This window comes from Schistosoma haematobium, chromosome 3, assembly GCF_000699445.3.
Source record: "Schistosoma haematobium chromosome 3, whole genome shotgun sequence".
Taxonomy (NCBI): Eukaryota; Metazoa; Platyhelminthes; class Trematoda; order Strigeidida; family Schistosomatidae; genus Schistosoma; species Schistosoma haematobium.
This window is the reverse complement of record NC_067198.1, coordinates 39,025,675-39,289,975: the sequence shown is the minus strand read 5'-3', so window position 1 is coordinate 39,289,975 and position 264,301 is coordinate 39,025,675. Positions and strand designations below refer to the sequence as shown.

The 264,301-nt window shown below is 36.9% G+C and overlaps 10 protein-coding genes across 12 annotated transcripts in view; 4 read left to right on the top strand and 6 right to left on the bottom strand.

Moving 5' to 3' along the window:
• Nucleotides 1–20,900: 20,900 nt before the first annotated feature.
• BAZ1B (Tyrosine-protein kinase baz1b) lies at nucleotides 20,901–49,038 on the bottom strand. Its single transcript, XM_051213836.1, has 21 exons — nucleotides 48,944–49,038; nucleotides 46,055–46,389; nucleotides 45,909–46,017; nucleotides 45,829–45,874; nucleotides 45,717–45,791; nucleotides 45,606–45,682; nucleotides 45,404–45,569; nucleotides 44,773–45,042; nucleotides 42,624–42,907; nucleotides 40,387–40,969; nucleotides 38,601–38,765; nucleotides 34,541–34,907; nucleotides 34,073–34,390; nucleotides 33,240–33,576; nucleotides 31,857–31,899; nucleotides 29,719–30,243; nucleotides 27,526–27,967; nucleotides 27,224–27,452; nucleotides 26,468–26,888; nucleotides 25,498–25,735; nucleotides 20,901–22,686 (listed from the first exon to the last, which is right to left on the bottom strand). The coding sequence occupies exons 2-21, from the start codon at nucleotides 46,371–46,373 to the stop codon at nucleotides 22,649–22,651; spliced, it is 5,052 nt and encodes a 1,683-aa protein (XP_051069849.1). The 5' UTR covers nucleotides 46,374–46,389; nucleotides 48,944–49,038; the 3' UTR covers nucleotides 20,901–22,648.
• Nucleotides 49,039–50,149: 1,111 nt separating this feature from the next.
• CCDC63 (Coiled-coil domain-containing protein 63) lies at nucleotides 50,150–65,024 on the top strand. Its single transcript, XM_051213835.1, has 11 exons — nucleotides 50,150–50,203; nucleotides 53,852–54,035; nucleotides 54,091–54,280; nucleotides 54,760–54,894; nucleotides 54,939–55,120; nucleotides 55,158–55,348; nucleotides 57,659–57,840; nucleotides 57,897–58,007; nucleotides 60,219–60,473; nucleotides 62,340–62,449; nucleotides 64,415–65,024. Exons 2-11 carry the CDS (start codon nucleotides 53,881–53,883, stop codon nucleotides 64,602–64,604), a joined length of 1,701 nt encoding a protein of 566 aa, XP_051069848.1. The 5' UTR covers nucleotides 50,150–50,203; nucleotides 53,852–53,880; the 3' UTR covers nucleotides 64,605–65,024.
• MRPS26 (mitochondrial ribosomal protein S26) lies at nucleotides 63,445–73,947 on the bottom strand. Its single transcript, XM_051213834.1, has 7 exons — nucleotides 73,757–73,947; nucleotides 72,339–72,455; nucleotides 72,202–72,304; nucleotides 71,912–72,167; nucleotides 69,225–70,832; nucleotides 63,773–63,986; nucleotides 63,445–63,731 (listed from the first exon to the last, which is right to left on the bottom strand). The coding sequence occupies exons 2-5, from the start codon at nucleotides 72,427–72,429 to the stop codon at nucleotides 70,632–70,634; spliced, it is 651 nt and encodes a 216-aa protein (XP_051069847.1). The 5' UTR covers nucleotides 72,430–72,455; nucleotides 73,757–73,947; the 3' UTR covers nucleotides 63,445–63,731; nucleotides 63,773–63,986; nucleotides 69,225–70,631.
• Nucleotides 73,948–94,823: 20,876 nt separating this feature from the next.
• Nucleotides 94,824–120,824, top strand: NLE1 (Notchless protein 1). The gene is made up of 6 exons (XM_051213833.1): nucleotides 94,824–99,264; nucleotides 103,977–104,279; nucleotides 105,503–105,846; nucleotides 112,950–112,996; nucleotides 113,878–114,083; nucleotides 115,268–120,824. The coding sequence occupies exons 2-6, from the start codon at nucleotides 104,134–104,136 to the stop codon at nucleotides 115,626–115,628; spliced, it is 1,104 nt and encodes a 367-aa protein (XP_051069846.1). The 5' UTR covers nucleotides 94,824–99,264; nucleotides 103,977–104,133; the 3' UTR covers nucleotides 115,629–120,824.
• A 6,530-nt stretch (nucleotides 120,825–127,354) lies between these two features.
• Nucleotides 127,355–128,089, bottom strand: MS3_00005745 (uncharacterized protein; the record flags this gene model as incomplete). Its single annotated transcript, XM_012940418.1, has 1 exon — nucleotides 127,355–128,089. The coding sequence occupies one exon, from the start codon at nucleotides 128,087–128,089 to the stop codon at nucleotides 127,355–127,357; it is 735 nt and encodes a 244-aa protein (XP_012795872.1).
• Nucleotides 128,090–130,911: 2,822 nt separating this feature from the next.
• GRB2_3 (Growth factor receptor-bound protein 2) lies at nucleotides 130,912–143,543 on the bottom strand. Of its 2 annotated transcripts, none has more exons than XM_051213831.1 (9): nucleotides 143,319–143,543; nucleotides 143,170–143,286; nucleotides 142,950–143,139; nucleotides 142,792–142,917; nucleotides 141,421–141,576; nucleotides 135,595–139,966; nucleotides 135,175–135,365; nucleotides 132,781–133,027; nucleotides 130,912–131,441 (listed from the first exon to the last, which is right to left on the bottom strand). In XM_051213831.1, the coding sequence occupies exons 1-6, from the start codon at nucleotides 143,345–143,347 to the stop codon at nucleotides 139,847–139,849; spliced, it is 738 nt and encodes a 245-aa protein (XP_051069844.1). In that variant the 5' UTR covers nucleotides 143,348–143,543; the 3' UTR covers nucleotides 130,912–131,441; nucleotides 132,781–133,027; nucleotides 135,175–135,365; nucleotides 135,595–139,846. The 2 variants fall into 2 exon arrangements, with proteins under 2 accessions (XP_051069844.1, XP_051069845.1); XM_051213832.1 differs by having other exon boundaries at nucleotides 139,855–139,966.
• Nucleotides 143,544–150,911: 7,368 nt separating this feature from the next.
• Nucleotides 150,912–181,969, bottom strand: MS3_00005743 (uncharacterized protein). Its single transcript, XM_012945849.3, has 2 exons — nucleotides 180,957–181,969; nucleotides 150,912–151,117 (listed from the first exon to the last, which is right to left on the bottom strand). The coding sequence occupies exon 1, from the start codon at nucleotides 181,825–181,827 to the stop codon at nucleotides 181,072–181,074; it is 756 nt and encodes a 251-aa protein (XP_012801303.1). The 5' UTR covers nucleotides 181,828–181,969; the 3' UTR covers nucleotides 150,912–151,117; nucleotides 180,957–181,071.
• Nucleotides 181,970–182,335: 366 nt separating this feature from the next.
• SIAH1 (E3 ubiquitin-protein ligase Siah1) lies at nucleotides 182,336–197,442 on the top strand. The gene is made up of 5 exons (XM_035730226.2): nucleotides 182,336–182,879; nucleotides 186,574–186,706; nucleotides 193,072–193,178; nucleotides 194,070–194,259; nucleotides 196,207–197,442. Exons 1-5 carry the CDS (start codon nucleotides 182,387–182,389, stop codon nucleotides 196,397–196,399), a joined length of 1,116 nt encoding a protein of 371 aa, XP_035586717.2. The 5' UTR covers nucleotides 182,336–182,386; the 3' UTR covers nucleotides 196,400–197,442.
• Nucleotides 197,443–221,840: 24,398 nt separating this feature from the next.
• On the top strand, nucleotides 221,841–251,321 carry MS3_00005741 (uncharacterized protein). Of its 2 annotated transcripts, XM_051213829.1 has the most exons (9): nucleotides 221,841–222,072; nucleotides 222,103–222,327; nucleotides 230,041–230,264; nucleotides 233,786–233,958; nucleotides 235,363–235,441; nucleotides 238,566–238,679; nucleotides 239,843–239,981; nucleotides 241,693–241,898; nucleotides 248,666–251,321. In XM_051213829.1, exons 2-8 carry the CDS (start codon nucleotides 222,138–222,140, stop codon nucleotides 241,860–241,862), a joined length of 1,089 nt encoding a protein of 362 aa, XP_051069842.1. In that variant the 5' UTR covers nucleotides 221,841–222,072; nucleotides 222,103–222,137; the 3' UTR covers nucleotides 241,863–241,898; nucleotides 248,666–251,321. The 2 variants fall into 2 exon arrangements, with proteins under 2 accessions (XP_051069842.1, XP_051069843.1); XM_051213830.1 differs by lacking the exon at nucleotides 239,843–239,981 and having other exon boundaries at nucleotides 221,841–222,327; nucleotides 248,666–249,150.
• An 8,568-nt stretch (nucleotides 251,322–259,889) lies between these two features.
• Nucleotides 259,890–264,301, bottom strand: part of ACAP2 (Arf-GAP with coiled-coil, ANK repeat and PH domain-containing protein 2) — a 19,781-nt gene continuing 15,369 nt past the window's right edge. The window contains exon 7 of the mRNA XM_012943132.2: nucleotides 259,890–261,893. Within this exon, the coding sequence (XP_012798586.1) occupies nucleotides 261,414–261,893 (480 nt within the window). The 3' untranslated portion in view covers nucleotides 259,890–261,413. The remainder of the gene's footprint in view (nucleotides 261,894–264,301) is intronic.

Below are 264,301 nucleotides of genomic sequence, written 5' to 3'. Positions count from 1 at the left end.
CAGATCAGATAATTGAGATTTATGTTCTTTTGTGAGTAATCGGCTAATTGTAGGTATTTTATTTACATATTGATTACAACAGTCCACAAGAGTTGTTTTAAAATGCTCAAAATCTTCATTAGACACTGGAGTAAGGTCATTTGTCTGTCGCATGAGGCCTTCAAACTGGATTTTCGCGTTGAGTTCATTAATGTTAGTGGAAGTGCTACAAAATTTAGGACCAAGGGATAATGCTTGTAGCTGAATAGTCGATAATGTTATACTTGAGTAATTGAAAACAAATTTCTCTGGAGATTCGGGAAAGGAAGCTTGCGTCTCGGTCTGTTTTAGACTTTTTATTAATTTCAGTATAACATCTTCAGTACGATTTTTGCTCACAATATCAATGTAATCTTTGAAATTGAAACGTTGATCTTCTGACAAATCAAATAATATATGTGAGCGTAATGAGATATTTCGTTCTAGTTCTGGTATTCTAGACTTAATTTCCTTGATATAATTGAGAGTAAGACGTTTTAACGAACGATGATTTGGATGAATATGATTACGCCGTAATGACGTTCCTCCCACAGAAACCATTTGCTTTTTATGTGACTATATTGAAAATAATAATCTTGATATGTGTATCCCGATACATTACCTTAAAGAACTACTTCTAAGATGTACGCTCAACGTGCAATTTAGATTTAATGATATTTTCTATAAACAAATAGATGGAGTTGCAATGGGCTCTCCATTGGGTCCTCTCCTGGCTGATTGTTTTATGGCGAACCTAGAAAATTCGGTACTTCGACCAATAATTGAAAGATTTCATTTATATAAAAGATATATGGATGACACTTTCATTATTTGCGAAGAAGACAGTGACCTCAATGATATTTTGAATATTTTCAATAACTGTCACCCATCAATCCAATTCACCTTAGAAGCAGAGACAAACAACGAATTTCATTTTCTTGATATCCATTTAAAAAGAATGCCTGACGGTTTATTACAGAGATCGATATACAGAAAACCCACTTGGAATGGACAATACACGAACTTCCACAGTTGGGTTCCATTAATTAGAAAAAGGAACTTAATTCATTCTTTATCCTCAAGGATCAGGCGAATTTGTTCCAACGACACAATAGATGGGGAACTATTTTATCTTCGACAGACCCTCATCAAAAACGGTTATCCACCGAGATTCATCGATAGAAACTTGGTACCTAGACCCCATGATAAAGCATTGACAGTAGAGAAAAAAACTCTATTTATGAATATGGAATTTAAGGGAGATACAGCTGCTGAAATCCTAAATAAACGGATTTCGAAATCAATGAATAAAACATTCCACGCAGCTAAACTTCGAATCATCTTCTCTAGCCGACCTACCATTCTGGGGTGTGTAAAGGACAAACTTTCGCTTTGGGCCACTTCAATGTGTATCTATAAATTTACTTGCTCATGTGGGGCATGTTACAAAGGCCGCACAAAGCGATCATTATCCAAACGCATCTCGGAACATTATCCGGCTTGGCTTTTGAAAGGGGAGCGAAAAACAATCACGAGTTCTATACAGGAGCACTTAATCAACTGTGGACATATCGCTCCAAAAGACTCTTCGTTTAAAATAGTTTACAGAGTCAAAGGAACTGGATCGAAGGGGTTCGAATCAATATTTTATGCACCGCAGAGGCATTGGCAATCCACAAACTAAAGCCTGAACTTTGCGTGCAGAAACGATTTGTCCAGCCTCTTATCCTTCCTTGGCCTTAATGGGTATGTTGCTAGGTTGTTGTTGTTGTTTTTTTTTTTTTTCTTTCCTAATGCACTTTTATTATTATCCATATTTTTAAATTACTATTTTGCACTTTAAACTTTAATCATTTATTATTATTACCTTTTACAAGTTTTCTTGATTATCATTCAGTTTATTATTATGACCTTTGTTGTTTTGTCGTTTTTCTTCATATCTGTCAATCTGTCAATTGGACTATTATCTGACCCTTAAATTTTGTTCTTCCTTACCCCTTGATTAGTACGTTAACCTCATTTGTTATTTATTGTCGAATCCATTTTTTTGTGATACAACCCTTTCTATCCTTCTATAGACATACATTTTCCATATAACTATATATACGAATGTACAGCTTAAGTAAATGATTTCGTCGAAAAGAAAATTTTCTTCGCTGAATTCTCTTTTTCTTATTCAATGACACTATGGGTTATTTTAATTATTAATTTAAACTGACGATATCAGGACCTACCGAATTATTTATCTTGATAAATCATCTTCCACTTAAAATTCACTTATTATCAATTTAGATATTTATAGCAACTCTAAAGCTTCTTCCTCGGACTTCTCAATAAGAAGCCTCAGTTTATTATTCTTTGGTTGAATATAGTGAATCTCATCTTAATTAAATTCAAGCATTATTTTTAATCACTTTTAGTGTTCTCGAAGATACCTTATTCTAGTGTGAGAAAAATCGTAATGAACATCTTAATGTCCGAGACGTCATTCAATACCTTGATTCAAAAGGATTGTTCTGAATTATTGAATTCATAAAGAATAATAACCTTAAAAAAACTTTAAAGAGATTCGTCGTCTCTATTTGATAGCAGCTGTTAAACAATTATGACTACGAAATTTCTTTTTGAACGAAGACTTATTGAGCTAATATTTCATATTTAAAGTGACACTGACTAGTGCTACAATCAATATGTATAACTAGTTTTAAGTTGAAACCTAGTTATTTCATTGTTAATTATCCACCAAACACTTATATCACCCAAAACTAATTATACTGATAACATAAGCATTTATAACAACCAAATAACATAGATTCAAAACATATATGATTATATATCATATCTAAATGATATAATAGTCATTAAAACTAGTAAGCCATCTTATTTGGTTTACATGGAACCTCATATGAATATGGACATACAAATATTGTTTCAATAGATGATTCTTTACATCAATCCTCTATCTATTCATCTATCACAATCATGAATTTGTTTGATAATAACAATAAAACAGTTACATGTAGTCAATTGAAACAACTCATAATTCAATGTATACAATGAAAAATTAAATTATATAAAGTAAATTTCAATAGTTGTGATCATGAGTCAATTGAGGCTTGACCACCATGGAAAACCTGGGTTCAAATCCCGAGAGCAGGATCGTGGATGCGCACAACTGAGAAGTCCCACAATAGGACGAAACGGCCATCCAGTGCTTCTAGATTTTCCATGATGGTCTAGCTTCAATTGACTCATGATCTCAACTACTACTACGATCTCCACAAAACCCCTCCTGGTACTAATCAATATATGCTCAGTAATGACTGGCTTCAAGATGTATTTTCTGGAGTTCTAGTGAGAAGCAGTGACCAGTGGAGTTCAACCTAGTCAGTTGTGAGATAGTAACTCACTGATGACAATAGTGGGTGTGTTGCTCAATTTCGTGCGTTAGTTGAAGCTAGATATTAACACCGTTGGATGCCGACCGGCTCAGTGGTTCAGTGGTTAAGAGCTCGCGTGCAAGACTGAGAGGTCATGAGTCCGAATCCCGCAAGCGGGATCGTGGATGCGCACTGTCGAGAAGTCCCACAGTAGGACGAAAAGGCTTTCCAGTGCTTCCAGGTTTCCTATGGTGGTCTGGCTTCAACTGACTCGTGATTTCAACTATTGAAATTACCATAATCTCCACAAAACCCCTTCTGATAATAAAGTAAATTTCTTAAGATATTCCAGAAAAATCATATATTTAGAATTTGTAAAAAAACAAACAAAGTCTTACTACTTCTTATCATTCCTAATGTCATTTCTTTTTTTTCTTTTGATCTAAATCATAGATATTTTGTTATTTGTTTGTTCAAAATCAAGTCAATATGCATGCTAGTTAAACATTGATCTTTAAATTAACCCGATAACTTGAAATCAACCCTGGTTACCAATATATTATAATATTCATTCAAATATTCAGGATTAAACGGACTTGTAATAATTTCACTTCATATTATTTTCTTATTTTTTTGTGGTTGTTGTTGTTTTTAATCAGAATAAAGATCACAATCAAACTGAATACTTTCTATATATTTTTTTCTTTTCTTTTCTGTGATTGTATTGAATTGTCTAAGAAAAATGTGATCATTTTTTTGTTTTGTTACTTGATCAGAAAGTAATCAATGTGATGTATATCCTGGAGTTCTAGTGAGAAGTAGTGACCAGTGGAGTTCAACCAGGTCTGTTGTAAGATAGTAACTCGCTGAAGACAATGGTGAATGTGTCCGTCAATTTCGTGGATTAGTTGAAGTTAGACATTAACACCGTTGGATACTGGCTCAGTGGTCTAGTGGTTAAGTGCTCACGCGCGAAACCAGTAGGTCCTGGGTTAGAATCTCGCAGGGGGCGGGATCGTGGATGCGCACTGCTAAGGAGTCCTACAATAGGACGAGACGGCCGTCCAGTGCTTCCAGGTTTTCCATGGTGGTCTAGCTTCAACTGACTCATGATCTTAACCATTGAAAGATTTTATTTCTTTTCTTTTGTTTCTTTTTGGGGGAAAAAGAAGACAGCAATAGAAAAATGTTTACTGTTGTTAAGTGATATATGATAATGTTTATTATTATGCTATAGATATGTTGTTTGATTATGTAATATATTACAGGATTTTTTAGATTATTTGGACAATAAAATGCAATGAAAAATTGTAATTAAAGTTTCATTAGTTGAATATTTTAAAGGTCTTTGATCGATACATGTCAAAGAGATTATGTACCAATTATCCAGCGCATTTTAGTTTGCAATCAACTGATCCACAAATATCAAACATTTTAGGAAATAAGAAAATATGGTGTCATTTTTGTTGCAGAGATTTAGAAAAGGCTCTGAAAAGCATCATATCCAGTCAGTATTCACTAAATGTTTTGCCAGAAACATTTAAAAAGTGAAAAGTCATATACTGTGTTTCGGATTGGATGATTATTTATACTGCTACTGTGTTTAGAAGCGTTCCAGAACATTCCGGAAACCCAAAGTCATCTGAAATTCTATAGAAACCCTAGATTTTCTGTACATAAATGAACCTTTGGAGTAAAGCTTTTCGCCCATATTTCGCTCCTTTTCTCTCGTGTTCAAGTCACTGCGTAGATTCAGCCTGGGGTTTACTAGAAGAGCTTGGGAACCGAATCTGACGTTCATTTAGAAGACTTATCAATGTTGAATTCAGCATGATTTTTGTTCAGTATTACATTCATTGTAAATTATATTCAATAATTAATTGCTCAACATAATATTCACTTTATTTAAGTGTTTAATTCTATTCAATATAATATTCTTTGAATTAGTTTAGTAGGAATTTCGCAGAGTATAACAGCATGCACGATCTATTCTGTATTGCTTCTATGTTAAATATGCTTTATGTATTTCCACTATATCGACTATATATGACTTTCGTTGACTCATTATGTGAGTGTATTTACCTGAAGTGATCAATGTGTTCCTAATGAGTGAATTAAATCTTGACCTTCAATTAGTCTTTGTCCTCTAGTTTGTTGTATATGCATCTCAGTGCAATTCCGTGTTTCAATCATCAGTTCTCCATAGCTATAATAAGTATCCTAATCGCTGCTAAAAAGGAATTTGTGGAGACTGTGGAATTTTTACAATTTAAAACAAGAATTGATCACTAGTAAAAAACCCCGAAGCACTGACCAGAGGTTTTGTCTTGTATGGGACTCCTCAACAGTGAGTATACATGACCACATAACCGAAAGTCAAATCCAGCTCTTCAGGTCACGCACAAACAATTAACTTCTATACTATTGAGCTGGAATTAATTACATGATTGTCTAACTTCAATCAATTTACGATGATGCTTAATCCCTATTCACTGTTGGCGATGGATAGCTGTCTCGCACTAGACATCGATTGAATTTTACTGGTCACAATTCCTTAGTAGAACTCCAGAAGTTACATTTTGAAGCAAGTTACTAGAGAGCACATGATTATCACTAGCATATATATATATAAATGCAATATTCTGTCAAATTTAATGATGATCTCAGTTCATCGCTCGTTTCCAGTGTGAAACGGATTAAATAAAATAAAAGCTAGTTGTACTACCCGGCTAATCGAACAAAAGTAATTACTAAGGTAATTTGGAACAGTGATTTATTAGTTGGTCTCTGTATGTATTGACCACTAGATCATGGATCTAATAAAACATGAAGATAATTATAGACCTTTAACTCATTTGCTTACTGTTTACAAACCTTCATCTTATTCGAAACATAAATTTCCCTGTGTTCTCAACGTTTACACCTGTATCGACTTCATTCTTGTTTCACTAGACAGAATGAAGTTTTTAAGTATGCAATATTACCAACTATTGATTATTATTCGCTCTGTTTGAAGAGGTTACGAGATCATCTAAATCTGCGAACGGAACGAAGACTCAGCGATACAATGAAGGGGTAAGCTAACTATTTCCACACATCCAAGCCCCACTAACTAAAAGAAGGAGTCCAGGTCAGAAGAGGGAAAATATATATTTCACAAGCAGCCAGAAGAACACATAATAACAACAAGCACAACTCACGCGTATATATACAACATAAAAATGTCCTTGGGAAACGTCACAAAATATTATATTAAAACAGACAACGAGCCAATGACATTTAAGGTTCTGCCAGGTTGGAAATGCGGGTGAAAATGAGCTCCGTTGGCGAGAAAACGAGAAATTCAAATTTCCAAAATAAAATTACAAAAAAGACATTTACAAAGTGAGTTCTGGGAATCTAGCATGCCCAAAATTCCCTTTTCTATGACTTAATGATTATGCAATTGTTATTACAACAAGCGTAAGAACTCCAGACAATATAAATTTTATTGTACACTTTTGTTTTCAGTTCAACTATCATTTGTTTACGTTTATATCAAAGTTATTTTCTTATTTTGTGCTAAATTATGATTTCCCTATAAACAGTCATATATATATATTAATACTGAAATATATCTCAGTGAAATAGCATACCCCGTATTACTGAGCGTTAAGCGTGAAGTTATCTATATTCAAAGCTAATTTCCATCACCCACTGAAATTAGATAGACAACTACTGAAACTAGGTGAGTGTTGGACAATATAGTACATATTTGTATGTTTTTTTTATTAATAATACATAGTCATTACCTCTATTATATTGTAAATTAACTCAATACCTACAATGAACTCAATATTTAAGACGAATGAGGTGTATTTCGAAACATTCAGTCGTAAATCAATGTCTCAAACTTTCACCTTCTCAATACATTTGTACTATAAAGTGGTATCGACTATATCATAAGAATTCAGGCAATCATAATTCAACTAGTTAATTAAGAACCAGGTAACAATATTAACAACTTTTATTGACAAATATTGAGCGTAGAAACTGGAGAAAAAGTTATTAATGAGATGAAATGATCTGTTATATATGAAGTATAATGATGTATCTATGTACATTTACTAGCAGGTTACGGATTACTTTGACCGAGTATATCATCTTGCTATATCATACAACTATTATTCAGCACAGTTTTTTTTATTTTCAAGTATTTAACACCTCAAAACATATGGTTCACATGCCTTTTTGAAGTAACTTTTAATACATTCTCCCTGTACTTAGCTGATTAAAAAAGTTAAAAAAATAATAACCAAGTGACTAAAACTTTGTATGAAATTTTTTACTACTTAAGTAGTCAAATACTGTAGTTAACATTTCTGAGCACTCTTTTAACATTTTTCAAATAATGGAATCTTTAGTCATTAGAATTATTTTTAAAATCTGATCTCTGCATTGAATAGAGATAAAAGCATGTTATTTTCTTACACTGAATCAAATTACGACCAATGAGTGGCGTAGTATATTTGATTTTCACTAATCTATCCCCTTAAATATATGAAATTGCAACTCAAATTTGTATTTAATTTGTCACTAAATATTTGAATGAAATATACTTCCGTTGGTCATTTTAGTATCACGTCTCTCACCTTATGTTACCTAAATCCATTTCGGTTATTGGTCTTACGATCGTATTTGACCTTTAAACCATATATAAAGTATGCGTTACATATTGGTCATCTCAATTTTATACAATGGAAGAAAGTCTGTTATACTTACACTGCTACACATATATACTATATTTGTGGATGGTTTTTACTACAAACTGAGATGATATGGTGAACCGTTAAAAAACTGAGAAATCCTTATAAAAATTGTTTCACTCACCCACGCGAATCAATAAGAGAACACCTTCGGCCGTGGTAGGTATAGATCCTAGCATACTCAGGCTTGTAGTTTGCACGTTGTTACGAGTTGATAATTGCTCCTTACTTACGCCTGTTACTCGTCGTGGAGCAGTGTAGGTCACCCATCATGAATTCGCCAATCAAATACACCCTGGATTCTCCTTTCCAGTTGATTCCGATTGCTATTCATTCTTTCGATATCTGTCTCCGATTCCCTACGCAACGTGCTCTTTGGTCTTTATCTCTCCCGTCTCCCTTCAGGATTCCAAGTTAGTACTTGCCTCGTGATCCAGTTTAGTGATTTCCTCAATCTGTGTCATATCCATACCCAGTGTCTTTTCCTAATTTCCTCTTCAGTTTGAAGCTACGTTGTTCTCTCTCACAGTAGTCTATTGCTGATGGTATCCGGTCGATGGACATTCAGTATCCTGTGTAGACAACTGTTGACGGTGGTTGTAGTAGTTCTCAAAGTTTCAACTCCTTACAGTAGAACTATCTTGACTTTCGTATTGATGAATCTGACCTTGATATTAGTTGACAGTTGTTTTGAGTTCGATATGTTGTTCAACTCTACGGATGCTTTCCTTGCTTCCACAATCCTCGCCTTTACGTCTACATCAGATATTCTACGTTCATCAGTGATGCTACTGACCAGCTACGTGAAAGATTCCACCTCTTCAAGAGTATCCCCATCAAGTGTGATTGTGATGGTGTTCTCTGTGCTGTATTTGGGAATCTTGCCTTCCCTCTTGTGTGTGTTGAGGCCTACTGCTTCAGAGGCTTCTGCTGCACTGGTTGTCTTGACCTACATTTGTTGATGTGTGTAAGACAGAAGAACCAGGTCATCTGTAAAGTCCAAATCGTCTAGTTGCGTACAAGCTGTCCACTGTACTCTGTGCTTCCCGTCAGGTGTCGAGGTCTTCATAATTCAGTCAACCACTAGAAGAAAGAGAAAGTGGGAGAGTAAGCAGACTTGTCTGACTCCGGTCCAATTGATTGCTCAACAATAATCTATATTGTCGCAATTTGGCGCGTGCACAACCGATCCTTACGAATCCGGCCTGTTGATCTTGAAGTTGAATTTCTACTGAATCTTCCAACCAGTTCAGCAACATTCTGTTGGAAACCTTTCCTGGTACTGACAGTTGTGTGATCCCTCTGTAGTTCTTGCATTTGCTCAGAACTCCTTTCTTCGGTATCTTGATGAGATATCCATCATTCCAGTCTGTCGGCATTCGTTCTTTCTCCCAAATCTTCCTGAATAGAATGTGGAGCATGTTTTCAGATTTCTCTATGTCCGACTTCAGAGCTTCAGATGGTATATTGTCAGGTCCTGCTGCTTTCCCACTCTTGATTTGTCTGATGACCAGCCATCCTGATTTCTTCCGTCGTTGGTGAGTGACATTTATAGGAAGGTCTTTAGGCGCTCTCTCGATGTCCGGTTGATTCAGTGGAATTAGTCTATTCAAGAATTCCCCAAACTATTCTACCCATCTGTTCCTCTGTTCTTCAATCTCAGTGATTGCCTTGTCTTATTTGTCCTTGACGGGTCTCTCTGATTTACTATATTTCCCTTTTAGTTTCTTCGTCGTGTCTTATGGTTGTTTCATATTCTCTCTTACAGCCTTTTCCACTGTTGTTGCTAAATCTTCCACGTATTTCTGCTTGTCGGCTCTAATGCACCTTCTCACTTGTTTGTTTACTTCTGTGCATTCGGCCTGCTCCATGACTTTTTCTGTTCTTGTTCGACTGTTGTTAATTACTGTCTTCATGTCCTTCCTTTTTTGAATCTTGTCCAGGGTTTTGATAGAGACCCATTCCTCATGATAATGCTTCCTGACACGATGAAGTTAATGTTTCTTTGATCCTTTCCCAGTTATCCTCCATCGAAGTGTCTTCTTCTTTGAATTATTCTTGTAAGGGTTCGGACCTGTTATTGGGATCTATTTTGAATTCGTTGAATTTGTTAGTATCTCGATGGAAGGCTCTACTGAATTTTTGCAATGTTATTTGTCCAGTTGTCCAGTGTTTGTTTAGCTTCAGTTTCATCTTATCAACCACCAGGTGGCGATCTGAAGCCATGTGATCTCCTTTTCCGTCCAGCTTGGGTATAATAAGTCTCATTTTTTCCGAGCACCGTTAAGTTGTATCTTTTCATTTCTACAGCTATGTGACTAGTCCTCGTGGATTCCCATATTGTTCGGCAATTCCATGTAGCTGTATTAATTGTTTCTCTGGTTGTGAAAGGGGGCATCAGCCTCGTAACTTGCGAGGAATCTCGGCTTTCACCACGACGTGTCATAATTCTTTTGAATAATAAGGATATCTCAACTCCAAGAGCAGGATTTAAATTATTTAAACGATTTTTTTCTGCTTAGCGGTTTTTATAAAGGTTGTTGATCCCATGCTTAATTCTTCTGCTTTATCCAAACTTGCGACCGGCGGTAAACCTAGAAGGTCTACGGGTGCAGTTAACATGGTGGATTCGTGGTTAATGGCGTAGGCAAGACGATGACTCAAAATGTATGATTGTGATAAAACTCAGTGCAGGGCATAAAAAATCTCCCGGTTAACTAGATGATAATCAAAATCAACATATTAACCTATGCCGGGACAATTGTAGTAAACCCACAGAATTTTTATTACCTGTTTGCTGTAATTTAGCCCGATCGGGTTAATCACCCATTCGACCGTTACCCTCAAAACGATTACGAACTCCACAAAGAAGCGTAGCACAATTACTCTTGGATGGAAAAACGACAAAAAACTGACAAAAGTGGTGCATGTAATGTACGAGGTTGCTCCTCACGGGGAAAACTCCAACTGGTTGCAAAAACAGCTATTCTAGCCCCGGTAGTTGTGCCATTCTTCGATGTGGCCTGTTTCTCTCCAGAAGGGCCTACTAGGCTTCACCAGCTTGTTTGGCTGGAATTGGGGTTTGCTGAAATTTAGACAGATAATTCATTATATAAAAGTATGTGTGGGTCTGAGTGAACGTATGTTTATACTTTAATCTTTATTTATCCTCTCATCAGTTTTAAACACAAACATTCAACAATAATTGATCAACACTTGTGGATTTTACTAACTATTAACAATACACTATCTCAACAACTGATGTTCTGGCTTTTTGATATTCTCAATTAAATTCATAGCATATATATGTGGATTTGTGTGGATATTTCTATTCTAGTTAGGTATTAAGAGCTTCATAATAACTCTTGGTTTCTTGCTCAGATACCATGTTTGCCTCTCATTTAGGAGTTGCATATACCAATATCAAACTAGAATGACCGCCACGCACATTGATGATATTGTTTAACAAAGAAGAGTGCACTGATAAGGTGAAAATAAAGTCATTATAATAAAATCAACAATCACGTTTCCTCCGGCCAAATCAGGTGAAATATACAGAGACTGATACTACTAGAGCCTACAAACCTTTTAAACTTCCTGACTTTACAAAATCAATAAATGATGACTTGAATAAATTAGAATGAATATTGACCGACCAAGGATAGGTAACGATCAATAAATTGAAGTACAGTCCAATATGTTACCACACACATAACTGTCAGTTCTACAATTTGACCAAGGAAATTAAGATTAAAAAAAAGTGTGGCTAAAATAAATACAGTCTCATCAGAAATAGTCTATTGGTCCATTTAATATCACCTTACAAAGCCTGTTGAACAACTAGATAACCCGTGCTTAATTCACCTTAAAATACATCGGCCCGATAAGTTTTTCAATAATTCAATCACAAGAACAGTTGCTTACAGATACCATTCAAAGGTTAAAAAGACAAAACACATCACATCGCTCTTGTAGCGTGGAGGACTGAAGAAAGATATGTTGTAGTGTTGGTCACTATGTTAGGCCCAAATAACTTATTCTAGTTTCTGGATAGACCGATTTATCCATTCTTCTTGAGTCACGTTTAGACCTTGTTAATTATTCACTTATTAACCCTAACTATTTTTATATGAGCGTATATGTGTGTACACTTCTTGTCCTAATCATCACATGTCTGTAACCTATTTTTATCTGGCTATAAATATTGATAAAATGAGATTTGGCTCACACGCCTTCACCACTGCGTGTCATTTTGTTTCGCTTCGCTCCGCTCTCTCTTCTTCCCTCCCTCCACTACATCTCTCTGATTGTCTGTTCCGATCAACGATTGTACGAAATATACGTATTCGAGATCCATTCTCGTATTTGACTTATTTAATTCCGTTATTCACTAACGCCATTTAAGTCGATGATTACGTACGAAAAATGGCGATATGTATATTTCAATAGCAATCAGAAACGATCAAACTGGAGTCAGACTTAGGGCCACTAAAATGTTTTATCTGTTTTCTGTAGAAACAAATACTCCAACAACTTCATCAAAATGTTTCTAGTGGACCGACTGACCATCGTAAAATCAACCTTAGGAGCTAGGAAACAGATACTCTTACCATATGTGAGAAAAATTTCATGAATTACAATGAGCAGTTTGAGATTTCAAAATCAATATCATTTCTAAAATAGCCTAACCTACATTCTATACAGACCAGAAAACACATTAGTAAAAGAAGACTATAAAGTAACTTGTACCAAATGCGATAAACACTACACTGAACAAGGTAGACATCTTCGCATACGCACATTAGAAGACAAACCATCAGTGAAATGATACGACAGGCTATCATTGATATTAATGGATGTGGACGACTGTGAACATAATTTCGATTGAGAAAACATACGAATTCTGGATCGATAGGATTTTAAGTATGCCAAATAATTCCTGGTAGCATCCAATTTAGATCAGTCAGTAATCAATAGGTACATCGAATTGTGTCCAATATGCCAAACTTCTGAAAGGAATTATTCCATAGCATAGTCAGAGAGACGGACTACAGTGCAAGGTCGTGCATGGAGGACAGCTGACAGATGCATTCCAAGTAAGGACCGGAGTCAGACAAGGCTGTCTACTCTTCCCCTTCCTCTTTCTTCTGGTGGCCGACTGGATTATGAGGACCTCGACATCTGAAAGAAAACACGGAATACAATGGACAGCTCAGAATCAATTAGATGATGTGGACTTCGCAGATGACCTAGCCCTCCTATCCCATACACATGAACAGATGCAGATAAAGACATCCAGTGTAGCAGCAGTCTCTGCATCATTGGGCCTCAGCATACACAAAGGGAAAACCAAGGTCCTCAAATTCAAAGCGGAGAACAGCAATCCAATCACTCTTGATGGGGAAACTCTGGAAGATGTAGAGTCCTTCACATACCTGCGAAGCATCACCGATGAACAAGGAGGTTCAAATGCAGACGTAAAGGCGAGGATTCGGCATAGCAAGGGTCGCATTCCTACAATTGAAGAACATATGGAACTCAAAACAACTTTCAACCAATATCAAAGTGAGAATCTTCAATACGAACGTCAAGACAGTCAGTTCTACTGGACGGAGCTGAAACTTGGAGAACTACAACGACCACCATCAAGAAGGTACAAGTATTTATAAATAGCTGTCTTTGCAAGATACTCAACATCCATTGGCCGGATACCATCAGCAACAGCCTTTTGTGGGAGAGAACAAACCAGCTTCCAGCTGAAGAAGAAATTAGAAAAAGACGATGGAAATGGATAGGACATACATTATGCAAATCACCAAACTGCATCACGAGGCAAGCCCTAACTTGGAATCCAGAAGGGAAGCGGGAAAGAGTAAGGCCAAAGAACACATTACGTTGGGAAATGAAAGCAGATATGAAAAGGATGAATAACAACTGGAAGGAGCTGGAAAGGATTGGCCAGGACAGGGTTGGATGGAGAATGTTGGTGAGCGCCCTATGTTCCTTCACGAGGAGTAACAGGCGTAAGTAAGTAAGTAAGTAAGATAGTCAGAGGTCAATGCAACAAGACAATCTATTTGAATACAATGACGAACGATAATAACAAAAACTACAAATACAAACAATCACAGTGAAAGACTAGTTGTAAAGTGAACTATCATTCTTGTATGTTTTAATATCTAGAAGCGATGAAGGAAAACTGGAGTTCTAAGTATGCCGGAAGCCAAACCACACAGGTCGAATTCTCCACAACAGTTGCAACAACTCATAAAATCAAGTTCTTACGAAGTTAATTCAAAAGAGACTAGACACTGCGACACATAAATTGAGAAAAACTTGGTGACACTTTTTTTCAAAAGAATGGTTATTCACACAGCTTCATCCAAGAATAATAATCCAACTCATTATTAAAATCAAATCGAATATGGAAGATAACTGACAGATCATCCTGCTATACAAATGAGAAATTATTAGTACAAGAGGTTTGTAAAGTGTTGAATTTTAAGTTTAAATCATAAACTGATCTTGCCTCTAGGTTTGTATCAGAAATTACAAGATTATTGAGATCGTTTATAATAGGTATAGTGCATATACCAGTAAAATCACTTTAATAAATTTTACCCAAGCCTAGAGATCAAGTAACAAAAGAAGAAACCTCAAACATCATCTACAAAATGTTCCGACTGAGAAAAACACCGAATCGAACAAAGTAGGAGCCTTTTTCATAATATCCTACATGAAGACAAACTCGCTTCTAAACACCATGATGTACCTTCACTCATATCAATGCACTTGGACAATTATGTGCGCCGGTTCGATTGGGGGAAATTCGAAGTCTTAAGCGGAGATAATATAAAGATAGTCACAGAATTGTTAGGAGATTGTCACTAAGGTCAACCAACTATCAATAAAAACATCGAAACCGATCTCGTTTACCAACCAATTAGACAAATTATGGACAAGTTTAGAAATATGAGTTAGTTCAAAGGGAGAGATATTCAAAATAAATTCCTAGACAATGGCAGGTTGAAGGTCAACAATAACAAATCACGATCAAGATCGATGAGGTAAGAAGTCAGTCATAAGTAGGGAAATTTGAAAACTTCACCTCTACTTGAAGTTTGTGCTGATGATGTCGCTCAGTAGACACAGCCAAATCATACAGCTCAGAGAACAAAACCACCAAAAGCCTTGTACCTTATTAAGCCATAAGAAAGTGAGGAGACAGCACAAGGTGTGTGACTGATAAGAAATTATACATGACACAAATACATCTTGAATAAGTATTTAACTAATTCACATTACAATAGAAAAATAACTGAATTGTCTGTACTGACTGATTCAACGAGAATAAGATTTTACAGATCACGTAGCAGATATGAATCACAGTCTAATGAAGTGTTGTACTTCTGTTGTATCTACTTTCAAAATCATCTTTGGAATTTCTACATGCTTTGCATTCTAGTTTATTTATGTGAGTCATGATTGGAAATATCCCGTATGCTTGTTGAACTACCAAGCAGCTGATTCAAATGTGACTGTTTATTATATTAATTTGAAATATACTTTTCCATATTTGATCTCTTATATTCGGGACTATAATTGTTACTGGGGTCTTCCAACTAAGCTCAAGGAATACTTTTTGATGAGTGAACTATACAGACCATTTTAATGAGTTAGAAATAGCTAACAACCGATTTCCAACAGGAATAATAAAATACTGGCATGAATTGACTGTTGATCCTTATTACTTTAATAGATAACAATTAGTATATTGTTTCATCAAATCAACTGTAAAATATAATTAATTTCTTTGAAAATAGACAAACCATCCATAATATAAATTGAAAATACTTTAGAATTATCCATAGTATAATATTTATCAAAATGGTTGAATTTTTTTCAAAATATGAATCGGTTAGGGTACAACTCATTTTGTAGATCTGGAATACTCAGTTTCAGGTTTGTCACATTTAGTCTATAGTAGACATGAGAGATACAGAAGCTCAATGTTTAGAAATATTGATCACAGTTCATAACATTATTTTTCTAATGAGATTCACACACATCCCTTATATACAAAAGATCAAGACTTTCAAGATTACAAACATGATCATTGTGTTGAAGAGTAGTTTCTGACACTTTATTTGTTTCATCTCTTGGAGAAGACTTAGTAAATGGATTGCTATTATCGGTGTACTTGAAATGTGATTATTTATATTGTTTTTACTGTAATCCCATATTCTCACAAATATTTTCTTTACTTGGCAGTTATTATGTAATGATCTTATTGTTATAGTTCGAAGTCACTGATTTCGACTTCAATTATCTGATAGTCACCAGTAATGGACACCCTGTAACTGGAATTTGTTTCACGCGAACATGAAAAAAAGTGGGTTGGAAATAAAAATGCCCGTAAATTCTTGAACTTTTAACAATATACGTAAAAAGAATATTCAGAAACTAGTCATTATCAATTACCTATCGTTAATTTTATTTAACTTTGAAATATGTATAATGTTGTTATAAATATTCCCGTGTCCAATCTCGTCGTCAACAGATCAAATCAATCAATAAATCGATCCTTTTAAAGTTTGTGCGATGCTGTACAGGCAGACCATTATATCTTCACGATGATATGGTTCGGGAAAAAGAACAAAATGCCAATGACATATATTTTTGTACCATTAAGCTCAAATATTTGTAGGCTGGATTCAAAGGCTATTCATTTCTATCAGTGGGAAAAGATATCTATTTTGTAATAAAAAACTGTTTAAATACATTTAGCAGGTATAGATTAGTGTGTTGGGTTTCGATCTACACTGTATGAAAGCTGGGTCTCCCGAACCGAAGTAGATGAAGAGAATTTCAAACCTACAACTTGGTAGTTGAAAGTTTAACGTTCTAATCACTGAGACACCCCTATACAATTTAACAGCTAATCGAAGAATACCCAGAACTTCAGCTAACACTATCAATCTTCAATGACAATTTAGTTTTTACCATGTTTAAAAGGGGTAGTAATCAATTAGACTATTTAAACCAATCACCTTGTAATCACAACACGAGTTGATTTACCAGCCTCGAATGATCTGTTAATCCGACCAGGTCATTATATACATATTCTACATTATTTTACGAACATATCTTTCTATCTTAGTAAGAACAAAAATCGTTTTTTGTTCAATAAGTTATCAGTGATATTCATGAATTCGAACGGATTAGTTGTTAGATTATGAAACCAAGTATTTTTTTATTTATTAAATCAGTCATTTAACACAATTTGATTGATCACTCACACAAATATGTCCACCAAACTACTTTCGGCATTGCACCAAGTAGTCTTAGGCTTCCGATGATGCATTTTTATGTTATTAAACAAGTAGGCTGAAAGATTAGGCCTACTACTCTATTATATCAACATTATTCAAGTTAGACAAGAGTTATATATATTTTTATATTCTGAACGTGGACGTTAGTAACTTAAGTTTCCCAATATAAAATTTAACCCGTATGGACTTCTGAGGACTATCCTAGCGATTACGCATTTAAATGTACCAGAAATGAGAAATATGGTTTTCCACTGGGTTCTATGAGACCGACTACATAATGTAGAAATATGTGTAAAGACAGCCAGAATGAAAATGATTCAAAACTGTTTATGGGAATATAGAACGTTATATGAAAATCATAGTCTCTGCAATCAATCTTCTCTACGCAAAGCAACTACACTTATTTCCTGATAGCAGCCACAGTTTCGCCAGCATCTGAGCACCATTACGCTTATCAAAATGCTGTACTAATGAATGAATTCTGACATTTTAGGATCAGAGCTTTTTCACTTTTTAGACACTAAAGGAACTAATAGTGATCTTTACTTGGAACTGAGACTTGAAAGTTGATAGTAACGTCAATGAATGGACCACTCACTGAAGTCTGTTCCCCAAAAGGAAAGGATGTCTTACAAAATGAAACGTTCTGTTTGGCAAAATGTTCTCTTCTTTATGATGAACCCACTTTATTATGGAATAATAAAGGAAAAATAATACCTTGAGTTACATGCGCAAAAATTATCTCTAAATGCCCTGGTATGACCGAGAGTGGGGAAAGTTCTCTCTCCCTCTCGAAATGCTCTCACATAGCCATGCGTATATAGCCTCTGCCAGGGAAGTCCTACTCACTGTCTTCGCGCATCACGAGTGTTGTTTACGAAATTGAGAGGACGAAAAGCGAATGCCCGGCGCTTTAACCGGATTCCAAACCAATGGTGCACATGGGCTCCAGTATCTTGAAGCAACAAATGGTGTATGAATCAATTGTTGGTCACTGGCCACCATGGGACTGCATCTCCTCACAATGCCCCACTGCCTCGTGTGTCAGACCTTTAGGTCAAAGGTTCGGAGTGTGGCCCCCTAAGAAGACCAGCTGCTTCGGTCTGGGCACCCGGGCAGTATCACAGCCCACACACAAATAAAATGAAAATGACGATATTTACTGAAAATTCTATTCACGCTTCGATTAACAGTCAAACAATTCACATTATTATTATTTACAACGTCACTTATTCACTCTCTTTTATTCCCACTTTGTGTATCCTTACTTTTCGACTTATACAGCAGCTCACTTATGGTGGAAATTCGACTGTATCTAAACGTTCTCGAGTCACTGTTCGGTCGAAAATTGTATGTTACCATCGAATATGAGTACTGAAGCAGTTTTTCTGAAACCACGTGCACCATTCAAACTGGCTGCCTTCAGCGTTCGCACATTTATGCAGGTTGGTCAACAGATAGGGCTGGCTATGTCTTTGGAAAGTCTTAATATCGATGTCTGCTGTCTATCCGAGACCCGTATTCAAGACTCTGGTGAAGTACTACAAATTCGATCTCCATCTGTCGCTTCGAAAAGCTTGTTTTACGTGCGCTTATCCGGGGACCCTGTGGCATCTTCGTCTGGTCTTGCTGACGTTGGTGTCGCACTAAGCGCTAGAGCTGAGGCAGCACTAATCGACTGGATCCCTATTAACAGTCGGTTATGTGTTGTTAGATTAGAAAGTTCCATCAAAGTGAGAAGAAATCGGCGTGAGAAACGATGTCTCTTCGTCATCACCGCCTATGCTCCGACAGATTGCAGTCTGGATGCGATCAAGGATGAATTATACCACCAGCTAGCAGTTCTTCTACAGGAAGTGCGTTCGACAGATATTGTAGTACTAGCCGGAGACTTGAATGCTTAGGTCGGGCGTCTAGGCACAGAAGAGAACCGTTTAGGTGGCTGATGGGGACTTGTTGGTCTCAGGACAAATAACGGGGACCGTCTCCTGCAACTGTGCGCAGACCACAACCTGCTTCTGGCTAGCACTAACTACTGGCACAGTCATCGTCTATGTGCTACCTGGTGTCCTACCTCCGCATCTCAAGCCTGGACTCAGGTTGATCACATCGCGACCAGCTACCGCCGGCGTGGTTGTGTACAAGACTGCCGCTACTTTTGGTCTGGGAACTAGAGAGTGTACCAACGTCATGGAATGACTCGACAGTTGCCCTCATTTTTAAAAAGAATTCACGTCATTCGTGTAACAACTATCGGAGGATAAGTCTACTTCCGATTGCGTCCAAGCTATTGGCTTCCATCATACTTCGTAGGTTGTTCAAAACCCGAGAAAGATTGACTCGCGAGGAGCAGGCTGGGTTTTGTTTTGGTCGAGGATGTATTGATCATATCTTCACACTCCGCCAAATGTTAGAACATCGTCATACTTATCACATATCAACAATCGTAGTGTTTCTTGACATCAGAGCTGCCTTCGACTCGTTGGACAGGACTATTCTCTGGGATTGTCTATTGAAGAAGGGTGTGTCTGTGAAGTTTATTAACATCTAAAATACCCTATATACAAACACCTCAGGTAGAGTGAGGGCATACAACCACCTTTCTCCATTGTTCCATTCAATGGGTGGGGTTAGACAGGGTTGCCCAATCTCACCATACCTCTTCAACTTTGCCATCGATGACTTTCTGGAAACAGCTCTGATATATATAGGTAATGGCTGTATGGATCGGCTGCCTGGAGAAAGACTTCTCGACCTTGAGTATGCGGACGATATTGTCTTACTGTGCGATAATGCCCAAGGCATGCAATCCGCACTTAATCAGTTGGCAATCAGTGTCCGTAGGTATGGTATGTGCTTTGCACCTTCCAAGTGCAAAGTACTTCTACAAGACTGGTAGGATTCTAATCCTGTACTCACCCTGGATGGTGAGCAGATAGACGTAGTCGAGAAGTTCGTGTATCTAGGTAGCTGCATACGTGCTGGTGGGGGTGTGAATGATGAGATCAATGCGTGTACAGTGAAAGCCAGAGTGGCTTATACCAATCTGGGCCACCTTTGGCGCCTTCGTGATGTTAGTCTGGCTGTAAAAGGTCGGATCTACAACGCGTCGGTGAGAGCAGTTTTGCTCTATGCTTGTGAAACCTGGCCTCTCCGAGTTGAGGATGTTAGATGACTCTGTGTTTGATCATCGTTGTCTCCGAAGGATTGCTGACATTCAGTGGCAACACCATGTTAGTAATGCAGAGGGTCGACATCGTGTGTTCGAGCATAGAGACGACAATTCAATTCGTGTCACTATCTTGAAACATCAACTTCTGTGGCTTGGACATGTTCTCCGAATGTCGTCCCAGAGAATTCCACGTCGTGCATTATTTGCCGACTCTGGGACTGGTTGGAAGAAGCGGAGAGGTGGTCAGTGTATGACATGGTGTCGGGGTATGAAAGAAATCTGCAAAGGGATGGCTTGTGTTGGTCCTTCACGACTCTCTGGCTGGGGTCCGAGGGATGGTGCTACACAGTGGCTAGAGACGTTATCAGATATGGCTCAGAATAGAAGCCAGTGGCGATCCTGCTGTAACCTTCTTTTACTTTCTTCATAAAAGGTGGTTACTACTTCCTTAACTGAAAGAATTCTTCTGGTTGTACCTTTCCTTTTCCGCCATTATTATCATTACTACACTACTTTACACTAATCTGTGGTCGTTATTGTTCTTTTTTTCTTATACGCATTTTACCTTCCTTTTTCTCTCTCCCCATTTTCATTGTTTTTTGTTGTGTATATATATCTGGTGCCCCCTTGTACCAATATTTATGTGTTCAAATAAATACATAACATACGCAAATCTTAAATCAGTCTAATACATTACAAGTAAAATGAATTCTATCTACTGTGCGCTCATGAAATCTGTGAACATGTATCTTGTTGATAGTAACATTATAAAAGCTGGTGACTGAATAAACATGAGTTATTTAATGTACACTGATCCTGATTTTCTCCCTGCTCACAGTATATTCATCAATGTTGTCAATAATATTCATGTTTCAATACACGACATAAAGCTGATCCTAAGTTGCAGTCCTGACGTAGTGCAGTACTTTGACCTAATAGTTATCAATATTATAGGTCTATTTCATATAAATCCGCTAGTTTTTTTCCAGATATTTTTATTACACTATTAATTTCTTGCAATAAGACATAAATGCTAAAAATAACAATGATATGTGTATATACCATCTTTTAATTAATTCACAACCGATAATAATAGGAATACTTTGTTTATTAAAAATCAAGCTATTTTTTTAAGAAGGTAGTTCAACAAATGTGTGTTACATTATCAATACGTCATGACAATATTGTAGACAAATTATTACTGTGACACAAATATACATAAAAAGGGACAAATAAAATATACCTTTACAAGAATCAATCATATATATATATATATATATATATATATATATATATATAGAGAGAGAGAGAGAGAGAGAAAAAAGTGTACAATAAGGCTGTACAAACCTGCACATCTATATCATGAAGAATGTGACACAAGAAAAGGGAGAACCAGAAAGAAAGAGAGAGGAGGGGAAGAGAAATAGAAGTCACTGAACAATTATCAATCATATACACAAAGGAAGCACACATTGACAATGTTGAGCACAAGTGATTCGATGATTTTTAAAGAAAAGAAAAAAGTAGAAAAAAATTAGAGGAAAAACAAAATAGAGAAAAAAATACATATTCAAAACTGTTTCACTGAATGTTGTTAATTCGAATACAACTTTACTTAAATAAATAATTTGTTTTTTTTTTTTTAAAAAAAAGTTTGAAACAAAAACACACTAGAAAATAGATATATATAATTCTCTCTTTCTAAATTGTAAATGCATACACTTAGAATATCCACTGACAAAATAAAAAAGACAAATAGAGAATAAGCTGATAGTCAAAATAATAATAATAATAATAATGAATAAGAAGATTATGTGTATTGTTTAAATCGAGTCATTGTAAGTTTGTTTTTAATAACAGGAGACAGTATAAACACACACATATCAAAACTTGACTTAGATTATTGCTTTTATGCGTACACAAATGATTCAAAAACAGATATTTCCACACAAAAAAATATCCATCATAATTTCACCAAAATACGATTATTAATATTCATATTCATGCATCACCAAGTGCTGGTCTAGAGTAGATAACATCTAAACGAAAAATATGAAAATAAAACAGACAGAAGAACAATGGTTGAGATGTTTATTTCAACACATAGATAATGGTACAAAGAGGCACTAAATACATATGTGCCACACAAATCTCATTTGATATGTGTGAGGGCTGTCATACTGCCCGGGTGCCCAAACTGAAGCAGGTGGTTTTCTTAGGGGGCCACTCCACGAGCCTTTGACCTGAAGGTCTGATCCACAAGGCAGTGGAGCAACGTAAGGAGACGCAGTCCCATGCTGATCAGTGACCAACAATTGATTCATACACCATTTGTTCCCGCAGGATACTGGAGACCACGTGCACCATTGGTTTGGAATCCGGTTAAGGCGCCGGGCATTCGCTTTTCGTCCTCTCATTTTCGTAAACAACACCCCCGTCACGAGAAGGCAGTGAGTAGGACTTCCCTGGCAGAGGCTATATACGCGTGGCCATGTGAGAGCATTTTGAGAGGGAGAGCGGACTCTCCCCACTCTAGGCCGTACCAGGGCATTTGGGGTGAGATGAGACAAGTAAAAAAAAAACGAAGACAAACTTTGAAAGTTATTTTCAAGATAGCATTACACCTATTTCATAATGTAGCATTTAATTCATGTAATTTCTACATTTCCCAAATTAAAGGGTTTCATTTCAATCATTAATTGGTGTCCTATCGTACTCTGTTCCCAATGTACATCAGATTAAGCATATGAATATTATTACTGCTTTCCAAATTTGTGTTCTATGTTACACGCTACTTCTTATTTGTGGTGTGTTTTGATTCTGTAATTCATGCATTAAATCAAATGAATTTTAAAGCCAGAGATATAAGGAGATCAAGTGTTGGACTCCCGTATGCTCATTGGACCTTGGAGAACAGAAAATTTATTCTGACAGTGATTGTTCGCTTAGCAAATTCATTTAGTCAAGATATTAGTATATGGTTAACAAAATTGAATCTAAATGTATTTCATCACCAAGTAATAACATATGGTGAGTCATATTATATCATATTTAGAACATTACAAGTGATCACTATCGTTAAAACAGTTATGAGCACATAGATTCAACGACAGTAGTTGATAAAAAAATATAATAAACTAACATTCCATTTACTTGAAAAGTTCATATTCACGAGTATGAAGATCACACCATACTGTCAAGTAAATATAAAGTTATAATCGCCTACCTACTTCTTTAAATTACTAAGACAAATTCTAATGAAATGAATTCCTTCTTTGTTGGTTCAAGCTTACTGATTCTAAATATTTCTGATGTTTTATGAAGTGCAGATGCCACTAGAAAATGTTTATAAATATTGCAATAACAAGGTAAAAACTTGAGCGTTTTTCTTTCAAAAAAGAAAGCAAGCATTCAAATGAATACACTAAAGAGATTCCAAGAGAAAAATCCACTTTATAAAGTAACTGATATACCGACAACCTAAGAAATTATTGCAGATAGGCTCACTTGAATAACAAACAGTATACTAACACAGTTGGGATCAGTCAGTTTAGAATGAGTACTTAGAAGACTCAATAACTGGAAAAATGTGATAACAATATCAACGCAGTCAAACGAAAGGAGTTGACTGTAAAAAAATGAACTCAAGTACTTTCTACAGGTGAACAGGCGATCACCACTTCCCAATTCCCTACACCGTAAAACGACGCTTCTTCTTGAGATACCTAAAGATGAAAACTTGACTACTAGAGTTAATTTCACGCTTTGAGGCATGATCAAAGAGCACAAGGGACAATTGTTTGAGGCCTACAATACACATTCTTTTCGCGTGTACTTCTTGATAGGTTAACTCTGTACCTTAAATGCGTTACCACAGAAGACGGAAACCCATAAGACGAGTGTGTTATTTGTAGGACTGACATTTTCTAACTCACTGCTTCCATTGAGAGAAGGTGACACCACTGGAGACCATGGTTATTTGAAGAAAACATCTCACTACCAACACACCCCTTAATACAGTCAGCAGTACGAAATTCGCCGTCGGAACCTGAAGTTCTGCTTTCTTCAATGAACCAGTCTGACATTGTAGTAACTAAAGGAATAAGTATTCCAACCAATAAAGCTCGATGAATCATCAAGATAAGCCAACCAGACTACGTCAAGTTAACAACTATAATCAGAAATATCGATTCACTTTTTAACTCAGTGACTAATAGGGCTCGTTAGTGGGGTAATTATTCTAGAAACGTTTTTTAGAAAGAAATCAGAGTGATGCACGAAATCTAAAGATTACTGTTGATAACAACAAAGATTGCGGGATTTATTAGCATAAATACAAAATGATTATTTTTAAATATACTGGAAAGACAACATATGAGCTTCATATAAAAGGATAGACAATAGTGATGTAACAACTATCAACTTATATATCAGGCTTTAAATTTTACGTTGTACGAACACCTTAATGGTTGAAGCAATTGACGTTATCCACTGGCCTGGAGGTTTGGATTCTGCCCCGCTTGCATCTGATGGATAGATAGGGTAGCATAAACTAACCTTCACATGAAGTAATTAAAAAGCTAGGTACTTGGTTACTTTATTCTTTATATGAGGAGTAAATTATGTTGTTTGACTGAAGAAAATGTAGTGATAGAAAGTTAAGTATCTAGATTACTGAGTAACAACTCAAGTGCAAAATGCAAATGTACCTGTGAATTCGTTTTTCGCCTAATCTAAGTAATAGTGACCAAAAGTAGAGTCACACAACAGTAAGAAGGAGGTATAATAAAACAAAATAAAAGCACATTCTCGGGACTTTGAAACCAAACAAACAGAATACAAAAACGCACCTGTGTTTATATGAGCGAACTGATTCTTCACGAATTTTTCTAACTGCTCTCCAGCTAACCAAACGTCTGAGTCAGCAGCATTATATAATTCGGCGTTATAAAACATAGTACCTAGATCATGTACTAGTTTCTTCAGTCCTGCGCTGGTAGTTTCCGTGTTATACCGTCCTTCAGAAAGCCAATCACGCATCATGGACAAATCGATAGGATCTGTGATAATTTCATAATAATCGGGAACCTAACGGGAATAATGAATCCAGTTGATAATAAATTGAAACATGAATGATAGAAACTAATAAAAATCATCGAAGATACAAACGAACTTTATAGGATGAAAGCTGTGAGTACTGTTACATACAGGATAAACTCAGTTACCACAAAGGTACACGGTGAAAGATATATGTGAGGAAGCTTTAGTAGGTGAATTATTAAACCAGCCCTTTTTATTGTATCATCGACTAGTTTATTACGGGATCCCACAAACAGACACGAGTTCAGCATATAATTCGACTTTGACAGTAAAGCATCGAATCTAATCTATATCTTCTATCTTCCCATACCTGGTTCGTCAAGAATCAGGTACATGAAAGTGAAAGAATCAAACCATAAAAAACAACAGTGTTGTTTCTTTAATCAAAAAACAATCTCTTTAAGGAGTAATATGAAAACCAACTTTTTAGAAGACCTTTGAAAAAAATCGATGGAATGAAAAGGTAGTACTTACACCTCATTCCACAACAAACTTTCCCATAACATATTTAGAATAGTAGTATTGAAATGAAATATGATCGTGGCTTTAACTGGCACACAAAACACTTGGAAACGCACAAGACAACAGGAGCTCGTGAACTTGTAAAACGTAAATGCATTTTATACTAAGTGAATTAAAAATCACTGATGACGAAAAGATGCATGGAATTGACAGCCAAAAAGAATGCCTATAATGAAAGGAAAACATTCAAAACGTTACCTGGCTTCTATCAACAGGTTTTCTGAACGGCCATGAGTGTTTGTGCTTATACACAGCATCAAGAATGTGTGAACATAAAGATTGAGACTTTTCGTCCATTTGTTCTGTTTCTGAAGTATCCTCCTGATCAGACAAGTGTCGTCGTCTACGTTTTGGATATTTATTTAGTTGTGAACTAAGAGCAGACGCTGATCGTGAAGCACTACGTCGACGGGAAATTGGACGTTGATTATTAGAGCGGATATCTACATCTGAAGATGCTTCACTCGATTGTTGTTCATCATCAGTGTCAGACATTGCGATATTCCTTCGAGATCTATTGTTACTTCGTGTTGAACGAGTAAAAGATGTACTATTTAAAAGTTCATCATCGCTACGTTCATCTGGACTGACAACTCGTTTCTTGAAAATTGCTTGATAACTATAGATAAATAAATGAAGAAACACGGAATATGGAACGGAAATATAAGCAGAAAAAAGCGAGTGAAATAAAAATTAATGGAATGATTTTTAGTTCACACTAATGAATTACCGAAATGAAAAAGACAATAATTAGTTTACATTTAATTGATTAGTTGGACCTTTTATCTTACAAAAAACTGTACTCACAAATTTGGTTTTATCTAGTGAAACAAGGTGATATTCTGGTTAAGAAACGATATGTAAGTCATATAACCGATCGTTATAATTCCATACATTAGTGAATTTTAGATTAATAAGGTGATTAGTGTAATAATGATAGACAATAGTACTCACGTTTTCCGACGATAATCTCTGCTTTGAAAATAAGAAGTAATAGTAGAACGTTTTTTATTCGACCGGCAAACTGAACACTGCCAACCATCTCCACGTGGAATATGATGCAATGGGGGATCGTGACAGTCCAGATGGAATACATTGGGACAGTTGGAACATAGAACCAAATCACCAATTGAATCTGAACAAACAAGACAGGATGTATCGTGTCTGATATTTCTAGATGAAACTGAAGAAAACAAATACAGAATTAATATCAATCAAAAACACAGAATACAGACAGTTTAAAAAGGAAATTTTACCTGAATTACGATTGGCTGGACTAATTGAACGTTTTATATTGAACGCACTTGAGTCATTACCGCCTTTGGATCGAAATGAACGGGGATTTCGACGTTTGATTTTTTGAGTAGCTTCACTTTCGCCACTACTTTCTTCATTATTATCGGAATTTAATTGTTCTTCATCATCAGATGACAAAGCACGTTTTCGTCGTCTTGCAGACCGAGCTAAACGTTCTTCACGCTTACGCTTTTCAAGGGCACGGGAGGCTGGTCCACAAGTCGGGCAGAACCAATCACCTGTTGGTACACGTTTTAATGGTGGACGTAAACAGTAGAGATGGAAAGCAAGATTACAACCGTCACAAAGTAGTAAATTATCATCATCTGTTTTCCGACGACAAATACGACAGCGCGCATCTTCCACTGACTTTTCCCAGCGAACACATGCATCCAGACATGCCTAGTTATAAAGAAGTGAATGCAAATCACATTAAAAGGGACGAGAATTTTTTCATCATGCAAAATATTAACCTCCCGCGAAACGGAGTTTAAAATTCCCGGTTAGTAGACAGAATGTTTGTTGAATAATTGGAATTTTTGAAAATATACTGCTTAGGTATTGAGGATAACTTATTATTGTTTAGTAAAACTGTAAAATATTTTATCATGAATGCTTGATATATTACAGATAGAATTTATCTGAATGTGAACAATCGGAATATATGATTGACACTGGACAAAGCAGGTTAATCAGGACTTAATGAACACTAAGTACCTAATCATCCACGGGTGATTTGGAGATACGAATCAGTACTTAAAACAAAGTAGCGAATGGACTGTGTATGTTCATAAAAAGGATAGTATCTGCTTGTTAGTATAGTATAACAATGGACATAGCCTTAGTTATTTGCAAAATACGCTTTTTGAAATATTGATAATAATCAGACGAAAAAATAATTTTACTAAAGAAAAAACACATCAGATTTAAGAATAAATAAATCACAAACGCAGATATACACTTCAAACATCCCTTGTGTAAAACTATTTACAAGGTTGTATGAACAAAACCACTAAGTAACCGGTTGGTTGAAATGTGTGAACTAGTGTGTTAACGCTACAAAATCTTTTTACATATCGAAAGGAGATAGTAACACAAGTTAATATTAGGATGAAAACATTCTACAAGTGTTCAATAATAATAATAATCACTTTGTTATCAAGTACATAGCCCCCAAATGCCCTGGTGCGGCCGATAGTAGGGAGAGTCCGCCCTCCCTCTCGAAATGCTCTCACATGGCCACGCGTATATAGCCTCTGCCAGGGAAGTTCTACTCACTGCCTTCTCGCACCACGAGTGTTGTTTACGAAATTGAGATAACGAAAAGCAAATGCCCGGTGCTCTAACTGGGTTAATAGGCATAGAGAGTCCACCTAAGGGAGTTGGAAAACCCTGATTCCAAACCAATGGTGCACATGGGTTCCAGTATCCTGAAGAAACAAATGGTGTATGAACCAATCGTTGGTCACCGGCTTCCATGGGAATGCATCTCCTGACGATGCTCCTCTGCCTTGTGGATCAGACCTTCAGGTCGAAGGCTTCGGGTGTGGCCCCCTAAGAAGACCACTTGCTTCAGCTTGAGCACCCGGGCAGTGTCACAGCCCTCATACAAATCAAATGAGGTTTGTGGCGCATATGCATCTGCTGCCCCCTTGTACCAATATCGATGTGTTTAAGTAAATATATAAATAAATAACCAAGTACATAACCCCTGTGATAAACTACTGTTGTCTTTTACTGGGTAATGGGGAAAACCAATTTATTGTTCTATGCAAAATTACACAGTGACTTAGTAAAATATGAAAATCATACATAAAATACATCATCTGCACATCTATCTTGAGTTGTTCTTTACATCATCATTCATACTTCTAATCCTGTAGTTATTCCATTTGCTCTCTGTTTCTTTCCTCTCCTCTTTATTTCGATCTTCTGCTGATAAGTATTTTACTTCTAATCCCTGCTACATACTACATATGTCTGTCCGCATAAGTAACACACACTTCAACTATTCATTAGTCGCTTAATTAGCTCAACTGAACTGTGTAGAATTGATATGAACTTATAACTCAATAAGATTAACTTTGATTATCCACAACAATAAAATTAAAGGAAGATATAATTAAACTAAATCGAGCTTTCCACAGAATTACATGTAAGAGATTTAATCGGGTCAGTGTACGAGCATTTTGAACTTCAGTACGCCAAGCTGCCATCCAAGCACGAGTTCGTAGTTCATGAGCTTCAGGGTCTAAAACAGCTTTCTCCAGTTCCTGTGAACGATCATTACTTTCAGATGCGTCTGAATCTTCTCCAGATGAAAATCTACAAAATGGTACATGATCTGGAAAGGGAGTTTTTAGATCATGACAATCATTTGTTCCATTTTGATTAGAGTTGAATTTTGACTTGGTGCAAAGATCAGGAACGTTTAAAAAGCGAGGTATTATATTTTCAGCTACTTCAATAAGAGCAATAGCAAGTCCTGCTTTATTTGGCAATTCACATAGACTGGATAAAGCTGACAGATTTGGTTTTGAAGACAAATTTACATTAAGAGTTTCTTGTTGGATTCCATAGGATTCTTGTATTTGTGCTAAACGCTCTTGCCATTTTGTAAAATCTGGTACACCACCGAGACCACCGGATCTTAGACGAACCTCGGTATCTAAAATATTCTAAAAATAAATCAGAACTTCTGATAGAGACTATTTACATAATGTCAGTATATTGCAGACAAAATATAAATGTTAAAGACAATCCACTTATCAACCGACAACTTGATTAACAAAGTACAGATAGTATTACGTACAAAATGCTAGCAATCTGTATTTCTAGTCACGTGTCTATGACCTTCAATAGAATTGGTTTCTTTACTTCATTTTCAAATACGTAATGACTCAATAGGTAGAATTTATTTACTTGATCTATTGTGGACTATTCGTGCCGTACATCAAGCGCATTCGTTAACACATAGCTCCGCGGTACAATATTTCATTCTTTCAAATGGATTGACATTTACAATAAAGTATTTCTAGGGACCTTTTCGGAGATTTTTGTCCACTGTATTTCAGCAGAAATAAATATCAGCTCCTCACATAAGAGTTCTGAAGCTTTTCCACATTAATCCCAGTTAAACTTAACTTTAAATATATGACAAACGAAAAATCTATGTTTTTTCGGCCGTGTATATATAATTATTGCACTGAACACTTTGGTGATGAAGCCCTTTAATAGACTTGAGCAACAATGTAAGCCACGTCCGGACTTAAATTTTCTCTTTTTAAACTCAAATTGCTTTAGGACTGGTTTGAGTCAACATCTGAACTAATGATAGGAAGCGAAGTAGTTGAGTGCGTTGATGTTCGCCTTTCAGCCAGGTTCAGGTTCCGATTCCACTCTACATATCTTGTTATAGGGAACCAGATGGTATCATTAGCACTGTTAGCCAAATAACCTGTGTAGAAGCTAATAATAAAGTTGGTATCTGAAGAATTGTCGACAAAGATTCCGAAAGATCGGTTGGACTGTTCCAACTTGCGGAGTCGGCAAAATATCCTTTTGCTAACGTAAGGGCGAGTGTACTGCGTTCTAGTCTATGGCTATGAAACAGTCCATAAATATAGAAGACATGCGCCGGCTGCAGGTTTTTGATTGCAAGTGTCTTCGAGATATTTCTTTTACATCGTGGAGCGAATGAGTAGGTAATGTTGAGGTGACTGAGATGTGTTACGTATGCTGAATCAACCACAACCTCGACACTTAATGTTGTCAAATGTAGTAGTACGCTGGAAGAAAGCTAACGACAGGCAAATCAAGACATTTATCAGTTTACGAAGTCATCGGCTGCTGGACTGAGTCATGTAGGTAGATGGAGATTACCTGGTTGGGGACCACGCGCCTGTCATAACCAGTGGATAGAAATTGGGTGGCGCAGGTGCATTCATTCCTTCCATTAGAACCTGAGACCCGAAATCTCGTACTTTTTTGGCCTACACCTAATCTTTTTCATTACTACTGATACTAGTACTACTCCTTCTATCACTCTAACATTTATCTTGATAATTTTATCTCGACGTCCTTATGTGGTATGGTAGCTTGAGCTGATGTAAGTGTATCGCGTTCTACGGTGCATATGAGACTAACAATGAAAACCTATCACATATAAATTATGACAAAATTATTTGAAAAATACACCATTTTATGAACTTGTATCTACCAATGAATAAAAAACAAACATAAGTAACATCTTCAATTAATATAATCACATATTAAAAGTAATCAAACTTACTTTTAACAATGCTCCTGCCAAAGCGGCTCCAGCAGGAAGATCACTATAATAGAAAAATATTTCACATTTCTGTTAATCATAGAAAACTAAACCATTACAAATTAAATTGAAATTGTGTAAAATTAGTGTCCCCGATCGTCACTGCTACCTTGACGTGGTGGTCGAACTTACCTATCGTGATAAAACAATGGGACTATACTGGTTGGAACAATCGTTCCTCAAGGTTCTAACATGCCAGGCAAGTCAGTTGACGAACGGTAAGATTGAAAACAGCAAACCCGAGGTCTGAAGGCGAAGTCATACTGCTGACTGTACAGAGGCATGACGGCAGTAAGGTGTTTCTTCCAGAAAACCAGCACGACAGCAATGCTGTCTTCCCACAAAGGAAGGGTGGAGTCAGAATAGATCGACCCTAAAAATGCACACCTCTCCTTATTCCACGGATATCAGTCTCCGGCGATAAGGTCTCAACAAGAACGGAGCTAATACGAGAACTGCCCACGAAAAGATAGTATGTGACCGACCTCGAGCAGTTGTCCCTTTGGCACTGCGGTCACGCTCTCAGGTCACTAAGATCAACTCTAACCCAATTTCATTTTCAGGTACCTCCAGAAGAACCTTACCACAGTGTGGGCAACCGGGAAGTGATAACCGCCCTTATACCTCTAATAGCACTCAAGAACACTGTATTCATAGACTGACTGAAAATTAGGGTCTACCACGGCAATCAATCAGGTGAACTCGAAGCTGTCAAACAAATCCTCATCAACGGGCATTGACTACGAAGGATAAACATCAAACTATTCAAGAACGAAGAAAAAAGACAGAATTAGTCCTTAGTTTTAGCATGTCATAGCTAGACTGTTTCCCTTTTCTTATCACATACTTTTGAGACGTGAAATCAAATAGAACAAATTGTACTGATAAATTGTTGTTTTAATTCGAGACTGCATAGACTGTTGTCCCGTCAATTAAGCAACTGATAAACGACTACAAGTAATACAATTTGCCAGAACCCGTATACACATGCACGAACTTAGTTACTAGTGCCCTATAAAATGAATATTAGATTAGAAAATAGTTTTAAAATAGAAAAATGACAGGAAAACTATGTGGAAAATGCAAAACGTTTCGGATAACTAAACTTAAATTTTATGTTTCATATAATAAGTCCCTGTACAGAAATTTGAATAAAGCCAGAATAATACGAATTCTTTTCACTTCATGGTTTATCATCAGCTATTTACAACTATATCCGTATTGAAGTAAAACATTGAAACGTGTTGATATTTAAAATAATTATTATAATTTTTAACGTTTATGCTGAAAAAAATGAAAAAAATAGATAACTAGCCATGGTACCATAAAAGATCCAAAACTTACCGTTTATGAGATGGATGTTTTTCTACATTTATAGGAGTACCATTCGTCGTGTCAGCTTTAATTACCAATTCATTTGAGAGACCACTTCTCCATCTTTTTTTAAGTGACTCCAGAAATCCATCTGCCAATAACTGACTTTTTAAATGACTTTCTCGAACACCGCGAGTTAGCAATGAATTTAACAATTCATCTAACTGTTCAGGACGATCATAAAAATACCAATTACTCCAGGAACTTGAAATAGTTCCACTGTTCAATGTGCCATTTTTTACAAAACCATGAGCAGGTTGTGGTATTGTTTCATCACTCAGAGTGGTAATTGGGACAGATTCATTTTCTACAAACAAAAAGCGTGCCAAATTCTAGATTGTATGGAGAAACTATGAAAAAGTAAATTGCAGTAAACCACTTAAATGTATCATATCAATACGTATATTGCCCCCAAAGACCCTGGTACGACCGAGAGTGGGGAGAGTTAGCTCTCCCTCTCAAAATACTTCCACACGACCTCGAGTACACAGCCACTGTCAGGATCCTAAGGAAACAAATGGTGCATGAACCTAATAGTGGTCACCGGCTACCATGGGACTGTATCTCCTAGCGTTGCTCCACTGCCTTGTGGGTTAGACCTCCAGGTCAAAGGCTCGGGGAGTGGCCACCTAAGAAAACCGCCTGTTCCAGTTTGGGCGCCCGGGCAGTATTTCAGCCCTCACACGAATCACTCGATTTGTGTGACACATATGTATTTGGTGCCCCTTTGTACCAATATTTATGTGTTCAAATAAATAAATAAATAATTACGTAAATTAATATATTAAGGAAATATTAATTACTTCTAAAGGAATCAACCGAATACATGATACTTGAGGAAGCCCAATTAGCCTCCAAAAACAAACGATCCGGAGAACAACGGAAATACCAAACACGACGATAATATCTATCATAACCAATAGGGTTGTTTCGTAGAACACATTTTGCTTCTGTAGACCGAATATCATGAAGTCGACTAACTGTATTAATTGCACGTTCTTCAGCATGTTCTTGAGCCATTTCCAGACGGCGTTGACGTTCCAGATTTTCTTTTTCTTCCTTTTCTATTGCTGCTCGTGCAGCTAGAATTCGTCTGCGTTTTACAATTGATGCTAAGTCATCTGAAATAGTTAATAGTTACATTTTAAAGTGTTTGCTTCGCATTTATTTTAATCAGATATGTAAGTCAAATGTTCTATTACGCTGTGATTAATTTTTACATTATTTTTTCATTTAAACAAGCGAGTAAATCATTTTTAGAAACAACTTACTTTCAGAATCTGTGATATCATCAGCAGTAGCGGTAGGAGTGTCTGCTTTAGACTTCGACTCATCAAGTTGATTGGTAGATATATTATTGCTATTATTATTATTACTGGTGGCTTTGTTAGCTTCATTTGCATTATCTTTTTTGTCTTTTTTTCGTAAGTTTTTATCACGTAACACCTGAATTTTCCTTTGCCAAGCATCAGCTGCACGACGTTGACATGCCATAATATGATCATCTATAAGATCAAGATCGAAAATTTTATCCACTGCCCATTCCAACGCTATTACACGTATTTCTGGAAACAGTTCATGTAGATCAGAGTTGGATAAGTGGTGTATAAGTTGTGTCACAGAATTCTGGTCAAATGGCTAAAAATTTGAATACAAAATGAATGGTATTCTAGATATACACTCAATTGAAAGTGATTATATAAAAGAAAAGAATATATACAGAAAACGCAGCCTATCACAAGTGTTTAAAATGAAAACCGTGTTTCCTTCCAAAGCAGAGTTGAATTGCGGTTGTGAGTGGAAGTTAGGGAACACTATTCGTTGTGGTTGAAATTCGTCAGCTGGATTTGTCTGCATCTCAGTATCCATGTTTAAACCGTACTTCCCTTTGCAAATAAATAATTTATGAAATATATTAGTCTAAATTCCTAAATAAAAACTCTTGCACTTTACTTTGAGGTCAGTTACAACGTAAGACCAGGCACATCCATGCATCGGTCTAAGTTGCCATACCTCATTAGCACAATAAGATGAGCACCGAATTCATAGTAGTTAATTCAATGGTGGTAATATATGGAAGAAAGATTGCATATAACGATATAGAACAGGAAGAAAGAATTAGTACGTAGAAAAATACGAAGCGATTTTAATCTCATACTCTAAGGGAAGGCAGAGAGTGCATAACAACCCTCATACTTCTAACAGCACTCAAGACCACGTTTGGGTTTGGCCACCCCGAATTTTCTTACAACCATTCCAAATACTAATCAGCATTGCGCATCGTGGTGATCGGTGTTCAGGCATACGCAACACGTGGCCCAACCATCTCAGTCGATGAAGATTTACAACCTCATCAACTGATTTACCATCATTCCCTAATACTCTGCGTCTAACCTCACTATGACTTACCCGCTGATCCCAGCAGATGCTGGCAAGATTTCTAAGACATCTGTGGTCAAACAATAGTAACTTACTAGTATCTCCTACTCTCAATGGCCATGTTTCGCTGCCGTAAAGTAAGACAGAACAAACTGCCGAGCAGTATACTCGTCTTTTTGTTGATAGACGGATACCTCGCCTTCGCCATAGGTGACATGAGTTGGCAAAAGCCAAACGAGCTTTTCGAATCCGTGTAGAGATTCCGTCAGACACCAGCCCATTAGGGCTGATCAGACTTCCAAGATAAGTGAAGTTGTCAACGCGTTCGACTATTTAATTCCCTATCCTTAGTTCAGGTGTTGACATAGACCAGTCCTGAAGCAACAACTTGTATTTGGAGGGGAAGAAGCGCATCCCAAAAATCCTGGCATTGTCGCTCAGTGCTATAAAAAGAGTGAATTTTATCAGCGTCTTCACCAAACAGGACTGTATCATCTGCGTATTCTCAGTCGATAAGTGGACATCCTGGTAGGAGACAAATGCCCGAAAATTCAGTCGACGAGAGCCTTACCTCCATCAGCATGTGCATAATAAGGTTAAAAAAATTGAGAAAGTGGACAGCCTTGACGAGGGAAATTGGGTTAGAGTTGATCTTAGTGACCTGAGAGCGTGACCGCAGTTCCAAAGGGACAACTGCTCGAGGTCGGTCACATACTATCTTTTCGTGGGCAGTTTTCGTATTAGCTCCGTTCTTGTTGAGACCTTACCTACTGTTATGACGGGTGTGACTGCAGGTTTTGATAAGCAGCGTTTATTGATCGATTCGGTGACAGTGACACGTAAACACGGACGAACGGCCTACAGTTCTGATTGGTCCTGCTTCCCTGTCCAGCCCAACCAGTTGAGTCCAGAACACAAGCCACAACCTCTGAGATATGAATCATTATATTTCAAACATACTTTGTTTATATACCAATCAAGCACACCACATCGTACCATAAAATAGAAAACAACATTTTGTACAATATACAACAAGTGAACAGATATCGACCAATAGAAAATATCCATTTAAAGTCCAAGGACACCATTGGACTTAACATGATAATTATTGGTCTATTCCTCCGCATCCACAACACCTACGGAGACTGATATCCGTGGAATAAGGAGAGGTGTGCATTTTTAGGGTCGATCTATTCTAACTCTACCCTTCCTTTGTGGGAAGACAGCATTGCTGTCGTGCTGGTTTTCTGGAAGAAACACCTTACTGCCGTCATGCCTCTGTACAGTCAGCAGTATGACTTCGCCTTCAGACCTCGGGTTTGCTGTTTTCAATCTTACCGTTCGTCAACTGACTTGCCTGGCATGTTAGAACCTTGAGGAACGATTGTTCCAACCAGTATAGTCCCATTGTTTTATCACGATAGGTAAGTCCGATCACTACGTCAAGGTAGAGGCAACAGTCGGGTCGAAAACTAATTATAGGAGCAATTATTTGAAGTTTTTCTATAAAACCTTGTACGGCCCAACAACTGCAATTTATCAAGTATGAAACTGAATTTATTAGAAACCGAAGTTATCATGCCTGAATAGCTACTGATAAAAGTGATTATGTTAAACTGAAAAATTCATTCAATTAGTTGATAGATTAACATTGAATGAGAACAATGGTTGATTCAATTCTAAATGAGTTAACCCTTCAATTTTATTTTTAAATGATTAGTGTTTTTAAACTCTTTCCTAATTCACACTTTATTCAATTAAGCTCATACCAATAAATATTTTATTCCCAATTAATTGAATAACGGCTTACTTCAAACCTAAAGGGTTTTTGTAAGCGTTCTAATGTATTTTCCAGAGGCATTCCTCAGAAACGATAATTAAGAGTAATTTTTTTTATTCGATATAGATTCTTAGGATCCTTGCTTCACTATGTTAATGTACATAGTCGTCCCGACGGTGTACATACACCAAGATTCGGAAAAGACAGGGATGATTATGACCCTTGGGAAAGGATGACACGAAAATCATGAAAGGTGCTCATCCGCAGCCGTGATCGGACTTGTCTATCTTGATGGCCAAACCGAGTTATGGTGACTGGAATACTTGTTTCTTTAGATCGTACCATATAAACCAATCCGTTGGTGGAATATATGATTAGAAGCAGAAACGTAAGGTCCCGTGGCAAAATGGTACTCCCGATCGTTCTATGGTGTGACCATAACAAAGCGTTTGTCTGAAACAACGAAGATTTGCAGTGGTTTCTTTTCCATGTCCGAAGGGGCGAGTCACAGAAGATCGGCGCTAAACACAACACCCTTCTAATTTTTGTCACCTGAGGTAGAGCTTTTAGAGTATAGAGCTAACATAACAAGGACTTCACTCAATAAGACTGTTTGTGCATTTTTGTTTCTTACATTGTCCTAGATCCATTGATTCAGAAACAGGACTAAATTCTTATACTTTGAGGATGAACCCCAAGATTGTGGAAACCAGAATATAATACAAACCCAATTTGCAAGGAAATTTCAGTATGATGGAAGCTGATATTTGTATACATTATAATTGTATTCAGAACGATAAAAACTTCAAATTACTGGGAAGAATTAGTACATTTATTGTTTGAAAAATGAAAGATTCATCCAATCAACAGTATAACCTGGCTTGACCTTAAACTTTAGTCTTTGTTTTGTTATTTAACTGTTACCCTGCAGTGAATGAGTCATCCAATACTATTCGATTTATCGGTAGACGATTTCTACAAGGGACCATATTCGTTTTTGATTGTTGTATTATTTGTACTTATTTAATGCTTAAGGAACATAAGGGTTAGTGCTAAAGTTACTCATGTTTTTATCATAGATTAAGACTCAAATCAATAATCTGAAAATAACATCATATCTTGCACTTGCTCAAGCAGGCCAAATAACGTACAAGAAACATTTTGACACTTACATTAGGATCAGTGACTGGAGCATCATGATTTCGTAATTGTTCCAATATAGTTGTTCTAGCATGATTTGATGGGATTTCGTTTAAAAGAGTCAATCTAAGGAGCTCAGGAGCTGTATACGGTGTAACTGGGAATTTAGCCAGTTTCAAGCCCAACTCCCGTTTTTTCTGAGAATAAAAAAAATCATTGGACTAAAATAAATGATCGTGTTTTACTTGGAAAAAAGTTTATGATTACCTTTCTAATACTAATTTTAGGATTATGTATGTACCAATTGATCAGTGAGCACAACGCAATAGTATGCTTGCAAAGTTCCGTTATCTTACAGTTGAAACCAAACTACAATTAATACTCGATTTTGAGCTTTTCAATAATTTCATTTTGTGACCAAAAAATTCTTGTTAGTACGTATAGGCAAGTAAGTAACCTTCTAGCATGGTTCAGTAAAAAACAATGAAGTGTGGAATCTTATATTCCACAAAATGTAATTATTTATAACGATACAATACCGGATATATCACTTGAGATTACTAATAAGTTCTAACCAAATCTACCAAAAAATGAATGTCTAGACATCATATGTTTGATTGCAGAAACTTGAGGGATACGTAGTGTAGTCAAATTTATGTGTACTATAACGGTTGGTGTGGTCACTTTCCTTACATTTCTGTATTTTCTTCTGGGTTTAATTCATATTCTATTGTTTTTTTCACCGTTCAATTATATACATTCTTTGATCATTCCTCAACTTTCTACTCCAATTAACTAATTTCAATCAATCACGCATTATTCTATTACCTTTATTCAAAACCAATACATATTAGGTGAATGACCTTCACCAACCTCCTTAAAATATCAAACCATAATCCTTCAATTTGCAGCCATTCATCTTTGATATTTAGTTTCTTATATGTTTTACAACACTAACGAACCGGTCAGATAATTCGTTCACTGAGAGAACACGGCCAAGCTAATATGCAAGGATTGATACTACCATTAGTCAGTTAATACAGGCACAATTGCTTTATGGCTTTTAGGGAAATGAAATTAACGAGAAAAGTTTTCTTTGGTGTAAATTTTTCCGCATTTCGTAAAGGTAGTTATTGGGAATCTCAGAGGATCGTTCATGTCATTCGCTTTTTTATTAAATCACGATGGTATGATGAAAAATTATGGTGCCGTGTACACTGTACACACAGTATCATTTTTGAGCGAAGACCAAATCTACTAACAAGATCAAACCATAAAAGATGAACTGGGGTTCTGAACCATAATATGCTAGTTTCCAGCTAAGAGCTGAGATTCGCATAAAAAGAGTATAATCTTGGTTACAATACTGACTGTAAATGTAATTCATAATCAAGTTTATTTCTAGTTTCAACCATTATGAGATTCAGCTAACTAAAAAATAAGCATCTGATTATCAAAAGGATTATACTTTCCCTGCCACAAATCTCAGGTGGAAAATCTTACACTTTAACCAGGTTACAGTGATAAAAAATAAAAAGGCTACAAAATTACATGAATTGAAGTATTACTAGGGGTCAATGAAATACTGATTCTTCGAATACAGTTCAATCAGTCGTGTACTTCAGAGGCACGAATGTGAAGGCGATAAACAGGTTGTAACTCCTTTATTATGAGAATGGAAAACTGATGAGCTCTATGATTTATCGTGAGAAAAATGAATAGTATGTGAATAAATGCTGTTATGGAAATACGTTAAGTTCCTAATTTAAAACAATATTATTATATGTTAGTTTTGTTAACACAATATATAGTACTTACACCTATTTGTTCATCTCTTAAGACTAAGCGTAATAGGACACTTAAAGGACGTGCTAGTGATCGATAGGCACCGGCTGATGGATTATTTGTGGTGACAGCGTTAAGTAATCGTTTCAATCCTAGACGACGCAATGACTTTATACATATTTTCGGAAGTGGAGCATTTGATTCAGTTAATCCAGCTTCTTCCTCTTCTTCATCAGTATTACCATCGTCATCATCATCAGAATAACCCGGTTCACCAACCCCGGCTACAAGAGATTCGACTGGAAAGCGACAAAAGCCAGATAGGACATTATTTTCAGATGGATTCTCTACCTCGGTATCATCAACAGATCCTTCAACAAGTAAGCTATGGAAGACATGGAAAAATTCTGTTAATCCTAGCAGGCGTCCAAACAAAGATTCGTTGAAACTAGGAGGAAGTTCAAGTTTGGAAGGTTCAGGTAAACGAGAGCACTGAGGCAAAGCAGTCATAAGATGTTGATCATCAAGCAATTTATTAGCGTGAATACGTTCAATCTTCTGTTTTTCTTTCATTTCTTGGAGTGCTTGCTTTCGTTGAGTCGGTGACATAGTCAGTCTAGAGATTCAAAATCATAAGAATGAGGACATTAAATATAAGTATTAGGAATCAGCACACACTTTATTAGAAATGAAAAACATGTCACCAAGCTTTTTCCTAGTTATTTCAGTGGTTGAGTCACAGCCCAGAATTAGTGTAATCAGAAACACAAGGGTGATGTGGGGGGTTAGATATTTTATTATGGTTCATTTACCATGAATAAATGGCTTACAACTAGGAACATCATTTCAAAACCAATATTAATGTTTCTAACGCGAAGTTCTTCACTAAAAATTGTTCCAAGACAACTTATTCTGACAGATTTGTGTAGCACAGATTGACCAATCCCGATACTAGGTCCATAAATTGTAGATAATTAAAAGACTAATTAATTATTGAGTACCAGCATTACAAGTAGTACACTACTTATGGTACGCAATAAATAATCCATCTAAAAGACAGGAGAGGTATCATAATGAAAAAGAAAAGCGTTGAATAGGCAATATAAAAAGCAGAAGCAACGAAGTTATTCTCCGTAGAAATATCCAAAAGGAGGATCTAATTGCTGAAATCAATAAGAAATGAGTGCCTTAACAACACAGTAAATCATCAGTCGGTCGTAACGTACATCAAAATTGCCAAAAATGTAGATCAGTTCAAGTTGCCACACCTCATTAGCACAAGATGAACACCAGGTCGGCAAAGAGGGAATGAAATTATAAAACAAACCAAGAGTACCAAAAGTATTAGCAAAATTAGTTGTAGCAGATGAGATTGGGGAAAGACAAGATGATTTTCGAAGGATAATCCTCAGACAAAAAAACTAACGGAAGAAACGAATGACGATGAAAAACGTCTTAATTTTAAATTTACAACACTTATTGAAACACATCAAATACACTTTGATACGATCATACTCACTGCCTTCTCGCACCACGAGTGTTGTTTACGAAATTGAGATAACGAAAAGCGAGTGTCCGGCGCTTTAACTGGGTTGGTGGACATGAAGAATCCATCTAGGGGAGTTGGAAAACCCTGATTCCAAACCAATGGTGCACATGAGCTCCAGTATCCTGAAGGAACAAATGGCGTATGAATCAATTGTTGGTCACCGGCCACCATGGGACTGCGTCTCCTTACGTTGCTCCACTGCCTTGTGGATCAAACCTTCAGGTTGAAGGCTCCGGGTGTGGCCCCCTAAGAAAACCACTTGCTTCGGTTTGGGCACCCGGGCAGTATGACGGCCCTCACACATATCAAATGAGATCTGTGTGGCGCATATGTATTTGGTTCCTCTTTGTACCAATATCTGTGTTAAAATAAATAAATAAAACACAGCGAACTACCGATGGTTGATACTTTAAGAGATATCTGTTCTTGGAGAACGATGAGAACAGTAGTCTTGAGTAAGCGGAACGCTTACGGCGAATCGTATGAGCAAACTTTTCCACAAAGGAGAGGAATTTCCACGTACAAAACTTAACTCCAATGCGATTATTAAAACCATCCAAAATAGATTGACATTATAGTATAGCAATTATCTCTTAGCTACACACTGTTCTGCTGCCTTATTTTCAATCATTATCGGAGATTTTATTAGGATATGTCAAACGAATCAGTACATGTTCGTAACACAATAATACAAAAATTCGAAGGATTGAATTGAACTTACAACTTTTTTTTGAACGCAAACGCTTCTTTCTTTGATCGCACAGGATCGCGTAATTCAACAGGCAACTTAAGAATATCTACGTCACTTATGAATTTTGCACAAAGTCTTATCTGAGTTTCTATGGCTGGATTATTACGATCTTCTCCAAACATTTTGATGAGATGTTGAGCAACTCGAGGTAATGCACATCTTTCATTAGTATTCTTTTTAGGACGATTGATTGCTGACTTGTCTGGTATTTCATCTTTTGTAGGAGTTTTCTTGCCAAATTGAAATAAGGTGGACTGTGTTGATTAAGTAAATAGGAAAAGTAAAAAATAATTTACCGTGATTATTATAGAAAAGCTGCCGTAAAACTAATACTTAGGTAGCTTTTTCAATAAAGCGAAATCGGAAAGCCCTTGGCCTACATTTAAGGAATATTTAAAAACCTATTTCGTGGTTTCTTTAAGTGAGTGATGCTTTAGAAATATTGAGTGGATGTTTTCTTACTAAAACGGGTATGTTTTGGGAACCCCGAGTTCGAAAGAACGAACTATTTAAGATGCTGATCAAACATAATTTACAATTCAGATATTTAGCCCACGTCAAAGGCTATTGATGAGACCTCTATATGGATGCCGATATTAAGTAATTGCAAATCAAATAGGGGTGGTACGACTTTCCAAGTAGCTTGATTATCAACATACTTAACAGAGTACCTTATATTACATATTTTAAAACGGTTGCTTGTTTTGACAGTGTCATTAACCAAGGGCTCATTGGGTGACTCAATTAATTATTTACATGTTACTTCTCGTTTATGAACATAGACCACCCGCCAGGAATTCGCCAATCAAATACACCCTGGATTCTCCCTTCCAGTTGATTCCAATTGCCACTCATTCTTTCTAATTCTGCCTCCGATTCCCAACGCAACGTGCTCTTTGGTCTTTATCTCTCCCGTCTCCCTTCAGGATTCCAAGTTAGTACTTGCCTCGTGATCCAGTTTAGTGATTTCCTCAATCTGTGTCATATCCATACCCAGTGTCTTTTCCTAATTTCCTCTTCAGTTTGAAGCTACGTTGTTCTCTCTCACAGTAGTCTATTGCTGATGGTATCCGGTCGGTGGACATTCAGTATCCTGTGTAGACAACTGTTGACGGTGGTTGTAGTAGTTCTCAAAGTTTCAACTCCTTACAGTAGAACTATCTTGACTTTCGTATTGATGAATCTGACCTTGATATTAGTTGACAGTTGTTTTGAGTTCGATATGTTGTTCAACTCTACGGATGCTGTCCTTGCTTTCCCAATCCTCGCCTTTACGTCTACATCAGATATTCTACGTTCATCAGTGATGCTACTGACCAGCTACGTGAAAGATTCCACCTCTTCAAGAGTATCCCCACCAAGTGTGATTGGGTTGGTGCTCACTGAGATGTATTCGAGGACCTTGCTTTTTCCATTATGCATATTGAGGCCTATTGCTCTGTCTGTAGATCTTTTAGGGTTACTCTCGTTCCCAATCCGGGAAAAAGGAGGGAAGGGGTTGTCAACCCTGTCCCGTAGAAAACTTCGTTTAGAAAAATCATGACCAGAAAAGTCATTCGAACCACTGTGGGCTGACTGAAAGCCCAAAAATATACAACTGACAGTATTGTTAATGTTGAACATTCCTTTAGCTTCATTGAAGTTATGAACCGATCAACCAATGATACGCAGAACTTTTGCGGGTCTTAACAGTAATTTAATCACACCACAAGAGTAGCAGTGTGAATAAATGAGGACAAGTCAAACCTGTAGTTTATAGATAACGTTGGCAACTACTTAATGATCAATCAATATAAACACCTCAGTCCTACAATTCAATAGTCGTCCCAGTAGCTGATTGATAACGTCTTAGACTTTGAAGTTGGGTGACATGAGTTTGAATCCGATGGAGGACGTCAGTTTCCACAAGACTCCGGGTACGCCTTGTTGACTAGTATCGACCAACTAGCACAAAACCTAGGTTCAGGGTCTCTCCGAATACCCGTAACCATCTAACGTAGATAGACGGAAGCGTCTCGAAAAAAATTCACTTCCTAAAGCGACTTCAAAGATTTCTCAGATGGAACTTTCAATAAAGAAAATAAACACAAATTAAAAACTAAGTATCACAGAAACAAACCTGTTTCATTTTCTTCTTTCTACTATCCTCCAATGATTGTTTAAATTGAGAACGATCTTTTAACTGAGCTAGCGGCAAGTTATCTTCATTTTCTTCAAGCATCTTGGGAGTGTTGTCTTCACGTAGAACAGAGAAGCGTTTGATACGTTTAAAATTAAGTGGTGTGCTTGAGGTAACATCATCTGATGTACCTTCTCCGTTGGACTGACGTCGGGAGTTCATAACGCGTACAAAGTATTCCTCCTCCAGGGCTTTGGACATTTGTTTTAACTATAACAATCATTGACGGTGATAAAAACATGATAATCTGCATATACTATAAAAATCGATAGTAAACCAAAGTTGGAAAGATCATAGATCGTTATTGTTAATCAACAGTTTTATAGAAATACTTTAAACGTGTCTACTTTTTTTTAAATAAACACCCAAACGACTCCACAGTACTGCAACAGCGTACATTCTAGATATCAGTACTAGTAACCAACTGCCAGTAGACTGATTCATTTCTACGAATCAATAACGGGGAAATATAAGTCCTGATATCAATGAAATGAGGTTTTCTAAACTATAAGGTTATTTGAAAGCAACATTTACATGAGTAGATTAAATATTAACAGTAGACTAGACATACCTTAACTTTATCAACTTGACATCCGGGGCTTTTTAAAGGTATTTTATGACGTCGTAAAAGCTCCTCATTTACAATCCATGGACCTGTAAAGTTTGGTCCATAACGCATAGCATGACTTCGAATAAACATTTTGATATGGTCTTTGGAAGGTGCTCGGTTGATACGGCTAAAAGAATGAGAACTAGTCATTAGAAAATCTTACTCAATGGAACAGGCTGGAACATCATGTACAACAACAGGGATATCCGAAAGGACTTTAACACTGTAAGCGTAGTTTTTCTAGAAAAATACTTTACAAAGGTTTGAAAATTACCTTGATGGGAGAATTCTTTTTAGTCACATTTTCTTTGTCACTATTATTCGGTGAAGTGTTATCCGGAACAGGTGTCTAGGATTAAATGAATTAGGACAGATTCACATCGTACCGGTACAGTTTGAGATTTTATTATATCATCAATTATTCCACGTATTCTAAGTCGATGTTTTTATTTTTAAGTGAACTTACGGTGTATTCGAAACAGAGTCAACTTTTAGTTTCACAGGTTCCGCAATATGAAATTGTTCATGTATGGTGGTCCAGCAGCTGTGTACCAAGGATTCCAGGGGCAGAGTACCTTTTGTATTGTTAAATTTATGAGCAGATAAGCTTACTGAGATGGACGCGCTCAAGGATGGTTTTTTCAAAAAACTTGGGGAAACACTTTTTTAGTGTCCGAATAGCAGTTGCTTCAGTTTTCAATGCTTCCCGATAAGTTAAATTAGGTTTCCCAGTTACACGACAAGTCCATATATTTTCATTATATATAGTAATTTTGCGCTGCAGTTCCTCGGCAGATGTACAAATTTCTTGAGTTTCTGGGACGATAAATGCTGGTTTTGGTTCGGGTTCTTCGTGTTGCTCAGTGTCACGAGGTTTCTTTTTTCTCCATACCGGGTTCAATACATGTAGCTTCGTACTGATAAGAGGCATCTTAAAACCCAAAGCACTAGTATAAAATATATAATAACCAAAATGATAATACTGATAGTTAAATATGCTAACCTTGTGTTATATAAACTGTTGATAGCACAGATCCTAAAAAACCATACTTTATCTTATTTCAAAGCGACCATTAAAAGACGGAGCCCACTGAGTCATTAACAATGCTCTCGTTAATCCTTACATAGTATGGCTCATGCCCATATACCTAGTAAATGTTGACTTAGTTACTTTTTGTTATGGGAGTAGCGTAGCGACAGTGCTGAATGTCTTAGAATACAATGATAGCATCTCTATCGGCTAACTTATCCTTGAGCAAAGCTTTCGACAGTGAGCTTGAAAAATCAGCCTAGAAATGGCATGTCATATCCAACAACTTCTGGCGTCAATGATTAATGCTTACCGTATTTTAAAAGCTAAAAGGAAGCCCATTTAGGCTGTGTTCGTACAACACTGTCTGTGACACAAGGACGATTAACTAAGAGTGAAGTTTTGTCACTGGCTATTAAACCTTTGGCAGTGTAGTACATGTGTGGTAATTAAACTTATATTTTTATAAAACTACTCTAACCAATACTTGCTATTGCATTCCCCGAAAGTTTTGCTGCATAAATTAGTGGTTTAAACAAAAGAACAGACATTTTCAATATCATATTAAACTTTCTTTTCGGGTGGATTGAACCCTAAACGATTATATTTCGTTTAAAACTAGACAACTGACTTAACTGTTTAAAGGAGTTACTACGACTACATGTAAATGCTATCTCTGAAACATGCATGAAGAGCTCAAGTAAGGTCGAGTAGTTGGCCCCAAACTACCAGGCAATTGGGGTTTATACGAATACCTAGTGTAGTGATTTTGCCGAATCTAAGATTGGAAACCATATTCCAAGACTGCATAACGGTCAGCTGTTTGTATACAATTGACCACAGTCGATTTGTAAGATCTAAGAAAGACTACCACATTAATTGAAGCTTAACTAGGAATTTACCTACGGTTTTATAAGAAAGCCTGACACTAATAATCGTCAAAACTAGAGGTACAGGGTTGAAAGTAATCACTTTACTACTTACCGTGGTCGCTTAAGGAAATAATATACTGTCCAAACGATTATGATAAGTCAGAATTAGAACAGAGGAACACTGGCTGAGACATTACATACTAACAATGTTACTTATAACACCAATATATAGACAAAGAATGCACTTTCAAATAAATTATTCCAATCCAACCAATCTATATTCATTAAAATTATTAATCTCACAATTACATTTAACGTATAAGCATATTCCAGTTAACGTTCCGAACTAGTCATCTCGACAGAAATTTTATTACATAATCCTATATTGACATACTATAATTGTAAACGATGTAATTCACCCGAACCCTGGAAACTTTCTGGATTATCTGTTTGGAGAAGAGAATAGAATCTATTGAAAGAAATGTTCAGCAAGACCAATTTATTGACGAACCAAACAGATTTAGAATGACATGTCATGAGTTTTGGCGCGAATTTCACTCATTCATATTTGCTACATAGCTTTTTAGCTGTCGGGTTGTGACAAAAAACCTATATCCAATCCCTGATTCTAACCATCCTATGGAAGGACAGCATATGTATTATTTGACTGAACTTTACCGTCTAGTAATATTTCATGGTTAGATGAAAGTCGTGTCACGTACTATGTAAGCCCATGTAAATACTAAGTTACTTTCACGTCGACCTAGTTCAACAGAAATTTTGCGCACCCAATTATTGGTTAGTACCTTATTTTGATTCCTAGTTTTTTTTATATTTTCACATGAACAGTTCTTCACTCTCCACTAAAAGAGGAAAACGACAATAAAAAAGCTAGAGCGAAGGACTCTAAAACGACGGACTATTAGAGAGTCATTTCAACTGAATGAAGAGCCGCTAGAATGTAGGAAACAAGTACAGGGACTCCGGTAACGTAACGATTTCAAACAATTATTGTGTCATAGAAAATTAAGTTTATCTAGGTTACGTCTTATTACACTACACTAGTGACGCATTTTTCACACAACCACATCACTTTTAAATTTCTCTTATGTTTATGTCAACAGTAGTGATAACCAAAATTTAAAAACACTCGATTTAACAATTTAATTCGCAAGGCATTTACAAACGGAAGAGAACTTGAAATATTTGGCAAAACTATTTGCCGTTCAACAACACTAACACACTGATTGGTCATAATAGTCGGTAACTAGGGTTTCTAAAAAAAGCATCATATGCCGGAATAAAAGGAGTGATAATATGGTAGAAACCAATGTTACAACAACACACGTAGCTGACATACACGCTTATTCAATACTGACAGGCTGGTACTTTTGTCACAAATCAAATCTCGATCTGAGTAATATTTTAAGTTCACATTTAGTTTGGAAGATTCTATATTATATAACGACGCCTAATCCAAATCACTGATTCTAAACTGTAAGAAGATAGGTGGAAAATCAGAGGTCGGAAAGGTAACTCTCAAATAAAAATACCAGTGAAAGAATGAAAAATCTCAACACCTTGAAAACAAAAGGACACCTTAGTGTACAGCAAGTGGATTCAACCAGCAGAGCGCAACATGAAAACCCAGCACCGTTAGCGCCGGAGGCAAAAACTTAGAACGACCCGCCTACCTCAAACAGTACACATTAGACACATACTTGTTTAAACTGTCAGATGTACTAAAACAAACTAAAAATCAATCAATCCTCACTGTCAAACTTCCTGCATTTTTTGAAAATTTTTCATGCGCATTAGTTTGAAAGCATTGACTTAACGTAAAGTGTTCCTATGGTGTAAATACAGAAAAACTAATGTTCTAAGAGTCCTAAATATTCAAGGAGATATGTCAGGAATACAAGCAACTTTCGCATAACAAGCTTCTGTTTCTGGCAACCGGGACTCACCACCACTTCTGTGTAGGTCAAATATAAATAAAACAAGCATCGATATGTTAGAATACAATGCCGCTATCAGTACTTGTTAAGTTTCCTCCATTAAAACTGTCGATAAAAATAAATCCCCAAAACAACATTTTTATTAGGTCTCCGACATTGTCGCTGATCTCATTAATTTCACTGGACAAAACCAGGCTTAAATTCCAGCCACACATGCGCACCTGGTAACGATTGAGTAGGCAGTGTGACGCATCTCTTTAAGTTACAAGACATCTTCAGTTAAAGCGCTTCTCAATATATCCACAGCCTTTCAATATATATCTGAACTTACACACCACGGAATTTTTGTTTGAATTGGTTGGCACACTTTGATTATAAAGCTGATGCAGAAATAAACGTTATCAAACTCTGAATACAATTGGCAAATTAGTCGCTGAATCGGACATGATCTGATACGCCAAACGGTAAACAGTGGGTCTGTACCTTGCTAAAATACCATACACTCATTTAATTTTACATGTCATGGTATTTTTGTTCTCTCAGACTATGGAGGAATGGCACAACGCTACGACATACATCATGCATCTGCACCCCGGCCACTTGATAACATGATGTTATTTGACCTCATAAAGTCTGACCTCTTTCAACAAATCTCACTAATTTTGCATCAAATCTGCTAAAGTTCATATATCTGCCGAATATACTAGAACTTTGGAAGATAATGGGCTGTCCAAAATTTTCAAGAGATATAAGATGTGTAGGGGGTTTCAGGACTGTCAATATTAGTTCACAAAGTACAAGATCCCATCAGATTAGTATTGAATTTTGAATGACCTACATTATTGTCATAGTTACGTGTCGGACATTTTTCAATTAACCTTACCTGTTGTTATTGCTTTTTGTAAATGTTCGTTCCCTACAGAATCCAAATTACTGACTCTTATGGTTTTCATATCTGAGAGTTTTGTACATTGCTTATGGCCTAGTAACATTCTCAATGTATAACGGGAGCACATTGTACTTAAATAATTTGAAATTAATTTTCGATGAAATGAAGTTGAGTTGCACACATTTTTCCGAAAATACTATTGTTCTGCCACTCTTTTCATTCTAAGGTATGATTTTAAACTCAAAACGATGCTTTAAAGACTGAAAACCTTAGCTCTGTATTAATTATCGAGCATGGCCGAAGTCTTTCAGTCCTTACTACACAAATCTGAATCTGAAATCTGCATGCTTCCATATATGGTCAGTGACACTTTGAAGAAGTCAACTGAAAGTGTCGGCAATGCTAAGTAAACCCTAATTATTTAGCCCACTAATTTCTGGAACTCGCCTTGATCTTTTCAATGAATCATTTTTGAAGCTACTTACTTTCATGTGTTACTACTGAGCTTTCAGAAAAAGGAATAAGATATCAATGAACTTATGTTAATCCTTACAAATCGTGGTACTGTGCATACCCAACCACGCTCTGAACGTGACAACATAAGGGTTGTTATTGCGTGTTCTAGTAGACAATTCAAGCTATTCACTATTCTGTGAGAGTATAAAAAATCTAGACGTAAAAGATTCGATATTGGTTTTTAAACTTCCCTAGAATGTTTTCGCAGATGATCAGTCCTGAATGGGAGGAAGATTTAGGACACGTTAATACTCAGATCATTGTTCAGTATACGGTAAGCCATTATTATACTATTTCGTAACCTGCAACAAGATAACAGTAATACGTTGAGGCGCACTTGTTTTCTCTTATCGTTAGAAAGTTACTTATCTTGTCTACAGTTATATAATGGACTCCATAACGTTCCAGTTTTGATTTAGGACACAGATGGGAGTCCATGTTGAAAGGTTTACTAAGATCTGTGAAAAATACATCTACAGAATTACTTTCAATTTAGCTTTATCCCAATCTTCTCTCGCAGTGAGCAGGTTTTTCAAGCATGACAAGCTTATTCCAACTCTTAACTACATGTTTCGTGGTCTTCAGGACCCTTTCCAATCAATTTCAGTCGCCATGGGCACGAGGACTTGTGTACATTTTTCGTTTGTGCCTTACTTGCCTGTAGTGAATGTTGAACTTGCGTTTGCCTCCCTTCCACACACAAACCGTTATAAAACATTTAGCTGCAGCGAAATGGCAATGAGCCGTAGTCATAACTGACCATTTATCTAAGCCACTGTGAGAACAGATTAATATCAGAAACTACCCACTAATTTTGTGGTTTATTCGTTTTTAACTTCCCCCAGCCTAAAGAAATCGATACTTTTAGTTCAGCGTCTAAGTTGACACCTACAATGAGTAGCATATTTTGTGACGCTGCCTGTAGATTCGATTCTGTGATGAAAGGAAACTTGTAAATGAGGATAATTCTTACTTAACTATTTATGGCTTTTTCCTTGTCCTATTCTTTCATTATTTAAGATCCAATTGTCTTGCTACCGATGAAGCGATTGCAGCTCATATCGTTTAAAAACACTTAAGCGTGATGGAACTCTAGGGAACTACATACATTAATCCATGTTTCATGATGATTCTCAAAGTATTATGAGTAAGGACTTAGTTTGGAGACTTTCAGCTGAATTGTAAGTAATATAACTATGTCGATCTATGTGGATGAAGTCACAGTTAAGCTAAGAAGCATTATTCATATCTCAGACTAGTTAGATAAAGCAATGAGATTAGATTAAAGGTCATCTAACCCGTTATTTTTTTATTTTCTTGCATCAGCACAATTTATCACGAAAGATTCGATAATAATAGATGATGTTCTTTTCATAAAAAATACACCAAACGAAATTTCGCATCATTACTTAAGGAACATTAGTTTACAGTAATTTTAAGTACTGAAGTTTTCGTTGCACTTCCAGTCAACAGGAGACTTTTTATTTATGTGAGTAGATTCCATGAGACTTATGTTTCTTAGTCTTAATAAAAGTCAAATATATGGAATCCTGCTAAACATTTAACGAATGTTAGAGCAAAGGAAATTCACTGACTTCCTATTGTTCATAGAATTTGTTCAGCGAAAAATGAGAAGTTATAAAAAACTAATAATAAACAGTTATAGTCAGCTGACTTGCAAGAACTTTGTTTTTAAAACAGATAAAAATTAAATATATTTTTATATGAACCATTTCTAGTCTAAAATTAGTCTGACAAAACGTAATTACGAGACATTGTCACCTCCCTTTGATATATTTTTTCCTAAATCTACAAGCAAATTATAAGAGTGCTAATGAACAAGTGTTTACCAACCTATTACATTCATTTTAAAGGTTTAAAATCAATAACCCAACCGTTTCTGTTACCTTGACATGGTGGTCGAACTTGCCTATCGTAATGAACTATTCGAACTATACTGGCTGAAACAATCGTTTTTCAAGGTCGTATCATGACAAACAGGTCGGTTGAGGAACAGTAAGACTAAAAGCAGCAAAAATATAGGGTCGGAGGGTAAAGTTTTACTGCTGACTATACAGAGATGTGACGGCAGTAGGGTGTTTCCTACAGATAACCAGCATAACAGCTACGCTGCCTTAGAAAAGGTCCACCCTAAAAATGCACATCTCGCCTTATCCCACGGATATCCGTTTCCAGCGGTAAGGTTCCTACAAGTAAGGATCTAATAGAAAAATTACACACACAAAGATCGTGTGTGACCGGTCTCAATTAGTCGTCCCTTGGGCATTGCGGTCACCCTCTCATGTCCTTAAGAACAATTCTAATACAATTTCCTTTCTAGGTAAATCTAGAAGAACCTTTCCACGGTGTGCGAAACCGGGAAGTGATAACCGCTCTCATACCTCTAACAGCACTCAAGACCACTGTATTCGTGGTCAATTTCCCTCTTTAATTCCTATTCACCATGCTTTGCAACTCATCCAGTACTATGTGCCCACAGTCATATGCTTCACTGTGGTATTGCTGGTTTTCAGATTACACATTTATATGTGGTATCTCTTGGCATAATTCAAACTGGTTCAAAAAATTGGGAGGTATATCATTCCTAAATTTCCATTATAAAATATCATTTGTATATTGATTGTCATTCTGCTTATGAAAGTAAAAAGATAAGAAGTTTGAATTATGAGATGATATTCGTAAACCAGAAGTTATAGAGCTATATCAAACTTTTATTGCGTCTTAGTCGAACTTTTGATGCGTTAAAAAGCAGCACATATTCCTTCAGTTTAGTCGGTACTATGGCGAGCAATAAGGCAAGATCTATACTACTAATTCAGTAGTGAGAATCGAACAGGAAAAATGTTGAACTAGGAAACTATCAACTAATTTACATTCTGTTTTTTGATTTCTGTCACAGTAGAATAAATTACCAATATCCCAGTACATGTAATTGCAATATGGGGTCTAAAAAATTTACTGAAAATTGTAAGACCATAAAACACAGAATTTCACCATGTCTTTGGTCAGTTTCGACAGCTTGACTCCAACCGCTTTGGAAAATAAGTAGTTGTATTATTATCGATTATTTTTTATTGTTCAATATGATAAACCGATTGTAGGCATTAACCATTTTCATTTTAGATCTAGTTCAACATTATTTCTCCAGAAAAATGCCAAGACCAGCTTCAGCTCAATCTGAACAAGAAGACAATACTGATTTACTATTAATTGAAGAATATGAACGATTAAATAATCAATTAAGAATATTACAAAATGAACGTCAAAAACAAACTGAAGAATTTACTGTTAAACTAGGAAAATATAAGTAATGTTATGATAATATACATAATTATTTTACCAAAAACAAAACCAAAATCTAGAAAAGCTACAGAAATATTAGAAAAAGAAAATGAAGAAATTAAATGTTTGTTAACATTAGTAGATAGCGAACAAAATAGAAAACAAGATATGAAATGTATTGAACAATTAAAACAAATTTTAAAAGAGCAAGATAATATACAATTACAAATTGATGAATTAAAAACTTATGGAAAACGTTTAGATAATGAGGTAAGCAAAATAAATAAATTTCAACGGTTAAGATCATGAGCTAGTTGAAGCTAGACCACCATGGGAAACCTGGAAGCACTGGACGGCCGTCTCGTCCTATCTTGGGACTCCTCAGCAGTGTGCATCCACGACCTCCCCTCCCCAGGACCTACTGGTTTCGCGCACGAGCAGTTAACCACTGGACCACCGACCCGGCATCCAACGGTGTTAATGTCTAACTTCAACTAATCCACGAAATCGAGCGACATATCCACCATTGTCTTCAGAGAGTTACTGATAGGTCCTGGGCTCGAATCTCGCAAGGGACAAGGTCGTGGAGGCGCACTGCTGAGGGGTCCCAAAATAGGACGAAACGGCCGTCCGGTGCTTCGAGATTTCCCATGGTGATCTAGCTTCAACTGACCCATAATCTTAACTATTGAAATTACTATAATAACTCATCTAAAATAAATAAATATTTACTTTTTTTAAAAAAATAGACACGTAAAATAGAAAATCTTATCCAAGAAAAACAACAAATTCGTATGATACAAACTAAAAAAGAAACTGAGACCAATGAATTAAAATTACAAATTGAAAAAAAATTAGTTACTATGGAAAATAATTTACATGAAGTAATTAAACATACGCACACAAAAAAATCTTTTTTTGTTTCTAGAAAAATATGAAATTTTGTGATACATTAGCATATAATAATAAAATACGCCATGAAATAGAATGTGCTAGAAATGAACGAAATATTTATTATGCAATACATCAAAAATTAAAAGATAAATTAATACATTTAAATAAATTAAAAATTAAATTAATTCAACAAGCAAGTCTTACATATGATCAAAGGTAAGATTATTATTATTATTGTTATTATTAATTTAAGAGCGGATGCCAAAAATAAAAGTAATGCATTAAAAGAAAAAAATGATAAAGATAATATTGGATTTGAAACTGAAATGAAAGATTTACAAAGAATTATTGATCATAATGATCAATTAAAAAAATTTATGACAATTAAATCAGATGAACGTTTAGATTGGAAACAGAAAGCAGAAAATCGTCGACGTAAATATGGTAAGTATGAACCATTTATTATATAAAGTGAATGTACTATTATTATGTTTTGATTGAGATCATGAACTGATGATGTTAGACCACCATTGAAAACCCTGAAGCACTGGACAGTCGTTTCGTCCTATTGTGGGACTACTCGGCAGTGCGCATCCACAGTCGCGCTCGCGGGATTCGAACCCAAGTCCTTTGGTTTTCAACCCTCGAAGTTCTAGTGAGAAGCCGTGACCAGTAGAGTTAATCTGCGTCGGGTAGAAACAGGTGTCTATCTCAGTACAATGGAAGATGGTCGCGCAACTTCGTGGATTGGTTGATGTTAAACACTAACACCATTAGATGCCGGCTCAGTGATCCGGTAAGTTAAGCGTTCGCACGCGAGACTGAAGGCCCTGAGTTGGAATCCCCCGAGCGGGATCGTGGATACTCACTACTGAGGAGTCCCATAATAGGACGAAGCGGTCGTCCAATGCTTCCAGGTTTTCAATGGTGGTTTAACATCAATGGGCTCATAACCTCAATCAAATCTTAACAATCTCCACAACCCCTAAACTGTTAATGCATTATATTATTTAATTAAAAGAAAGTTGTTATTCTTTATTTCGGTTAGATATAAGCAACATAGAACCTGGTACAAATGTACATGGGTTCAGCACAACGAGATGAAATTATTATAATATAAAAAAATAGACTCATCAACAGAGTGTCACAAACAGTGGTGATAGGAAAGATTAGGAAAAGGAAATATGATTCACGGAAAAATTATGAGTTTACAATATAAGATTATATTGAAGCCCAGTATCAAAGTGAGGAAAAAAAGTGAAAGCGTGTGTCCCATTTTGATCGATTCCAAACTACATCATTCAAATTCTCTAACTATCGATTACAATAATTGAGCCAAATTTGTCAACTTGGGCATAGGGGGTTACTAAAATTTACAGCATACTTTTATGAAATTTCACGCTGTACATACTATTGATAGATAATGTACTGGTCTATTCACAGACGTCTATTTGAACAAGATATATATATTGAATATAATTACTCACTTTAAAATATATACAGATAAAGTAATTGCGTTAAACATTTTGATTGATCAAATAAATTGCAAAATATAACATTCGGTATGACAGCATATATAATAAAGATCCAGTTTTTATGAGCCAAATGAAAGGCGAACGTATAAACTGAATATTTAACTGTAAATTAACTACCGTATTAAACTCTGAATTATGTTACCTAATATTACCAGTCGCTTGTACTAAGACGGCAGTTGACAATACTTTAGCCTTCTTCTATAAGTTTATGAATTGCTGTCGATGGTGTTACCAACTTTTGCATCTAATGATTAATTAGTTACGCTGCAAAATTGATTGATCGCCGAATACTAACTAATCTCATATTTATCTAATGCTTTAATATGGATAAAAATTTACCAAACAATTCTCAATATGACCATTAGTTTAAATAACTCAAAATTTTTTGCTCTGTTTTGGGATGTCAGATGGTCAATAACATCTTAGACTGTGAACCTGTGTAACCTGGATTAATCCCTTTAAGGTTCTAGGTATACCTTGTTGACTAATGCCTACTAACTTCAGAGTTTCTTACTGACTACCTCAAATCATCTAACATCTTGAATTATATTTTATTTAAAATTGCTGTGGAACCGAAATTCATTGGATTTAAAATTTATGAACTGAATGAAATCACTTCCATGTTTATTACTACTGTAGTGAAGGAGAACACAGGTGAGGACATCCGAATCAGAATTAGCACAACATTACAGATTTACTTGGTAAAACAGAAAAATCATACTATAATATCCAATTTGCAAAATGTTCAATAATTGTCTCGAACTTCATTGTTCTTGCATTTCTATACTAATAGCTTTCTATACCCGTTCTTCCTTTCTTGCTCTTCCCAATCTTCTGCTGCCAGACATTACATTCCTGACTCGCGTTATATACTAATTATGTCAATATCAGTAGCACGCACCACACTACTACTGTTTTAAATAATAATAAAGGAATTCGCCCATATTTACGTATATTTTTTCCATCTAGTTAGTTGTCTTATTGTATTATTAAGGTAGAATGAAGTGAAATGCGATTTTGCAAAGTTCTATTTTTTCATGAAATGGTAAACACTGTACTCAATGGTTGAATATCATAGATGAATTACTTGAATGAAGTATTTGTCTTTAGTGATGCTCTAACAAATCTCATAGTTATATTCACCGTAATTCACTAAATATCTAAATGAAATTATTAATATTATCGTTACTAAATGCACTTTTAAAAAAAATTTATTTAGGTGCTACTGGTGAAATAGCACAACAACAGAGAAGTATAAAAATTCAAGAATATGAATCAGCAATGAATCGTTTACAACTAATCACTAGAAAATCTGATGTTGAACAAATGACTAGATATTATAAACGTAATGAAGATGATAACTTTACAATGTTTAAATATGTGACTGAACTAAATAATCAGGTAAAAAAAAATAATAACTAATTAATAATACACTTAAACAAATTATATATGATTAGATTGAATGCTTAAATGATAATATCATAAATATAGAGAAAACAATTAATGAATACGATGAAGAACAAAAAGTGTTTGAAAGACAAAGAGTTAATAAAATGACTGAATTACAGGTACGTTTTTTGTTTGTATTACTACTTATTTTGCATATTAAAATGATTGATCTATCAATTATAGCAATCCATAAATCAAGAATACATTTGTGTGGTCAACACCGAGACACACATTCTATGTAAAGATTAATGGTACTATCCTGATTTCTCAAACTGAAGTAGATAGATCAGGGTTAAAAACAGAAACTTAGTTGTTGGAAATCAATAGATATGATCTCTTATCCGCAAGTTTTACAAAACAAAGCCTGATATATTCGACTTGGAATTTCATTGGTCTAATACTAATCTGGTTATTTTAAAAAAGTGAATCCGAACATCCCGATACAATCGAAAACTTTACAAACATTGTACCATTACCAAGTTATCCAATCATAACCACCTTGAATAGTTTAACTAAGTAATACAAGTGAAAAATGGAAAAATGAACATACAATGAAGTTAATAAAATTACATTTTCTTGTAGATATGTAAGTTGTTGACGCTTCTCGGTTTCTCTCAATATGGATGAAGATTTCATCTTGAGAAACTTGTGAACAAAATCCAGACGATATTGATGAAACTATCGGAAGCAATGAGCTAGCTCAAAAAGGACCAGCTACAGATGACGTTTCCATGGGCAACTGACTTTGTAATATTAAATCCATACTGTTCAAAATATATCATCAAAAGTTATTGAGCCAGAAAGTTGCCTAGCATTTTTTTAAGGACTGATGTTTTTTACTCATGTTTATGTTAGGGGAACATACAGGGAAATGCTTATCTTCAGTAAGAGACATCCCATTGGGATTAAACGACAGAACAAATTTCCACTTGGACTTTGTTAATTTATTCTTCATAAGACTGATACAGCTATCGTTCCTGTATCAATCTAACGTTTGATACGTACTATAATTTCATTTAACCTTGATCTCATTTAAATATAATTCAATCCTGAATTCACGACTGCAGTAGATACTGGTCATACTTTCAAAAAAAGAAGCAACAAGGAGTTATGAAGTTAAGTTATATCATAATAATGTTCGTCGTTCTGTTCAGTAACATCAGTAGTGAAGACGCACTGCTGCATGACATGCAATAATGGTCTATCAAAGTATGAGAAATATGCGATCACATGATACAGTGATTATTTAGGCTAAGGACATCTTACTCGACTAAATTTAAGGTTGACAACGACCTATTTAGATCCATCCAACTTAAAACGTTCAAACGTAAAATGCGTTTACAAGAATCAGTGATAAATACGTCCAACAGTACACATTTGTACGACTCACCTCTTAAAAACACTTGGTAGTTAGCAAATTACGAAATTCAATCTTTAAACTAACATACAGAGCTATTAATATCATCCAACATGACATATTGTTAACCCGACGGTAAATACTCCACCATTCAGAGGCGGCTCAGTTAGTCTTATGTCGAAACGAAAAATCAAATTTGCTATGAGTAAGACATTTTACGCAGCTCAACTGATCATCATTAAAGGGGTCTATGTTCATGCGAAATCACAAAGATCGAGTAAATAATTATGTCATATTGCATCATATCTATCAGTTTTACATATATGTGCGGAAACACGGACATCGGGAGGAACAATTATGATATAAACGCAAGGGTGGCTGATCACACACTTAAATGAATGTCAAAACAGTTAACCCCCAATGATTGAATAAGAAAATGGAGAAGATAACTACCTTCCTCCATTAGGAATCATTTGGTTGAAACTGATCACACGATTGATATCAAGTCAAACTTTTTGTTATTAAATAAATGGCGTATACTGAGGTTTCTTGAAGAACTGGTTGGACGAAGACTGAAACCCTCTTTATGTATCCTGAAACAGTTTGTTCTCACATCCTAACCTACCCTGGTAATGCTGATTTATTATCCAGCGTGGTTTTCACACTATGTACTTTATTACTATTATTGTCTTGGTTTCCTCTTACGTTCCGGTTTGTCTAGATGATCTTTTGTTTTATCGTGTGTAATGTCTTAATGGGTATATTTGTGATCAGATTGTCCGAAATGTTTCAAGCATATATGTCACATAGTTCGGATAACCTTTACCTTTGTCGTTGCATTATCCAAACTTATCAAGGGATTGACTTTTTAAGCATACATTTTTGCCGGATCCTGTTATGTCTATGATTGACTGTATAATGTAAAATGTCATACTCTTTATAGTTTCTCCCTTTATATTTTCGCATTCATTAGGCACAAATCAAGTCCGATAAAGAAGCAGCTAATACAGCTGAAAATCGTACAATACATATACATAAATTATTAGATCAAATTAAAACAGAAATAAAACAGTTAACTATAAAACTTGGTTGTGATTTATCTGGAATAACCGAAATGCTTGGCGGTGATGGTGATCAAATAACTGAAAGAAATTTAATGCTTTATCTTAACGTATTAGAACAAAGAGTAGATGAATTATTATCAGTTAAATGTTATTCACAAACTAAAGTAAGAAATAGTAATAATATTTTATTCAAAACCTTTGATATTTAGCGATTATTCACATTTGTAGAATTCCCTGAAACATACGGGAAGTCAGTAGTGGTCCGAATACTTCAACAGTGACTGTGGATCCAAGTGAAAGGAGATCGATTCCACCAGGGAATACCAATTCCCTCATTACTACACGTACACATTGCTGACAGGTGCTGTGCAGCACTAAATTTTGGCCCAGAATTTCCTGTCGACTTCCGATCTGAACACTCTATGCTAGAACACTCGTTTTGTTATGACACTTTGGTATCGCTCGTGATTTAATTTTGTTCATAGTTGGTTACAGTTATCAGTGTCGTTTGGGATACGAGTTTTATTCTTTTCCGATAAGTTAATGTCAATTTTTCATTTTACGTCAGATGCGGTACACAACTAACGGCACTTCAATATGTAGAACCCTACATTCGCAAATCAAAAGACGGTAAAAGTAGGGGAGGTGGTTGTTAGGTAAGAATCAAAAATGGACAGAAAAACATGGGGTATTTATAGCTATTAGTATCGGGTATCAAATCATTATGAGTCAGCCAATCCGCAAGTATACCAGTTATACTATTGTCCAATCGTAGCGTGCCACGTTGTTATTCTAGAAGGCTCTATCAGGTTCTGGTTAGACGGAATCTCTTCGGATACTTGAGAGCCTCTGGAGGCTTTGTCACGCTTTTCTTGGCTGTCCCAGCGATCGGGTACTTAATGCCAGATTCATCTGTTCGGTGAGGCCCAGATATTACCTAAACGAGTTATTTTCATTTCATTATAACCTTCATTAAATACAAATACATTTACATTCGAAATGTTATCACATAGTGATAACGGGAGGATCGAATAACGTTAGTTAATAATAATTTATCGATCCATGAAACAGTTTGCAATGACTGATATTATGAAATATAATATTTATATAATTTCTAATGCTGGAACATCTTAAACAACTAAAACAAATGGAAACAAAGTGAAAGAAGATCAAAGATGCTTGACAAATATATCAGCTACTTTATTTGTGTAGATTTTTGTGAGTATTCGTTGAAACTGATTCTAGACCATCTTAATAAAATACTAGGCCTACTTTCAAAGGTTTTTCGATTGCTTCAAACTAATAAACAATTTACATACCTTTTTGTAATGAACTGTATCACTCAAGTTGTTGTTAAAGGCAGAAATTGTTCAGCTTCTATTAGGATATGTACGTTCTGAGAGGACCGCACTGATATTCCTACTTGGTCACAAGTTTTTATTAGAGCCAGATAGTTGGTGTTTGGAGTATAAGATACTGCATTCGGATCTCAATATAAACATCAATACATGTCCTGGATTCCGCTGGCAGTCATAATCTAACTTAAATAAGTTCTGTATAATAATAACACCGTCAGATAATTTTTGTGTGGTGATGTTTTCATGTTTGTGTTCTATAGGCTTACTGAGTGAAATAGTCTGATAATCAACGATGTACAGCCCAATAATATTTACTCTGAAAAAGTTGCTTCCATTAAGTCACGAAACATCAAAAATATATTTTTTCTACCGATTGGGATATAACATAAATATACTTATTATTAACTCTCTACTCAATGCTCAATTTATTTGAAACTGTCAAGTCCAACCTTGGTATTTATACCTATGAAATAATTTGGTAGGATTTGTTAGTTCCAACAGTTTCCACCCCGTATTCCCATAAAATTATTCCAGTTAATATGTAATCGACATACTATAACATAAATTCATAATTTTAAGCATAATGACTATGTCGTTTAAACAAACCAATGTATTTGTTTATATTGTGTCATTTACTGAATTGACAAAATAGATTCTATAACAACATTTTAGGGACATAGTGATGAGATGATTCAAGAAAATCCGAAGATAACTTTGGCAACAAATTTCATGGAAACCGTAAGAACAAACAGAGATACATCACTTGTGTTACCATCTTTACAGTAAGTGGATATGTTCTTTGAAATTTAAAACTAAATGTCTGAAAACTTTTTATTGGAGTAAAATACATTTCACTGGTTAAAATCATGAGCCGATTGAAGCTAGACCACTTCGTGGATTGGTTGAAGTTAGACATTAACACCGTTGGATGCCGGCTCAGTGGTCTAGTTGGTTAAGCGCCTGACGCGAGACTGATAGGTCCTGGGTTCGAATATCGCGGGGGGGATCGTCGATGCACACTGCTGAGGAGTCCCATACTAGGACGAAACGGCCGTCCAGTGCTTCCAGGCCTTTCATGGTGTTCTAGCTTCAATTGACTTATGATTTCAACCAGTGAAATTTCCAAAAATCTCCACAAGAACCCATTCTGATAAAATACATTTATGTGGATATTTTTAAGCCTGTTATTTATTTCGGTCTTACACATTTGTATGCTCCAACTCGCATGATGTAATCATCCAAGAATAATAAATCATATGAATACCTTCTAATAATATGTAAATTACTCTAGAATATGAATATATTTTATTTTTATTTTTATCATTCCTAGCATTTTCACTATATTTTCATGTCAGTAAGATTATTACTTTAACAAATATCTCAACAACTCACTCCGTAACCTTAATTAATATCTGAAAAATGCTCAATGATAATTTTTTATTTTTATCATGAAGCAATGCATATTGCTACTTGTGTAAGAGATTTATTCTAACTTCTGGGAAAACAAATTACACTAATCATCCCAGTTATCCTATTACACACTTATTTGACATTGTCAATTACTCAAGTGTAGTATTGATCATGTGTGTACGATAGTACGTATGCCTTTAATACACTTATTTGTATCTCGCGCTTATTAAAGTTTGATCACCTAGTTGTTCTCTGAATCAGTGAACAGCCAAACTCTATTGCTTTATACATTTGCCGAATGTTTTATTGTCTATCTGTCGTTTAATATTAGCATGTCAGAAATATACTTATTCTAGATACGATTGATGTTCGACTTTCATTATCTATGTTGTATTAATGTGATTTATAAACAGAATGTACGCAACGTAAATAAAATATGTATCACATTAGCATCTATATAGCTCCGCCAAAATAGCGTCAACAATGTGCACTAAAAGCATCATATTCTCGACCGTATATAATGTGATTGACTGAATCTAGACGTGTATACGAGTGGATCCCGGCACAGTGGTCTAGATGTCAGAATTTCACATGTGAGACGGAAGGTTCTGAGTTTGACTTCTCGTTCCGTCCCAAATGTCCAGCTCAACTTCACTAAATAAAATATAATAAACTTTTGTTAGTAATTATATTACTGTTTGTGACTATAAGCATTTGAAGCTGATAAGAAGCCTCGAAATGAAATTAAGCCATTTTATTCTTCAAATCTTGTCACCGTTGCTATGTTTGAAGATATTTTATTTGTAGACATGCTCTATTCTTTATTGACGAAGTTTATTTCAGTCTTCAAAGCTTTAATTCTGGCCAAAAATGTTGATTCTCGTGTGCTAGAGTTACAAAGTTATTCATCTACATAAACAAAGATTACTTTAGTTTGGATAACGAAAGCATAAATTTTTGAATAAAGAAAACATTAAATTAAACCATAGATAAGAAAAATATTGGTCAATAGTGGAATTCCGTGAATTGATACTCATCTAATAACACTATCTATTAAATAAGCTAATTAAAGGGCTTGGCCAAATTGAATGTAAACAAACTTAAGTATAGGAAAAGTGATAGAAGTATACATTGTACGTGGAAAAATGAATTTTTGAACCGTAAAGATCACAGATCCACGCTTTAAAAAATTATCCAGAATAAAAATAATTAGTTGGTGATTTTCAACTTCTCAATGCATAATCCACTTGTTGAATCAAAAATATAAGTAGCACACATCAAACTATAACATACTAATCATATAAAATTTCATATTATACTTTTTTCTATACTCTAAGAGATGAAGATGATACAAATGATGATGAAAATACACCAACATCAATTCGTCCATTATCACAAGCTGAAATAATTGGTCGAGTTACACGTCAATTACAAAAATTGGAAGCGAAACACCATCCATCTATGAATACAAATAAAACTTACAGTCGTGTGTCATCACCTAATAGGCGACTAAAAATTCGTATGTAAATGAAAACGAATTCTTCTTTAAATAATAATAATAATTATAGAGTATCGACTAAGACATTACTTTTTGAAAGATGTAATGATACCATCCCATTTTTAAGTAGGGAAAAAATATGCATTGACTTACATATTTGAAATACACACTGCATGATTGATCTTATAATCATGATTAATTTAATTGTTATAGATAAAAATAATATTATTATTGGATTAATTTCCTTGTTCTGTGATATAGATTTCGACACATACTGACTTCACTTGGAGAACTGATGGAAACCAAGAAACATTGGGTAGTTATTTAACCATAGTTTAGCACTCCTTATCATTGTGAACACTTATGATCTCACCAAAGACTAAGTCCTTAGTTTCAAAAGTTGTCGTCTAACTACTAATTCGAAATTAATCAATAGTAGACACTTATTCAATTCGGTCAGTTCTAGATATAGTGTGTCACATTTACTGTCATTAATAATATCTGTCTCAAGTTCAACATAGTTGAAGTGCACAAGTCATGAATTACCAGTGAAACGTCGGAAATCTACCTTAAAGTTAGCCCTTCAGTCAGTAACAACTTGGAACTTCGAGATGCAGTTATCGATTCCAATCCCGTAGTGGTAGAGGTAGTAAGAGTATAAGCAGTAATCGGAAAGATTAGGGTTCGAAGATGTTATTCAAGGAGTATAATACAGTGGAATAAATTTGGAAAGAAAATAAAGGACATGAAGGATTCAGAAGATTAGAATTTAGAAGAATACAAAGAGTGGATACACCTGCGCCATTGCAAACGATTTTGAGCCATTCCATTCAAGGTCCCTAACCATCGGTTGCTATCATCTCGTGGTCCCCAACCAGGTAGTCTACACCTACCAACATGACTCAGTTCACTTGTCAGTGACTTCATGGGTTTGCGCTATGTTTTCGTCTGGCCGCCCCTAGCTTTCTTCCAAATTACTCCTACACCACTGAACATCGCACGTCGAGGCAGTCGGTCGTTGGGAATACGTAGCACATGTCCCAGCCATCTCAACTGATGAAGTTCCACTGCCTCATCAATTGATTTGCCATCCTTACCTACTACCCGTTTCCTAACAACTGAGTTACTTACTCGGTGGTCCCAGGATGTACGAGCAATATTTCGAAGGCATTTATGATCGAATACTAGTAACCTACGGATATCCTCTACTCTTACCGGCCATGTTTCACTGCCATAAAGTAGGACGGAACGAACTAGTGCTCAGTAAACCTGTTCTTTAGTTGATAGACGGATATCTCGCCTACTCCATAAATAACGCAAGTTGGCAAAAGCTAGTCGAGCCTTCTGTATCCGTGCTGAGGTTTCGTCACACACTAAACCACAAGGGATGATGAGACTTCCAAGATAAGTGAGGCGGTCGACACGCTCAACTACTTCACTCCCTATCACTAGTTCGAGTGTCGATGCAACCCAATCCTGAAGTAACATTTTGCATTTCGAGGGAGAGAATCGCATCCCGAACATGCTTGCATTGTTGCTTAGAGTGGTCAGAAGACTCTGCATTTTGTCAGCGTCTTCACCAAATAAAACTATGTCATCTGCATATTCTAAGTCAACAAGTGAACCTCCTGGTACAAGTTCAACCCCTGGAAATCTAGACGAGGAAAGTGTTATGTCTAAAAGTACGTCGACCACAAAGTTGAACAAGAATGGGGAGAGTGGACAGCCCTGACGAACACCACTTGAGGTAATCAATTCTGATGACAGTTCGCCATAAGCTCTCACTCTACCAGTTGTGTTCGAGTAGAGAGCCTTTATAAGGTTAATGTACTTCTTTGGTACTCCTTTCAGTGACAAACACTGCCATAGAACCTCACGATCGACAGAGTCGAATGCCGCCTGAAGGTCGAGAAATACTACGATTGTGGGGCGTCTGAATGTGTGTCTGTGTTCTAGAACCTGACGTAGTGTGAATACCTGGTCTATACAACCACGCCCAGGTCGAAAACCAGCCTGATTTTCTGTAGTCTGCTCTTCACGAGCTTTAGTTAGGCGTCGAAGTATTATTGAAGCTAATATTTTAGACACTATATTAGTCAAACTGATTCCTCTGTGATTGTCACAAGAGGACTTTTGTCCTTTCTTATAAACTGGCACAATCAGTGATTGAGACCAGTCAGATGGGATTACTTCCACTTCCACTGAAGGCCAGTTGAACTGATCCCTAAAGTGTTCTGCCCATCGATCCAATCTCCGGGATTGAGAATGTATAATATCTCTATCTTTTTCTGGGATAGTTTCGCTAACAGTCGGGTTCCTAATACAGGTTTCCTTAACAAGTCTGAACAATTGTCTGCTATTACCTATTGCCGCTGCCTTTTTCATCTCTCTTGCTTTCGCTACCCACCACTGTTCGCGATCATTGCGTAGACTTCTTGTCAGCTTGCGCTTAAGCTGACTCCGCTCTTCATTATGTTCAGAGCCAGGTGGAATGAGTTTCCGAGCATCTATCAGTGAGATAGATGCTGTTGAGATCCAGTGTTTCTCCCTAACCTTCTGGTTTACCTTACTAGCAGATATCACTGCTGTTTCCACAGCTTTTCGGATATCATTCCATGCTGCATCGGGGTGGGCATCACATACATGGCTGCCTAACTGTTTTCCTAGTTGTTCCTGAAATATACTCTTAGCTTGACTGTCATTTAGTAGGCTCCTAAGAGGTTTCCTTGCAACGTCTTTCCTACGTCCAGTAAGACGCAAGCAAATACGCGCTCGCACTAGAGCATGATATGAATCTAGGCATGTGCTCCAGAATGAGCAACAGTCTTCTATCGAGCCCCTCCATCGGTGGCTGATAGCAATGTGATCTATTTGGGTCCAACGTTGGGACGAATTAGGGGGTCGCCATGTTAAAAGATGTTTTTCCTTATGCTTAAAGTTAGTATTTGCAAGGAAAAGGCGGTTATCTGAGCATAGCTGCAACAGATGGCCGCCATTATCTGTTCTTTGAGCCACGACACCATAAGATCCACCCAGGTGTCTTTCCCTATCGCTTAGTTTACCTACTTGAGCATTAAAGTCACCGGCCATTATTACTACATCCGAGCGCCTAGCTTTTCGGAGAAGGTCGGGGAACTTTCTGTAAAACTCATCTTTTACATCATCTGAGCTGCAGTCAGTGGGAGAATAGGCAGAGACGACTAAGAGGCAACGACGAGTGTCCCTATTTTTCCGGATTCTTACTGTTCCGTTCAGTCGGACAGCGCACGAACGACTGTCTACTGGGATCCACTCTAAGAGAGCTAGTTCTGCCCTAGGGCTCAATGCTATACCTACGCCGGCGAGGCCGCGGGAAGCAGAATCAGGGCTTCCAGATACACCAAGCGTAAATCGAGTTGGTTCGTTAGTTTGACATGGTGAGGTCAAATGAATGACAATACTGGGGTCACGTATGCGCGTTTCGGAGACGCAGCATACATCGGTGGCGCGGGATTCTAAAGTCCTAGCTAAGGAAGCCTGCTGTCCTATTTGGCAAAGTGTTCGTACGTTAAAAGCTCCTACGTATAGTTTAGAGCGTGGTTTCAGGAGACCAGGAATAGCGTTCCACGTACTCGAGTCGTTTGCCCTAGCGGTGCGAGGTGAAAAAAGGATGTGAGAAGGGTTAGTCGGGGAGATAAGAGTGGTATTAAGAGGTGTAGGAAGGATTTGAATGTGACCAACTTGGTCTCGTGTGCTGTTACAAGGATGAGGGCTGGTGTCACTTCCCGGCTGCCCGCACCGTGGAAGGGTATTTCTTGAGGAACCTGAAAAGGAATTCGGATCAATATCGGCCTGGGAGCGTGACCGCAGAGCCCAAGGGACAACTGTTTGAGGCCGGTCGCGCACGGCCTTTCTGAGGGAGGTTTTTAACGTGTTAGCTCCGTTCTTCAAAGGGCCTTACCGCCGGAGACGGAAATCCGTGAGGTAAGGTGAGGTGTGACATTTTTAGGGTCGACCTTTTCTAACCCCACCCCTCCTTGTGGGTAGGCAGCATCGCTGCAGATGCTGGTTGTCCGAGGGGAACACCTTACTGCTGTCACACCCCTCTACAGTCAGCAGTACGACTTCGCTCTCAGACCTTGAGTTGCTGCTTTTAGTCTCACTGTTCTCCAATCGACCTGCCTGGCATGGTAGAACCTACAGGAACATTTGTTCCAGCCAATATAGCTCGGTTGGGTCATCACGATAGGCAAGCCCGACCGTCATGTCAAGGTAGCAGCTACAGTCGGGTGAAGTTAGCCCCTGGTGAGCATGAAATTATCGTTCAATTGGTTGGTTTGAAAGATTTATTCAAATGTTAAATTCCTGGTTAATGTTGATAGCAATATTTGTGTTGTGAATTAGTATCTGACAGGTCAGTAGGATTCATAGATTTCTTCGGAAACCTGGCGGAGCATTAATATGTGATCAATCAAAGCACACTAAGGTTCGGAACTAGGGTTTCGCTGTTTAAAAGCCTTAGCTGCGTATTGGATGAATATTAAGACCAATATTTTAGAGACTATTAAGTAAACTAATTCTACTGTAGCCATCATAACCAGCGATCGAGACTAGTTAGCTAGGATAACATCTATATCCCAGACTCTAGCTAATATATCAACCAGACTTACTATTAAGACCGGGAGACCATCCTTAAAGATTTCCAGAAATGAACCATCAAGTTTAACTGGTCTGCCAAACTTTAAACTATCCATAGCTCGTAAAACTTTAACAAAACAATGTCATTCTACATGAGTATCAATAACCGGTGATTGATTTAACTCAGGTTCGTAGTTTTTGACAATATAAATTAAAGGTTTCCTGAAACTTCCAACATTTCAAAGTGTGAATATATAAGCAACTACTCCACATATCCTCTAACCACAATAGATCAATTTAATAATTTAATCCATTTACGAATGTAGTAAAAAACACGGGTTATGTTGTGGCCCTGTATATGACTCCAGTTAGATCGATCCGCTGATTGCTATCGAAATATACATCCTGGCTACCCTCATACATAACTAACGACTTAACTCGCGTTAGTGAATAACGAAACTAAAATAAACCAAACACAAGAATGGATTTTAAATACGTATATTTCATACAATCGTTGATCTGAACGGACAATTAGGGAAACGAAGCGAAACGGATCGGAGAAAGCATGTGAGACAATTCGATCTAACCAAACGTGACTCAATATTTGTAGTCAGACAAAAATAAGTTATGGACATGTGATGAATAGAGTAGGCAATATACTCACACAGTCATATAAAAAGTCAGGGTTAATAAGCGAATAAGTGACAAGGTCAAAATGTAGCTGGAGAAGAATGAATGGATTGGTCCGTCCATAAGCTAGAATAGTCTGGCTTGATACAGCACCAGTCACTACAACGTATGACTTAGGGAGTGGTGATTTAGTGACTATAGTAATCGGCTTTTAATCAGTGGGTTGTGGGTTAGATCCTCCCTCCATCTACTTTAACTTAGGCACTTAGGTAGACAAAAAAAGTTGCTAAAAACCGTGTATGACAAACCTGTGTTGAATGGATTTTTTGCAAAGTTAATTGTACTGAACTATAAGCCACATATTGAGTGAGGAATGATATTATTCAGCCTCAAAAACTTCTGTAGATAAATTGAATTTTAAAACTCAGCTCCATTAGTTGAGTGTTGGCTAATATGATATTCAACCGAAACATTGCCACAAGCGTGTTTTGAAAATGAACAAGAAACAACTGTTAAGTTAACCGCATTGGTAGTGGCTGTCGATATTTAAAGGGATTCCGGATAGAAACATAGAGGAACTTGGGATTCACCTATTTAGTTTAATATAACGTAAACAAGAGCATCATATATTCTGAACAGTTTTACCCTCAAAATAACGTACAGATGAACAGATGATTAAATTTTAAAGTGAACATACAATATGAAATAAATGGGTGTATTTTTTATGTACAAGGTATATATAATACTAATTATGAAATAAATTCATGCACAAAAACGCCCGAGAACGTGAGAAAAATTTCTACAAGGATTCATGATGTAGCAGACAAAGGTTCTTCTTGTATATTTTCCTCCACATCAACTTTATGAAGTTCGTTTTTTATTGGTTTTGTTCCTCGAACAATATTACCACTATGGTCAACCACGAAGTTATAATCAACAACATCACAATTCATTATTTCGTCAATTTTATCATCTAAATTTGTCTCCGTAATCATCTGTCCAGTTAACATCTGTAAAAAAATAAGTGTGTGGTAGTCAATTATAATTCCAAAGGACTAATGCAAAATGTCATTTTATCTCTGGTATCCCAACATGAAAGGTTCTTCGAAAATTTATGTGATCATTGAGATAATTTTCAGAAAGACTATAAATACTTTAATGGCGCATTTAGAGTAATGAATTAGCTTTTAAAACTTAACTTTTCATTTTAGTTTAGTGAGCTCAGACCATGCTTTAACTACTTCCGGTTGGGCAACTATTTATCATAACTAACCTTCATATAAACGTACTGCTTATACTTGATTACTTGAACTCGATTGCTGAGTTGCACCAGCTAGTTTATGAAAATGACAGACAACGTTAACGAGAAATATTTACATATTTATTTAAACACAAAGATTCAGCACAAATGGACATGAAAATAAATATGCCACACACAAATGTGAAAATGAGGTAGTGAAGAGACAGAGGAAGAATAGTGAGTATAATAAAAAAAACAAGTGAACAGCAATAAATGAACGAAAATAGTAAATAATGGGAGAAACAGTTCAGTTGAGGAAAACATAACCAAAAAGAATCATTTCAGCTAAAGAAATCGCTTTCAAATTTGTGAATATGGAAGGAAAATGTAGCACGATAGACATTTATTTGTATTTTGCGCCATGTCTGATAACATCTTCAGCTCTGAGAAATCAGGTTTCCCAAGTACATATCAGAAATGCTTTCACCGAAGCATTGTAAATCGGACCTTTTAAAGCCAGACTTACACCACGATGCTGCTAAGATAGCCCGGACTACAATAGGCCACTCTGATATTTACTATACGTAGATTGATCTCAGCTGACACATCACCACGACATACACACAGCTACCCAGATACAGAAACTTTTCGGCTACATTTAACGGCTTACAACTAAGGGTGAGTGCAGGCACAGGTTCCTACCAGTCTTGTAAAAGTACTTTGAATTTACGTGTGGATAACCAAAAATAGACATAGCTTATTTACACCGTACCTAATGTCGGGATACGTGTTCTACTAAAGAATGCTTAACATGCACACCTATATTTAACAATAAACAATCAAACTTACAGCTACTGTGTCAAGGTCAGCTTTTAATTTGTCTGATAACTTTGCTTGTTTATTTTCAAAATCAATTAGTCTATCAGTTTGCTTATCAATCAATGCTTTTAAGAGCCTTTCAAATTTATCTGTGGCTAGTAGAAAGGTCTTTTTGTTCCAGGTTTCTGTTAGCTCATGACGTCTATTACGCTCATGTTCATGATCTATTCGTGAGGCAGAAATAGCTTCCATTTGATGACGATTGATTTCATATCGAAAAAGACTCCTAAAAGCAAATGGGTGGTAACTACTAGACTAACCTGACGGCTTCATACTGCAATCGGTAATCAACCCACCATTTTTTGGAAAGTGCATCTTCCACTGGATCAACTGGGGTAGGTTGTCGTACTTTTAGAAATTTTCCTGTACAGAATAATGCATTCGATATAACACAAACCTTTCGCTTTTTGATAAACGCGAGGGTTTTTTCTAACTCGCTTGTGTCCTATTTCAACTAAAGTTTTAGCAAGAACTGGTAGCTTTGACATTATATAGGACCAAGAGCAAATGAAACCTGAAACAAATTCAAATATAAATACTACGCAACCTTGACCTAAATATGCAAGACTCTCTAGTCTATAGTCATTTACTGAAAACAAAATTGCCATTATTAGTACCGAAGATTAGACCTTTTTCCCCAACACGATTATCTTCATTTCACTATTGTGCAACGCCGAAAAAATGTTAAGTAATCCAGTTTTGTTAACACAGTTCATAAACTGGAACTACTAGGCATTGAGACTAATTTCACTCATGGTTTACTCATTTAAGCTAAGTGTGAATTCTAAATTTCTATTCATAGCAACTCCAGAGTTAGCCTAACACAAACTCAACCATAATTTTATTACAAGTCTAAAGTTTGATTACATTTACATTATTATAGTTAATTTCATTACATATTGATCGTAAGACAAAACAATAGCTTTTTATAGTCCGCTAACTTTTGAAATCGAGTAGAACAAGCGTTGGCCAGCTCTTGGCTTTGAAGGATGGTCTTTTTACTCGGACTGATGGAAGTGCATGAGCCTTTCAAAAGTTCTGGTTAGAAAATTTCGACATAATATACAACTGATGTTGACAGTTGCAGTTCTAATTCGAGCTTTGAAAAATTGCACTAACTGATTAGTTTTACGTAAGCAGACTCAAAACTTCGGGTCAAACACTTGATAGGATAACATGTAAATTATTATATCGGTTTACTTGAGTTCATACGACTACGAGATTTTGAAACCATATGAGGAAACTCCAATCATACCCACAAGTATGTATACACACATAAACTTGCGAAATAACCTTCACGTAGAAAGCTCCTCAGCTAATCTCGTGAAGTTCATTCAATACAAAATATTAAGACAGAAATTAAAATCCCCCCAGATACGAAATGTTAACTTAACGATGCTGACTACGAGATATTCAGTCATGAGCTGTGAAATTCAGCCTTAATACTTGGTGCTACCTCTGCCTAGGTAGTTTCGGTTAAGTCTTCAGCTTGTCTTTGTTGGGAAACAGAGGTACGGAACAAGCACTCAAACAGTTAAGTTGCAGCATTAGGGTTATCGGAATAAATACCACATAAAGTCATGAAAATCGAAAAACCACGAAAGAAATGATTCAACTCTTAAAAATGGTCCACTGATATACATTCGAAAGCTGTATTCATCAGGTAGTCGGTCAACTGATTAGATGATAAAATACATTAACGCCTTGAAAATAAAGTTATTTCGCAAGCTAAAGAGCAGTTTTTTAATGATCACACTTAATGATAGATACACATGAAAGGATGAGGATGAAAAAGTAGAGAGTAAACTGAACTACCTTAAGGACACCGAGACTTTCGACAAAAAGTGCAAAAGTACCGTATCATTGAGTTTTTCCGCGTCCCATTCAGATTCAGATTAAGATTTGTGTAGTAAGGACAGAAGGCCTACAGCCTATTTTATTCCTTTTCTAGTATGCTTCTGTGAGTGTCCAGTCTTCTCTTGAAAGAGTCAATTGAAGGTGCGGACACCACTGCTTCAGGCAGGAGGTTCCAAGTATTGATGACTCGGTGTGAAAACCTGTATGCCACGGGTATTTTGTTCGTTCTTGGCTTTTCTACTCGCCTGCTATGTCCTCTGAGGTGGCCCGATCTAGTGGGAAGAAAGAGAGAGAATAAGTTAGGTCCGAAATCATTTCTCAGTATTCTGTACATCAATATTAGATCTTCCCTTAGTCTGCGATAGGACAGAGTAAAGAGGTCCAGTTTTTCAAGCCGCTCTTTATATGATAAACCCCGGAGTTCCGGAATTGCACGCGTAGCTGCCCTCTGTACCTTTTCTAGTATGTCTGAGTCACCTTTTAAACAGGGGCTTGCAGCCTGAACACAGTTCTCTAACTTAGTTCTCACTAAGGATGTGTATAATGTGGTGAACATGGTAGTATCAAGCTTAGTGAATGTCCTTTTTAAAGCCCAGATGGTTCGAAACCCCTTGGCTGCGACCTCCCGGCAATGGGCCGTCGTCTTAAGATCATTACTCACTGTCACCCCTAGATCCTTATGAGACCGGACTACGGGTAATGTCACATCCCCTTACTTACTTACTTACTTACGCCTATTACTCGCAATGGAGCATAGGCCGCTGACCAGCATTCTCCAACCCACTCTGTCCTGGGCCTTCTTTTCTAGTTCCATCCAATTCTTGTTCATTTTTCTCATGTCTATCTCCATTTCTCGGCGTAATGTGTTCTTTGGTCTTCCTCTTTTCCTTTGGCCTTCAGGATTCCATGTGAGGGCTTGTCTTGTGACGCAGTTGGGTGCTTTCCTCAATGTGTGTCCTATCCACTTCCAGCGCTTCTTCCTGATTTCTTCCTCCACTGGGATCTGGTTTGTTCTCTCCCACAGTACGTTGTTGCTAATAGTGTCCGGCTAATGGATCTGAAGTATTTCGCGTAGACAATTGTTTATAAACACCTGTATTTTCTGGATGATGGCTTTTGTAGTTCTCCAGGTTTCTGCCCCATACAGTAGAACTGTCTTGACATTTGTATTGAAAATCCTGACCTTGGTGTTGGTTGACAGTTGCTTTGAGTTCCAGATGTTCCTCAGTTGTAAATATGCTGCTCTTGCTTTGCCGATCCGCGTCTTCACATCTGCATCAGATCCACCCTGTTCATCAATGATGCTGCCCAAATACGTAAAGGTTTTTACATCTTCCAAATCTTCCCCGTCAATCGTGACTGGATTGGTGCATTCTGTGTTGTATCGGAGAATCCTGCTTTTCCCTTTGTGTATATCGAGACCTATTGCTGCTGAGGCTGCTGCCACACTGTTTGTCTTCTCCTGCATCTGTTGTTGCGTTTGGGATAGAAGGGCCAGATCGTCTGCGAAGTCTAGATCATCCAACTGCATCCTAGATGTCCATTGTATCCCGTGCTTCCCTTCAGATGTTGACGTCTTCATGATCCAGTCGATCACCAGGAGAAAGAGAAAGGGTGAGAGTAAGCAACCATGCCTAACACCGGTCTTCACTTTGAACGACTTTGTCAACTGTCCTCCATGCACAATTTTGCAGTGTAATCCATCATATGAGTTCTGTATGATATTGACTATCTTCTGAGGCACGCCGTAGTGTCGAAGAAGTTTCCATAGTGTTGTTCTGTCCACGCTATTAAATGCCTTCTCGTAGTCAATGAAGTTGATGTAGAGTGACGAATTCCATTCAATTGATTGTTCCACAATGATCCGTAGAGTTGTGATTTGGTCTGTACACGATCTATCCTTACGGAATCCTGCCTGTTGGTCACGAAGTTGGGTGTCTACGCAGTCCTTCATCCTGTTTAACAATACCCTGTTGAAGACTTTTCCCGGTATTGAGAGAAGAGTGATGCCCCTGTAGTTATCACACTCGCTGAGATCGCCTTTCTTCGGTATTTTGATCAGAAGTCCTTCTTTCCAGTCTTTTGGTACTTGTTCCTCATCCCAAATCTCATTGAAGAGAATGTGGAGTATCCTTGCAGTTGCCGCTACGTCTGCTTTTAGTGCCTCTTCTGGGATGTTGTCCGGTCCTGCTGCTTTGCCACTCTTGATTTGTCTGATGGCCATGCTGATTTCTTCAATTGTTGATGGACCAACATCGACTGAAAAGTCCGTGGGTGCTGCTTCGATGTTGGGTGGGTTCAGTGAAGCTGGTCGATTCAAGAGTTCTTTGAAGTGTTCTACCAACCTGTTTCGTTGCTCTTCAATGTTGGTGATTACCTCGCCTTCCTTGCTTTTCACTGGTCGTTCTGGTTTGCGGCGATTTCCAGAGAGTTTCTTTGTCGTGTCATACAGTTCTCTCATGTTCCCTTCTCTTGCAGCCTTTTCCGCCGTCGTTGCTAAATCTTCCACATATTTACGTCTGTCGGCTCTGATGCTCCTCTTCACTTGTTTGTTTACTTCTGTGTATTCAGTTTGTGCCTTGGCTTTTTCTGCTCTTGTTCGACTGGTATTGATCGCTGCCTTCTTGTTCCTCCTTTCTTGAATCTTATCCAGTGTACCAACAGTGATCCATTCCTTGTGGTGGTGCTTCTTGTGACCCAGAACCTCATGACATGTTGAAGTGATTGCCTCTTTTATCTCCTTTCAGTTGCTCTCTATAGTAGTTCCTTCTCCATTGAGTAGATCATGAAAGGCCTGGAACTTGTTGCTGAGGACTATCTTGAATTTGTTGAGTTTGTTAGTATCCTGGAGAAAGGCCGTATTGAACTTTTGTGATACTGTCTGCCCCGTTGTCCAGTGCTTCTTGAGTTTCAATTTCATCTTGGCGACCAGTAAGTGATGATCTGATGCTATATCAGCTCCTCTCTTGGTTCTCACGTCTTCTATAGTCCTCCTGAACGTTTTGTTGATGCAAATATGGTCGATTTGGTTTTGTGTAGAGTGATCCGGTGAAGTCCATGTGATTTTGTGTATGCGTTTATGTGGGAATATGGTGCCGCCTATGACCAGCTTATTGAAGGCACATAGGTTTGCAAATCTCTCACCATTTTCGTTCCTTTCTCCCAGTCCGTGTCGTCCCATGATGTCTTCATATCCAGTGTTGTCCGTTCCAACCTTGGCGTTGAAATCTCCCATCAGAATGGTCAGGTCCTTTGTTGGGCACGTCTCGATGATTGACTGCAGCCTATTGTAGAATTGATCTTTAGCGTCTTCATTGTAGTCGTTGGTAGGCGCATAGCATTGGATGATGTTCATTGAAATGCCCTCATTCTTTGTTTTAAACGAGGCTTTGATGATCCTTGGTCCATGAGATTCCCATCCTATAAGTGCATTTTGCGCTTGTTTGGACAGCATCAATGCAACTCCTTGTGTATGTGGTGCATTTTCTTCTTCATGGCCGGAGTATAACAGGAGCTCTCCTGTAGTTAGTCGTTGTTGTCCTACTTGTGTCCAATGTGTTTCGCTGATCCCAAGTACCTCTAGGTTGTATCTCCTCATTTCTTCAGCAATCTGGAAGGCTCTTCCGGTGTCCCACATTGTACGAACATTCCATGTACCTAAACAAATGGTCGCTCTGGTTGTCAGAAGGGGCATCGGCCTCGTAACTTCCGAAAGGATTCGGCTTTCATCATGAGGCGTCATAATTCTTCTAAATGAAGATCTTCTGACTCCCAGGGCAGAGTTTAAAAGGTTTGAGTAAATTTTTCTGGTTAGCGTTTTTTTAGCGAGTTAGTTTTCTACGGGATGGGGACGCTAGCCCCATGCCCAACCCTCCTCCTTTATCCGGGCTTGGGACCGACAGTAGCCCCCGGAGGGACTCCAGGCGGAGTTGTATTTATTAACCTTCGAATCCCCCGAGTGCATGTAGACACACTTTTTCGCGTTGAACGAACTTTAATATCTTGTAGCAGCGGATCACTGATGTCTCCATGTAGGAAGACTGGAGAATTGAATGAAGGGTGTCAGTTTAAATGGTTAAAATGGTTGTGGACAGAATAGAAGAAGCTTTCGCTTAACAGGCTTCCGTGTCTAGTAGCAGGGGATCGCCAAATTCTCCAGGCAGGAACCTAGGTATGTTAACAATAAAAGAGGAAAAGAAATTAGTAAATCATAGTGTGATACTATCCTTAGTCCTTAAGAATAGGTCAAGTTGCCTCTTAAAGGACTCCTGGGAAGTCACTTGGACTAGCTCGGCCGGCAGCGAATTTCAGCATTTGACAACTCTTAAGGAGTAGAAGTTGTGTCTACAGTCCGTTCTGCTGTGTTGTGTCTCCAGTTTTTGGGTGTTACCTCTTAGGTTAGTGTTGGAACTAAGCTTAGGTAGGTGTTTGAGAGGATGTCCAGAAGTATTAAGGATACTATAAGCCATCAGAAGGTCACCTCTAAGACGTCTATACTCTAATGGGTAAAGGTTAAGTGAATGGAGGCGCTCTTCGTAAGGTTTAAATTTGAGTCCTCGAACTGATTTCGTGACTCGCCGTTGGATACGCTCCAGGGTGTCCTTATCCTCTTGGAGTGAGGGGGAAAATGCTATGTTTCCGTACTCTAAGTGGAGACGAACAAAACTATTGAAGATTATATGGAAAGTTCTTCGATCAAACTGGCCAAAAATGCGCTTCAATGTTACCAGTGCAAGGTTTGCTCGGAAGGCATTTTCGTCACAGTTAGAGTAAGACTTTAAATCGTAGGGCACCAGGACTCCTAAATCTTGTTTGATCTGGGATACTACTAGAGAGGAGGCACCTAAGTTATAACTGTAGTCTGCGACATGTCACAGATGGACTACTTTACACTTTGAAGTGTTAAAGGTAAGTCCGTTATCGTCTGCCCAACTTTGAAGTCGAGTCAGATCCTCCTGAAGTGCCTGTATTTCGTCTTGGTTGCGTATCTCTCTCCAAAGTTTCACGTCGTCGGCAAAAAGTAATAAGTCTTACGTTACTTGTTGAGGAAGATCACTTATGTAGATCAAGAAGAGAAGAGGCCCTAGTACTGAGCCCTAGGGTACCCCACTAGGACATTCCATAACCTGAGATAAAGTGAAATTAACCCTGACCTTAAAATGTCGATTTTTCAGGTATCAAGTGAGCCAATCGATTAGAGGTGGTCTGATACCCAATCGTTTGAGCTTATTGACAAGACATGTATGGTTAACCTTATCAAAAGCTTTTGAGAAATCTAGGTAGATAATATCAACCTTTCCCTTGTGATCAAGGATGCTTGTTCATCTGTCCACCGCAGTCAGCAGGTTGGTAATACAAGATTAACCCTTCCTGAAACCATGCTGTTGAGGTGGGAAGAAATTTGAGGACAGTAAATAGTCATTTATACCATCGCATATCAGGGACTCCATGATTTCTGAAGGTATGGAGAGAAGAGCCACCGGTCGGTAACTTGAAGGTTCGCTGCGTCGACCTCCTTTGAAAATTGGTGTGATGTGAGCCAGCCTGCAATTTTCCGGTAGTTTTCCTCGACTTTGCGAGTGTGAGAACATCACGCTAAGCGGCGTTGCCAAGATTGAGGCTGCTTCCCTCAGTATGGCGGAATGGACCATGTCCGGGCCAGGAGAAGTGTCTAATCTTAAATGCTGCAGTTTCCGGAACACCAAGTCAGCGCTTAGGTTCACTTCGGAAAGTTCTGTGGAATTGCAAACGAAACTGTCATCAGTAAAGTTAATGTCGGTCGGTTGAAATGTCTGGAAGTAATGTTCAGCCAGAAGGTTAGCGGCGTCGACATCGTTGTTGGTCGGGCCGTTAAGACTTACCAGTTGGGAAACTCTAGTTTTGGCTTGACGAAGAGAGGCTGCATAACGGAATAAGCTTTTAGGATTGGAGGCAAATTTGTCCATAAGCTTTGTCTGGTACTGAATCCTATCTTCTCTTACAACTAATGTTTCTATATTGCTTTAAGAACTGTTTATCGCCTATGGTCTATTTTTGGTTTGTCTGTAGTGGCATTGAACCATAACCACACAATCTTCAAAGCTGAACACAAGACCACTCGGAAAATGGTTATTCAATATTTAGCGCGGAGAAATACCTGTCGATGGAAAAGGCGGGAACAGTGAATTGAATGGACTGGAGTTGATCGGATGGCATGGCTCGGCCATGCAGGCGTGGTCCCTATTGAATGTTACCTTATATCTTCTATTCATATTAAATGTATTGTTCCTTCTCTAGCCTAACCTTGTTCTACATCATGTTTTGGTAATTGATACGATACAGTGAGTTGGTGTAGTCGATGGTGTGACTTCCACGAAAGACAAATCTACAATTTTAGGATTAGGTCTATCATTAGAGCAGTACTAATATTATAGTAGACCATAATTCTACAAGTCGAAGAGCGTCCTTGTTTACAAAAATACATGATTTCGGTCTTGGTTCTTTCAAAAAAGATAGTCGAACAATTTAGTTAGTGTCATTAATGATAGAGGAGTAAAATATCGGGTATTCCTCCTTAGTCCCACAGCATCAAATTAATCTTCTAACCTCCTTGTGGATGAAGTGAAAGCTACCGTCATTATGACTCTCGGTGGAGGATTCCATAACTTATTGATGTGTCGGAGAAATACCTACAATTAATTCTGATAATGGCGGCTTGTCTACGGATCGTGTAGTTACTGAGAAAGAAGCCGCTGTAGCGGTAAATAAATCCCCAAAATAAACAGCTCTGTGAGTCTTCAACATTTAACGCTGATCTCATTAGTTTACTGGACACACCTCCCTCAAGGCTCTCGGTCACGCATCCGCACCAGAGCCTGATTAGGCACACCGTGCTACACATCCCTTTCAACTATTAGCCAACATAGACCATACTCATAGCCTTTTAAATATATCTTCGAACCCCTTAATTTCTGACTTCTGACTTGACTGGGTTGGCATACTTCGATTATAATGGTGTTACTGGCAAATTCGTTGTCGAACTGCGTGTTATAACTTGTGATCTTGTGCACCATTAATACATAAAGTAATGATACCGCCAATTAGTGAACAGCAACTTATCGACCTGATCAATGGCGCATAAACCCGTACGAGCAGTCTAGTGTTCTTATCGGTCCTTCTCCCTTCTCAGTCCTGCCTGTTGAGTCCAGAACATCAATCTCAGCCTCCGCGATATGGATCATGTTTTTCAATCAAACAGACATCATCACATCACAAAGTAAAAAATAACATTTTTACAAGATCTAGCGAAAGGTGGATGTAATTTTCGTAGACCTAAGTGGAGCTTCAAACAAGTTCTGTCACCCGAGTATTAAAACTGGAAAGTTTTGGGATTCATTATGAAATCGTAGACTGGACAAGTGACTTCATCAATGATAGAAGACAAACATTCTGAATAAATTGGGCTCTATCAACTTGCAAATCTGTAAAATATGTAGTTCCCTAATGTACAATCCGCGGTCCCCTTTTTTGTCGTATGTAAATGACTTACACACTGTAGAAAAGTCATCTGTTCTACTGTTTACAGTTGACACAGTCTTTTGGAGACTCTTACACAATATGTCAGATGGAGTAATATTACAGGAAGGTCTAAATTCACTGATTGTATAGGTGAGTCAGTTGTCATTAGAAGTTAACTCCAACAAGAGCGTGGCGATGCAAATAAAAACAGCCTTAATTCAAATCACTACATAATATGTAGAGTTGTAATACATGGAGTAATGGTCTATAAAGGTCCAGGAGTCACAATAAATAGCGACCTCAAAACTACGAGTAGCTGCCCGGCTTCTCCTGACAGTCTTCAGGGTCTTGTTAGCTATTTGTAAGTCATTTCAGTACCTGAACGAAACGCTTACGGTGTTATGTCCAACCTTAGTGAGTCCTCATCCCTAATATGAGATTCAAGCAGCGAGCTTTTGTTACAAGCATAACGAGGACGTACTTGGACGATTTCAACTGCGACGGACCAAACTAGCATAATAAATCTGTGGCCTGTCATACGAAGACAGACTCAGACGCCCCAACCTATATCCGCTGTCTAATACTGGCTCACAGTAAAGTGAATGATGACCTTGGTATTATTTACTTACACCCGTTAACCCTTGTAGAGGAGAATAGGACACACACCAGCACCTTCCATCCATCTTTGTCCTGGATAATCCTTTCCGGTTCTTTTCGGTTGCTATTCATCCTTTTTATATCCGCTTCTATTTCCAGACGTAATGTGTCCTTCGGCCTTCATTTTTTCGTTTCCCTTCAGGATTCCAAGTTAGCGCTTGCCTCGTGATCCAGCTTGGTGATTTCCTCAGTCTATATCCCATCTACTTCCAACGTCTTTTCCTATTTTCCTCCTCAGCCGAAAGCTGTTTTGTTTTCTCCCACAGTAGGCTGTTACTGGTGGTATTCGGTTAACAGACATTGAGTATTTTGTGTAGACTATTGTTTACAAATACTTGTACCTTTTGGATGATGGTTGTAGTAATTCTCCAAGTTTTAACTCCGTGCAGTAGAACTATGACTTTCGTAATGATGATTCTGACTTTGGTATTAGTTGACAGTTATTTTGATTTCCATATGTTCTTCTTGCTTTGCCAATCCTTGCTTTTCTGCCTACGTCAGGTACTCCACGTTCATCGATGATGATGCTGATCAGTTACGCGAACGTTTCCACCACTTCCCGAGTTTCTTCTTCAAGTTTGAATGGGTTGGTGTTCACTGTGCCGCATTTAAGGATCATACTTTTTTCATTGTGTATACTGAGGCCCACTAATTCAGGGGATGCTGCTAGAATAGTTCTCTTCATCTGCATTTGTTGATGTGTATGCGATAGGAGGGATAGGTCATCTTCGAAGTCCAAATCGTCTAATTGATTCTGAGTTGTTCATTGTATCCCGTGTTTTTCCTCAGAAGTCGAGGTCTTCATATTCCAGTCAACCACTAGAAAAAAAGAGGAAGAGGAAGAGTAGACAGCCTCGTCTGACTCTGGTCCTTACTTAGAATGCATCTATTGGCTTTCCTCCATGCACGACCTTGCACTGTAGTCCGCTGTACGAGTTCCGGATAATGTCGACAATCTCCTCAGTAACTCCCCAGTGTCTAAGAAGTTTCCATAATATTCCGCTGTCCACACTGTCGAACGCCTCATAGTCAATAAAGTTGATGTACACTGACGAGTCCCATCCAACTAATTTTTAGACGATGGTCCGTTGTGTCGCAATTTGGTCTGCGCATGACCGATCCTTAAGGGATACAGCCTGATGATCTTGTAGTTGGGAGTCTACTGAGTCTTTCATCCAGTTCAGCAGCACTCTGTTGAAAGCCCTTTCCGGTACCGATAGTAGTATGATTTCTCTGTAGTTCTCACATTTGCTCAGATCTCCTTTCTTTGGTATCTAGATGAGGTATCCACCATTCCAGTCTGTCGGCACTTGTCCCTTCTCAAATCTTCCTGAATAGAATTTGAAGCATGTTTTCAGATACTTCTATGTCTGACTTCAGATTGTCAGATCCTGATGCTTTCCCATTCTTGATTTGTCTGATGACCTGCCATCCAGATTTCTTTGACTTTTGGTGGAGTGACATGTATGGAAAGGTGTGTAGGCGATGTTTCGATGTCCAATGTATTCATTAAAGCTGGTCTATTCAAGAATTCCTCGAAGTATTCTACCCATCTGTTCCTCTGTTCTTCAATCTTGGTGATTGTCTTGCATTCTTTATCCTCGACCAATCTCTCTGGTTTACTGTATTTTCTCGCCAGTCTCTTCGTCGTATCATATAGTTGTTTCATATTTCTTTCGCCTGAGGCTTTTTCTGCTGCTTTTACTAGCCCTTCCGCTTGTCGGCCCCATTGCTCACATTAACTTGATTGTTTGCTTCTGCGCATTTAGTTTGTTAAGTGACTGTCTCTATTCCTGTTCGGCTGTTGTTAATTGCTGTCTTATATGAGTATATAATAAATTTTAGATCTATTCAAGAATTAAGTCCGAAATAGGAATAATATGAACTAGTAAGTGTCCGTCGCAAATTTCATTTTTATTTTTCAAGGTAAAATGTACCCGATATACAAGGTAGGATGATAGTCTCCGTATAATATAATAATTATCCGTTGCTCGATTCACAATGAAAATTACGACGTTTCTTGGGACTAATTAACTATTATAGACGATTTATTCCAAACTGCGCAACAATATTACAACCATTGACGGACGCTTTGAGAGGACATACCCGAACACTCAGCCTTTCAACGGATGCTATATAGGCTTTTGAGAACGCTAAGCGAGAGCTAGACGAGAAGACGATGTTGGTACGACGAAAGAACGAAGCACCACTAGCCGTCATGATGGACGCATCGAACACAGCAGTAGGAGCCGTATTGCTGAAGTTAGTAAACGGTACATGGGAGCCACATTCATTTTTCTCTAAGATAATTCCTACTCAAACGAGATATAGCACGTTTGGAAGAGAACTGTTAGCGATTTACTTAGCAATAAAACATTACCGACATATGCTTGAGAATACCATTTTCACAGTATATACAGATCATAAACCCCTCACAAAAGCACTGAGCGTCAAACAGGATAAATATTAGCCGCAGGGAATTCGACAATTAGATTTTATTTCTCAATTTACGTCTAACATACAGTATATCAAAGACGATAATAACGAAGTAGCAGGCGCGTTATCCAGAACGATGGTAAACGCTCTCATCCAATCCGAAATCGATTATCGCAAATTATCAGCATTGCAAAATACGAATGGTGAGTTAAACAGACTAAGGCCTGCCAACACAACCTCATTGGTACTCGAAGAAACTCCATTTGAAAAAGTAAGCATCATGTGTAATATTTCTACGGGCCAACCACGACCATTTATTCCAAAGCCACTAAGACGAAACAGTTTCGAAGCTATGCACAATATTTTGTATCCTGGAATGAAAGCCACCATCAAACTAACCAGCGAGCGTTTCGTATAGCCAAGTATGAACCGGGATATTTGTGACTGGATGCAAGCGTGTATAACATGCCAGAAAGTTAAGATACATCGCCACACCAGTTCCTCAGTAGGTCCTTTCCGTCACCCCGATAGCAGATTCGAGCATATACATGTCGATATTGTGTGACCACTGCCGATTTCAAATGGCTTTAGTTACATTTTCACTTGCATCGATAGATTCACGCGATGGCCTGTAGCAGTGTTCATAAAAGACATTGTGGCCGAAACTATAGCCAAAACCCTAGTGGAGCACTGGGTTTCTTATTATGGTGTGCCTACTAATATTACAACATATATAGGAGTTCAGTTTGAGTGCCGCCTCTTTCAACAACTCACAGAGCTCCTCGTTATCAAGCGAATTTGCACAACATCCTACCATCCGATTTGAATTGTATGGTAGGGAGATTACATTGCCAACTCAAAGCCTCTCTTACAGCTGTTATTAGCAGTAATGATTGGGCCAGCAAGCTCACATTAGCCATGTTGAGTTTAAGATCAACAGTCAAACAAGTTATAGGATGTCGCCTAGCATAATTGGTTTGTGGAACTACTCTACATCTACCAGGAGAATTTTTCGACTGATATGGCCAACTATGTACAACGTCTAAAGCAGGATATGAGTAATCCAAGGGTAACGCTTCCGAGGCAATATCAACACCGGATGTACATACCAAAACAACTGAGCGACAGTACCCACGTGTTTATCAGACGGGATAATGTGCAACGTCCCTTACAACCGGCCTACGATGGGCCATTCAAAGTGATTAGAAGAAACGACAAGACGATTACGGTAGACAAAGCTGGAAAAACGGATGTAACTAGCATCCACCGAGTCAAACCAGCTTTAATCGAAACCGAAGATCAGACAGTACATACAGATACTTTTAAAACCGTCGAATCACCGAAACGTGAGTTCCAACCATCAACGACATTGACGAAGACAAACGAAGAGAATCAAGTAACGACAAGATATGGTCGAAGAGTCAGATGGAAGCAATGATACATAGCTAAGATTTTGAATTAATAATTTCTTTCACCTCTTCGGATGTAAATTTCTTTCATCTTCGTTTTCTATGTACATATCGAAAATTTTAACTTATCTGTTATCATATTCGACATATTTTATGTGTTCTTTCGATCTTCCGTTATTATCTTATTTGGCCTCACGGACATATAAGGACTCAAACTTACACGTAGTTGCAATAACTTACACGATAGTTCTATCATAAATCTTAATTTTGTAAACTTCGATATTTACCATCCTGTTAAATTTGATATTTTTTTCGCAAATACAGATACTGTTTTGTATCTTTGTTTGCTGAGGGGGGCTCGCTTCCTGTATGCTCTTCGACACAACTCTTTCATGCTTGTTTAACGCACCTGTAATTTCGGATGTCTGTGTGTGGTCCTATAGTAAACATAATCAACACTTCGTATTCGCCTTCTGATTAATGTACCGTTGGGGCGTTATCTATTGACGGTTACTAAGACAAACTGCATACGAAGTTTAAGGAATACATTGAACACCGACCACCACACGCTGTTTAATAAGATGGTGGTTTCCACAAATGTCATTATGGTCTTTTTGATTATTCCTTCTAGTATTTTAACTACGACACTGATGAGGCTGACAGGTCTGTAGTTTGATGGAAGTTGTCTTGTTCAAGTTTTGTGTATGGAAGTGACGATTGCATCCTTCCAGTCCATAAGTGACACACCTTAATCAAGTGACATATTGAATAGGACAGTCAGTGGGGCTGCAACTTATTGTGCAATGTCTCAAGATTTCGGGTTGTAGTTCATCCGGTCCTGTTGACTTTTCCATATCTAAGGTGCTAGGAGTCTTAGGTACATCGTCTCGACCAAAGTCCACGGTGAGCAGGGGGTTTGTTAACTTTGTATTTGTGTCTAGTTATTCATCTAGAAGAGGTTCCTTAGTGATTCTGCCTCAAAACAGTTGGTCATAACCTCTGCTTTTACATGATCTTCCTCTAGCATTTCAGATCCAATCCCTTCTTTAATTATGTTGGCAACCAGTACTGCATCCTTGGTCTGTAATTCATGTGCGAGAATATTCTTTTAGGCTGCTTGAGTGCAGATTGTGCCAACTGCACTTTATATTTTCTCTGAGCTTCCCGGATTTCAATTATACACGTGTTTCATACTGACCTGTAGAGTTCCATCTTACTTGTTGTGCCAAGGCTGATGGCAACATTCCAACACTTTTTTCTTAGTAAATGCTGAATATTCTGGCCTATGAAGGGATGGCCGTGCTTTTTTCTCTTTGGGGCTGTCCATGGTATATATAGTTGAGTTACCCGACCATATAACTGCATGAAATGAGTCCATACCTCTTGTACTGAGATAGCATTGAAAACGAGTACAGGGATGTCGACAGGTCTACCAACGACGGAGCATGCAACGGCATTAATGATGACACGCTGAAACTCAGCACCATGATTACGACGACGGTACTCGACTTCCTCAGCAAACTCGGGTCTCACAGCTCAAGGTCCTTGAACGCGACAGTGGTTCCCAAAAACTCTGTAGGTGATTGGACCCATGTCAAAAGAGCTAAGAAGGGCCAGGCGTCACAGTCTAAGTTGAACATTTCAGCTGTTGAACGGAAGTCAACTGTTGATCTGGTCGCACAGTCTACCCCCAAGATTGTCCGTCCGGTCATCAAAGAGCCAAGGATTCATAAACGTGCTTCGACCCCCAAACAACAAGGTGCTAAACCTGAACGCACCGCAAAACCTGGGACGATAATAACGGTTCGTGATGACTCGCTCATAGTCATGAACTTCAAAGACAACCCTGACCTTCTTCTCAGTTTGCAGGACAAAAATGATAGGATGCTCTGGGGAGAATTGAACAAGAAACTCGAACTTCCAAGAATAGAGCCTTTGACAGTCACATGGCTCACTCGGGGAAAGGAATCTAAGCATCAAAATCAGCCGAGGCTACTACGTGTAACACTTAAGAATGCTACCGACGTAGAGGATGTCTTACTAGCTAGCCACTTACTGAAATCAGATGGGAATGTAAGAATACTGCCTGACATACCGTATTCTGAGCGCAATCGCATCCTGAACACCCCCAAAGAAACTCGCGATCAGTTTTTCCGCGGGAGGAATATAATCGTGCAAGGTATACCGGAAAAAACGGACCCTACTCAATCAAAGACTGACATCAGGGAATGGAAATTCATCAAACAGTCCTTGAGGCTCAAAAGCATACTGACTCAGCATGTGACGAGACTAGCCAAGAAGGATAGTGATTCTAGACCCCGTCTAATGAAGATAACCTTCCCATCTTCACATATGGCGGCTGCAACTCTGAAAGCATTTCGTGCCAACAGACGTCGACTGTCACCTGGAATCCACATGCACCCGGATAGGCCATACGAAACTAGGACCAAACGCAAAGGCAAGTTGGAGCTGACCATTCCACTTGTGGACTGTCTAGACGATAAAAAAACGTGTAGAGGACAGGGCCTTCCACCTCGGCAAACCTCATATAGGTGGGCTACCTGTCCATTCACGTGAGGCTCATACAGACAAACAGGAAGAAGCTCACGCGTTCCAAATTGAAAGCATAAACTGCTTATATATGAACGCCTCAAGTCTGCCAAACAAATTGGATGAACTACGTGAACTTAGCAATGTTAATAAGGCCCATCTGATAGGAATATCTGGAACCTGGATATCTTCTCAGTTCTCGGACCATGAGTTAGCATTACCTGGGATGTCTTTGTTCCGCAACGACAGAAAATCAGGATTTGGGGGCGGAGTAGCTGTTTACATACGTTCTTGCTTGGAGGTGCATCAAGTTCATAACCTCGAGTTTAACGATCTTTAGGAATCTATATGGTGCTCTGTAAGATTGTCTAGTACTTCGAGGTGTCTAGTCGGAGTCATTTACAGGAAGCCAACTGCCGACATCGAGTACGATAGTCGTATGCTGGAAGGACTATCACGCGCTACTCGTCTCGGTTTCACACACATCCTGATTCTAGGGGACTTTAATCTCCTTAGAGTCAACTTCGCGGAACACACGTATACTGGAGGTGACAACTCAATTGAAGCTCGGTTCTTCAACTTCATCGATGACTTGGGATTGTATGAAAATGTGAAATCGGCAACTCGTTGGATAAACAGTTAAACATCATCGCGCTTAGACTGTGTATTTGTAGTGGCATTGGACCATAACCACACAATCCTCAAAGCTGAATACTAGATTACTCAGAAAATAGATAGTCAATATTTAACGCGGAGAAATACCGAACGATGGAGAAGGCGCGAACAAGGAATTGAATGAATTAGAGTCAATCGGATGGCATGGCTCAGCCATGCAGGCGTGGTCCCTCCGAATATTACCTTATATCTTTTGTTCATATTAAATATATTGTTCCTTCTCCAGCCTAACCTTGTTCTACATCATGTTTTGGTAATTGATACGATACAGTGAGTTGGTGTAGACGATGATGTGACTTCCACGTAAGATCTTGTAGATTAGGCAGTTATATCATGACAAATCTACAATTTTAGGATTAGGTCTATTATTAGAGCAGTACTAATATCGTAGTAGACTATAATTCTACATATTCACAGCCGAAGAATTTCTAGTTGACAACCTCTTAATCCTGGCTCCCCTGAAAAAAAGCGATCATGCCGTCATAGCCTTCAGTTTTGTCAGCAAAACTAAGCTAAGATACCCCACCAATAACTTGCGTTGCAATTTTAAACGGTTCAATGTGTCAGCTATACACGACTATCTACATCAGGTGGTTTGGGATGTTCACCCCCAACTCGATGTGGACGGTCATTGGGACTTCTTACTGCAGACGCTCTTACGTGCTACAAACCATTCAGTTCCTCAAACGATTCCAAAAAGCTGCAAGCCACCTACAATAATCAAGAACCGTACTCTTCGCCTGCTGAGCCGCAAAAGGGACTGTTGGGCGGAATACAAACGAACTGACAACGACAGAGCGTACAGGCAATATAAACATATCAGGAATATGTACACGAAGGCTATAAGAGAAGATAGGATTCAGTACCAGACAAAGCTTATGGACAAATTTGCCTCCAATCCTAAAAGCTTATTCCGTTATGCAGCCTCTCTTCGTCAAGCCAAAACTAGAGTTTCCCAACTGGTAAGTCTTAACGGCCCGACCAACAACGATGTCGACGCCGCTAACCTTCTGGCTGAACATTACTTCCAGACATTTCAACCGACCGACATTAACTTTACTGATGACAGTTTCGTTTGCAATTCCACAGAACTTTCCGAAGTGAACCTAAGCGCTGACTTGGTGTTCCGGAAACTGCAGCATTTAAGATTAGACACTTCTCCTGGCCCGGACATGGTCCATTCCGCCATACTGAGGGAAGCAGCCTCAATCTTGGCAACGCCGCTTAGCGTGATGTTCTCACACTCGCAAAGTCGAGGAAAACTACCGGAAAATTGCAGGCTGGCTCACATCACACCAATTTTCAAAGGAGGTCGACGCAGCGAACCTTCAAGTTACCGACCGGTGGCTCTTCTCTCCATACCTTCAGAAATCATGGAGTCCCTGATATGCGATGGTATAAATGACTATTTACTGTCCTCAAATTTCTTCCCACCTCAACAGCATGGTTTCAGGAAGGGTTAATCTTGTATTACCAACCTGCTGACTGCGGTGGACAGATGAACAAGCATCCTTGATCACAAGGGAAAGGTTGATATTATCTACCTAGATTTCTCAAAAGCTTTTGATAAGGTTAACCATACATGTCTTGTCAATAAGCTCAAACGATTGGGTATCAGACCACCTCTAATCGATTGGCTCACTTGATACCTGAAAAATTGACATTTTAAGGTCAGGGTTAATTTCACTTTATCTCAGGTTATGGAATGTCCTAGTGGGGTACCCTAGGGCTCAGTACTAGGGCCTCTTCTCTTCTTGATCTACATAAGTGATCTTCCTCAACAAGTAACGTAAGACTTATTACTTTTTGCCGACGACGTGAAACTTTGGAGAGAGATACGCAACCAAGACGAAATACAGGCACTTCAGGAGGATCTGACTCGACTTCAAAGTTGGGCAGACGATAACGGACTTACCTTTAACACTTCAAAGTGTAAAGTAGTCCATCTGTGACATGTCGCAGACTACAGTTATAACTTAGGTGCCTCCTCTCTAGTAGTATCCCAGATCAAACAAGATTTAGGAGTCCTGGTGCCCTACGATTTAAAGTCTTACTCTAACTGTGACGAAAATGCCTTCCGAGCAAACCTTGCACTGGTAACATTGAAGCGCATTTTTGGCCAGTTTGATCGAAGAACTTTCCATATAATCTTCAATAGTTTTGTTCGTCTCCACTTAGAGTACGGAAACATAGCATTTTCCCCCTCACTCCAAGAGGATAAGGACACCCTGGAGCGTATCCAACGGCGAGTCACGAAATCAGTTCGAGGACTCAAATTTAAACCTTACGAAGAGCGCCTCCATTCACTTAACCTTTACCCATTAGAGTATAGACGTCTTAGAGGTGACCTTCTGATGGCTTATAGTATCCTTAATACTTCTGGACATCCTCTCAAACACCTACCTAAGCTTAGTTCCAACACTAACCTAAGAGGTAACACCCAAAAACTGGAGACACAACACAGCAGAACGGACTGTAGACACAACTTCTACTCCTTAAGAGTTGTCAAATGCTGAAATTCGCTTCCGGCCGAGCTAGTCCAAGTGACTTCCCAGGAGTCCTTTAAGAGGCAACTTGACCTATTCTTAAGGACTAAGGATAGTATCACACTATGATTTACTAATTTCTTTTCCTCTTTTATTGTTAACATACCTAGGTTCCTGCCTGGAGAATTTGGCGATCCCCTGCTACTAGACACGGAAGCCTGTTAAGCGAAAGCTTCTTCTATTCTGTCCACATTCATTTGAACCATTTTGAACCATTCTTGAAGGGCGGACGGCTTGTAAGGGTGCGTTACTTTCTCTCGTGGACCCAAGGTTAATGAGGTAGTTTTATGTACTCCCTATTCCTATCCTCATTTGTTCATATTTAATTACCGTTAAGTATGACAATTCGAGAAATCATTTGTCACTCGCGTAGTCTGATGACTTTATTTAATAAGCGTTAATTGATTAAGAACTTGCCCGTGGTGAAACGTGAGATAACTTATTTAAGGACATCATTAGTTAGTTTTAAGTGAAACAATGTACAAAACTTTCCATCAGTTCTGCGTTATTAAGTTTATTAAGTCACGCGACTTCGTAGTGTAAATAATTGACGTAGTTGGAGGCTTTTCGGTACAAAATATATATTGTTTTCTCTATCTCTGTAAAAAAGGGATATTAAAACAAAGTAGTTGTAAAAAACTTCGCAAAATCAATGGGGGTGCTAAGGAATTTCGCCTGATTAGAAGATTGACGTAAGTAGTTACTTTTATTTGCGGAATATTTACTACGGTATACCCGTAACAGCACAAGAGACCAAGGTGGTCACATTCAAATCCTTCCTACACCTCCTAATACCTCTCTTATCTCCCCGACTAACCCTCCTCACGTCTCTTTATCACCTCGCACCGCTAGGGCAAACGATTCGAGTACGTGGAACGCCATTCCTGGTCTCCTGAAACCACGCTCTAAACTATACGTAGGAGCTTTTAACGTACGAACACTTTGCCAAATAGGACAGCAGGCTTCCTTAGCTAAAACTTTAGAATCTCGCGCCATCGATGTGTGCTGCGTCTCCGAAACGCGCACACAGGATCCAAGTAACGTCATTCATTTGACCTCACCATGCCAAAATAAGGAACCGACTCGATTTACGCTTGGTGTATCTGGAAGCCCTGATTCTGCTTCCCGTGGCCTCGCCGGCGTAGGTATAGCATTGAGTCCTAGGGCAGAACTAGCTCTCTTAGAGTGGATCCCAGTAGACAGTCGTTCGTGCGCTGTCCGACTGAACGGAACAGTAAGAATCCGGAAAAATAGGGACACTCGTCGTTGCCTCTTAGTCGTCTCTGCCTATTCTCCCACTGACTGCAGCTCAGATGATGTAAAAGATGAGTTTTACAGAAAGTTCCCCGACCTTCTCCGAAAAGCTAGGCGCTCGGATGTAGTAATAATGGCCGGTGACTTTAATGCTCAAGTAGGTAAACTAAGCGATAGGGAAAGACACCTGGGTGGATCTTATGGTGTCGTGGCTCAAAGAACAGATAATGGCGGCCATCTGTTGCAGCTATGCTCAGATAACCGCCTTTTCCTTGCAAATACTAACTTTAAGCATAAGGAAAAACATCTTTTAACATGGCGACCCCTAATTCGTCCCAACGTTGGACCCAAATAGATCACATTGCTATCAGCCACCGATGGAGGGGCTCGATAGAAGACTGTTGCTCATTCTGGAGCACATGCCTAGATTCATATCATGCTCTAGTGCGAGCGCGTATTTGCTTGCGTCTTACTGGACGTAGGAAAGACGTTGCAAGGAAACCTCTTAGGAGCCTACTAAATGACAGTCAAGCTAAGAGTATATTTCAGGAACAACTAGGCAAACAGTTAGGCAGCCATGTATGTGATGCCCACCCCGATGCAGCATGGAATGATATCCGAAAAGCTGTGGAAACAGCAGTGATATCTGCTAGTAAGGTAAACCAGAAGGTTAGGGAGAAACACTGGATCTCAACAGCATCTATCTCACTGATAGATGCTCGGAAACTCATTCCACCTGGCTCTGAACATAATGAAGAGCGGGGTCAGCTTAAGCGCAAGCTGACAAGAAGTCTACGCAATGATCGCGAACAGTGGTGGGTAGCGAAAGCAAGAGAGATGAAAAAGGCAGCGGCAATAGGTAATAGCAGACAATTGTTCAGACTTGTTAAGGAAACCTGTATTAGGAACCCGACTGTTAGCGAAACTATCCCAGAAAAAGATAGAGATATTATACATTCTCAATCCCGGAGATTGGATCGATGGGCAGAACACTTTAGGGATCAGTTCAACTGGCCTTCAGCCACACTTCGGTTTCCCACGATCTCTAGTCAACCTGAATGGCAAGTTAATGTAGGTCCTCCGTCTCTTTACGAAGTTGAAAAAGCCATAGGAAATCTGAAGCGAGGAAGAGCAGCAGGCCCTGACAGGTTTACTCCTGAGATTTTTAAGGATGGTGGTCCAGTATTAGCAATGAGATTAACCGAGGTCTTAGGTAGAATTTGGGAACTGGACGTAATCCCATCTGACTGGTCTCAATCACTGATTGTGCCAGTCTATAAGAAAGGACAAAAGTCCACTTGTGACAATCACAGAGGAATCAGTTTGACAAATATAGTATCTAAAATATTAGCCTCAATAATACTTCGACGCCTAACTAAAGCTCGTGAAGAGCAGATTGGAGAAAACCAGGCCGGTTTTCGACCTGGGCGTGGTTGTATAGATCAGATATTCACACTACGTCAGGTTCTAGAACACAGACACACATTCAGACGCCCCACAATCGTAGTATTTCTCGACCTTCAGGCAGCATTCGACTCTGTCGATCGTGAGGTTCTATGGCAGTGTTTGTCACTGAAAGGAGTACCAAAGAAGTACATTAACCTTATAAAGGCTCTCTACTCGAACACAACTGGTAGAGTAAGAGCTTATGGCGAACTGTCATCAGAATTGATTACCTCAAGTGGTGTTCGTCAGGGCTGTCCACTCTCCCCATTCTTGTTCAACTTTGTGGTCGACGTACTTTTAGACATAACACTTTCCTCGTCTAGATTTCCAGGGGTTGAACTTGTACCAGGAGGTTCACTTGTTGACTTAGAATATGCAGATGACATAGTTTTATTTGGTGAAGACGCTGACAAAATGCAGAGTCTTCTGACCACTCTAAGCAACAATGCAAGCATGTTCGGGATGCGATTCTCTCCCTCGAAATGCAAAATGTTGCTTCAGGATTGGGTTACATCGACACTCGAACTAGTGATAGGGAGTGAAGTAGTTGAGTGTGTCGACCGCTTCACTTATCTTGGAAGTCTCATCATCCCTTGTGGTTTAGTGTGTGACGAAACCTCAGCACGGATACAGAAGGCTCGACTAGCTTTTGCCAACTTGCGTTATTTATGGAGTAGGCGAGATATCCGTCTATCAACCAAAGGACGTGTTTACTGCGCAGCAGTTCGTTCCGTCCTACTTTATGGCAGTGAAACATGGCCGGTAAGAGTAGAGGATATCCGTAGGCTACTAGTATTTGATCATAGGTGTCTTCGAAACATTGCTCGTATATCATGGGACCATCGAGTAAGTAACACAGTTGTTAGGAAACGGGTACTAGGTAAGGATGGCAAATCAATTGATGAAGTAGTGAAACTTCATCAGTTAAGATGGCTGGGACACGTGTTACGTATTCCCAACTACCGACTGCCTCGACGTGCTATGTTCAGTGGTATAGGAGTAGGTTGGAAGAAAGCTAGGGGCGGCCAGACCACAACATGGCACAAGTCCATGAAGACACTGACAAGTGAACTGAGTCATGTTGGTAGGTGTAGACTACCTGGTTGGGGACCGCGAGATGATAGCAACCGATGGTTAGGGACCTTGAATGGCATGGCTCAAAATCGTTTGCAGTGGCGCAGGTGTATCCACTCTTTGTATTCTCCCAAATTCTAATCTTCTGAATTCTTCATGTCCCTTTTTTCCTCTTTCCAAACTTATTTCACTGGATTATACTCTTTAAATAACATCTCCAAACCCTAATCTTCCCGATTACTGCTTATACTCTTATTACCTCTACCACTACGGGATTTGAATCGACAACTGCATCTCTGTGCTAATGTGGTGTGGCAACTCGAACTGATGTATGTGCGTACGAAGTTCTACGTTGTTACTGACTGACTGACTGACTGACTGACGGTATGTTTCACTGCCATCCTTTTTATTTTGGTTTTACATAATTACCCAGATCATAAACTAGGTATCTTCAGTTAGAACGGATTCGTGGCGATGCCTACACTCATCCCCCGTTTCAATTTGTTTTGATGCGTACAATGATGCTAAACCGTATGATTTAGTTTAAAGCATTTCACTTGAGCGTTCAACTATTTGAAGAGTGCAGCAACGTCAGAGGATGCATCCCCATACTAACCAGTCCCTGAGCATTTTTACACACTATTTGGTACTTCGACATCTTATGATCCGTGTGTTACACTGGTTTTTAATCAAAATTTTACTATTAATTGCACCTTTGTGTTCACTAACCTTGCTTCGCATTATTAATTTTGCAACGTAACACTTCTGCAAGCACTTATTGGCTCGTGGCTTTACGAGGAGTTTTTCAAAAGCAAGATCTTTTCCACCTTTAAGGACTAAAAGGTTATTGGTATGAGTTGTAAATAGTAAGAACGATTAAACTCATTGGCCAAGTATGTGTTTGTAAAATCTAATCTCAGCCACTCTGTTTAAAGTAATAATGATATCACCCAACTGCTTAAAAAACAGTAAGCTGAGCAAGGTTCTAATCTATGTATACAGATAAATGTCTGTCACTCACTACCATATCACTGCTTCATAAGTTTTAGAGATATGTAAAGCATTAAGTCGGGTTCCTAAGTAGCAGGAAATGATCTGAACTCTAGGTATTGTATGTTGTACTTCAGTGGTATCTAGTATAATTTCATCTGGTTTTACCTACCTGAAACTTCAATGTTGAGTGAAGTATCATAAAGTTTGTTTTCCGAGTGTCGTAATGTATTGATGTTTTATTATTGGTAAACATTGCACATAAAAGCATTGCAAATGAAAATTTTTCAGTGTTTTCAATAACCGTTTCTTTCTATAAATCTACATTAGCTATACTAGCATTCAGTTACCACTTACTGGAGTGGAAAATGCTCTCAACCACTTAATGCCTATCGATTCTACTGTTAACACCGTCGAAACTAGTGACCATTTAAACGAATCTTCGTTTATACAACTAACAGATAGTGATGGCAACGAGGTTGGGACACCGATATGGATTCCTTTAGACGTCGACAGAGGCAAACTCACAGATTTACTAAGTAGTCTTCTTCAAAGAGTGAGCAAACTATTCTTACTATCTTACTATTTATTAACCACTGCTGTGAATCCGGTGTTCATCTTGTTGTGCTGATGCGGTATGGCAACCTGGACCGATGCACATATGTGCCTGGTCCTACGTTGTAGCTGACTGACTGACTGACTTACAAAAGCTTGTTTACACAGACAGACGCTTCAGCACAATCTGGAAGATTCATGTCTGTTTGTCAAGATTGAAAGAGTAAACGACATCAATAAAGGGATTTAATTACCTACCAGTTGATTTATATATTGTTGGGAGTATTTCATATCTAAGTCACAACAATTAGTTTGTTAGGTAAAGTGATTATATTGTTGCTGATGACATGAGCAATCAAACTGACTGGTTTTAGATTTCACACAGTATTGGATTCGACTGAAATTCGACCAGTCTTGATTGGCACATGTGCATGTTTTGCGAATGGCCTAGATATAAGTATTATGATACAAGTTAGTGTAGGATATGTGGAATTTGGCTAGCAGTGGAATATAAGACGTGTGTTTCGTCCTATTCGGTACACCCAAATAGCGATTGTCATAATGATTATACCGCGGTAATCCGCAGAGGATGCATATGTCAACCAATACAGATCGAATTTGAGTAAAATCATCAACAGGATAATCCAATTCATTTAAAATTCATACCCATTGCACTAGTGACTGACTATCTGAACTTAGTAGCTAATTGGATAACGCGATGTTTAAAGCGAACGGTACTAGATTCGAGTCCCGGAGTAAACATCGACTATGGGATACAGGTAAATACAGCCTATGAGTCCCAAATAATACAAAACACACCTGAATTCTATTGCTAGCCACATTTTATTTGTTTTATACTTTTTCACTAACCATGGATTTGTGCCTCTTTTATTCCACTCTGACTATGGTCAATATTACAACCTAGGTCTACTGCCTATCTAAATTTGTAGCACTTGTTGCAGGCATCACAGTTAGTACGATTCTTCAGAAGGTCTTGCTCAGAAGTCAATAGTGAATTTCGAAATTGCTCTGTTAGCGTTTCTACAACATACTATATTTTCAAGAATAACAAAATGATATAATAGAGAAACTCGTTATCCGGTTTGAGTTCTGTGGAATTCTGAGAGACTTAATACTGTGTGACTATTGGTTTGTTACATAGGCTCCCGAGCTTCTGCAGGTACAGCTAAATTCGAGTCCCTGATCGAGGGAATAAAGTTAAATTGTCCAAACCAATTCCAAAAATACTTAAAATAGGATGACGACAGTTATATGTTGTCTACCTTGGCCCGGTGTGTCTCACAGGTCACTGTCTCCTGTCTAGTAAACTGTACGGAGCGAAGTGGCTTTGTTGCGTGCATTAAATTTATAAAATAGAAGTGGGACAGATTCATTCACTACTTATCTTCCTTTGACTCCTAAATTTCGAAAGTATCTTATAGATTTTTTTATTCAACGGATTTTTCTTGTTGAATCGTATCTCCGATGCCTAATTTATCCTGTTACAACTAGTATTGTTACTATCCCTATTGATTTGAAATTCGCCCTGGCCATTTCGTCTCGCTATGCTGTGGCAATTTGAAACGATGTGTACATGTACCAGATTCTACGTTGCATATGACCAGCTGTCTAAGTAGAAGTGGATAAAATTTAAATAAAAACTAAAGTTTGAATGCAGAATGTTAGATGACTATCATCATAAATAGAGAGCAATAGTCTAATGTCCCTTAATGTGATAGCGAGAAAAGCATTTTAAAATAGACCATTAGCATTTTCGATTATCTTTTCAGTAGTTTTGCGTCGTATAATAGGATATTTAAGCCTTATAGTTGCCTACAAGATTTCAAGGAAGGTTAATCAGTTGATAGTGTTTGAAATAAACATTGAACCGCATTAAATATAAGCTATAAATATAGTTTATAGCGGTCTCGTTACAAATGATCACTTTCACTTTTGAAATGGAAAGGTCCCTACATTCTCAAAAACTATTTCTTGAGATAAAAGTAACTGTTAAATTTCACGTTTTGTTGCTTAATAACATTTCATCAGTATACTTGTATATCTAACTATGCCCAAGTCTTGTTACTTAGAAGAGAATTCTTTCTAATTCAAAGGAAGATGTACATTCTTTGACGTATGACTTTTTTGTGGGCGATGTTCAAATTTTGGATGATTTAAAAACAGCTTTAATTCAAGCACGGGCCAAAGGCACTGACCCTTCTTTACCGAAATTTGGATCAAATGGTCTTGAAGCTATAGTCAAAGTCACGTATCAGGCTAATGCTGTTTTTCGAGTTCGCCCAGTTACTCGTTGTTCAAGTAGTATACCAGGTCATAAGGGTGCACTTCTGGTTGCACAATTCTCACCAGACGGAAGGTAATTGCAAATTTCATCAATCATATTGACGTTTTTAACGATCATTTTCTTGCTTGTCCTAAGATAAACTTTTCTGTCTATAATCTCTGTAATTAACTTTGCGCTCGATGTCTTAACTTGTGATATATAAGTGAAATATCCCTTTTATTTGTCTAACTGTTAAGAAGTAAGATAGAAAACGATACATCTGAAATATTGGAGTAGTAACTCCCAGAGCCAATATACGGATTATTATTATGTATATTATTATTGTACAACTGTTGAGCAACCAGATTACTGTGTCTCTGTATTTAGTTTATCCCAAAGTTTCAGTTAACCCATTAACTTATGTCACTATTCCCAGTTTGTTGCCCCGAAGTGCCATGGTGCGGCCGAGGGTGGTGAGATTCCGCTCTCTCAAAATAATTTCATATGGCCAGTAGCATGGAGGTCCTACTCATCGCCTTATTATGGCGGTGTTGTTTACGAAATTGAGAGGATGAAAAGCGAATGTTCGGCGCTTAAACCGATTTAGTGGGTACGAAGGATCCACGTAAAGGAGTTGGGGAACCTTGGTTCCAAACCAGTGGTGCACAAGGGCCCTAGGATCCTGAAGGAACAAATGACGTATAAACCTATTGTTGGTCACTGGTTACCATGGGATTACATCTCCACTACCTTTTGAATTAGACCTCTAGGTCAAAGCCTTGGGGATTGATCGATTGGATCCCCATTAACAGTCGGCTATGTGCTGTTAGATTAGAAATTTCCATCGAAGTGAGAAGAAATCGGTGTGAGAAACAATGTATTTTTGCCATCTGCGCCTATGTCCCGACAGATTGCAGTCTGGATGCGATCAAGGATGAATTCTACCACCAGCTAACAGTTCTTCTACAGGAAGTGCGTTCGACAGATATTGTGGTACTAGCCGGAGACTTGAATGCTTAGGTCGGGCGTCTAGGCGCAGAAGGGAACCGTTTAGGTGGCCGATGGTGACTTGTTGGTCGCAGGACAAATAACGGGGACCGTCTCCTGCAACTGTGCGCAGACCACAACCTGCTTCTGGCTAGCACTAACCACTGGCACAGTCATCGTCTATGTGCTACCTGGCGTCCTACCTCCACATCTCAAGCCTGGACTCAGATTGATCACATCGCGACCAGCTACCGCTGGCGTGGTTGTGTACAAGACTGTCTCTACTTTTAGAGCACAAATCTGGAATCTGACCATCCTCTTGTTTGCGCTAATCTTACCTTACATTTCAACGGCCAACAGATTCGTCATAAAGGGATCGATGTCAGTAAACTGGTTGCAGCTTCTGTTGCAACTAAGTATCAAACCGAGCTAGGTTAAAGGTTCACTACCAACCCACTGAAAAGTATAGATGAGCATTAGTTGCAATTGCATAACGCCATGAAAATGGAGAGTAAAGTCGCTTACGGCTTTGCGAAACGTCCTGCTTATAAGCACTGCGTTTCTTCAGGCTTCTTACAACTCATCGAGACCCATCGGTCCACTCCGGGTGACCACAAACGAAGACTGTTGCACGATGAAACTGAAAAGCTTGTGTAAAGGACCAAGATGCCTGGTGATCTGAGTGTGCCGATGATTTGGAAGTAGCAGCCGCATCTGGTAACTACCGGGAGCTCTTCCAGCTCATCCGAATCACTATCAACAAGAAGTCTGGTGTGAGTGAAACAATCTGTGAAGCCGACGAGATGCCAATCACTAACATCTACCAACGTTTTGGACAATGGGAAGAGTTTTTTGAGGAACGGTGTAACCGGTCTGCTGCTCCATTAATATCTATCAGACTGTCCTGCAGTCCATGGCGCGTGACGACATCCAAATAATTCCAACTTCTGAAGCACCACAAATCACCGGGCCCAGATGACTTACCTCAGGCCCCTTTTAAAAATGGTGGCGAATTTCTGGTTATGGAACTGAATGAGTTATTTACAGAGGTCTGGCAATTATAGTGTTCCAACATCATGGAATGAGTCGATAATTGTTCCTATCTTTAAAAAGGGTTCACTTCGTTTCCGCAACAAGTATCGGGGGATGTCTACTTCCTATTGCATCCAAACTACTGGCTTCCGTCGTACTTCGTAGATTGTTCAAAACCCGAGGAAGATGGGCTGGCAAGGAGCAGGCTGGTTTTCGTCCTGGTCGAGGATGTAATAATCATATCTTCACCCTCCGCCAAATGTTAGAACACCGTCATACTTATCACATGTCAACGATCGCAGTGTTTCTTGACATTAGGGCCGTCTTCAACTCGTTGAACAATATTGTTCTTTGAGAATTTCTATTGAAGAAGGGTGTACCTGAAAAGTTTATTCACATCTAAAAGACCCTATATACAAACACCTCAGGTAGAGTGAGGGCATACAACCACCTTTCTCCATTGTTCCATTCAATGGGTGGGGTTAGACAGGGTTGTCCAATCTCATCATACCTCTTCAACTTTGCACTCGATGACATTCTAGAAACAGCTCTGATGGATGTAAGTAATGGCGGTATGGATCTGTTGCCTGAAGAGAGACTTTTCGACCTGGAGTATGCGGATGATATTGTCTTACTGTGCGATAATACCCAGGTCGTGCGATCCGCACTTAATCAGTTGACAAAGTGTCCGTTGTAGGATTTAATTTGTTCTACAGATATTCTACTGGAACTGTAAACGCGATACTGACGACCCAGAGTCTATGTGAAAGCTGTAGTCAGAACAAGGACAACTCCGCTTTAAACTTTATCTGTTTCTAAACGTAAAAACAACTCGATTAATACAATAATTAAAGGAATTATGATCATCTAGTGAAATACACAAACATACCGACCAGTACTGAGTGTCTTGTCGGAATGAATAAAAATTATAAGTCACACTAATGTAATAGAATAATAATAATATCCTTCAATTGGTAGGTCACATGCAACAGGGGTAGTCTACAGACACATCAGATCAGTTGTAACCCAGGTTAGTAATCCAGAGGTTTGACATCGTGTGTTCGGGCACAGCCATGATAATTCGGTTGGTTTCACTATCTTCAAACATCAACATTGGTCTCTTGGTCTACTATGAATGTCGTCCCAGAGAATTTCACATTGTGAATTATTTTCCGACACTGAGACCGGTTTGAAAAAGCGAAGTGGTCAGTGTATGACATGGTGTCGTGGTATGAAAGGAAGCTGCAAAGGGCTGGCTTGTGTTGGTCCTTCACGACTCCCTGGTCGGTGTCATAGAGGTGGTCCAACACAGCGACTAGAAACGTTATCAAATATATCTCAGAATAGAAGCCAGTGGTTATCCTGCTGTAACTTTCTTCATAAAAGTGAACGTAAATTCTTTAACTGAAGGAATTCTTTCTGGCTGTATCTTTGCTAACTAAACTGTCTCTTTATTATTATTATTATTATTATTATTATTATTATTGCACTCTCACACACTAATTTTCGTTCGTCGTTTTTCATTTTTATTATACACACTTTACATTCTCTACCTCTTCAGAACTTCATTGTTATTGTGTGGTGCATACATATTTGGTGCCCCCTTGTGCCACTGTTTATGTGCTCAAATAAATAAATCAAGATTATTGACATTGGTCTTCCTTTTGTACACCATCTTTTGTTCCCTAAACAAAGCTTATTTATTTTATTTATCTATTTTAACACATAGATATTGGTACAAGGAGGCACTAAGTGCATATGCGCCACACAGATCTCATTTTATATGTGTGAGGACTGTGATAATGCTCGGGTGCCCAAACCGAAGCGGGTGGTTTTCTTAGGGGGCCACACCCGGAGTCTTCGACCTGATCCACAAGGCAGTGGAGCATCGTGAGGAGATGCAGTCCCATGGAAGCCGGTGACTAACGATTGGTTCATACGCCATTTGTCCCCTCAGGATACTGGAGCTCATGTGTACCATTGGTTTGGAATCAGAGTTTTCCAACTCCCCTAGATGGACTTTCTGTATACATCAACCCGGTTAAAGCGTCGGACATTCGCTTTTCGTTATCTCAATTTCGTAAACAACACCCCCGTCACGAGAAGGCAGTGAGTAGAACTTCCCTGGCAGAAGCTATATACGCGTCGTCATGTGAGAGCATTTCGAGAAGGAGAGCGAACTCTCCCCACTCTCAGCTGTACCAGGATAGAGAGAGATTTTATTAAAAGGTAGTTTTCGAAACTACAAATTAATTTGGAGAAAATTTTGAACTACAAACACTAAGTCTAGTATTTCGCTCTCACTCATGTACTGACTATCATCAATGTGGAAGTAGCTTAATAGCTGAAGCACTTTATCTTATTTTAAGTTCCATATCAATTCCATATAAAACTGGTGGGAAAACCAGGTATTATAAATAACTCTTATTCGAAGGCGAGACTGAGAATCGAGTACATCAGTATGTAATTTTTTAATAAGTTACACTTACTAGTTATTGCGGAATAGTAGAGTTATTGCGTTAGTTTCTTTGTTAGAAAGCCATTACATGTGTCCTTGGCTGTGTGTTTAACCGTTCTTACTTTTACCATTATATTTGAGACAAAGCATCCGTATTGAGACCTGTTTCCACCCTTCATTTAGGTCTTATATTTAATAACTATGTAAGACAATCCTTAGGGACTGTTATTCTTGCTAATTGGATTATTTTTTCGTGTATGTCCTAATTGATAATTCGCAACACTGTTAAAAGTATACAAATGTACGCTTCATTTTAATCTCATTTTAGAAGTTTAGCTAGTGGCTCTGGAGATCAAACTGTTCGTTTCTGGGATCTCAACACTGAGTTACCTCTTAGTACAGGATCTGAAGTACACAAAGCTCCTGTTCTCTGTTTGGCTTGGTCTCCAGATGCAGTACGGTTGGCATCTGGCTGTCAAGGTGGTATGATTTGTTTGTGGCAACAGAAAGAAGCCGGAAATGATTGGGGTCTATGCTCAACCCATCCTTTAATTAAGCCTCAATTAGCAGCCACTCCGGCTTGTTCTAAAGGTCGGTGGATACGATCTTTATCGTGGAGACCATTACATCTGTAAGTCACTACCTGTTACGTGTTATTTAAATCTTTTTTTACACTGATTAAACACATGGTAATTTATGATCACAGGTCAAGTACACCGCTCAGCACCTCAATTCATATTACTTTGTGATTGTGGAAATGTTTTTTAGGGTAGAAGACTGGTAATGGTTGCTACTGTTATGTCGGCGGGGTTAAGATATCACTTAGAACCGGCGAAAAGAACGTAAGTCAGCAACACAACAAACGCGGATAAATACTACGTGCTGTAAGAGTCTTCTGTATTGTTTGATCAATGCGTGGTCTGTCCAATTCGATCTGAAATTTCCGAGAGATAATGGTAATATCTGATACCATATCTATCTGTAATCTAAATGAATACCCATTAGTATTAAGTTTAATGAATTCTCTCTCTCCTGGGGTTTTCTGATAGGACGCTAATAGGCTCAACGAATTTGTGCAGGATTTGGAAGCAGGCTTTCTGATACTTCTGAATCGACGTGGTGGTCGATTTGGTTTCCACCTTTGACAGAATCTATCATTGTAAACAATGGATTTACATTTCCTTCAGCGATGTTGTTTGGACGTATACGTTCGTGCAAAATGTCATGCACCACAATGCCAGCAAGGAGTCGAAGGACTAGTTTTCGTCCCTTGAACCGAGATTGGGTAAGATGGGCTAGGTATAACAGGCTCGTATTTGGCAGGTTTGGATAGTTTTTGGAGTACATGTACTTCGGTGCAATCAGAACCACTAAATTGAACCACTGTAGTGTGTTGCTGAATATTAATTAGACGTTGATATTCACCTTAGATTTCACAAAGAGTAATTTTCGTATCTGCCAATATCTGGATAAGTTTTAACTGCTGCTTCAATAATAGTTCCACTTTTACAGGATCCATTTTTTCACCAGCTTCGTCGCCATAACTATGTTTGAGGGATTGAGATATCACCTATGACCGGAGAATGGAAAGAAAGCCAGCAACACAACAGCCAGTATTTAATCATAGATTTTCTTAGAGCATTGTTGCCGTATGATTATGGTGAAATGCTTAGAGATGATATGTAGTTGGTGAAATTAGAGCAAACGCAATCGTGTTTTTAGTTTCAACCGAATAGTTCAATCCTCAATTTTTTGAACTACATAGCCGAAGGTATATATTAATATTTATAAATAATAATCTCTTCATAGAGCCATCCTGCCAGTTTATTTCACATTAATATTTTTTTCGTCTAGAGATGCAGAATGCAGACAACTTGCAGTTGCTTATCAAGATTGTTCAATAGTTATTTGGGATACGTATACTGGTCAGCCAATTCATACAATTACTGGTCATGATAAACCAGTTGTGTCTGTACGTTGGGGTGGAACAGATTTAATTTATTCTGCTAGTCAAGACCGTACAATTCGTGTATGGAGATCTAAAGATGGTGTGTTATGTCGTACACTAAATTTGCATGGACATTGGGTAAATTGTTTGGCATTGAGTACTGATTATGTACTACGTACTGGTGCATTTGATCCTGCCTGTGCTCAGTTAGTCAAAACAGTTCCTGTATTATCAAAAGATCCAGAGGCGAGTAAGTATGTTATGACTTCCAACAATCTACGGAGTATTTTTCACTGTTATGTAAATTGAGATTTGTAATTTTTAGTGTAATTTAAATGATACTTTCTGAGAATTATACATTGGAAAACACCTAAAGATAAAATACTACATGTGAACCAAGGCGACTACGAATTTTCCCCATCACTTTAGAAGCAATGTTATATGCATCTAATCAACCATGTTACTGAAAACCAAGGAACAGTGGTACGTTAATGGAGTCAGCAAAGAAAGAGAACAGCAAAACTCGCGAACAAAAACGTGTGGAGAAATAAGTACTTAGGTGTAAAAATACTTTTGTAGTTAGAAACTAGTGTTATAAGTCTAATCATTGACCCGCTAGTTTAGTCTTGTGTAAAGTAACTTTAATAAGTTGCTGGTTACTAACCCAAGGTTCTGACTTATACTTCTGGTACTTAGATGCTTAACACTGTCTGTTAGTCACTTCCTAGTCCTAAACAGAAGACAAAAGGTGGAAGTATACAGGTGAAATCTAATTAGAAAAGTAGTTTAGATACATAAAACAAGGACATTTTTATGTTTATGCTTGACGTTCATATCCTAGTAGCTTTTGGAAACATGCTAGACTTGGTAACAAAATCGTCGATTATCCAGTCAGGATATGACACAGTTACTATTTTCCAGAACTCTAATTGTATGAAGTATTTTCAGTCTTTTCCAAGCTTTTAAAAACTTTTCTGAAGAATTCTCGAGGCTCCGTAGCACTGGCTTTATAGGTTGTACAAACGTATGATATACTCTATTAGGAATGAGAAACTGAACATTTTATGTGAATTGGTCAGAAGTAGAGTAAATTTATTCGTTCCTTATCCATCTCTATATTGTTGAGAACTTTGAAAATTTGAAGACGATGTACTTCTACATACGATTATGTCTTATTCGATTCGCATTTCGTCCATCCCAACTGTTGTTGCTACCCTGACGTGGTGGTCGGGCTTGTCTATCGTGATGAAGTAACCGAGCTATACTGGCTGGAACAACCGTTCCTCAAGGTCCTACCATGTCAGACAGGTCGACTGAAGAGCGGTAAGACTCAAAGCAGCAACTCAAGGTCCGAAGGCGAAGTCGTACTGCTGACTGTACAGAGGTGTGACATCAGTAAGGTGTTTCCTTCAGACAACCAGCATGACAGCGATGCTGCCTTCCCACAAGGAGGGGTGTGGTTAGAAAAAGTCGACCCTAAAAATACACGCCTCTCCTTATCCCACTGATATCCGTCTCCGGCGGTAAGGTCTCAACAAGTACGGAGATAACACAAAAATTACTCACAGAAAAGTCGTGTGTGACTGACCTCAAGCAGTTGTCCCTTTGGCACTGCGGTCACGCTCTCAGGTCACTAAGACCACCTCTAATCCAATTTCCTTTTCAGGTACCTGCAGAAGAACCCTTCCACTGTGTGGGCAACCGGGAAGTGATAACCGTCCTCATACCTCTGACAGCACTCAAGACCACTGTATTCATGATCAACCTCCCTCTTCAACTCCTATTATTCCTCCTACATCGACTTTCAACTCTGAACTTCTTTCGCCTTCCTCCTCAAGTGTCACCATGTCCAACGATTCTAGTGCGTAAAACACTGTCCCAGGTCTACTGAAACTTCGCTCCAAACTACACATTGGAGCCTTCAACGTACGCACCCTATGTCGAATCGGTCAGCAGGCCTCATTGGCTAAAACACTAGAATCTCGTACCATTGATGTATGCTTTGTCTCCGAAACACGCATACAGGATCATAGTGCGGTCATCCACTTGACCTCACCTCGGCAGAACAGAGAGCCGACGAGATACACCCTCCGTGTATCTGGTGACCCGATGGCCAGTTCTTGTGAACTGGCAGATGTAAGCATAGCACTAAGCATGAGGGCGGAACAAGCACTGTTAGAGTGGATCCTCGTTAACAGTCGTTTATGTGCTTTTCGGCTAAACGGCTCCTTAAGAACTCGGAAGGATAGGGACACACGTCGTTGCCTTTTCGTCGTTTCTGCCTACGCTCCCACTGACTGCAGCACGGATGAAGTGAAAGATGAATTTTACAGAAAGCTAAACTTTCAGACATAGTACTGGTAGGGGGTGACGTTAATGCCCAGATAGGTAGTTTAAACCAAACAGAAAAGCATTTAGGTGGGTATATTAGTATTCTGGCACAGCGAACAGATAATGGTGATCGTCTGCTGCAACTGTGCTCAGACAATCGTTTGTTTTTAGCAAGCATAAATCTTCAGCATAAGGAAAGACATCGTCTAACATGGCGACCCGCTACACCAAACCAATGATGGACTCAAATAGACCATATTGCCATCAGTCATCGTTGGAGAGGGTCGATTGAAGATTGTCACTCATTCTAGAGTACCTGCTTGGACTCCTACCATGCCCTAATACGGGCATGGTGCCTCACTAGACGCAAAAAGCCACACTAAAAAGACCCATTAGAACTGAATTAAGTAACGAGAAAACCAAAAGTAGGTTCCAGGAACAACTGAGGTCACACTTAGGTAGTTCTGAAAACGAGGCTGACCCAGATGTCGCTTGGAAAGACATACAAGCAGCTGTGGAAGCAGCAGTAACATCTATCAGTGATTTAAACCGCAGGGTTACAAAAAACCAATGGATTTCCTCAAGGTCTATTGCACTGATGGATTCTCCTAAACTCATCCCATCAGGTTCTGAACACGATGAAGAGCGTAAACAAATCAGTTCTAGGTTAAGCAAAAGTCTAAGGAACGACCGTGAGCAGTGGTGGGCAACGAAAGCGAAAGAGATGGAAAAGGCGGTGGCTATAGGGAACGCTAGACAGCTCTACAGACTAATAAAGGAAACTGGAATTAATAAGTCAAGTGTAAGTCAGACTATTTCGGAAAAAGACGACACCCTCATCTGCTCTCAGTCCAGACGTTTAGAACGATGGGCGGAACATTTCAGAGAACAGTTCAGCTGGCCTTCAGCTACTCTACAACTGCCGTCCATTCCCAGGCAGTGTGAATGGAACATTGAAGTAGGTCCCCCAACTCTAGCAGAAGTTCAAAAGGCTATAGTTAATCTGAAAAGAAAAAGAGAGCAGCTGGTCCAGATGGATTGGCTCCAGAGGTCTTTAAGGATGGTGGTCCAATTTTAGTGATTAGGTTGACTAATATTTTAGCTAAAATCTGGGACATGGATGTGATCTCATCTGACTGGTCACAATCACTTATCGTCCTAATATATAAGAGAGGGTCAAAATCATCCTGTGAAAACCATAGAGGGATTAGTTTAACTAATATAGTATCTGAAATACTAGCCTCGATAATTATCGGACGCCTAACTAAGACTCATGAACTGCACACACGAGAGAATCAAGCTGGCTTCAGACCTGGTTGTGGCTGCATCGACCACATATTCACCATTCGTCAGGTTTTAGAACATAGGCATACTTATCGGCATCCGACAATGGTGGTCTTTCTCGACTTAAAAGCAGCATTTGACTCTGTAGACCGCGAGATTCTGTGGCAGTGTCTCATTGAAAGGCGTACCCCAGAAGTACATAAACCTTGTAAAGGCTCTTTACTCGAACACTACTAGTCGAGTCAGAGCTTATGGCGAACTGTCTTCTGCTTTTGCAACCTCAAGTGGTGTCCGTCAAGACTGTCCACTTTCTCCATTTTTGTTTAACTTCATCATAGACCTATTGATGGAAATAACATTCTCGTCTACTGAATTCTCGGGTATTGGTCTCCTTCCAGGAGGTCCACTCATCGACTTAGAATACGCAGATGATATAGTCCTGTTTGGTGAAGACGCTGACAAAATGCGGAGTCTTTTGGTAGCACTAAGCAACAATGCCAGAATGTTTGGAATACGCTTCTCTCCCTCTAAATGCAAGTTGTTGCTTCAGGACTGGTCTATGTCAACACCTGAACTAAGGATAGGGAATTAAATAGTCGAACGCGTTGACAACCTCACTTATCTTGGAAGTCTGATCAGCCCTAATGAGTTGGTGTCTGATGGAATCTCTACACGGATTCGAAAAGCTCGTTTGGCTTTTGCCAACTCATGTCACCTATGGCGAAGGCGAGGTATCCGTCTATCAATAAAAGGACGAGTATACTACGCGGCAGTCCGTTCTGTTTTAATTTATGGCAGCGAAACATGGCCATTAAGAGTAGAAGACACTCGTAAGCTACTAGTATTTGACCACAGATGCCTTAGAAATATTGCTGGCGTCTGTTGGGATCACCAGGTAAGTAATAGTGAGGTTAGACGCAGGGTAATAGGAAATGATGGTAAATCAGTTGATGAGGTTATGAATCTTCATCGACTGAGATGGTTGGGCCACGTGTTACGTATGCCTGAATACCGATTACCACGACGTGCAATACTATCCGGTATTGGAGATGGTTGGAAGAAAGTTAGGGGCGGCCAAACCAAAACGTGGCATCAGTGCTTGAAGACATTAACTTCTAGTCTGAGCCATGTTGATAGATGCAGACTACTTGGTTGAGGTCCGCGTGACTATCGTAACCAATGGTTGGAGACACTTGGTGACATGGCTCAGAATTTATCACAATGGCGTAGGTGTATACACTGTCTGTCTTCCCTTAAACTAAGAGATTAAAATCACTTCATATCTTTCTTTCTACAAACTAATTATTTCTTCCTGTACTATATCCGTATATGCAATCTTTCTTTTATATATAACCACCTCTGAATTAACTACTTTTATGAATCCGGTGTCCATCCTGTTGTGTTAATGAGGCATGGCAACCTGGACCGATGCACATATGTGCCTGGTCATACGTTGTAGCTGACTAACTAACTGTATTTCGTCCATTTAGCATGGTGCACACGGGCTCCAGTACCCTGAGGGGACAAATGGCGTATGAACCAATCGTTAGTCACCGGCCACCATGGGACTGCATTTCCTCACGATGCTCCACTGCCTTGTGGGTCAGACCTTCAGGTCAAAGGCTCGGAGTATGGCCCCCTAAGAAAACCACCCGCTTCGGTTTGGGCACCCGAGCAGTATCACAGCCCACACACAAATAAAATGAAAATGACGATATTTATTGAAAATTCTATTCACGCTTCGATTAACAGTTAAACAATTCACATTATTATTATTATTATTATTATTATTATTATTATTATTATTATTCGGAACGTCACTTATTCACTCTCTTTTATTCCCACTTTGTGTATCCTTACTTTTTGACTTATACAGCAGCTCGCTTATGGTGGAAACTCGGTTCTATCTAAACGTTCTCGAGTCACTGTCTGGTTGAAAATTCTATGCTACCACCAAATACGAATACTGAAGCAGTTTTTCTGAAACCACGTGCACCATTCAAACTGGCTGCCTTCAACGCGCGCACACTTATGCAGGTTGGACAACAGATAGGGCTGGCTATGTCTTTGGAAAGTCTTCATATCGATGTCTGCTGTCTATCCGAGACCCGTATTCAAGACTCTGGTGAAGTACTACAAATCCGCTCTCCATCTGTCGCTTCGAAAAGCTTGTTTTACGTGCGTTTATCCGGGGACCCTGTGGTATCTTCTTGTCTTGCTGGCGTTGGTGTTGCACTAAGCGCTAGAGCTGAGGCAGAACTAATCGACTGGATCCCTATTAACAGTCGGCTATGTGCTGTTAGATTGGAAATTTCCATCGAAGTGAGAAGAAATAGGTGTGAGAAACAATGTATTTTCGCCATCTGATATTTAGTGGCAACACCATGTTAGTAATGCAGAGGTTCGGCATCGTGTGTTCGGGAGCAGAGACGATAATCCAGTTGGTGTCACCATCTTGAAACATCGACTTTGGTGGCTTGGACATGTTCTCCGAATGTCGTCTCAGAAAATTCCACGTCGTGCATTATTTGCCGACTCTGGGACTGGTTAGAGAAAGCGGAGAGTTGGTCAGTGTATGACATGGTGTCGTGGTATAAAAAAAGCTGCAAAGGGCTGGCTTGTGTTGGTCCTTCACGACTCCCTGGCTGGGTTCCGAGAGATGGTGCTACACAGTGGCTAGAGACGTTATCAGATATGGCTCAGAATAGAAGCCAGTGGCGATCCTACTGTAACCTTTTTTTACTTCATAAAAAAGTGGTTTTATCTTCTTTAACTGAGAGATTTCTTCTGGTTTTACCTTTCCGTCTCCCCCATTATTATTATTATTATTATTATTTTTATTATCATTATTACACTACCTTACACTAATCTGGTCGTTATTGTTCTTTTTTTCCTTTACGCTCCTTACGTTCTTTTTGTCTCTTCCAGTTCTCATTGTTTTGTGTGGCGCATATATCTTTGGTGCCTCCTTGTACCCATATTTATGTGTTCAAATAAATAAATAAAAACTAAGCTTTCGGAAGTCTTAATCAACCACTCCAGTCATTGTTTGACACTTCTCAAAAGTCGATTTTGTTGTATTTTACCTACGACACCAGCAATAAATCCAATAACTCTGTTATTATTTTTGTTGCATGATCGGCAGGCTATTCAAGTCCACATGTCATCAAACCTCTGATTGAAGTACTAGAAGGCCAGCTAGATAGTCAAAAATACTTATATTATTTCGGATATATAAGTATAATACAAGACCACAACTTATCACAGTTTATCTACCGAGATTGGTATATAACTAAGTTGTTTTTTGATATTATCCCGAATATCATGTTTAAAGTTGTAAGTTCTGGACGATAAAACATGTAGAAGCAATGGGTCAGTCGAAATTGAACTTACTGTTAGAACTATTTTAGAAGTAGTACAGAAGAACTGTTAATATCCTATACAACCGTACAAACTAATTCATCAAGAGTAGCTACCAGAGTTTTATATTTCCATCTCTTTGCCTTTTGCTAACGGGTCATTATCCTCAATGAATCGAAATCCTCTGATTAACACCTAATAACCTAAAGTTATTCACAGTCTCATTCTAATATCACTAATCAATACTTATACATGTTCCTAAGTGTAATCAATTAGCTTCTGTGTTTGATAAGTATTCGCATTGTTATATGACATATGTTTTGCTTATTTGGATTATAACAATCAGAATTTCCACTTGTTTATTTTGATCTTTTCCAGAGTTGAAGTTGGCTGAAACAGCAAAATCACTGTATGAAAAAGTTAAGGTAAATTCCTTTGAAAAGAGAAATATTTTGTGTACTCTAAGCAATATTTTGGATACGCGAAGTAATTGTTGATATTTGTGTTTTTATGCACATAATTTTCCATTTCCCGTATTTACTGTAAGGAGCTTTGAAAATTCCATTTACATTTCGCCACTCTTGATTTGTTTATTTTTCTGTAGGTTGATAAATTTACTACAGATGTTTACAAGCCTAGCTAAATGGTTTATATATGTAGAACAGCTACTTGAATTTCTTTCAGGTTGAGAATTGAAGTAATGCTATAATCGTTATCTCGATTCATGTAAGGCATTGTGGTTTTCTTAGTTATGGTTTGTAAAACAATAAAAAACAAATAGATAAAAAGGTATTAGAGCTCAAAATGAGTTGTCATTGTATCACAAATGTATTTTTAATCTTTCGCCTTTAAATTGTAACTATCATTGTCACAACTCTTTATCTTGACCTGCTTTCTGTATTCTTAATTCCCGATTCATTTGTTCATTTGAAATTGGTCTCAAAAGTATGATATATTAGGCAATCGAAACTGCCACGTTAAACCATCGGCTACAGTCACAATTTACATGTTTATAGTTATTAAAAGTAATGTTCAAACGATGAAAATAGACAGGTGCGGACTTTCGACGCGTAACATACGGTAAGAAGTACTTTAATTCTATCTATCAAATCAGCTCAGGAAAAATAGGTTCACTAATTTCGTTTCCCCACCAGAGTATTCATTTAGTAAGGTTTCCTATTGTTTATTTTAATATTTATCTATACTGCTACATACTGAGTGACTTGATGTGAGATTATACATTGTTATCCCTATCTGTGGGGAAGGTAGATTTTTGCTAATATATTAATCTCTCTGCTTAATTTAGGGTTCTAATCCGGAGAGATTGGTTGCAGGATCCGATGACAATACACTTTCTTTATGGCAACCCGAAATTGATAAAAAACCACTTGCTCCCCGTATGACTGGTCATCAAGGAGTTGTGAACGATGTGAAGTTCTCTCCAAATGGTCGTCTTCTTGCTAGTGCCAGTTTTGATCATTCTGTCAAAATTTGGGATGGTTTTACAGGACAGTGAGTATTTTTTTGATACAACCATTGTTAAATAAAATCTTGAAATGTGTATAATTGGGAAATGGTAACTACAATCCAAGTGTCTCATTTATTTGAATGTAGGTAAGGAATACTCAACTTTTTTTAGTTAGAATGGGGCTTAAACTCATAAATACCTGGTCAGACCTCCAATGCTACAACAAATGTACTACAGTTAGAATTTTCATCTAGAAACGACTACTGATCTTGTTGTGCTTATGTGGTGTGGTAATTTGAACCTTTAGACAAACATTCTTTGTTCTAAGCTAGTTTTGACTGGCTTACACTGCTTATAAGTAGGAAATCCACAGACTTATTCAGTTTATAACATTGTAATATCGAGTGAAGAATGGTTTGTTTAAGTTTGCATAATTTGATTCATCAAGATTCGTCGATCAGTATCCTGGAATGGCCCTGGTATGGCCGAGAGCGGGGTGGGTTCACCCTCCTTCTCGAAATACTCTCACACGGCCGCGCGTATACAGCCTCTGCCAGGGAAGTCCTACTCACTGCCTTCTCGTGGCGGGGGTGTTGTTTACGAAAATGAGAGGACGAAAAGCGAATGTCCGGCGCTTTAACCGGATTCCAAATCAATGGTGCACATGGGCACCAGTATCCTGCGGGAACAAATGGCGTATGAACCAATTTTCGGTCACCGGCTACCATGGGACTGCATCTCCTTACGATGCTCCACTGCCTTATGGGTTAGACCTTTAGGTCAAAGGCTCGTGGAGTGGCCCCCTAAGATAACCACCTGCTTCGGTCTGGGCACCCGGGCAGTATCGCAGCCCACACGCAATTAATGAACTGAAATTGTGTGGCGCATATATATTTGGCGCACTCCTGTACCAATATATATGTGTTCAGATAAATAAATAATCCTGGAAATCATGAAACTGAATAGTTTATGGTGTTATTTGATACCGTTGAAAACAAAATCCACTGGTGGTCCTACTCTGTTGTGTTTTTAATAAATACTCGGATGATCAAAATACATCCAGATTGTATTTTTACCTATATTGTACCATTCAATATTGAATCATATGTTTCTTTCTACCGTATTTTCTCCTGTCAAGTTAGTTTTTATCATAGACTGAGCATATGATCTTATTTAATCTATTATTACCTTCAATATATGATTATCGTATTATCATACCATATTTTAGATTTTTAGCTACTATGTTTGGTCATGTTCAAGATGTGTATCTAGTCTCTTGGTCAAGTGACAGTCGTCTAGTTGTATCTTGTTCTAAAGATTCGACAGTGAAAGTATGGTCTATTAATGAAGTTCGTCGCTGGAATCAAGAATCTGTCACAGTATCTAAAGAAGAAAAGAAAAAACAAATATTTGCTAGTGATATAACCGGTAAAAAACGACCCAGTTCATCGTCGTCATCAGTACATCAACGTAAACGTCATTTGTTACATGATTTACCTGGGCATTCAGATGCAGTTTATGCATTAGACTGGAGCCCTGATGGACAATATGTTGTTTCAGGCGGTAAAGACCGAATATTGAAATTGTGAGTTTTAATTATCAATACGTTTTTGCAATAAGATAGTTTTCGTCACTAACAACAGTAAGCAGATATGTTTTTTTATTTACATACAAAAATATTAAAAGTGGTTGTATATCCCTTATGTAAATTGATATCTATCTTTATCTCCTAATGGTTGGAAGTTTTAATTTCAGCTTTATCACGTAGTTCATCAGTTAAGTTAACTAGTCTATGTCTCATGTTATCTCATTCTTAGTGAATAAGAATGTACTTACTTTCGCCTGTTACTCCTCGTGAAGGAGCACTGGCCACCAACCAGCATTCTCCATTCAACCCTGTCCTGGGCAATCCTTTCCAGCTCTTTCCAGTTGTAATTCATCCTTTTCATATCTGCTTCTATTTCCCGACGTAATGTGTTCTTTGGTCTTCCTCTTTTCCGCTTCCCTTCAGGATTCCAAGTTAGGGCTTGTCTCGTGATGCAGTTTGGTGATTTGCGTAATGTATGTCATATTCATTTCCATCGTCTTTTCCTAATTTCTTCTTCAGCTGGAAGGCTGTTGCTGATGGTATCCGGTCAATGGATGTTGAGTATCTTGCGTAGACAACTATTCATAAATACTTGTACCTTTTTGGTGATGGTTGTTGTAGTTCTCCAAGTTTCAGCTCCATACAGTAGTACTGTCTTGACGTTCGTATTGAAGATTTTCACTTTGATATTGGTTGAAAGTTTTTTAGAGTTCCATATGTTCTTCAATTGTAGGAATGCTGTCCTTTCTTTGCCAATCCTCGCCTTTACGTCTGCATCCGATCTTCCTTGTTCATCGATTGTGCTTCCCAGGCATGTGAAGGATTCTACATCTTCCAGAGTTTCGCCATCAAGAGTGATTGGGTCGGTGTTCTCCGTGTTGTATTTGAGGACCTTGGTTTTCCCCTTGTGTATGTTGAGGCCTACTGATGCAAAGGCTGGTGCTACACCAGTTGTCTTTATCTGCATTTGTTCGCGTGTATGCGATAGGGGGGCTAGGTCATCTGCGAAGTGCGAATCGTCTAATTGATTCTGAATTGTCCATTGTATTCCGTGTTTTCCCTCAGAAGTCGAGGTCTTCATATTCCAGCCGCCCACCAGAAGAAAGAGGAAGGGGAAGAGTAGACAACCTCGTCTGACTCCGGTCCTCACTTGGAATGTGTCTGTCAGCTGTCCTCCATTCACGACCTTGCACTGTAGTCCGTCGTATGAGTTCCGGATAATGTTGACAATCTCCTCAGGAACTCCATATTGCCGAAGAAGTTTCCATAATATTGTCCTGTCCACATTGTCAAACGCCTCATAGTCAATGAAGTTGATGCACAGTGACGAGTTCCACTCAACTGACTGTTCGACAATGGTCCGTAGTGTCGCAATTTGGTCTGTGCACGACCGACCCTTACGGAATCCAGCCTGTTGACCTCGAAGTCGGGCGTCTACTGAGTCTTTCATCCGGTTCAGCAACACTCTGTTAAAGACTTTCCCTGGCACTGAAAGTAGTGTAATGCCTCTGTAGTTTTCACATTTGCTCAGATCTCCTTTCTTTGGAATCTTGATGAGGTGTCCTTTCCAGATCGTCGGCACGTGATCCTCCTCCCAAATCTTCTTAAATCGAAGGTCAAACATGTTTGTAGTTACTTCGATGTCTGACTTCAGTGCTTCAGCTGATATATTGTCAGGTCCTGCTGGTTCCACGCTCTTGATTTGTCTGATGGTCATTCTGATTTCTTCCGTCGTTGGTGGATTGACATCTATATGAAGATCTGTGTGTGCTGCGTCGATGTCCGGTGGATTCACTGAAGCCGGCCTATTCAGGAGTTCCTCGAAGTATTCTACCCATCTGTTCCGCTGTTGTTGAATTTCAGTGGTTGGCTTGCCTTCTTTGTCCTTGACCGGTCTCTCTGGTTTACTATATTTCCCTGCTAGTTTCTTCATTGTATCATATAGTTGTTTCATATTTCCTTCTCTTGCAGCTTTTTCCGCCGTCGTTGCTAGTTCTTCCACGTATTTCTTCTTGTTGTCTCTAATGCTCTTCTTCACTTTCTTGTTTGCTTCTATGTACTCAGCTTGTTCTTGGACTTTCTCTGCTCGTGTTCGGCTGTTGTTAATTGCTGTCTTCTTGTTCTTCCTTTCTTTGATCCTATCCAGTGTTTCTGTAGAGATCCATTCCGTATGACGATGCTTCTTGAGGCCCAGAACCTCTTGACATTTTGAAGTTAATGCTTCTTTGATACCATTACAGTTGTCCTCCATAGTAGTTTCTTCTTCCTTCAGTAGATCCTGTAAGGTTTAGAACCTGTTGTTGAGAGCTAACTTAAATTCGTTGAATTTGTTAGTATCTCGAAGGAAGGCTGTATTAAACCTTTGTAGTGCTGTTTGTTCAGTTCTTCTTTAGCTTCAGTTTCAAATTGGCCACGACTAGGTGGTGATTTGAAGCTATATCAGCTCCTCTCCTGGTTCTCACATCTCCCATTGTCCTTCGAAACTTTTTATTGATGCAAATATGATCTATCTGGTTCTCTGTAGTGTGGTCCGGTGAGATCCATGTAGCTTTGTGTATACGTTTGTGTGGAAATATTGTGCCTCCTATGACCAATTTGTTGAATGCACACAGATTTGCAAATCTCTCCCCATTTTCGTTTCTCTCTACCAGTCCATTTCGTCCCATGATATCTTCATATCCGGTGTTGTCTATTTCGACTTTGGCGTTTAGATCTCCCATCAGAGTGTTGAGGTCCTTTCTTGGGCACTTCTCTATGATTAATTGCAGCCGCCCATAGAATTGATCTTTGGTGTTGTTGTTGCTATCATTGGTGGATGCATAACATTAGATAAAATTAATTGTGATTCCCTCCTTCTTTGTTTTGAATGATGCTTTGATGATTCTGGATCCGTGAGATTCCCATCCTACAAGTGCATTTCGTGCTACATTGGACAGCATTAGAGCAACTCCCTACATATGTGGAGCATCTTCTTTTTTCGTGGCCGGAGTGTAGCAGCATCTTTCCCGTATTTAGCCTTTGTTGTCCAGCTTGGGTCCAATGGGTTTCGCTGATTCCCAGTACTGCCAAGTTGTATCTCCTCATTTCCGTTGCCATTTGACTGGTCCTCCCGGTCTCCCATATTGTCCGGACGTTTCATGTACATATAGAATTGTTGATCTGGTTGTTAGAAGGGGCATCGGCCTCGTGGCTTCCGAAGGAACTCGGCTTATACCATGAGACGTCATAGTTCTTCTATATGAAGACTTTCTAACTCCCAGGGCAGAGATTAAACGGTTTGAATTAATTTTTCTGGTTACCGTTTTCTTTGCGAGTCATTTTTCTACGGGATGGGGTCGCTAAACCCATACCCAACCCTCCTGCTTTACCCGGGCCTGGGACCAGCAGTAACCCTAGAAGAGCTACAGGTGGAGTTAGGAATGCTGTCCTTGCCTTAATATATGCATCTGATCCTCCTTGTTAATAGATTATGCTGTCCAGCTACATGGAAGTTTCCACTTCTTTCAGAGCTTCTCCACCAAGTGTGATTGGGTTGGTGCTCACTTTGTTGTATCCAAGGATCTTACTTTTTCCGTTGTGTATGTTGGAGCCTACTGATGCAGAGGCTGTAATAAGAGTGTGTGAGATAACAACTCTTCACAGTTTTATGCTATGTGTTGTTTACTGATATTTGTACAGCTTGGTGAAATCTAAGTTACTGAGATGGGGGAAGAAATTATGTTGAATCATCTGTTCATATTGCTGAGTGTAGTTTATTTATTTATTATCGTGTTAAACCATCCACAAAATCGTACTAATCTGGTAAAAAACTATATACTTTACAAGCATATTTTATCTACTAAGGTTGTGATAATCGTTTTCATTCGATTCTAAATAAATGCACCCAAAGAGTCACTTTGGCTGTGAATTTTTACATTTCATTAGATTTTTTAAAATATTTCGTTCAATCTCATAGAAATAGTAGTCAGTGGTATTTTTCATAAACGCAGTTTTATGTAAATGTTAATACCTCCCGTTTCAGAATGATTATTATCAATAGCCGTCGTTTGTATAAAACTGAAGGATCTCATTACTGAGATCAGTTAGTGGTTATGCTTTTCAAAAAGTTCCATTTAATTGCGGTAAATATCTATAATTTTGTAGTCTACATCACTAACCGAAGACCGGAAAGCACTGAACAGCTTTCCGTCTTAGTATGAAACTCCTCAGCATTACATATCCACTATCACACTAAAGGTCAAATCCATGGCCTACCGGTGTAACAACAAGCGCTTAACTCTGAGGCCAGTGTTCTTAGATTCAATGACTCACATCTCATAGATGCGCACTGCTGAGAAGTCTCATGATAAGATGAAACAGTTGTTGAATGATTTGTGGCTTTTCAATAGTTTCTTTTTAACTATTGTTGGTCTGTGATGTGAACTATCAAATCAAATTAGTCTCCCTAAATATCATACAGTTGGTTGCCTTAATTAACGGGGAATATTTTAGATTTTCGTTTTTGTTTCCCCCTACCTTCAATAATTCACTTTTTTTCTTTCTGTTTCAGATGGCGAGCGTGAAAACGTATCAGAACATTATTTTATATGCCTTACAACTATCATCGAAAATTTAATTTTTGCCACCATGCTGATGGTAATTTTCTAAAATAATTTTTCCCTATTTGTAGATATAAACATGTATATGGAAAGAATTAATAATTAAAATATATTACAGTGGATAACAGTTATGTGTTTCTTTCTCTTCATTAATATTTTTCAAAAACAAATTTATATATTATCTCCATCAGAGAATTGTTTCTGTACACTTAATTTTCAATAATTCAGTGATAAATTACATGATCAGAAGGGGTTTTGTGGAGATTTTGTAAATTTTAATAGTTGAAATCATGGGTCAATTGAAGCAAGACCACCATGGAAAACCTGGAAGCACTGGACGGCCGTTTCGCCCTAGTCTGGGACTCCTCGGCAGTGTACATCCACGATCCCACCCCCCCGCAAGATTGGAAACCAGGACCTATCAGTTTCGCGCGCAAGCGCTTAACCACTAGGCCACTGAGCCGTTATCCAACGGTTTTAATGTCTAATTTTAACCAATCTACGAAATCGCGCCATACTAGGACTAGACGGCCGTCCAGTGCTTCCAGGTTTTCCATAGTGGTCTAGCTTCAATTGACTCATGATCTCAACTATAAATTACATGCTCAGCTTATTTGACCATGATTTAGGTGTGGCCCCTAAATGCCCTAGAAAGGCCGAGAGTGGGCAGAGTCAGCTTTTTCTCTCGAAATGCCTTCATATGGCCACGTACATACAACCACTGCCAGGGAAGTCATACTCACTGTATTTTCGCCGCGAGAGTATCGTCTACAAAATTGAGAGGACGATCAGCGAATGTCCGGCGCTTTAACAGGGTTGATGGACACGGAGGGTTTGCTTAGGGGAGTTAGAAATTCTTGATTCCAAACCAATGTGGCACATGGGCTCCAGTATCCTGAAGGATCAAATGACGTATGAACCAAGTATTGGTCACGGGCTATCATGGGACTGCATCTCCTGACGTTGCTCCACTGCCCTGCAGATTAGACCTTTAGGTCGAAGGCTCCGGGTGTGGCCCCCTAAGAAAACCACCTGTTTATGTTTGGGCACTCAGTTAGTATGGCAGCCTTCACATAAATCGAATGATTTATGTGGCGCACATCTATTTGGTGCCTCGTTGTACCAATGTTTATATGTTTAAATAAACAAATGATTTAGATGTGAGTGTATGTTTGTGCGTATGTGAGGCTAATTACATTATTTACCATACAAGAACATTACTATCTAAAAGTTTTATTGAGCTACGAGAACTTGATAGACTTTAATGGGAAAATAATCCATTTTTAATTAAAATGAATAAAAATCAACATTGAGTTAAATGTATACCAAAGTTTAACAGTTATTTTTGTTTAAGTTGTTTTAATCTTAAAAGAATGTCTCAGAGATCCAATGGTATATTTATGATTTTATGTTCAATGAAATGAGTTATAATCAATGTAAAACTTGGCATAATTGTTTGTTAATCCAAATTACCATACCACATTAACACAAATAGATGAAACTAACAAGAAGAATAGTGAAAATGATCGTGATAATGTATTAGGAATCACAATAAGATAGAATAAATATTAAAATATGGTTTGAAAAGATGAAATAAAAAGCATGTGCAAAAGAATGTTTTACCTTAATATCTAAATTAAGATAACAAGTGAGTACTTTTGTTAAAAATATGCTTTAGTTAATGCCATATATAATGGACATCATGAAACAAATGTTAAATGCTACTCGTTTCAGTGCTGAATTCACGAGACTTGAGTGAATTAACTAGTTAACTATCTAGCTGTATAATTACTTCTCTTTCAACAACTTAAAAATAAGATGGCTTTGTACGGATCTTCATAAATCTACCTCCAAAGGCTCTGAAGGAGCGGAATAGATTCCACTCAATCAGCACCTGATAGAACTTTCTAGAAGGTCAACGTGGCATGCTACGACTGGACGATAGTATAACTCGCCCCCTTGCGGATCGGCTGAATCTTAATGATGTTATAACCAACGCTAATAACTATAAATACCCATGTTTTTCTGTACATTTTTGGTTCTTACTCAATGATCACTTCCCCTGCTTCTTCCATCTTCTGATTTGCGACTGTGGGGTTCTACACTTTCAAGTGCCGTTAGTTATATATCGTATTTGGCCGTAATCAAGTAGAGCACGTAACACTTTTTTAGTTCATTCACTGGCCAGTTAAATTAAGACCTGAATATCGGGCATGTTTTTTGTCTACTGGTTTCATTTGGTATCGCAGAATCAGTTGCTAAGCTCTTATATTGTCGAAGAACCACGCGAAGGAATTTCACATTTTTTTATACTCAATACGAAAGAAGACACCAATCCGCAATCTTATATGTTAATATCCTTCTCTTCTCAAAGTTACTGCGAAGATAATGATTATGTTAACCATTTTGAAAGTTTCACCTCGAAAGCATTATCTCACGTATCAGTTCACATTAGTTTTTTTCTTATTGAACTTGCTGGGGAGATCCATAAAACTCGAAAAAAGCTAGAAAAGGCTATGAAAACACTGAGAAGCATTTTATTCAACCTGTATTCACTAGATGTTTTGCCAGAAACATCTAGAAAGTGAAAAGCCACATGTCTAGTCCCTGATTTGGTGATTGTCTATATTGCTACTATGTTTAGTAGCGTTCCAGAATTTTCCGGAAACCTGAGGCCATTTAAAGTACTATGAAAACCCTAGGATTTCTGCACACAAACGAACCTTTGGAGTAAAGAGTTCCTTCCATATTTCGCGACTTTTCTCTTGTGTTCAGGTCGCTGTGTAGATTTAGCCCGGGGTTTACTAGAAATGCTTAGGAACCGAACCTAGCATTCAGTTAGAATTATCAGAAATTCTCAGTCGAAAGGGGGGGCTCTGTTCTCGAAGTTTTTCTTTATAACTAATACCAAGGATGTCCTACTCACTTCATTATCAGCGTAAAGGTGTTGTTCACCGGTGTAAAAACGCAAAGCAAACATCTAATGGTTTGACAGTTTTGGTGGGTACGGTGGGAAGTTAGAAAACCCTGATTCCAAACCAATGGTCCACATGGTCTCTAGGATCCTAAGAAAATGAAAGGCGTATAAGAGTATTTCGTCCACTAGTTATCATGATACAACATCTGACGTTGCCTTATAGATTAGGCCTTTTGGTCAAGACTTGGGAACTGTCCCTTGACAGAAATATCTACTTCTGTTTAGGAGTTCGAGTAATATCCATACCCCACTCACAAATATGACAATTATGAAGAAAATACTATACACCTATCGATTATAAGCTAAGTTTTATGTTCGACATAATGAACTCTTTGTTTTTTCTTTCCCAAACACCTTCAAAATGATAATAAGTAGTGAATGAAATAATTCTTACTTACAAATTTATCTTAATTCATTGTCTTTTTTTTAAATCTTTTCTTTATAAGAAAAATAGTCATAGACAAATGAATTATTCTATTTATAAATAAATTAAAGATATGAACCAAGTTGATCATTGAAATAACAAAAAACACATCTAACTTGATGAGTAAATAAAAGAAAGATAATTTAATCAGAAAATAAATGACATTAGAAGAGGAAGAAAACTTTTGTGATTAAGGCGAACGACAACTAATAGATAGATAGATAGATAGATATGAAATATATTCAGTTCATTTGAAGGTATTTTTATGTAATAATGACTATGTATGTGTTATGTGTGTGTGTGTATCTGTTCATATTCATGATTGTTGTTATCACTAAAATATAGACATAACTGTTTATTCACTAATAACAATTATCATCATTCCTATCAATTTATTATTCATATAGTGGAAAATTAATTATTGGAAAAAGCGGTAAAATAATTGTACATTGAATGGAAATGTCTATATTGTCTTTATTGCCTATCTTTTTGAGTGTGTGCGCATTCATTTTTGTTTTATTTTAACCTCTTATTTTCTTTTCTACTTCTGTTCTTCTTGAAGTGTTCAAATGGTGACAGAAATGATGAAGTAGTGGATAATTGTAATAATTATTTATCATTCTTTTTTTGGGGGAGGGGAAAGGGAAATGAATTTTCAAGACGATTAACTGGTTAATAAGAATGATGCACAAAATGGAGATTAATCATTTCCTTTTGTTATATCTATTCACAATTCGCAGAATAGATTATCATTGTGAATTTGTATTCAATAGAAAGTTATAAATTAGTGAATGTTTAGGGAAAATGTATTTGTTTGACTAAAATGATAGGCGTGTGTGTATATGAATGTTGAAAGATAATCAACAATTTATTTAATGAATTGTATGCTATAGAGTAGATCAAGCACATTGACAAATATGTATCTATATGGTAGGATCTAGGATTGAAATGAGGATATTCAAATATTAGAATCAACTTTGGTATTTCGGGACTTCATGTATTTATTATGAATTATTCTAGTTTTGGATATTTAATATTGTAAAGATTTGCGATCCTAAGGCATATTAGCAAAAATTGAACGTTTTATGATAATAACAGTATCAGAAGGGATTTTGTGGAGATTGTAGTAATTTCAATAGTTGAGATCATGAGTCAATTGAAGCTAGACCACCAGGGAAAACCTGGAAGCACTGCACGTCCGTTTCGTTCTATTATGGGACTCCTCAGCACTGCTGAGGTCTAGCTTCAATTGAATCATGATCTCAACTATTGAAATAACAGTATGATTAATTGGTTGTACTTACTTTATTAATTCATAACAAATAATTGTTGCTTTGGATAATTCAAATTAACATCCTGTATTATTTTATGATTAGTAAAGGCCTTTACTCTCTAATTGTTAATACTTACAACTGAATTCTGATCAATCTTTGTTGGCATATGTGCATCCTCTGTCCATTTTGTTACAAAATCATTTAGAATGGATTGTGGCTAGCAATGAAATTCAAGATATTCCATCCTATTAGGGACTCATCAGGGATAATTCACGTGGTAGAATTCTGTACATATAATAAAGCCAGTGATTTAAACTATGTAGTGGCTTGCTTTCTAAATTGAAATGTTTACAAGATAAGAAAAAATAACTGGTGAATTTATTAAATTTAATAACTGATTGATAGATACAAATAAGAGAGATCAAGGTAACTCATATCGACTTGATATTAGTTAAAGAGTGATTGATCTAAATACAGAAGAGTAATTTATCTGAATTCATCAATCGGTGTATGATTTATAAACTTAAAATTGATTTATGGTAGTTAAATTATTATATACTCGACCAAATCGATGATATTTTGTATCGAAGAGAGGTTTTTCTAAGAATACCAACCTAAGGTTTAAATAATACAGTTAGGAAGTAACAATATAGAAACATAAACAACTTAGTGGTTGTTTCATACTGAATTGTTATTTTCACACTAATGAAGTAAAAAAAGTATCAACGTGCTCAAAGTATCTGGTCAGAATTGTGGTAACTATTTAGAGATATTTCCTTTAGTTTGGTTCACAGGATACACTATTATCATTGAACGTCAATTAACTGATTGAAATGTATATAACCTCTGTCGAACTGCAAAGAAGAGCTGTTGATTGATTTTAACTATATAGAACTCTTTATGTATTCAAGTCACGTACACTTTAAAAGCAACATTTGTATAGTCTACCACATTTAGTTCATTTTTTCCATTATAATACTACGATTCGTATTCGATTACTTTGTGATCGTACATCAGAATTTCAGCTCTATTATTGTTCACTAACATATTCGACATCTTCAATGGATGTTATATCCCGATAATTTATATATATATATATATATATATATATATATATATATATACATGAAATTTGGTGCAAAAAAAGCACTGAAAATAGTATGTTCCGCAAAAATAATATTTCTGTATGCGTTAGAAATCTACTCTGGCGCTCGAACCTAGAGAGGTGCTTTTTATAGCTAACCGTTCCTCAAGTTTTCAATTAATGTCCTGATTCACAAAGTAGTGGAGCACTATCAGAAAATCCAGTCTCGTGGTGGTCGATGACCAAAATTGTTCCATTCGCCGCTTATCCCTTTTAGTATCATGTAGTTCATGTTTACCACTGTTTTGAAGTAAAGGTTTTCCAACCTCCTTGGTTGGATTCGCTATATCTATCAACAATTTTTCAGAGCTAAGATTTTTTTGACGCCTTATTCATTCTAAACAGAACCCCAATCAGCATGGATGCAATGAGTGGAGGAACGTATCCTTACTAATATGATCAATTTAATGGTTTTCACTCGGGGATCTCTGTTCAGTGAATGTTTCTGTCTCATAAAAATATTCTTGTTCTAGTTGATTCAATAGGATATTGTGTTTTTTGTGTTTATGTTTAAACTCACTTCTAACTTGATTCCCTTCTAGATATTATGATTGTTAAGTGGATATGTTAAACTCAAACTGTAGTTCGTCAATACAGATTTACAAAACCACCAACTAACCTACTTTATTACCCAACTAACTATGGCTACTTCACCAATGCTCAACATTATCAGAGATATCACTAATAAATATTACAGAAAATCACAAATAAATGACTTCATTTTATTGAACAGAGGAAAATAAATTGCAAGTTCTATTTAAATAAAAAGTAGTATTTCATTTTTGTTTTTATTTACCCTGTGTAAATTATATTCATTTAATGGTATACACAAAGCAATTTCCAGTGAATATATATATATATATATATATATATATATATATATATATATTCAAAACGAAAGACATCTACTAACATGAGAAAATATTTCCAGAATGTGTATATGATTCAATTATAATTGATTACTAATATATGTAAACGGCTCCCATTGGAGCCATGTTACAAAGGAATGTAAATCAGTCATAATAATGACAAAATTCTAAATTGATCAGAAGAAAAACTAACTGATAAACCATCTAAAAACATTCCAAATTATAGTTCAAAGTTAAACAGTTAGCGTATATCAATTGAAATAAACGTCAAATAATACCCTAATAAACACTTTTACAGATGTTATAAGAAAATCCATTCAAATTGTTTAGTGAAATCATTAGTTAAGCTGACCAACCATATTGCACTTTAACTCTGAAGATCTTTAAGTTATTATTATCATTATTGAAAAAATGTAGTAGTTTATTGATAGGTGCTTTGTTTTACTTATTGTTTTCTGATGAACTTGACATTGAACATGGAGGTAGGTGAGATGGGAAAGATATCGGGTGGACAGGAGATGTATACATAACATTACTTGGAATATTACAGTTGCTATCAAGGTGAGTAGTATCCAGTAATTTCGATTTGATAGGTTCAAATGTGATGCTTTTATGATCATCATTTAATAATAAAGAGTCTGACTGTTGAATTTGTGAGTTAAGACGTATGATTAATTTGTATAATTCATCAATTGCATTTGCCTGCATTAGAATGTAATTTTTCGCTAATAACAATGTAGCAATTTTTGACAGTTTTCTTACAGATGGACTGTGTGCATACGGGATAACACTGCGTAAATCATCTAATGCATCATTTAAATCATGCATTCGTCGTCTTTCTCTAGCATTTATACTTAAACGAGCATTTCGTTGATGATGATGCTGAACGTGATGTTTAGTTACATTTCTTGAATGGGCATTTGAAAAATGATGACGGTTTAAATATGTTAATGAATGAGATGTTGTTGTTATTAATGATGAGGGAGATGAAGATGATAACGGCGTTGTTAATTTCCATAGTAGATCATTTTTCTTTCTATCATAAGAGGTTCCGCATTTAATACTTGGGAATAAGATAAGGTCATCATTATTTTTTTGTGATTGAGTGGGATCATGTGAAGTAGTAGTAATAGTGGTGAATAAACAACTATCATCAATATCGTATATTTCATCCATTTATGATAATTATAAATGGAATTAATCTGTAATAGTTTGAAACTTCCTCACATCGTTCTCATCGTATATTGGTCAGGTCTGCTGACCAATCAGAAAAGGACTATGACAAGATGTCAACCAATCACATCTATTCGATAGTTTAGACGAGGTTAACTATTCGTTACAAGGCTGGTTAATTATATTTCTATTAAATTACTGTATTCTCCACAAAACCTCTTTCTGATATTTCTATTATACAGAAATAAAATTAGTTAGGGAGTAGACTAGGATATTCAGAAGTTCAATGAAATCTTTGGTAATGGAAACGCAAGTATCAGTGTCTCTAAAAGATCATGAAAAGAACATTCATATTTTCAGTACTGTTAATGTTTATATTACCAGTAAATCCTCGTCGTTATAGACTAAATTTGATCTGAATAGAATGTTGACCGATTAATAAATTAATGACTACGTAAGCGAATTCTACCAGTTTTAAACAAATAATTTCGAAATAGTTTGGTACTGGGTATGGTGAATCGTAAAAATAAAACTTTTTACGAAAACCATAACTGAAATCAAACTATCCAGATGTTTCTTTACACAGTTTGGTTCGACCTTCTTCAAGAAGATAATCCCAAATATAAAATATAAGTAAGGTCGAAAAACAACTATGAGTTAAGCGACTGTTTAATCATGTTAGAATTTTGAATATGGTTCGATGTAACAATGAATTAGTGTAAATAACTGACATTCGCTTGTAAAAGTAGAAATGTTGATTCGTTACTCTGCAGTGAGTGTTAAACTGGAAATTCGACCATAGTAAGGTAGGTTATCCTGGGATTTGAGTTGCATTACAATCGCTGCCGAAAGAATAATCTTTAAGAGTCCTATATTCGGCACCTTAATAGACACTGTGAACAAACCGGGAATATACAAATGGTTTGAAAAAACTCATTTCATCCCACTTAATCTGTTGCATGGTGAATAAAGCTTCAGATGATGGAGATGTGAAGCTCTCTTCTGATATTGCTTAAACAGGCAATGACAATTTTCTGATTAGAACATTTAGCTCAGTTAATTCAACACCACCAAGAGTATTCAATAACACATATATTGCATGCAACTGAAACTATCTAGTGAATCCGATTGAATCTGAACTCAAAACCCCTTTAGAGAGATTTTCAATGCCCGAAGATTAATTTGACCCAACATTCAACTGAACTTCTTTATTTGCTGAATGAAAACAGGTGACTAGAAAACCATTGTTTCCGCTTGAACTCAAGGTACACAATCTTGGTTATGATCCATAAACAAACCAGCCAGAAAAGTAACCGAAACGTCTACCACCCAGATTTAATCTGACCATGACATAGTGCGTTATTATCTAAAACGAAATGGTGCTCCATTTATGGGCATGACTATTTCGCATTAATTTTGTTTTTTATTGTTTATTAATGTTCGGTATGTACATATTTCATTGTTAGTTTTTCCAACTTGGCTTTAATATATATATATATATATATATATATATATATATATATATATATATATATATATATATATATATATAGTGAGTATTAACATTCACTATTAATGTGTTAATTTTTCAGTGAATACATTTGGAACTTCTTAATTATGTCAAAAAGGAACGAGTACTATCAACAATTTAGAGATCTAAAGTTCACATATTTCTGGGCATGTTATGCATAATAAAATAAATCAATCTTACATTTTGGTTTAAGGTGATTTTCGTTCAAATGACTTACATTATATTATATAATTCAATGCGATTTTTTATTCAAGCAATATTTGTTAAGTTTTACAAAATCTTTAACTAATAATCGGTATACCATTAAATGAATTCGAATAGGAATTATCCTAATTCTTCTTGGGTTCTCATCAATAAAGTTTTTAGATTTATTGCATTTTTGTCTCAAATAAGCAAATAGAGAAGAAAGAGGATAGAAATCAGTCTTGTTCATCGCCATTTGAAGTTAGAATAACGAACTACTGGCTCAGTGTATGATTGTATCACATACAGAAATATTTGTTTATAAATGAAGAGCTGATGCAACCGTCCCAGTTTTACCAAATTTTTATTTCACATTTATTAATTTTTGTAGTTCCTTTGACATAACAACACCGTAAAATAACCACATTCAAAAGTATAATCGAGATTTAATATAACAAGAATAAGAAAAAGAGAATTCAGGGCAGAAACTTTTCTTTCCGACTAAATCATTTACTTAAGCTGTACATTCGTAAATATATTTATATGGAAAAATATATCAGAAGGGGTTTTGTGGAGATTTTAGTAATTTCAACAGTTGAAATCATGAGTCAACTGAAGCTAGACAACCATGGAAAACCTGGAAACACTGAACGGCCGTTTTGTCATAGCATGGGACTCCTCAGCAGTGTGCACCTACGATCCCGCTCCCCGCGAGATTCGAACCCAGGACCTATCAGACTCGCGCGCGAGCGCTTAACCATTAGACCACTAAGGCGGCATCCAACGATGTTAATGTCAAACTTCAACCAATCCACGAAGTTGCGCCACCGTACACTATTGTCTTGATGGTGGTCTAGCTTCAATTGACTCGTGAATTCAACTATTGAAATTACTAAAATGTCTACAAAACCCCTTCTGATATATTTTTCCATATAACTATATATACGAATGTACAACTTAAGTAAATGATTTCGTCGAAAAGAAAAGTTTCTTCCCTGAATTCTCTTTTTCTTACTTAATAACAAGAATATTATAGGAATGATTTGCTTCAGTAAGGTATAAAAACTTTTTTTCTCTCGTTAAACTAAGTTATGCACATTATTCATTCTAATTGAAGTTTTATTAATTAGTTTATATATTCAATGATAAAGAAATATGATTTACTGATGTAATATTAACAAATAAGAAGACCAGTTTGCAGATTAAACTCTGGTTACATTTGAAATAGACACGGTAAAATAAATAGCTTGATTTATTTTTGGTAAAAAAAAATACTACTAACTAGCAAAATTAAAATTTTATTCAGTAGTTCAATTATAGATCCGAGTATACAATATGAAAATTATTAAAATTAAACTTAGTTTTAACAAAGATTATTAAGATTTATATTTGAATATATAAGAAAAATATAGAACAAAATTGTATAGAGATGTATGAAAAACAGATCCACTTTTAAGTATTTAGCTAATTTTTGGTGTATTGAATCCAGTTAATAAACCGCTATCCGAGCTAGGCTTTAAAATAATCTTTTGAACATCACGAAATTGAGGATGATCAGAACCACAGAGTATAGTTAATAAGGCTGATTCACATGTAGTCAAATAGACACCTGATTGACTCATTCGTTGAAATCCAAACATTCTACAATACATGTATACAAAGTATGAGAAATTAAAATAGATTTCCAGTGAATTTCATTTTGTTGTATCATGATATTTAAGAAACAAGACAAAATATAGTTGAAATATTAGGCTAAATATTGGAATACAGTAGTGCAACATTTTGCGGTTCGTCGAGACTACTAATGATATGTACGCTTCCTAAATGAGTTCTCAAATCAGCTACTTGAGTAAGTAGAAAGATTTCTATTGACCAACTAAATCGGAAGTACATGCACGAACTAATTCATAAACATAGATACATATCCCTCAGAAAACTAAGCGATAATTTTTCAACTATTAGCGTATTCCTAATACATTAGAAAGTCAACCCTAATCTTGACCGATAGTGTGAGTTTGTCAGCATCTTTCATTGACTATTTAGCTTCTATCTAACTGGCCCAGTGTATTAATCAGGCAATATAATCTCATGAGTTTATATTCATAAATCTAGGCTGGTATGATGGAATGAGAATTATATTGAGCACAGTGTGAGACGACTTAGTGGTTGGAGAACCCAACTTCTAGCCACTTAAATGTAGGATAAGGGTGCATAAAGATTAAACGATGCTACAAAAATAAAAGTAACTGATTAAGTCTTTAAATTATGGTTTAAACTAATCCTATGACATTCTGATGATTTAGTAACATTTTAGATTTTAATAGTCATCAAAAACCCTATCAGTGATTTAGCTCAAAATAATTCAAAGTTCTTATTAAGAGATTCTTGCCTTAACTACACCAATACCGGAGATGAAATTGTGAAATAAGACAATTGTTACCAATATAAATCAAAAGAAAAAAGTCAATTAAATCATCAGTGAAACGATAGTAACTCACTAATGACTGAATGAGGATATCCTCCCTTAAATATTTACTGAACTCTGAATTATTGCCTAAAGCTAGAGTAGTCAAATCGAGAACTCAAAATATTGATTTTCACTCTGACTGAAGAGGAGGGTCTATATTACTGAATAGAACGAGACAACCGTCTCATACTTCCTTATTTTAAATAATTATCCAGCTGATATCAAACTGAGATAGTCTAACGACAGAAGCACGGACTTTTCAACGAATTAATGGTTTCAGCTATCATAGAAATCGATTTTAAGTGATATTTTAAAACTCCTAGGCTCTATGATTAAAAAGAGGCTTCATTAGTAATCTTTTTTAAATTGTTGGTTCTTATAAAATTGCGGTATCTATTCAGCTTTAGATGGTTTATTACATAAACTTAATTACGGTCGAATGTATAAGATAATTATCTGTTACATAAGTGTAAAACATCTTGTACATTAATATGATATAAACAGATTAGTTACCTGTCAACTATATTTCGTGAAGATACAGCATCTACAATACAATGAACTTGTATTCCCCGTTCAATTAAATCTAATGCAGTTGACTGAACACAAACATGTGTCTCAATACCACATAATAAAACAGAATTGATTTGTTTTCCCAGCTCCAAAACATTGGCTACTTCATCTGTTAGCATAGAAAATGATCTCTTTGAAATGATGGGAATACCACTTAAATCTCCTAACTCTTTGACGGTAGGACCTAAACCTGAATAACGAAAGGGTTTCCAAAGTATTTTAATAGTAAACTTCATAAAGGATGTACTGAACAGCACTATCGTTGGAAAAACATAAGTTTAGCTATTACTTTCAATATAATATTTTACTACCTACTTTTCAAGATCATGTAAACAGTTATCATTACCTATATGTAGACTTTTATAGAACAATAAAAGTTCTGTTGTAAAAACCAGTCTTATTTTCTCACTTAAAAGTCCAATGATTTGTTGTTGTATAAGTTTACGCGGTCAATAATAATCGCATTATATACGTCTACTGATTAGTGTTATCACTAGATCTTTACATTCCAGTGCAAAGCATAACAAGTATATTGCCCAAAGTAATTGTAACCTTAGGAAACCCAAACAGGTTAGATTAAGTAGACAATATATTGTGTCTAACTCTTTGTCCCAAACATGTGACGAATGTATAGGATTTCTGACTGAACAAGAGAAAGAACTAATTTAAACAGCACAATTACTAAACGTCTGGACTTTTACTACTATCAACTTTGTGAAATTTTCTTCCACATGATATATATATATATATATATATATATATATATATATATATATACTTACAATATTTTGTTTAGTCTGTAAAATTTTACACCCTTGGTATAGAATACTGATGTGTGATCTAAATCAACAACATAATGTGAACCCATTCCGCAAGTGGTTGTAAATATCACAAGTTGTAATCAGCTGAGGAGAACCAAACGAAATAAGAGGAGTTCGTGCTATTGAGCTCAAATTTTTGTTCTTACCCTCTTTAATATGATAAAGGGAAGTACGTTTATGGAAAAAACCTCGTTATTATCTGAACTATATACTATAAGCGCTATTTTTGTCATCAGTTTTTGTTTGGTTTATTCTTTCTTATCTCGCTTGTAGAATTTGACAACTTGAAATTATACACTAATATTGGTTTTGTTTGTTGGGTGACATTTTCTACTTAGATTTTTAAATGGTTTATTTATGTAAAACTTCCTCACGTTTGGTTTCAATTTGTTTGTGAACGTTTGAAACAATCATCGTCGCTGAACTACCTAGTAATTCCGAATGTTTCTACCATGTCAAATAAAAAGGCGTAAGCTTTATCAGTCATTGAGGGGAATTAGTTTAGATGCAGCGATAATATAATCACTGTACTCCCATTTTAAGATGCTTTTTATCAACATATGTAATACATTTTTAATAGAGTTCAGGTTATGCAAGTTCCAAAGAACAATGATAAATGACAATTAATTTTACGAGACGCAACTGTTATCTTGAATTATAACACCACTAAGACAGATTTTCAATTTACCACTTCGCTGAAACACCCACAAAAATGTCACCAGGTTTATTATTTATATATTTATTTATTTGAACACAAATATTAGTGCGAAGGGGCACAAAATACATATACGCCACACAAGTCTCTTGACTGGTGTGTGGGCTATGATACTGCCCGGGTGCCCAAACCGAAGCAGGTGATTTTCTTAGGGAGCCACACCCGGAGCCTTTGACCTAGAGGTCTGATTCATGGGGTAGTGGAGCAATGTCAGGAGGTACTTTCCCATGGTAGCCGGTGACCAACGATTGATTTATACGCCATTTATTCCTTCGGGATACTGGAGCCCATTTGCCCCATTGGTTTGGAATCAGGGTTTTCAACTCCCCTAGGTGGATCCTCCGTGTTCACTACCCCAGTTAAGGCACCGGACATTGGCTTTTCGTTCTCTCAATTTCGTAAACAACACCCGCTCTGCGAGTAGGACTTTTCTGACAGTGGCTGTATACGCGTGGCCATGTAAGAGCATTTCGAGAGGGAGAGCTGACTCTCCCCATCCTCGGCCGTACCAGAGCATTTGGGGGCACCAGGATTACACAAGAAGACTATTTTGTAAATATACGAAGATTATGTCGATCATTGTTCTAACAGAGGATAATTCCCAGAATATGGCCAAAAAACACAAATCTATATGGTTTCGTGCAAGCTTAAACCAACAGACATCCCAATACAGAACAAAGAAATACCTCAAATACGAATAAATCGAGGTGTTACAGTTAACGCTTTTTATACAAAATATCTTACAAGAATATAAACCACACTTTAAAAACATGCTAGAATACTATTCTTCCCAAAACACACCTTTAGGGTACATTTCAGTGACTACAATGCGCATTCCTAGCATTCGAGCAGCTGTTAACATCCGACTAGACGTTTCGACAATTGCATCAAAATGACTAATAGTTGGACGAAATTTTTCCTGTATATCACATAACAATAAAGCAGTACGTGGTAGTAATAGTTTGCCAACTCGTGAAATGCCAGACATAATACTGCAACAGAAATAGTATACAACACAACTTTTATGTTATATCGACAAAAGGTAATCAAACAAACACGTCTAACGATCAACAAAGAGAGTATATACGTTTATTAAAATTAGTAGCGAACACGTCATTTGAAGAGGTGGAAATAAGAAAATCGCTGCTAATGTCACAGGTGTGAACTACTTAGAAGTCAAACGCAATGTAAATCCTAGCACATGAGATTAGGTTGACATACCACACTAGTACAGCGAGATGAAATTGTCAGGGCGAATCCCAGAGGTAGCAACAAAATCGATAAAAACAGAAAAATTAGGCATCTAAAATACAAGTTGAGAAAATAAAAGTTAGTGAAATCATAGACACTTAGGATCTAATTGAAGACAAAGAGTGAACGCACCTGCACCATTGCAAACAATTTTGAGCCGTGCCGTCCAAAGTTTCTGACCATTGGTTAGTGCTTTATGATTCACAATGATTATCAAGTTACAGTTGGTCTGAAATGCAAACTCTTTGAATATTGATTAAACAACCACCAAAGGCTTCCTCTCAACCATATAAGTGAACACACGTCGGGGGACCGAAACACAGATTTGTTCGCGAAAGGTAGTTAACGTTTAGCTACAGACTTGTAAGTTCTAACCCTGATTAATTTATTTTGGTTTAATTTTGCTCAAATAGAAGAATCTATTACGACTACTATTGAATGGGTATTTCGTCGATCCGATGTAATCTACATGTTCAGACCAAAAATTAAATCGAGAACAGTCGTTGAGAGTGAAAAAGCCCTTTACATAAGAGGATATACCCAGAATTGTCTTAACGTGCCGACTAAGTTGAACTACTTTGAGGGTAAACGATGCTAGTCAGTAATGATCATCTACCTAGAAACCGGTTGACCATTGTATTCAAGTCTATTCAATTGATTCAGAGGAGCTATTTAGTATGGTCCATGTGTTACAGAATGTGCAATCAGGAAAGAGGTGAAAAAATTTATAAATATGACTATCATTTATCACCTGATAAATAAACGTAAGAGGAGCTTCTCAAGTTTTATGTAGTGTCTTAAGTACGTTTCTAAAAGGGACACTAAGTTGAAGAAACCTGGTAAACAAAGAACATTAGGCTTCTTGATCTACACTGCATTACAACAGGCTAATCTCATTTTTGATCAGAATGGTTAATTTTAGTGAGCCAGATAAATGCAACGTAGATTGGTTAATTTAACTACATATTATAAGCTCCTAACTAAAAATTCACTATTTTTCGTTTTTAAAATTGCAGATCTTAACTTGAGGAATTTGCAACACCAATGCAGCTACAACATTTATGTATGTCATACCGATTACAATATTAAATTAACGAATTAATACTAGTGTTCGGGGGTAAAGTTGGAGAAAATGAGAATCTACTTAAGGATTCATGATTTTTTAATATCTTACCGAGATCTGTAAATTATTTGAATTTAAACAGTCTAGCTTCTCTTAATTTACTAACTAGTAGCTGGCCATACAAAACGTAATAATGACTAGCTATTTTAGTCATGACGCTGTGACTAACTTTGGTGAATATGATTTGCTACAACAACTGTGTACTACGGATTTGTTGCATGAACCAAGCCTACAAGTTCGTTTGGTGGTGGGAAATACTTCAGATCAAAACTAGCAGCTGAAATGTCCATTCCTTAATCTGATGCGTCATTATTCATGAATACTGGTGGAGGCATTGCCAGTTTTCATTCGTATTTGACAGGAGTGACTCATGAATTTACAAAACTTCACATTAAAGGTAGTAAGATTTGCTGTATGACAGGTATTCTACACACACACACACCGAAAATCACTAGTTAGTTAGCGAAACAGATCAGTTATGAAAATGAGGTCACATATACGAATTCACTCTACTAACTGAAGCTTGGATAGCCAGGCTGTGTCACTATGATAGGTGTACAAGGTTGATAGGGTAAAACTAACAATACAATTAGAGCGTTCACAAGACGGCTTAGAAAAGACCGAATGACTTTAGTTACAGCTTCTAGGTCAACCAAAGAACGTGTTTACTGCGCAGCAGTTCGTTCCGTCCTACTTTGTGGCAGTGAAACATGGCCGGTAAGAGTAGAGGATATTCGTAGGTTACTAGTATTTGATCATAGGTGTCTTCGAAGCATTGCTCGTATATCCTGGGACCATCAAGTAAGTAACGCAGTTGTTAGAAAACGGGTACTAGGTAAGGATGGCAAATCAATTGATGAAGTAGTGAAACTTCATCAGTTAAGATGGCTGGGACATGTGTTACGTATTCCCAACGACCGACTGCCTCGACGTGCGATGTTCAGTGGTATAGGAGTAGGTTGGAAGAAAGCTAGGGGCGGCCAGACCAAAACATGGCACAAGCCCATGAAGTCACTGACAAGTGGACTGTGTCATGTCGGTAGGTGTAGACTACCTGGTTGGGGACCACGAGATGATAGCAACCGATGGTTAGAGACCTTGAATGACATGGCTCAAAATCGTTTGCAATGGCGCAGGTGTATCCACTCTTTGTATTCTTCTAAATTCTAATCTTCTGAATTCTTCATGTCCCTTTTTTCCTCTTTCCAAACTTATTTCACTGGATTATACTCTTTAAATAACATCTCCAAACCCTAATCTTCCCGATTACTGCTTATACTCTTACTACCTCTACCACTATGGGATTTGAATCGGCAACTGCATCTCTGTGCTAATGTGGTATGGCAACTCGAACTGATGTACGTGCGTACGAAGTTCTACGTTGTTACTGACTAACTGACAGCTTCTAGGAGTAAACAGTATCCAAGATTTCAATGCGCTCTATTGTCTTTGTACACCAACTGATCGTAAGAGTACCCCTTTGAGTTGAATAGCTTAGCTGTTACTGTCAAGCAATATGTTCTAGTTCTTAGAGCAGATGGATATGCTGAATAACCAAAATTTTATTTATTTATTTGAACACATAGATATTGGTACAAGGGGGCACCAAATACATATGCGCCACACGAATCTCATTCGATATGTGTGAGGGCTGTGATACTGCCCGCACACCCAAACCGAAGCAGGTGGTTTTCATAGGGAGGCACACCCGGAGCCTTCGACCTGAAGGTCTGATCCACAAGGCAGTGGAGCATGGTAAGGAGATGAAGTCCCATGATAGCCGGTGACCAACGATTGGTTCATACACCATTTGTTCTCGCAGGATACTGGAGCCCATGTGCACGATTGATTTTGTTTGGGTTCCGGTTAAAGCGCCGGACATTCGCTTTTCGTCCCCTCATTTTCGTAAACAACACCCCCGCCACGAGAAGGCAGTGAGTAGGACTTCCCTGGCAGAGGCTATATACGCGTGGCCACGTGAGAGCATTTCGAGAGGGAGAGCGGACTCTCCCCACTCTCGGCCGTACCAGGGCATTTGGGGGCGAATAACCAAAAACAAAGAATACGACTATACAACTCTTGGAACATATGTTTCATATGCGTTTCTTGGGTAGCAACAATACCCAAAGGTTGAGAAGACCAAAAACGACTCGATATAATTTGAAAACAACCTTGCATGTCAAGGAGATATGCATTTGTTGGCTCAAGATATGTGAAGAACACAATGTTGACATGACAAATTCATGATATTGAATCACTAAATAAACAATTTTAAGTAACTGGTATCCTTTATCAGATGTGGAATGGATCAAAATCGATTACAATGGAGAAGACGTACTCTTTATTATCCTGTCTTATAACTCTTTAGTCGTTTGTTAATCGTCTATTCGTACTTTACTTATTTGTTTTTTCCTCCGTCTACATATATTTCTCCTCCCCTCGACCACTTTATAATACTGAAACTCAAAGCAATATACATGTCTTAGAGATTTTACATAGTTGTACATTATTTTAAGAAAGAAAATACGCACTTTACTTATGGGTTTTTACCACAGATTATTAACTTCGCTTATGCCTAGATGAACGATTTCGCTAACAGTGGTATACTTATTAGATCTTGCACACTTTAGGAAACAGTAACCAAATAGAGGTTAGATTTCCTTTGTATCTTCAATCATTAATTTGTGTGGTCTCGCAAACCGTAGTAAGATATCGTCAAATTCAATACAACTTAAATCCAAAACAACTACGTAAATCATTGTAATATCATAATACATGTTCAGGGACTTGAATAATTTAGTACTTGAAATCTGTTATTTCAAGTCAAGCTAAGACAACTAAGAATGAAAACTTGTCTTGACACTAGGGCCAATAAGAATACGTTTTGTATGCATGCACTAACCTTTCTGTAAACATACTCATATAAAAACATTTGTCTACCATTTCAAACAGTCTATTGTTACAAAAGCAAACAAACATATATGCACAGGATTAAGTACGACTGAAAAATAGAGAAGTTTCAGAAAAGTATAATTGGACATTATGAAATCAAATCACAACTTCATCAATGAATCATAGTCTAAATATGATTACTATTTATTAATTACATTCAATCTTAAGGAAATTAATTGGTACCAAGCCGCCAACTTGATCACGTTCTCGCCAGACCTCACAGAATCCATCAGGAAGTAGTTTCCTGATTTGAACTTCATCATCGCACTGCAAGGTATAATGTGAATAGTAATTGCAAATAAACTTGATCATTAAATATACTGACATGTACGAAATAGTTTTAACTTTAAAATGTTGTACGCAACCACCTGGAAAAACGTACAAACTAGGGGGTGCAACCCCACATTCTTCAAGAAAGATTCAAAGGTTAGCATAACATTTGTAACTGCAGCTGAGGAATGTAACAAAAAAGTACGCGGTACAAGTTAAATATAGTTTATCAATTGCGGCACGCAGGAAAGCTAATGAGGTTATGGATTAGGAATTTACAGGTTGGTGAACCTGGCCTGTAGTTGCTAAAACAAATAAACAGAGTATGGCCAATACATGATATGTAGTGGTACAATGTGGACGAGTGATGACTGCCCATGAGACCGGATTACTGACATACGACTGTGAATAATTACAAATTAAAAGTAAGAACATTAGTTAGAGGAATAGGGCTTTTTGCCAAATAAAACTACAGGGTTGTATACAAAAGCATTCACGAAAATAACGTAACTTGATGTCATGAACGATCAGACAAAACTAATTTTTTAGGTCTCTCATTCACCGGTGAAGTAGAGCCAAACTGGTAGGCTTCACCATTATATCGGATTTAACAAGGATAGTTTAAAAGTAAGTTACTTGTAATTTCTGCTAGCACAAGCGAAAGGAATTTTTTAATGAGAAATCACCTAAACTAACACCAGGAAAATCCTGATCAATTTGATTACAGTTTTGTAACATACATATTAAGGACCTACAGTACGTCATGTTTCTCAGGCTTTCTGCAGATGTTAGCTACGTAGGGTCTGGGACAAATTTACAGATATAAATTGTTACGCTTTACATAAGCACATAAGGAGAAAATTAACAAGATGAAGTGGATGAGTTGGGCGGAATTAGTAGTAAAATAAATGGCATATAAGCCGAGAACGAAAGTTAGATTTCCTAGAAAAACAACAGAGACGTCATGGAAAGGAAATGAACTATGGTTGTGAGGAATATAAATTGGGATTTAAACCAAATTTGACCGACACCACTCAGGTTCTATAACCACAGATTAAGATTACCTTGCGAACTTTAACTTGCAAGTCTGGAACTGCTTGCACGACTTAGTATAATGGCCAATGGTTTCATGGACTGATGCTACATTTTGATCAAGTTACATACAATCATTTCCAACCTATTTCTACTTCACAGTAGGTGATGCGTGAGATATACTACATACCCTCAGGCACCTTGGCCAATAAAGACTGAAGACTGTATTGGCTATTTGATTTTGCTACACATAAAAAATAATTTGAAGAATCATACAAAGGAATACCAGCAACTTAAATTCATTCCCAACCGCAGACTGAAAAACAACTCTTTGGATTACCGTATTATTTAATCTACAGCATGTAATATCGTAAAGTGATTTAAATATAACGTGTCGAACATCTTGAAAACGAACTAACCTCCACTTTCAAGTGATTTGTCGCGAAGATACTGGGATTTCTAGCCCTTACAACCTTTCCAGTAGCCGGTAACTGAACAGATTTTAGCATATGACAATAGGTTAATCCAAGTTGGTCACCAAGACCCTTTAATCTTGCAACAATTTCAGGTGTAAACTAGGAAAAAAGGGGTGTCATGGATACGTCAGTAAATAATATGAAGGATATTGTGATGGTAATAAAATTTATGGGTGACTTTTGAACGATGCTAGCGATATTGAGACAACTCATCTATTTACCAGGGTCAAAAGAGGACTAAAAATTAATATGAGCAATTAGGACTACGACTTACGGTTAGAAATCAAAGTAAGGGTTTTCATCACGAACTGGCATCAGCTATAATCAAAAATGCCATTTAATTATATGGATGTGTAAATCTTGAGCTAAAATCCAAGACTTTATATCCTTATTTTCACTGGTTTGTCCATAAATTATGGAATCGCCGATATTGTTGACAGGTTTAGTCCAGTATATTTTTTAAAACAAACCAAGTCTGTAAGTTAACGTAACCGAGACGTTATAGCAGATGTTATATCTAGTTGCGGCACAGTAGACCAAAAACGATTTGGGGTTGAGCGATGAGACTGGTTCTCACAAACGGAAAGCTGGCTTGGTGATCAAAGGACGGCCTGCTTGAGCATCTGGGCTACCTGTTCCTGCCATCTAGATATTTCAACAAGTTATCTATTTTTGTTTGTTTTAATATATCATTATGTTTATTAATCGCATGACCTATTCTGCTGCGTTTCTGAAAAGTGTACAACCTTTCGTTGTCAAAGTTACAGAAAACTCAATAAGAGACAATGTGGTTGCTGGCGATATACAGCGAAAAGAATACACATTATCCAGATGTTCATTTACTGAACTGCTAACATCTAACTGGCGATCACTCAATATTTATCGCCAGGACCGACCAAGAAGAAACGGAAACTTGTTAAAATGCTTTACGCTGAGAATTCTACATTGTACCAAAAATATAATATTGAATAAAGCTGATAATAATAATAATAATAATAATAATAATCAGTACCTAAATCCCAACAACTTGATTGAGTTATCCTGTATTTACCCCAGGTACGACAGTCGAACATTTATACGACCCTTTAGACGAAAAATTAGATCAAAACTAGATACATGAACATTTATCTAGTTTCTAGGACTTGCTGAGTTAAGTTGTAACGCGATAGGAAATTGTAAAACAGTGGTCAGTATAACACTGAGATTTGAGGTGAGGTATCATCATGACACTAAAGCTATTTCCGAATTATAGATTGCGTGCAGTAAAAACACGGGAAAATTTTGTCATTAATCCAAAGAAACTACATTACTCACCGGAGTTAAATAATTTGAAGGAACCCAACCGATACGGTTATCGCCTGATTTACATAGAATCCACTCCCGCTTTTGTCTTATGAATGTTAACAAATCTCCCCTCTGAAAAGACAAATCTCCCTCTTCCTAGAAAATAACGGGAAGAGAGAAGTAATAACCTGTGCTTGAAACGAATATAAAGCAGCATAAGTAGCCTTCTGGGCTGGCTGTCTCATACGAGTACTCGAAGAGTGTGAAGTATGAAGTCTAACCAACTCATCGAGCGAAGAATAGAGAGTGTCGCCAAACTTGAACTTTTTTAGTTGAGGTGCCCATATAAGTAAGTAACGCTTGACTTCGTTGGCCTCTCTGATTATTAGCACGTAAAAATAGACATACTTTATCGCAAGCACGTAACCTGACTTTGTAGTGCTGTCACGTATCAAGAATGTTCCAACAGGCTGATCAATTAGAATCTCATTAGCTTTTTCTCTGCTTATTTCACCAAAATACCACCTACAATATCGAAACAAATCATATAAACTAACGGAGCATCTGGAACTAGTTCGACCGCCATTTATTTCAAGGTCAGCCTTCAGTAATAAGGATAGGAGGTCTATCGACCTATATTAATCATTGCAGTTTGTAATACTGTGGAGGTCCAATCTCGTTATGAATATATCAACGGAAGGTGCTGATATTACGTGTTCCGGTAGAGAATTCCAGTAATTCACTACTCGATGCGAGAAACGAAAATCCAGACGAAAACGATTTGATCTCGGTTTTTGAACTTTCTTCGAATGTCCTCTCAAATGATCAGTCCTAGACGGAAGTAAAAGATAAGAAATGTTAATACCAAAGTCATCGTTCAGTATACGATAGGCCAATATTAGATCACCCCGTGTTCTACGGTAAGATAACAGAAATAAGTTAAGGTGTCTCAGTCTGTCTTCATAAGATAGGTCAGATAGACCTTGTACCATCTTAGTACCTCATCGTTGGACTCTTTCCAGAATCTCTGCTTCATACATGAAACGAGGACTCGCTGCTTGAATCCCATATTATAAATGTGGTGGCACATAATTCGGGTATAATAATCTAAACATTTCATCATCTAAATACTGGTAAGACCTACGAATAGACCATAATACCCTATAGCCTTTTGCAGCAGCAGCCTTACAGTGACTAGTGATTTTGATATCACTGCTTAATATGACTCCCAAATCTTTATAGTTTCTTACTTTGGGTAGCCCGACCGTTGTTGCTACCTTGACGTGGTGGTCGGGCTTGCCTATCGTGATGAAGCAACCGAGCTATACTGACTGGAACAACTGTTCCTCAGGGTCCTACCACGTCAGACAGGTCGACTGAAGAGCGGTAAGACTCAAAGCAGCAACTCAAGGTCCGAAGGCGAAGTCGTACTGCTGACTGTACAGAGGTGTGACATCAGTAAGGTGTTTCCTTCAGACAACCAGCATGACAGCGATGCTGCCTTCCCACAAGGAGGGGTGTGGTTAGAAAAAGTCGACCCTAAAAATACACGCCTCTCCTTATCCCACTGATATCCGTCTCCGGCGGTAAGGTCTCAACAAGTACGGAGATAACACAAAAATTACTCACAGAAAAGTCGTGTGTGACTGACCTCAAGCAGTTGTCCCTTTGGCACTGCGGTCACGCTCTCAGGTCACTAAGACCACCTCTAATCCAATTTCCTTTTCAGGTACCTGCAGAAGAACCCTTCCACTGTGTGGACAACCGGGAAGTGATAACCGTCCTCATACCTCTGACAGCACTCAAGACCACTGTATTCATGATCAACCTCCCTCTTCAACTCCTATTATTCCTCCTACATCGACTTTCAACTCTGAACTTCTTTCGCCTTCCTCCTCAAGTGTCACCATGTCCAACGATTCTAGTGCGTAAAACACTGTCCCAGGTCTACTGAAACTTCGCTCCAAACTACACATTGGAGCCTTCAACGTACGCACCCTATGTCGAATCGGTCAGCAGGCCTCATTGGCTAAAACACTAGAATCTCGTACCATTGATGTATGCTTTGTCTCCGAAACACGCATACAGGATCATAGTGCGGTCATTCACTAGACCTCACCTCGGCAGAACAGAGAGCCGACGAGATACACCCTCCGTGTATCTGGTGACCCGATGGCCAGTTCTTGTGAACTGGCAGGTGTAAGCATGGCACTAAGCATGAGGGCGGAACAAGCACTGTTAGAGTGGATCCTCGTTAACAGTTGTTTATGTGCTTTTCGGCTAAACGGCTCCTTAAGAACTCGGAAGGATAGGGACACACGTCGTTGCCTTTTCGTCGTTTCTGCCTACGCTCCCACTGACTGCAGCACGGATGAAGTGAAAGATGAATTTTACAGAAAGCTAAACTTTCAGACATAGTACTGGTAGGGGGTGACGTTAATGCCCAGATAGGTAGTTTAAACCAAACAGAAAGGCATTTAGGTGGGTATATTAGTATTCTGGCACAGCGAACAGATAATGGTGATCGTCTGCTGCAACTGTGCTCAGACAATCGTTTGTTTTTAGCAAGCATAAATCTTCAGCATAAGGAAAGACATCGTCTAACATGGCGACCCGCTACACCAAACCAATGATGGACTCAAATAGACCATATTGCCATCAGTCATCGTTGGAGAGGGTCGATTGAAGATTGTCACTCATTCTAGAGTACCTGCTTGGACTCCTACCATGCCCTAATACGGGCATGGTGCCTCACTAGACGCAAAAAAGCCACTCTAAAAAGACCCATTAGAACTGAATTAAGTAACGAGAAAACCAAAAGTAGGTTCCAGGAACAACTGAGGTCACACTTAGGTAGTTCTGAAAACGAGGCTGACCCAGATGTTGCTTGGAAAGCTATACAAACAGCTGTGGAAACAGCAATGAAATCTATTAGTGACTTAAACCACAGAGTTGCAAAGAACCAGTGGATTTCTTCAAAGTCGTGGTGCACGCTGTATAATGTGACGATAGTAAGGCGTTTTCCTCGGACAACCAGCTTCTGCAGCAACGCTGCCTTCTCATAAAGGAATGAAGGTTCGAGAATGTCGATCCTAGAAATAGCATTTCAGAGAACAGTTCAACTGGCCTTCAGCTACTCTACAACTACCCTCCATTCCCAGACAGCGTGAATGGAACATTGAGGTAGGTCCCACAACTCTTGCTGAAGTTTAAAAGGCTATAGTTAATCTGAAACGAGGAAGGGCAGCTGGTACAGATGGACTGGCTCCAGAAGTCTTTAAGGATGGTGGTCCAATTTCAGCGACTAGGTTGACTAATATTTTAGCTAAAATCTGGGACATGGATGTGATCTCATCTGACTGGTCACAATCACTTATCGTCCTAATATATAAGAGAGGGTCAAAATCATCCTGTGAAAACCATAGAGGGATTAGTTTAACTAATATAGTATCTGAAATACTAGCCTCGATAATTATCGGACGCCTAACTAGGACTCATGAACTGCAAACACGAGAGAATCAAGCTGGCTTCAGACCTGGTTGTGGTTGCATTGACCATATATTCGCCATTCGTCAGGTTTTAGAACATAGGCATACTTATCGGCATCCGACAATCGAGCTCTTTCTTGACTTAAAAGCAGCATTCGACTCGGTAGACCGCGAGATTCTGTGGCAGTGTCTGTCATTGAAAGGCGTACCCCAGAAGTACATAAACCTTGTAAAGGCTCTTTACTCGAACACTACTAGTCGAGTCAGAGCTTATGGCGAACTGTCATCTACTTTTGCAACCTCAAGTGGTGTCCGTCAAGGCTGTCCACTTTCCCCATTTTTGTTTAACTTCATCATAGACCTATTGATGGAAATAACATTCTCGTCGACTGAGTTCTCGGGTATTGGTCTCCTACCAGGAGGTCCACTCATCGACTTAGAATACGCAGATGATATAGTCCTGTTTGGTGAAGACGCTGACAAAATGCGGAGTCTTTTGGTAGCACTAAGCAACAATGCCAGAATGTTTGGAATACGCTTCTCTCCCTCTAAATGCAAGTTGTTGCTTCAGGACTGGTCTATGTCAACACCTGAACTAAGGATAGGGAATTAAATAGTCGAACGCGTTGACAACTTCACTTATCTTGGAAGTCTGATCAGCCCTAATGAGTTGGTGTCTGATGGAATCTCTACACGGATTCGAAAAGCTCGTTTGGCTTTTGCCAACTCATGTCACCTATGGCGAAGGCGAGGTATCCGTCTATCAATAAAAGGACGAGTATACTACGCGGCAGTCCGTTCTGTTTTAATTTATGGCAGCGAAACATGGCCATTAAGAGTAGAAGACACTCGTAAGCTACTAGTATTTGACCACAGATGCCTTAGAAATATTGCTGGCGTCTGTTGGGATCACCAGGTAAGTAATAGTGAGGTTAGACGCAGGGTAATAGGAAATGATGGTAAATCAGTTGATGAGGTTATGAATCTTCATCGACTGAGATGGTTGGGCCACGTGTTACGTATGCCTGAATACCGATTACCACGACGTGCAATACTATCCGGTATTGGAGATGGTTGGAAGAAAGTTAGAGGCGGCCAAACCAAAACGTGGCATCAGTGCTTGAAGACGTTAACTTCTAGTCTGAGTCATGTTGGTAGATGCAGACTACTTGGTTGGGGTCCGCGTGACTATCGTAACCGATGGTTGGAGACTCTCGGTGACATGGCTCAGAATTTATCACAATGGCGTAGGTGTATACACTGTCTGTCTTCCCTTAAACTAAGAGATTAAAATCACTTCATATCTTTCTTTCTACAAACTAATTCTTTCTTCCTGTACTGTATCCTTATGTGCAATCTTTCTCCTATATATTACCATCTTTGACCTAACCACTCCTATGAATCCGGTGTTCATCTTGCTGTGCTAATGAGGCATGGCAACCTGGACCGATGCATATATGTGCCTGGTGCTACGTTGTAGCTGACTGACTGACTGACTTTGGGTAGCACGAATCCACCTATTGTGTAGTGATACGATTCATCATAGTTATTTATTTGCATCACTACACTCTTATTAGGATTTACTTTTAGTGACCACCTGTCCAACCATGTCACCAACGAGCTAAGGTTATTCTGTAATACTATCCTATCCGACATACTGTGTATGGGTCTTCAAATCTTTATGTCATCAGCGAAGAGTAGGACGGATGATTTCGCTATAGTTGGTAATTCATTTACATAAAGTAAAAAGAGAAGAGGACCGAGGATTGCACCTTGGGGAACCCCACTTTTTACAGGTAACCACGAGGAGAGAGCTCCATTTACTCTTATCTTTGTCTCCTGTCATGCAGAAAGTTACTAATCCAATCTACGATTGTATAATGGATTCCAAAACGTTCCAGTTTGAATTTAAGACCAGAGTGGGAAACCTTATCAAAGGCCTTACTTAGATCTATGAAGATCACATCCACAGGAATATTCTGATCTTTTGCAGCGGCCCAATGAGAAGATTTGTCAAGCATGATAGGCCTCTCCAAAAACCATGTTGTTCCCTGGAGAAAAGATTATGCCCTTTCAACATAGTTTATAACAGATATTCGTATGATTTTTTTCAGCAGTTTTACAACTGCACTAGTTAAACTAACGTGTCTATAGTTACTAACTAAATCCGTATTCCCAGCCTTATACACCTGACTTATTATAGTGTCTTTCCAGTCTCTTGGCAGTCTCGACTGCCTTAGATACACGTCAAACAGTGTCGCTAATGGTTCAGCAATTTCATCTGATAGGGCTTTCATAATCCTAGGATGAGTACCATCAGGACCACTGGACTTATCAGGTTTGAGACACTGAAGTAGCCTTAAAACAGTACCTTTCGCAATGACTACAGGGTCCATCAGCGAGCCGCCGCGATCACAGTGAATCGTTGGTCGTTCTTCATTACCGATAAAAAACACTTTACTGAAATATTCCGATAAAGCTTCAGCTTTTTCGGTATCATTTTCTGCCAAGATTAACGGATTTTCCTGTATCAAAAGTGGTGGAATTCCATCGCTTTTCTAAGTTCATCTTTTCAAATACGAGAACAACCGTTTCGGACTATATCTAGAATCCCTAACCAATCGTTTTTCATATGATCGTCTAGTATTACTTATTAACACTTTACAGGCATTCCTAATCTTACAATAACTGGATATGTATTGTTCTAAGCCAGTAGAGATGAACATATTCCAGTGCCTCTTCCTTTTTCTAAGGAGTTTCCTGACTGTCTTCGTTTTCCATGGTGGACTGTTATTCGGTCTTCGCGGTACCAGGTATGGTATGAACGGGGACGTAACTAAACTAAACTTACCTTTAAATACAGACCATGCTTCTTCAACTGATAAGTTAATATCTACAAACCAATCTGTCTTAGCAGTGTATTCCTGAGTGGCTGATATGTTAGCTTTCCATACATTTGGGCTGGGTGTAACCTGATCGTATACCATGTCCCTAGTTCTAAACATGAATGACAAAACAGCGTGATAGCTGTTCACTGATGGCGGAAGACTATTTAGGTCGACAATATCCTCAGTATCATAAGTGATTGCCAAGTCCAACAGAGAAGAACCTTGGTTAGCACCAAAACGTGTGGGTTTGGATACATGCTGCACTAGTGCATGCTCAATTATTTTTACCAGGGACCTACTATCAAAGGAGTTTATAGATACTTTCGTGGTCATCTCAGTCCAACTAATATCAGGTGCATTAAAGTCTCCTATTATCAAGCATCTGGTATTTGCACTCCAAAGATGAATGTGCTCTAAAATAAAGTCATCAGCTGAGCAGATCGGGCTGCGATTGATGACATCGAGCATAAATGTACTACATCCGATAGCTTATTTACAGCTAATGATTTCACAAGTACCGCTATCATGGGATTCGCTAGCAGACCAGCGGATATTAATATTATTGACTATATATAACAGGAAGCCACATATTTTTCTACATCTATGTCTATCACTCCTGGGATAATGGTATCTGAATAATTCTGGTATGATGTCTAAGTCATGGACTAACCAAGTTTCTATCAGGGTCGTTTGACTCCAGTAATTTGCTCACAATAATATTCGATGAGATTAGATTCTTCTTCTCACTCACGCCAGGATGGGTTTCTCTCCTACTATCAGATTTTGGCAGTGGGTCAGATTTTGGTGATGCATTTAGCGACTTGCTAACCATATGCGTACTGCCTACAGCCCTTTTCTTTTTATTTCGTTTTCTCCGTCTGTAGTCCATTTTTCATCCCTCAGGACACTGGGACTATTTGGAGCAGCGACGGTTTTATCCAGACCTTCAGTTTCCACTAGGGGTGCATGGTTACCAATGTCAGTATCAGGTGGTACTACCCCCGTCGTTAATGTTAACGGAGATTTCACTTTTCCGTCGGCCAACGTTGGTTGTTTACGGCGTCTCGTAACAGCACGTACTACACTGACACATTCATCACTGTCAGTGCTCATGTTATCAGCGCATGCTCCATCGTTCCTCTTACAGGCCAAAGCCAATAGGCTCATAGCCTCCTGTATTAGTAACGTCTTATTTGCACAGCAAAACATGCAGAGCCAATGTGATTTAGGCTTCGAACATCTTTTGTATGCAGTGGGACTTAAACGGGTGCACATCTTATGGAACCACTTTTTGCATTCATCACGCTGCATTCCTTCTTCCACTGGGAACAAACAGTTTGGTTGTCCACATTTGTGAGTACTACCAACCATTCTAGTCAGCTTAAGGTGTAAAACACATTACGATCGCAGTATGGACACAGTGTCAGTCAACGAGTAAAAGGGTACTTCATGACAAACTTTAGCAAGATTTCAAGCCTTAACTAAAATACTTTGATTTAGACCAAGAATGCTTTTGATGCAATAATTACACAAAAGCAAGAATAATCACAACAAGTACAAAATCACTGCTCTTTTTGAAACACCGACGACAAACTAATATGGAAGCAGAAACGATACTGTAATCGAATACTTTAACTGAAATAAATTCAATTAAAGTGAAAACAGTAATCTTGATACATAATAACGATCAAAACAATGGCATTTACTCAACGAGGAAAAATACCACTGTCGTGTTAACTAGTGTGAATCAGATATGTTCAGTAAGAACAGAAGGTTTGCGGTATATGTTATTCTTTTTTCAGTATATCTCTGTGAGGGTATAATCTTATTTTGAATGAGTCATTTGAAGATGCTGACACCACTGCCACGAGTAACAGGTTCCAAGAATTGATGACTCGGTGTGAAAACGTGTATGCCACTGGTATTTTGTTCATTCTTGGCTTTTCTACTTACCCGCTATGTCCTTTGAGTTGTCCTGATCTGGAAGGAAGAGAAAGAGAGGATATATCAGGTCCAAAAACATTTCTTAGTATTCTATACATCAAAATCAGATCGCCTCTTAAAGTGTGGTTAGGGGCGTCGTCCCAGCACGTCTGTATCATCAAACTCAGTTTTCTGAAATGTTGAGATAAAGGAAATTATCGCCGAACACATTTCACCAAACCTCAGCATTATAAACATATTTTTGTCACCGAGTGTGGGAGGTCCTTCAGATGCGACGGTGATTGAACATAGACAGTCTTCCAACGTTCTCAGCTCTGAGAAATCAGGTTTTGAAAGCATAGATCAGAAATGCTCCCACCGATATGTCTTAAATAAGACTCTTTACAGTCAGGATAATATCACAAAAAGATGGCTCAGAACGTGATGATCCGCTCTTGCTTATGCTATGCCTAGGTTGATATAATCTTGTGGTGTTAAATAAATCCCCAAAATAGATAGCTCTGTAAGTCTTCGACATGGGATGCTGACCACATTAGTTTTAGTGGACTCACCTAGCTGAAGGCTCGCGGTCATGCATCCGCACCAGATCACGAGTGAAAATGCCGTGCTCAACATCCCCTGCAATCGCTAGCAAGATTAGATCAGTCGATCCACGATATATTGATAACCTGTCAAGTGTATCTTCGAACCTCCTCGCTTCCGTCTTTTGATTTCACTTGGTGGTCCGATTCATATTATTTGTTACTGGTTAAAGCGTTGACAAACTCCAAATACTTGTGGCATCTTCAATCTGATACGTCGTCACCACTACTCACACTGCTATCCAGATACATAAAATTTTCTACTGCATCTTACAACTCACCATTAAGAGTGAGAGCATGCGCAGGTTCCTACTGGTCTTATAGAAGTGCTTATAGAACGTTCCATACCTGAAGACACTGAATGTTAACAGAATAAGTGTTAGTTGTAAGTATATTATTTCCTTGGTAATTATTTTTTACCATGTTTGTGAAGGTTCTGCGATGCTCCCAGTGTACACAAACCAAAACAGGTAATTTACTTACCTGAAAATCTTCCTAACCTTTGGACTGGAGGTTAAATCCGTAAGCAACAAAGGGACGTCTTGAAATCCTGTTTCACGGTAACTGGTGACCAAAAACAAGTCACCATATGGCACTTCATCTCATGTTCACTAAGGATTTGGAATTAGGGCTTTCCAACTCTCCAAAGTGGGTTCTCTAAATCAGCTAAACTGGTTTAAGCTCTAGGCATCCGCTTTTTGTCGTTTCATTTTATTGGCACATTTTGTGGCACATGATAGCAGTCGGTGGGACTTCCCTCACATTTGCCATAGTAGAGTTTCAACTGTTTTGAGAGGGAGAGCAGAGTTCTGATACCATTTTCTGTACCAAGGCATTCAGGGTGACGTACCACATAGAATGCACTCGTTTTCATCCGACATTATGCCAGAGCACAGTTAAATGAGGTATACAGTTTAACAAAGTTCAGTTTAACAAGAATTTAAGTATAGGGGTACAAGTGTAACCAAACACACACTCTTCAAAGTATTCAATTATTTAGTGTCACGGATATGTACACAAATGAAAGAAACTTGAATTGTGATAATAATTTATAATCGACCGAGGAAGTGCGCAGAAACTCCGTGTAAAATCCGTCCTATGAATACAGTTATGGATTTCATATTTACAAGTGACTGAACATGTCGCTGAACGTTTTGCTTATTAAGAATATGAAAAACCAAAACGAAAGTTGATCAAGTCACTATCTGACAGAAAAAGAAATATAACGAAACAAAGTATTTTCAAAACTCATACTTCACTTGGAAAGCATACATCCGAATTTTGAGATAAATCAATGTTATATTAAGAAAGGAGTGTTATCTAATTGGCAAGAATAAATGATGCAATACTGTGATAATTAGGAGTATTTGAATTATAGTACAAACTGAGAATCCTAGAAATAATGTAATTTAACCAAGAAGTACTAGGTGAGCACGAACAAACCTATTTTATTTGGAATTAGAAATCAAGCAGTCATCAACACACAAAGGAATCACTGGTTCATAGAAACACCACAGAAATGCATATGTAAATTTGACAATATTAATGACAGTTATAAGGGATAAGGAATAAACAATAACTGAAAATAACTTCGGCATGACCTAGCTGAATTTATATTACTTCTAGTTGACTTTAATAAGGTGTCTCAATATCTTTTTTTAAATAGCCATTAACCTCAAACTAAGCGTGACTACGTCTGTGAAGTCTGCATGTTGGTAATTCCTAATAAATATCCGTTAAACAATTTTCTTATAAATAAGAGCAACTTAAGTGAATATATATATATATATATATATATATATATATATATATATATATATAAATTATTCCTAGTAGATACAATCAAGACTAATTGCACAATGTAATAAATACCTAAAAGTAGGAAGATACCTTCATAAATCTCACTTAATGAGGTAGTTGTTACCTATTTGAATAAAACAATGTTGTAGACTCCGTTTATTCATAAACTACCAATTAATGAAGTTAATTAACTGTCACTGGTTCTGTAAATAGTAAGGTTTGCACCTACTAAAATCTAAAGAATATGTAGCGTGGTGTTGAGTCGAGATTGACTATAAACACCACTACAAAGGAACGCGTCCCAGGATATCCATAAAATCCCCCGGAAGCCAAATATCAGAAGGCAGTTAATGGACCAAGTCGAGATATATTTGCTCGCGATCTCATGGTATCGAAAGAATACCGAGATCGTGCCAGGATACAAGCCTGGTTACAGAGCGCAACCGAATTCGCGTGAGTTCACAATCAAAGTGTGTATAATGGATGTTTTTAGCACAGTTAAACAAAGAGCACATTAAACAGTCACTGGTACAATTCGTTATAATAATAATTGTTTTCAATAAACCAATCGTGTTCTCGTGATAAAGGTGAGTCACTACAAATACTTATGATCACATTATTAGTAAAACAGGACTGCTTATTTTTTATTATCATCCAGCTTGATCTAGGTTTTTACACTTATCAAGAACTTAATGTTTTAAATTCTAACTATAGTAGATTTAATAAAATTTAAACCTGTAATACAATGGTTGAAAACTAAACACTAACTAACATACCATTGTCCACGTAATCATCATAGAATGATTAAGCTTTCATAATTTCTGGCTCTTTTTAAACAAGTACTGTCTTAAGTAAAATAGAACTATTTATCTGAATTATGAGTTTCTAAAAGAACAAAAACAAAATGATTATTCTATTTATGCCAGTTGATTTAAAGAATGAAAATTTCATCATTTAATGTTATTATCATGATTTATTTTTAGATGCCTTTCACTAAATATATTTCATAATTCAATTTTCCTAAATAGTGAATAAATATATCACAGACAGATAGATAAGTATGTTGCATAACTATTTATCAAAGTATGTAATTCGAAAAGAGATATAAATATAAATACTTTACATTAGAAATTATTATTCATTACCCTTTCAGCATTCTGTTGCTGTGTGGCGTCGAGTCGCGATTGACTATGATCACCACTACAGGAAGACTACGTACCAGTTAACCGATGAGATCCCCCGTAAGTCAAATATCAGAAGGCAGTTGATAGCTGTAGTCGAAATGTATTTGTTGGCGATCTCGTGGTATCGAAAGAATACCGAGATCGTTCCACGTTACAAGTGTGGTTACTGAGCGTAACCGAATTCGTGCAAGGTCACGAGTAACGGAAGGATGTATGTGCTTTGGTACAGTAAAACAATCAAGTACGGTAAAACAATGCCTGGTACAATTGGTCATAATAATAATTGCTTCCATAACACCAATATATGTAGACTTATTAAATACATTTCTGGAGCGACATTACTGAATGGTGAGGTTCAAAACACAGTTCTGTATACTTGTTTGTGATATCACGGAAACTCTAGTTATCACTTGACCCTGGATTTCGTGAAAAAAGACTGAAATTAAGGTATTTTTTATCTCTAACGATAAACTCCATGTTTGTGTTAGGCTTGATGTCAAAGGTAACAATTGAATTTTATTTAGTAGGTGGATTATTAATTAGGATAAGCAATTAAACTCTTAATATTACATTGTTGATATTAATCGACCACTGAGTTTTTGATTTGGTTAGCTTGTTGAAAAATAGTTGGTTGGTCTTTTTGGTTTGAGATAAGTTGCGAGTAGTCAGGAAGAAGATATTAACCTAGATTTCGCATCTTTTGACACTAATAAGTAAGATATATCTTAAAATACTAGCTCATTTACATCTAAACAGATTACTGATCAGTGATCGAGCAGTTGTGGACATAGAATCCTATCGATAAGCATCAAGTGACTAGACAGACATAACATTGGGCGCTACTCAATTTTGAACAATCAATTTCAAATGCCTCAGTCGTACAGGACATCAGTCGACAATAGTGACGTTTCATGTTGTTGAACTGGGAGACAATAGTTATAATCCAATAGGGAGCACCAACTTTTCTGAAATTATAGAAGGATCTCACTTACTTACGTGTCATATATGATGACAAATAACCATCAAAACCATGAAGTCGTAGAGAGCTATTTTGTAATTAAGGATATCTCCAGAAAATTCTAAAAATATCGCCATAAAGCACTTGAAGTAAATACTTATTGTATGGTTCCTAGTGCCTTAGTTCAAAATAAATTATCTAAAGTCCTACTGAAAAACTGTATACAAAAACCCTAAGTTATGCATTTCTGTGAATGAGCGTTAATTCTTTCTTGTAACTAGAACCACGAGTAAAATTTCCTAAACTTTTATTGCCGCATAATCTAAGTTATTTTCTGGTTGATCATTAGCACCTTTATTTTGCTAAATTTTCTCGAGGTCATGTTTAATTCCTGCATACGTAGTGTTGTTCTGTTTCAATTTATCTTCAAATTCGTAAAATATTAAGTTTTCTGCTGAACTCTTCTGCATTCTTGTTGGGTTTTTTCGTTGTGAATTATTGCTAAAGTGTTTGTGTCAGTTATTTCCATATTGCGTTGGTGATAGGTTTCTTCCATAGTCAGGAATTAGCATAGAGTGAGATCAATTTAAAGATATAACAAACTGTAGATGGTTGAATGGACTAAATCAAAAGTGAGATAATAACTCATTGATACCGTCAGATAAAAATCTCTTTCTCTCTCAAAAATTAAATGGATTTAAAGATACGAACTATTGGATCCCACTTAAATTACAGTTGTCATTTCAAATTTACTTGAGTCTGACCCCATACGAAATCATCTGTGTATTCCTGAGGAGTTTCAAGCTATGGTGAATCAGTTGTGCATCATTTTAGGTGATGTTAACTATTCAGGAAATCCGTTTTTCAGTTTTCTAGGCAGAAAGGGATGGTAGCTAGCAGTGGAATCAAGGACACGAGTTTAGTCTTATTTGGGTTTCGATAGCTGGATGTTAAAAATGTTTGAGAATTGGTGGAGATATAGATGCAATCTGCATAGGATGTCAACATGCCTAAAGAGGTCGACTAATTGCAATACTAAACATCAGTAGCTAGATCAGAACAAGTAATATGTATGAATGTTTACACAATTTCATAAACTTACAAATATTTAAATACATTATCGTAACTTAAACAATTTATATCGTGTTCTCTGCTGAGCTACACAAAAGAACTACAAATAATAATGTAGATCTAGGAAATCTAAAAATAAAGTCAACAATAGCTGTACTTCTGGATTAAATCCTTCTGCGAACGATTGATCACCAATGTCGTGTATCTCACATCCTTCCTAGTGTAGATTGAGTTCTGTCGATCAAGTTGTAATATGGGCACTAGCCTAGATGACTCGATATCGCGTGCACTATGTTAAGATGTAAAGTGGTAGTTGGAGGTAGTTGAAAGGAAACCCTAGACCTAGGTTTTGTGTTATTTGACACTCGTCAGCAAGGTGTACCTGTGACCCTGAAGGAATTGATGCTCTATGGAGGATTCGATCTCGTGCCAACCAGCTTCACAGATAGAGACGTTATCTCCGAGCTATTCTAATCCTCCAGGGAGCATCACTTCCTATAAGATTACAGGTATACCTTGCTGACATACACCAAAGAACACGAAACCTAGGTCCGGGGTTTCTTGTAGACTATCTATAACAACCACTTGTTAGGATAACAATCGATGGTAAACAAACAAGAATACCACTAGTTTCCCTTACAAGTAAGCTTTCAAATAACGATTTTTCCTATTATTGTTATTATTATTATTATTATTATTATTATTATTGATTTTGTGTTTCGCAAACTTTCTGTCTCTTTAAACATAACATAAACACAAGAGTGAGGTCAAGTTCATCTACTGGTTTTCTTCTTAACTAACTACAATTTCTAGTTAATATTTATTCATTTAAAATAAAACTGTCCTCTCAGTAATTTAGTGTGCTTCATACACTAATTGGTTTATTTTACGTTTCATTGCTCAGCCAGACAAATTCAAATCACACTAAAAAACACACACATGAGATATAGTAATTTCCTTAAAAATACCTTCTAACTACTTTAGATGTGACACTTTCATCTATAGTGGTTTCAACTAAGTGGTCAAACGACTGGCAGTCATCAAAAGGATCCGCATCACATGTTTTCACTATCATTCTCAAAGTTATAAATCGACCTAATAAATATTTAAATTCATATACATACATTTACAAAATCAAACCACTTAGTTTAACAGCCAAAAAACCTTCTCAATTGTTTGAATTCAATAAACAATAGGAAGTAAGGAATATGAATAGTAGTTTTTAACTACTTACTGACTTCATTAACAATAATTAATTGTATATAACAATTCCAACTTCGCAGATGACCTAGCCCTCCTATCCCATACACATGAACAAATGCAGATAAAGACAACTGGTGTAGCAACAGTCTCTGCATCAGTAGACCTCAACATACACTAGGGAAAAACCAAGGTCCTCAAATACAACACGGAGAACACCAACCCAGTCACACATGATGGCGAAACTCTGAAAAATGTGGAATCCTTCACATACCTGGGAAGCATCATCGATGAACAAGGAGGATCAGATGCAGACGTAAAGGCGAGGATTGGCAAAGAAAGGGCCACATTCCCTCAATTGAAGAACATATGGAACTCTAAAAAACTTTCAACCAATATCAAAGTGAGAATCTTCAATACCAACGTCAAGGCAGTCAGTTCTATTGTACGGAGCTGAAACTTGGAGAACAACAACCACCATCAAGAAGGTACAAGTATTTATACATAGTTGTCTACGCAAGATACTCAACATCCATTGGCCGGATACCATCAGCAACAGCCTTCCAGCTGAACACGAAATTAGGAAATGACGATGGAAATGGATAGGACATACATTACGCAAATCATCAAACTGCATCACGAGACAATCCCTAACTTGGAATCCTGAAGGGAAGCGGAAAAGAGGAAGCCCTAAGAACACATTACGTCAGGAAATAGAAGCAGATATGAAAATGACAAATAACAACTGGGAGGAGCTGGAAAGGATTGCTTAGGACAGGGTTGGATGGAGAATGCTGGTGAATGACCTATGCTCCTTCACGAGGAATAACAGGCGAAAGTAAGTAAGTAACAATTCCAACTTAGTGAAAATTACCATTTTGCCATTTGGTAAATAAAGAAGGAACGAATTGAGCGAAGAAATTTCTTTTCAATTAGTTTTTCATCATGGCTCTACACTAATATACATATATGTTTAACAATAATAATATAATACTCATCGAGTAGATACGTTACGTAATAATTACATAATGACATTTAAATTAACATTGATTAATTGGAAGGAAGAGGATTATTAATATTCAAAGTGATCAAGAAGTTGCTAAGTTGCGTAATGTAAGAAACAAAGAAGGAACAGAATTTTAACGGATGGTCAATAGGATGGTAGTTACGTAAGAATCAAGAGATGAATGTTGAGAAGTTATTAAGTTCAAAAGCAACAGAAATAAAATTACGAAAGTTAAAAAAAACAAGTGGAAGAAGTTGAATTGAATAAAGCTTTTAAGGTTATCTACAATATCCCATCTAATTTGCCACATGGTTTACGAGTGCGCCTCTTGCACATTGCGGAAGCCATCGCAATCCATGTTCACAAACCTAACCATTGCATTCAAAAGAGATTCGTACAACCACTTTCCCTGCCCTGGCCATCAGTTTAAGATTTCCTTCAAAAGAACTGTTTTTCATACTTCTTCCACTTGTTTTTTTTAACTTTTGTAATTTTATTTCTGTTGCTTTTGAACTTAATAACTTCTCAACATTCATCTCTTGATTCTTACGTAACTACCATCCTATTGACCATCCGTTAAAATTCTGTTCCTTCTTTGTTTCTTACATTACGCAACTTAGCAACTTCTTGATCACTTTGAATATTAATAATCCTCTTCCTTCCAATTAATCAATGTTAATTTAAATGTCATTATGTAATTATTACGTAACGTATCTACTCGATGAGTATTATATTATTATTGTTAAACATATATGTATATTAGTGTAGAGCCATGATGAAAAACTAATTGAAAAGAAATTTCTTCGCTCAATTCCAACTTAATAAATACATGTTAAAATATGACCAATAATCGGTAACATTAATATGTAGTAAATGATAAGATTACATGTTAACCAGTTCCTGAAATTATGTAATTACTTATATTTATTTCCACGAAAAAAAACATTTGCAAACGTTTTACATTATTCATTTATCTTAAAGTACATTAATTACTTCATTAATACTTTTTTCCCTCCTTAAAATTCCTGGGAAATATAATTTACTAAAACAATCAAATTCCACTCACTTTCTTATAGACATAAATCAATTTTAAAAAAATAAAAGGTAAATATTATTAACCATAAATGATTAATATTTCGCTAGTCTCTAACATTTATCATTAAACGTTAGAATAGCTCATATATCTTAGTTAACCTGTTTACCTTCTTAAAATAATCAATTTGGAAATGTCGAAGTTATCCCAATGGTTTTTTGCAATCGTATTACATTATTCAATGAAACTAAAGCATATGTCATATATGGTAGGTGAGATTTATATTGAAATTGATTAATTGTTAGAAATTTCAAGATGAGTTACACAATAGAGTAGAAGCTACATGAAAGAATATATTGAGTGATCAAATGACAAAAAAAGTACTATCTTATTTGATAATGATGTAAATCAACGAATCTTCTCTATGATGGTTTTTGAAGAAGTATGATTGTAATAATCAGGAGTATTCGAATTATAGTATGAACTAAAAATCCCAGAAATAACGTAATCGGATCAAGAAGTACTAGATAACCACAAACGAATGTACTGTATTTAGAATTCGAAATCAAACATTCAACAAGTACAAAGGTATCATTAGTTCATTCAAACACCACAATAATTTCATCCTCTTAGATAAACTACATATTCCAAATGGAAATTCGCAACAATAATGGTGATTTATTGGGTTTTTCATCGTTGGAAGTTGTAAAACATTTATACATATTCTACAACCAGTCAATCAACTCTCTTTTTAACATTTTAACACATTTTTCTCTTTTGTCGGTTTTCTCTTATTATATGAACCACTGAATCGAGACGATTATGATGCACAAATTGCAATGATACTAGCTAACAATATGGCTCCTCTCTGGACCTCATAATTCATTAAGTAATAGGAATGCTTGAAGATAGTAATTGTCTTGTAACTGAGAAGATTTATTATCTAATTTGTGGGAAATTTCTAGTTACAATAATTCGATTAAACAACTTAATAATGTGTACTAGACCATATGAAAAAGATAACTTTCTCATGATCAATTTATTCACTCCATGAAATGGCTAACTAATAGTAATATCTTTAAATCCATCAGTTAATTGTAAGAAATAAAAAGTTTGCCGAATTGTAATTTTGTTTTTGAGATTACCATTTAGATCTAACTGATAACCATTCACAGTATCCTTTAGCTGAAGCTAACTATCTGTTCACATTAAATTCACTTGGTGGTGTTTACTTGAATCTTCCTATTGATGTTTAAGACTGCAATTGATCAGTCTCTTATCAGCATATGTGCATCCTGTGCATATTTCCATGATATTGTTATAATTCACAAGTATTATAAGCAAAGATAGACTCGGTAGCTAAGTGGATAACACGATGGTGTTTGAAGCAAAAGGTACTAGGTTCGAGTCCTAGAATGAACATCAACTCTGAGATGCAAGTACATCCAGCTGACAAAACGCGCGTTCTGGATTCCACTACTATCCACTATCGATCTTTCTTTATATATACTTATATTGTTATTAATTTCAAGACATACAGGTCTATTTTCCTATCATTAAATAATTTCATGTATTATAATGACTTATACTAAATAAAAGTATAATAATATGCTCTTTTTTTTGTTGTGTTCAAGTTTTTGTTTGTATACTTCCACAAAGGTGACTTTTTAATAATTCCATTTTCCTTTGTTACTGATAAAAATAACACAATACCCAGAATATTAATTGATTTTTTAACATTATTATCTAGGCGAATTAACATAAACAAAATATTGCCAAAATATTGATATGATCACCATGAAAATGAAACAAAATTGATTATTTATTATATGTTTACCAGTATATGATCTTATTTATGTTTAAATGATTGTTAAGATGAATCCTTAAGTATCTAAGAGGCGTTTTTTTTCTTTCAAAATTATTCATCTTTTATTTGTCTGTCATATAGTCTTCTTTAATTTTGTCAAAGATTACTACAAATAATGTCTTCTAGATATTGGGCGCCTAATTTCTGTCAAACTATTCGTTCTAATAATGACGAATATTCGTATATATATATCCCTACAAAAGAAAAACTTAAGCAATTTGTATAAGATTTGAGAAATAATCTGAAGTTTTTTTATTACGAAAACAAATGAAAATGGCAATTGATTCGATGTATTTGTATCCAGTAGGAATATAATTATCATCATTATCCCTTAAATACCTATGTAGTGGCATTGGGCCCTAACCACACAATTCTCAAAGCTGAACACGAGACAACTGGGAAAATAGATATTCAATATTTAACACGGAGAAAAACCCAATGATGGAGAAAGTGGGAACAATGCATTGGATTAATTTGAATTGATCGGATGGCATGGCTCGGCCTTGCAGGCGTGGTCTAACTTGATTGTTGTCATATATCTTTTATTCATAATAAATATATTGTTCTATCTCTAGTCTAAGTTTGTTCTCCATCATATATTGGGCGGCCAAACCGAAACGTGGCATCAGTGCTTGAAGTCACTAACTTCTAGTCTGAGCCATGTTGGTAGATGCAGACTACTTGGTTGAGGTCCGCGTGACTATAGTAGCCAAAGGTTGGAGACTCTTGGTGACATGGCTCAGAATCGATCACAATGGCGTCGGTGTATGCACTGTCTGTCTACCCTTAAGCTAAGAGATTAAAATCATTTCATACATTTCTTTCTACGAACTAATTCTTTCTTCATGTACTATGTCCTTATATTCAATCTTTCTTTTATATATAAACACCGTTGACTTAACCACTCTTATGAATCCGGTGTTCATCTTGCAAACACTAATTCATTGTCTCCCATTCCATTGTACATGCGTTTTCTTACAAATTCCATTGTGCTCTCGCTCTTACTTTCTTGATCTTCACTTCATCTTCTGCTGCCAGGTATAACGTTTTAACTCGCGACATATACTACTTATATCAATATAAGTAGCACACACCACACTACGTTGTAGCTGACTAACTGACTGATCATATATTGATGATTGTTACGATGCGATGAGTTGGTGTAGAATATGATGTGACTTCCACGTAAGATCCTAAAGATTAGGCAGTTATATCATGACAAATCTACGATTTTAGGAATAGGTCTATTATTAAAGCAGTACTAATATTGAAGTAGACCATTTTCTACACCTACGAAGTGTATTTGAATAACAAGTGAACAATATTTCTAATATATTTTGAAGAGGAATTAATTCACATTTGCTTGTTTTCTGTTACAAGAAAGAAATTCAAGTATACCAAAATAAATATCAGAGAATAGTGGGTATTTGTGGTGTTTGCATGAACTAATGATTTCTTTGTACTTGATGATTGTCTGAGTTCCATTTCTGAATACAATAGGTTTGTTCGTGCTCATCTAATACTTCTTGGTTAAGTTGCATTATTTCTGGGATTCCTAGTTTGTACAATAATTCAAATACTCTCAATCATTATAATAATTTTTTTCAAAATAACTTAAAGTTTAATAATTAGTTAATAATGACCGATCGTTTTCCTCACCTGAAATCCTTAAGGTCAAAGGAGAAGAGGAAGACCAAAGAACACATTACGCTGAGAAATGGAGACAGATTTGAGAAGAGTGAACAACAATTGGATAGAACTAGAGAGGAAGGTCCATGACAGAGTAGGTTGGAGAATGCTGGTCGGTGGCCTACGCTCCAACGGGAGTAACAGGCATAAGTAAGTAAATAAGTAAATGGTCGAATGCTATGTTAACAGAATAGACTGATAGTTAACTGTGGAGAAAATCATTTTGATATTGATTCTCACGATAAAGTTATTTAGTAACACAGTAAAAGCTTGATGATTGACTCGTTTATGATTGAAAATGCTTAATAATGACTTAGCATTAATAGTAAATATCATATTATATAGTAGTACCTAATGTTATTAAAACTCTCTAAACTGTTTATACATGGTCAGTTACATAGAGGACTGAATGTCACATTAAATTGTCTTTGATGCTTATTTAATATTGGAAAGTCGTGTTTCGTGTTTTTTCAAATTTGTTTGATGACAATCACTGTATCTCTCATCATTTGAACTTATCCATTTGCTTTGTTTAAATCTTCCTTCTTTTCAGTTTTATAATGTTATGGATATTAATATTTTTATTCATTTACTTTTTAATTGATTGTGAAGAATAAAGAGATATTTATCATAAGCGAACATGGATAGTGGATAGCAGTGGAATCCAAAACACGATTTTCGTCCTAATTGAGACTCGTCAGCCGGATGAACCTGCACCTCATAGTTGATGTTCACTCTTGAACTCAACCCCAGTACCGTTCGCGTCAAATAACTATTGAGTCGTGATAGTCACTCTCTTGTGCAGTCGGATGAAGTTTAAATTCACTTGGTATTGTTTTCTTGAGCTTCCTATTGATGTTTGAGACTGCAAATGATCAGTCTCTTATCAGCATATGTGCATACTGTGTGTATTGCCATGATATTGCTGTAATTCACAAGCATTAAAAGGAAAGATGGATAGTGGCTAGCAGGTACATCCAGCTGACGAGTCCCAAATAGGAGGAAACACGCGTCCTGGATCCCGCTACTAGCCACTATCCATCTTTGCTTATAATGCTTATGAATTAAAGCAATATCGAGGCTATACGCACAGGATTCACATATGCTAATAAATGACTGATTAATTGCAGCCTTAAACATTAATAGGAAAATTCAACTAAACAATAACAAGTAAATTTAAAGAGATCATTAGTCTAAATATAATTTATAATTTTTACCATTATCCACATTGCATATTATTTCATTGTATCTATGCAACTTTTATTATTGATATATATATATATATATATATATATATATATATATATATATATATATATAGTATTATTGAATTCTATTTTGGAATTACCCTGTACACTATTTTTTGCAGAATACATTGATTATCCTTCATCAAATACATTTACTACCTATCATTCATCATTTTCTTCTTACCAAATATTCCTTCCATATATTTCTAGGTTTCTACTAATATTTTATGTATATCTTCACAGTTGATATTTCTGAACGTTATCTTGAACCATAATCTGTCATAATATTGAAGTATATCTAGTTTTTAGAAACAAATAATCTCCTATAATAATAATTTTGGATATATATTTTAAATCTATTGAACAGGTAACTGATAACCGTTTATGAATTATACTCTGTATATATTATATGTACTTATAGTGCATAGAACTAAGTCAGTTACGTATAATTGATTGTTTATTTAAAGTGACATTATTATCATTTATATACTTATATGATATATATATTAGTCCACCACAGTAAAAATGTTGAGATCCAGATGTATACACCTGAGGAGTTTTATAGTGAACAGAATGCGCATACTGTATTCCAATACTAAACACAGTTCATTAGTTCTATACTTTTAAAGTTTACCTTTCAATTATAGTTGGTGTCATTTGTTTTCTATGGCTTTAATCGTATTAATTCCTTCTAGGACTAAACTGAAATTTAGTATGTTTACTTATATCGGTATAATATCTATGTCCTGTCCTACTTTGATTATGACTAACTGAATATGCTGATATGAGTGATGGAAACATTTTAGCTATTACATATTTGTATCAAGTTCCAGTTTATTGATGTATATTTTGTCCTTTCCTCTAATTTGTTTCACATAATTTATGACAGCACTTAAACAGCTTCATTATTTGATTGTAAATGGTTCAACAGGACATTATTTTTTAATTTTAACACTCATAATTATAGGTATTTGATAAAGTAAAACTGTAGAAAATAGTTTCTAATGTAGAAATTAGCATAATCAATAGTAATTTTTATCAATCAGGTAAAAAGCATAGTTGATTAGTAGACAATGAAGTGTCTTTTTTATTCGAAACTAATTACATACCACTGTAGTGAACAGAACACGGGTGGGGACTTCATTGTTCTTGCATTTTTATACAAATTGCATTCCGTTTCGATTCTTTACTGTTCGATCCTCTTGTCTCTGCTGCCAGACCTTCTGTTCATGACTAACATCATAAAGTACTTATGTCAATATAAATAGCTCACACCACACCACTACTAATTAGAAAGAAAATCAAATATCTAATCATCATACTACTGTTCATAAATATGATTACTTTTTCTATACTATAAAAGTCAGTACACATTAGTTGTTTTTTTCCAGTATGATCATTTCAATAGAGACAAGAGTTTCCAATTTTACAAAAAAAAACATAAAACAATATTTTCTGAATAATAAAATTAAACAATCTATGATGTGACAGTTAAGGCATACATAAATAATTGCCTGCCATTGATATTGATTTGAACTTGGTTAACAGAAAACTTTATGACTACCAAATACTGAAATGGTATCATAACCGAAATTTCCCATCAAATTAATGCAATTGTCATTGTCAAATATACATATAAGTCAATCATTTCAATCGATACACGTTTGATGGCTTGAATAATGACAGTAGATATTATTGTTTATTTAATAATCTATTTAAAGTATATTTAAGAATTAAGTTTTCAATAGTTAAGATCATGAGTCAGTTGAAACTAGGCAACCATGGAAAACCTGGAAGCACTGGATGACCGTTTCGTCCTATCGTGGGACTCCTCAGCAGTGCGTATCCACGACCTCTCCCTCTGCGGGATTCGAACCCAGGACCTACTGGCTTTACGCGCAAGCGCCTAACCACTAGGCCACCGATCCGGCATCCAACGGTGTTAATGTTTAACTTCAACTGATTCACGAAACTGAGCCACCGTCCACCACTGTCTTCAGAGAGTTACTGATAGGTCCCGGGTTCGAATCTCGTAGGGGAGAGGTCGTGCATGCGCATTGCTGAGGAGTCCCACAATAGGACGAAACGAACGTCCATTGCTTCCAAGTTTTCCATGGTGGTCTAGCTTCAACTGACTCATGATCTTAACCATTGAAATTACTATAATATCCACAAAACCCATTTGATATTAATTACGTTTTTGTTAGACAACGATTAGACTGCAGTCTTAGTTGATAGAAATGATTTAACTCAGTTATATAGATGTTTCTGCATTATGTTTAATGAAAGATTTTATTCTAATGTTAAAAAAATTGGAGAGGTAATGTCAAGGGTAAACAGTTATTTGCAGGTCCTTCTACTAATATATACTTATGGTATTATACATATATGGGGAAAATATTAATTGTTTTAAATGATGAAATAACATACATAGAAAGGATTATAGAATATAAACGAATTGTACAGAGTATACCGAACTCATAGAATTGACTAAGATTTTGTTAAACACCTTAGATAATCGAGAAAATTATGGAAACATTGATATTTATTTTGAGAAACTAATTTAACTGAATTAAGTTTTATCACAAATGTTAAGAATGTCAATGATGTGCAATGATGTTCCATAAAGCTACGTTCTTTATAAAACATTGATTCTTCTTTCTAAAGAAAGTGAGAAACCTATCAGTGAAATAATTAAAGAATTAAACTGAGTTCGGTACTAATTCATTAATGATAATGTAGCTTATAATGCAACATTAAAAAATCAATCAAAATAAATCATATAGAGTAATCTTAATGTGTTTAAATGTCAATGATGACTTAAAGCAAATTAACTGAAAGTGCTTTCATTTATACAACAAACAGATTTCTTTCAATCAGTTAATGTTAATAATTAAAAATTGCTTCAATTGCATGGATATTCAATCTTCAAGAGTCGTGATTTATAAAAAGAAATTCTCCATCTATAAAGTTTTACATTTGTAGAAATATTCATTCGTGAATCCTGCTTCATAGGTTACAAAGTAAATCAATGTGTGCAAGGAGTAAACGAATAAGTCCTTTTTATCATCCAGTGATTTGAGTTTTCCAATTTTTTCCTACACAAATTAACATCGATTAAAGAAATATAGACAAACTTTTCAAGTATTAATAAACAGCTTATTTGCTCCAATTTTTTTCTTGGATTTCATGTAGCAGAATTCAACCAAATAACCAACCCTGTGGATGTGGTGATGTGGTTTACTATTGTTTGAGTAAAAACAGTTTAAGCACACACCTGTAATTTGTAGCTAGTATAACCTCAATATGATGTTGTTAAGTGAAACGTTTCACAATTAACGGATTGATATTATTACAGGTTGAAATTGAATTCAGAAACCATAAGTCTCATGTGTTAACCGCGAAGCTTGAGACTGAGAAAGTGGTGATCTGAATATGGTGATAAAATGTCTCAAGCTATTTTCTATTTTATTAATATCACGAATAGGTCTAAGTTAGAAAACCTTTAAAAAGCTGGAGCACCTCATCAGTCCTCACTCCACGCTCATGGATTGATTGAATTTAGATTTGTACACTATTGTATTCCAGCGTATTGGTCTAAAGGTTAAAGGTATGCGCACGAGACCTAGGGATTTTTGTTTGACTCCTATTCACAGGGTACTTGGGGATACTTCTGAGGAGTCCCATGATAGGACGAAATGTCCGCTTAGTACTTCCAGATTTTCAATGGCTAATGAAATTCAGTAATCTACATCATTTGCACTGATTATTGTCATCTATTTCTTTGTGATCTTCAGTGATTGCAATGCGAATCCCTACTTTTTATGAGAAAGGTCATTTAAATTTCTTTTTGGAAAATTTCGTTTAACCAATATATATATATTGTAACGAAATTCCAAACAGGGTGGTACATCACACAACTGCATATATACCATTTAGATCACCTTGACAATGCACATTCGCTACGTGTGCAACGAGATTTCATATTAAAAACTCTCCTATCCTTCGATGAACACGTTCATATTCAGCCAATACTTTGTAAGTGATTAAAACAGTTGAAATTTTATCAATTTTATTAAATTTCAACTGTGGAAAAACCAGAATCTCCACAAATCCTCACACTGATAACAATTGCATGCTCCCTAGTGACCAACTTCAAGATGCAACTCCTGGAGTTCTAGTGGGAAGCCGTGACCAGTGGAGTCCGATTCATGTTAGGTGTGAGACAGTTATCCACATCAATCAATGAAAGAAGGGTTGTGAAAGGTCATAGATTGATTGAAGTTGAAAATTAACATTGTTGAATACCGACTAAGTGATCTAGAGGTTAAACGTTTGCGTACGAGATCCAAGGTCCTGAGTTACGAGTCCGCGTGCAAGGTTGTGGATGCTCACTTCTGATAAGTTTCATACTAGAATGAAACGGTCATTCATTGCTTCCAGGTTTCCAATGATGGTCTGGCTTAAATCGACCCACAACTTCGACTGTGAAAATTTATAGCTGTTTTGTTTTTAAAAATAAAATAATGTCCTGTACTTATGTATTCTAATTGTTTATACTACATTTTGTCTCACCTTTCTTGCAAAAATGATAAAAATTTTAAGAACAAAACATTTGTTATTACTACTACTACTTACTATGGGATTATGTTTAGCTAGATTTATATACGACATATAGGAAATAGCTTGTTTATTGAATTAAACATATAAAGGTCCATGTTATGAATACAAGTTCAAAACAAGTTTCATTCATGTGATTCCAATGTGCATTTTTCACAGGAAGAAAACATTATCCACCAAAAAAAAATTTGTACCAAAGATATGAATCTATGTATATGTAAGCACAGCATATTCATCCAACTATTCCTATACAGAACAACATTTAAATGAATGTTGTATTATGTTTGCAAATGATTCGTGTCTGTCAGTACATTTTGTTCCTAAAACGAAAAGAACACACATTTTATATTACTTGACACTAAGTTTCGTTGTGTCGGTTAACTTCTCTAGTTAATAATGTAAGAAAAAAAATACATATTATGAATTTGAAGAGACAAAGAAAGAGTAAACGACATACACATACAATAAGAGACAAAGAGTTGATGTAATCACACTGAAGTTACCCTTTTTAGAAAAAAAATATATAGGAAGAACAAATGAATGTGATAATTACCAAGTTGAAAAAAAACCAGTAAAAATGTTATTTTGTTTTCTTCCCAAATAACAATGTATATATTAGACCATTTATTTTTTTATATATGTCATTATGTGAATGTCAACTTGGTTACAAAAAACACTGACAATTGACAAGGCTGTCTTTAAATTTACCCGTTAACATTAAATTCAAATGAGAGTGATATTAGTGTTAACAATAATTTGTAATTTATGTTGTCAATAGTAGTTGAAAAATAAAATTCACAGCACATATCACATGATAAGTGAAGGTCAGTAGGTAAAAAAATAAAAAAATAATAATTATATTGCTTAACTAAAACAATCTATAGTTTTAAACAGAGATGATGGTGGGTAGCAGTGGAATCTAGCATGAGTGTTTCGTCTTAATCGGGGCTCGTCAGTCGGAGATATCAATACGAAAGTGAATTAATCTATAGTTGCACAACTTTCAAATTCATAACTTTATTCCCTGACTAACTAATCTCAGCCTATGTTAATTTTAATGACTATTAATCTATGATTGTGGTCATGAATCGAATAATTTTAGACCATCATTGAATATCTGGAAGCACTAGATGGCCGTTTCGTCCTCATATGGGACTTCTCAACAATGTGCGTCCACGATCCCACATGTAGCATCCGAATTTAGGACCTTGGGTCTCGCTCGTGAACGCTTAACCTCTAGACAACTGAGATGGCACCTAATTTATGTTCAATTACTACATTATATAATGACTTAGTTTTTTTGTCTCTATAATTTTTTGTTACCATATCTGATTATCCAGATTCTTCTCTTAATTATCATATTTTATTTACACCATTCTTTGTATTCAATCTGTTTGCTCTATAATGATGGCACATACTCATTTTTACTGTTTTAGGTATGCAAAATTTACAATAATTTGGATTTCTAAAATATTATAGTTTGTAAACTGCTGATGAGAACTTTACGAAATAAGATGAATTTATGTTATTCTGCTCAGTTATTTGTTCAAATGTCAAATGAATGATTATTTTTTCCAATCATTTATTACCGCTTTCCTAACAAGTCTATTGAGTGAAAAGTCACTGAAAGAATCCGATATTCATATTACGTTTCATTTGCATTGGATGTCAATAAAACTCGTAAAATCATTAAAATGAGCAGTGATTTTTAATAAGTTTAGGACTAATGGTAATTATTCAATTCCAAGTTGGTTCCTCTCAAAGATTCACATCATCTGAAGAACTATTAATAATTTAGAAGCATTAGGCAGTAAGTTTTATCCTATTTCGGGACTCTTTGAAAGTATCCATTGATTTTGTCATCGAGTAAATTTCACAAAAAAAATATTAGCTATGTGAAGAGGAAAGTACGCAGTATGGGTCTCAGTGTGGAATGGGATGAAGGTACAACTAGCTGCTAAGCCCAAAATAAGACTGAATGCACATCCTAGTTTCCACTATTAGCCACATACTAAATATATTAAAATTTGTAGCAATAATATAATAGCAAGGCAATCCACTTGGGATGCACATATGGTAACAAAGACTGCTCAGTTGTACTTCTGTAAATCAAAAGTGCAGAGTTACTAACTGAATTTCATCTAGTAGTTTCTATATTTTAATATGATTGTTTGTTTATCTATTTCTAAATTCATAATGGTTTTAAAACACCAAAAGTTAATAACCATGTACATAAAAAAATGACAAATATTTTCTTATGTATTCCCAGCTTTAGTCATCTTTTAATATTTAATAACAAACACATACATACACACACTTTATTTTGATACCTTTAGTACTGAACATTGAAATCCCCATGAACAATTCCAATGACAAAGATTGATAATATATTAATATACTTTTGAATACCATACTTTTCCGTCCAAAATATTTTGACATTTATGTATTTTATTTAAAAATTGGCAGATTTGATTTTATAGTTGAATTCAGGAGTCAGTTGAAACTAGACCACCACGGAAAACCTGGATGCACTGGACAGTCGTTGCATCTCAGTGTGAAACTCCTCAGCAGTGTGTATTAACGATCCCACCCCGTGAGACTCGAACCCAGGACCTATCGGTCTCGTGTGCGAACGCTTAACCTCTAAATCACTGAACCGGCATCCAACGGTGTTAATGTCTAACTTCAACCAATCCATGAATTTGGGCCACCGTCCATCATTGTACACTACTGAGGAGTTCCACACTGAGACGAAACCGCCGTCCAGTGCTTTCAGATTTTCCATGATGGTCTAGCTTCAATTGGCTCATGAATTCAATTATAAAATTATTAAAATTTCCACAAAACCCCCTCCATATTTGATTTTATTCACTTAGCTCAAATCAAGAAATAGAATTAACGAGAGTACTTGAATTTTGTAGCAGATGTAATTGTTCAGTATTAGATGATTGAATTACTGATAAGTATTTAAAAGTCTTAAAATATATGAAAATGAGTTTTTTTAATTATATGGACATGCTGTGAATAAGATCATTATAACACTTTCTAGTCAGTTTATTTAAACAAGATGATCTGTGAATAACTAGAAAATGTAAGGTTAAACATTTCTTTCAGTGTTATGAAATATCGCACAATCATTAAAATGGAGATTACGTACCATTTATCCTATTCAGTGTAATGCAGTGTACGCTAAACCTAGAATTCGAATGTTACTTAGAAGTAATGTACATATGAATAATAGGATAGAGACACATCTAGTTAACAAGCTTTGAAATGTATGAAACAAGCATCCAGTATTCCTTTGTAAGTCACTATCTAAATACACTATGCGCTTGTCCTATCATTATTTCTACCTTAACAACAACCAGTTATTATTTTCATGTTTTATACATTTCTTTGAAAAATCAATCCCTTTCCTAATATTATGATTTTAATCCATTTAATGTAGCTTAAACTTTAATTTTAAATTATCAGAATCGGTTTTTCCACTTTTATTACAGTCCATCATTGGCTGTAAAGTTGAAACTGAACATTAACTCTTCCAAATATACCTGGTTAACCAAAGGAACCCAGCAGAAATCCCCAGAAACAGTCTTTCAGTTTAGCTGTTGTAATATCAGTTAAATCTACTGTTCAACCTCATAAGCATATAAATGCCACTCAGTAAACAAGTTAACTGAACAACTGAAGATAAATACCACTTTAAATAAACACTCAGTGCTACTTAATGTTTGTCTGTTCTATTAAGTAACTTCTGTGCATAGTGAAAGGATAGGTTTGTAGCTGAACATAAAGATGACATCTGTTTTTTAAATTCTGTAGACCACAATATTTCATTTTAATCTTGCTATTATCAGAAGCCATACGATTATCAACCTTTAAGGCCAGAAAGAAAAATCATTGTGTCATATGTTTTCCATAAAAATAAGCCCCTCAGTAGGTAGCAAAAAATATTATACAATCTTACCCTAGACACTGACATAATCATATCAAACAAGCATATTATATCAGTTTTAAGCTAATCCTGTACAATAGTCCACTATCTAGTGATGTAAATCCAATTCATCCAGAGCAAACTGATTTCCTTAAAAACTTCAAAGTAGAATTGCTCTTAATTACAAAATTTGTCAAATATAATTTATCGGAATGTGAGTTTGTGGAGATTGTATTAATTTTAACAGTTGAACTCATGAGTCCCTCTAAGCTAAACCACCATTGAAAATTTGGGAGCAATGAACTGCCATTTCATTCCAATATGAGACTCCACGACCTTGCACGCGGAATCCTAACTCAGGACCTTGGGTTTCGTACGCAAGCGTTTAACCTCTAGATCACTTCCTTAATTTCAAAATCAATATTCCATACAAATACGTTTGATTTCCTCTGCGTTATTTTCCTATTAATTGTTGACACAAGTTATGCTTTGATATAAGTTGATATGTGTATCAATGTACTTTGCATTTAATGTTCCTGTATTATTTGGAAGCTAATATGTGTCATAATTTCTTCCTTAGTATACTCCTTAATTCATTCACATTTTTGTCATTAAATATCGTCCTTTAATTTTGGAAATAATTATTAGTGAGTACCGAATACTCTATATGAGTGTAAATTCAGAATTGATGACATCATATGATGGTCATATAATATTAGGAAGTGATTGAAGTTGAAAGAATGTGAGAAACGCTATTCCTACTCGCTATTTTGAATGTGTTAAAGTGACCAAAGGAAACTGGATTTAATTCCGCACAGTAGTTAGACACTTTGCGGAGTTCTATTTCATGATAAAATAGCTATTAAAAATTCTATAGTTTCCATCAGTTTTCTTTTTGGTGTCATATCATGATAAAGAGTAATTTACGATTTATTAGTCTTAATTAGTCTATAATCTGAATGAGTGATTTCGCTAACTAGTCATGGTCATTTCTTAAACTAGTTCAACTGATTCAATCAATCCATTTTTCTCTTGTGATCATTTTGATAGGTTTTTATCATTCCTCGATGAAATTCAAGTAATTCCTCGTTATTTTACCGCATTATCATTACTATCATTATTATATTATCATTATTAATCTCCCCCTGTACATAATTCATTCACTTTGCTCCTTATTCGGTTTTACTAATTTTTTCCACAATATTAAACATTTGATTGAATTATAATTGAACTATTATATCTCTCACCCTAGCTGACCCATATTTATTCGGATCATGGATCTTAAAATTTTCGCTTAACATATACGCTGATTCAAGTTAACATTCCATATGAGTCGTATCAACATTAACAATTTTATCCTATTTTACTAGTATAAGGGTTGTGGAGATTATTAAGTTTTTTGATTGAGATCATGAACCAATTGATGTTAGACCACCTTTGGAAACCTGGAAGCACTGGAAGGCCGTTTCGTCCAATTGTGGGACTTCTCAGCAGTGCACATCCACGATCCCTCTCGCGGGATTTGAACCCAGGACCTTCGATCTCATGTGCGAACGCTCAACCTACTGGACCATTGAGCCAGCATCCAATGGTGATAGTGTCTAACATCAGCCAATACAATCGGGTAGAGACAGGTATCTACCTCAGTACAGTGGAAGTTGGTCGCGCAATTTCGTGGATTGGTTGATGTTAGACACTATCACCATCGGGTGCTGGTTCAGTGGTCCAGTAGGTTAAGCGTTCGCACGCGAGACCGAAGGCCTCGGGTTCGAATCCCGCGAGCGGGATCGTGGATGCGCACTGCTGAGAAGTCCCACAATTGGACGAAACGGCCTTCCAGTGCTTCCAGGTTTCCAAAGGTGGTCTAATATCCTATTTTGTTTGACAATCTAAAATTCATATACATTAAACAATGTACTTTACCCTTAGCCTGGTCATTTTTAGGATTAATCATTTAAATATATATGAATTGTAGAGTCTGAATAGAATTTATGGAAAAGAATATTCTTCGTTCAAAATATTAGTACAGCATGTATGATGATAAGTTGTCTGAAAATTGGTAAGTAACTAAAAAAAGCAATGGATACTTTATTGAAAATGAAAATACATGCATTTGTTAAGTTCATTATTGATATCACTGAAAAGTGATCTTCTACAATGTGGAATTCTTTCTTCTTATAAATAGATATGAAAAAAGAAGGTCTATTTTCTTTTTAAATGTTGAATTGTACAAATGAAACAAAGATTTTTATTTAAATCATTGCTTGATTATACTATTATATATGTACCATATGTTACTGATTAACTTATCTACATAGTTGAAACAATATCTATGCAAAATACAACTAAGTAGATGATACAAATGAAACATAGCTAACAATTATATACGGTTTCTTTTTTTATATATTTGAAAAGTCTAAAGGATAAAAGCCGACTATCTTATGGTGAAACACTTAAAACCTGTAATCTGAGTGATTTGGGAAGAAAATGTTATATGCAGATGGGTTTTGTTTATAGTATTTTACAAAATGTGAACTTGTTTATTTAATCTGTTTATTAACAGCTACATACATTCACATCAGTGTAAATCTATCGATTCATCTGTAGTTATAGAAAATGGATTAGCTTTTTTCAAAGCGTCGATTAAGGAAAGGAAATTCTTTGTTTAGAATCTATAAATATTTTTTACTCGTAACTGCAATTCATTCACTGTTTGCATTGCTAAGAAGTAGGCACTAAGCTTAGATTCATAGATATGTTCATACTCAACTCAGATATATGATAGTAAATCTTCATTGTATTACTATATTCGGAAAAATGTCAAATAATTTTTGTCAGAATGGGGATTTCTGGGGATCGTGATAGTTTTAATAATTACATTCATGAGTCTATCTAAACAAGACCAACATTAATGAACTGGAATCACTGAACGGCTGTTTCGTTCAATCGATGAAGGGTTGCGCAAGATCATGGGTCGATTGAAGTTAGACATTAACATCACTGCATCCTGGCCCAGTGGGTTGGAAGTTGAGCGGTCGCGCGTGAGACTGAAGGTCCTGGGTTCAAGTCAGAATATATATATAATTAGTTGTATTTAAGAAGTTGAAATTTCTGATAACTTATCCCTTGGTGTCATGCTATTCATCGAATTCAGTTCATAAACTCACGTTTTCATTCGTAGTATGAATGTTCAGAAACTGATACTGCACTCAAGCTTTAGCATTTCCACTAGTGTTCTCCACTTTTTATATCAATCCAAACTAGCATAACAAAACAGATGATGATTAGTCAGGAAAATTCGCAAAGCTATAATAAGGGTGTTAAAATTTCATACGGAAAACCAATTGATACGACTGATGCTAACTAGACAAAATAGAACCAGGTTAGTTTGTAAGAATACATACACTTATATATACCATTAAGAGTTAACACAGTATGGTGTTTATGTAAAAAAATAACTGTTTTGCTCATGCATAACTTCCGAATCCAAGTTCGAATGCACAACATCTAAGCAAGTACACTGTGAACCGCCAGAGAATGCACTAGATAACTCTGGGAATTCCTAGTTCTGATATTGAGTTTTGTACAAGCAATACTTAGATACATTTTAAGCACCCAGAAAAATGGTAATGGTAAATTTATGTTGAGAAATTCCTCAAAATCTCGATAAAAGAAGACTTCAAATAATTTTTTTTCTACGCGTCGGATGGGGATTTGGATACTGGAAAAAAATATCTAGACTACCCACCTCTTTATTTATTTATCTATTTGACTGCTTTAGTGGAGCAAGTTACACCGACAAGTGTTCTAAGAATCTTCACTTTCATACGGACGAACACCGACTGTGATCAAGCTAAAATTCAGTTAAAACTGTTAACTGTTCTGTTCAAACCCATTTCGTGTAAATAGGTCATAAAACCAATATGAATCAGTCATTTACACTGATAAATCGTAGCATCAGTTATCTGCTTAAATCTGTCAGACTCAAAGTCCTTCAAATGGCAGAAGAGATATCTGTTTGGATTCAAAGGTGTGAGTTTTATATTCAAAAGAAAGATGGCCAACCTCTTCTTTTTATCTTGGGGAACTTCAGGCCTAATAAGTTAGTAGTTAGTTATATTATAGATCACATAATTTCTCAATTACATATACAACATATCCACTTGTGTTTTCATAGTATTTACATATCTTTGTATCACTGTTTTCATTACCATTGTTATTAGCGGGATAATGGTAAACATTTCATAAATTTAATGAGCACCCGCTTTAGTTGACTATTTTATTTACTTAATTTATATAATTATGTACATTATGTAATCTTCCATCATTTATTTAGATTTATAATTAAATTATTATTTCTCTAACCTAATGCTATTTATGACTTAGCCCTTCTATCCCATATACACCGAGAAATGCAGATGAAGACAACTAGTGTAGCAGAAGGCTCTGTCTGCATCAGTATACCTCAAAATTACACAATAAAAAAACCAAGATCCTCAAATGCAATACAGAGAATACCAACGCAATGACACTTGATGATGGAAACTTTCACGTTCCTGAACAGCAACATAAAGGAGGATCTGATGTAGACGTATAGGCGAGGATTGGAAAAGCAAGGACAGCATTCCTACAGTTAAACAACATAAAGAACTCAAAACAACTTTCAAGCAATATGAAAGTGAGCATCTTCAATACGAACTTCAAGACACTAGATGGTGGTTGGAGGTAGTCAACAGGATGCCCTGGACCCGGGTTTCGTACTATTTGACACTTGTAGGCATACTAGTGTAAAGCATTTATGGATAAATGTGGATGATAGCTAATTACTGTTAAAAACAAGTTCCTGTATACACTTTTTTTGTGAATATTCACAAGTTAATCACATATGTAATTTGAATCTTTTACAGTAATTGGTATTTTGTGTTGAGAATTATTTACTGTAATTAAATTTATTTCACTGAATAAAGTGATCATTATTATCATTATAGTGAACAGAACATGGACGGGGACAACTGAATGTATTTGATCACAAAATTACAGAGCATCTCAATAAAATCTGAGAACCATATAGTAAATCGTTAGTTTGCAAAATATCAATCAATTGTCTTAAACTTGACTGTTCCTGTTGCAAACACCAATCCGTTGTCTCGGATTTCATTGTTCATGTGTTTTCATACCAATTGCGTTCCGTTCCCGTTCTTTCCTCATCGACCTTCTACTGAAATACATTCTATGCCTGACCACCGTCATATACTACTTGTGTGGATATAAATAACCCACACCACAATATTACTATGAAAATTCATTAACATTTGTTTGATTAGGTATGACGTTTTGATCATTGAAGTCCTATGAACTTCTAAGACATTGAATAATGATAACCATTGGCTTTGTTTAGTTAAATAAGCGTAGGATATAATAAACAGTTTACATTACAATCATTAAATTTTACGGATGTCTGTACCATTCATGTTGAATTATCACCCATATATACTTAAGAGATAAAATTTATAAAAACGGAAGTATATTCTTAAACCAAATTAGAGTATTCAACATATAATGTAATTTTATACTTATGTTATTATATTTATTCATTAAATAAGCATATTGATAAGTTTTTGGTGGAGTTTTGTTCCCTGAGCTGGATAGGTTGGTTGGGGAGCTTTTCATTGTTCTTCTTAATAACATTATCAGCATAAAACCTCCAATATCCTCATCGTGAACTACGAATATTCCCCAACTTCTTGAGAAAACTTGTTTCTTTTTGAAGTCATATAAAAGTTGACTGATGTTACTTTAAATTTATTATCAATAACAGTACTACCTTTGTACGTTTGTCATACTTATTAAATTTTTGTACATTTACAAATATGGTAAAGTGGCATTAAAACTCATATTTTTGTTAATAGCATCGAGAATTTGCGGAAGGTGATCATCATTATACGTTCTTTCATAAGTGTAGCACTCATTGAACACATGATTTGTGACGGTTTTCTAGCCTACGAAGACACTGATTGCTAGATTAAACAGTGTTGATGCATTCAGACTATCTGATTAGCGTTGACTCGATTGCTGTAACCATCGTTCAGAGACTTAGGGGTGAAATTATTAAGAATCAGTCCCGATAGCTGAGGTATGCCCACTCTTTTTCTTCTTTTAGATCGCAAGTTTTAAAATTAGCTTGTGCATTTAATTCGATTAATGGATGACATTCAAATCCTATTATCTGTGCCTGAACATTTTTACTACCACTCTTACTACTTTTACTAATTTTATATTTATCGTGATAATCTCACCTCTCTATTCGTCGAGGACTTACGTTCTCTCAGCTCAATGATCTAGTCTTTAAACTTTCATTGTTTTGCCATATATTTGATGAAATTCAAATACCCCATTTCTACCTGGAGTTTGTATTAATGACTTTTTGAGAAGAGTTCCATGATTTAACCAAAATCGAGCACAGTCACCTTAAATTTGTAGATGGACTTTACTAGAGAACGCCATCTGAAAAAAATCTAAAACTTAGACTCCATGTTAATTATCCCCAACAAACAAACATGAACTAATGTGGACCTTCATTTTGAGTCAGTTATTCACAGTTTGAATTGATTGTTGGAGTCCATTCATCACTAATATTCTCTTAAAACTATGTGTTGTTTAACTCCTCCCAAACCAAAATAAAAATTGAAACGGGTATTGCATATTCTAATAAACCCGAACAACAAAGACATTATAATAAAAACATTAAGGTTTTGTGATGATTAGAAGTATTTGAATTATTGTACGGACTATGAATTCTCGAAATAGCATAATTTAAACCAAGCAGAACTAGGTGAGCACAAATGAACCTATTGAATTTGGAATTCGAAATCAGGCAGTCATCAAGTACAAAGGAATCACTAGTTCATACAAACATCACAGGTTTATATGGAATCTACATAAGAAACTTCTAGCTTCTTGATTGATCCACCAACGTTGATGAGTTAAAAATGGAAAAATCAATGTCTCCCAATTTGAGTCTGACCAGACCATGTAATAGTCAGAATTGCATTTGGCTAATAACTAAATATTAGTTACTAAGAATCGACCAATTAAACTGATAATAACTTTCGCATGCTAAATTAAACATACGGTAGCAACCAGTTTTGTCTAAATAAATATTAAACTCTACCAAAAATAACACTGTTTGGTAAAGAATGTTTGTTTTCCGAAGGAGGGTAAAATACACAATCCGTATGCAAAGAAAATTCCTGTTCATTCTCTCTGCATATATATATATATATATATATATATATATATATATATATATATATATATCCATGTATAGTATCTAAGTGTACATCATGTTTTTGAATGAAACAGACACTTTTAGTTAGCCGGTATTCTCTTTCTTTAGTCAGTAACTCGGTTTTTTTTAAGTAATCGTCTTCTGTCATACGATTTACATTAGTTCAAGCAATATACCACTTAATTGACACAACCCATACGATGTGTGTGTCAACTTTGTGTCAACTTTACATAAAACAACGTTGTTAGTTAAGATATAAAAGCTTTGATTAGGATTTTAATATTGTGCATAAAACAAAAATATGTTTGAACAATTTATAAACTTCCACAGCATTTATGTATTTTCTTTCAAATAATAATAGAATAATACAACGTTAATGAAATGATGTATTACTTACTGTAATAGAGTAGTATGATAAATTACAGTCCATGTTGAAAAAATAAAATTCAAAATAATCAAACACTTTCCCACTGTTACTATTTATAAAATGAGGTTCTGTATAAGAGGAATTTTCATGTTATCTGAGATTGTTGTGACGTTTTGGTTATGTTTAAATTAACAATAAGACGATTATTATCAACATAAAAATTAATTGATTCAGGATCAGGAATACAATCAGAAGCCTCATATTCTTTATAATATGTTCTTTGGACAAGATGTTTGGAATCAGATTTATTAGAGTTATGTTTCACTATTGAATAATCAAGGTTAGTAATTGTTATGCATACTGAACGTTGTACAACAGTAACCTTTATATTCTCTTCCTTGAAATTTTTGTCTAAGGGGATCACGAAAATGAGTTTATTCCCTTCGCGAATAGTTTTATGTCGATCAAGATGTTGTGTTTGTAATTTTTCACCATTATCCAGTTCGATATCAGGCTCATTTGGAACAGAACTTTTGCATTCCTGTAATGTTATACCATCACATTCTTTACTTTGTCTTGGTTTGCTTAAATCAAAAGACATATATGGAATATCAATTAGAAGGAGACCATTTCGTAATAACATGATTTTAGAGTTTTCAGCCATCACATTCTGAGGCACAGTAAGCTTATTTTGAACTTCACGACAAATGATTTCATCTGTTTTGCTTGTTTCGGTTCTTGCATTTATTATTATTTCCCTTTTAGAAGTCAGATATGCACTAAGTGAGTCGCGCCTAATTCCTTTCGCATTCAAAAAAATTTTAAGGAAGCAATGACAACCGGGAGTATTTACAGTGAAAATAGTACATACGTGTTCCAATATATTAGATATTTGTTCCATTGGTGATTAAGCGATTTTATAGAAGAGGTTAGAATGCATTTGATCATGATCTTAGGAACTAATGTTCATAATGATTAATATATTCATGTAAAGTTTTAGGTCTAGGGCTTTGAACATGGACGAAAATAGGAGTTATTTGTTTGGGAAATGATCTGGGGTTACTAACGTAAATAAAACTAGGATGATTATTATTGGTTATTTGTAATCTACCAATAGGCAGTTGAAACTCTTGGAATCAAAATTCACCATTTAGGCTATTATTCACCTCGAAAAGCTATGGTACCATACTCAAAGAAGCAGATTCAGATCATTTAACGTGTATAAATACTCTTTACATCCTAAGAGGTTCTTAATTTTCAAACTTCCAATATATTCAAGCGATCAGAAACACTAAAATGGAATATGTAATAGAACCAAACCGAATATTTCTCAAATAACAGTTAGTTGCACAAAATACTGAAGTAACAGCACAGTATTTCGTCAATGTTGTGGATTTGTTTAAATCTGTGAACGCGAATCGCTCATAAAACGCGGTACTTGTGGTTTTGTTCCTTGTTTTATGAATAGTTCAATTACGGAGGTAAACATGAGCGTCCCGAGCCGTGCGACTAACTCAAACAATACGATTTTATCTGAGGAACGGACATGTCACAGAAGTCAAATGACATCATCAGATGCTGTTGGACGTTCAATAGCACTTTTACCCATAAATCATAATCATGCTCTACATCATGGAATAAAATTAATGCCTCACATAAACATGCCTCACAGAGAAGTAGGAGCAACAACACCTTTGGTTAATAACTCCGGCACAGCTAGTACGTGCTCGATGTCCCTACCAGGTTCGATGTCATCGGCATCGGACACTGTTTGTAATATTCTTCCACATAACACTTCAGATGGCAGCTCAATAGACCTCGCTAGTCTTTTCGAATGCCCGGTTTGCATGGATTATGCTCTACCACCTATTATGCAATGTCAAAGTGGACATATCGTTTGCGCATCGTGCCGGTCAAAACTCTCATCATGCCCAACTTGTAGAGGCAACTTAGGTAAGCTTGATACATCATTTCGGTATATAACTTTTAATGTTCCCAGTAGCAAGGGTGCTACTGATACAGTTCACAATTTTGCACACGTTTGGGTTGTGTTATGCACAGACGATAATATTTTTGACATGAAACGTCTCGTCTTGCACTAATCGACCACCCAAATGTTAATATCTCCTATTAGTTATTCGCTTTTTTGCTCTTATCACACCTGAAGATTTGTGGCACAGAAAGCCTATGGTATATGCTGTTTTGAGCCTTTTAATATTCTATTAACGATACAGTGCATAAATTTTCCCATGCGTAGTAACATCCAGGTCATCATTAATTTAGTCTTAAGTTGACCCATTATCGTCAGCATAGTGACTTCTCTATCACTCTGCCAAGAAAACGATGTTATTGTACTTAGTGTCACTTACTGCTTCAGTAATTAACACTTTTGATATGAAATTTAAGTAGTTACCTTACTCATTTTCGGTCTCAATGACACCTTGTAAAAGTGTTTATTTTGCCAAAATAGGGCGTTAGACTGTCATAACTTATTTTCTTATTTTCTGTCACACCAGTCAATCGCATGTCGCAGGTAATAACTAGGATCATTCTGGAGGCTCTGGTGTCTTTATCAGTGCTACAGTGCACCTTATTTAGTTATTTTATCATGAATATTCCTCCGCAGGTGATTAGAAGCTTCCAAGTGTACATGGCTCTCTACTTGTTACTATCTATTACGCATGCAGCGTTATGAGGTAAGATGATGGAGTTAATTCTGTTCTACACAGGTCTATTTTATCGACGGTATTCAACCCCCTGTCTCGATAACTCCTTTAGAGAGACCTTGTTAAAGACGTTACTTAGGAAACAGATATTCTTATTGTCGGACCTCTTTCAATCTCAATGCGGAAGAACAGCGTATAAGATATTATTTTCTAAAGACAGGCTTTAATTAAAAATCCTCATAAGTAGTACTGTCCAAATTTTTATCGTAGGTTTGGATAGGATATTGATTCCTTACCTCAACCTTTCTGAGTTCTGTCTTGTTCGGGAGTCATCTGACTCCTAGTACGTGAATATATTAACCCTGTCTCGCGACAACAAATATAAAGCAAGATCACATAATTGCATCAAGGAGAGGCTTGTTAATGTTCAATATTCCGTACCCACCCAACTTCAATCAGGTATCACTTAAAGAAAAATCTGTACTGATGTTCGTTTTAAAAAGGGTAATTAAGTGATTAAGGTTGTAAACCAGTTTTCTTATATATATGGTTGTATTAGCTCTCTCAAATCGGTTGTTTACGCAATTACGACAAAAACAGTGTTTGTTTAAGGTCTGTCAACTTTTGATGCTGACTAGATTCATTGCCGATTTTTGCAGAGTGTACCTACTTCACGCCGTAATAGGCCGCTTAGTCGGTGCAAAACAAGACTTAAGTGTACATTCTTAGATGTAATTTAAAACTTTTTATATCTAGGTAGGTTCCAGTTGATACTTCACATTTGTTTCGACAGTAGCAGTCAAGTGAACGAAAAGCAATGAGATTAAGCCGAAAATGTGATTGATGGTAATCGGCAACAATGTATCAGAAAACGAATATATAATCAATAATCAATAACACAGAACAAGCTGTGAAACACATATGGAGAAATTCGAACACTTCACTTCTATCTGAAGTTTGTGCTGATGATATCGTTCAGAAGAGCGATGAAAGCTCCACGACCAAACCATCCAGCTCAGAGAACAAAACACCACCGAAATCAATTACTCGTTTGTATACCACGAGAAGACTAAGAGTATATACAAGTTTGTACCGATGCGAATCATTTTGGTCTCTTACCACCCATATGGTCAGACTATTTGTTACATTTATTTCGTGACTTTTCAAAGACTACCTAAAGCTGTCTATACTACTTAAACCATCATTTAATAATTTCATGAACTGAAACCGTTTTGCTGTCTGTTCACTTTTTTATGTTCGAATGTTATTGAACAGTCACGACCTGTTTAGTGTACCAGCCACTTTAGTCAGTGGAGATTCATACGCTCGTCTGCTGATCCACGTATATTCTGGACTGTGTCTAGCATCGGTGCCTGTAACGTCACCTTTACTTTTGTTGGCTGTTTGGTGTACGTAACGTAGTGCAGAACTAACTGGTGCACAATATACTTTTCCTTTTATAGTCATTCGCATTTCTTCTGTATCTTAAGTAGGACATAGGACTATGACTTAATAGTTGTATTTATTTATTTATGCATTTAAACACACAAACATTGTTACAAGGAGGTATCAAACAGATATGTGTCACACGAATGATTCGATTGGTGTGATGGATGGAATATTTCCCGGGCTCCCAGACTGAAGCAGGTGGTTTTCTTAGGAGGCAACCCCGTCGAGCCTTTGACCTAGAGGTCTAGTCCACAAGGCAATGGAACAACGTTAGGAGATGCAGTCCCATGGTAGCCGATGACCAGCAACAGGTTCATACGCCATTTGTTCCTTCAAGATAATAGAGCCCTTGTGCACGATTGGTTTGGAACCAGGGTTTTTCAACTCACCTAGGTGGATCCTCCGTGTCTACTAACAAGGTTAGAGCGCCGGGCATTCGCTTTTCATCCTCCCAATTTCGTAAACAACACCTGCTCTGTGGCTAAACACTTGAGGCCATGCGAGAGCATTTCGAAAGAGAGAGTGGACCCTCCCCACTCTCGACCATACCAGGGCATTTGGGGGCTAATAGTTATAACATTTAGTTCTCAGCCACTACTTTACAGGTTCAAGTTCATCTTAGCCTAATTTTATTTGGGCAACCAGATAGTATCACTAATCACAAATATTTCGAGTCAAATTCGAGTACGTTACGTCGGGTTGGAAGAGAATTAGGGGCGGCCAAACCAAAACGTGGCACCAGTGCTTGAAGACACTAACCTCTAGTCTGAGCCATGTTGGTAGATGCAGACTACTTGATTGGGGTCTGCGTGACTTTCATAACCGATGGTTGGAGACTCTTGGTGATATGGCTCAGAATTGATCACAATGGCGTAGGTGTATACACTCCCTGTCTTCCCTTAAACTAAGAGATTAAAATCACTTCATATCTTTCTTTCTACGAACTAATTCTTTCTTCCTATACTATATCCTTATTGCAATCTTTCTCCTACATATTACCACCTTTGACCTAACCACTCCTATGAATCTGGTGTTCATCTTGCTGTGCTAATGAGGTATGGCAACCTGGACCGATGCATATATGTGCCTGGTCCTACGTTGTAGCTGACTGACGTTACCCTGTAGTTAGTAAATAAGTTTGCATAATTTGCAAAATGAAAGTAGAACCTTATCCCCGGCTATATTTTGTCAGACTCAATAAGACTTACGATGTGCGAAATGGTTTATCGGCATAACTTAACCACTCATAGTCAACATTAGCAATTACGGAAGCTGTCCTAAAGTAACTATGTAATGGGAAATTTAAATATAGTATTTTTTGTCTAAAATTTTGTTGTAATCTGTCTCTTGATCGATTTTCAACGGTTGTGCTTTCTTTGCTAGTATACAACAATGATACTGTTTCGTACTAATCATTTTGAGTCCTTCCTGTGGATTCGATGTCCTAATTCTTTCCTAATTAATGTGCATATTGTCTCGATTCAACTTCCAAAGTCACTCACAAGATACCTCGTCTCACTTTTCTTTCTAAGATAATATCCGGAACCTCGCAATGGAAAAACTTGCTTCCAGTGTATTATTTCCTTGCAAGTACTCCACTAGTGGTTGCCCAGAAACTTTTCATTATACATCCAAATCAGAACATGAAGCAGCTTGCGAATATAGGTAAGTTTTTTATTTCTTGACCGCTTTTAAAGATACATTCCTAGTTTCAAATCTCCTGTCAATGGTTGTCTTAATTTCTATCGTATTCACTAACTCATTTTCGTTTTGCAGTCTCTTCGATATTTCATGAAAATATATAACTATGAGCCCATTATGATATCCAGACACTGAACTTTAAGCAGTTGCCATATGTATTACGTATGCCTAACCACCACCTACCCCAACAAGTCGTGCTTGCTAGTGCACAATTAGGTTGGAAGAAAGCTAGGTTCGGTCGAACTAATAATGCTAATTAATGAAGTCATCGATTGTTGGCCTGAGCCATGCACATAGACGCACGCTAACTAGTTGAATTTGGCGTGATGACTGTAATCGGTGGTTGAAGACGTTCACAGTGGCGGAGATGCATCCACTCTTCAGCTTGAATTCCAGTATTCTTTCATACTTAACTTTTCATCATCCTTCGAAACCATGTCCCCAAAGTTTATTTTTTCTTTTTACAATTGCTGCTGCGTTGTTCCGATCTCTTTTTTTATTCATATCTTGTGTTAGTGTGATATAGCCCTATGCTGATGATGCTTGTTTTTGTCTAAAGAATTAATAGAATGATGGAGACTTTTTTTCAGTCTAATCTGAGGACAGACAAAAGATATGTTTGTAATAACTCATTGTAATGCTCTATACTGCAAGCAGATGGATTAAAAGAGCCATCAACAATAGCGAATACTAGTCTGGATTTAAAATTATTTGTTTGGCCCATTTAGGAGAATTTTTGTATCATCAAGTTAAATTTGTCTGAAGTATGTTATTGTATTCAGTTTTATTTGCTTTTGACTCCCCATCAGTCTGCCTAGTATCCGAAAATCTTGTAAGCAACTTTAAGTATGTAAACGACTCGATTCCTATAGGTAAAGAGGTTTTCATAGTACTATTTTAAACTATTGACCAAGTCAAGTTTCGAACTCGTCAGATTCCGTAAAAGTGTTCTGTACCGTTAATAGCAGTGGTCAGTCAGTCAGTCAGCTACAACGTAGGACCAGGCACATATGTGCATCGGTCCAGGTTGCCATACCTCATTAGCACAGCAAGATGAAAACCGGATTCATAGGAGTGGTTAGGTCAAAGGTGGTAATATGTAGGAGAAAGATTGCAATAAGGATATAGTATAGGAAGAAAGAATTAGTTCGTAGAAAGAAAGATATGAAGTGATTTTAATCTCTTAGTTTAAGGGAAGACAGGGAGTGTATACACCGACGCCATTGTGCCTACTGATCATTTCTGTGACTTCGTAATCAAACTATCCATTAAATAGTGAAAACTCCATCCTATTTATTGAAATTGATTTGGTTACCTGATATCATTAACCTGCATTTTAAGAGCAGTTCATAAAGGGTACATATGTCTGTTGCGGTTTTGTAGTATATTATCCCACTATGTATCTATTTCCATATTTTCTGCTTAGATTATTTTCGATAACATTTCAGTTGAATACAGGAATTCTGATTACTATTTACTAACACCACTACGGAGGCAGTATTGATACATTTACCGCGAAACAAACATGCAGCATAGTAGTCTGCTTCATTCTGTCATACTGCTAAAATCTATTGTAGATTGGAGAGTATATACAAAAATTAGACTCATAGACTCTCAGATATCACAGGAATATTTATTGTTAATAGTGGAAGCATTAAAAGAACAATTTGCCTAACGGCAAGCTATGAGCGTTTTCGCCCATTGAAGTGGTTGGTATATATTTTGTGCACGTAGAAATGACTGATGTTACTTAGCATAGATCATTTTCGTTTGTTTCTCTCATTTCCCAATGTGTTTTAAGACTACTATACTTCTGTCTATGTTGGTGAAATGTGTATCGACCTATTTATTTATTTGAACACATGAATATTGGTACAAGAGAGCGCCAATATATATGTGCCACACAAAACAATGAGAATTCAAAGAGAAATAGAAAAAAAAGCTAAGGAGCGCAAAAAAAGAGAACAATAACGAGGAGATTGGTGTAAGGTAGTATGGTAGAAATGAGGGAACGAAAAGGTACAATCAGAAGAAATCTTTCAGGTAAGGGAGACACAACCACTTTTTATGAAGAAAGTAAAAGAAGGTTACAGCGGGATCGCCACTGGCTTCTATTCTGAGCCATATCTGATAACGTCTCTAGCCACTGTGTAGCACCATCTCTCAGACCCCAACCAGGGAGTCGTGAAGGACCAACAGAAGCCAGTCCTTTGCAGCTTTCTTTCATGCCACGACACCATGTCATGCACTGACCACCTCTCCGCTTCTTCCAACCAGTCCCAGAGTCGGCAAATAATGCACGACGTGGAATTCTCTGGGACGACATTCGTAGAACATGTCCAAGACACCAAAGTTGATGTTTCAAGATGGTGACACCAACTGGATTATCGTTTCTGCTCCCGAACCTCTGCATTACTGACATGGTGTTGCCACTGAATGTCAGCAATACTTCGGAGACAGCGATGATCGAACACAGAGTCGTCTAACGTCCTCAACTCGGAGACCAGGTTTCACAAGCATAGAGCAAAACTCCTCTCACTGACGCGTTGTAGATCCGACCTTTTACAGCCAGACTAACATCACGAAGGCGCCAAAGGTGGCCCAGATTGGCATAAGCCGCTCTGGCTTTCACTATTCGTGCATTGATCTCATCACTCACACCCCCACCAGCACTTATGCAGCTACCCAGATACACGAACTTCTCGACTACGTCTATCTGCTCACCATCCAGGCTGAGTACAGGATTGGAATCCTGCCAGTCTTGTAGAAGTACTTTGCACTTGGAAGGTGCAAAGCACATACCATACCTACGGACACTGATTGCCAACTGATTAAGTGCGGATTGCATGCCTTGGGCATTATCGCACAGTAAGACAATATCGTCCGCATACTCAAGGTCGAGAAGTCTTTCTTCAGGCAGCCGATCCATACAGTCATTACCTATATATATCAGAGCTGTTTCCAGAATGTCATCGATGGCAAAGTTGAAGAGGAATGGTGAGATTGGGCAACCCTGCCTAACCCCACTACTCGAATGGAACAATGGAGAGAGGTGGTTGTATGCCCTCACTCTGCCTGAGGTGTTTGTATATAGGGCTTTTAGGATGTTAATAAACTTCTCAGGCACACCCTTCTTCAATAGACAATCCCAGAGAACAGTCCTGTCCAACGAGTCGAAGGCAGCTCTGATGTCAAGAAACACTACGATTGTTGGCCTTTTGATAAGTATGACGGTGTTCCAACATTTGGCGGAGGGTGAAGATATGATCAATACATCCTCGACCAGAACGAAACCCAGCCTGCTCCTCGTGAGTCAATCTTTCTCGGGTTTTGAACAACCTACGAAGTATGACGGAAGCCAATAGCTTGGACGCAATCGGAAGTAGACTTATCCTCCGATAGTTGTTACACGAATGACGTGAATTCTTTTTAAAAATGAGGGCAACTGTCGAGTCATTCCATGATGTTGGTACACTCTCTAGTTCCCAAACCTTTGTAAACAACGTCGTCAATTCCTTAGTCAGAAAGTCACCACCATCTTTAAAAAGAGCCGGAGGTAAGTCATCTGGGCCAGGTGATTTGTAACGCTTCAAGAGTTGGAGTTCCTTGCGGACTTCCTCCTCGTTTGGTGGATCAGTCGTCACCGGCCATGGAGGGCAGGACAGTCTGACCGATGTTGCCGGAGCAGCAGGCCAGTTGAACTTCCCTTCGAAGAATTCTGCCCATCGTTCAAGACGTCGATGTATATTAGTGATTGGCATTCCGTCATCCTCACAGATTGTTTCGCTCACACCAGACTTCTTGCTGCCAGTGGCTCGGATGAGTTGGAAGAACTTCCGGTAATTACCAGATGCAGCTGCTGCTTCCAGCTCATTAGCACGCTTCGACCACCAGGCTTCTCGGTCCTTACGCAAGCTTTGCCCAATTTCCTTACGTAACATCCTTCGTTTATGGTCAAACTCACGGTCACCCGGAGTAGACCGACGGGCTTCAATGAGTTGTAAGGAACCTGCAGAAACCCAGTGCTTAAAAGCGGGATGTTTCGCGAACCCACAACTGACTGTACCCGCCATTTTCATGGCGTCATGCAATTGCAACCAATGCTCATCCATAGTTTTCGGTGGAGTGGTAGCTAGCCTAGAGGCTAGCTCGGTTCGATACTTACTTGCAACAGAAGTTGCAACCAGCTTGCTAATATCAATCCGTTGATGGCGGTCACTTCGTTGTCAACTGAAAAGTAAGGCAAGATTGGCGTAGACCAAGGCATGGTCAGAGTCCAGATAGGTACTCCAAAAGGAGTGGCAGTCTTGTACACAACCACGCCAGCGGTAGCTGATCGCGATGTGATCAACCTGAGTCCAGGCTTGAGATGCAGAGGGAGGACGCCAGGTGGCACATCGGCGATGACTATGTCGAAAGTTAGTGCTAGCCAGAAACAGGTTGTGGTCTGTGCATAGTTGCAGTAGACGGTCCTCGTTATCTGTCCTGCGACCAACATGTCCTCGTCGGCCACCTAAACGACTCTCTTCTGTGCCTAGACGCCCGACCTGAGCATTCAAGTCTCTGGCTAGTACTACAATATCTGTCGAACGCACTTTCTGGAGAAGAACAGATAACTGGTGGTAGAGTTCATCCTTGATTGCATCCGGGCTGCAATCTGTCGGGGCATAGGCGGAGATGACGAAAAGACATCGTTTCTCACGCCGATTTCTTCTCACTTTGATGGAACTTTCTAATCTAACAGCACATAACGAACTGTTAATGGGGATCCAATCGACTAGTGCTGCCTCAGCTCCAGCGCTTAGTGCGACGCCAGCGAGACCAGACGAAGATGCCACAGGGTCCCCAGATAAGCGCACGTAAAACAAGCTTTTCGAAGCGACAGATGGAGATCGAATTTGTAGTACTTCGCCAGAGTCTTGAATACGGGTCTCGGATAGGCAACAAACATCAATATTAAGACTTTCCAAAGACATGGCCAGCCCTATCTGTTGTCCGACCTGCATAAGTGTGCGAACGTTGAAGGCAGCCAGTTTGAATAGCGCACGTGGTTTCAGAAAAACTGCTTCAGTACTCATATTCGGTGGTAACATACAATTTTCAACCGGACAGTGACACGAGAACGTTCAGATAGTCGAATTTCCACCAAAGACGAGCCGCTGTATAAGTATAAAAGAGGGTGAATAATGTGGAAAATAATAATAATAATAATAATAATAATAATAATAATAATAATAATGACAATAATAGTAATAATAATGACAATAATTGTAATGATAATAATTCGAATCAATTGGTTGTTTTTCGAAGCGAGAAAAGTAATTTCCATAGACATAAAGAGTTCATCATTTGTGTGTGGGCTGTGATACTGCCCGGGTGCCCAAACCGAAGCAGGTGGTTATCTTAGGGGCCACTCCCCGAGCCTTTGACCTAAAGGTCTAACCCACAAGGCAGTGGAGCATCGTAAGGAGATGCAATCCCATGGTAGCCGGTGACCAACGAGTGGTTCATACGCCATTTGTTCCCGTAGGATACTGGAGCCCATGTGCACCATTGGTTTGGGATCCGGTTAAAGCGCCGGACATTCGCTTTTCGTCCTCTCATTTTCGTAAACAACACCCCAGCCACGAGAAGGCAATGAGTAGGACTTCCCTGGTAGAGGCTGTATACGCGCGGCCGTGTGAGAGTATTTCGAGAGGGAGAGCGGACTCTCCTCACTCTCGGCCGTACCAGGGCATTAGGGGGCCTATACCATTTTACATTTCTCTGTCCATTTGTTCCTTATTAAATAGTTTCCGAGCAATTTTGAGATGAATTGTAAATCACTCTGTGAGTTAAACTCAATATTCGTGAATTCTTGATCATAAGAAACTATGCTACTTTCGCAGTATTCAACTTTTCTTTATGTGATATGGTATTTTCCAGGTTCGTGATTCGCATTTTCCTCATAGTTTTGTATTAAGCTAACTTATTGTTATCTGTTCTTTTCAAGTAGAGCACTAAACTTGTCTAGACACTACAGTGATTCAACTCCACTATCTAGTTACATTCATGAAATTTTCATTATATGGCTTTGTGTTTCTTTCACCTAATTCTCAACGTTAAGATCAATAATTCAAACCCATTTAATCTCTTTCCTCCCTGAAAACCGTTTGTGATACTTTTAGTCCATTTTTCAGGGTGGTAATAATTGTTCACTGATTAGTGATTAGTAAACAAGCATGTGCTGATATATATTAAAAAGTGTCTGGTTGTAACATGTACTGTTTTTTTTCATAATTATATCAAATATTGATTACAAGCGTTTATTTGGTAAATAATCATTTTAGGCCCTATGATTGTCCGTGTCCTGGTGCTTCATGTAAGTGGCTTGGTGAATTGGAACAAGTTATGCCCCATCTCGTGCATCACCATAAAAGCATTACAACTTTACAAGGTAAGAATTATCTGGGATTTTTTCCTTTGACCAGATTATTTATTAGTATTATTTACAGATATATAAGTTTCATTTCTACTTTAGGTTTATCAGTTACAGGTATTTTTGGAATAATTGTACCCATTAATCTCGTGTATATTTAGGTGGAATATTAGGAAATGATCATCTTTCTAGGAATGTTAAAGGTTGCTTATAAGTTTCAAGTTATTCTTCTTATGAATTGATTATATTTGCATTCATTTTATCATAAAATGTAATCAGAACCGTTAGATAACCATGTACTTCAAGGCCTAATAAATGGCTCCACCAACCAAAAATTCATTGTCCGTCTGTCTGTACCATCTCTGATATCCACACTTGAATGTGGTTTTTTCTTGATCTCATTATCACAGTAAGTGCTTATTGCTGATGAGTTAGAGACGAACATGATACAAATATCCGATATTATTATAGTCGTGGTGGTGATCAAGCTTTCCTATTTTTACACGAATCGGTCTGTATTGACCGAAAAGGTAGATGCAAGCAATATCTTACTGTTATGAAATGTTAATAAGTTGTTTCCCTTAAATAAGTAGCATTTCCAACAATGCTACCTCCGAACTTCGAGACCTAAATTTTTTGCACTCAACAAACAGTGGGTTATCAGTGTCGCGATGTCGAGTTTTTAAGACTAGTTTTCGTATTGCGACCCGATCAATAAAGTTTAGTCAGCACTAAGCATTAAGCATACACAACACCAGTATCCACTCCGTGATGGTCTATATGAATGGGTTTCCTTATTGTCTTCCTTTCAATAATTCAATAATGAATGTCGTATTTTTAAAACCAGAAGTAACATCGAACTTTTTTCCTTGGATTATTACTGTAATGTCATTTGTTTTTGTGTCTCAGGCGAAGATATTGTATTTTTGGCTACTGACATAAGTCTTCCAGGTGCTGTAGACTGGGTTATGATGCAATCTTGTTTTGGACATAGTTTTATGCTGGTTCTAGAAAAACAGGAACGTGTACCAGATCAGATATTTTTCGCTCTTGTCCAACTCATCGGAACTCGGAAACAGGCGGATCAGTTTGTGTACAGGTAGGAACATTTTGGATTGTTGAATGTGATTTCAAAAATTCAGCCTAATTCTCCTGTTCCTAATAATTTTTATGCACAATAAGGCCATACTGTGTAAATATAATTTGAACATACTTTTAGTTTATAGCTGAAATATTAGTTTATTTAGTGAGTGATAAACACACACTATCTTTAAGTACTTGTTCTCATAAAAATTAATCACTTAGAGAAACATGAGCGTATAACATCTCTTTTCTCCGAAAGATAATATCCATCATTTCATGGACTTCACATTTAATGGATGTGTCTCCTTAACATGATCAAAACAATAGTCAGTAACCACTGAAAGTAGTTATATATCATATATCAGCGTAACTACATCTAGTTTTTTTCCTATTTGAACTTCATGTGTCATCGTACGTAGAGATAGGTAGTTACTTGTTGTGCGTAACGTATGTCTTAACCATGTCGGCGCAAGTTCTTAATATCATCATCTGACTTCATCTCCTTATCTACAATTTTATTACTTGATTTCAACATTTCTCAGTTGGTAATTTCATCGTACGTCCATGCTTCGAAGACACCTTTGGTTGATTAGCTGCAACTTATTTAGCATCATGTATCATAACCATAAAATAGAAGACAGCTCTTCAGTATGCTAGTCGTGCAAGGTGGACAACCATGCACCTCACCTGTTCCTTTGGCACTGTAGGTTGGTGAGTTTTGGTCGAATGATCTTTATGTATATAATAATTCAATAGTGGACCAGTTATTGGCTTTGATGCATCTGAAATAAGTAAAGATATCCTCACTGTCAAGTTTCATTCTTTATTCTTAAACTGACTTACTCCCAGGATAGACTTAAATTCTCGACAGCATCTGTAGGGTATTAATAGTTCATATCCTTCCTAGCTTTGCCAAGAGTTAAGTGGCTGATTTCATCTAATTTACAGTCAAATCATAGGAACTAGAGTGTAGCTACAGACCAGTTAAACTGTTCTTCAGTGTTCCACTCATCCAATAATCTCTCCTTTATAAGAGGTTATCAGCTTTCAGCACATTTTTTCAAACCCCCCCTAATAACTATGGGATACTAGCACCTATTGGTGATGTTGGTTCAACTCAGTCCATAGTGCAAAAACCTGTACATAGTTTTTCAGTTGCAAAAACGGTTAAAAGGGATTTATGATCTATGATCCTCAGTTCTGTCACTAACATGTTTGTCCACTTTTCGTGAACTTAACCAAATTGCGATGTATGAGATTAAAACCTACACAAAGTACCCGTGCCATGGACTAAGGTTAAACTATGCTTAATTTTCCATTGTTTACATCTACTTCACTTGTGTATTAAATAATTGACTATTTTCTTAGCCTTTGTGAATTATACTTGGAATTCTGTACCGTGAAACTAAACTATTGAAATAATTGACTTTAAGTTGCATTTTTACAACGAAGGTCCTTGAAACTATCATTATTATTGAAAAATAATTTCTATAAATGTTATAACTTCTCTTATTACTACCTAGCTATTCCTATTGCTTAGTATCCTTGGACACCAATTCACTCGACAAATCCCCAAATCAGAACACGGTTGAACAGGAACAAAAGTATGTATCAAATAACAAGGGTAGATGGAAGTAGGAATTACAACAAGAAAAACGTTTGTATATTTATAGTTTTTACACGAGAAACTTCTAGAGATTTCTCCAAGTATCCACTAGTGCTGATTAGTTAGGAAATAGTCGATCAGTGTGCACCAACACAATCCTGCACGGAACGTGTTCTAACCCAACCTGTACCCCGCTAACAACAGATGATTCGACCTTTTGTATACTTTTGCTCATTTCTGTATATATGAATGATCTTCTATATTTCATGTAATTTTACATGAAATTCATGTTATTCTTTAAGGAAATCATTCCTTTTTATTTTATGTGTACTATTGTTTCTGATTTCCGTCTAATAGACTTGAGTTAAACGGGCATCGTCGACGATTAACTTGGGAAGCTTGTCCACGTAGTATTCATGATGGTGTTCAATCTGCAATCGCTGTGTCTGACTGTTTAGTGTTCGATTCTAATACTGCTCATTCATTTGCTGAAAATGGTAACCTAGGAATTAATGTGACTATTTCCCAAGTTTCTCCGTCTATTTCATAATTTTAAGCATTCATTACATTTTTTACGTGCTTTTTCTTTTCTTCCCTTTTTGTTGAGAAAATCCAGTTCACATTATTATCCGTTTTTGCTACATCGAGCATATTATCTTAGTTCTCTTTGCTTTTACACACGTCTTATTAAAGTTTGTAACTATTGAATATCAGTGGATCGCTCTACGTTTGTAACGTTTTTCTTCGATAGAAAGATGAGAATATTTACATGCATGCATTTGATTTCACTTCATTCTCTCATTCATGAAATCAGTATCTTCATTCTCTTTTACTCTCAATTTATTCACTTCTTCATGCTTCTTAGTTTTTCCAAGCGCCTTAAAAATTACATTATCATCTCGTATATGCACATTAATGTTTCCCTTCTAAATAATTTAGTTTACTGGTTCCTTGTGTGTGTACGTTTGTATATTATCTGTCCATTGGATCCAGTCTATGTAAATAACTGTGTTTACCATCCACCACTTCTGTCACATTTCCCACTGATAGTTCATTCACATTCATACATTTAGTGATTAATTATTATTATTCAAAATATAAACCCTAAAAAACAAGACAAGTACGTACATTTCATTTTCTTTCATATTTTGTTAATCCTATTTTCTCTTGTATTTTTTTGTGACATACTCTCTATGCTTTTTTTCTCTCCAGAGCTGTTTATGTTTTTCTTTTCTATAGAAAGAAGACGTTAGTATTTCTTTATGTATAATTGCGATTTTAAGTGAAAACAAAATTTATGGTCTTTTGGTATTATTTGAGGTATGTCTACAAAGAGTTTGTCATTATTGTAGTAAGAAAACGAAAAAAGTGACCACATCTCTGTATATGTTTTTTGGGAAAGTTGCTCGTGTGTTTGTTCTTTTTTCATTGATCTTCTTGTTTATATCAAGTTAGTTCGTTTTTCTTATTTTATCCTGTTTTCAAAAATTGTTGCTATGTCTACACTCGTATTGTGAAGCGGTCAAAAAGAAATGTTTTCGGTTCCATAAAATAACCTGTAAGCAAATATAAACATACTATTGCGTATCAATACATAAGATTTTTCAAGTTTTGTATCTGAAGAAGTTCTTAGGTGATTGGCTTTGCATGATGATTATCACTCTTTGATTTATAGGCCTTTATTCGAGTGGTCGTTGGTTAGTCTTTAAAGCATAGACTAGTCATTTTGCGTGTTTGAATAAAAAGCCGTAAAATTGCAATCGACATGAAATGACTTACTACTTAGCACTTTGATGCGTCTGTCAGAAAAAACATGATTGCTGGATAAGCAACTGAAGAGGCACATATCGAGATGAATTGAATATAAAAGTCTATTTTGTATGGGCCTGATTTCATTTCTATGTTTACCTATTCACTGGTTGATATTATGTTTCCGGTGCGGAAACATTGATAGAATTTAAGAGAACGCTAATTTATTATTATTATTATTATTATTATTATTATTATATATTTCTGCATGTGCAGGTACACACCGTTTTTACAGGCATGATCTATAAATTACAACATTTGTTGGTTCGCAAAATGCTTCCCAACTTATTAAGTTTATAGTTGTTATAAAGAGAAATCGTAGAGCGCTTGCTGTAAACTATGACCTTGAGAGGACGCGTACGTCAAGTTTGTTCCAAACCTCAGAAGTTTCATAGCTGTGCTCTCAGAGCAAGATTCTGAAGAAGAAAAGAAGAGGAACAGAAGTACCATTATGGACTGGATAAAAACAGGAAGTAATCGGACTACTTCACAGATAGGCGGTTCGGGATTGAAAATGCAGGCAAAATCTATTACTTGTTATAGGTAATCCGCTTGTATTAATATCTCAATAAGTATTCGGTATTCCAAGTCAGAATTCAGTTTCTTTAGGCATGACACTTCGAAATTATGAAGTATTTTTTAAGTCACAATGCAATATCAGTCCACTAAGCTTCTATTAATAAACTAGTATCGTTCATTGTCAAGTAACCACCAATATCATGAAACATTGATATTTTAACTATTACTTTTGAATAGCCCCTTGCTGATATCGTGTGGCACAATGTCATCGTCTTTGCCTACCCCTCATAGTAAGAAGATATGGTTCTCCAATAACTTGTTTTAATTTAGCTTCAAAAAGTCAGTTTAATACGATACTTTTCAAAATTAGAACATTGATACAAGGATAAATAATAAAGTCTCGTTTACTTTCCCTTCCTGAAAGGGGTTGTTATTGGACATTTTCTAGTAAGGCGGTATAACTGATATCTAGAATTGTTAGTTTAATGTACTGAAAGCTGTCAAACCTTCGAATGAGCAACAGTTTTTCAAATTTTGCTTTTTGTATTGAGGACGGAAGTCCGACGGAATGTGTCAGTCCTTTTCAAGTAAGCTTCTGAGTGCTGAGTTTCTCTCACATGAGTCAACTGATGTTCTGAGAATCGATGCTTTGATGTAAACGCCAGTATACTCTGGGTAATTTTCCTCTTCTGGTGCTGCGTCTGATCTGTCAGTCCAATAAAACGTAAGGGAGGACTTGTCCATCTAGCTTAAGGCCTTGACACTATAGGCTAACGGGTTCAACATTGAGGCTAGAAATGCGTGTACCCGAATCGAAACTAACAATCTTATGGAGAAAGTCGAAAGCTGTTCTGTAATCTGAATGGTTGACAAGAGAGAGAGAAAATGAGTCAACTAGGACACTACTAGACTTGTTACCGATTCAGATTAGCGTGAGAAGACATGTGGATAAATAGATAACTAGTTTGACCACAACGCACAATTATAAAAATACAATCATGTTCTGAATAAGCATTAGGGTAAGAAAGTCCAGTGTCGTGATTTCAGGTATCCGGAATCTGATACTGATATGCGTTGTGCTACGCCGTAATCCACCAACTGATTACCTGAGCGAGAACACAGGAGTGAGAAAGTGTCTTGGGCTACCGAATAAAATACACAAATATTCGTTCATGTATATACCACCTTAATCCTCGGGAAGTTGATCAATTTCTTAGCCAATATAACGCATTTGTCCTTCAGGTCAATTCTGATTATCAGCGACTGCCTTCCCATTAGGCTACTTCTGACTGGCTCTCCTTATCCTGGGGTATATAATGGTGCATTTAAATTAAAATGGCTTTGCTATAGAAAAGGGTTAGCCAATGAATCATGCACCAAACGAAATCTTGTGGTATATTAGGCCATGAGGGACGAATCTAGATATTAGTATTCTCCAAACTTTAAATTAGGAAAATAACTCTTTCACCTGTGTTAGGACTGAACATAATGTTTTAGCTTCTCAGACTCTTCGTATCTGGTAAACCTCCGAGGTAACACGTAAGCGTATGAAACACTTCAGGGTTCTGTCTATGCCAACGATCTACGAATCATTTAAGTGAAACTGGCGGAAGATCAGGAATATATGGTTGCAGACCATAGCTAGGATCGGCGCCACTTACGAAAGACATACATATAAGCTCAAAACGATTATTTTTGAGCATTAAACGACAAACAAAGCGAAGTGATGGAATCCCACAATTTGTTGCACAACATTTTAGATATACTTACTGAGTCAGGTTGATGAAGAGCAAAACTTTATCACACTGTTCCAACAAAGTCTGTTTAACGAGTATTGTTAACAAGACTTCTCGTAAGCACACACTGAAATACCAGCTACAGAAAATTTACATACGATCAAGAAGACGTTTATTCAAATGTTCATTAACCTCGGGATTAATAAGTCACCTGGTTCTGAAGAGCTACATCCACAATTGCAGTCTTCGCTTGATGAACACTAGCTCGGGGGCTACTCATTACTATGTTTAACATGTCTCTTTCCCGAAACTAACTCCATAGGGACTGGAAAGACAAGTGAAAACGATAACTTTAGCCTTAACCAAACTACGATTGTGCAATAAACTACTCTTTGACTCTTACTGAATTTGTAGTGTGATGAAAAATAAAATTAGGAGAACAGAAGACAAACCCTTTCATGGAATAACAAAGTTAAATCTTACGAGCAGAACCGTGAGGCTTCAAAGACGCATATAAGACTACTTTATGTGAACAGTGTGAATCCTTAAACTTCATTCTTACCTAGTTTTGGTGGTTCATGACATCATGGTTCCATTTTATTTTTATTAGGTAGAAAATGTAACAAAAAATCGTATTTTTAGAGGATGAACTTCGGTGATTAGGTGTGTCTAGATTTATGCATCATTTAGAAACCTTGGACATGACAGTAAAATCACAAACCTTGGTTGGTATACATTAAGTTGTAGCGTGGCGTCGAGTTGGGATTAACTATGGACACCGCTACCAAGAAACACGTGTCAAGTGAATCAGAAGGCGTAGGTTGAACGTAACCAAATAAATCCATAAAATCCCCGAGAAGCCAAATATCAGAAGGCAGTTAATGGACCAAGTCGAGATATATTTGCTGGCGATCTCGTGGTATCGAAAGGATACCGAGATCGTGCCAGGATACAAGCTTGGTTACAGAACGTAACCGAATTCGCGTGAAGTCACAATCAAAGTGTGTGTATATCAATGGAAGCACAAAATAGCTGTCATTAGCACAGTCAAACAAAAGCACATTAAAACAAGCACTGGTACAGTTGGATATAATAATAATTCTTTTTATTAAACCAGTCGTGTTCTCATGATAAATGTGAGTCACTACAGGAGCCCCCCGCTAGAAAGGGTTTACACTTTCGATAAGTAGCGGTTTAAATCGTGGGACTGATCGGCTGACAAGCGATTGTAGGACGGAAGAATTGGCGAAACAGGAAAGCGATCATTGATCGTCGAGTTGCCAATGAAGTTCTTTTTCGCAGAACGGTACCAGGGGCGATGTGCTGTATTTGTTGCTTGAGTTGACATACTACACCAGAGTGGTTTGTATTCAGAATCTCAAGATTGCGTTCGTAGGGAATGCGGACCAGAAACGCTGCAGACGAAGGACGAAACTATGTTGAGCCAAAAGACCAGAAGCGACCGTAACGACCAAGTTCGAGACCAAGCGTGTGCCAAGCATTCGAAACCAATATATCGACTGAGTGCGTTGACAAGAGCATGGGTGATCAGGCCAGCCTTCGCCAAAGTTGACTGAAGTCAACGGAACCAAGCGGAGATGGTCGAAGGCGTGGGCTCAGGAAACAAAAAGAAAATAAAAAAAAGAAGAGTGTAGCATACGTGTAGTATAGGAATAATCCTACACCGTATCGGTTGTTGACTGTGCGACTATTCGCGGAAGCGTACGGGTAACCGTACTCGGCGACCGGAACGTGAGACGGCAGTCTCGTTCGCGTCGTGTGAGCCTGCAATCTCATCCGAAGTCAAGGGCGGCGTGGTCTGCTGATCTGGACGTGAGACTGTCGTCTCGTCCGTAGACGGTGCAGATGACGCGTGCTGTTGACTGGGTCGTGAGAATGAGGTCTCAGATATATCTAGCGTGGGACCTGAAGGAGATTTAAGGATCCCGCTAGGTTTAATAGGTCTAGCATTGAATCTCAGGTTGTCAGATAGGGCACTGTCATCGACGTGTGCTGGTTTGAGACGATCAATGCTGACGATCTCGACGCGTCCATGTCGATCAACCTTGAAGGTCTTTTCGTGACGAGCGATCACGTGAAAAGGGCCTTCGTAAGGTTGTTGCCAAGGTTTGCGTACCGAATCTACTCGTATGAAAACATGTGAACAGGTAGATAACTCTCGAGGGAGAGCGACCTGTCGATGTTGTATTCGAGTTGACACCGGAGACAGCGTTCGCGTAAATGCAGACAGTCGATGGACGTAGTCTGATTTACCGAAATTAGGTCTGCTTCGTGGTGTGAAGAATTCTCCGGGCAGACGCAATGTCGTGCCGTATACAAGTTCAGCGGCGGAACATTGTATATCTGCGTTCAAGCTCGTTCTGATGCCTAAGAGAACGAGTGGTAAGGTTTCGTACCAGTTGCCGTTTTCGTGTGCTTGTAGAGCACTTTTAAGTTGGCAATGAAACCGTTCAACTTAACCATTTGATGCTGGGTGGTAGACGGTAATGCGTATGCGTATGCATTCCGTACCAAGCAGCCGGGTCAGCGAGGAGAATAGTTAATAGGGGAAATTTTCTCGAATAAAGCGTGGAATTCATCGTCACGCGAATAATAAGCGACAAGGATTCGGTACACATATATGTGAGTCTATTATATTAATACTATTCTTATCGTTATCCGTCATGTCGAGTATATTATATATTAAAAATATGAAAATATACGACAGACGTGGATAGATAAATCATGGACTCACCGAATTGGCTTCTTTGGAAGATTTGACCAGAAGTTGGGGCGTGTTCCAAAACTTGGGTCACCAATTGTAGCGTGGCGTCGAGTTGGGATTAACTATGAACACCGCGAGTTAATTAACGTGATGTAAGTGACATGTACCAATCAAACTTAATGCTTCCCCTCAAAATATTAAGTCTTCTGACTACTGAATTATTCAAAACTGACAGTATACCTGACAATTAATCAAAACAAAAGTCTAAAATGTCTGCTGACGTCACATCCATTCTGCTCAGTCGATAACCTCATTAAATCGTGTTACGAATGTTGAATTGGTTTCACTTCCTACCCAGTAATCCTATTACAAGCAAACTAGACAATTCGCTAATATAAGAAGCCTACTCAAGACCCTATAATACCTGAAAAAAATAATAATACCAAAACATGGAAAGGGCTCCAAAAGCTTCGATAAAAAAAGAAGATAGCCAATTTTATATCACAATACTGTTTCTAGCACTATATTTTATTTTATAACCACACATAATCCCATACTCTCAGCTCCTTTCCGAATCACCTCCATTTGCCAGTTGCACGTCCACTCATACCTGCCTTTAACCTATTAAAATGCTCTTTCTTAACAAATACCTTAATAAACGAAAATTAGACTGAGTAATCATACCTTAAACATTCCTTCATGAATATTGGCTACTCTGCCTCTCGTCCTTTCCTTTACTTGACATAATTTGCAATCAAACAACCCAAGAGATTTTTCTCGTATACAAATTACAGATCATGGATGCATCATTGGGTTTCAAAACTAATTAAAGAAGGGGGTGGATCTGAAATGATAGAGGAAGATCAGGAAAATGCAGGGGCTATGGCAGTTGACACTCAGGAACCTCTTCTAGATAAAGAACTAGACCCAAATACAAAGTCAACAAACCGCTCGCTTGCCGTGAACTTTGTTCAGGATGATATACTTTAGGCACTTAGCGCCTTAGACAGGAAAGTCAACACGACCAAATTAACTACACCCAAAATCCTGAGACAAATTGCATAGTATATTGCAACCCCACTAACTGCGTTATTCGACAAGTCACATGGCCAAGGTATTCTACCTATGGACTGGAAGGGCGCAATCGTCACTCACATGCATAAAACAGGACCAAGACAACTTTAATCGAACTATAGGTCTATCAGCCTCACCATTGTCGTAGTTGAAACACTGATGACTACCAACGCAGCGAAGTGTGTCTACATGCAGTTTGGGGATACAAAAGTTTATAGGTACAAAAAAGTGGAAGTGCTTGCACTCGTGGTTCGGTCTCACTAGAATCTTGTGGTGGCAGTGAATCATGATCTTAAGACAACCGCCCATTGCCGAGAGGTCGCAGTTAAAGGGTTTAAAACCCACTGGACTCTAAAACAAACATTCGCCATGTGAGATACCACTATGTTCATAACAGTATATACAACCTTAGTGAGAATTAAGCTCGAAAACTGTGTTCAGACTTCAAGATTCTGTTTGAAATGTGAGTCGGAAGAATGCTACTCGTGCAAATCCGGAACACCGTGGTATACCATAAAAAAGGCTTGAAAAGCTTAATCTCTTTACTCGGTCCTATCGCAGACATTGGTGTATAGAACACCAAGAGGTGATTTTGGGCCTAATACATCCTCTTTTTTCCGCCCACTATCGGGACATCTCAGATAACATAGAGAGCGAGTAGGAAATAAAAGAACGAATAAAATAACCGTGGTATACAGATTTTAAATCCGAATAATCAATTCTTAGAACCTGCTCCCCAAAGCAGTGGTGTCAGCATCCTCAATTGAATTAAGGTTGATATTAAGTTCTATGACATTAAGGGGGACCAAAGAATTTTTCTAACAGCGAAACTTTGAGGAACACGTTGTAGCGGTAAATAAATCCCCAAAATAAATAGCACTAAGTTTTCGACATTGGATGCTGACCATATGTTTTAGTGGACTCATCTAGATGAAGGCTCTCGGTCAGGCATCCGCACCAGATCACGTGTGGTAACGCCGTGCTCAACATCAACCGCAATCGCTAGCCAGATTAGATCAGAGAATTCCGATATATTGGTCATCGCCAAATATACTCTTCCGATCTCCTCGACTCTGTCTTTTGATTTCTCTTGGTGGGAACGAAATACATAAGAAGGTGTTACTGGTAGAAGCGTTGTTCAAACACTGAATACCTGTGACATCATCATTGGTGAGACCGACGTGATCTGGTACACCTAATTGCAACTGTGAGTCTGTTCCTTTTTGGGATTTTTATATATCATTGCATTATTTTTTTAAACATTGTGATTTTTTTTCGTGTTTTTTCTTGGATATATATATATTTTCCCTCGTTCATTATCGTACTTCATACTTCATCATGACTGAACAGACACCTAAAGTACTCAAGCTTAAGACTTTGTCCCCGCCTTCGTTTCAACTGATGCCTTTCTGGCCCGACAACATCGAAGCCTGGTTTTGCTACGCAGAAGCCGACTTCTCCGAGCACGGCGTGATCGACACACGTGCACAATTCCTCGCAGTAGTCAAGGCACTACCGCGCGAATTCAACAGGTACGTAACACCTAGTATGTTTACTAGTGATGTTTCCGATCCTTACGAAATCTTAAAACGCTCGATTCTTAAACGAGGAGATCTAACCGATCGACAAAGGTTAGATCAACTCTTCAATAACATCGACCTGCAACACGGTTCTGCGACGGACATGTTGCACCGGATGAGAGAGGTAATAGGCCCAAGAACCTTCGACGAAGGTCTATTCAAACAACTCTTCTTATCAAAACTTGCCCAACAGGTGCAAGCAGTTCTGGTCTCGTTTCAGAACAACGCCTTAGACGAGCTAGCTGCATCTGCCGACCGCATTTTAGAAATTACGAAACCTTCTACTACCGAGGTATTTTCAGTCAAAGAAAAGCCTCACACGACTCAGAATGATATAACCGACTTATGTCACACACTCACGCGTTATCTTAGTCTTCGTACCGACCGTAAGAGATCGCGCACACCACTTAGAAGCATTTCTCGTAAGCGATCTGTCTCTAGACCACGAGAGACAGATAACCCCGACTGGTGCTGGTATCATAACCAGTATGGAAAGTTTTCCAGAAATTGCAGAAAACCCTGCAATTTTCCCAACACGAAACCGACTGATTCGAAAAACAATTCGGGAAACTTCCAGGCCGGCACGCGTTAACAGCAACCGTAGCCGGCGAACAAAGCCGTCTGTTATTCGTCACAGATGTGACAACGAGAGTTCGCTACCTCGTCGACACTGGCGCAGAAGTTAGCGTTCTCCCAGCAAATCCTAACGACCGGCTTCACGAATCGGCTTTAAACTTACAGGCGGCAAACGGAAAACCGATCGCTACGTATGGCAAAAGGTACGTTTACCTTAACGTGGGCTTACGCAAACCCATTCACTGGATTTTCGTTGTTGCAGATGTTTCTATACCAATCATTGGTATGGACCTTCTACAACACCACACATTCACGATTTGACAGCTACCTTGAAAGGTACAACTGTCTTTTCGAAAATCGACTTGGTTAAAGCGTATAACCAAATCCCTATGGCTACTGACGACATACCGAAAACAGCTATCATAACTCCTTTCGGACTCTATGAATTTTTGCGAATGCCTTTCGGTCTACGAAATGGTGCTCAAACATTCCAAAGATTCATAGATAACGTTCAGAAATGCCAATTCGGAACCGACTCGTTAGACTTTCTGGGACACACTATCGATGCTCAAGGCATTCGACCTCTTACGACCAAAGTGGCGGCCATTTTGGATTACCCAGAACCGACAGCCGTCAAGCAATTACGCACGTTTAACGGCCTGGTAAGTCTCTATAGATGTTTCATACCGAAATGCGCACTACTTATGAAACCTCTGACCGACCAACTTCGTGGAAATGCGAAATCCATCAATTTGGACGACACCGCACGAAAAGCATTCTCCACAGTTAAGGAACTGATTGCTAAAGCAACAATGCTCGCACATCAGGACACCGAAGCACCCATTAGTATCGCAGTAGACGTTTCGCGCCTTAAAGTAACCCTCGTGCTATTGATAGAAGAAACCAGAGAAGTAGTGAATAGGTCTTTATTTCGATCTTAGCGCGGTCACAGTGGAGCGTGGGATTATCTGTCCAGACAAACAAAGGCTCTCAACACTCAATATAAGATAATAGGGAATATAACGCTTATACAAAACAAGGAAGTGAATGAATACTTGAACAATACTGTTTTGGCATATGCTTGGTTGTTTGGGGTCAACTCTTAACCAACCAACCTAAGCTGTTACATTAGCTTCCCCCTAGAATCGACTTCCGTAGGAACGTCGGTTCGATTAATCTAACTATCGAAAACACCTTAGTTCTATTTCTCACCCCAAGGGAAAATTATCAACTCGCTCACTGTTTGACTTACAATCAGTGACGACTGACGCTGTCAACGATAGTCCATGGATGTCTCTTCTTTGCTAGCTTGTCATCTTATTTTGTAGCATGTGATTTCTTCTACAACTATCGCCGACGGTTTGCTGCGTGCTTTCAAGAGAGTGTGAGAATGTGGAATAAAAATATCTGAGGAAGTGCCGCGAGCGGGCTACCCAACACCATGTTGGTGAGGTACGATTTTTCCATGCTCAGACCGGCTATCAGGTGTTTACTCACCTGCCTCTTGAGTCGCCCTCAAGTAAAAAGTAAAGAAGAATCTACTTCAAAGGTAATGGTGAGAATCAAGCAAACCTGAAGAACTGCTCCACTGCCTGCATAAAATAATAAGATACAAAATGGAAATACATAAATGTAATTGATAATTGTTCGGTTCCATGTAAGTGCTTGGTCTCCAGAACGGATTGGTATTCTGGAAGAGAATAGACATAGTGTAGATATCTTGTGCACGAAAAACCATGAAAACAAAAAAAACTCTTTTGTAATGCATATATGTAAAAGGGTGAACTTGCTAGAAGTTGGACTCTTTAACAAAATCGATCAAACGCGTGACCTTGAGCCTGTGATGACCGCGTTTTACGACTAGGTGCGTAACCAAGGGTGCATCAGAATACTCCACGAAACGGAAAAGAATATACGGTTAAGAAGCAAAAAAAAATTGTGTAGAGTATGCGGATCAAGTACAGTTGTGCCAAATACCATTTTCTTGTTTGATTTAGGTATGCATGATATATTGAAGCAATATATCGTCAATTCATCCAAGTAACGAATTGGTTTGCACCTCAGAAGTGTGTAAGTTTTATTACTCATTAGTATTATGAGTGATTATTTGGTGTAAGGAAATATTGAAGTCACTTCCTCCGTGGTCTGATGTGGCTTAACGGCTAAGCACGCGGTCTAGCATTCAGGAGGGCAGAGGTTCGAGTGCGTGTGGGGCCTGCGTTTTTGTTCACCAGACCCACCTTCAATACGACGTTTGTTGCCCGTAATTCGCGCACATATGAGGGAAAAAATGACAAGAGGATGGATTGATATATCAAAGTGCCATATTGGAAAAGTATAAGTTTTTTGTTTACATGAATATTATTACTATAGAAAAAAACTACAAGTTTAGTAAATTTCCATTTTACGTTATATTTAAACCAACGAATATATATATATATATATATCAGTTATTGACATAAAATGTCTTTTTTATAACTCTAATGTTAAGTTACAGGACTTTGTATGGGCCACTAATAATAATTGGTTTAACGTTAGCATAGTCGTGATATTCATATTGTCAGTTCAATGTTATGATTACTAAGCAGTTCCCTTATAAGTTGTTTAAAATTAGGTATGTGGAATCAATGCGGCTGACATAGTAACCTTACAGTTACGCACTGTACTATATCTTCACGGTTATTGATTCTTAAATGTCAGAAATTAAAAAAAATCTGAATATTGCCAATAAAGATGGGTTATATGATCACACTAAAAAGCATGCTGCAGGGAAACTGGTTAAGTCATTACGTAAGTTTCCTAAACATGAAAAAAATGATGAGAACTTTAATAAGTACTTGACCATGGTTTAATCCAAAATGTTTTGTCTAGAAAACTACTTATTAATGGTAGTATTAATCGTATCAAGCTACTAAACATATCCTCAACCGAAAACTTTTAGAAGTAGTTCATATGGTATATATGTATAGCCAGTCTACGTGAAAAATGTATATAAATATATAAAAAGTACAGCCAACATAGTTAATTAACCAGGAAAAGAAATTATAAAACTCGCCTGGGTTGCTTTTTGAATTCGTTGTATTTGCCAGTGTTAGTTGTATGAGTTTGATTAAAATCCTCAGCCATCGTTTCGGAATACCTAGCTTATGTGTCCAGTATTTTAAAAAATATTTAACATAACACGTATATATCAAAGGTAAAAGGTCTGGGGAGTTGTCGGTGAGGCGGAATGAGGAAAAAAATTATTTTTAAGTAGATGCAGGGTGTGATTAGCTGCGTGGTTAGATTTTATCCTGCAGCCGAAACTGTCAACATCCTTGACTGACTAATTGGATGTGCCCAGCGAACCGTTTTAGTCATTTGTAAAGATTTATTATCTTTACATTTCGATTCCGTAATGGATTTGTCAGTTAAACGATCTAACAACACGTATGGTGGTTCATGATCTAGATAGGCCGGCTTTAGCCTATCAATACTTACTGTGTCGATGTTTCCATGTTTTTCTATCACGAAATATTTAGATTTTCTTGAGACGACTTTGAAAGGACCTTCAAATGGAGGACTGAGTGGTGCTTTTATTTTGTCACATCTTATCCAGACGTGCGTGCAATTGCTTAGGTCTTTAGGTATATATACGGCGCGCGATTGTTCACGAGTATTAATCGGCTTAATTTTAGACATGTGGTCCCGTAGTTGATCTACATAATTTTCTAAATTAAGTTTTTGACTGTTAGTATTATGGTTAATAAATTCACCTGGTAGTCTCAGAGTTGTTCCGAAAACCAGTTCCGCAGCTGAACACTGTGCGTCAGTTTTGACAGATGTTCGTATTTCCAACATAACTAACGGTAGGAATTCTGTCCACTGATTGGGGTTTGAGTGAGATATAAGGGCGGTTTTTAGCTGACGGTGAAAACGTTCTACCATCCCATTAGCCTGAGGATGATATGCAGTGCAGCGTATCCTATTGGAGCCTAGAAGTTTAGCCAAGTTATTAAATAGTTCGGATTCGAATTGCGCTCCTCTATCCGTCGTTATTGTTATGGGTGTACCAAAAATGGTTACCCAGTTCTGCATGAAAACTTTGGCTACTGTTTCCGCTGTGATGTCCGCTATCGGGATGGCTATAGGGAATCTGGTAAATCGATCTATGCATGTAAAAAGATAACTGAAACCGTTTGAACGTGGTAAAGGACCTACTAAGTCGATATGCACATGGGCAAAACGTGCATCTGGTTGCGAGAAAACACCTATGGGTGAGTTTGTGTGACGATTAATCTTTGATTGTTGACATGCTGAACACTCTCTAACCCATTTGTGTACATCCTTCTGTAAATTCGGCCATATATATCTGGCATTGATTAGTTTTGTTGAAGCTTTCGCGCCAGGATGAGACAAAGAATGAAAGTTATTATATATCAACTTTCGCATATTTTTGGGAACGAAAGGTCGCGGCATTGCCTTGGTCGTGTCACAATAAATTAGAATACCATCGATAGGTGATGGGAATTGTTTTAAATTAAGACTTGAATTGTTTGTTTTAAGTAGGTTTTGTAATTCTAGGTCCTGCTCTTGTTCGTTTCTCAACGTCTCGAAGTTTACTGTAGACTGCTGTAGCACGTTCATTTCTAGCCTAGATAAAGCATCTGCCGCCTGATTGTCCTGACCTTTGACATGTCGGATATCGCTTGTGAACTGTGATATATAGTCAAGGTGTCGGACTTCTCGAGGTGAGTATTTATCGGCTCTCGCTTTTAATGCATTCGTCAGAGGTTTGTGATCCGTAAAGACTATAAATTCCCTACCTTCTAACATGTGTCGGAAGTGTTTAATGGTCAGGTAGATTGCAAGAAGTTCTCGCCCGAAGGTAGAATACCTTGTTTCGGCTGGAGCGAGTCTTTTTGAGAAGAAAGCAATTGGTTTCCAGGCGTTTTTAACCAGTTGGTTAAGGGTACCGCCTACTGCTTTATCTGAAGCATCCACCATCAAAGCAAGTGGGGAGAGAGAATTCGGATATATCAACGTAGTTGCTTGAGCCAGTTTATCTTTAAGCTGTTTAATAGCTTCCATGGCGTCAGAAGACAGTTTGAATTCTTTTGGTTTTCCTTTAAGTGAATCTGTCAAAGGTTGCATTAATTGTGCACAACCTGGTATGAATCTGCGATAAAAGTTAATTAGGCCTAGAAAACTTCTCAGTTGTGTTAGAGAACTAGGTACGGGGTATTGTTTGATGGTATCGACTTCTTTTTTGATAGGTTTAATCCCTCCTGGGCTTATTGTGTGACCGAGAAATTCTAAAGTTTGAACACCGAAAACACACTTACTTTGATGTATGTTTATTCCATGTTCATCCAGTCTTTTCAACACTGCTTGTACATGCTGTTCGTGTGATTGCAAATCGGGGCTGGCAATTAACAAGTCGTCTATATACCCCTGCGCAAATGGCATATCTCGAAGTAGGTTATCTATGAATCTTTGAAATGTCTGTGCCGCATTTCTCAGGCCGAATGGCATGCGTACAAACTCGAATAAGCCAAAGGGTGTAGTAATAGCTGTCTTGGGAATATCTTCATCAGCCACCGGGATATTGTGATATGCCCTGACTAAGTCAATTTTAGTGAATATGTTCATACCCTGTAAACTGTTGATGAAATCTTGGATATGAGGTATTGGGTACCTATCTGGTACGGTTTGACGGTTTAGGGCTCTGTAATCCCCGCACGGCTGCCAGTCACCTTCATTCTTCTTTGGGACCATATGCAGAGGGGATGCCCATTGACTATCAGAGGGACGGATAATACCCAATTGTAGCATATAATCAAACTCGGCCCTAACGATTTTGAGCTCATCTGGTGCTAGTCTCCTGGGTTTTGCAAACACCGGTGCACCTTCGGTTTTGATAGTGTGACTCACTTTTAGTTTGTCTTTAGAAGGTTGTGGGCTTGGCTTAGTTAAGTTTGGAAATTCCGCGAGTATATCTTGGAATTTCGCTGTTGTTACTGGGGGAGTTTGAATCAAGTTAAGAGAGCTGATGTGACTTTCTTTGCCTTTTGTGTAATACGAAGTTTCTTTTAGTGTTAATCGCCGTTTCTTGGTGTCAACTAGAAATTCGTATCTCTCTAGAAAGTCCATCCCCAGTATTGCCAGATCTAAGTCGGCTACCGTGAAAACCCAAGGGAATTGCCTCCTGAACCCCAAATCTAGGGTTAAAGTTTTCTGCCCAAATGTCGCAATTTTAGTTTTATTTGCAGCTTGAAGTGTAATTGATGATGTTTCTCGACTAATCTCAGTTTTATTTTGAGGGATGATGCTAAGAGCAGCGCCAGTATCCACCAAGAAATTCAAGCCAGAGTTTCTGTCTCTAACATAAAACAAGCGACTGTTTAGGCGCCCCTCCTCAGTCGTCGCGACCTGGGGAGGGGTTACTCGTTTCCCGCTGTCTTAGAATTATGCTTAGGCCAGGCGCATGGTTGCATGCACTTGGTTGAGTTGACACCAAACTTCCAGTGGTACCAACAAAACTGCCCAGATTGTCTGGACATTTGTGACCTGATTTGTGACTTGGATCGTGGTCGTTGTGGTGACCTGCTCCTGTTTCTATGACCCATTTGCATTCTGGTGACAGCCTCAGTGAGACTATTAACACTCGCAATGAGTCCTTCTATTACGGGGTCTTTTGCTGATTCTACTTTTTGTGTGTGATTTATTGTGCCTGATCCAGTTGGAGGACCTCTTTCCATTATTCTGTCGGCTATACGCGCTAAATGAGATAATGAGGTTTCAGGGTCTTGTGCATCCAAACAGTGTTGGACGTAGCATGGGAGAGCTTGTATCCATCCTTGTTTTAGGACTGCTTCACCCACTGTGTTATCACCCACTAAGACTTGGAGGTGACGTAAAAACTGTGACGGCGACCGATCACCTAGTGTCTCACCTTGAAAAAGTCTTTGGATTCTTTGACTATCTGATAATGATAAACGGTTCATTATCTCTCGTCTTAAGATGGTGTATGGTTGTGGTGATGGTGGACTTAAAATCAAGTCACGGACTTCTTTGGCGACTGAAGGAGGAAGGATAGAACACAAGTCTCTATAGCGAATCCCTTCAGATTTGATATTGTGTCTCGTGAAATAATGCTCTAGTTGAGCAAACCACAACTCAGGATCACTACGATCAAATTCTGGAAGTCGGGATTTCGTAGTCATAACAGTGTCTATCTCCACTGGTGACAAATCCTCCAGATTATGGGTTTCTATTGAGTCTGACATGAGGTATGTGACAAATATAGCAATAAAGTTTGCACAAAAAGTGGTTACTATAACACGAATAACTTAAGATAATACGGAATAAACTAGTTATATACTCAAATTAGTTTACGGATAATCAGGTCTACTTTTACGATTAAGTAAAAAAAATGTTAATAACAGAAATGAGGTTAAATTTGTGTTCAAAAAGGGCTCACCAATTTCGCGCCTTAAAGTAACCCTCGTGCTATTGATAGAAGAAACCAGAGAAGTAGTGAATAGGTCTTTATTTCGATCTTAGCGCGGTCACAGTGGAGCGTGGGATTATCTGTCCAGACAAACAAAGGCTCTCAACACTCAATATAAGATAATAGGGAATATAATGCTTATACAAAACAAGGAAGTGAATGAATACTTGAACAATACTGTTTTGGCATATGCTTGGTTGTTTGGGGTCAACTATAACCAAACAACCTAAGCTGTTACAGACGCATCCGACTCGGCAATCGGAGGAGATTTACAACAATGGGTTAACAACTCCTGGCAACCCTTGGCATTTTTCTCTAGAAGGTTGCTAGACACCGAATCGAGGTACAGCACATTCGGTAGGGAACTCCTAGCTATGTATTGTGCTGTACGACATTTCCAACACTACATCGAAGGTCGTGAATTCACTCTTTTCACGGACCATAAACCGCTCACTTTCTCGTTAAGCTCTCCTTCTGACAAGTACTCTCCCCGTGAGTCTCGACAACTGGACTACATTTCGCAGTTTACTTCAGATATTCAACACATCTCTGGAGCAAACAATGTAGTTGCAGACGCTTTATCTCGTATAACTTCCTTGAACAGTTTCCAAGGAATCGACCTTCTTAAACTCGCCGAGCTTCAAAAAGAAGACACTGATCTTCAGCACGAGTTATCGTCCACAACACTTAAACTACGCATCAAACAGATGGGAACAGGTAAAGAAACCTTACTTTGTGACACATCTACAGGTAGGGATCGCCCAATCGTGCCGAAACATTATCGACGCAATGTCTTCAACACATTGCACAAACTTTCGCATCCAGGTGTTCGTGCAACCATCAAGCTTATAGCAGAAAGGTTTTGCTGGCCTGGAATGAATAAAGACGTGAGGGAGTGGGCACGCTCCTGTGTAAGCTGCCAAAAATCTAAGGTTGTCAGACACAATAAATGTCCCCTAGGCTCGTTTAAAACTCCCGATGCTCGTTTCGACCATGTTCATCTGGATTTGGTAGGACCTTTACCAGATTCAAATGGATACTCTTGTCTTTTAACCTGCGTAGACCGTTTCACTCGATGGCCAGAAGCAGTACCTATTAAGGACATCACTGCTGAAACAGTGGCCCGCACCTTCGTCGAACGATGGGTAGCAAACTTCGGTTGCCCTTCAACCATCACTACAGACCGCGGACGTCAGTTTGAATCTGATCTTTTCCGTCGTCTGACCACACTTTTAGGAATCAATCGCTTCCGAACGACTGCCTACCACCCACAAGCAAACGGGTTGGTAGAACGCTTTCACCGACAACTAAAAGCTTCACTATCAGCTGCAAACGTTTCACAGTGGACCGACGCTCTTCCACTCGTCTTACTAGGTATTCGCAATGCAGTGAAAGCTGACATTGGATACACTGCGGCTCAACTCGTTTATGGAACGACACTTCGACTTCCAGGAGAATTCGTGGATCCTTCATCCTCTTCAATGAACATGGATCTAACCTCCTACACGAACAGGCTTACAAACGCAATGCGTTCAGTTAAACCTGCTTCCACTCGACCTCAATCAACTGATGTTTTCGTTCAACCTGGCTTACGATATAGTACACACGTTTTCATTCGTCGAGACTCGCATCGACGACCATTCGAATCAGCATACGAAGGATACTTCAAAGTTCTTCAACGTGAATCTAAGTACTATATAGTCGATAAGAACGGAACAAACGATAGCATCAGCATCGATCGCTTAAAAGCAGCGTATTTAGAAGGAAATCCTATCTACGTCGATTTTCCTTCGTTACAATCGAACGACACGACTTCACTCATAATTCCTCAACCGACAACCAACACTAGCGATGATACTCTGAATGTATCTGAAAATAAACCTAAAACGACGCGTTCCGGAAGAAGAGTAAGATTTCCAGAACATTTAAACGACTACTGCACGTAAGGCACTACTCGACATTTTATATTATCTCGATCTTTTTTACGATATATATTTTTTTAACAAAAAGAATTTTAATATGCTTATATATTTATTTTTTTCTTAAAAAAACGAAAAAAAACATTTTTAACACTATTATGTGTGCTTGAGTATATTTCCATTTTTCGCCGACATTGTGTTTTTACGCACATGCGAGTGTATTTCGACATGCACTTACACTTTCTTTTTTCTTTTCCAGGACGGCTGGAAAAGAACGATGCAGTTTACGAGGAATCGAAATTTTCGTTGTAACTTTTCTTTTTTTACTATGTTGTATCTCGGTCCCATATAGTAAGGAAAGACGACCAGACGCTGCTACACTTAGTAAGCTATCAGAAGAGTGTTTACCAACGACAAACTCGTTGGGTTTAAACTTCTGGCTGGCCACGTCTTAGGGTTGATGATGTCACAGGTATTCAGTGTTTGACAACGCTTCTACCAGTAACACCTTCTTATGTATTTCGTTCCCACCAAGAGAAATCAAAAGACAGAGTCGAGGAGATCGGAAGAGTATATTTGGCGATGACCAATATATCGGAATTCTCTGATCTAATCTGGCTAGCGATTGCGGTTGATGTTGAGCACGGCGTTACCACACGTGATCTGGTGCGGATGCCTGACCGAGCGCCTTCAGCTAGGTGAGTCCACTAAAACGTATGGTCAGCATCCAATGTCGAAAACTTAGTGCTATTTATTTTGGGGATTTATTTACCGCTACAGATCACTTCCCCCTAGTGATACATTGACGACCCTGTAGCGGTAAATAAATCCCCAAAATAAATAGCACTAAGTTTTCGACATTGGATGCTGACCATACGTTTTAGTGGACTCACCTAGCTGAAGGCGCTCGGTCAGGCATCCGCACCAGATCACGTGTGGTAACGCCGTGCTCAACATCAACCGCAATCGCTAGCCAGATTAGATCAGAGAATTCCGATATATTGGTCATCGCCAAATATACTCTTCCGATCTCCTCGACTCTGTCTTTTGATTTCTCTTGGTGGGAACGAAATACATAAGAAGGTGTTACTGGTAGAAGCGTTGTCAAACACTGAATACCTGTGACATCATCAACCCTAAGACGTGGCCAGCCAGAAGTTTAAACCCAACGAGTTTGTCGTTGGTAAACACTCTTCTGATAGCTTACTAAGTGTAGCAGCGTCTGGTCGTCTTTCCTTACTATATGGGACCGAGATACAACATAGTAAAAAAAGAAAAAGTTACAACGAAAAATTTCGATTCCTCGTAAACTGCATCGTTCTTTTCCAGCCGTCCTGGAAAAGAAAAAGAAAGTGTAAGTGCATGTCGAAATACACTCGCATGTGCGTAAAAACACAATGTCGGCGAAAAATGGAAATATACTCAAGCACACATAATAGTGTTAAAAATGTTTTTTTTCGTTTTTTTTTTAAGAAAAAAATAAATATATAAGCATATTAAAATTCTTTTTTGTTAAAAAAATATATATCGTAAAAAGATCGAGATAATATAAATGTCGAGTAGTGCCTTACGTGCAGTAGTCGTTTAAATGTTCTGGAAATCTTACTCTTCTTCCAGAACGCGTCGTTTTAGGTTTATTTTCAGATACATTCAGAGTATCATCGCTAGTGTTGGTTGTCGGTTGAGGAATTATGAGTGGAGTCGTGTCGTTCGATTGTAACGAAGGAAAATCGACGTAGATAGGATTTCCTTCTAAATACGCTGCTTTTAAGCGATCGATGCTGATGCTATCGTTTGTTCCGTTCTTATCGACTATATAGTACTTAGATTCACGTTGAAGAACTTTGAAGTATCCTTCGTATGCTGATTCGAATGGTCGTCGATGCGAGTCTCGACGAATGAAAACGTGTGTACTATATCGTAAGCAGGTTGAACGAAAACATCAGTTGATTGAGGTCGAGTGGAAGCAGGTTTAACTGAACGCATTGCGTTTGTAAGCCTGTTCGTGTAGGAGGTTAGATCCATGTTCATTGAAGAGGATGAAGGATCCACGAATTCTCCTGGAAGTCGAAGTGTCGTTCCATAAACGAGTTGAGCCGCAGTGTATCCAATGTCAGCTTTCACTGCATTGCGAATACCTAGTAAGACGAGTGGAAGAGCGTCGGTCCACTGTGAAACGTTTGCAGCTGATAGTGAAGCTTTTAGTTGTCGGTGAAAGCGTTCTACCAACCCGTTTGCTTGTGGGTGGTAGGCAGTCGTTCGGAAGCGATTGATTCCTAAAAGTGTGGTCAGACGACGGAAAAGATCAGATTCAAACTGACGTCCGCGGTCTGTAGTGATGGTTGAAGGGCAACCGAAGTTTGCTACCCATCGTTCGACGAAGGTGCGGGCCACTGTTTCAGCAGTGATGTCCTTAATAGGTACTGCTTCTGGCCATCGAGTGAAACGGTCTACGCAGGTTAAAAGACAAGAGTATCCATTTGAATCTGGTAAAGGTCCTACCAAATCCAGATGAACATGGTCGAAACGAGCATCGGGAGTTTTAAACGAGCCTAGGGACATTTATTGTGTCTGATAACCTTAGATTTTTGGCAGCTTACACAGGAGCGTGCCCACTCCCTCACGTCTTTATTCATTCCAGGCCAGCAAAACCTTTCTGCTATAAGCTTGATGGTTGCACGAACACCTGGATGCGAAAGTTTGTGCAATGTGTTGAAGACATTGCGTCGATAATGTTTCGGCACGATTGGGCGATCCCTACCTGTAGATGTGTCACAAAGTAAGGTTTCTTTACCTGTTCCCATCTGTTTGATGCGTAGTTTAAGTGTTGTGGACGATAACTCGTGCTGAAGATCAGTGTCTTCTTTTGAAGCTCGGCGAGTTTAAGAAGGTCGATTCCTTGGAAACTGTTCAAGGAAGTTATACGAGATAAAGCGTCTGCAACTACATTGTTTGCTCCAGAGATGTGTTGAATATCTGAAGTAAACTGCGAAATGTAGTCCAGTTGTCGAGACTCACGGGGAGAGTACTTGTCAGAAGGAGAGCTTAACGAGAAAGTGAGCGGTTTATGGTCCGTGAAAAGAGTGAATTCACGACCTTCGATGTAGTGTTGGAAATGTCGTACAGCACAATACATAGCTAGGAGTTCCCTACCGAATGTGCTGTACCTCGATTCGGTGTCTAGCAACCTTCTAGAGAAAAATGCCAAGGGTTGCCAGGAGTTGTTAACCCATTGTTGTAAATCTCCTCCGATTGCCGAGTCGGATGCGTCTACTGCGATGCTAATGGGTGCTCGGGTGTCCTGATGTGCGAGCATTGTTGCTTTAGCAATCAGTTCCTTAACTGTGGAGAATGCTTTTCGTGCGGTGTCGTCCAAATTAATGGATTTCGCATTTCCACGAAGTTGGTCGGTCAGAGTTTTCATAAGTGATGCGCATTTCGGTATGAAACGTCTATAGAGACTTACCAGGCCGTTAAACGTGCGTAATTGCTTGACGGCTGTCGGTTCTGGGTAATCCAAAATGGCCGCCACTTTGGTCATAAGAGGTCGAATGCCTTGAGCATCGATAGTGTGTCCCAGAAAGTCTAACGAGTCGGTTCCGAATTGGCATTTCTGAACGTTTACAGTAATGCCATGTTGTTGAAGTCGTTCGAAAACAAGATCCAGATGCTTGAGATGTGTTTCTCTGTCCGGACTTGCGATTAGACAGTCATCAACATACGCGTGTACGAAGTTGAGACCTCGAAAAACGTCGTCTATGAATCTTTGGAATGTTTGAGCAGCATTCCTTAGACCGAAAGGCATTCGCAAAAATTCATAGAGTCCGAAAGGAGTTATGATAGCTGTTTTCGGTATGTCGTCAGTAGCCATAGGTATTTGGTTATACGCTTTAACCAAGTCGATTTTCGAAAAGACAGTTGTACCTTTCAAGGTAGCTGTCAAATCGTGAATGTGAGGCAACGGGTAACGATCGGGAATGGTTTTCGCGTTCGATCGTCGATAGTCACCAGTTGGACGCCAATCGTTGCTGTCCTTTTTAGGGACCATGTGCAACGGAGATGCATATGGGCTACTTGACGGTCGTATGATTCCTAAGTCCATCATGTGATCGAATTCGTTTTTCGCTAATCTGAGCTTTTCAGGAGCTAGTCGTCGTGCTTTAGAGAATACAGGTGGTCCTGTAGTCGTGATGTGATGTGTAACATTGCTGGTTACACACGGTAGTTTCGGTTGAGTTTGTTGTATCCCAGGGTACTTATCGAGTAGTGGTTGATAGAGTGGGTCTATCATATGTTTAACTGTGACTGGGGATACTCTACAACCAGTAAAAGAAGTTACGCAAACGGACAAATTAGTGTTCCCGTCTACTAGCCTCCGTTTGCGCGTATCGATGATCAGATTGTGGTGTTGTAGAAGGTCCATACCAATGATTGGTATAGAAACATCTGCAACAACGAAAATCCAGTGAATGGGTTTGCGTAAGCCCACGTTAAGGTAAACGTACCTTTTGCCATACGTAGCGATCGGTTTTCCGTTTGCCGCCTGTAAGTTTAAAACCGATTAGTGAAGCCGGTCGTTAGGATTTGCTGGGAGAACGCTAACTTCTGCGCCAGTGTCGACGAGGTAGCGAACTCTCGTTGTCACATCTGTGACGAATAACAGACGGCTTTGTTCGCCGGCTACGGTTGCTGTTAACGCGTGCCGGCCTGGAAGTTTCCCGAATTGTTTTTCGAATCAGTCGGTTTCGTGTTGGGAAAATTGCAGGGTTTTCTGCAATTTCTGGAAAACTTTCCATACTGGTTATGATACCAGCACCAGTCGGGGTTATCTGTCTCTCGTGGTCTAGAGACAGATCGCTTACGAGAAATGCTTCTACGTGGTGTGCGCGATCTCTTACGGTCGGTACGAAGACTAAGATAACGCGTGAGTGTGTGACATAAGTCGGTTATATCATTCTGAGTCGTGTGAGGCTTTTCTTTGACTGAAAATACCTCGGTAGTAGAAGGTTTCGTAATTTCTAAAATGCGGTCGGCAGATGCAGCTAGCTCGTCTAAGGCGTTGTTCTGAAACGAGACCAGAACTGCTTGCACCTGTTGGGGAAGTTTTGATAAGAAGAGTTGTTTGAATAGACCTTCGTCGAAGGTTCTTGGGCCTATTACCTCTCTCATCCGGTGCAACATGTCCGTCACAGAACCGTGTTGCAGGTCGATGTTATTGAAGAGTTGATCTAACCTTTGTCGATCGGTTAGATCTCCTCGTTTAAGAATCGAGCGTTTTAAGATTTCGTAAGGATCGGAAACATCACTAGTAAACATACTAGGTGTTACGTACCTGTTGAATTCGCGCGGTAGTGCCTTGACTACTGCGAGGAATTGTGCACGTGTGTCGATCACGCCGTGCTCGGAGAAGTCGGCTTCTGCGTAGCAAAACCAGGCTTCGATGTTGTCGGGCCAGAAAGGCATCAGTTGAAACGAAGGCGGGGACAAAGTCTTAAGCTTGAGTACTTTAGGTGTCTGTTCAGTCATGATGAAGTATGAAGTACGATAATGAACGAGGGGAAAATATATATATATCCAAGAAAAAACACGAAAAAAAATCACAATGTTTAAAAAAATAATGCAATGATATATAAAAATCCCAAAAAGGAACAGACTCACAGTTGCAATTAGGTGTACCAGATCACGTCGGTCCCACCAATGATGATGTCACAGGTATTCAGTGTTTGAACAACGCTTCTACCAGTAACACCTTCTTATGTATTTCGTTCCCACCAAGAGAAATCAAAGACAGAGTCGAGGAGATCGGAAGAGTATATTTGGCGATGACCAATATATCGGAATTCTCTGATCTAATCTGGCTAGCGATTGCGGTTGATGTTGAGCACGGCGTTACCACACGTGATCTGGTGCGGATGCCTGACCGAGCGCCTTCAGCTAGGTGAGTCCACTAAAACGTATGGTCAGCATCCAATGTCGAAAACTTAGTGCTATTTATTTTGGGGATTTATTTACCGCTACAGATCACTTCCCCCCTAGTGATACATTGACGACCCTGTAGCGGTAAATAAATCCCCAAAATAAATAGCACTAAGTTTTCGACATTGGATGCTGACCATACGTTTTAGTGGACTCACCTAGCTGAAGGCGCTCGGTCAGGCATCCGCACCAGATCACGTGTGGTAACGCCGTGCTCAACATCAACCGCAATCGCTAGCCAGATTAGATCAGAGAATTCCGATATATTGGTCATCGCCAAATATACTCTTCCGATCTCCTCGACTCTGTCTTTTGATTTCTCTTGGTGGGAACGAAATACATAAGAAGGTGTTACTGGTAGAAGCGTTGTTCAAACACTGAATACCTGTGACATCAACAACGTCGTTATAAGCATTTCAATTTTAACACTAATCAATATGCAAGATCAACCTTCTTTCCCAAAGTTTATTTCCTGTTACCCAGATCATGACACTAAAAAATCACTTATTTGCTTCATTTCCTTTCTATCTTTTAACGTTTGTTTTATCTTATCGAACAAGAGCAAGAGTACAACTAAAATCACCGCACAGATTGTTCAAGATGCTCTCTTTACGTTTGTACGCTCAAAAAACTCTGACTAGGTAATTCATGTATTAGAACATCGTGTTCAAAGTATAACAAACTGATAGAAGCATTTCAGGGTGGTCAGATAATTTGCGTAAACAAACCAGGCTATCTGATACTATTTATTCCCGAGAGGACAAATATGGAGCGCATAATTATCATCCTCTACCAGTAGCTTTGAGCAAAGGCAAAGGTATTTTGAAAATTTTCATCTCATAGTTAGGTATTTACGTTTGGGATGTTGAGGGAAACTGTTATATGGATTTCCTGAGTGCTTATAGTGCAGTAAACCAAGGACACTGTCATCCACGTATTATTGAGGCACTCAAAACTCAGTCAGAAACACTCACTCTTACCTCACGTGCATTTTATAACGTTTGTTTGGGGGAATTCGAGGAGATGGCAGCAAAAATGTTTGGGTACGATAAGGTTTTGCCTATGAATTCAGGTACGAGTTTTGTATTATTCAACGTTTAATTATATCAGATGGGTTTTTGTGGAGATTGTAGTAATTTCAGTGGTTAGAATCATGAGTCAGTTGAAGCTAGACCAACATGAAAAACCTGGAAGCACTGATCGGCCGTTTCGTCTTATTGTGGAACTCCTCAGCAGTGCGCATCCACGACCCCGCCGCCTGCGACATTCGAACCTAGAACCCACTGGTTTCGCGCCCGAGTACTTAACCACTAGACCACTGAGCCGGCATCCAACGGTGTTAATGTCTAACTTCAACTTATCTACGAAATTGAGCGACACATTCACCATTGACTTCAGTGAGATAGTAACTCAATTTCGTGGATTAGTTGAGATTAGACATTAACACCGTCGGATGCCGGCTCAGTGGTCTAGTGGTTAAGTGCTCGGGAGCGAAACCAGTAGGTCCTGGGTTTAATTATATATTAAAAACAAGTCACATGTCCAATCTACAGCTTCATGGAGTTATATCATGACCTAAATGACTTACATTTACAAGGTCTTTTTATGTCACGCGAAGTTTTAGAAGATAAGGAACTGATATATATATTCTTTACAGGTAATATAGATTTAAACAGCAATGTAATGGATCAAAAATATCAATTAGCTATAAAAATTCTGATCAGTAACTGAGTTTATTACAGGAGATATTAATAAGCACACTAAGGTTTCGGACATTTCAAAAATACTTGTTGGAGTGTTGGACTATTCCTATACGTGATATATCTACTAAAATTCGAACTTATGGTGTTTTTTATAACTTTTTGTGGTAGCAATATGACATCATAATTACATTTACATTGTGTAAAAACCAGCCATATACTTTTGTAGATCGTTAAGATTGTTTCATGCAGCAATATTACTTGTGGTGACTGAAGTTTGAAATTGATTTCAAAGTAAACAAATCAGTTTCTTCATATACTTATTTATACCAAATGAATAAACCTAAAACTCACGAATATGAAATAAACTCAATGAAAATAACTAGCATTCATTTATATGTACCAGTAGGTTTTGGAACGTTAGCTAAAAACTGTCATTATTTCACTACAAAAGAATAAAACTTACAGCAATAAAACGTGACATTTTGTTTTCTAATTTCGTAGTCATACGGATATTTTGACTATTATTTTAAATATTTTGAATTAAATTAAGACTGTTTTGTGATTAACAGCTCTTTAGTTTGTATCTAAGTTTTCAGAGAAAATATTGCTTTTAGATTAATTAAGCCACAAGAATTTTGAAGTTGATGGACATAATGTACACCTGCATTTCACTGAAGATGTTTAGTCTAAATCCTAAGATGATGGTTTTTTTCCGGCCATTTAATTCTTGTAGATTCAAATATATCCCAATCAAGCTCCTGTAATTAGGGCAAAATAGTGCAAACTCCGTATATTAGAAAGGTCAACACTGTGGACATTATGATGATCTTGTTTGCAAACAGCAAATATCAGCCCTATTATCAGACGTATGTACTAGTTGTATCCTTCTATGCGGAGCAATATTAATGATGAAATACTTTCGTCTCTATTCGATCATTAAAATACGTCTTCCAAATGAAGAATCACAAGTGTTTCTGAATGCATGCTTTGAAATTCGCGAGCTCATTACTCAGTGACGCAAATATTATTAGGCGTACGAATTTTCAAGGACTAACAGAAGCTTTAAATCTCATTTGCAATATATAATTAATGGTCATTGTTTCGGTAAAATTTGTAGATTACTAGTGATTCTTTCTGTTTTGATCTTCATTAACTTTCAGTGTTTCACGAAATTTATTCTTAGATCCACAAATACATCATTTTACAAGTTATTTTGAGGCTTCCATCCATTCTACTTGACATTAATTTACACAGATCACTTAAAATGTATATGAATTTTCAAGTGATCTCTGAGTTGAGTACATTTAAAAACCAATTTTTTAAGGTAAACTGAGTGATTATCCATGCTTTTAATGGTTCTTGGTTGACTTGCTTTCTTATTCACTTTATTTGATCACTTTACCTTCGACTTCATAACCAAAATCGTAGGTTATATTTTATATAGCTGAGATCAATGCAGACACTAAAAACTGTCAACACACATTGTACTTTTTTACAGTGTCGAATTAAATTCTATCTTTAATCATCGCATACACGATCCCTCAAAGCATTACATTGTTTCTGCCGAATTTAAGTGTAAACAAAAGTTGTGAACATAGCTTGAATCATACGACCGGCTCAATCTCACTGGATCGTCATAAAACAGCATATAAACCATCGTTTATTTTCACAACAGTTTCCCACATGTTTTTTTATTTTGTCGTTGTTATGTCCGAGTGGAGATTAAATTACAGGTAACTCCCGAGGACTATTAATGGACTAATATTCTATAAATATTCTTATTGTATAATTATTCAACAATTACATTACATATATTTATATTCCTCTTATTATAAGCTTTATTTTGACCTATAACTTATTATTGTACGATTTACGGTTCTTAAGTTATGTTCAGCTTATTAACTACTGCCTCCCACATCCACAGCCACTTTTTGGGCTTATTTGTGTACAATATTATTTCCTATTTTATGGTACGTTGCGGTTTGTCTGATTGATATATAAACCAAGTATGTCTGAAATAAATGATCTGCTCTGATTCTGGTCTGATCTGCTCTGATTCGGAAGCTGGTATCTTGTTCTGGACTCAAGTGGAAGGGCTCGTAGGACATAGGACCAATAGGGACACTAAACTGCCCACACCGGTTGAACGTCATTGGTTGGCCTAGTGCGAAGATTCGTATAAGTCGTATTCGGATTGGTAGATAAGTCGTGTGATCGAAAAGTCAGACATCCAAGGTCATAACAATTGGCGACGGGGATTTTGGCAAAAACAAAATAATTGGGAGACGCAAGGTCATAACAATTGGCGACGGGGTGGAGAAAAGTTTTGAACCCTCAACTTCAAGGTCATAACAATTGGCGACGGGGATTTTGGCAACAAAGAAATAATAATAATACAAGTGGTGACTCAGATTTTGGAAATAAATTAGCTGTATAATTGCCGGTGATTTTTGGAGCTAATATTATTGGCAACAAAAAAAATGTCGATTTCTTTCGAACAGTTGCGGTTAATATTACAGCACCAGCAGAAGATGTTTGCCTTGCAACAAGAGCTATTTATAACAGTTTTGGGCAGACTTTGCATTCAAGCAGAAAATAAGAAATCTATATATCATGCAGATAATGGTGCAGTAATGGACATTTCAGAAGCATATCCTGTGCAGGATTCAAATCCCTCTATACCAGAAGGGAAACTTAATATTGGTAACGTGTCCAGCTCAGAGCAGGAAAATATTGTGCTAAATGCACATGAAGTTGTGACAATACCAGATGATCAGAAGCCAGATCCTGTAGATGATGCCCAGAGTCCAGAATCAAATGAAACACTACTGGTACTGTCTAGCTGCGAAAATAAACGTCAGCTCGAACAAAATTGTGGTCCACGTGCTATTAGTCGAGAAAGCTATGGTGACTCGTATTCAGAAAATAACTGGAGCAACACGATGAACCAAATTGTACCAGATGTTACTCAAAATCACCGGAAGACAGAGTTTTATATTGAGTCAACTTATCCCATTTCTAATGACAGTGTGCCAGATATTGATTCTCAGAATAATGCATATGATTTTGATGAAACTTCTTATAACAATGAGGGAAATATGTCAGCTGAGTCGAATGATGGCCAAAAATCTAATTTAATTCTGTTAGACGTTGACTTTCTTAATGACTCGTTATCTGCTAACGAGATTCATAATGAATTTGAAAATAATGAACTCAGATCAAAGGCCGTTCATCATCATCTAGTCATTTTTAGTGGCTTCTCCAGTCAATACGAGAAACATGGTTTAAATAAAGTCCTACTAGTTGTATTTTGGAGCCATAAGGACCCAACATTATTTCGAGGAGGAGGAGAATGTTGAGAAATTTAAAGTCACATATGATTCTTTTTTTAAATCAGAATCTAAAGTTGGGTTTTTCAAAAAAAAAAAGGGGAGGTGTTATGTCCGAGTGGAGATTAAATTACAGGTAACTCCCGAGGACTATTAATGGACTAATATTCTATAAATATTCTTATTGTATAATTATTCAACAATTACATTACATATATTTATATTCCTCTTATTATAAGCTTTATTTTGACCTATAACTTATTATTGTACGATTTACGGTTCTTAAGTTATGTTCAGCTTATTAACTACTGCCTCCCACATCCACAGCCACTTTTTGGGCTTATTTGTGTACAATATTATTTCCTATTTTATGGTACGTTGCGGTTTGTCTGATTGATATATAAACCAAGTATGTCTGAAATAAATGATCTGCTCTGATTCTGGTCTGATCTGCTCTGATTCGGAAGCTGGTATCTTGTTCTGGACTCAAGTGGAAGGGCTCGTAGGACATAGGACCAATAGGGACACTAAACTGCCCACACCGGTTGAACGTCATTGGTTGGCCTAGTGCGAAGATTCGTATAAGTCGTATTCGGATTGGTAGATAAGTCGTGTGATCGAAAAGTCAGACATCCAAGGTCATAACAATTGGCGACGGGGATTTTGGCAAAAACAAAATAATTGGGAGACGCAAGGTCATAACAATTGGCGACGGGGTGGAGAAAAGTTTTGAACCCTCAACTTCAAGGTCATAACAATTGGCGACGGGGATTTTGGCAACAAAGAAATAATAATAATACAAGTGGTGACTCAGATTTTGGAAATAAATTAGCTGTATAATTGCCGGTGATTTTTGGAGCTAATATTATTGGCAACAAAAAAAAAATGTCGATTTCTTTCGAACAGTTGCGGTTAATATTACAGCACCAGCAGAAGATGTTTGCCTTGCAACAAGAGCTATTTATAACAGTTTTGGGCAGACTTTGCATTCAAGCAGAAAATAAGAAATCTATATATCATGCAGATAATGGTGCAGTAATGGACATTTCAGAAGCATATCCTGTGCAGGATTCAAATCCCTCTATACCAGAAGGGAAACTTAATATTGGTAACGTGTCCAGCTCAGAGCAGGAAAATATTGTGCTAAATGCACATGAAGTTGTGACAATACCAGATGATCAGAAGCCAGATCCTGTAGATGATGCCCAGAGTCCAGAATCAAATGAAACACTACTGGTACTGTCTAGCTGCGAAAATAAACGTCAGCTCGAACAAAATTGTGGTCCACGTGCTATTAGTCGAGAAAGCTATGGTGACTCGTATTCAGAAAATAACTGGAGCAACACGATGAACCAAATTGTACCAGATGTTACTCAAAATCACCGGAAGACAGAATTTTATATTGAGTCAACTTATCCCATTTCTAATGACAGTGTGCCAGATATTGATTCTCAGAATAATGCATATGATTTTGATGAAACTTCTTATAACAATGAGGGAAATATGTCAGCTGAGTCGAATGATGGCCAAAAATCTAATTTAATTCTGTTAGACGTTGACTTTCTTAATGACTCGTTATCTGCTAACGAGATTCATAATGAATTTGAAAATAATGAACTCAGATCAAAGGCCGTTCATCATCATCTAGTCATTTTTAGTGGCTTCTCCAGTCAATACGAGAAACATGGTTTAAATAAAGTCCTACTAGTTGTATTTTGGAGCCATAAGGACCCAACATTATTTCGAGGAGGAGGAGAATGTTGAGAAATTTAAAGTCACATATGATTCTTTTTTTTAAATCAGAATCTAAAGTTGGGTTTTTCAAAAAAAAAAAGGGGAGGTGTTATGTCCGAGTGGAGATTAAATTACAGGTAACTCCCGAGGACTATTAATGGACTAATATTCTATAAATATTCTTATTGTATAATTATTCAACAATTACATTACATATATTTATATTCCTCTTATTATAAGCTTTATTTTGACCTATAACTTATTATTGTACGATTTACGGTTCTTAAGTTATGTTCAGCTTATTAACTACTGCCTCCCACATCCACAGCCACTTTTTGGGCTTATTTGTGTACAATATTATTTCCTATTTTATGGTACGTTGCGGTTTGTCTGATTGATATATAAACCAAGTATGTCTGAAATAAATGATCTGCTCTGATTCTGGTCTGATCTGCTCTGATTCGGAAGCTGGTATCTTGTTCTGGACTCCAGTGGAAGGGCTCGTAGGACATAGGACCAATAGGGACACTAAACTGCCCACACCGGTTGAACGTCATTGGTTGGCCTAGTGCGAAGATTCGTATAAGTCGTATTCGGATTGGTAGATAAGTCGTGTGATCGAAAAGTCAGACATCCAAGGTCATAACAGTCGTCTTATTGTGGTGTCAGTGAAAATTTATTATGCAAATTAAAATACTAAAGGACCAAAGGTTATGCGATTTGCCAACTTTTTCTTTGTTAACCTTGCTTATTAATTCTCAGACTTTTGGAGAAAACATACTTTGTGTTGCGTTCAAACTTCAGGCCTATCATCAGGATCAACGATAAAAGTTATTCTTTATTTAAATATATACATATACATATATATGTATACATAAATATATTATTATGTTTTGACTAAAAAATTCCGGAAAACAAAGAGTATCCGCTTCTATTTATTTTTTTGCCTTTTTCAACGTTTTGCGGAATAAGACGCATTCATAAAGTAAGTCAGCCTCCGTAAGACGCTGTGAGAAAGCTCGACTACGCTTATGTTATTCATCTTGTTAAGTTCATCTTTTCGTTCTAACACTGCATAATAACTTCAGCCAAAGAAAAAAATTTCCCTCAGGTTCTATGTCACTTATAACTAACTGACTAATTTTGGTGTGCACAAATTATGTAAAAAGATAGTTATAAAGACAAAAATGACGTGTTGCACATGCAATTGACGATAACTATCAAATAATCGCCATTGTCAAACCGTTTTCAACATTATAGACAACAAACCTGGTCTTATCGTATTATATCGGAGAACGTTATAACTTTTAATTTAAAAACAGTGAAATCGGGTACCATTTCACTTAATTGAGACATTCCTTTTTTGAGCGTTTTTAGCTACATGTAAAAGCAGATTTTTTCTGTATGTACAGTATTATCTTTAAATTGCTATTGTTATACATATAACGAAATAATGATGCTGAAACAATGTATGGCATGTTTATTATTGTTTCCTACACAAATCATTTAAGTCCTTTTATTTTATTTCGTTACTGCTTTGACATTAATATTTAATTAAATTCACTCAAAAAGATTGCTATACAGTTATTCAGGTCACTGATAATAGCACAACCTTCAGTATGTAAATTATGTTAAAAATGTAAAGTAAAAACCAAAATGTGTGATTAAAACTTCTTTGAAGTGACGTTAAGCCTTACAATCGTCATATAACTATTACAATATAATACACAGGCAATAATTGTAGATACGAGTTACTTCACTGACAGTAGTAGTAACGTTTCAACTGTTTTAGATGTCAACCAGTAGTTAATTTTAAGTTTTACCGGGATAATTGTTTTCTGAAAACAATCCACTTTCTTAATCGAGGAAAGTAAATATTTTTAACAAAAATGTTTGAAGGAAAATGGAAAGATAATTTGTTCATATTTATACTAGCGGTTAATTTACATAACTGATATTTATTATCTAAACAGTGAAATTTTCGTATTTATAAGAACGAAGTGTTTTATAAATATATAGGAGTCGAAGCTGGTGAAACTTCGATAAAACTTGCACGAAAATGGGGTTACAAAGTAAAGAATATTCCGGATGGACAAGCCAGAGTAGTATTTGCTGAAGGAAACTTTTGGGGTCGCACTTTAGCTGCATGCTCTTCATCTACTGATCCTACTTGCTACTCAGGATTTGGACCATTCATGCCCGGATTTGTCACTGTTCCTTATGATGACTTGAATGCTCTCGAAGTAAGTTTGTTTTCTAGTTAGATTGAAGATCAAGTCAAAATTGTTAGCTTTAGGTCTTCGTTACTTTATTACATTTTGGAATATATATGCCAGATTTTAATTGCTTGATACGTTAAGAGCGTTTTTGTGGCTGTGTTTTAGAGTCTTATATATTGAATGATTCTGTTTTCCTTGCATTTATGCACATATATTATCTGGCGATATAATGATATTTCAATTTCTATTCAGTAATTAATAAGTCCCGTTGGTCCTAGCATTTAATTTTAATGTAAATAACCAGATGGTTGATAACTCATATTTCAATTGATTTGTTGACTGATTTTAGGTGTTTCTTTTTATGATGCAGTCAGTATCATCTTTCAAGAAACTATTTTTTCTTCATTAAACTTTTTATTAACCTCAAATCTGTTCCCTTCTGGGTTGGGATTTCTGACACATAAATTTTAGAATAGTATGATATTTGGCAACATGTAGTTCCCTTTAAATTTGTGTTGTGGTTTTGGTCATGTTGGGCTCAAGAAAAAATCAGCCTCAGATTATTTGTAATTGACGTGAAACTATCCAAATAGATACATATATGTTATTATTATTATTAATGACTTTATTCAATATTATATTTTGGTACAATATAGAATTCTCAGCACAGGGTATTTCAACAAGTTTCTTACGCAAAACAAACAGTGACAAAGACAAAAAAGGGAAAAAAGGTTAAAAAAACCGAAAAACTGTTCAACTTTTCAAATTAAAGACATGTTAAGAATGCAGGTTATTGACTAGGTAAACTCTAACAACCTGTTCGTCACAGAGTATATTTGCTAGGTAAGGTATTATAGAACTTTTATACTTTTGCTTGCGTGCGTGGATTCTAATGTAATTACGTCTCGTTCTACCAGAAAATATACAAGGAGAAAGCTAAGAGTGAAGGTGATGGTTAGTATCTGATAAAATAACACCTGCCATGAGTTTGCATGACTTTAGATGTCTATCCACAACCATGTTAATTATGACCTCGAAAGATTCACCACACATCTTGCTAACTGCCTTCAGCACTCTCCGCAATACAGCAAAGTCTTTTCTCAAAAGCCCGGGAAAGAATAATGGAGAACAGTAAAGAATAATAGGTAATATACAAGAATTGACAAATTGTAAGAGTAAATGACGAGTAATCCCAAGAGCATGTAACCTCTTTATGTAGTAAGTCAGACGGAAAACCTTCTTCGATAACAATGAAACGTGGGAAGACCAAGACAGTTCAGAGGAAAGGTGACACCACGATAATTGACCTTCGACACTGTGTTAGATCAGCTATATAAATATTTTCTTTAATACACTCACATTGTGGGGTTGTCTGGAAAAGTGACAAAAGGATGAAAGGTATTTCAGATGATAAGTACAAATTTGAGAGTTTAACAATTAGTCAAATCTGAGTAATAAAAGTATGTACTCCTTGATTATACGTAGAAAAAACGTAAAATCAATGTTTGATGGACATCACATGGGGTGGCTGAAAAGTCATTAGAATACATTGGAAGTGTATTTTAAATCAGAAATATTTAAAAAACTTGTCTAGTGTATAAACTCTAACATTTCAATAAAATCAGCTTCATTTTCTTACTACACTTACTTACACTTACTGCACTTCCTAAGATCTAAACTGGTTAATATTTGTACTCTTTCCTAAACCGTTTACTTAAAAAGTTTCTGCCTTAGGTCAGAGTTTTGTTTCTTTTGTAAACTAGACATTGTGTTATTTTAAAGTCATTGAAACTCAACTGTGAGTTAATTTAAGAGTCAATAAACTCAGCTATACAAGCCAATGTATTAGAAAGAACTCAAATAAGTAATTTGTCTATATGGTTTACGAAGAGCTTTTTTAGTTTAAAGACAAAAATAGTTATTGATAAAAATAAGGAGTGGGGTCAGTTTTGTAAGAGCACAAAATCGGAAAATGTTACATTGAAGTAACTTGATTTATGACTACCCTTTTAAAGGTCATAATCGTGAGTTTTCTTTGAAATCATCTATGTATGAAATGTGTGTCATCAATCAGAAAACCTGATTTCAAGCCTTTCAAACTGCTTTCGGATACTATTTGAAAGTATTTTAAATCCAACCACTTTCGAATCACGAATATAAAATTATACGTAATTTTATCAGTTCAGAAAGTCATTTGCTTGGAAAGCATATAAATTTTAATGAACTAAATAATTCCACAGTGAACTCATACAAGCTTGACATCAACTTACTCTATTAATTGTTAACTTTAAGTCATCATCAAAGTAGACGTCACTGGATTGACTAGTGTAGTGGTTATTAATTTGAGGTTCGAAAAGATAAAATGATGAAGTTAATTTTAACAACTGGCACATTGAGCCACTTAGTAATCGCTTGTTTCCACTTTTTGTGTCAAGAAACAATTATTTGTAACAATCTAATTGAAATCAGCACAGCTTGAAGCTCTCATACTTCCGTAAAAGTATAATTAGCGTTAGACAAAACTTATGGGGAAAAAACAAAGCATTTGCTTGTAGGTGATGTTATCACGGAATGAACTTAGTGTAACACTTAAAACTAGGAAGAGCCGGTTAATTGTTTTGTGGTACCATGAAATTCTTCACCAGTGAACACATGTCTTTCGCAGGTGCCAAAGTCCAAGCCATCAAGTATTGTGGTGACTACTTAATCATCAAACTTCGTGTTTAATTTAAATAAGGTAGTACGAAAACCAACAATTTGACATCCACTGAAAGTGGTTTTGATATCTCTTATTTAAGGTAATTTCTTCTGAATGAGAACCACTTTTTAATGTGATTTACGCAAGTTAGATGTATCTTTTCAACATATATTAGTCGTGTTAACATTAAACGGCGATTCGCCGATGGACAGATAACCTTGTCAACTTATCAAGCAGACTATACGTATTCGGTATAAACAATCGGTTTCTCAAAATTTCCACACTAAAATTCTGTTTTTGTGTCTGATCTAATAAGCTATCTATGGAATCAATGTCTACTGGATTTTGCTTTACTAAATGAGATTCACTTACGCACCTTTCAAAAACAGACCATAAATGTATTTAGAGGACACATTCATGTCCCTCTTTCTAATCAATGACTGATTACCTCAAAATTGATTTTTGCATAATCCTAGATAATTGAAGCGATACTTTTCCGTGTACCACTTCTTATTTTCTACAAATTATGCTTTATACAGCTCCAATCCTTGAACATTAGACTAACTCATCAGCATGATCGAATTTTTCAAAATTCCCATCACATCTTAAATAGTTGAATGATGTCGTCTGCTAGGTGAAACTGATGTAAATTTTTCATTAGTTATAAAGGTTTTCCACTTTACTACTTGTTTACCTAAATATTACAAACATTTTCTCATCAAAATAGATTTAACTGATGATTTCCTTCAAATATCTAAGACTGATAGCTTCATCAATGTAAACAACATAAATCTCATTCAATGATGTTTATTTGGTTTGTTATTTTGTATTTTCGTTGTTTTTCTAGACCGAATTGGAAAATCATAATACTTGTGCATTTATGGTGGAACCGATTCAAGGTGAAGCTGGTGTTCGTACACCTTCAGATGGTTACCTAAAGGGTGTGCGAAAATTGTGTACTAAATATAGTGTGCTGTTTATAGCTGATGAAATACAAACTGGTTTAGGTCGAACAGGAAAGTAAGCTATAACTATGGTTTGTTTTACATCTAATTAACTAGTTTAAACTGATGTTGTCATAATGATCTGTAGCTGATATTAAGTAGTTATTCTTAGAATAAATTTTTACTCTTGGTTTAAGTAATTTTATGAGTTGAGTCAATTAAAACCTAGCTGTACATCTAAATTTTATGTAAATGTTTGAATATACCCCAATTAAGACTAGTAATAGGAAGATACACGTTCTGATATACATATGGCCTTTGAGATAAATAAATTAGAATCCAGACTGACGTTTTCTGTTTCCCGTAACGATATTTAGATACTAATATGAGTAAAATAGTTGCTTAGCTTTTTGAACATATTCTGTTATCCATTGATAAATCAAAGGTTTGAACCTGACTCCATTTACTTCGCTTCAGGCAACTGGGTAGTATACATAGTCTTCATATTAACACTGTAGATAAAATTTCAGTACACTGATCTCTAATCAATGAATGAGTGGAATTATTTCAATTATTTATAGATGAACTAAGGAATTAAAAATCTGGTGCATTATAACATTTACTCAAAATGGTCTCTTTTTGTTACCATGTGGAAAAAATCAATAAACAATGAGCGAAAAAATAATGTAATAAATTGAACACTGAAGAAAAAGGTATGACAGAATGAATAATTGTACATTGGGAAAAATATTTGGAAACTATTTTTAACTATATTAGAGTAACCATAGTTGTTCTTATGACTAATAAAGCGAGCCTAATAAAATAATAGATACAATCGCGAAATCTTTGATTAAAAAAATATTGATTTATAGTAGTACAGAATTCGGTAGAATCTATTGATTACTGTATCTCATATAAGCTATATTATAGTATCAAGGATTTGATGTTTTTATCAGATATTTAAAACACATCATCTTCTTTTACCCAGATTCATTTCACAAGAAAGCAACTGGGTTCACAAGAATATATAAAATTTTGTTGTCTATACGAATCGAATCGATAAACCCATTCGACATCTTCTTACTACAGATAAATGACTCTGGATAAAAGTATTTTTGGGTGTATAATCGACTTAAAAATCATCTATGAAAAACTTCAAGGTTCTTTTGAAAAAAGTATAATTGCTATACTCATTTCTTAATTTATTAGCTAAGATAAAATAATTAACAATACTTTTATCACTTGATTATCAAAATCAAATTCAATGAATTTGAGTTAAATTTCAGACTTAAAAACTTGAAGATTATTAAATTTGCCGATGGAGGGAAACTCATGACTTGTATAGCCGAATAAATCTCAGTTACATTTAGTATAATCCCAAGTAATATATACCAAACGCCAATGGCAGAAATCTATACATAACAATTTATGCAGATAACTTATCCTTATTTTCTTAACTTACTCTTTTGTTATTATTCAGACGGTTGTGTGTAAATCATGAAGATGTTCGACCTGATATCGTTCTACTTGGGAAAGCTTTATCAGGAGGAGTACTTCCAGTAAGTTATTAAAGTCAACGTCATCATATGTTTACACTGTCTGTTGAGTTTTAGATATTTAAACTATCGTCAATTAGTACTTATTTGAATATCTAGGGATGGACAAGCTAAAACGTAACATCAGTTCGTGACTTCAATGGGAGTTGATCTGAGCTGTGTAGATAGGTTCAGACTACAGGGTTAGGGTCTGTGTGATTATTGTAATCACTGATTGGAAATGTTCAACGACATGACATACATTTATTCCTTGTCTTCCCTTTTCTCCTGAATCTCAAATTTATGCTTCATTTGAATTCTATAAATTCATTTTTGATTCTCGAATCATATTGTATATTGTCAAATCTTTTCTGCTCTACTGCTACTGTTGATACTCCTACTTCTACGATATTTGCCTTGATAAATTTATCTCGCTGTGCTGACACGGTGTAGCTATTTAAACCGATATACATATGTTCGAGGTATTACTTTATGTTTGACTAAATGACCATGCCTAATAAAGATTGAAGAGACTGTGATAAAAGATAAATCGGGGGCGACTTCATAAAATATTAACATAATAAGCTGTTGAACGGTATAATAAACGTTCCTCTGCTTCCGATTTTATTCCACACTACTAAACGGCTTCGTTGATTGTATCGGATAACTTATCCTCTTTGCTGATTCAATCAGTCTAAATCATTTATTCATTTTCTAACCACGATTTTAGTTTGTTTAAAACCATATACAAAAGAGTTAGATCTTAACTAGATGATAATTCCTTACGATTAAACAACAGTTATTATATAAGTATATGAATATTTAGAGAGGAGACTAGATTATTAAAACTCTTATGAGTGAGTGGATAGTTTTGCTTGGATCAATATATGCATAAACTTTTATAGAATCCTAGTTTGTTGAGAAAATCAAACCCAGAACTTTTCGGACGCTACTCCGCGTAAGTTAATAAGTTTTCAGCAAAACATCAAGTCCGTGGAGTTCGAAAATGTTTCTTATATTCTTAAGTATGTTGGGATGGCTTTAGAACAGGCAGCTTGTTCGTTCATTTTTTTTATGGACCTAAACAAGATAAAATCTTTGGTTTCTTTTAGGATTATCCAAACAATGAGTTTATATTAAAACAAGTTCCATTTTGTATTTAGCGTGATTTAATCACAAAATTAAATCATATTAGTACAAAACACACGCCCTGTCAAAATACTAATTAGTTTCTAGGATTCTTCTTAGACAGAAAATTAAATGTAACGGTCGGGAGTAAACAAAAAAATTTAAATGATTTCTGTTCATTGATAGTAAACTGGTAGTATATAAAGTATTTGTTTTGTACAATTCTAACTTGTGTTCTGAACCGCTGAGTGTTCTAATATCCTTTCTTGTTTTATATAAAACTTGAACTAAAAATAAATCTGTTGACATTAAAGTTAATTGTTATATCTTAGACATTGGTTGGCAGTTAAACCTAAAAATCACTTTTCATCTTCTGTGCAACTTGTTATTTGATTTACTGACAAACACTAATGAACCTAGTTCTAAGTATTAACAGGCTCATACAAATTATAATATGGATTTTGCTTCTTAATAGCATACAGAAAAAGAAATGCATGTATTTTTAACATTTTAACTATCGGGGACACACGTTACACTATTATTTCAGTTAACCTAATAAATTCAAACAAGTGAGTAGAGATTTGTAGAGATTATTGAATGTTATTGATATTATGAACCAACTTTAGTTAAGTATCCATTGAAAATCAGGAAGTACTAGATAACTGTTTTGCCCAAACATGAGTCTTCTCGGTATTGCACATCTATAACCCAACAAAGGGTTAGCTCAACGCCTTCTATCTAACCATATAGACCACCAAATCAGTGTACTTATATGATCACAAATATGTCAGAAAACTGTTTAAAAGTTTCATAGTATCTAAGTCTATCAACGAGCGACTTGTCAATATTCTTAATTTTACTATGAAAATATATCCTTTTAACCATAATGACTATTTTGACTTTACAACAACTAAAGTTAATCATATGTTTCATATTGAAAATGACCTTTTTCGTCATTAAACTCTTAACTTATTAAAGTACACTTAAATCAATTTATATATAAATAATATCCATGATGTATTATATGAATTTAAAATGGATTAATTTTTTCGAATATTTTTTTCATTTCATTTATTTATTTACATGCTTCAAACCAAAAAATCTATTTACGTTTTATATTATATTTAATCTGTTTGTTTACATATTAATTATCAGAAGGGGTTTGTGGAGATTTTATAAATTTCACAAATTGAAATCATGAGTCAATTGAAGCTAGACCACTATAGAAAACCTGGAAGCACTGGACGGCCGTTTCGTCATAGTATGGGACTCCTCAGCAGTGCGCATCCAAGATCCCGCACCCCGCGGGATTCGAACCCAGGACCTATCAGTCTCTCGCCAGGCGCTTAACCAACTAGACCACTGAGCCGGCATCCAGCGATGTTAATGTCTAACTTCAACCAATCCACGAAGTTGCGCCACCATATACCATTGTCTTCAGTGAGCTCATATCTCACAACAGACCTGGTTGAACTCCACTGGTGACGGCTTATCACTAAAACTTCAGGAGTATCTCTTGAAGTCAGTCACTAGTGAGCAGATGATTATTATCAGAAAGGGTTTGTGGAGATTTTAGAAATTTCACAGATGGAATTTTAGTGATAAGCCGTCACCAGTGGAGTTCAACCAGGTCTGTTGTGAGACATCAGCTCACTGAAGACAATGGTATATGGTGACGCAACTTCGTGGATTGGTTCCTTTTTTATTGTAGTTATTGCGGAAATTAGTTTCACTGATGTGCATGAAAATGTGTAACTAGAACACTTAAACCAAATTAAGAGATTATATTCGCTAACTTATACAAATATATCTGGAATACACGAATTTTATTGTAACATGAAAACATCCAGATGTAATATTAAGAGCCTGAATAATGTGTCAAAATATATTACTATTGATAAAGTTGGCCTCAATAGTTTTTTTAGCAATCATATTATGATAATGCGTTCTAAGAACCTAGTTTGTTTCACTTGTATTTCCATTTATTTATTTATCTATCTACCTATCCATTTTAATTCAGGTATCCGCTGTTTTAGCTGATGATTCAGTTATGTTGACTATTCAACCTGGTGAACATGGATCAACTTATGGTGGTAATCCATTAGCTTGTAAAGTTGCTATGGCTGCTTTAAGAGTAAGTCTTTCCTTACTACTATCATTACTGTTCGTAAGGGTCTGTTATTTTAAAACTGTCAATAATGAGGAATAAATTCGATCAGACTACTTCATTATGTCGAGCTCTTTGAAAAAATATTTTGGTGTAGCCTGTAGTCACCGGTCGATAGTGGCATACTCAAATGACGAGCCCCAAAATGAACCACACATACCTGTCAGATTATACTCCCATTCATCACAGAAATGTATTAGCATATTGTTAATAACCTCTAGCCTCAGTATTTACCGAGTCACTACTAATTTTGCACATTTTGCTCACCAGCCTAAGATAGCTGAGACAATTTAAAAGTTCAGTAAACTCAGCCGAACAAAATCTTTCAAATCAATGGTTTCAACAGAATGTTGTAGACAAAGTTTGCTTGACATTTAGCCTTCATTGTTCAAGGTTTTTATGCAATAAATTTTGATTCATTTTGCAAAATTGTGATGTTATGTAAACTTTTTCAACTCATTCAATTGATCACCTTCCTTAAAAAATATTTCTATGTTAATCTACTGACCAAGAGAATTTCTAGCTTAATTACTACGTTATTCTTAGAATGATGAATTTGTTTCATTATAAAATTGGTGACATGTTATATGTTGTCAACTGACTCACTTTATTTAAAACTATTAGTAACTGCAATATTCGAAGATTGCTTTAGTTACAAACTGTCATCAAATATTAAGAATTAAAAATCAATAGACCAAAGTTTCTTCTTAATTTAGTCCTCCTTGATAACTTTAAACCTTGATGCTACATATAGTCGAATAGGAAATCATTAGATTTCATGAAGAAAACAATATTACTCGAGCTCTGATTAGGAATCCATTGAGCATTATTCGGTGAGATAGTCAGTTTGGGCTACTAAGTAAAAATCACTCATTTTCAACGTCTTACTATTCTGTTGCTTCCTGATTGGTTGGTTGCGTTCTCCTGTTAGAATTTGATTAAATCTATCTAGATGCAAAATACTAGTGAATACACATTTACTATTCATTTAAATGTTTTTTTTGGAGAAATTTCATTAAAATATTCATCACGAAATGAAAGTTTTATTCTAAGAAAATTTAAAAAGAGTTATCTTTTCATTTACTTTCTACTCCTCGGTAATGTATTATTTCATTTTTTTCAAAAATAAGGTATTGGAAGAGGAAGGTTTAGCAGAACATGCACAGAAATTAGGTGAAATCTTTCGTCAGGAACTGAGTAAACTTCCAAAATCTGTCGTTGAATTATATCGTGGTAAAGGTCTTTTAAACGCGATTGTAATTCGTCAAGGTAAATAGTAATTAGAAATATCTATGTTTAGATCACTTGAATTGTTAAGATTAACAGAACTGGAGTGTAGATAAATAAAATTATTTGTTGTTTATAAATTAATAATATTTTGTCAGGAATTATAATTGTATGTATGTAGGTAAGGAAGTGAAGGAAGTAACATGTTATTGATAACAAAAATAAGTGGGCCGTTATTAAACAATGCGAATAAATGTGAAAAATATCATTTGGAATCTAAGACTAATAATAACAACAACAATGAATACATATGCTAAAAGTACACGTATATAAAAATGACCGGAACACAGAATGGTGATTATTGTAATCCAGTGGTGGACGTAGGGCATGCAAGGGAAGAGGAACGCAGAATAGACATTTCGCTTGTATAAGTTTAGATGGAACATTCACCTTTGCGATACTAAGTAAATGTTAATGTAGGTAGTTTCAAAGCATTACTGATTTCTTTTATAGAACTGTAACTGGTGACATTTTGTTGACATTATGCTTTGTGTTCTCTAAATGCTATAGTATTGAACTTCTGTGAGATTTAATTAACATTTTTATTCAATCACAATGGACACTGCTTGAGGAAGTGACGATGTCGCGTCGTTCAACCTATAAATTTGTTTCTAAAAGAAGAGTTAAATTTATAGATATGGAGAAATAACTGGACCCAGAAGTGAATCTGTCGCTCATACAGGTTGAACATAATAAATAGTAAAAATGAAACTTGTGTCATTCAAAAGTAATTTCTCCGCCATCGGACTAGTAAATAAAATAAAGCTGAAAAAACTCCCTTTGGCTTCATAACCTTGAATTAATGTTTAATGTAACCTAGAAGCGAACAAAATTATCACTCTATCTCTACCCTAATATGTAATGTTATTAAATTTTCGTTTTGAAGTGAGCAAATTCGTTCTACACGGATACTCTTTTTCAATGTTCTATCATGGTTCCTCTCTGTACATGAGGGTGATATATATAAGTTAATTTTGCGAAATTCGTTTCTCCTGATTACGTTTTTTCGAACAATATATACGCAGTAGCAGAAACATTAAACAAAGCGGATTATTAGGATATTCTTCCTTACATGTGAGAAGTCAAAAATATTAATAATGAGGATCACTTGTGAAAATGTATCCACTTTAAAAAACGTTTTTATGATACCTCTGAAAACAGTGATATATTAGGGGTATGCTTTCTCCTGGTTTATCATACTTTAAATGGGATTGTAAGCATATTTTTTGCTCAGTTTCTGTTTAATTAAATTAGTCTTCCTTAATCTATCCAGTAAATCTCTTGACCAATATTTATCTCTTCGATTAGCTGAAAGTATGTCAATGTCTGTGTTTAGTGTTTTAGCAATCGAACCAAGGTGTAAATGATCACACAAAGTATAACGCTCTGTCGCTTTAAATATTGGGTGAAGAAGCCTTCAGTCAGAGATTATTTCCACAGTATCTTTATGAGACATTGAAACTGCTATGTTCTTCGTAACTGCTTAAGCAGGATATTAGTACCATAGCAATCCCTCATGGGTTTATAGATGAAACCTTGATACTGGTTATCAGAGTAATGCACTTTACTCAGGATATACTTTCCGGAATCAGCAGAAGTGTCTATGTTAACACATTATAGTATTCTTTAAGCCGAATAATCCAATAATTTATTTCATATTTAATTCTACATTGTACTTTTCTTTTGTGTCCAGGATTTAATGCGTGGGATGTTTGTTTAAAATTACGCGATCATGGTTTGTTGGCTAAGCCAACACATGACACAATCATTCGATTAGCACCGCCTTTAGTTATTAAAGAAGATGAACTGCACAAAGCGACAGAAATTATACACAAAGTGATTGGTTCATTGAGTAGATCGTGAAGAAACACAGGAAAAACAAACAGCTATGCTATTTCGGTAATTTCTTTTGAATCTATTACTATTTTTGGTTGTCTTATCCTGCTATCAATGTTATTCAGTCGGCTGGATTCAATTTAGAAAATAACGGAAAAGTATGTCAGCCCTAGTTGTTATTTATCACATACGCACAACGTGATAAAATTAAAAAGACGACTAATGAAGAAGCCAAAATAATGTAGTAACAGTTATGATGAAAAAGGTTAGTTATTGATAGTATGGTTCAGAAAGACAGGAGGAAAAGATATATATGAAGGATTATTGTAACAAGAGACCTAAAGACTGATAAAGAGTGAATCCATTTATGCCACTGTGACTTGTTTCGGTCCCTATCATCCGACATCTTCGTGCACTGTTTGAGGTTACTGTATGAATCTCAACCCAGTAGTCTGTCAGTCAGTCAGTCAGTAACAACGTAGAACCAGCATGCCCCAGACCAACAATAAGTGATCTTATGAACTAATTTTACTTTTTGATTTGGCCATCCCTACCTTTCTTACAATATATTCTTACACCAGATAACATCGATCGTCGGAACAGATAATAGTTAGACTTATATAACATATTACCAGCAAGTATGATAGACCGGAAATCATTTCAATTGACCTAAAACCTTAGTTAATCCAAATAAAAGTAGCATGAACATTCTGGATAATTTTTTTAGTTCAAACTGTTCATCATTATTTTAGACATTAATTTAGTCAGCTACGCCATTCAAATATTTAAAATTTAAAGAATTGGAAACAGCTGAACGTAATGTTCATAAGTTCTTTTTAAATTAAACCTTGAGGATACATATTATTAAAGTTAGTCGTAGAGTTTAAACATGGGATCGTTCTTCTGACCAACAAAAAATTATAACTAAAGAACTTAAATAATACTAAACGCTTTTAAAAGAATCCCCAAAAGTTACAGTGAAAAACTGCGACCTAATAGGTCACCTGCTTCTAGACAATAATAGAAACTCATTACTGGCATTTATTGATGATTGTCCTATGTTGTAAAATTAATAAAGTAGAAGTTGGTAATCAATGAAATCCAACTCATTATTTGATTGATACGTGCTCTCTATAAAATGGAATGGTTTTGGGTCGACTGTTTATTGGATCATGAATGTAAACAAATGAGAAGGTGGAAAATATTATCAACCAGTAATCCGTAGTTGTACCGTTTTTAGTGATCTAACGACTGATGTTATTTCTCATCAAAATCATTCTCGATTTCTTCATAAAATCACTTATATAACATACCAAATGATATCATATATTTACCCAGTAACAAAAGGAATAATCTACAAATAAAATTTGTATAAAACAATTGATTTAATTCCGTTTAAGTATAACTAAAGTATAATGATTGGTATTATACACTAAACTTTCACCTCAAACGCTAAAGCGTTATCCACTGACTCACTAAATTCAGTTAGTCTTTAAGTCGTGCAAAAGGTCTAAAATTCATTTTTATGGGCTGATATTATTTATGTTGATGTTAAGGCCTACAACTGTTAATAGAGACTGATTAATTTCAGATGTGAACATCAACAACGAAAAAGTACAAATCCGTATAACAGAGATCGTCTTATTTCTCAAAGGCATAATAATAAAATGAGCATAAAAATAAAAAGACATTGAAAATGAACAAAATCACAAAAGTTGAGAGAAATTAACTAAACAAAAAGTCATAAGATCTTGAAACATAGAGGGAATCTTGGTGTGTCATAATAACTAGTTTTAAAGAATACCAGAGTCCTATTTTCATAACCCTGAAAATTTGAACCATGTAACCTAAATGTTGCTACTCAATTCATATCAACGGCTATTTATTAGTTTGATCACTGTTAATTTTTCTCTGGAATTATTGAACTGTAGTGCTTTGTAATAGTCGTCATTTTAGTGCATCTAATATAAATACCCAAAACACTATACTTTCTATGTTGTAAATCAAAATAGCATTAACTTAATTAACAACCTAGATTAAAACTCTACATACTACATCAAGAATTACTAATTCATTAGTTTGGGATCTTATGAATAAGGATTGAAAAGGACTTCATTTTGAAATATCTACATCGTTCTTGTGGTTTTCATATCTAATGATCATGTCTAAAAACTACAAAGTACAAAAAAAGCGAACTTTTGATTTACATTTTCTCCGTTCGATGAAATGCTACATATTTCAACATTATTGTATATGACTTTCAGGAACAAAAACACTGAATGATCATAAAATACATATTTCTTGCCTAGCCCACTACTTACTTACTTACGCCTGTTACTCCTAATGGAGCATAGGCCGCCATCCAGCATTCTCCAACCCACTCTGTCATGGGCCTTCTTTTCTAGTTCCATCCAATTCTTGTTCATTTTTCTCATGTCTATCTCCATTTCCCGGCGTAATGTGTTCTTTGGTCTTCCTCTTTTCCTTTGGCCTTCAGGATTCCAAGTGAGAGCTTGTCTTGTGATGCAGTTGGGTGCTTTCCTCAATGTGTGTTCTATCCACTTCCAGCGCTTCTTCTTGATTTCTTCCTCCGATGGAATCTTGTTTGTTCTCTCCCACAGTAGGTTGTTTCTGATAGTGTCTGGCCAACGGATCCGAAGTGTTTTGTGTAGACAACTGTCAATAAACACTTGTATCTTCTAGATGATGCCTTTCGTAGTTCTCCAAGTTTCCACCCCATGCAGTAGAACTGTCTTGACGTTATTATTGAAAATTCTGACTCTGGTGTTGGTTGATAGTTGTTTTGAGTTCCAGATGTTCTTCAAATGTAAATACGCTGCTTTTGCTTTGCCGATCCGCGCCTTCACATCTGCATCAGATCCACCCTGTTCGTCAATGACGCTGCCAAAGATATGTAAAGGTTTTTACATCTTCAAAAGCTTCTCCGTCAAGTATGAATCGATTGGCGTATGCTGTGTTGTATCGGAGAATCTTGCTTTTCCTTTGTGTATGTTGAGACCTACTGCTGCTGACGCTGGTGCTACACTGTTCGTCTTCTGCATTTGTTGTTGCGTGTGCGAAAGAAGGGTCAGATCATCTGCGAAGTCACTATGGTCCAATTGCATTCCAGCTGTCCATTGTATTCCATCCTTCCCCTCAGATGTTGACGTCTTCATGACCCAGTCGATAACCAGGAGAAAGAGAAAGGGTGAGAGTAAGCAAACTTGCCTGACACTGGCCTTTACTTTGAACGAGTCTGTCAACTGTCCTCCATGCACGATTTTGCAGTTTAATCCACCATAGAAATTTCGTATGATATTGACTATCCCCTCAGGTACTCCGTAGTGTCGAAGAAACCTCCATAGTATTGTCCTGTCCATGCTATAAAATGCCTTCTCGTAGTCAATGAAGTTGATGTAGAGTGATGAATTCCATTCAATTGATTGTTCCACAATGATCCGTAGAGTTGTGATTTGGTCTGTACACGATCTATCCTTACGGAATCCTGCCTGTTGGTCACGAAGTTGGGCGTCTACGCAGTCCTTCATCCTGTTTAACAATACCCTGTTGCAGACTTTTCCCGGTATTGAGAGAAGAGTGATTCCCCTGTAGTTATCACACTTGCTGAGATCGCCTTTCTTCGGTATTTTGATCAGAAGTCCTTCTTTCCAGTCTGTTGGTACTTGTTCTTCATCCCAAATCTTGTTGAAGAGAATGTGGAGTATCCCTGCAGTTGCCGCTACGTCTGCTTTTAGTGCCTCTGCTGGAATGTTGTCTGGTTCCGATGCTTTGCCACTCTTGATTTGTCTGATGGCCATGCTCATCTCTTCAATTGTTGATGGGCCAACATCGACTGAGAAGTCCGTGGGTGCTGCTTCGATGTTGAGTAGGTTCAGTGGGGCTGGGGTTCTACTTACCTGTTTTGCTGTTCTTCAATGTTGGTGATTACTTTGTCTTCCTTGCTTTTCACTGGTCGTTCTGGTTTACGATAATTTCCAGCGAGTATCTTTGTTTTATCACACACTTGTGTCATGTTTCCTTCTCTTGAAGCCTTTTCCGCCATCGTTGCTAAATCTTCCACATATTTACGTTTATCGGTTCTGATGCTCCTCTTCCCTTGCTTGTTTACTTCTGTGTATTCAGTTTGTGCTTTGGCTTTCTCTGCTCTTGTTCGGCTGATATTCATTTCTGCTTTCTTGTTCCTCCTTTCTTGAATCATATCCAGTTTATCAACAGTGATCCATTCCTTGTGCTTCTTGTGGCCCAGAACCTCATGACATGTTGAAGTGATTGCCTCTTTGATCCCCTTCCAGTTGCTCTCCATAGTAGTTCCTTCTCCATTGAGTAGATCATGAAAGGCCTGGAACCTATTGCTGAGGACTATCTTGAATTTGTTGAGTTTGTCAGTATCCTGAAGAAAGGCCGTATTGAACTTTTGTGATATTGTCTGCCCCGTTGTCTAGTGTTCCTTAAGTTTCAATTTCATCTTGGCGACCAGTAAGTGATGATCTGGTGCTATATCAGCTCCTCTCTTGATTCGCACGTCTTCCATCGTCCTCCTGAACTTTTTGTTGATGCAAATGTGATCGATCTGGTTCTATGTATTGTGATCCGGTGAAGTCCATGTGGCTTTGTGAATGCGTTTATGTGGGAATATGGTGCCGCCTATGACCAGTTTATTGAAGGCACATAGGTTTGCAAATCTCTCGCCATTTTCGTTCTTTTCTCCCAGTCCGTGTCGTCCCATGATGTCTTCATATCCAGTGTTGTCCGTTCCAACCTTGGCGTTGAAATCTCCCATCAGAATAGTCAGGTCCTTTGTTGGGCACTTCTCGATGATTGACTGCAGCCTATCGTAGAATTGATCTTTAGCGTCTTCATTGTAGTCGTTGGTAGGCACACAGCGTTGGATGACATTAATTGAAATGCCCTCATTCTTTTTTTTTGAAAGAAGCTTTGATGATCCTTGGTTCATGAGATTCCCATCCTATAAGTGCATTTTGTGCTTGTTTTGATAGCATCAATGCAACTCCTCGTGTATGTGAGGCATTTCTTCTTCATGACCGGAGTATAACAGAAATTCTCCTGAAGCTATTCGCTGTTGTCCAACTTTCGTCCAATGTGTTTCAATGATTCCAAGCACCTCCAGGTTATATCTCCTCATTTCTGCAGCAATTTGCGAGGCTCTCCCGGTGTCCCACACTGTACGAACATTCCATGTACCTAAATAAATGGTTGTTGTGGTTGTCAGAAGGGGCATCGTCCTCGTAACTTCCGAAGGAACTCGGCTTTCATCATGAGGCTTCATAGTTCTTCTAAATGAAGACCTTCTGACTCCCAGGGCAGAGTTTAAAAGGTTCGAATAATTTTTTCTGGTTAGCCTTTTATCCGGGCTTAAGACTGGCAGTAGCCTCAGCTGGGCTCTATGCGAAGTTCTAGCCCACTAGGTTTAAACGAATAAACTAATCATCTGATTTTATATTGTCTGGCTAAAAAATATGTATATCTCATGTGTTTAATATAGCCAAATCGTCATTAACATAAAAATATCTAGGTTATTACATGTGTTATGTATTAGATTGTTTATACTAGATTGCGTAAACAAATATTTCATCTAAGCTCTTAATTGACATTTTTGTTTATTAGAACTTTCAGTTATGCTTCGGATACAACGTATAATTCATAATCATAACAAATTAAAGCTTTAATGCTTAATTTTGATCTTTTGAGCGGTTATTATGTTACGACTATTAACAGTAAATTATGTTTAAGACACTATAGAATAAATCCTAATATTCATCTATGTCATTCAATAAATGCATTCACAAGGAATTTCACTTTACCATAAGGTCGAATTCTTCACTTTTAATTTGTTAAATTCATCTCTAATTATCTAATTGCTTTTATCTCTTTTATCTATTATATGCTTATGTTGAACAGTTCGACATGTGATCTACGTAACAAAATATAATTCTCCAAATCTAATCAATATTGGGAAATTATTGCGATCTACTTAACTGACTAATTTCTAAACTATATTCATTAAAAATCGGTTCCACATAAAATACTATGCACTATTACATAGCTAGCCTTGTTTAATATACATCAAGTTTTAATAGTTACCAAGTATTTAAAACTTATATTTACTTACTTACTTACTTACGCCTGTTACTCCTAATGGAGCATAGGCCGCCATCCAGCATTCTCCAACCCACTCTGTCATGGGCCTTCTTTTCTAGTTCCATCCAATTCTTGTTCATTTTTCTCATGTCTATCTCCATTTCCCGGCGTAATGTGTTCTTTGGTCTTCCTCTTTTCCTTTGGCCTTCAGGATTCCAAGTGAGAGCTTGTCTTGTGATGCAGTTGGGTGCTTTCCTCAATGTGTGTTCTATCCACTTCCAGCGCTTCTTCTTGATTTCTTCCTCCGATGGAATCTTGTTTGTTCTCTCCCACAGTAGGTTGTTTCTGATAGTGTCTGGCCAACGGATCCGAAGTGTTTTGTGTAGACAACTGTCAATAAACACTTGTATCTTCTAGATGATGCCTTTCGTAGTTCTCCAAGTTTCCACCCCATGCAGTAGAACTGTCTTGACGTTATTATTGAAAATTCTGACTCTGGTGTTGGTTGATAGTTGTTTTGAGTTCCAGATGTTCTTCAAATGTAAATACGCTGCTTTTGCTTTGCCGATCCGCGCCTTATATTTAGGGAATGGGAAATTCAAATGAAATTCATTCACCCTGATTATAATGTATTGTTTTAATTCTATTTCGTTAATTAACTTGATTAATATTACTAAACTTTCCTTTTCTTTTCATCTAACCATTTGTAGGACATATTTCATTGTAATGCTACAAAATTTTATTTGACCGAATTCGTTTTAAATCCATTGCCAGATTCATTGTTGTAATTCAACTTAAAAGTGAAATTAAAGAACCCTTCTACTTATTTCCATAAATTATTAAGTATCTACCAATGTGATTACATTTTTATACTTTGATGCATCAAATTATCAGTTGCTTTATCGCATAGATATATATTCTATTTATAGTTCTATCTGGCTTGTTTGTTTTGAACTACTACTCAAATAATGTTGCGTTAGTAGTATGTCTATATGTAATGTGATTATTTTCAGATAACTTATTTCATTTTTATTATTGTTCAGAATACCAACATGTTGTGATACGTGATTTTGAGTTATTTAATGTATTTTGTAACTCTTTTTTTTTTTTTACTTAAAAGTGTCTTGGTGCATATGCTTAGAAGTTAATTGTATCCAGGCAATCGAAAATAATATAGCACATAAATTGTTGTTTACATATGTTTTTGTGGAAAAATATTTTATATATGGATTGTTGATTAACCCGAAAATAGAATTAGTTCATGTTTGAAAGCTCAAATATAAGAAAAACTTTTGTCAAAATAAATAATAAATAAAGTTTGCTTATGTACTGATAGGTAATTAAAATATTCTCTATTCGTAATCGTAATCGAATTATTCTGACCAACATTCCAGTAAGATTACTAATTCAGATTATTAATTCATATAGTGCTGTAAATGAATTAATTTTAAAACTTTGATTCAGTTTTTATTGCATCGGCGAAAGAGAACTGTGACAGGTTAAAAATTGAAGATCGATAGATATATATGAATTTTAATGCATACTTTTTGTAGTTCTCTGTATCTATCACAAATTAATATATATTGATCAAGACCTATATCATGTACTTGATCTGAGATGGTTTGTTGTGTGAGAGACTTGTCACTTCTCTAGATATCTAGTATTAGAACGCGACAGTCGTGTACATCAGAGAACCGTTACCATCTCCTGTCTTAGGAAAACAAGTATCCGATCAGCATTCAGAAATTCTAACCACCCATCACCCAACACTGGTGATGAATTTGAGCAAAACCAAATATTGTTTCGAAACTTCTATCGGAGTATCCTGAACCATACAAAACTAAAGGTATTTGTTAATCAAAGACAAATTCGGTGAGTGCTTATCAACTCCAGGATGCAACTACATTCAGCTGACGTCCGTTCTGGATTCCATTAATACCCATATCCCATCTATTATGTGTAAAATTGTATACCTTATGCAGATCGTCATGACATATCCATTATGATACATATGTCAACCAAGACTGATCAAAATTCATTTGAATTAAAGAACTGAATATCGCAAATCACTCCAAATAAATTATATTTATAGGAACTTGTTTTATTGTTTTTATGTATTTCGAGCGTTAGTTTTAGAAATCAGTCATTTTTGTAACTTTCATAAACATCTCGTTTTCAGCATTCCATATCGTCTATCTGCGTTGAATCTTCCGTCTTTCAGAAACCGATTTGCATACCTAAGACCGTCAAAATATGCAACGTTATCATCCAGATTAAGGGTGACATCTAGGCCATAGATACTATCTTGATGTGGTGTTTGGGCTTACATATAATAATCACCCAAAAGTGCCATAATGGCTGGAACACTTGTCTAAAAGCAGAAAACGCATTTCCGAACAGCGACGAATATACGAAGGTTTGAAGTCAGTAAGGTGTTTGCACCAGATAACCAGCATCAGCAATTATGCTCATTTTCCTCAAGGGGACGTGAGTGTTAAACACAGTTGGCCCTAAAAATAGCATACTTCAGCTTACCCCACAGGATTCAGTCTCTGGAGGTAAGGTCTTTAAAGTATAGAGTAGTCTACTTAGAAGCACACGAAAAAGAGTAATTATCCGACCCACAATCGTTGTCCCTTAAGCCCCTTGGTCGTTAACTCTAACTCAGTTTCGTTTACTGGTCCCTCCAAAAGAAACACCTTTCCATGGTGAGACAGGTTGAGAAGTAAAAATCCCTATCAGACCTCTGATCGTACTCGACATCATTCAGAAAACAATTTGACATCCTAGTGCAGTACTTTCAATCGCCTATTGGTAAAGCCTTCTGTTAAATGACTTTGATTATTAGGTTAGAACCACCATAGTTCGATGCCTACTTGAATACGAAATTAATAACATTAGATTAAAATTCAAGGACTATATTATTTCAAAAACGAAACACAGTTAATAGCTTTTTTCCAATACTAAGTAAAATCATTTATTAAATACAAAAGATATTTTAGTTACATTTTAACTACTCTCTAGTAAACTGTGTAATGCCCAGCTATGAATAGGTGTCGAAGTAGGAACATGAGTATTAACGGATTTGGAAGAAATACCTATATACCTTCTAGGTTGTGGTAGTACACTTGATCAGAACAAAAATAATGAAGGAAGGAAAGCTAGAGCAGAAGGCCAAGTCGACGTATTTATTTAGTGATCTACAGAGTACCCCATAAAATGGTTAGGCAGTAAATTACCCTAAGTAAATATCTAGATCTCATCAAACGTATTCAGTTTGTATGTAATTTCATGAGTTCGGCTTTATGATTACTTCTTACTATTATTAAAACTAAACAGCCCTGATGAGGTAACCATCTGATCCTTCTGCATGTTACATTGAACTTTGTATTTAAATAGATAGTGTAGGCCGATTCGACCTGGTTAAATGTCCATTTCTTATCATTACTTATTATATCAAGCTTTAGAGTTGATTCGATGAACGTTTAATTTCCACAAGTTCAGGTGGCTGCAATACGATCCTTTTAATTGGACCATTCAGCATAAGATTCCTGAGTAAATTATTTATAATCTGATTCTTTTTCTATCATTCAACTTAAAAATCTCTTATTATTTCACATTTTTATGGTTGAAATTTATTTTTATATGAGGAACAACATAAGTAAATCTGAATTTCTATGGGATTACATCAGTTAATGTCTAACAATTCCAACTACTTTCATCATTATAAGTAGTAAAATGCTTTTCTTGAAAATATCTCAAGCATTTCGAAGTGAAGCTAAATTCCTAAAAATGAACTATTGAATCTTGAATAAAATGAAACAGCTGTCACTTTTATACAAATGATTAACGCTAATGTACTGATTTATGTTATAATTATTTGCATGAAAATGTCATTTAGTTTAAACAAAATTTTTACGACAGTGCACTGATCAATTTATTTATATTTATATTTATGAATATTCATATTAAAAATGTACTGACAAACAATTTCAAATGTTCAATATGATCATTTACACATCAGTTCTAAAATAAATCTAAACATCATAATTTATCAATTATTTTAATTATGTATATATTAATGATAACTAAGGTTTATCAAACGTTTGTTCATTCATGACTAAATGGGTGTAGTGAATCGATTCAAAGTGATTAACAAACAATCCTACTTTATCAAGAATGCAAGTTTGTGGAGATTGTAGGAGTTTTATTAGTTGAATCCATGAGTTAACTTAAGCTAGATCACCATTAAAAACCTGGTAACAAGAGACGGCCATTTCGTCCTAATATGGAACTTCTCAGAACTGTGCATCCACGATGTTACACGCGGAATCTTAACCCAGAACCTTGAGTCTTGAGCGCGAACGATTAGACCACTAGGCCGGCATCCAACGGTGTCAATGTCTAACTTCAATCGATTGGATGCTCATCTCTGAGGAGTCCCATACCAAGATGAAGTGGACATCCAGTGTTTCCAGGTTTTCACTGGTGGTTTAGCTTAGATCGACTAGTGAATTCATCTATTAAAATCCAACTATACTTTATTAAGATTTAAGGAAGCCATAGAAATTATAAGGCTTAAACTGTACCTTTGTACTCAAAAAGATTTTCAGATAATCTTCAGCTACCTTGGTAACGGGTACAAACTAAATATATTGGTCATCAATTAGTTTTAATCACAAATTAATGGGTTTAATTTACATATCTATCTCTTTTTCTAAAATTGTTAGATTTTGTGTTATATTACTCAATATAACTACCTTTATTATCTTAGACATCAGCTAAGAAATCACTAAATCATAAGAATATTGATTCTCAACGAAAATCATCTTTCAAAGTAATTTACATTTGGTTAATGACAAAAACTAGTAGAATTTGCGAGTCCCTTAGATAATTCTATCTTATTTAGACTACAAAGATAATTTCTTGTCAAGGACTAATATCAACAATGAATGATAGCTAAAAACAACCCGCTATTGGGATCTAACAATGCTGTAACAATAAATTACATTTTAATTTAATTTAAATTAAATGTTCACACCATATAAAGTTCAGGGATAATTCTTAGTTTCATTAGTATGTTAAGTGATGCTTTGTATACATGTTTACTTTTGCCAAGATGTTTTAAACAAGAAAACTTAATCAACGATAAGAAGATTAAACGTATTCAATCATTTATACATAAAATGAATAAGTGATTATAATAAATACAAAATAACTTGAAACAAGTAAACATAATTCCTGGTAATTTTAAGATGTTTTCATTCGTCAACAAATCAAGGAATTTGTCTAGTTTGTGGTAAAAAATTTTAGTAGTTGAATTCATGACGGCCTTTCATCCTAGTGTGGGACTCCTCGGCAGTGCGCATCAACGATCCCGCATTACGAGATTTCAACCCAGGACCTATTAGTCTCTAGCGTGAGAGCTTAACCTCTAGACCCCTGAGCCGACATCCAACGTTGTTAATATTTAACTTCAACCAATCCATGAAGTTTAGCCGCCATCCACCATTGTCATCAGTGAGTTACTATCTCATAACAGACCCGGTTGAAATCCACTGATCACGGCCGTCCAGTGCTTCCAGGTTTTCCATGGTGGTCTAGCTTCAATTCATTCATGAATTCAACTACTAAATTACTATAATATTCACCAAACCCCTCTCTGATTATGAAAATGTTTTTGCTTAATGTTTAAAAATCCCAATCAGAAAAAATATGGACGATTATTACTGATATCAATGAATAACAACTAGTAATTTGTATGTTATAAAACAAACTAGTCAAAATCATTTTATTTATATCTAAGACTGAAGAGAATTCTATATACGATTGACAATTTCGTTGTATTGTTCAGTTCAATGACGTTGATATCTTTGTTTCGAATCTTTCCCCAAACCAAGATTTCATCTAACTCAACACACTGTTCTTGTATATCTACGCCAAGTTTTTCTAGATACTATTTTCTGTCAAATAGTGAATAAACGTATCATTGAATGTGAATATTTTGTTGACTTGAAAAAAACTCTAACGTTAATTAGTTATGTTATTACTAGTATTAGTTCAATATGAATTAGCGGTGTCATTCTTTGGGGATGAATCTCTTCACTTAATAAACTATAGTATTTGTTCACTGTCATGACCATTTGTTCAGTGAATATTCTATCAATATGGGATACATAACAACTTAATGCCTGTATTGTTGATCTAAGCCTATTCGCTTTTATGATATTTGATGGCGTTTTTTCCTAATTTCCGGATTGGATCTCATATCATTAACTGGATATATTCAAATAAAATTTTTACTGAATGAGTATTAGTTTTATTCATGAGATTTACTTAGAGAAAAACAGCTTTAATTAATTCCATTTAGTGTATGGCTGCAAAGAATCTAAGAGTAGTGGAGTTATCTGCAACTCATTCCTAATTTGCACAATAATCCTAGTAACCAGTCGGAATAATGTGAGGATGGTAGAATTTGTCATTCTCATTATTTTCATCCGATTTACTGGAAGTCGTATTTTGTTTAACGTTCTTTTACGTTGTTGTAAAGATTTCAATGAGGTTGATCTTACTTTGATTTGCATAAAATTGTAGTGGCTTTGCTTCATTAATTAATCACCCTTGTAGTAGTTATTATATAAATTTCAACGGTGTTTGAAACTACAGTTTATTAGCGGATAGTGCAGATCATAAAGCTATGAGCACATCAAGCGAATTTGAAGCAGAGGCGAATATATATGTGTGTGAGCAAATACAGAGGCAAATTTATAGTCAAATCGAGTAAGGTCACAACAAGACAAAGCAAAAACTAATTATATAATTTGAGTACATATATACATGGGGAGGAGAATGAATCATCGAGTGATATTTAAGCGATCAACATTTTAGCTAGGGTCTGTCATGTGATCTAGTGATCAAAACAGTATAAAGAAATATGCGAATTGTTACTGTTCAAATAGCATTGTTTGTTAAGTAAGTTAATAAAAGGGCTTAAACAAAATGAACCATGATCGAAATTAGTTGTAAGATAGTTGCTATAAATTTTCGCATTTCTTCTATTTTTATTGTGTTCGCATTCGGATCTGTGAAATAGGTCGTACTTTTTTAATTTTCTCATCATGACGGCATGGCTATCAGTTCTATGTTTTGTAAGCATTGAAGTTTTAATGATTATGATGGAAGTTAATCCATCACATCCCAGTAACAGGTCAATTTCCTGTAATTTATCGTAAAGTTACTGTGTTGCTAAACTTTCGTTATAGACAAATGACTTGCTGATGGCTGTAGATAAGGTACTTTAGTTCACAATTATCATTTTCGATGTATTATTAAGATAAGAAATTTAATCAGTTAAAACGAAACTCACATTGATAATGCTTCAACGTGTAGAACAACAGGTTTACCCCTTAATTTATAAATGCAAGTGATATGTATATCCAAGCTGGGAAATTTTATTTTCTCACACATATATGGAACCACATAAACCAAGCATAATTGTCTAAAAAAGGTATTCACTCGCAATGAATTTAGGTAGATACTTTTCATTGAAAAACGAACTACACATAATAAAGGCTCGAACTTTAGAAATTAAATTTAACGAAGACCTACCTATCTTTCAAGACTGAATACTCCAATAACTTAAGTACGAACATGTGCTTCATATAACAACTAAATCAACAAATAAAGTTCAAAACCTTCAAATGACAGAAAAAGCCATACTTATAAATAATTATGACTAATCACAAGCCTACAATGAATCCAATACCTCTGAAGCCTACCGAGGTTATATTCAGTGTAATTCAGTCAAATATACTGGACCATAGACATTAATACTGCGACAGAGCTTCTAATTCATTCTTTACCCAAACTGTATACAAAACTTACCAACTAAATGAACGAAATAACGACCATAAATGTTGGGTATGACACACTAGATTTACAATGAAAAGATGAGTACTACATATGCCCTAAGATAGTCAAATCGATGTTTTAAAATACAAGAACTCATTTAAAAAAGTTTGCCAATCATAAACAAACTTTTTATCATTCCCTGATAATCTAATTTTTTTTACTTTTATGGTAGTGATTAGGCTAATCTTCTCATTTCGATCTTTATTTTATAGGATTTCTGGGATTATCACGACGGGCTGTTATTATACAAGTAAAAGGGAACAAAAACTTTATGTCTGATAACCAATTTGACTCAACTTCCTTTATTTACAAATCTGTTTCGTATAGTGTTTTCTAAATTGAAAAGAGAATTCGGTCAACAGTACCTAATGTGATCTATTCAAATTAAAAGCTTGATTATCAGTATGGGATTGTAGAGATTACTAAGCTTTGATTGAGATCATGAACCGATTGATGTTAGACCACCATTAAAAAACCTGAAAGCACTGGACGGACGTTTCGTTCTACTGTGGGACTCCTCAGCAGTGCGCATTCACGATCCCGCCCGTGGGACCCGAACCCAGGGCCTTCAGTCTCGCGCACGAATTCTTAACCTCTAGACCACTGATCTGGCCAGCATCGAACGTTGTTAATGTCTAACCCCAACCAATCCACGAGACTGCACGACCATCTTCTGTTGTACTACTGAGGCTTCTCACTGGAACTCTGAGGATTGAAAACCTGGAAGCCGTGACCAGTGGAGCTAATCCGTGTCGGGTAGAGGCAGGTATCTACCTCAGTACAATAGAAGATGGTCGTGCAGTCTCGTGGATTGGTTGGGGTTAGACATTAACAACGTTCGATGCTGGCCAGATCAGTGGTCTAGAGGCTAAGAATTCGTGCGCGAGACTGAAGGCCCTGGGTTCGGGTCCCACGGGCGGGATCGTGAATGCGCACTGCTGAGGAGTCCCACAGTAGAACGAAACGTCCGTCCAGTGCTTTCAGGTTTTTTATGGTGGTCTAACATCAATCGGTTCATGATCTCAATTAAAAGCTTCATTGACTTTTTTTTAACCCTTCATACTACTAGACATTAATATGAAATAATTTGCAAATAATTTTTATTGATGAAATATAATAATCTCACATGACAGAAACTAAATTTTCATATTACTTGTCAATACTGTTGACAAAGTATGATAAAGATAATGAAAAATAACTTTAGTATGAATTGATCAACATTGCAAAGCAAAATATATTTGGCATATGTTAGATATGTACATATCAGTTGGCAAACTATTTCAGCTACATCTAAGTGTTAAAATCTTGTTGAAAAGAAGTAAATCATATTGAAAAGAGAAAGGACCCAAGCTGTACATGACCAACGGTTTTCAGTATAGGTCAGTTTTTTCAGAAAAAAATAGTAAGAGTATTTTTGCCGGACAGAAGTCAAAGTGAAGCTTAGTAATGTAGATGGAAAATTTAATGATATTACTTAAATGTATAAACAGTTTCCCTCACAAGATGATATCATTTGTAAATCCACTAACAAACACGAAGGGTTGTACAGCTATTTCAGAGTAGTTGGGAATTCTCCAGAAGTGCATACGTATGATTCTGCACGAAATCCTGTAGAGTAAAATTCATATAAATCACTAATTCAAAACCAAATGGTCATTAGACAGTAAGAAATGTCGTCGTTGCAACACATCAGTAACCACACTTTACTGGCTTTCAGTTTCAATTAATCTAATTTAAAGCTTGCATCTTTACTGATTTCTTTTCTTCCAAATTCACTCACTCAGAGTAATATGCAAAATCTCTAGCGTACAAAGTACATCTAGGCTAACCTCGATCCTAATGAACGGTGAACGTTACATAGTACTGATATAACCTCACAGGTTAAGTTTACTATGTGAAATAGCTCAAACTTTCAGTAAACTTTGTTTGATGTTAGCTCGTTAAAGTCAATCAAACGACAATCCAGATGCACCGTCACATTGGAAAGTAGGCAGATGACGATAAGAACAGACAATCATGATCAAGTTCTTTTAAGTAACGCGTTCTACTACGGAAATCGAATATGATACAATGATAATATGATTTTCAAATATATGACCGAAATATAATCGGTCATTATTAATGTTGTATATGGAAATGATTTTCATAAAGCTATATTGTATTAAAGAAGTGATCAGCAGAAGTGATTAATTGATTTAATGTTATTTGATTTAAAAGACTATACCAAAGCTTATTATGCCACATTATGGACTCTCAATTAAAAATCTGTTTTCTTGCTTCAACGAAAGGATTGAATATAGACCTTTGTTAAAATGTTTTTCTTTTATTTGAAGCTGAATATTTAGTTACATTGATCATATAATATGTAGATTACAATCCGGTTCTTCTACAACATACTACTGATGAATCCCAAACTAAGAGGAAACAAACCCTGGACCCGAATTTCGTGCTCGCGAGCCGGACAGCCCAGTGGTAATATCACCGACTGCAAAACTGGGTGATATGGGACCAGGGAGCACCAGTCCCCTCAATATTACAGGTACACCTTGCTGACGAGTGCCAAATAGCAAGAAACCCGGTTTCAGGATTTTCTGTTGACTACCTCAACACAGTGCACGCAATGTCCAGTCATTTAGACTAGTGGCCACATTGCAACATGGTCGGTAACATTCGATCTGCACTAAGAAGGACTTGAAGCACATGACACTGATCACCATCCAGTGATCAATCAATTGTGAACGAAAAGGATAAAAAAAATTCAGCCAAAAACTTAATTTCATCATCAATGTATACATAGTCAGATTATAACATAGGTTCATTAAATAATCTACCTAGAATATATAATTCACACAGACTAAAGGAATGTTATAATAAATTATTGATTCTACTCTTAATATTCACTAATCAACTAGGTTCATTCGACATTTGGATAAACATTTATGAACCATTAGTTTTAAGTAAACAATCAGTGATAAGAAAAAAAGAAAGAACGACTAAACAGTACGTATATGGAGAGTATTCGTAACCTACGTTGTAAGTTCATATGACGTTACTTACTTACTTACGCCTGTTACTCCTCGTGAAGGAACATAGGCCGCCGTCATATGACGTACTTCTATCAAAATTCAACTCTCCTAACAATTTTTTATAAGATTTTATTCAGTTAGTGTTATATATTAATTATATTAATTAATTTCCATTGATCAATATTTTTGTGTAAATATGATAACACAATTATGTACATAACTTATTTCTAATTATTCATTATGTTTTAGATTGTAAAGAGTTGAAAAGAATTTCTAGATCAAATGAATCTATATTCATTTGTTACAACGGTTATTTGATATGAATCGTTTAAAAAGTTCCTTTCTAGTGTAAAGAAAGAAGTTAGAATATATCTGATAAATGTTCATTATAATGCTGGTTACATATATCGAGATGTTAATTGAAATCCACTTGATAACTAATTCAATTTGTATATGTACTTGTGCCTGTACATTTACTTTCTAAGATCTAAGGAATAATGTAAAAGTAGAGTAGATATATACTATCCTGTACTTGTTCTTGATTACCAATGTAAAAACAGTTAATGACAACAGTCATTTTAGTATCTAGGTTAGTCCAACTTTCTGTCGTTAACCTATCTTTATTAACTGGAATAATCAACAATTAATACTAGTTTACAAGGACAAATTCTGAATTCCATACTTCAGTTAGTGTATCTCACTAGTTACTCCTTATCATAGTCTACCCTGAAATCGAATTGTCAAGTCCTGCTACTTTACTTCTATAATTTTCATTGAAGACTCTCAGGTTAGACACAACATCAAATTTAGAATTTTTTGAACTATCTCCAATTTAAATATTTACCAAAAGCGCCAGTAAGCCATAGTATTGGGTCAGTGAAATCTTATTGGTTAGCAATAGAAGATGGACAGTCAGACAAAGGCAGTTGTTCTGTAATTTATCCCTCTATATTTTGTTAATAATATGTATTGTTCAAGTTCTTAATCGATCTTTGATTGAAGTGTGAGAGAATAGTCTCATGATCGAATTTATTATTATTTAAACACATAAATATTGGTACAAAGCGGCACTGAATACATATGCGTCACACTTCATCATTCCATTTGTATGAGGGCTGGGATACTTACTGCTCGGGTGCCAAAACCCAAGTAGATGGTTTTCTTAAGGGGCTACTCCCCCTAAGTGAATAAAATACAACTAATATTTAGTACATGATTTTCAAGAACAAAGAAAACTACTACTAGTAGTATTTCAGCTAACATTACAAAACAATAAAATCAACATTACGTAATGTATTATAGAAGAACATATGGAACTCAAAACAACTTTCAACTAATATCAAAGTCAGGATCTTCAATGCGAATATCAAGGCAGTTCTACTGTACGGAGCTGAAACTTGGAGAACTACAACAACCATCATCAAGAAGGTACAAGTATTTATAAACAGCTGTCTACGCAAGTTACTCAACATCCATTGGCCGGATACCATCAGCAACAGCCTTTTGTGGGAGAGAACAAACCAGCTTCCAGCTGAAGAGGAAATTAGAAAATGACGATGGAAATGGATAGGACATACATTACGCAAATCGTCAAACTGCATCACGAGACAAGCCCTAACTTGGAATCCTGAAGGGAAACGGAAAAGAGGAAGACCAAAGAACGCATTACGTCGGGAAATAGAAGCACATATGGAAAGGATGAATAACAACTGGAAAGAGCTGGAAAGGATTGCACAGAACAGGGTTAGATGGCGAATGCTGGTGAGCGGCCTATGCTCCTTCACAAGGAGTAACGGGCGTAAGTAAGTAATGTATTACAGAAGTATATGTTACTCCCAAAATATTAAATGAAAAGTTTTATTGTCATATACAAAACAAAATAATAATTAAAATTGAAATTAATACAAGAAAATAAAACGATAGAAATTGAAGAGAATTTAAAACGAATAACAAACAAATTATAAGGAAATAAATGAAATTTTTCTATAATGATAATAATAGTAGTAGTAATGAATGTACCGGTTATGTATATATATGTTCATCAAGTTGAAAGGAATAAGACAACAATATAACAAATGGCATCTTACTATGAAGCTATAGTTCACTAATTTCAATTCATTTCTGAGAAATTTTGAATGATGATAATAGTAAACAATAATAATAATAATAATAATAATAATAATAATAATAATAATAATGGAATATTGTTTACAGATACTTTTAAGCATATCACTAACACTAAGTTTATGGAATGAATCTATTAGAAAACATTCTTATAAGACAAATGATCAACTGAAACCAAACATTGAAGTCATTTATTATCTGTAATCTATTTAAAATAAATAACATGTTCACATATTAAACGGGATATAAAGTACAAGATTAATAATAATAAGTAATAACAAGAGATCAGATCAGCAAGTAATTTTGATTGAATATAAAGAAGCATCTTTCCAGGATCCAGGAATTGGAAAATAAGGAAATAATTATCGAATAAAAGATAAGATGATTTAATTATTTACTATATTTTATCAGACAAGTCAGAACGTTTTTTAATTTTGTCACGTCGCCGCCGAATATCAACAGCACCATTAGATAAACCAGTTGGACTAGTAAAATCACGATTAGTAGGCGAAGTCACAATAAGAATTTCACGATTGGTGGTAGGAGTTGATGTGATGGTAATATTAGTAGAAGTAGTGTTGGTAGTATTAGTACTACTACTAATAGTACTACTATTACTACTGGGAATCGATGAACTCACTCCATAATTTGGTCGGATTTTAATAACTTTATTCGTAGTGTATGTTATTTCTGGTTTTGGTAGACAATGTAATGGAGAGAGGTTATATGATTCAAGATTCTGATTTGCTATTTCGTGATTGTGATCATCAACTTCATCATCATCGAAATTATCATCACAATTCAAATAGTAAGTACGAGAGGTGAAGTCGCGAAATACATCATCGACTGTTTCATCGTTCAATGTGAAGTCAGATTTCTGTTAAGGAAATGAATAGAGAAGAAAGGAAAAAAAAATTTAATAACAACAAATAAACCGTGAAATTAATTGGATTGAGTAAGTTTAAAAGACTGGCTTTCAATGACAAAATGTGCAGTTATCCTTGGGCCTTCAAAATACTGAAGGTGGAGACAGCATATCTTTCATCTCAGAACGCTCAAATACGGCCGTGAGTTTAGACCCCGAGAGGTTCCACTGATTGCCTTTATGTGGTAGGGTTATTGAACGTCTGGCACTTTAATCAGGTTGGTGAGTACAGAGGGTCTACTTCACTCAGTATAGCAAACCCTCTTAGGCTCCTCTTATATCATTGTGTGCTTCCAACTCGAAAAATGGAACACATCTACCAAGTACAGGTCATTAAAATTAGCCTTAGGCCACATTGTTTGAGTGTGGGTTGGTTATCCTATCAGGCTGTTCAAATTGAAGTAGCAGGTGGACTGGAGTTCGAACTCGCAACCCAGTGGTTAAAAAGGTTACATGTTTCAACCGACAAGTCACCGACAGACTAATAAATAGTTTAACTATAAATATAAATCATTTCACTAATTAAAACTATAAACTGCATTGTTTAATAAGCGAAGAATCAAGACGAATGTCACATAGTCGGTAGCCGCAGCCCAATCATTATTACCATTGTTAATAATACCAATAATGATGATTATTTTACAAATACAGAAAATAATTTATGATCTATGGTCTACTTTACATCTCTATAACCATAAGGTCTCTCTGTGTGTATACAACACTTTAAAATGACTTGTTCTTAACGAAAATTTCACATTGAAATAAATGTCTGGTATTTTTGTTTAAATAATCGTGAACTAAAATGTAAACCTGAAACCTGGCAAAAAAAGTGATTGAACGCATAATAAACAAGTGAATTATCAATTTTCTCTGGAATATAATAAGCTTAAAATTCCACAAGTTACTAAAAATCACTGATCCTTAGAAAATTTCAAATGTTATCATTATCCATATAAGATTTAAACAAGCATTGTTCAGCACAGTAGTCATTGATGTCTTCATTACGAAGGACCTAAGTCCTGTACAGAACTGAATCAAGAATATGAAATGATAATCAATAATAAGCTGGTATTTAGATCCCAGTACTTGTTAAAACTGAGACCGACAGGTGAAAAGTCTGTAATTACTGTATTGTTGGATAATGTGATTTTTAACTACACAAGACGAATTACCTGAAGGTCCGTAACATATCATTAATAAAAGTACTGAGGTTCAAAGAATGCAATCTAGGATCTGCACTTTGGTTATCTCCGAACGAAAAACACTAAACACACAGTGACCTATTACATCATAATTATTTTCATGGACTGTTGTAAGAAACCCGTAATCAAAAACGCAGTGATTTTATCATATTAAACGAATGTTATCCATATAAGTTTGATATATCTACAGATATAATATGAAAATCATTTCTTGTTTTACAAGGATAGAGCCTATGTAATTTATGAAGTAAGAAGTTGAGGATATCAGTTGAGTTAGCATAAATTTCAAACCTTAGGGAAACACTCTAAAGACTCCAATGACAAGTTTTATTACTATTTAGAGTTTGTTAAGCATGCAGAAATTGCACAATCGATTTTTATTAAATTGATTTTATTTTCTTACTATCTTGAAATAAAGCTGATGGTCACACAAAACTAGTTTTCACTATGGACGACAACTGTAAACGACCAGTGATATTGAAGTGTATGTTACTCACAAGATTGTCTGTAAGTAGTGTGTAGCGTTACGTGACGTCAAAGTTGCTACAACTGTCAGACGGAGTGAAATGGTTCAATGCATCGAAGGCACGAAGTTGCCAGAATACTTGGAGACCAGATGAGAAGATAGTGCAAATGGCAGAACAAACCAAAAGACGCAAATGGACGATTGAAGGGTATGTATATGTATTCTCGCAATAAATACACATTCCTCCTGCCAATTGTTGTGCTTTACGATATAAGGATGAATAAGAAACTAACGAAATTAAACAGTGTTTCCGACTTTAGAGATAGGTTATCTCAATCTTTCCGAAGAATAAATTAACTACCATTATTTGTTCGCCAAACTGATGGTTACTTATCCTCCAAGACTGACTTGAAAATGCTTACACCTATGACTACATCCTATTTTATTAGTGAAACCACCAGCTACAAATTATTACGAATCGTAATAAAATAAAAGTAGCACAAAGTCTCGTACACGGATGTATATTCAGTTACAATTTGTGTATATTACTGGGTTTATTTGAGTACCGACAAAGCAAATAACTAAATAGGAATTAATCCTTTCAATGGTTATTAACTTTGACATTTTGAGAGGCATGAACTGTAGAAAGTGTTTTACAGACCAAGTAAATCAATAAACTAACCAAGTAAAAC

Bases quoted from the DNA above. Each gene is read 5' to 3' on its own strand.
- MS3_00005741 (XM_051213829.1), top strand. From the start codon at position 222,138: ATGGATTTCCTGAGTGCTTATAGTGCAGTAAACCAAGGACACTGTCAT. The intron at 238,680-239,842 runs GTAAGTCTTTCC...TTCAAAAATAAG, and splicing joins TTGCTATGGCTGCTTTAAGA to GTATTGGAAGAGGAAGGTTT. The intron at 239,982-241,692 runs GTAAATAGTAAT...TTTTGTGTCCAG, and splicing joins CGCGATTGTAATTCGTCAAG to GATTTAATGCGTGGGATGTT.
- NLE1 (XM_051213833.1), top strand. From the start codon at position 104,134: ATGATTTGTTTGTGGCAACAGAAAGAAGCCGGAAATGATTGGGGTCTA. The intron at 112,997-113,877 runs GTAAATTCCTTT...TGCTTAATTTAG, and splicing joins CACTGTATGAAAAAGTTAAG to GGTTCTAATCCGGAGAGATT. The intron at 114,084-115,267 runs GTGAGTATTTTT...ACCATATTTTAG, and splicing joins TGGGATGGTTTTACAGGACA to ATTTTTAGCTACTATGTTTG.
- BAZ1B (XM_051213836.1), bottom strand. From the start codon at position 46,373: ATGCCTCTTATCAGTACGAAGCTACATGTATTGAACCCGGTATGGAGA. The intron at 45,792-45,828 runs GTACGATGTGAA...ATTTAATCCTAG, and splicing joins TAAAATCTCAAACTGTACCG to ACACCTGTTCCGGATAACAC. The intron at 26,889-27,223 runs GTGAGTACTATT...ATTTATCTATAG, and splicing joins AGAGATTATCGTCGGAAAAC to TTATCAAGCAATTTTCAAGA.
- GRB2_3 (XM_051213831.1), bottom strand. From the start codon at position 143,347: ATGGCGGTCGAACTAGTTCCAGATGCTCC. The intron at 143,287-143,318 runs GTTAGTTTATAT...TCGATATTGTAG, and splicing joins GAACTAGTTCCAGATGCTCC to GTGGTATTTTGGTGAAATAA. The intron at 143,140-143,169 runs GTATGTCTATTT...GCTAATAATCAG, and splicing joins GGTTACGTGCTTGCGATAAA to AGAGGCCAACGAAGTCAAGC.
- MRPS26 (XM_051213834.1), bottom strand. From the start codon at position 72,429: ATGTCAAAGCTACCAGTTCTTGCTAAAACTTTAGTTGAAATAGGACAC. The intron at 72,305-72,338 runs GTTTGTGTTATA...TATTCTGTACAG, and splicing joins CGTTTATCAAAAAGCGAAAG to GAAAATTTCTAAAAGTACGA. The intron at 70,833-71,911 runs GTAAGTTTGATT...ATTTTTTTACAG, and splicing joins CTGACCTTGACACAGTAGCT to ATGTTAACTGGACAGATGAT.
- CCDC63 (XM_051213835.1), top strand. From the start codon at position 53,881: ATGCCAAGACCAGCTTCAGCTCAATCTGAACAAGAAGACAATACTGAT. The intron at 54,281-54,759 runs GTAAGCAAAATA...TTAAAAAAATAG, and splicing joins GAAAACGTTTAGATAATGAG to ACACGTAAAATAGAAAATCT. The intron at 57,841-57,896 runs GTAAAAAAAAAT...ATATATGATTAG, and splicing joins TGACTGAACTAAATAATCAG to ATTGAATGCTTAAATGATAA.
- MS3_00005743 (XM_012945849.3), bottom strand. From the start codon at position 181,827: ATGGAACAAATATCTAATATATTGGAACACGTATGTACTATTTTCACT.
- SIAH1 (XM_035730226.2), top strand. From the start codon at position 182,387: ATGAATAGTTCAATTACGGAGGTAAACATGAGCGTCCCGAGCCGTGCG. The intron at 182,880-186,573 runs GTAAGCTTGATA...TTTCTTTCTAAG, and splicing joins AACTTGTAGAGGCAACTTAG to ATAATATCCGGAACCTCGCA. The intron at 194,260-196,206 runs GTAGGAACATTT...TCCGTCTAATAG, and splicing joins GCGGATCAGTTTGTGTACAG to ACTTGAGTTAAACGGGCATC.